Source organism: Pituophis catenifer, unplaced genomic scaffold (assembly GCF_029215685.1).
Source record: "Pituophis catenifer annectens isolate HBS135680 unplaced genomic scaffold, rPitCat1.0.hap2 SCAF_5, whole genome shotgun sequence".
NCBI lineage: Eukaryota > Metazoa > Chordata > Lepidosauria > Squamata > Colubridae > Pituophis > Pituophis catenifer.
In genome coordinates this window covers 73,672,061-73,960,418 of record NW_027256885.1, presented here as the reverse complement: position 1 = coordinate 73,960,418, position 288,358 = coordinate 73,672,061, and the positions used below count along the sequence as shown (strand labels likewise).

General features: G+C 45.5%; 3 protein-coding genes across 3 annotated transcripts; 2 read left to right on the top strand and 1 right to left on the bottom strand.

The window, feature by feature from the left end:
- The first annotated feature begins 21,612 nt into the window (after positions 1 to 21,612).
- Positions 21,613 to 30,135, top strand: LOC139317713 (histone-lysine N-methyltransferase KMT5C-like). Its single transcript, XM_070944788.1, has 6 exons — positions 21,613 to 21,834; positions 22,851 to 23,016; positions 23,826 to 23,935; positions 24,274 to 24,355; positions 27,703 to 27,742; positions 27,996 to 30,135. Exons 1-6 carry the CDS (start codon positions 21,725 to 21,727, stop codon positions 28,832 to 28,834), a joined length of 1,347 nt encoding a protein of 448 aa, XP_070800889.1. The 5' UTR covers positions 21,613 to 21,724; the 3' UTR covers positions 28,835 to 30,135.
- A 24,509-nt stretch (positions 30,136 to 54,644) lies between these two features.
- LOC139317519 (histone-lysine N-methyltransferase KMT5C-like) lies at positions 54,645 to 56,852 on the bottom strand. Its single transcript, XM_070944592.1, has 3 exons — positions 56,743 to 56,852; positions 55,569 to 55,734; positions 54,645 to 54,758 (listed from the first exon to the last, which is right to left on the bottom strand). The coding sequence occupies exons 1-3, from the start codon at positions 56,850 to 56,852 to the stop codon at positions 54,645 to 54,647; spliced, it is 390 nt and encodes a 129-aa protein (XP_070800693.1).
- Positions 56,853 to 129,468: 72,616 nt separating this feature from the next.
- LOC139317352 (histone-lysine N-methyltransferase KMT5C-like) lies at positions 129,469 to 276,386 on the top strand. The gene is made up of 9 exons (XM_070944370.1): positions 129,469 to 129,549; positions 268,395 to 268,534; positions 269,541 to 269,706; positions 270,516 to 270,625; positions 270,964 to 271,127; positions 272,160 to 272,179; positions 272,667 to 272,803; positions 273,331 to 273,515; positions 274,235 to 276,386. Exons 2-9 carry the CDS (start codon positions 268,425 to 268,427, stop codon positions 275,071 to 275,073), a joined length of 1,731 nt encoding a protein of 576 aa, XP_070800471.1. The 5' UTR covers positions 129,469 to 129,549; positions 268,395 to 268,424; the 3' UTR covers positions 275,074 to 276,386.
- The last annotated feature ends 11,972 nt before the right edge of the window (positions 276,387 to 288,358 follow it).

Genomic DNA, 288,358 nt, shown 5'->3' with positions numbered 1-288,358 from the left:
TGCTGTCCTGTTTCAAAGCATCTTCTGAAGCCACGTCCCAGGGTTTGTGGTCATTCCTTCCTCTTTCTTTCTCTTTCTTCTTCCTCTTTCTCTCTCTTCTCTCTCTCCCTTCCTCTTTCTTTCTTTCTTTCTTTCTTTCTTTCTTTCTTTCTTTCTTTCTTTCTTCTTGCTTGTGTCTCTCTCCCTCTTTCTTTCTCTTTTTCTTTCTTTGTCTCTTTCTTTTTTCTCTCTTTTCTCTCTCTCTCTTCTTTCTCTTTGTCTCTTTCTTGTCTCTCCCTTCCTCTTTCTTTCTTTCTTTCTTTTTAATTTTTTTATTGAAATTTATTATAATACAATACAATACAATACAATCAGTCAGACAGTGTTACTTTTTCACACAGGTTAGATCAATTCTTCCTTTACGTTTCATAGTTCCAGATACATATATATATCTTAAAATTTGTATTAACTTTCATCTCTTTTTTATTCGGTTGTCAATCCACCTGTACCAATCATCCCACACTGTATAGTATTCTGAATCCTCTTTATCATTTAATTCTAACGTTAATTTGTTCATTTCGGCACACTCTAAAACTTTCTGAATAATAAATTCCTCTGGTGGTATATCTTTTCCTTTCCAATATTGGGCGTATGCTATTCTCACTGCAGTGAGTATATGTATAATTAAATATCTTCTTTTTTCCCCATATTTAGTCTTTAGTATTCCCAGGAAGAAATGTGTCAGGTATCAATTCAATTTTTCATTAGTTGATTCTTGTAGCCAATTTTGTATTTTTCTCCAATACCTCTTCGCTTCGGGACATGACCACCACATATGAAAGAAGGTACCTTGGTGATATCCACACTTCCAACATTTGGGGCTTACATTTGGATAGATTTTTGCTAATCTCGCAGGTGCTTGGTGCCATCTGTATAACATTTTATATTGGTTTTCTTTATATGTTGCCGCTTTTGTTAGTTTGTAATTTCTATTCCAGATCGTTTCCCATTCATCCAAATTTATATTGTGTCCAATATTTTTGGCCCATGCTATCATTGGCTCTTTTACTACCTCTTCCGCCCTGTCAAACTCTAATAGATAGTTGTATAGTCTGGATAGTATTTTTTTTCTGGACCTATCAGTAATTTGTCTAATCTATTTGTTTCCACCTCAATACCAAATTCTTCTATATCTTTTTTGTATCTGGATTGAATCTGCAAGTATGGCCACCAGTCAATATGTATTCCTTGCTCGCCTAGGGTTTGGTTACTTTTGAGATTTCCTTGATTGTCTAAGAGCTTGTAAGGTCCCAAAATATACTTGAGTCACCAGAATGCCAAAGAGAGAGACTCAAGATGAGGCTTGCAAAAACCCAGATTTTATTTAAGGCCAAAAACAAAATACTGGGTGGGACTATATCCAGAACATACAGATACAATGCATGCGAGGAGATAGCCACACCTTGGGGAAGGTATGGCGTCCTTTTATACCCTCAGAGACGTCAGCTTAGTACCCAATTCTGGCCTCCTAATTTAGGTTTGTGTATTCCTTGTTGCCCTGCAAGGGAATAGAAACCTCCCAATTAGTCTTATCTCGTCCTTGAGCATTCCTTTGTTTTTCTCAATTGGCCATTTGGCCCCTTGGTTCTGCAAGGAACAAGCTTATACAGATCAAAGGCATAAATTAGGGCTGAGGTGTAAATTGTCTCTTGGTTGATGTCTGCAGTTCCAACTAAGATACGTACCATGCTCTTAGATGGCACAAGAAAAACAGGAAGAAGATTGATATGGGTTCAGGTCAAATGGCAGGGACATACGTTTGACAAATACCAGATAATATGGTGGACCTGTCCCCGAGCAAGAGAATATTGGGTCAGAATTCAAAAATAGATTTTAGAAATCATAGGATGTAGGATAAAATTGAACCCGGAAACATTTTTACTAGGCATGAAAGATTATGGACTGTGCAGAGGCAGACAAACTTACCAGTCTCTTATGAGATAGACAAGAATCGGGGATGTATATGAGTTGGGACCGGTGGTATGCTTGGCTGCAAAAAAGAAATCTTAAGAATGTAAAATAATAATCTTAGTGTGACTGTGAGTAAATATTTATAGGAATATTGCATGGCAGTTGAGAATCCTTCCTTCTGGATAATCTTTTCTTTTTTGATGATTTGGTTTAATGGAGGTTTGTACTATTTCCAGGCGAAAATTGATGCTTTAAAACTCTATATGTATTATATTATTCTCTGCAATTCTATCCATATTGCTATATATTTTTTCTGTACTTTTTAATAATTTTCAATATTTTTTTTTAAAAAAGACAAATACTATTTGTCTATTTGTCTATTCTATTCTATTCTATTCAAGCTCTTTATAACTAATAATTTTATTAATCTCTAATGTATTTGGGTATATCATGGCTTCCATCGTCGATAGCCAGTTCGGGATTTTCATATATTGTTTTCTTTTAATTTCCTCCCATACTTGTATTAGTGCTTCTCTTATGTCTATGGAAATACGTTTTTGTCTTTTTCTTTTTATCCCACAGGAAGGTGTGCCACCCTTTTTGTAGGTCGTGTCCTTCCAGAATTAAGATTCTTTTATTTCTTAAATTAACCCTTATCCATACTAGGGTGGCCGCTTTGTAATATATTTCCCACGCTGGGAGTCCAAAACCTCCCCTACTTCTATTATCTTGTAATGATTGCAATTTAATTCTTGCTTTTTTTCCAGCCCAAATAAAATTCCTAATAATTTTATTCATTTCTGTAAAAAAAAATTTATCCAGGATGACAGGTATCGTTTGGAATAAGTATAATATTTTGGGCAGGATATTCATCTTTATCGATGCTATACTGCCCAAAAGTGATAATTCCAGTTTCCCCCATTTTTCTAAGTCCTGTTTTATTTTTTGAACCAGAGGTATATAGTTGTCTTCTTTTAGAGCTGAGCATCTCGCTGATATCCATATCCCTAAATATTTAATTTTTTTTACTATTTGTAGGTCTAATTCTTTTTCTAATTCATTCTTCTGAGTTTCTGTTCAATTTTTAACCAGCATTTTAGTTTTCCCTTTGTTCAATTTAAATCCAGCTACCTCCCCATACTTTCCAACTTCCCCCAATAGTCTCTGGCCTGTTTCTAGAGGTTCCTCTATAATGAGTACTACATCATCCGCAAAAGCCTGTGCCTTGTATTCCTCTTTCCTAATCTTTAATCCTTTTATTTCACTGTTTTTCCTAATTCTATTTAATAAGATTTCTAACGTCAAAATAAATAACAATGGTGACAGTGGGCACCCTTGTCTTACACCTTTCTTAATTTGAAATGTATTTGTCATATCCCCATTTAATATTATTTTTGCCCTTTGTAATTTATAAATTGTTTCATTATTTTAATTTGCTCAATCATAAATTGCCAATTAAGGTTGTCAAAAGCTTTTTGGGCGTCCAAGAACACAAGGGCCATTTGTTTCTCTGGATGGGCTTCATAATACTCTAGGGCAGTGGTTCTCAACCTTCCTAATGCTGCGACCCATTAATACAGTTCCTCATGTTGTGGTGACCCCCAACCAGGGGTGGGTTCTAAAATTTTTTACTATCAGTTCTGTGGGCGTGGCTTATTTTGTGGGTGTGGCTTGGAGGTCATGTGACTGGGTGGGCGTGGCTAGCTGGTCATGTGACCGGGTGGCCATGGCTATGTGTATAGGGACTACTCAGAGGGCTGAAAAAAGTCATTTCTGACAGATCCTCGCACTTTTGACTGGTCCTCACACTTATGACCATCCTCACATTTATGCCCGTGCAGCATTCTTAACAACCATGTCACTCATTTCACAACTGCTTCTCTTCACCATGGTGATAAGATAGGGCAAAAAACGTAAAATGTGAGGACAGTCGTAAATTCGAGGACTGGTCAAAAGTGCGAGGACCAGTCAAAAATAACTTTTTCAGCCCTCTGAGTAGTTCATGTGCACAAAAGGACTACCCAGAGGGCTGAAAAAAGTGATTTCTGACAGGTCCTCGCACTTTTGACCGGTCATCGCACTTATGACTGGTCATCATGCCCATTGTAGCATTCTTAACAACCGTGTCACTCATTTCACAACTGCTTCTCTTCACCATGGTGACAAGATAGGGCAAAAATGTAAAATGTGAGGACAGTCGTAAGTTCGAGGACTGGTCAAAAGTGCGAGGACCAGTCAAAAATAACTTTTTCAGCGCTCTGAGTAGTCCATATGCATAAAAGGATACAGCAATAGAGAGGGATAAAGGAAGGGAAGGGAAATTAGAGTAGGAGTGAGGGTAAGAGAGGGAGGAAGAGAGGAGGAGAAGGAAAAAGGAAAAGGGGAAGAGAAAGTAAGAAGGAAAGAAAAGAGAGAGGTGGTAGGTTTGAGGAGAAAGATTGCTGTACAATAAAAAAGATGAAAGGGAAGAAAACCAACCCCAAACAAATATAAAGATATTAAGATAAAGAATGAATTGTTAAACTTTAAAGAATAAAAGAGAACAAATATGAATAAATAGCAATAATTAGAAACACACATACAAACATACTGTTATAGAAATGAAAGGCTGGAACACATTCCTGGGTCAGACAGATGCATTTATTTGCGCAAAGGTTCAGTGTAGTTTTTGGCTGTTGCAAAACTGAACAAGGACAAATTATGATTTCACGATTTATATATGTTTTCAAGACAAAGAGTTCTATGAGCCTTTCCGGCTTCCATATATGGTTACATTAAAAATACATTATACTTACATTACACTTTACTAATTACCAAACCATTACATACTAGTTAATAAAATTATTGTGGCTACACATTTTCACTACTCCATCAATTACTAATTTATTAAACTATTACAACTTTACTAACCCATCACTTTATAGTTTACAACTTTCCTTTAAGTGCTGTAATGTTTAAATGCAGAAATTATGGCTATACTTTAAACAATAAGTAACTTTCTGTATCCTTTCAGATGTTCCCATATATCTGAATTTCCGTAGTTTTTGATTCTATTAAGAAGATGTATAGAATCAGTGTGTTTGACACAGTGTCATAGGTCAAGTAATTATGAGGAAATCCATGAACTAATTGCTTAGCTTCTTTTCTTTATCCGAGTCTGTCATTCACCAGAACACCACTCTTAGCTTTCCTGATGGATGACAGCTGGGCCTCATCAGAAGATATATTTACCAATAATGAAGTTCAGCTGCCTCTAACAAGCACGTTTACTAATGTGAATAGAGAGGTTCTCTCAAAGTTCAATAGAGAAGGTTATTCAGAGTTCATATATTTGATCTGACTTTATGTACCTGACTTGGAATGATTATTTCTTTTATTCACCTTATTTGCTATATTTACTGTAATTACCTCATTTCTACCTCAATACAATGTATTTTCTTTGAACAGAGTATTTGGCCGGTTCACAAATTTAAACAGTGTTTAGTCATTTCAATTAAATTTACAATTTCTATATTTTCTTTTTGCCATATTTATTCCTGATCTATTTTTTTAAAAAACCAATATTACCCTTCATCCTCATCTCTAATCTTAATCAAATTCAATTTTTCCCTTCTATTCTATATTATACCCCTTCCCATTGTCATCTATTTTTATATCCATCCTCACATTGGTTAATTATGTAATTATGTAATACAGTTGTTTAATACAAATTCAACATTTTAATATAAATCAATTAGTTATATAACTATCTTTTTTGTATATCAATCAATATGAACATGAATATTCCAATTATTTCCATGCAATCCAATTTCTTACAAATCAATTAATTATATTTACCAATAATAATAAACCAAATAATTTCCCCCATATATTCCTCCAAACCACAACTTAACCATTTCTGCTTTCAACACAATATACAATTAATAGTATCTCAATTATTACAATTCCCTAGTTAAATAGAGCTTTTTTTCTTTTGTGTTTTAAAATCTTGAACCTCCTCTTTTGCCCTAAATTTCCAATTGTTTGCAGTTTTGCACCTACCTTTTTTGGTGAGGAAAAAGAAAAAGAAATTTCTCTCTGCCTCATTTTGTCACGTTGCAGCAAAGACCCTGCTTTACTTTCAGTTTCGTTTTTTCAGCATAACTAGGGGGAAAAAAATCTGCTCCTCTCTTTGCAGCTAGCAACAGAGCCCTCCACAAAACAGCTGAGAGCAAATCAGCTGAGAGTCCGGAGGCTGATCAAATCAACTTATGGTAATTAACCTATGCTGAAGCTGAAAGGGGCTTTTTTTTTTCTATTTTTGCAGGCATCGGTCTTCTCATTTGTTTTCTTTTTACACTGATCAGCTGTAGGGTGGCCCTTTGAAGCCCCGCGGCAAGAATTTAAACGGTTTGTTTCCCTCTAGCCATCAGCTGGGACTCAGGAGGCAGCAATAGATTGGGAGTGGGTGGGGTAAGCGAATGGCGAACGGCGATCCAACAGAAGGTGAGGGTGAGTGAAGGCGTGGGGGGGCGAGAGAGGGCTTTGGCGACCCCTGTGAAATGGCCGTTCGACCCCCAAAGGGGTCACGACCCCCAGGTTGAGAACCGCTGCTCTAGGGTGTCCATAACCATTCTTACGTTATTCCTTATTTGTCTATCCGGTAAGAAGCCATTCTGGTCTGGATGTATAATAGAATTCAATATCCTTTTCAGTCTTTCCGCAATTATGTTCATGAAAATTTTATAGTCTGTATTTAAGAGGGAAATCGGTCTATAATTTTTAATTTGTTTCTGGTCTGTACCTTCTTTCGGAAGTAGTGTGATGTATGCTTCCCTCCATGATTCTGGTATTTTTGCTTCCAATAGGGCCTCGTTACATATCACCAATAATTTTAGTGTTATAATTTCGTCTAATTTTTTGTATTGTATGTTATTGTTATCCCCCTTAAATAAGCTTTCATCGTATCCCAAAGATTAGTTAGGGAGGTATGTTGCTTTACGTTTTCTTTAAAGAATAATCTCAGTTCTCCCGTTATCTTTTCTATATATTCCTTCTCTCTTAAAACTTGTATGTTTAGTCTCCATCTCCTAGTCTTCTTTCTTTTGGGGACTCTCCATTTTACTTCCAGGGGATTATGATCTGCCCAGATATTGGGATTAATTTCTACTGTTTCCATTTCCAATCCTAATTCTTTATTTGCCTTTATTTCCCATATCTATTCTGGACCAGGATGCGTGGGGGTTAGAGTAGAAGGTATACTTTCTCTCATTTGGGTGTAAGGTCCTCCAAATATCTGTTAAATTTAGTTCTTCTATCATATTAAAACAAGTTTTAGGTAATCTGTTCCTTTTTTTTTCTATTGTCTTTGCCACAATTATAGTCTTTTTCTGTGTCTATTATCCCATTAAAGTCCCCCACTATGCAAATATTTCTATATTCCATTTTAATTATCCGTTCATGTAATTTTTTATAATATTCTCCCTGATTTTTGTTGGGTGCGTAAATGGCTACTAATAATATTGGTAAATTTCCTCTCCTTATTTCCACCATTAATGTTCTTCCCTTGGGATCTACATAGTTTTGCTCGGCGACAATCCCTCCCTTAATATATATTGCGACCCCTTTCTTTTTTTTTTTTTTTCCGGATAGTGCTGTGTATACTTTCCCTAATTTACTATATTCCAGGTACCTTTCATCTTGTTTCCGTATGTGAACCTCCTGAAGGCATATTATATCTATGTTTTGTTTGGCTAGTTTTGTGAACATCTGTCTTCTATTTTTAGTCTCATTCAGTCCGTTTACATTAATCGATAGGAGTTTCCAATCTTCCATTTTTGGGGGGTTTCCTGTCAGGAGTTAGTATTTATTTGCCCTTGTGATTCTTTGTGTTCTTGTTTTCTTTCCTTTTATGTCTCTGTCCTCTTTTTCTTCTATGTCTTTCTTCTCCAGGGGTCCTTCTTTCAGGTCTTGTTGGTGGGGGTATTCTTCTTCATGAGTTATCGTCTCTGCTTCTTCCTTGCTACTCTGTTCTTCTTCTGTTCCTATCAGTTGGTCCAAGAAATCTTGCGCTGTCACTAGGCTGTCTATCTTTATTTTTTTCCCTTGCCATGTAATTAGCATTCCTTCTGGCAGTGTCCATCTAAATAGGATATTTCTTTTGTTTAGTTGCATAGCGAGGAAGCGGTAGTCTCTTCGCAACTCCCTTACTCTTCTGGGGATTTGTTTTAAAGTTATAACTTCTTTACCCTTATACATCATTGGTTCTTCTCTGGTTATATTATATAGGATATCATGGACTTTTTTCCTGGTAAATCTAATGTGGACCTCTCTTGGTAACTTATGTCTTCTGGCATAATTTGTCTGGACTCGGTATACCTCGTCCAATTCTGTTATTATTTCTTGCTTGTCCCTCTGTAGGGCCTCTGCAATCATTTCCGCCATTACCTGTCCCAAATCTTCCTCTTTTCCTTCAGTTACGTTCTGAAATCTCAGATAGAACGTTGCCCGGTCTATTTCCAGTTGTATAATGGAATCTTCAAGTTGTCTATTCTGGGCCATCAGTTTTTGGTCTACCTGTTCCAGTTTCCTTTCATTTTGTTCCGTTTTAATTTCTACATTCTTTATTTTTTGTTCATTTTTATAGATTGAATCTTGTATGGCATTTATTTTGCCGTCCAAGACCTGGATATCGGTTTTCATTTCATTGTGATTGCTGGAAATTTTCTCCTGCATCTTGACCATCGTCTCCTGTATTAATGTTAAGGTGGTTTGCATGCCCTGCATCGTTGGAATTACAATGGATTTTTCCATCTTCGTCTGTCCTTCTGTTGACCGTTGAGTTGAAGGGGATGCCGTGGTAATTGTTGGGTTTGATGTAGTTTTCTTTCCCACCTTTAAAGTTGTTGTGGAAAGGCTTGTCATTTCTTTCAGTATCCTTCTCTGATCTCCCAAAATCCTATATATATATTTCCAAGCTATCATCCACTATTATTACCTGTTTGTCTTATTCTTTTTTTTTTATTGAAAAAGTTTTTCAAATACAAATTTCCCCCCCTTTTTTCCCCCCCTCCTCCCTAACCCCCCCTCCCCCTCCCCTCCCCCTGTGGCTTCTACAAAATAAAACCCAAATTCATAACAGATTATATAATACTTTACCATCCCTTTGCTCCACCCCCCCATACGCTGACCCTTTCTTTCTAATAATATTATTATATCCCCCTTATACGATACATTTCAAAATAACATTCAACTGTAACATTATATAATAACTCCTAATTTAGCATAATAATATTATTATTATGGGTAGGAGAATAACAAGATAAGGAGTAATTATATTGGCAGATATACAGCAAAACACTATTCAGAAGTTATTCCACGCTATTGTAATAAAGCTCTTTTCAACATTCATACAACAACCTTTTCATACATCTTCAGTTCCTTGTGCTGTTCCAGCTATTAGTACTTAAAGTTCTAGTGTCTTTTTAAATTATTATCGATGTTCTTCTTCTGTCACCACACTGTCCTTGTGATTTTCCATTCAAATATTAGTTCAAGTATGAGTCCAGATATCTTATAATACTCCTTTCTTTCTTTCTTTCACGGTTCTATTAGTCTATTAGTCAATCCTCTTTCTCTATTTGTGTTCTACAATGGCGGTTCTTTCTGCTTCCTTTCTTTTCAGCCCCAGTCTTATCTCCTTCTATCTATCTGCAACAGCAGCACTCCCTCCTATTTGCTATTCACTCACAGAATTCACCAACTTTTCCTCTGCGTGCCTCTGCTGTACCAAAAGTGTTGTTTCTCTTCGATGTCATCTTGTCAGTTGAAATTATTCTGCTGATTCATTCTCCATCCGCCCAATCGCTGCTCGATCTCCTTCCGTGAGTCTTCTATTCTGACACGACCGATCTCACTTCTCCAAATTCTTGCACCTTTACAGTGTTCCGGCAAATCTCCACTACTAACACCGTCTGCTCCAATCTTCTTATCTCCCCGTCTATTTGTCAGTTTATCGCAGCCTCAAATCTGCCATTTCAAAATGACAGATGCATTCGCGCTGGGTTAACAGAGGCGCCCGTTCGAGCAGCAAGCGCTCGCCCCACGCTTTGGTGCTCTCCAGACTCCCTCTCTGGTTCGCAATGTCCTCCAGGCTCTTGCGCCCCTAAGGGTCCCCAAAACATGAAAAAATCCAGGGTTGAAGAGCAGCGGCCGCTCTCCTTCCACCATCTCACCACGAATCGCCAACCGGAAGTCTCCCTTTCTCTTTCTTTCTTACTTTTTCTCTTTCTTTATTTGTCTTTCTCTTTCTTTTCTCTCTTTCTTTTCTCTCTCTCTCTCCCTCTTTCCTTCTTTTTCTTTCTCTTTTTTTTCTTTGTCTCTTTCTCTTTCTTTCTCTCTTTCTTTCTCTCTCTCTCTCTCCGTCCCTTCCTTCCCTTCCTCCTGAAATGCCAGCAAAACCCACCACTTTGCTCCTAAAGTGGCCTAGGGCAGGGGTCTCCAACCTTGGCAACTTTAAGACTTTAAGCTTTGCTGCTTGAGGAACTCTGGGAGTTGAAGTCCACAAGTCTTAAAGTTGCCAAGGTTGGAGACCCCTGCCATAGAGGAACAATCCACATTGCTTAAAAAAAAAACCCCAGAACCCAACCCACATCGCATCTGTTTTAGGGGAGGAGGTTCAATTCATCACGCAGTTAAAGACTGAAATGAAATGCTCCAGGCTAACAGCATTGCTTCCAATGACATTCAGCTCCAGATCAGATAGGGCTTTTTTTTTTTTTTTTACATGAAGGAGGAACACGGAGCGAACTAAAAGAAAAGAGCCTTCAGCCTCCGACAGATGCTGAAGCGGCATCTCTCTCTCCCACCCCACCCCCACCCTGCTTCCCTTTTACCTTTCTTTAAGGTGCCCTGCTTCTCTCCCCAAACCTTGGGAGGCGGCTGCTCACGGCCTGTGAAGGAAAAGGCCTCCGTGCTGCAAAGCCCTCGTGGCGGCAGGAGGAGGAAAAGAAAAAAAAATGGCTCAGCCTCTGAAGCCTCTCAAGGGAGACCTCCTTGTGTGTGTGTGTGTGTGTGGCGGTGCTGTGAGGCGAGCCAGCCGAAGGGAGTACACCAGCTGCGAAGTGATCGGCCCCTTCCACTGCCACTGCCTCTGCCTCTTCCTTCTCTCTGCTAACAGAAGTCGGAGATCATACTGAGGCCGGGCCGTGTCCACTTCGACGTTCGCCGTCTGTCTCCGTCGCGGGCTCCGGCTCTGCTCTCGACCCCCCTTAGCTCGACATGTGCGGGCGATGTGTCCCAACTTCCCGCATTGCCGACACTTAGCGTCCCGGAACCGGCAAGTCCTCCGTAGATGATCCCCACCACAGCTGCCACACTGATGTCCAATGGCCTCTGACGCGTTGTTCCGAACCGTTCCTCCGCCGGCCCAAGGGGCACTCCCACGCCTCATCAATTGCACGTCCTCCCTTCCCGAGTCGGAATCCTCTGCGGGGCTCTCCTGATGAAACCCCACCCAACTGGGTGTCGGTGTGGTTCCCCCCTTCCGGGCCTCTGGGGCTGTCTCCTCAGTCGCGATAGCGATGGCCAGGGCATCTTCCAACTTAAGATCTTTTTTTGAACAAAATTTCCTCAACAACTTCTTGTCCGTCTGTCCACATATAAACTGGTTAAATAAAGCCTCGTTTAAGTCATTAAATTCACACCAGCGAGCCAATTTGCGCAACTCTGCCAAAAACGTTGTGGCTGGCTCGGCAACCAAACGCCTACGATTAAAAAACTCTACCCGCCGAGACACCAACATTGGTTTAGGTGCTAAATGGGCCGTAATAACGCCCACCAGGTCAGAGTAGGGGAGCTGATCCACTTTCCTTGGGTGCACAAGGCTCACCGCTAGCCCACACAAGTCATTTCCGCAGCAATTCAGGAACCAGTCTCGCCGTGCACCCTCATCGATAATGCCATAGCACCGGAAAAAGGACTCCAGCCGCGCTTGGCATATTTCCCACGTATCCGGGTGGCGTATGTCAAACTCCAACAATGCCGCCGCACCAGCCAACCCCCACTGGGGGGGCGGGATGGCAAGGGCACCTGCATGCAAGGTGGCAGACGTACCGGTGTTACTGGAAGTGCTCGTAGTCTCCCTCGAGGAGCTCATGGCCTTCAGCCTGGAGCAACCGCCGGCTCTGAATTGCTGGATGCGTGGGCTGGTGCAGCGGGGTCTCGTGCCGAGCTGCGATGCCGTGCAACGCTGAAGAAGCCGCTTCCTTCAACATCCCATCCTCGTCGCCAGTGAAATGTAGTGGGTTCCAATGAGCCAGGCAACTCCAAGTGACTTCAGCATCTCTTTATTACATGATAAAAGCAACTAGTAAAAGGCTAGAGCAAGCTTGCTTAACCAGAAACAGACCAAGAATATATACTGTTAAGGCTGCTGCTACAGGCTGGCCACTGGGTGGAGTAATTGACCAGCAAAGCTGATTGGGCCTACAACCCCGGCCAGCTGTTAGTAGAACAAATAACCACAGGGCGGGGCCATTGCAACCCGGAAGCACAGGCAAGCCGATCCCAAGACACAACACAACAGCTCCAGGCAGTGGCAGGCATGGGGGGGGCAGCCCTCAGGGCCCTGGGAAAGCGCAGGCTTTCCGGATGGGACTTACAGGACTCTGACTAAAGCGCAATGCTCCTAAAGACTTTCTCTCCCAGGTAAGAGCAGCAGGGGACAGAAGCAGCAGCCGCTGACCTGGAGACCACATGGAGCCCTCCACGTGTTCTCCAGGGACCTGTGTTCTCTCCCCCCCTCTCTTGCTGGGAGAGAGAGAGAGTTTTTCACAGCACTGCGCTTTGGGGACCCATCCAGAAAACCTGTCTATAATCAATATATGAAAGAGTAAATGTTTTATAACTAAGTATAGGTATATAGCTAGGAGGAAGGAAAGCAATTAATGTGTTAGAATATATTTGATAGAAAATATGTAAATGTATAAATATATAAAATATGTAGAATATAGGCAATTAATTATAATTAAGTCCAGTTCCAAAGTTATCACCCAAATAGTCAAAAAAGGAGGCTGCTGCTTTTCGTTTCTCCAAGATGAAAAATGGTTGCTATCAATAGATTGCACAGTCACTGTCCCTTCTCCACAGCTTCTTCGTCTCTTTCTTTTTTCCTTTCCAAGTAAAATCTGTTTTCATCTGCTCTCAGCATAAATCTCACAACACTATCGCATCAAATCTTCCAGTCTTTAAACATGGCAGTCTTTCAGATCACCATTCACAATACACAAAACACTTTCACTCTCAGTCCATTCAATACTGTCTCTTTTTGCTTACTTTTTTCTTTTCCGCTCCCACCACTTAGGGGCCACCTTTCACATTTTGGAGGCTCACTCAGTCACTTCTTGGCAGATTTCCTCAATTTAGGGGAGTAGTATGGTGTTCTATTTGCTTAAACTTTTACCGCTGATACTTCCTGCTGTTTTTCACTCTTTCACTTCCTCGCCATTTACTCGGGCCGTCACGCCTCTGGACCTAGCCGAAGAAGTGGCTGGTCTCTTCCGTGCTGGATTTCAGGGAATCCACCCTCCGCGATGGGGGATCGCCCTTCACCCCATCACCTCTGAGTGTTCCCTTTTGCTGTCCTCTACAAGGTCCAACTTTACCATTGCCGGTCTCCAGACGCAAAAAATTGGGTAAAAAGAGTGGAGTCCCGTCTTCCTACACCGCACCACCGTGACACCACCCCGGAAGCCTCCAACTACTCATTAATTTTCAAGCAGTGTCAATTTATCAAGCCCGATCACATAGTTTCGTAGCGAAGCACGGGTATCCAGCTATTTTTTATATGAATCTAGAGTCAAATTGCGGTATATCTCTTGTAATGGATAAATGGTTCTGCTGGCACTATCCTGGCCTCAACTCTTGGCAAACAAGTATTCTCCAACCAGCAATTCTAGCCCTCTGGGGGAAAAATGGTGAAGGGGTTTCCATTTCTTTTACCAAGAAAGTCCTTGTTAGGGATTTGATGAATCTGAGAAACAGCAGTGCAGTTTCTGTTATGTTTTTTTATCTCTCAGTGAAGATAGGGGAACATTCAGTCTACCTCTTGAGATCCTGTATGTGCCAAACAACTTTGGAAGTAGGGATAGCAAGCAGCAAATGAGCCTGCTTGGTAAACCAACTAGTATTTGAGGATTCCTGTTGAAGAATGCCAAATGTACTTGATTTTTGGAGATTTTTTGAATGGGACGGGGGTATCGTTTTATAGGGTTTCTTGGCATTAAATATTCACTGTTAAGGCAGTGAACTATGTAGAAATATCATTTGTAGGTGTTGATAAACTGAGTCTTTTGAATATATGGTATAAAAAAGTTTTGGAATCTTTAAAGTAGTAGTGGGGAGAGAATTTTTTAACAGATTAGGACCAAATTTCTAGAATGTTTTATTTACAGACATATTTTCCTGCTTTAACATACAATTTATAACAATTCATTCATGAATTGTATTATACAGTTTATAATACAACATAAACTGCTAATGATAATATTAATAAAGAGTATTAAGTCTTGATCCTAAGTTCTTGTCTTATATGTCTGTGTCACAACTATTTTGAGAGAGAAGTGAAAAATGCATCAACAAAGAGGAGAGTAGGCATCAGCAGGTTTGGAATACTTCTAGTTCCAGTATCTCCAGAACCAGAAGGAGGCAAGGATTCAAGAAATAGATGTTGAATGTTTCTGTATTTTAAAATGTAGCCTCTCTGGTCAAATTCATCTTTTGGTGATGCAAGTGGTTTGCCATTTCCTTTACAATGTTGCTTTGACATCCCAATCTAGTTTACATCTCAGGGATTGCTGGTATTCTTTTATCCAGGACTAACCAGGTCCAATCCTGCTTGTCTTGTGAGCCTCACAAAGGTTAGTCAGATGCTGCCACCTGCTGGGTATCTATCCCAAATATTCCCTCTAGATGGATTTTAAGTTTCTCCCTTGTGCTGCTTAGAGAGTCCATTGAATGGGTTAATCCTCATGTGATTGGCCAGAGACTGAGTAAGAATTTGTTTAAACACACCTCCTCTTCCTGTCTAGCCCCAGTTCTTTACTCAGTCCGGCCTTTAGAGACATTTTTTTTCTCTAGCTCCTTCTTTGGACTCTCTAACCACCTCAAAGGACATATTTCTTTCCTTCCTGCATTTTTAAAATTGTGGAGTGCTTGTCAACGATTGCCTGCAAGCCGCTTGGACTCAAACGACGCTCAGCTGAGCCGCGGCTTTGCCGGCGGCTTTTCCAGCCGTGTTCGGCTCGATCGCTTCAATTCAACGTGGATTTGGTTTTCTGGCTGCCCTGAGTGGTTGAGAGCGCGGGGGAAGCCGTTTCATCGGCTTCGCGCTGTGGGGATTGAGGGAAGCCCCATGTCGTAGGGGCTCGGCTCTCCCTGGGATAGCCCTTCCTGCAGGCTTAATTTGGGAGCGGTTTTGTCTGCTCCGATTGCCTAGGGCTTTGCATTTGATGTGAGGGAGCTGTTTTGTCAGTTCCTCGCCATTAGGTGATTACTGTTTGGTGCCTCACAGGGCTGTGTTGTCGGCTCAGTGCCATTTTGGGTGTTTCATCGTGTGAGGCGTTTTCAATTGGGACTGTTCTGCCAGCACCGCGCCATTTTGTTTCTACCTTCCAGGAGCTGTTTTGTCAGCCCCAGGCCATTATAAACACCTTTCTTTCCCAATTGGAATTTATTTTAGGGCTCCAGCCTTATCCATTGTGCTCAGGCTGTCCCAGTTATGCCTACCATCAATTGTTTTTAGAGGCACATGTCACTGCCACCACCCCATCTGCTCTTATTTGTTGCAGCCATTAAGCATTTCAAAATGGCCGACCGCAGTCGTTCTCCATCTAGGAGATCCAACTCTCTCTCTCAGCACAGGGGCAGATCTAAGGCCAAGCACTCTACCAGAGCCAAAACATCTACTGCGGCCTCTTCTTCTTCTGCAGCAGAAAAGGATGCCAGGAGAAGGCATTTGGCTCTGACCAAGCAATTTGACAAACCAAAAAGCAGGCAGAAACCATCATTCCACCTACCCCCGCCCCCCCCCCCCCCCCCCCGTGGCAGCACCATCCACCTCGGTCCCCAGGCAGGGCACCTCCCCTCAGGTTCACCAGGATACCTCTTCCTGGTCCCCAAATGTTTCCACTGAGGCACAGGAGGACCAGGCCGTAATCAGGGAGGTCTTCTCTCAAGGAACCGATTCCACTTCGGATCCGCCTAGGCAACCACGCGCCTCCAAACCATCTTCCTCTTTCACTCCTACGGTGGCAGGGCTCCGCCCAGATGAGGGTCACACTTCTGCCATTCCCCAAGAAATGTGCGAACTTATTGCACAAACAGTGGCTAGGGGCATTGATGCAGCCCTCACCCAAAGGGGAATTCTGGCTCCATCGTCTGCTCCCGTTCCGGCACAATAACCCTCCAGGGCCTCATCCCATCTGGACAGCAATTCTTCTTTAGCTGCCCATTCCCCCTCCCCTTCTCACCACAGCGATCAATCACTTATAGATGAAGAGGAGGCCTTTAACTTCAGCCTCTCTGGGGAGGAGGAGGAAACCTCATCGGATAGGCTCCGTTCCATGGGTCTCTTCCAGCATGAGTTGTTTAAGACCTTATTACATAAGGCAAAAGCCACTGCTAATATGGGGGTCACAATGACACGCACGGCGGATTCTTCAAATCCTAGTGATTCCAACAGATTACTCTTTACAGAAGCTGTTACTGAACAGGAGGCCATACCATCTCCTAAACTTTTCATTGACGCCATCCAGCGTCAATGGGCTCAACCTGGCTCTATAGCCACTCCCAGTGGCCTGGACAAAAAGCTATACACTGTTGAACAGGAACTCGAGGACCTCCTCAAGCTTCCCGCAGTCGACGTTCCCATGGCCAGCCTGACCTCTCCTAGCATCCTCCCATCCAATGCAGCCGAGGATCTTCGCACAGAGGACAGACGGGCCAAAATTTCTACACGTAAGACTCACCAGGCTGCCACGTGGGCTATTAAATCTGCTACAGCAGCGTCCTTCTTCACCAGAACTTCACTTATTTGGCTGCGCCAGATGCAGGCCAGAGCATCACCTGAAGATGCTCGTCTGCACCAGGACATCAATAAGATGATCGCTGCTACAGAATATGCTGCGGATGCAACTCTCAACTCAGCCAAATTCGCTTCGCGCGCCCTGGCATCCAACATCACATCGAGACGTCTCCTCTGGCTGCGTCATTGGCAGGCAGACATGAGAACCAAATGGCGCCTGGCTGCAGCTCCCTTCATGGGTGGGTCCCTCTTCAGGGAGGCCTTGGACCTGATCGTGGTTGAAGGTAGGGACAAGAGGAAGGTCCTCCCATTTACCTCCAGACGCTCTGATAGGCAGTCCGCCTTCCCCTATCGGAGGCAGTCCTTTTGGTCTTCTGACCCCGGGTTCCAAACCCGGCCCCTCAACGGCTGTTCAATCAGTCGGCTGACAGGTCCCATGACAGGCAGTCCTTCAGAGAGCGCACTCGCCAGCCTCAGTCCAGGCAACCCTTTCGAGGCTCCAATTTTTGTCCCTACCGTAGAAAATAGTGATCCCGCTCTCCAGGGGCCCATTGGCGGTCGTCTCGCTGATTTCTTGACCACTTGGCGCTCTATGACCACTGATGCCTGGGCCATTCAAACGGTCTCCCTAGGAGTTACATTGGAATTCATTTCTGAACCCCCAAGGCGTTTTATCACTTGTTCCACATCCACTGACCCTTCCAAGAGAGCTCAAATGGAAGCTGAAATTCAGCACCTCCTGGCCATTCAGGCCATTGAACCAGTCCCTCCGGAACATCTTGGTGCAGGCTTTTATTCGATTCTTTTCTTGGTACAGAAGAAGTCGGGGGGCAGCAGAGCCATTTTGGATTTGAAACGTTTGAATGCCCATATATGGTACAGGCGTTTCAAGATGCACACCCTGCATACTATTCTGGGCGGCATCAGACCCAGAGATTTTCTGTCATCAATAGATCTCCGGGAGGCCTATCTCCATGTTCCCATCAGACCATCCCACAGGAGATTCCTCAGATTCTGCTACGAGGGGGCCCATTTTCAATACAGAGCCATGCCCTTCGGACTTTCTTCCACCCCTCGTATATTCACCAAACTCCTGGACGTAGTGGCGGCTCATTTAAGAGCGTCACCGGTCAGATTGCAATGCTACCTGGATGACATTTTAATTCAATCTTCCTCATTCCAACAGGCAGAGAAAGATCTCCAGGTAACGATCTCAGCCCTTCAGCAACACGGCTTCACCGTAAATTGGGAGAAGAGTCAGCTAACTCCCTCCACCGAATTGGTTCACCTCGGGGCCCACATCGACACAATGTCTGGCCTAGTCTTCCTGTCGCAGGAACAACGAGGCAACATCCAGGCCTCGGTGCAACAGATGAGGTCTCTAAGGAGGGCACCCCTGCTATCGCTCTCTCAATTGTTGGGCCAAATGATCTCATGCTTGGCAATCGTTCCTTGGGCACGGTTGCACTCACGACCACTTCAGTGGCTTCTATTGCCAAGCCAAAAGGCGGGTATCAGCAACTCCAATACCCGGATCAGGGTTCCCCCGAAGGTCCTCAAATCCTTCAACTGGTGGAAGTCCGCAGCTCTGGCAAGAGGTTCCCTCTTCCACGAACCTCAGTGTCTGATTCTCACCACAGATGCCAGCCTGTTCGGCTGGGGCGCTCACTTAAATGCCCAGGTCACTCAAGAGGGTTGGATGGCCAAGGACCTTCTCAACAATGTCAATTGGCTGGAGTTGCATGCCGCCCATCTCGCACTCCGCCACTTCCAACGCCAACTGTCGGGGCACCACGTGCTTCTCCGGACAGACAACATCATGACAAAGGCCCACGTGAACCGCCAAGGTGGCACACGCTCCAGGATCCTAATGAGCGAGGCCGCGCAGCTGGGACTATGGGCGGAGAGACATCTGCTCTCACTGCAAGCAGAACATACAGTATATCAGGAACCTCCAACACCCGAGTGGACTGGCTGAGCAGAACTACCATCGACCAGGCAGAGTGGCAACTACATCCCACTCTCTTTCTGCAAATTGTATCACTCTTCGGCCATCCTCAAATAGATCTTTTTGCCAGTCATGAGAACGCTCAGGTTCCTCGCTTCCTCACCAGGTTCTGGACACCGGGGGCCGAGGGGACCAACGCCCTCCATTGCAAGTGGCCTCCGGGCCTCCTTTACGCCTTTCCCCCGATACCCCTGATACCGAGGGTCGTGCAAAAAATCTTGGAGGAGAGTGCAGAGGTCATCCTCGTCGCCCCGTATTGGCCTCGAAGGGCATGGTTTGTGGACCTCATGTGTCTCTCACTCGAGCGCCCATGGAGGATACCTCCGGATCAGATCTCCCTTCGCCAGGGGGCCGTCTACCATCAGGACCCCCAGTAGTTCCAGTTAGCCACCTGGCACTTGAAAGGGAGATCTTGAAGAGGGACCACTTCTCGTGCAAAGTTATATCCACCCTCCTCGCTTCTCGCAGAACCGCCAAGGTGGCACATGCTCCAGGATCCTAATGAGCGAGGCTGCGCAGCTGGGACTATGGGCGGAGAGACATCTGCTCTCGCTGCAAGCAGAACATACAGTATATCAGGAACCTCCAACACCCGAGTGGACTGGCTGAGCAGAACTACCATCGACCAGGCAGAGTGGCAACTACATCCCACTCTCTTTCTGCAAATTGTATCACTCTTCGGCCATATATCCACCCTCCTCGCTTCTCGCAGAAGGTCCACCACCCGTATATACGACGCAACTTGGTCTTAGTTTCGTCGCTGGTGTGTCTCCTCGGAGATTGACCCCACTGAAGTGTCCATTCCGCAGGTGCTGGACTTCCTTCAAGCGGGTCTGGACGCTGGTCTAGCAGTCAACACCCTACGACGACAAGTCACGGCATTGGCAACCGTTCTCACCGGCAAGGATCATGGTACGCTGTCTCAGCACCCTCGAATTCGCTGTTTTTTACAGGGAGCTTCCAACCTTTGTCCTCCACCTGTCCACAGGTATCCCTCATGGGATCTCTGTCTTGTCCTTCAGGCCTTAACGGAATCACCTTTTGAACCACTGTCCTTCGCCAGCCTCAAATTTCTGACCTTCAAGGTTGCCTTCCTTGTCTCTGTCACCTCCGCTCGCAGGGTGTCCGAGCTTGCAGCCCTTTCTATACACAAGGACTTGTGCATATTTCATTCTGACCGGGTCGTTTTGCGAATGGATCCCACCTTCCTCCCAAAAATCAACACCTGGTTTCACAGGGCTCAAGAGGTTGTGTTACCCGACTTCTGCCCCAGGCCCTCTCATCCCAGCGAACAACGTTGGCACCCTTTAGACGTTCGTAGGGCCTTGAAAAGTATATTACCAGAACAGCTCCGTTCCTGCATTTCCATGGCCTACGAACGGAAGAACAAGCTTCTTCCTGGCCGCATCACGGCACACTCAACGCGTAGTGTGGCCACCACCGCCACTTGGGCCACCCAGGCTCCTCCTCTTGAGATCTGCAGGGCAGCTATTTGGGCTTCACCAACGACCTTCATTCGCAATTACAAATTGGACAAGTTTGTATCAGCTGAAGACGCTTTTGGGCGCAGAGTACTCCAACAGGTCCTTCCTCTGGAGGGTCTGCATGACTCTATTTCTTCCCCCCCAGGGATATTTAGCTTGGGTATATCCCATTCAATGGACTCTCTAAGCAGCGCAAGGGAGAAGGAACTTTGGACTTACCTGAAGGTTCTTTCTCCTTGCACTGCATGAGAGTCCATACCCTCCCTTCTTGGGGGATCCCGAACTGCTATTAACTCCTTTTCCATTCAAGTTTCTGTTTCTTCAGATCCGGACTTAGTTTTTGAACTGGGGATAGACAGGATGAGGAGGTGTGTTTAAACAAATTCTTACTCAGTCTCTGGCCAATCACATGAGGATTAACCCATTCAATGGACTCTCACGCAGCACAAGGAGAAAGAACCTTCAGGTAAGTCCAGTGTTCCTTTTAACTCCTGTTATGGAGGGCACTGATTTGAGGAAGATAGAACAGGAATTATGTAAGGTTTTAGAGTCTAGATTCTTCCATAAAAATGTTTGTATTTTATGTTTTGAGTTATGTAGTATGTTTTTAAAACATTTTTCTAAGAAATATTTTCATAGAGATTTTTGCAGTGCTTGTTCCCTCTCCCCCTGGCCATGGAGAATTTTGTTTTGTTGATCAGATCAAATGAAAGTTATATGAGCGTCAGGCTTAATAAAGTGGCACTAGAAGATTTGTCACAATATTAAAAGGTTACATCAAATATAAAGCATAATGAAATAATTTTTGTACATCAATTCAGTTTGTTACCGATTAACCTGCAGGTATAAAAACTGTTTCTTGGCTTATACTTTAATTACAAAAATTGCAGTACACAATGGAAACCAACATAGTACAAACATTATGAGCAAATGTGGCAAAATGCTATTTTTTAGTGTTTAAATTAGTTTTAGTTCATTAGAACCATTCTAATAAAGGTTGAATTTTTTTCAAAAAGGAAATTTCAGTGTATGTGCAAATAGCAAGGTAAAATTATGGTAGGGGTTGTAGGAAATACTTCTGCTTATTTTAATATTTGCTGGTCCTGCTTTTATTGAAGTTTTCATTCAGATTCCCAACTTCACTGTATTTGGCTTTAATTGTATGACTCGCTTCTCTCTTGTGGCTAGCAGAGTTGAGAACAGCATGGTTCTAAAAAGAAGATGGGCTCTACTCGGTTAACTGCAAAAGAACTATGTGAGAATGATGACCTTGCCACAACGCTAATAGTTGACTCCTACCTTGGCTTTAAGACTCATAAAATGAATGTAAGGTAAGAACTAGGAATGGGCATGGAATAAGTCTGAAAATTAAGATTGTAAAGCAGGAATATGAATACACACACTGTCAGCCTCATGATGCTTGCTTGCTTTCAGCTGCCATTGTAACGGGAGGGGGGAGGTATTGTAGGTATTTGGGAGGGGGGGAAGTGAGCTGGTGGAGATGTCTCGGAAAAGGGAGGAAAATTCTCACTGTCTTTTTAGCAGCTGCGGAGAGAGCTGATAATTGTCAAGGTCAACCGTCCCGACATACCAGATAGATGTGGCCGCCTAAAGAAGTACCCCACATGACACCTTGGGGAGATGTGGATTGGACATTCAACCTGGGACTGTGGGGGAAGGGACTTGGGGGATGCTTTCAATATGTAATTTTCGTGCCTATTGCCTCAGACTTTGCTTTTCTTTCGCTGCATTCAGTTCATACTCAGTAAAAGTACCTTTCTCTACAAACATGGAGTTGGGGTTTTTCTTTCTTGAGTTTTGAACGGAGGCAAGCCTGACACACACACACACACACACACACACACACACACACAGAGAGAGAGAGAGAGAGAGAGAGAGAGAGAGAGAGAGAGAGAGAGAGAGAGAGAGAGAGAGAGAGAGAGAGAGATTTTTTAATATATTTGAATATTAAATGGTGAGGATTGAGAGTACAGGTAGTCCTTGACTTACCACAATTGGGACCGGAATTTTGATTGTTGCTGGGCTCTGTATCCGGCAGAAGTTTCCTGTGCTACAGCAGGTTTGCAAGCACTGGTGCGCAGCTGAGATGGGAGAGATAGGTGGGTGGGGAGAGTTGCAGCACCTCTGGGATTGTTAGTGCAAGTAGGCTGCCAGGCACCTGAATTTTGAACACATGATCGCAGGGGTGCTGCAACAACCATAACTTGTCCATTTAGCACCATTGTAATTTTGAATGGTTACTGAACCAATGGTCGTAAGTCAAAGACTACCTGAAATGAGGAAAAAATATATTACAAAAGAAATTCTTCCTCTTTCATTTTTATAGCCCACTCCCAGCCATCAGGAGGAAGCATCATTTACGGGAGGCAGTAGAAGCTTTCCGGAAGCGCAAGGACCTAGAAGCAGCGTATCAAGCCTTGATGCAGGGTGGCTGGGCCTGCCAGTATTTTGCAAACCGGAGACATCAGCAGGAAGCTGCCTTCAAGACTCATGTACAATCCTGGTTAATGTTTGCCTGGTTGCCTGTTGCCTGGTTGCCTGTTTAATGGCTGGAGAGCATGTTGAAGTCTGAAAAAGTTATTCATATACACTTTTTCATCCCAATCCCGTTCCATTTGGATTATTACATTATGGCTCTTATCATCCTAGTCAGCATGGCAGTTAGGGTGGTGGGAGTTTAATTTAACACCATTCCAAACAATCAGGTTTGGAAAGGCTGTGAATCATGGGGCATGTTCTAAGAATGTATGGAAGTTAGAAAAAGTACTTACCCATATCTAGTCTATGCCTTCCTTTTCTCTAGACCAGATTAGATGTATTGGTGCTCTGGCCACATACAGCATAGCATGAACATTGTAATTAAGTGGCAATTATTAGGCTATAATCTTTTTTTAAACTTGACTAACTTGTAACACAAGCTGGCAGTGAAGGTCCACAGAGGCTGGCTGTGGATGAAAGGACCAAGAAGTATTGTTTTCTTCTTTTTTATCTTTTTTTGGCTTTGATGTTTTTAAGCATCTTCAACTGATGTGAATGTCAGCTTGATAGAAAGAAAATTGTTTACGAACTATAGTGAGAAACATTTTATATGGGAAGAGAGTAAACATATTCATAGAAAAGATAGGAGCATTGTCTCTAACTTAGTTCTCGCTCTCCATTGATTCTTCCAATTAACTCCCTTGCAATGATTCTATTTTATTTATTTATATCACACCTTTATTATTTTTTATAAACAACTTAAGGCAGCAAACATATCTAATACTCCTGCTTCCTCTCTTCCCCTCCCCCATACCCATCCCAGATTTTTCGGTACCTTCGCATTTTCCTTCCTGAGAGCGGTTTTGCCATCAGATGCTGTAGTCGATATTCCTTAGAAATAAATGGAGCCCGGGTAGTGTCTACAAAATCATGGTAAATTCATAGTGTTACTTCTTCCCCATGTGGCAAAATTAACTTGCATGCTGGATTATACTAAGAAAGAGAGAAATAAATAGAACTATGAAGCATAAAAACCCAAGAATGTATAAAGCAACACTGAGAGGAAAATAAAGGGGGGGGGGCAAGGAGTGCTTTTCTGATTAGTGTATTTTATAACAGGGCATGCCCATTAGAAAAGCTTTCTTTCCAACCAGCATGCAAAGAAGTGGATAATAAAGTAGCCATGCATTTGCTTTTGCACGTTTTACTTAAGATTATAACAACATAATCCTCTGGATAGGTAAGGTTATTTTTCCCCCCTCTCGCATAAGGAGAAAGAATGATAAACTGGAGCTTTTAGAAGGCTACATTGCAGAACTGACAGAACCCGACGAGAGCCTCCTCCAAGCACAAGTACTTTGTTGAGAGAGAGAGGTTTGATATGATAATATCAAATTATTAAAATTAAATTTAAATTAAAATATTTTTACGAATGTCAAATATGCTGCCTTAAGCTCATAATGTGGAAAACAGGATTTAAGCCAAATACAGTACTTTTCTTCGGTTGGATTTCCATAATTTGTATGTCACCTACTCGATTCAGATTTGTAAATGCTTCTAGATAAAGCAAAATATACTGTTGAAAAGATGAGCAAGTTTTCTCTCTCATTCTCTCTTTCTCTCTGTCCCCGAGGTAAATAGCAAATAAAGAATAATGTAGATAAAAGAAATAATGTGAATAAAATAGGAATCATACAGAGTCAGATATATGGGCTCTGGGGGACCCTATCTATTCACATTATTATAAAGGGAAGACGTGCTTGGATACATGAACTCTGAGAGACCCTATCTATTCACATTATTATAAGAGAGGAAAGTGCTTGTTGGAAATTACATTAACAAACAGTTAAACCCCTTTAAGTGGTAATATATCTTCTGAGACCTAGATGTCACGGAAAGGACTGCTATATGGAAAAACATCTGAGTGACCTGACTGTGAATGACACAAAGACCTATATGTTACAAAGAGTTACTTAATCCAATGAATTTACCCAAGGACAGTAGTAACTCTCCCATTAGCGACTCTGAGCACTTAAGAAAAGTTGTGTGGCTAAGATAATTTTGTAAACTAAGATTAATGCTTTAAGTAATTAGATGAACTTATTAACAGTGAATGTAACCATAGAAGGAAAATCGGATGTATGATCTCATGATTAACCATATATGGAAAATGTATGATCTCACTGAATCCTTTGTCTTAGAAATGTATAAAAACCATTGTATCAGAGTTCTTTCTTTGTTCAAAGCTTCAGGTACAAATCTGGCTCTGAACCTTGCGCAATAAACTGTCTCTGACTGGCCTGGGAATGTTTTTTAGTCCTTCCATTCCACTACACCCCTTTCTCTCTCTCCCCCCACTCTTTCTCTCTTTCTCCCTCCCCCTCTTTCTCTTTCTCTCTCCCACTCTTTCTCTCTCATTCTCTTTTTCTCTCTCCCCCCACTCTCTCCCTCTCATTCTGATTCTCTCATTCTGATTCTTTCATTTTTTTCTCTCTCTCTCTCATTCTCTCTCTGATTCTTTGATTCTCTTTCATTCTCTGTCTCTTTCTCTGTCTCTCATTCTCTCTCTCTCTCTGATTCTCTCTGTCTCTTTCTCTCATTCTCTTTCATTCTCTTTCATTCTGTCTTTCTCTCTCTTTCATTCTTTGTCTCTTTCTCTCTCTGTCTCATTCTGATTCTCTCTCTTTCTCTCTCATTCTCTCTCTCTCTCTCATCTCATGGGCCAGCCAGTGTCTTGGGGCTGAGAGGAAGTCAAGCATCTCCCTGAGAGACTGAGGGCCGGAAGAAGTGTGGGAGCGAAGCACTACTTGAACTTGTGTGGCATGAGCATTCGCCTTGGTATATTTGCACCAGCCGATGGCCAAGGCAGCCCTCATCTGTCTGCTGAAAGTGCAGCATCAGGATTCTGCCTTGATATATTTGCGGCGCAAGGCAGCCTTCGTTTCCTGCTGCTTGGGACTCAGAGCGGTAAATGGTGACTGGTCCGGGGACCAGCTGGATTTTGCTCTCCATTGCGGACGCCAGATCAGCCCCCTGCAGGATCTCATCTTTTGAGGAGCGCTCCCTGAAGCGGGGCTGGAAACTTTGGTCGGGCTCCTCGAGACACGAGATCTTGCAGGGGGCTGATCTGGCGTCCGCAATGGAGAGCAAAATCCAGCTGCTCCCCGGACCAGTCACCATTTACCGCTCCGAGTCCCAAGCATTAGGAGATGAGGGCTGCCGCTCTTACAGCGCTCTTACAGTGGAGAGAAAAAGCTGGATTTTGCTCTCCATTGCAGACACCAGATCGCCCCCCTGCAAGCTCTCCTCTCTCAAGCAGTCCAACCAAAGTTTCCAGCCCCACTTCAGGGAGCGCTCCTCGAGAGACGAGATCTTGCAGGGGGCTGATCTGGCGTCCGCAATGGAGAGCAAAATCCAGCTGCTCCCCGGACCAGTCACCATTTACCGCTCCGAGTCCCAAGCATTAGGAGATGAGGGCTGCCACTCTTACAGCGCTCTTACAGCGCTCTTACAGCGGAGAGAAAAAGCCGGATGCCGCTCTTACAGCGGAGAGAAGAAGCTGGATTTTGCTCTCCATTGCAGACACCAGATCGCCCCCCTGCAAGCTCTCCTCTCTCAAGCAGCCCAACCAAAGTTTCCAGCCCCGCTTTAGGGAGTGCTCCTCGAGAGACGAGAGTTTGCAGGGGGCCGATCTGGCGTCCGCAATGGAGAGCAAAATCCAGCTGCTCCCCGGATCAGACGCCATTTACCACTCTGAGTCCCAGGCAGCAGGAGAGGAGGGCTGCCTTGCGCCACTGGCTGACACAAATATACCAAGGCGGAATGCTGTTGCCGTACAAATGAAAGTAGTGCTTCACTCTCACAGCTTCCAGCCATCGCAAATGCCGCTTCTTCTCGCTTCTGCCGCCCCCTCCCCCACCCCCACAACAGCACCATTCATTCCGGATGGCGAGGGCTGCGCTCGTTTTTCTGTATTGCACCACCTGCAAAACCCCTGTGAAAGGGTTGTTTGACCCCCAACCACTGAGCTAAGGTAAGCAAGCTGGAGGGGGAAAAGTTTTTCCCTTCTCCATGGCTCTGGCGATCCCAGCTGAGTTGCCTGATTAGCAGATCGTCAGAGCTTGGATCGCCAGAGCCATTTAAGGCTCGTCAGAGCCTTTCGGGCTGGTCTGCCTGGTTACAGGAGAACGACACCCGGCGTATAAGATGACCCCTGTTAGATCGGCGCAGGAATGGAAGACGCGACCAGCTCGTTACATTAATAACTTTATGTAGTAACAGTAGCAAGACTGCCTGCGCGCTGCTGGAGCTCTCCTTATATTCGCTCCGGCAGTCGCACCGCCCCTGACAGTGATTCAAACTTTCCCGCCCGATGGCTGGCAGCCAATCCGGGCGGATGTCCTTATAAGGACATAACAACCCCCGACTTTTGAGAAGATTTTCATGTGTTAAAAAGTCATCTTATACACCGGAAAATACGGTAGTAATTTGTTCTTTATTAAAGTTGGATACTCAAGAACTATTCTAGCTACAATATTAGATTAAAGTCTGGCAGAACTAATTGGGTAGCCTAACATAATTTCTGTATTGGGAAATGTAAGCAATGTTCAGATATTTCGCTCCAAAGTGGGAAAGATATGCTATCCTGTTGCTGCCTCCTTAATGTTTTCTGGGATCTTGCACTTACTGTGTGATTTCAGGAAAAGGCGCAGCTTCTCTGTGGGACTGCTGACAAGTACAGTGAGGTTACCTATGCGAGATCTGTTTTTAAGAGATGTTCAAAGAAAGAGCTAATAGGATTATGGATGTTAGTGCCAGGGTTGGATAGTGAAGCAGTCATACACTTACTCCATCTTCTTAAAGCCCTTGAAAAATCCAGGGAGAAATGGAAGTTGCCTGTTGCGTAGTGAAGATATGGCAGCAGCAGTTAAACAAGAGGAAACTGGGAAGAGGAGTGACAGTCTTATAACTGATACCTCTTTTCCTTTTCTAGGTGCTGTACACAGATATACCACTCACTGGTATTTTAAGATGCTCAAGCCTTTATATATCCCACTGCACAACTGCTTGGCCTGCAGAACACGTGGATGCAAGCTCCATAAGCACCCTCTGGTGTGTCTGCTTCGTTGTCCTTCTCCTGTGTTGTCTGTATTGCACCTCAGGCAGTCTTTGAGAAACAAGAATTGCTACTCCAAGGCCCAGCAAAGATGCTGTCTTACAAAGATGCACAATCGCCCTGAAAGCCTGGGCTTGGCCACCCAGGGCAGCCTGGTAGTGAATCTTGGGAAGAGAATTCCCTTGGACTGGGCAAGGTTTCATAGGGAAGTAGTGTGTGACATTAAGGAGGAAAAACCTAACACCAATGAGGAGTTTAGCCAGGGGACTGAGGAATATGATTCAAGGGATATGGAAAGTCATGCTGATGTTAAAGAAATCCATGAATCAGGATCTGGGGTTCTCCATTCAGGAGAGCAAGTCCCCCTTGATTCTTCAAGTTCTCTTTCATCCAGTCAGTTCTTGTGCAGAACAAGGAGCACAGCCCAGTGCCAAGCTCAAGTTTTGTCCCAATCTCAGTTGTTGTTACCAATGGTAGACCCCAAGCTTTCCCAGTATGCTCATGTCCGCCTGGAAGGCCCACTTTTTGGAGGCAGGCAGTGCTGGCAGCAGCCCCCTTCAGACAAGACGGAGAAGGAACAAGCGGAGGAGCAGCATCTTCCTAAGCAGATAGTTTCGTTTCCCCCTTTTGTTCCATCCAAACGGCTTCGACTGGTAGTGAGCCATGGTTCCATCAACCTCGAGGTAGCTGCAAGCTCCTGTGAGGAGATGTCCTGATCTGGCTGATCTCCTGTGATTGAAAATAAGACTTTAGCTTCTTACTGAATTTACCCATGATAACCATCTACCAGAATTTGCCTGAAATTATCCCATCTTTTTGTTGTGCCCTTCTCCCCATCACCTTGTATTGGTTGATAACATCTCTTCTGTAGTAATGTCCCCAGGTGGGCACAAGGCTGCCTGTGCTAAAAACACGGCCTTGTATTCCACGCCTACTTTTTTCCATTGAAATTGATATTTCAGTTATCTTCCTTTATCACATCTTCACTATTCCTTTAAAAAATTGTTCTCCACTACTTTGCAAAACTTTACTGTATAGTCTTGAAACTTAAGCCATATAGTAGACTGCATGGATGCTTTGGATTGCCTCCTGGTCTTTTCTTTGAACTCTGCTTTCTCTCCCACAGAGTCCTTTCATCTCTCTACTCTCGATATCTCCATGCTCTGGTTTATAGCACTGTAGTTATAGACTTCTTGACAGATGGACATCGTATTTTGGGCATTTATTGTCCCTACAGAGTGAGGCAGAATTGGTGAAGTGACTTGTGGAGGAAAGAAAACCAGCATCTAATCAGGGAAGTCTCTTTAAAACTTATTGTGAGAAAACCAGCAACCAGAAGTGCACATTGGTATGCAGCCTAAACTATTCAGTCCATTTAGCCTGAAGGCTGCTCTTTGCCAAACAGGCTTATATAGGGGATTAAATGTTCTTGCTCCTCTTCTCTTCTGTCTCACTGTTTGGGTGCCTATTGTTACAAGACATCTCATTTTCTAGTTTTGGAAGCTACTGTTTCCCAGATAATACCATGGTTTATTACATTGCTTCTTCCATCTTTTATAAGACTTTTCAAAGATGATTTTGGCCTGGAGCCACTCTATCCCCATTTCAAAAGAAAGATTAAATCCATAAAAGTTATGCTCAGGAAAGTATGTTAAGATACCTTGATTTTCACACAGCTGGGAAAAATAAGCAACCTGGACACTGGGGAAGGTCTCTGGTTGGCTGGGTTCCTCGTGGAGTGGTTTGGTAGAAGCCTGTATATCATTTTCTGCCCCAGGTTTTAACCGCAGTACCACAGTACATCAGTCCGACTACCTGCCTTTTCTGGTGGGGTCATTACAAACTTGCTTCATTAGGAAACAAATTGCTCAGCCCATAATATGCACTAACTAGGATTGTGGGGGATTTGCTTCATTGTACTACCCCATCTTTCAACATGCTTGCAATACTTCATTTAAATGGAGGATTCTTCCAGAACTTCAGCATCCAGAAGACAGGAGAGTCCAAAAGGGGTAACATGGAGCATATTTTTTTTGGGGGGAGGGGAGGGAGTACTCTGCCAAAAAAAAAAAGTAACATAAACCGAGCTCTGAATTTGCATGAATTATGAACATGAATGTTTAGGCTTTTTTTTGTAACATCGGCAACATGTTCCAGGTGTTATGTCCTTATAAGGACATCCGCCGGGGATTGGCTAATCCACCGGCGGGAAATTTAAACCGCTGTCTGCTGGGCGGTGCAACTGCCGGAGTGCTTAAAAGGAGAGCTCCGGCAGCGCAGCAGCAGTCTGTTCTTGTGCTAAATAAAGCATTGAATGGATCTCGCTGGTCACGTCTTCTTTTCCCTGCGCCTGATCTAACACTGGCGACGAAGGATTCAAGAACCAAGGCGAAGACCCTCCTGAGACACCAGCACCAAACTAAGAGCTGAAGTCACGGCACCAAGACCACCGACAGCATGGCAGCACCCGAAACTGCAATGCTCGCCATTGTGCCCTTCCAACCTGGGAAGGAGAAGTGGAAATCTTATATGATAAGATTCCGGCAGTTTCTGAGAGGCAACAATTTCAGAGACCTCGACGATGACCGCAGAAGAGCCCTGTTCCTGGCTCACTGCGGCTCCGAAGTCCTGGAGATGGCCATCGACCTCGTGGCACCAAGGGACATAGAAGAAATGCCCTGGGCTGACCTACAACAAGTCCTACAGGAGCACTATGCCCCCATGGGGACACCAGTCACCAACAGATTCAACTTCCACCAGAGAGACCAGAAGGAAGGTGAATCCATCAAAGACTTTGTGGCCGCACTTTGTCAAATCGCAACAAATTGCGAATTTGACAATGTTGACAATGACATCAGTGATCGAATCGTCTTTGGCATGAGAGACAGAGCTCTACAGAAGAAATTCCTGAGCAGAAAAAAATTGCTGCTCAAGGATGTTGTAGAGGAAGCCACAGCGGTGGAGATGTCTGAAAAAGCAGCTGCCGCGATGATGAAAGCGAAGGGGGTACACAAAATCCAAAAAGCCCCCCAAAGCTCAACGGACAATTCCACAGCTGCATCAGAATCCGAAGAAGAGATGGCTGTCCACAAAGTGTCCAGACCACCGAGGCGGGAAACCGCACAACATGGCGACCGGGGAGAGCGTTGCGGAAGTTGCAGAGGGGACCATGCCAGGGCATCGTGCCGTTGGAGAGATGCCACCTGCAGACGCTGCCTGAAAAGGGGGCACATCGCAGAGGCCTGCAGAGCCGCGGACCCAGCCCCCGAACCACCCAGGCACCGGAATCGCGAAAATCGGAAAGATTACCAGAGGTCATCCAAACGGTCCTCTGGCCAATCTAGACGTGGAGACGAGGAATTTTCCAGGAGCGGAGCGGTCCATCAGACGACCATCGCCCACACCAACGCAGACAATGCCACCAAATTCCACATGACCGTCCACGTGGAAGGAGCGCCATGCTCAATGGAGGTAGACTCGGGCTCGATCTACTCCATTATGGACTGGCATCAGCTGAAGCGTCTGAAACCCAGCATTAGCAAGCAAGAACTGAAGCCTCTTCACTCGAAGCTCGTCGACTTTGGGGGAAACCCCATCGGAGTCCTAGGGAAAACCCGCATACAAGTCTCTTACAACCAGTTCCAGGGCAGCCTGCCCATCACAGTCGTAGAGCACAGCCGCCCGAACCTGCTAGGAGTGGAGTGGTTCCAGCCACTAGGGCTCACGATTGGAGGGATTCACCAGATCCAGAAGGATGAACTCGACAACATCATCGAAGAGTTCAAGGAAGTCTTCGATGGTAAGCTGGGCAAATTTGTGGGGAAGCCAATTTCCTTCAATTTAGATAAATCAATTACTCCAATTAGGCTAAAGCCCCGCAGGGTTCCGTTTGCCTTGAGGCCGAAAGTAGATGCTCAGCTAGTTCTGGAACCGATCGATCATGCGACATGGGAGACCCCCATTGTGACTCCCATGAAGCATGATGGGTCTGTGCACATCTGCGCTGATTATAAATGTTCAATTAACAAGGCTTTGCAGCAGAGCGCATACCCAGTTCCAGTGGTGCAACATCTGTTGCATTCCCTCGGAAGTGGGTCAATTTTTGCCAAACTGGACCTGGCCCAGGCTTACCAGCAATTGCCAGTGGATGAGGCAACAGCGGAGGCACAAACTATTGTCACCCACAGAGGCGCATTTAAATGTAACCGCCTCCAATTTGGGGTCAGCGCAGCCCCAGGAATTTTCCAATCAATGATGGAACGCCTTCTCCAAGGCATTCCAGGGGTGGTGCCGTACTTTGATGACATCTTAATCTCAGGGGACTCAAAGACTCAGCTGATTGAACGGCTAAGGCAAGTCCTACAGTGGTTCAAGGAGAAGGGTCTGCGGGTCCGGAGAGATAAGTGCATCATTGGAGTCCGGGAAGTCGAGTTCCTGGGCTATCTCATAGATGGCACAGGCATTCACCCCACCAAAAACAAAGTTAAGGCCATACATGAGGCTCCCAGCCCCAAAAACAAAGCGGAGCTCCAGGCTTTCTTAGGATTACTCAACTTTTATAGTGTTTTCCTAAAACAGAAAGCCACAACCGCAGAGCCACTCCATCGCCTGCTAGGGAAAGCGGCTTCCTGGAGATGGGAGGAAGAGGAAGAAGCAGCATTCCGGGCAATTAAGAAGCTACTTTCCTCAGACAGTGTGCTCATGCAGTACCATGAGACACTTCCCCTCCGCCTGACCTGTGATGCATCACCTTACGGGGTCGGAGCAGTGCTTAGCCATGAACTACCCAACGGCTCGGAAGCTCCCATCGCCTACTTCTCAAAGACCATGTCCAGCGCTGAAAGGAACTACAGTCAGCTGGACAAAGAGGCTTTGGCCATCGTGGCAGGCACCAAACGCTTCCACGAATACCTTTATGGCAGGACTTTCACCATAGTGACTGATCATAAACCATTACTGGGACTGCTGGCAGGGGACAAGCCCACCCCGACATTCATGTCCCCCAGAATGACACGCTGGGCAATCTTCTTAGCGGGCTACTCCTACAGACTAATCCACAAACCAGGGAAGTCAATCGGAAACGCAGACGCGCTGAGCAGATGCCCATCCAAGGAACCAGTAGAAGACCCCGCACCCACGTTTGGCCTGTTCCACATTGACGCCGACATAAACTGCCCAGTCACATCCGCAGATGTGGCAGCCCACACCCAGAAGGACCCCATACTCAAGCAAGTAATGTCCTGGGTCCTGCGAGGCTGGCCAACAGAGAAACCTGCCGAGAAATTCAGCCCGTTCGCGAGGAAGCAGCAGGAGCTGTCCACCATGAGAGCCTGTTTGCTATGGGGAGAAAGAGTGCTGATCCCCAGCGCCCTGCAATGGAAGATGCTGGAAACCCTCCACAGCGGGCACCCTGGCATCGTACGGATGAAAGGACTGGCACGGAGTTACGTCTGGTGGCCCTCCATGGACAAAGACATCGAGGAATGGGTCGTCAGATGTGACCCCTGCCAAGAGGTACGCCCTGCCCCCCCACAAGCCCCAACCTCAGAGTGGGAGACGCCTAGCAGCCCCTGGGCATGGGTACATATTGACTTCGCGGGCCCGATGCAGGGGCAACACCTCCTGATAGTCGTAGATGCCTACTCTAAGTGGCTGGAGGTCGTCCCCATGGCATCTACCACATCCGAAGCCACCATCAGGGCGCTCCGGCGTCTATTTGCAACACACGGTCTACCGGACGTCTTGGTCTCGGACAATGGGCCCCAGTTAACGTCCAAGACGATGGAGGAATTCCTAGCCGGAAGGGGCATCCGCCATGCCCTGTCAGCACCCTACAGGCCAGCTGGGAATGGACAGGCTGAACGGATGGTGAGACTCACCAAGGAGGCACTCACCAAGATGGGCACGGGCGACTGGCAGGAAAGAATTGACTCCTTCCTCCTCACCCAACACATCACGCCGCATGCCACCACCCACAAGAGCCCAGCTGAACTGTTGATGGGCAGAAGACTAAGATCACCCTTGGACCGGCTGCACCCACAATATAGCTGATCTGTCCCCGTCCCCACACACACACAACACAGCCAGCCGAGGGTTAAGGAAACACTTTGGAACGCACCCAGTTCTTATCTCCCTCTTGGCAGCGATAGACACACCGTCTGCCAAGGGACTTTATTTTCACAAACAGACAGATAAGGTACGAACGTTCAAGAAAGTCCAAACAGAAATAATATTCCTCCCAGCAGTTCCGGACGAGGCTTTAGTGACTGTCCAAGGTTTACTTTGTTCGTCACAAGGATCCTTTGACCACTACCCTCTATTATATAGTCTCTGGGGTGTGGTCCAGTGACTCAGTTCTAATCCCTAGCACGCCTCCTAAGCTGCTGCAAACGTTTATCACGCCTTCGGAGGCGTGCGTCCAGGAATGATGTTTCATTATCACTTTGATTCGAATCAGCTGTCTCCTCTCCCTCGACCGGCACTTGAGACAATGCCAGAGGGGAGGGGCCTGGAGAGGGAGGCCTGGCTGACTCCTCTTCCTCATGGTCGGAGCTTTCTTCCTCCGATGGGACAGGCTCAGAGGGCGGGGCCACAACAATAGCCCAGAAGTGACCGCAACTGCCAGCCGCCCGCTTCGCACCTTCAGCATAGGAGATCCGATTTTTGCATTGAATTTCCATGGCTCTCCGAAATGGCTGAAGGGGAAGATAGAAAGCACAACCGGCCCGAAGTCCTACAGAGTGGAGCTAGAAGATGGGTAGGTCTGTAGACGTCACATCGACCAGCTCCGGAAAAGGTGGAGGGAAGTAGGACAAAACCAGCCCAGTGAGGTAGACTTACAACACCCCGTCGAGGTAGACCGGCAACACCCCACCGAGGGAGTCCAACAACACCCAGATGAGGTCAGCCTACCAGCCCCCACCAAGGCAGGCCTACAACACCCCTGTGAGGTGGGGAGGCAACGACCCGACCAGCCAGGGCAGCGTCGTTCCAGGGAAGTAGACCGGAGACTTCCAAGCCAGGGCGAACCCCGGCCACCCGGCAGGGACATCAGGCGGGCCCAGAGCACAGAGGATTGCCAACCAAGGGCAGCAGTAGACCGGGGACCGTCCGAGGAGGGCACACCGCAACACGCGGGTGAAGATGGCACACCACACCCCGGCGAGGGGGACCTCCACCCATCCAGGAGGGCAGCCCAACAACGCCCCGGCACGAAAGACCCCAGCCACCGACTTGCAGTAGACCGGGGACTAGTGCGAGAGGGAAGCCTACAACAACCCGGCCAGGGGGGCCAACACCACCCCAGCAAGGGAGACCTACACCACCCCACAGAGGTGGCCCAACAACAACAACACGACAAGGGCGACCACCACCACCCCGGCAGAATAGGTCAATGCCAGCCCGGCAGGGAAGGCCTCCACCACCCCGACCAGGGAGGCCTGCACCAGCCCGGGGAGGTCGGCCAACACAACCAACAACAACACCGCCAACCACCGAGGGCCGGAACCCAAGGGCACCGATCCGCGACACCCCCCCGATGGGAACCAGAACCACAGCCGGACCACGGAGCCCAGGGAATCAGGGAGGAGCAAGCGACAACCAGAGACTTACCGAGACTCAGACGCTCTTCCCCGGTCTGCGCCGAGCGACCACAGCGAGACGACCGATGCACAGGCTAGGAGGAAGACCAACAGAACCAGCAGTCCGTGGTCCAAGGTTCGGCCGGAGGTGCCGGGGTGGACCCCGCACACTCGACAGCCGAACCGAGTCCAGTTCCAGGGGGGGAACCGGGAGACACAGGAGCCCCGTCCGTCCAAGTCGGTATTGACGAACAAGTGAGACTGCGCAGGTCAACTAGGACGTCTAGGCGTCCCACGTACCTGCGCGATTACGTGACTTTCATTGACTTTGATTGACTGTTTGCTAACTAGGAGGGGAGGAGTGTTATGTCCTTATAAGGACATCCGCCGGGGATTGGCTAATCCACCAGCGGGAAATTCAAACCGCTGTCTGCTGGGCGGTGCGACTGCCGGAGTGCTTAAAAGGAGAGCTCCAGCAGCGCAGCACCAGTCTGTTCTTGTGCTAAATAAAGCATTGAATGGATCTCGCTGGTCACGTCTTCTTTTCCCTGCGCCTGATCTAACACCAGGAAATTTTGCCACGGGGAAAAATTGATTAGTGTGTCCTAGCTAGCCTAGCTGGTCTATATCTTTACAAATCTGTTGTCCCAGTGTCAAGGGACCAGGACTCAATAGATGGAAGAAGTTCAACAGGACCTGGACTCAAGCTGAAGTGGGGTAAAGGGAGAAACTTCTGTTTGTATTTTTAATGATGTGTGTTGGGGGGAGGGGGTGCATAATACTTTTTAAAATACTTGATTGAAATAAACTCTTTTAAAACTCTTCCTGTTTCTTATTACATTTAGTTTGTGTTTTATTGTTTCCATTTGCTTTTTTAAAGTTTTCTTTTGTGGATCTTTTTGCAATTCTAATTCCAATTTTTTATATTCTCCTTCTAATGTCTTGATGTTTTGTCTTTTTATTCTTTCTCTCTCTATAGGTTATGGCTAGTCCTCTAATATATGCTTTAGTTGTATCCCATAAATTTTGTAGTGATCTGTCTTCTTTTTTGTTTTCTTTAAAAAAGAATTCCATTTCTTTTACTATTGTTTGCATAAACTCTTTTTCTTTTAATATACGATTGATTCAATGTCCATCTCCACCTTTTCTTTTCTCCTTTCCAAATGACTTTTATTGGGTTATGGTCAGCCCATAAATTATTTTCTATCTCTATCTCTTGCACATTAGTTCTTAATTCGGGTGACATCCAAATCATGTCAATTCTGGACAATGATTTATGTCTATTTGAGTAAAATGTGTAGTGATTTTTTCCTGGGTTCATTTCTCTCCATATGTCATGTATACAAGTTTCTTCTGCCATTTTAAAAAATGCCTTGGGGAGTATCTTTCTTGCCTTTTTTATGGTCTTACTACTTCTGTAGTCTAATTTTGCATCTACAATTGCATTGAGATCTCCTACAACGCAAATATTTTCATATTCCACTTCCAGTATCTTTGCTAGGATCTCCCCCGTGCTTCCCTCGCAGGCCAGGCCAGCTGGGGAAAACGCACGGGAAGAGCTCCGGTGCCGCGATCTCCTGCGCGCTCCCCTCCCCCCGCGCTCATCGGTCCACCACCCGCTGCTGGTATCACCCCTCCACCAGCTCTCCCTCCCACGCCCACCCGGGCCCTTCGGCCTTACCTTTGCCAGCAGCGGTGAGCAGAAGTACCGGACTAGATTCTGCAAGTATCCCCTCTCGCTCGCCCCGCCCAGCCACTACTTGCACCATTGGCCGGGAGAGGCAGGGAGAAAGGCCAATGGTGCTCACGAGTAAACTGAGGCTCCTAAGGTGGGGTCGAGCCTCCCCACCCACAACATCTTCACCTGAGGGCATCGCTGGCAGCCACTTCCTGCACCTCCCGTCCCGTGCTCTTCCCGCTGCTGCTCGGCCTCCTCGATGCACGGAGGCAGGAGGCAGTGGTTTCTTTTGCTGCCTGCGATCTGCTACCTGCCTCTAATCTGCAGTTTACTCTTGAGCATGGTGCAGATTACAGGATTACAGATTACAGGATTAAACTGCAGATTACAGGAAGCTGGCAGATCGTTGGCTTACTCGCTCTGCTGCTCGCCTGGCAGAGCGCAGACTGGCAGCTCCGGGTCGTCTTTCAGCCGTTGTATGCAGGGAAAAACCTTGCAAAGTAAAGAAAAACTTCTGAGTGCGAGAAGTTAGTTGCCTCGCACTCCCTGCATGCAATGGCTGAGAGATGACCCGGAGCTCCCACTCTCCGGTAAAGTGCGCGTCTCGCAGTGGGGCGCAATTTGGGGTGGCAGGTGGGGCAGGGCATGGGGATGGGGGGAAGCTCGGCAAGCTTTGCAGCTGTGTGGCTACAAAGGTTGCTGTGCCTGTCACACATAAATGCCTTACCCATGCCAGGGATCACTAAGGATACAGTAATGCAGGGGTTAACACCAGTGCACACTTGGCCAGCCCCACCTACAGGCCACTCCTTACCTGAGTCTCCGCCCACAGGTATATAAGGTAGCCACATCCTTCTTCGCCCCTGACTTCCAGGTGCTGCTTGTGGTGTACTGATGGACCTGTAAATAAAAGAGACTTATTTAAATGATTGACTCATGTCTGTTATTGGGCCTGATCCATGGATCCTGTAACACTATGGTAGCAGAGGATGGTTTAATGGCCCAATAACATCTGAACACAAAACGAGGACGTATTCGGCGTAACTGCAGATGTCCATATACCCAAACAGCTGCGCAGGAAGGGGGACAAAATATCCAGGAGGTTGAGATTTATGGGGTACGAGCCAGGTACCAAGAGGTTCAGATTTGTGGACAATAACGACAGATTTGTGGTCTCTAGGACAGCAGTATTCCATGAGCAAGCTAACTGGTCCAGAATACACCTCAACGAGGTATCCACCAGGCAGGAGACTAGGCCAGACGAGCAGGTGCAAGACAAACACGAAACGACAGGTAGACAGGAAAGGAAAGAGCACAAACCCAAGCGCCAAGGCATCAGGGTTGAGGAATGGAAAGGGAATCACCCCAAGATAAGTGTAGACTCACTAACACAATAGGAAGCCAGGTACTTACATGACATCGAACAAACGACAGATAGGCCAGTCAGAACGACCAGGAACCAATTACCCAAAAGGTTAAATGATTACATAATGCACATACACACAAAACACATCACACCCAACTCATATGAAGAGGTATTGAGACTACCACAGGAAGAGAGGTCGAAGTGGGAATCAGCCATGGCCAAAGAAATGAACAGCCTGAGAGAGCTAGAGGTTTACACCCCAGCCAAGGTTCCAAAGGGCAAAAATACGATAGGTACCAGGTGGATTTTCAAAATCAAGAACCTAGAAGGTGGTTAAAACCTGTACAAGGCCAGACTAGTTGCCCAGGGGTTCGCCCAAAGGTTCCCAGAAGACTACACCGACACTTACTCCCCAACCGTAAGAACTGAGAGTGTCAAGAGTGCCCTGGTCATCGCTTCCGTGCTAGGGCTAGAGGTACATCAATTCGACGTGCAGACAGCCTACTTGCACGCCAAACTGGACAAGGAAATATACGTTAGGGCACCACACAGCAAAGAGACCAACCAGGGGGACAACTGGCTACTTCACAAAAGCCTATATGGACTGAAACAATCCGGCAAACGCTGGTATGAATGCCTGGTCGAGGTCCTGAAGACAATGGGATTTACAGCAACCATAGCTGACAACTGCTTTTTCACCAGGAGAGAGGGGGATTCACCAGAATACATCCTAGTCTACGTGGATGATATACTTTACATCAGTAAACACGAAGGGAATCGCAACACCTTCACCAGTAAGCTGAGTGAACACTTCACCTTAAAATACATAGGAAAAATAAACAGATACCTAGGCGTGCAAATCAACGAAACCCCCAAAGGTTATCAACTGTCCCAGAAGGAAAAGATAGAAGAAATACTACACAAATGCAACATGGCAGATGCCAAGGGGTGTGAGTCACCCATGCAGCCGGACTTCCTAAAAAATATGCATGGCGAGTCACCCGAATTTAAAGACAACAACCTATACAGGTCAGTCATAGGCTCTCTCTTGTACATCGCTAACTGGACTAGACCAGATATCGCACTATCAGTTAATCTACTGTCCAGGCACGTAGGCAAACCCACCATGTACCACTGGGATGCCGTAAAGAGGGTACTGAGGTATCTAAAGCAAAGTGTCAATGCATGTCTATTCCTAGAACCGGAACCGTCCAACGAGCCCATCCTCTCCTGCTATGCCGACGCTGACTGGGCCAGGGACACCAAAAGCCGGAAAAGCACATCAGGGTACATATTCTACCTGAACAATAGTCCGGTGCATTGGTACACGGGTAAACAAACCTTGGTAGCCACTTCAACCACAGAGGCGGAGTACATATGCCTATCCAAGGCCGCCAACAACCTCATCTGGTTTGACGACCTACTCGCCAGTATATGGTGCGAACCAGCGTACCCGATAAACATCTACGAAGACAACAAGGCCGCCATAGAAATCTCCATGGCCGATGCGGTAGGACAGAGATCCAGGCATATTGACATAAAATACAAACATGTGAGACAGCTCTCCAAAATCGGGTTCGTAAAGGCCATACATTGCGACACAGAAGAACAGACTGCAGACATACTAACAAAACCACTACAGGGCAGACAACACTCATACCTGGTATCCAAACTTAATATCTACCCTTGGGCACCACCCAAACATCCAGATTCGCAGCTACAGGTCAGGCATTTAGAGGGGGATTTGTCACACATAAATGCCTTACCCATGCCAGGGATCACTAAGGATACAGTAATGCAGGGGTTAACACCAGTGCACACTTGGCCAGCCCCACCTACAGGCCACTCCTTACCTGAGTCTCCGCCCACAGGTATATAAGGTAGCCACATCCTTCTTCGTCCCTGACTTCCAGATGCTGCTTGTGGTGTACTGATGAATCTGCAAATAAAAGAGACTTATTTAAATGATTGACTCATGTCTGTTATTGGGCCTGATCCATGGATCCTGTAACAGTGCCGGCTCCCTTCTCCCTGCCGGCCAGTGCCTCCCGAAGCCGCTGGCGATGCATGCAGCCACTGCGCTGGGACTGATAGGGGCAGCAACAGCCCTCTCCTGTCTTTCTCTAGCTGGGCCGGGAAAAAAGGAGGGGGACTTCACAAACAAAAGAGAATTCTCTCTTTTGGCACTGGAGCCAAAGCTAAAAGAAACTGGTGGGGAGAAAAAGAGGGAGGGTAGGAACAGGGGAAGGGAAGGCTCGGAGTCCAGAATCCAAAATATTATACTTATTCCAAACGATACCTGTCATCCTGGATAATTTTTTTTTTACAGAAATGAATAAAATTTGTCACATCTGTCCTTGCGTTTGCTGATGTACAAGATGTCATCCACGTGAGACTTCCGGTTGGTGACTCGTGGTGTTATGGCATGGTGAGAGTGATCGCTCTCTCCCACTGCCACTTAACGCAACGTTTTGGGGACCGTTCGAGGCGTGGAAGCCTGGAGGGCTTCGCGGATAATAGTGGGGCTTCGGTGAGTCGAGTGGCGGAGCGCAAACCCACCCGGCGCGACCTATTTCCACTGTCAAGCTAACGGGGCGCGTCTGCCTCTTAATGGCAGACCTGAAGCCACGATAGCCAACAAGAGGGGAAGCAAAGATTCCGGGAAAGAGAGGCGAGTACACCAGCAACCACTTTCTCCAGAGCGCGCTTGAGATCGGGAGATCGGATAAAGCCTCGCTGGCCGGGTTGGAGTGGAAGGGCTCAAAAGAGGAGAAAAGCGGCGACTGAAAGAAAGGAGGAGGATTAACAGCTAAAAAGATCGCAGACAGGCTGGCAAGAAAGAAGGAGGAAAGATCGGCAAGCGGACCAGCGGCACTACCTTTTTGGATTTAATTTGCTGCATAGATCGAGCTCTAAGGACGTGGGGAAGAGATTCTGCTGACTGGAGAGGAGAACGACCGGAAATTTAGGACCGGAAGTGCAACCATACTTGATACCAACGAGAGGAATAACGAAGAGCCAGAGAGGAAGGAAGGAGCACCAGGAAGAGAACAATGGAATAATTAAACTTATTTTTTACAAGGTGTTGGAGATCCTGAAGAAGCGAGAAGTAGAAGGGTGATATTAAATCAATGTACTTTCTTGCATAGACTCTAATAAGTGTGGTACTTGAAGGGACTAAGAAGACCTGAATTTAAATCTGTATTAATACATATTGTTATTACTTTAAAAATAGTCTAAGACTATAATATATACATATTTATTCTTCTTTTTTTTCTCTTTCTACACATTTAAAGTATTCAAAATATTTATATAAGTATTTAAATTTTTCAAAGTATTTATATATTCAAAGTATTAAAAGTAGTAATACAACATAGCTAATTAATATATCTAAATACCTGTATAGACATATTAGAACCTATTATCTTCTATTTATTTACCTATTTATATACCTATCTATATACCTATTTATATATATATTTATTTAACTATTTACTTATTTATATATCTATCATCTATTTATCAGCTACTCTTTGTGTCTTGTTTTTCTATTTTTCATTGCTGTGAGCATAGAGTGGCTATTGATTGACTATTGATTGACTATTGTGTTTAATATTATTAAGGATTAGCTTTATAAAATAGTGATTTAATTTATAACATCAATTAATTAAGGGTCTACTGATTGGACATTGAATATTAATTTATTGATAATATATATTGGTATTTTCTTTCTAAGAATTGAGAATCTAATTAATTGATAATTAGGAGTTGAGTTAAATTAGAAACACAGCTTTCAAATAATGATTAGTCAACAAAGCTAAGTAGTGGGCAGCATAGTGGAGAAAAGGTTGATTATACCATTTCTACTTGTCTTGTAAATTGGGAATATCTTATAAAAAAAAAATTCTTTTCTTTAGTACTGTTAAACTAAGCAAGGGAAGTCAATTAGTGGATGACGGTTTGGAGGAACATAGAAAGGATAGTCAAAGAACAGGCGAAAGTGCTTAGGGAGATGACAAGTTTTGCATCCACTGTGGCAAAAACAGGAAAGAAAGTAACCTCCAGCGTCTCAAGTCCCACAATTATAATGTCATCCCCTGCAACCCAAAAATCGATGGAAGGGCTACCAAAAATTGAGAAAACATCAGTGATCCCAACAATGCAAGCGATGCAGGCATCATTAGCAATGATTCAAGAGACAATGCTCTTAATGCAAGAGAAAATGTCTAATAATCATCAGGAAATGAAAACAGACATACAAGGCATTGATCAGAAAATGGGTGACATACAACAAGCCATTCTAAAGAACGAACAGAGAATACAAAAAATAGAATCTAAGGTGGAACAACAAGAGAAAGATTTAGAGACAGTAGATCAAAAATTAATGGCCCAGAATAGGGATCTGGAGGAATCAATTATGCAGTTGGAAATGGACAAGGCCTCTTTCTATCTGCGTTTCCAAAACGTTACAGAAGACAAGGATGAAAATTTAGGACAAGTAATGGCGGAATTAATAGCGGAGGTGCTCCAACAGGATCCAAACGACATAATAAAAGAATTGGACGAGGTGTACAGAATACAGACGAATTACGCTAGACGGAATAAACTACCCAGAGAGGTACATATAAGGTTCGCACGAAAGAAAGTTAAGGATATCTTTTATAAAATGGTAAAAGAAGAACCGATTAATTATAAGGAAAAGGAGGTGATTGTTCTGAAGCAAGTGCCGAGGAGGGTGAGAGAACAACGAAGAGACTACAGATTCCTGGCCACACAGCTGAATAAAAGGAATATACTTTTTAGATGGACCTTGCCGGAGGGTATGCTGATTACCTGGCAAGGGAGGAGAATTAAAATAAATAGTCTGGTGGAGGCTCAAGAATTCCTTGACCAACTGAGAGGGTCAGAAGACGATCAAAGTAGCAAAGAGGAACTGGAAGCTGCTACTACAGAAGAAGAACTCATCCAAAGAAGATCCCAAGAAGAGGTCCCGACGGGGAAAGAGAGCACGGAGGAGAAAGAAAAGGAAGAGAAAGAAAGTAGCGAAGCAGAGAAGAAACAAAGACCTCAAAGAGCAGTTCGAGCTAATACAAACCTCAAATTCAAGTAAATCAATACAAGGCAACAAGGATGGACGATTGGAAAATCCTATCGATTAATGTAAATGGACTTAACGATCATAAAAAAAGAAAAACCTTCTTTAATAAATTAGTTATACAAAATGCAGACATAGTCTGTCTTCAGGAGGTACACATTAAACAAGAACACATAAAATATTTGGAACATAAAAAATTGGGGAATCTTTATACCTCTTTAGCCATGAAGAAAAAGAGAGGGGTGGCACTATATATTAGAAAAGAGATGAAGACAGAATTGAAATATGCAGATCCCAAAGGTAGATTACTAATTGTTGAAATTGAGAGAGGCAATTCGGCAATATTAATAGCAGCGATCTATGCCCCAAACAAAAATTTGAAAGAGTTTTATAACAAAACAAGAGAAATAATAAGAGGATTGGATAACAACAATATCTGCATCATTGGGGATTTCAACGGAGTGGCAGATGCGTACAAAGATCACAAAAGACCCAGAGGTCAAAAGAAAATAAGGAAAAATTTACCAAAAACTTTCTTCGACTTAGTGGATGAATTAAACCTTGTAGATATCTGGCGAACACTACACCCCAATAAGAGACAATACACCTTTTATTCTAACCCCAATAAATCATGGTCTAGAATAGACATGATGTGGGTAAGCAGGAACTTGGGCATGGACATTGCGTCAGCGGAAATCTTACCCAATACCTGGGCAGACCACAATCCACTGGAAATCAGATGGAAAAGTAGATATAAGAGAAAAAACACAAGATGGAGAATGAATACACAATTTTTGCGAGATAAAAAAAATATTGATAAAGTCAAGAGGGAGTTAGAAATCTTTTTTGAAGAAAATGAAAAAGAACCAATGGACCGGGGGATAATTTGGGATACGATGAAGGCCTATTTAAGAGGCCTAATGATATCATACGGAGCATACAGAAATAAAGAGAGGAGAGAAACTCAAAGAATATTGCTAGAAGAACTGGCAAAGGCAGAGAAAGAGGCGCAACAAAACCCTGACAATGAAACAACAAAAGAAAACTGGATGAACATTCGTCATAAATTAAATATAATAGATCAAGAAAAACTAGCATATAATATTAAGAGAACAAAACAATATTACTTCGAGAATGCCAACAAGCCAGGAAGGTGGTTATCCTACAGAATCAAAAAAGAGAGAGAGAAAGGAATTATTCTCCAACTAGAAGACACCGAAGGCCATATTACAACTAAAGAAGAAGAAAAATTGGAAATAGCACGCGAATTCTATGCGTCTTTATATAAAGAAGAAGATATACCCAAAGAGAAAGTAAAACAATATTTATTGGAGCAGGGAATGCCACAGATTGGAGAGGAGGAAAAAGAGATGTTGAACAAAGAGATCACATTAACAGAGTTAAAGACTGCAATTGCCAAATTGAAAAAGAACAAATCTCCGGGCCCGGATGGATTCCCAGGGGAATTATACAAAAATTTAGAACTAGAAGACATTCTACTCCCAAGAATGCTCCAAATTTTTAATGAGGCCTTAATGAAAAACAAAATACCAGAATCTTGGAGAGAGGCCTATATTACACTTTTACCAAAAGAAGGATCGGATACCAAATTGATACAGAATTATAGGCCAATTTCACTTCTCAACACTGATTATAAAATATACATGAATATATTAGCGGAAAGATTAAAAAGAATTCTCAATAAGATAATACATAGCGATCAGAATGGATTCCTCCCAGGGAGGCAAATTAGGAATAACACAAGGACGATTCTGGATGTGATAGAATATTATGAGGAACACCCGGAAAAAGAGGTGGCATTAGTTTTTTTAGACGCACAGAAGGCTTTCGACAATTTGAACTGGGAGTTTATAAAGCAACAATTGAACATAATGGGATTTGGACAAAATTTTACAAATACAATAAATATGATTTATGAGAAGCAAAAGGCCAATATTTTAGTAAACGGTGAGCTTACCAAAACATTTCAGATCAGCAAAGGAGTAAGACAGGGATGCCCAATGTCACCACTTTTGTACATATTGGCATTAGAAGTGTTATTGAAGAAGATTAGAGAGAGTGATCAAATCAAAGGGCTTAAAATCAGGAAGGAAACATATAAAGTTCAAGCGTTTGCGGACGACGTTGTCCTAATTATGGAAGAACCAGTGGAAACAGGCATACAAATATTGGAAACACTCGATAAATATGGAGAAGTAGCAGGACTCAAATTAAATAAATCTAAAACCAAAATGCTCACCAAAAATATGACGAAAAACCAGAAAGAAGCCCTGGAGGAATCTATGGGAATCCAAATTGTGAAAAAAGTTAAATATTTGGGAGTATGGATCTCAACAAAGTACCTGGCCCTCAAAGAGGACAATTATGTCCCCTTGGTAAAAAGCATAAAACAAGATTTAGAGAAGTGGGGGAAGTTACAAATTTCCTTCCTTGGGAGGATAGCGACAATTAAAATGAGCATTTTACCCAAATTGTTGTACCTGTTCCAAACAGCGCCAATTAAATTTGATAAAAAATTTTTTAGTGAACTTAATACTACTATTAGGAAGTTTATTTGGGGAGGAAAAAAACCAAGAATAGCAATTAGGAGCTTACAAGATAAAAAAAATAGAGGAGGGCTTGGATTACCAATATGGGAAACATATCACAAAGCAGCAATTCTTGTTTGGTTAAAAGAATGGGCGACGTTAGTGAACAAAAGAATTCTAACGCTAGAAGGGCATGATCTCCAGATGGGTTGGCATGCCTATTTATGGGAAACCGGGAAAAAAAACAAAACACATTTCAACAAACATAAATTGAGGGACATATTGAAGTCAACGTGGGAAGAAATAAGACGAAAACACTACACTAAAATTCCCAGCTGGCTTTCAACCATGGAGGCGATAATTTACCCAAATGTCCTGGACCATGGTAAAACTGTAAAATATAAAGAAATCCTAGATGAGGCAGGGAACCTCAAAACATTAGAACAATTAAAAGAACAGGGCACTTTTGTTGAATGGTGGACATACGCACAGATAAAATCAAGATACAAAAAAGATAAAGAACAATACGGTATAGAAATGGGAAGCAAAGATTTTGATAAAATTTGGATGGGTACAGATAATAAATTATTAGCTAAAATATATAACTATTTAGTAGAATATGACCTGATGGAAGAAGTGGTTAAAGGCCCAATGCTAGCATGGGCCAAAAACATTGGGAAAAACATAAATCTGGAAGAATGGGATCAAATATGGAACAACAATATAAAACTTACCAAGGCAACTACTTACAAGGAGAACCAGTATAAGATGATTTATAGGTGGCACCTAGCACCAGCTAGGATTGCCAAGATTTACTCTAACTCAAACCCAAAGTGTTGGAAGTGTGGACACCAGCAAGGTACCTTTTACCACTGCTGGTGGACCTGCTCTCAAGCAAAAAAATATTGGAAGATGATTTGCAATTGGCTTTCAGAAATAATAGGTGAAACCTTTGAATTAGACCCTAAAACACTTCTCCTGGGAATCCTTAAGACGGAAATGGCAAAAAAGAAGAAATACTTGGCAGTGCATATAATAACAGCAGCAAGAATCGCTTTTGCTCAACAATGGAAAGAGAAAAATATACCAACTAAGGGACAAGTAATCGGCAAAATAATGGAATGTGCCGAGATGAATAAATTAACATTAGAAATTAATGACAGAGAAGACTCGGATTATTACAGCGTATGGGATAAGTGGTACGGGTGGTTAGAGAAGAGGAAATTGAAATAAAAAGGAAAGAGACCAGAGCAAGTACAAGAAATAGAAAAATGAAATAGTAAGAGAAGATGTACTGTGGATGGTAGGAAATATAATAAGGCAAGGAAAGGTTACATGGGTAAGCAAAAGACATAACTTATGTATTTACTAATTTATTGTTAAAGATTATCATATATACATGCACTAAAAATGATATGTGAACACAATTTTTTTTTTTGTTTTTTACCATGTAACTGGTTTGCAAAGATTACCTACTTATGTATAATATGTACAATTTGTATTTATTTCTTTTTCCATACTATATAACCAGATGGATAAAATTGTATTATTATAATTTCTTACAATAAAACTTTAAAAAAAAAAAGATGTCGTCCACGTAAACGAGCACACCTTCAAATGTGTTGTTTTCTCTCTTCGTGAAGAAGCATTTGTCGGCTGAGGTGGCCTCAAAGCCCATGGATCTGAGAGCTCTGGCTAGGCAGTCATACCACCTTTTGCCCGACTGCTTGAGCCCATACAGACTTTTGTTTAGCAGCCAGGTCTGGTTCTCGCCCTCGTTGTACCCAGGCGGTGCTTTGACGTATATCTCTTTGTCCAATTTGGCGTGCAGGTACGCTGTTTGTATGTCGAATTGGAAAACTTCCAAGCCCAGGATGGTGGCCACCACCAGGGCGCTTTTGACACTCTCCACCCTGACGGTAGGTGAGTAGGTGTCTGTATAGTCTTCGGGGTATCTTTGGGCGAAACCCTGTGCGACTAGCCTTGCCTTGTACAGGACCCTGTTGTCTTCTAATGTCTTAACTCTGAATACCCATTTGGTTCCTATTGGTTTTTTGTCCTCTGGAATTTGGGCAGGTGAGTATACTTGGAGGTTCCTTAGGCTCTCCATCTCTTTCTCCATGGCAGACATCCATTTTTCTTTCTCTTCCTGGGGGAGCCCGAGGATGTCTTTGTATGAGCTGGGCGTGAAATGGGTGTTGTGGATGGTCATGACGTAGTCCTCCAGCTTCCTTGGCAGCTTGTTTCTGTTTTCTCTGACTGGCCTGCTGGGGGTTGGCTCGGTTTCCTGCATGTTGTCTGCCTCTTTGTTTGTCAGGTCATCTATCTTCAGGGAAGGGTGTCCTTCTTTCCACTCTCTGACGCTTGCTTTGCAATTGTTGGCTTTATGCCCTCCGACCTCTCTGACCTCCTTTTCCCCCTGGCCATGTTCGAATGTAACCCTATTGGTGGGAATGTCATTGGAGTGTACCCTCGACCAGTTTGCATTTTCGTGGAAACTGGCTGACCTGGAAACCACAAAACAGTTGTTGTTGTCGACAAATCTGTAGCCCTTTGTGCCCGGTTCGTAACCCACGAATCTCAGTCTTTTTGATAATTTCTCCCCTTTCTTTCTTAATTGTCTGGGGATGTGGACATCGGCTGGGGCACCGAATATGTGTAAGTGTGCGATGTTGGGCTTTCTGTTGTATAGCATCTCGTATGGTGTCTTATTGATAGAGCTTGACCACAGTCTATTCAGGGTGTAATTGGCGTAGTGTAGTGCCTCTGACCAGAAATGCTGCCCCATCCCAGCATCCTCCAGAGTGCACCTCATCATGGTTTGCAACACTCCGTTTTTTCTCTCTGAGACCCCATTTTGGAAGGGGGAGAAAGGTGAAGAGGTGTAATACGCTATGCCCTGTTCTCTCAGCCACCTCGTGAATTCCTTGGCCATGAATTCTGAGCCCCTGTCTGTCATTATTTGCCTTATTTTCATGTTATGTTGCATATCTACTCTTCTGTGGAATTCTTTAAACCTTTGGAATACTTCGTTTTTGTGTCTGAGGGAGTAGACATACCCGTATCTGGTGTAGTCATCCACAATCGTGAGGAAGAATCGCTTCCTATGCCCCACAGAGGGTTTCAATGGCCCTACCAAGTCCATATGTACTAATTGGAAGGAGGACTCTGTGGTTCGTTTGGATCCCCTGGGGATGGCCTTAACCTTGATCTTAGAATGCTTACAGATCGAACACTCCAAATAGTTTTCACAGTTCTTTACTTTGAGACCTTCGGTACATTCCGTCATTTTCTTTACAATGGGGAAACTTATGTGTCCCAGCCTCCTGTGGAGGAGGTGGGCGCAGTTATCATGCAATGGCTTCCCGATAGATACAGACTTGTTGGCATTTCCATGGCCACTTCCTGCCTCTTGCTGCACCCCCTCTATTTCTGGACACTCATCTACTTTGTGGTTCGTGTTGGTATCAATGCCTTCTTCCTCCCTTTCATTGGGTGTGAAGTAGGAAAGTCCCTCATGTATGGTTACCTTTCCTATCTCTTTCCCTTGCTTGATCAAGTGTGCCTTTCCATCTTTGAATTTTATCTCTATGTTTGTGTCCCGTGTCAGTTTTGTGATGGCTAGTACGTTGTGGGGTATCTCTGGCACGTACAGTACCCCTTTTAAATCCCCTATCTGTGTGATGTGTATGTTTCCTTTCCCCACTACTTTGACCTTGCTTTGGTTCGCTACCTTTATTTCTGAGTCTATTTCTGTGAGTGAGTCTAGCAGCTCTGGGTTACAAGTAGTGTGGCTTGTGGCCCCTGAGTCCAGGAGCCATGTGTTTCTCTCTGCCTTATGTTTATCAGTTGGGTCATCGTGCCTGATCCCGTACATGGAGCCAGAGTTACTGTCCCTGGAGTGGTCTCTGCGCTCGTGGTACTTCCTGGGGTTGGGTGACCACCCTCGCCCCCTTTCCTTTGGGTACCTGCGTTCAGGTGACCTCCCCCCTCTGCTGTCGTGTTGTCCCCTATCCCTATGGTTCCTGGGGCAATCCCTCTTTAAGTGGTTCCTTGAACCACAAGAATAACATTCTGAGGTGTCCCTGGCCCTATCTTGGAAATCCACCCTCTTCGTGGGTCTAGGATCCCTTCTGGACAGTTGGCGGTCCCTCCTCAGAGTGTCCTCTGCAATGAGCTGACTGGTCAGTGTGCCTAGTGTTAGGTATTGCAAGCTGAGGCTATTTAGTTGGGTTATGAAGCTGTCCCAACTGCTATCAAGAGAGTTTATGATTATGCCTATCATGCTCTCTTCAGTGATGATTTCCCCCCTCTGCATGAGCTCTGCCCTTGTAGCATTCATCTTTAAAATGTGCTCACTCATGGGGACCCCTGCCTTGTGTTTGGTGGAATGGAACTCCCTAGATATTCTAGTGGTTGTGGCTCTACTCTGGCTAAAACAGGTTACATAGTTTTTGCATAACATCATAAACAGTCAGATTGTCCTCAATAGATGGATACATAGCAGATGGAATGGAGGTTAACATGATACAAAATGCCCTGTGATGAATACAGTCAATTTCCAGTGACCAGGGCTTTTGGGGAGGTCTGTTAGCTAGGAACAGTGCATTCTCTCTCATGAGAGCAATTCTCAATTGTTGACTCCATTCTATAACATTACCCCCATCTAACTGTAATTTTGGCAAATTGGCATAATTTGCCCCAGAAATGTTAGTAAGGTTACTTACTGGGGGGAGCTGTCCATGGTCCAAACTGTGATTGAACTCACAATAAGGCTTTGGGATGTCTGTGGCCATTCTGTACTTGCTTGGATCTATGTAGCTTGCTTCTCTTGTTACAGGCAGGCACTGGGCATGCACGAAGCTCATTCTGCGCTGGAGTCCATTGGGTGAGGTTCCCGTTGCTGGAGCTCCCAGGCCTAGGCCTAGGCCTGTCGGTGGGAGGCTGGACCCACCCCCAGTGGGTCCGAAGGTTCCTCCTGAAGGTGGACACCACTGCTGGACGGCTGGATCCCCGGCGAAGAATGGAAGAAGGTGAGGAGGCAACGCAGTTGTAAGTCGAGGACTTCCGCGGGTCGGCGGCGCGGAAGCAGCGGAGGTCGTAGGTTGAGGATTCCCTGCACCCAGCGGCTCGGCGGTGATGGCGGCGGAAGCAGCAGATCCTCCCTCGTGGTCGCTGGTCCCTGGTCGCGTGGATAGGCCTGGTTGAGGACGTGGCGTGGGTGAGTAGCTGGTTCTTCTCTTCTCCCTTGGGCCTCGCGTAGTTGGTGTAGCGGGTGGCGAGTTCGAGTCCTGCGGTTGATCCTTCCTGCAGGTGGGCGGTTTCTTGTGCCGGTTGTTGGTGTGCGTTGTGTTTTTAGTTGGCTGTGACTCGGTTGCCTGGTCGTCGTTGGTTGTCCTGGCCTTCTTGTGTTTTCCAGGATTTTTCTTTGATTTTTTGAGTGCTGCAGGGGGCTCGAAAGCGGAGCCAAGGGCAGTGGTGATGGTCTCGATTGCCTTTTGCAACTCGAGATCGGTAGGTGTTTTTTCCTTAGTGATTGTAGTTTCTTCGTGGTCGCTTTCAGAGTTGGGCTCTTCGTTGTCGCTTTCTGAGTCCCCCTCGTCTGTTTCGGGGTTCGGGCATTTTCGCGCCAAGGGATTCAAATCCTGGCATCCCATTGGCTGGTGCTCGTCCCAAGATGGAAGAGGGCGCAAAAATGGATTCGGCCAGCTCGGGATCTTCGGGTTGGGGTGGCTTACCCTTTTTTGCTAGCTTTTCTCTCTCGGTGGTCTTTGGGGCCTCAATCGCTGCTTCTTGCTGCTCGAAGAGGCTTTGAAGGTCCGCGATGAGGTTTTCTTTGTCGCTGCTTGCCTCCATCAGTTTCAGGATGGAGAGTTTGAATTTATTCATTTTCTGTGCTGTTTCTTCTTCCAGGGCTGTGATTTCCTTGGATGGCCCCTCTTCATCTGATTGTGAGTCCAGGCTGGAGTCCTGCTCGCTTCCAGCTTCTGTCTCCTCCATGGCTGTGGCTTTGGTTGCAAGTTTCTCAGCCATCTTCTTGGTAAGAGCTCTGGTCTGTACTCTGTCTGCTTCTTCAGGGTAGATGTTGGGTTCAGTCATTATCTGGAGTTATGGGCAACCGACCTCTGCTACCATTTTGTTAAAAGTGGGATCTAGCCCAATAACTCAAAGACAGACTTCAATTCTTTTCTGTAACTTTATTGTAGGTTTAATGGTACTGGAGGTCACTGACCTTGTACCTTTCTCTTTCAGGTATACATCTGGAATAGCCTGTGGACCTCGTGGTCGGAGCTATTATACCCAAGAGGAGGGGCAAGGAGGTAAGGAGTGGTTACAGGGGTTATGGGGGATATGGTTGGTTAACCCTTGCAGGGCCGGGTGATAAGGGAGGTGTTGTAGTTAGACATTTACCATGACATTTGCAAAACAGGATATCAAAGGGAATTTGGTTTCTACTGATCCTAAACAATGGAAAGCTATAGCATATTTCCAGCTTTCAAGATGGGAAAAAAGTCTTGTACTTCCAGTGAAGAATTAGAAGACTAATGAGGTAGAGCTTCTAGGATTACAAGGAGATACTTTTCTACCTCAGGCAATCACAACTCCTCCTAAGTGTTTTCCAGACACTACTACAATATATTGTGCTCCTGGTCTTTGTATTCTAATTAACAGCATCCCTTGCCCCAACAATACATCAACGCAGCTTACCTTACAGTTTGGTCTGCAGTCTGATTAGTTGCACAGTGGGTAGGAATTACATTTTGCAGGGGAACAATAAGAAGAAAAAGGAAGATTAAAAAAAAGAGCTAAACATGAATTACAAGTATTCCTTCTTAGCAGAAGCTGCAGCAGAGAAAACTTGCTCATCTTTTCAACAGTACATTTTGCTTTATCTAGAAGCATTTACAAATCTGAATTGAGTAGGTGACATACAAATTATGGAAATCCAACCGAAGAAAAGTACTGTATTTGGCTTAAATCCTGTTTTCCACATTATGAGCTTAAGGCAGCATACTTGACATTCGTAAACATATTTTAATTTAAATTTAAATTTAATAATTTGATATCATATCAAACCTCTCTCTCTCAACAAAGTACAAAACAATTGTGCCTTATGTCTTACACCCTTAATGAAAATGTTAAAATATTGAAAGGAAGTAAGTTTTTCTATGAGTTCTGTGGCTGAATAAGGAGAAGCTTCCAAGAAAGTTGAATTCATTATTGCCTTTTGCAGTTAAATTCTGAACCCTAAATCTATCAGATAATCCCTTGGTCATTTGAAAACCTTACTAATGCAGCATTTTAAGCAATTAACAACTAAGGAAGCTTTCTTAACAGACTATTGCCTCACAAATAGGTGGTAAATAAACATCTCCCATTTTGGCTATCTAGAAATGTGAAAAATTAATAAATAATAAATACATAAATTTAGAACAGCTCTGAATAATATACTCTCAACTGAATCCTGATTGCTGTACCGCCCCATTAACAACTGCTTATTCGCTACATACCAGTCTTCTCCACTGTTTGGTTCTGATGTATCCCTATTGATATCTATAGAATATTCAATTTCCCAAATAATTGATTAGATTATTTATTACTACTCTCTGATCTGGGATAGATAGCTATCTTATTTCTCCTCAACACTTGCTCTAAATTATAAGACCAGTTATATAAGACTTACCATTATCATTTTCATAGCAATTTAAACAGTTTGAGGCAACTACCTCTCTAACTTGACCCCGAAGACTTCCACCTACCATGATTAATGAAGGCTGCAGGCCCTAGCCAAAGCTGGGCACACTGTTTCCGGGTGGAGTACATGATGCTGAAGTCATTTTCACCTGCTTGGAGGAGGCTCTCGTCGGGTTCTGTCAGTTCTGCAATGTAGCCTTCTAAAAGCTCCAGTTTATCATTCTTTCTCCTTATGCGAGAGGGGGAAAAAATAACCTTACCTATCCAGAGGATTATGTTGTTATAATCTTAAGTAAAACATGCAAGGACAAATGCATGGCTACTTTATTATCCACTTCTTTGCATGCTGGTTGGAAAGAAAGCTTTTCTAATGGGCATGCCCTGTTATAAAATACACTAATCAGAAAAGCACTCCTTGCCCCCCCCCCTTTATTTTCCTCTCAGTGTTGCTTTATACATTCTTGGATTTTTATGCTTCATAGTTCTATTTATTTCTCTCTTTCTTAGTATAATCCAGCATGCAAGTTAATTTTGCCACATGGGGAAGAAGTAACACTATGAATTTACCATGATTTTGTAGACACTACCCGGGCTCCATTTATTTCTAAGGAATATCGACTACAGCATCTGATGGCAAAACCGCTCTCAGGAAGGAAAATGCGAAGGTACCGAAAAATCTGGGATGGGTATGGGGGAGGGGAAGAGAGGAAGCAGGAGTATTAGATATGTTTGCTGCCTTAAGTTGTTTATAAAAAATAATAAAGGTGTGATATAAATAAATAAAATAGAATCATTGCAAGGGAGTTAATTGGAAGAATCAATGGAGAGCGAGAACTAAGTTAGAGACAATGCTCCTATCTTTTCTATGAATATGTTTACTCTCTTCCCATATAAAATGTTTCTCACTATAGTTCGTAAACAATTTTCTTTCTATCAAGCTGACATTCACATCAGTTGAAGATGCTTAAAAACATCAAAGCCAAAAAAAAGATAAAAAAGAAGAAAACAATACTTCTTGGTCCTTTCATCCACAGCCAGCCTCTGTGGACCTTCACTGCCAGCTTGTGTTACAAGTTAGTCAAGTTTAAAAAAAGATTATAGCCTAATAATTGCCACTTAATTACAATGTTCATGCTATGCTGTATGTGGCCAGAGCACCAATACATCTAATCTGGTCTAGAGAAAAGGAAGGCATAGACTAGATATGGGTAAGTACTTTTTCTAACTTCCATACATTCTTAGAACATGCCCCATGATTCACAGCCTTTCCAAACCTGATTGTTTGGAATGGTGTTAAATTAAACTCCCACCACCCTAACTGCCATGCTGACTAGGATGATAAGAGCCATAATGTAATAATCCAAATGGAACGGGATTGGGATGAAAAAGTGTATATGAATAACTTTTTCAGACTTCAACATGCTCTCCAGCCATTAAACAGGCAACCAGGCAACAGGCAACCAGGCAAACATTAACCAGGATTGTACATGAGTCTTGAAGGCAGCTTCCTGCTGATGTCTCCGGTTTGCAAAATACTGGCAGGCCCAGCCACCCTGCATCAAGGCTTGATACGCTGCTTCTAGGTCCTTGCGCTTCCGGAAAGCTTCTACTGCCTCCCATAAATGATGCTTCCTCCTGATGGCTGGGAGTGGGCTATAAAAATGAAAGAGGAAGAATTTCTTTTGTAATATATTTTTTCCTCATTTCAGGTAGTCTTTGACTTACGACCATTGGTTCAGTAACCATTCAAAATTACAATGGTGCTAAATGGACAAGTTATGGTTGTTGCAGCACCCCTGCGATCATGTGTTCAAAATTCAGGTGCCTGGCAGCCTACTTGCACTAACAATCCCAGAGGTGCTGCAACTCTCCCCACCCACCTATCTCTCCCATCTCAGCTGCGCACCAGTGCTTGCAAACCTGCTGTAGCACAGGAAACTTCTGCCGGATACAGAGCCCAGCAACAATCAAAATTCCGGTCCCAATTGTGGTAAGTCAAGGACTACCTGTACTCTCAATCCTCACCATTTAATATTCAAATATATTAAAAAATCTCTCTCTCTCTCTCTCTCTCTCTCTCTCTCTCTCTCTCTCTCTCTCTCTCTCTCTCTCTCTCTGTGTGTGTGTGTGTGTGTGTGTGTGTGTGTGTGTGTGTCAGGCTTGCCTCCGTTCAAAACTCAAGAAAGAAAAACCCCAACTCCATGTTTGTAGAGAAAGGTACTTTTACTGAGTATGAACTGAATGCAGCGAAAGAAAAGCAAAGTCTGAGGCAATAGGCACGAAAATTACATATTGAAAGCATCCCCCAAGTCCCTTCCCCCACAGTCCCAGGTTGAATGTCCAATCCACATCTCCCCAAGGTGTCATGTGGGGTACTTCTTTAGGCGGCCACATCTATCTGGTATGTCGGGACGGTTGACCTTGACAATTATCAGCTCTCTCCGCAGCTGCTAAAAAGACAGTGAGAATTTTCCTCCCTTTTCCGAGACATCTCCACCAGCTCACTTCCCCCCCTCCCAAATACCTACAATACCTCCCCCCTCCCGTTACAATGGCAGCTGAAAGCAAGCAAGCATCATGAGGCTGACAGTGTGTGTATTCATATTCCTGCTTTACAATCTTAATTTTCAGACTTATTCCATGCCCATTCCTAGTTCTTACCTTACATTCATTTTATGAGTCTTAAAGCCAAGGTAGGAGTCAACTATTAGCGTTGTGGCAAGGTCATCATTCTCACATAGTTCTTTTGCAGTTAACCGAGTAGAGCCCATCTTCTTTTTAGAACCATGCTGTTCTCAACTCTGCTAGCCACAAGAGAGAAGCGAGTCATACAATTAAAGCCACATACAGTGAAGTTGGGAATCTGAATGAAAACTTCAATAAAAGCAGGACCAGCAAATATTAAAATAAGCAGAAGTATTTCCTACAACCCCTACCATAATTTTACCTTGCTATTTGCACATACACTGAAATTTCCTTTTTGAAAAAAATTCAACCTTTATTAGAATGGTTCTAATGAACTAAAACTAATTTAAACACTAAAAAATAGCATTTTGCCACATTTGCTCATAATGTTTGTACTATGTTGGTTTCCATTGTGTACTGCAATTTTTGTAATTAAAGTATAAGCCAAGAAACAGTTTTTATACCTGCAGGTTAATCGGTAACAAACTGAATTGATGTACAAAAATTATTTCATTATGCTTTATATTTGATGTAACCTTTTAATATTGTGACAAATCTTCTAGTGCCACTTTATTAAGCCTGACGCTCATATAACTTTCATTTGATCTGATCAACAAAACAAAATTCTCCATGGCCAGGGGGAGAGGGAACAAGCACTGCAAAAATCTCTATGAAAATATTTCTTAGAAAAATGTTTTAAAAACATACTACATAACTCAAAACATAAAATACAAACATTTTTATGGAAGAATCTAGACTCTAAAACCTTACATAATTCCTGTTCTATCTTCCTCAAATCAGTGCCCTCCATAACAGGAGTTAAAAGGAACACTGGACTTACCTGAAGGTTCTTTCTCCTTGTGCTGCGTGAGAGTCCATTGAATGGGTTAATCCTCATGTGATTGGCCAGAGACTGAGTAAGAATTTGTTTAAACACACCTCCTCATCCTGTCTATCCCCAGTTCAAAAACTAAGTCCGGATCTGAAGAAACAGAAACTTGAACGGAAAAGGAGTTAATAGCAGTTCGGGATCCCCCAAGAAGGGAGGGTATGGACTCTCATGCAGTGCAAGGAGAAAGAACCTTCAGGTAAGTCCAAAGTTCCTTCTCCCTTGCGCTGCTTAGAGAGTCCATTGAATGGGATATACCCAAGCTAAATATCCCTGGGGGGGAAGAAATAGAGTCATGCAGACCCTCCAGAGGAAGGACCTGTTGGAGTACTCTGCGCCCAAAAGCGTCTTCAGCTGATACAAACTTGTCCAATTTGTAATTGCGAATGAAGGTCGTTGGTGAAGCCCAAATAGCTGCCCTGCAGATCTCAAGAGGAGGAGCCTGGGTGGCCCAAGTGGCGGTGGTGGCCACACTACGCGTTGAGTGTGCCGTGATGCGGCCAGGAAGAAGCTTGTTCTTCCGTTCGTAGGCCATGGAAATGCAGGAACGGAGCTGTTCTGGTAATATACTTTTCAAGGCCCTACGAACGTCTAAAGGGTGCCAACGTTGTTCGCTGGGATGAGAGGGCCTGGGGCAGAAGTCGGGTAACACAACCTCTTGAGCCCTGTGAAACCAGGTGTTGATTTTTGGGAGGAAGGTGGGATCCATTCGCAAAACGACCCGGTCAGAATGAAATATGCACAAGTCCTTGTGTATAGAAAGGGCTGCAAGCTCGGACACCCTGCGAGCGGAGGTGACAGAGACAAGGAAGGCAACCTTGAAGGTCAGAAATTTGAGGCTGGCGAAGGACAGTGGTTCAAAAGGTGATTCCGTTAAGGCCTGAAGGACAAGACAGAGATCCCATGAGGGATACCTGTGGACAGGTGGAGGACAAAGGTTGGAAGCTCCCTGTAAAAAACAGCGAATTCGAGGGTGCTGAGACAGCGTACCATGATCCTTGCCGGTGAGAACGGTTGCCAATGCCGTGACTTGTCGTCGTAGGGTGTTGACTGCTAGACCAGCGTCCAGACCCGCTTGAAGGAAGTCCAGCACCTGCGGAATGGACGCTTCAGTGGGGTCAATCTCCGAGGAGACACACCAGCGACGAAACTAAGACCAAGTTGCGTCGTATATACGGGTGGTGGACCTTCTGCGAGAAGCGAGGAGGGTGGATATATGGCCGAAGAGTGATACAATTTGCAGAAAGAGAGTGGGATGTAGTTGCCACTCTGCCTGGTCGATGGTAGTTCTGCTCAGCCAGTCCACTCGGGTGTTGGAGGTTCCTGATATACTGTATGTTCTGCTTGCAGCGAGAGCAGATGTCTCTCCGCCCATAGTCCCAGCTGCGCGGCCTCGCTCATTAGGATCCTGGAGCATGTGCCACCTTGGCGGTTCTGCGAGAAGCGAGGAGGGTGGATATAACTTTGCACGAGAAGTGGTCCCTCTTCAAGATCTCCCTTTCAAGTGCCAGGTGGCTAACTGGAACTACTGGGGGTCCTGATGGTAGACGGCCCCCTGGCGAAGGGAGATCTGATCCGGAGGTATCCTCCATGGGCGCTCGAGTGAGAGACACATGAGGTCCACAAACCATGCCCTTCGAGGCCAATACGGGGCGACGAGGATGACCTCTGCACTCTCCTCCAAGATTTTTTGCACGACCCTCGGTATCAGGGGTATCGGGGGAAAGGCGTAAAGGAGGCCCGGAGGCCACTTGCAATGGAGGGCGTTGGTCCCCTCGGCCCCCGGTGTCCAGAACCTGGTGAGGAAGCGAGGAACCTGAGCGTTCTCATGACTGGCAAAAAGATCTATTTGAGGATGGCCGAAGAGTGATACAATTTGCAGAAAGAGAGTGGGATGTAGTTGCCACTCTGCCTGGTCGATGGTAGTTCTGCTCAGCCAGTCCACTCGGGTGTTGGAGGTTCCTGATATACTGTATGTTCTGCTTGCAGCGAGAGCAGATGTCTCTCCGCCCATAGTCCCAGCTGCGCGGCCTCGCTCATTAGGATCCTGGAGCGTGTGCCACCTTGGCGGTTCACGTGGGCCTTTGTCATGATGTTGTCTGTCCGGAGAAGCACGTGGTGCCCCGACAGTTGGCGTTGGAAGTGGCGGAGTGCGAGATGGGCGGCATGCAACTCCAGCCAATTGACATTGTTGAGAAGGTCCTTGGCCATCCAACCCTCTTGAGTGACCTGGGCATTTAAGTGAGCGCCCCAGCCGAACAGGCTGGCATCTGTGGTGAGAATCAGACACTGAGGTTCGTGGAAGAGGGAACCTCTTGCCAGAGCTGCGGACTTCCACCAGTTGAAGGATTTGAGGACCTTCGGGGGAACCCTGATCTGGGTATTGGAGTTGCTGACACCCGCCTTTTGGCTTGGCAATAGAAGCCACTGAAGTGGTCGTGAGTGCAACCGTGCCCAAGGAACGATTGCCAAGCATGAGATCATTTGGCCCAACAATTGAGAGAGCGATAGCAGGGGTGCCCTCCTTAGAGACCTCATCTGTTGCACCGAGGCCTGGATGTTGCCTCGTTGTTCCTGCGACAGGAAGACTAGGCCAGACATTGTGTTGATGCGGGCCCCGAGGTGGACCAATTCGGTGGAGGGAGTTAGCTGACTCTTCTCCCAATTTACGGTGAAGCCGTGTTGCTGAAGGGCTGAGATCGTTACCTGGAGATCTTTCTCTGCCTGTTGGAATGAGGAAGATTGAATTAAAATGTCATCCAGGTAGCATTGCAATCTGACCGGTGACGCTCTTAAATGAGCCGCCACTACGTCCAGGAGTTTGGTGAATATACGAGGGGTGAAAGAAAGTCCGAAGGGCATGGCTCTGTATTGAAAATGGGCCCCCTCGTAGCAGAATCTGAGGAATCTCCTGTGGGATGGTCTGATGGGAACATGGAGATAGGCCTCCCGGAGATCTATTGATGACAGAAAATCTCTGGGTCTGAAGCCGCCCAGAATAGTATGCAGGGTGTGCATCTTGAAACGCCTGTACCATATATGGGCATTCAAACGTTTCAAATCCAAAATGGCTCTGCTGCCCCCCGACTTCTTCTGTACCAAGAAAAGAATCGAATAAAAGCCTGCACCAAGATGTTCCGGAGGGACTGGTTCAATGGCCTGAATGGCCAGGAGGTGCTGAATTTCAGCTTCCATTTGAGCTCTCTTGGAAGGGTCAGTGGATGTGGAACAAGTGATAAAACGCCTTGGGGGTTCAGAAATGAATTCCAATGTAACTCCTAGGGAGACCGTTTGAATGGCCCAGGCATCAGTGGTCATAGAGCGCCAAGTGGTCAAGAAATCAGCGAGACGACCGCCAATGGGCCCCTGGAGAGCGGGATCACTATTTTCTACGGTAGGGACGAAAATTGGAGCCTCGAAAGGGTTGCCTGGACTGAGGCTGGCGAGTGCGCTCTCTGAAGGACTGCCTGTCATGGGACCTGTCAGCCGACTGATTGAACAGCCGTTGAGGGGCCAGGTTTGGAACCCGGGGTCAGAAGACCAAAAGGACTGCCTCCGATAGGGGAAGGCGGACTGCCTATCAGAGCGTCTGGAGATAAATGGGAGGGCCTTCCTCTTGTCCCTACCTTCAACCACGATCAGGTCCAAGGCCTCCCTGAAGAGGGACCCACCCTTGAAGGGAGCTGCAGCCAGGCGCCATTTGGTTCTCATGTCTGCCTGCCAATGACGCAGCCAGAGGAGACGTCTCGATGTGATGTTGGATGCCAGGGCGCGCGAAGCGAATTTGGCTGAGTTGAGAGTCGCATCCGCAGCATATTCTGTAGCAGCGATCATCTTATTGATGTCCTGGTGCAGACGAGCATCTTCAGGTGATGCTCTGGCCTGCATCTGGCGCAGCCAAATAAGTGAAGTTCTGGTGAAGAAGGACGCTGCTGTAGCAGATTTAATAGCCCACGTGGCAGCCTGGTGAGTCTTACGTGTAGAAATTTTGGCCCGTCTGTCCTCTGTGCGAAGATCCTCGGCTGCATTGGATGGGAGGATGCTAGGAGAGGTCAGGCTGGCCATGGGAACGTCGACTGCGGGAAGCTTGAGGAGGTCCTCGAGTTCCTGTTCAACAGTGTATAGCTTTTTGTCCAGGCCACTGGGAGTGGCTATAGAGCCAGGTTGAGCCCATTGACGCTGGATGGCGTCAATGAAAAGTTTAGGAGATGGTATGGCCTCCTGTTCAGTAACAGCTTCTGTAAAGAGTAATCTGTTGGAATCACTAGGATTTGAAGAATCCGCCGTGCGTGTCATTGTGACCCCCATATTAGCAGTGGCTTTTGCCTTATGTAATAAGGTCTTAAACAACTCATGCTGGAAGAGACCCGTGGAACGGAGCCTATCCGATGAGGTTTCCTCCTCCTCCCCAGAGAGGCTGAAGTTAAAGGCCTCCTCTTCATCTATAAGTGATTGATCGCTGTGGCGAGAAGGGGAGGGGGAATGGGCAGCTAAAGAAGAATTGCTGTCCAGATGGGATGAGGCCCTGGAGGGTCATTGTGCCGGAACGGGAGCAGACGATGGAGCCAGAATTCCCCTTTGGGTGAGGGCTGCATCAATGCCCCTAGCCACTGTTTGTGCAATAAGTTCGCACATTTCTTGGGGAATGGCAGAAGTGTGACCCTCATCTGGGCGGAGCCCTGCCACCATACGAGTGAAAGAGGAAGATGGTTTGGAGGCGCGTGGTTGCCTAGGCGGATCCGAAGTGGAATCGGTTCCTTGAGAGAAGACCTCCCTGATTACAGCCTGGTCCTCCTGTGCCTCAGTGGAAACATTTGGGGACCAGGAAGAGGTATCCTGGTGAACCTGAGGGGAGGTGCCCTGCCTGGGGACCGAGGTGGATGGTGCTGCCACCGGGGGGGGGGGGCGGGGGTAGGTGGAATGATGGTTTCTGCCTGCTTTTTGGTTTGTCAAATTGCTTGGTCAGAGCCAAATGCCTTCTCCTGGCATCCTTTTCTGCTGCAGAAGAAGAAGAGGCCGCAGTAGATGTTTTGGCTCTGGTAGAGTGCTTGGCCTTAGATCTGCCCCTGTGCTGAGAGAGAGAGTTGGATCTCCTAGATGGAGAACGACTGCGGTCGGCCATTTTGAAATGCTTAATGGCTGCAACAAATAAGAGCAGATGGGGTGGTGGCAGTGACATGTGCCTCTAAAAACAATTGATGGTAGGCATAACTGGGACAGCCTGAGCACAATGGATAAGGCTGGAGCCCTAAAATAAATTCCAATTGGGAAAGAAAGGTGTTTATAATGGCCTGGGGCTGACAAAACAGCTCCTGGAAGGTAGAAACAAAATGGTGCGGTGCTGGCAGAACAGTCCCAATTGAAAACGCCTCACACGATGAAACACCCAAAATGGCACTGAGCCGACAACACAGCCCTGTGAGGCACCAAACAGTAATCACCTAATGGCGAGGAACTGACAAAACAGCTCCCTCACATCAAATGCAAAGCCCTAGGCAATCGGAGCAGACAAAACCGCTCCCAAATTAAGCCTGCAGGAAGGGCTATCCCAGGGAGAGCCGAGCCCCTACGACATGGGGCTTCCCTCAATCCCCACAGCGCGAAGCCGATGAAACGGCTTCCCCCGCGCTCTCAACCACTCAGGGCAGCCAGAAAACCAAATCCACGTTGAATTGAAGCGATCGAGCCGAACACGGCTGGAAAAGCCGCCGGCAAAGCCGCGGCTCAGCTGAGCGTCGTTTGAGTCCAAGCGGCTTGCAGGCAATCGTTGACAAGCACTCCACAATTTTAAAAATGCAGGAAGGAAAGAAATATGTCCTTTGAGGTGGTTAGAGAGTCCAAAGAAGGAGCTAGAGAAAAAAAATGTCTCTAAAGGCCGGACTGAGTAAAGAACTGGGGCTAGACAGGAAGAGGAGGTGTGTTTAAACAAATTCTTACTCAGTCTCTGGCCAATCACATGAGGATTAACCCATTCAATGGACTCTCTAAGCAGCACAAGGGAGAAACTTAAAATCCATCTAGAGGGAATATTTGGGATAGATACCCAGCAGGTGGCAGCATCTGACTAACCTTTGTGAGGCTCACAAGACAAGCAGGATTGGACCTGGTTAGTCCTGGATAAAAGAATACCAGCAATCCCTGAGATGTAAACTAGATTGGGATGTCAAAGCAACATTGTAAAGGAAATGGCAAACCACTTGCATCACCAAAAGATGAATTTGACCAGAGAGGCTACATTTTAAAATACAGAAACATTCAACATCTATTTCTTGAATCCTTGCCTCCTTCTGGTTCTGGAGATACTGGAACTAGAAGTATTCCAAACCTGCTGATGCCTACTCTCCTCTTTGTTGATGCATTTTTCACTTCTCTCTCAAAATAGTTGTGACACAGACATATAAGACAAGAACTTAGGATCAAGACTTAATACTCTTTATTAATATTATCATTAGCAGTTTATGTTGTATTATAAACTGTATAATACAATTCATGAATGAATTGTTATAAATTGTATGTTAAAGCAGGAAAATATGTCTGTAAATAAAACATTCTAGAAATTTGGTCCTAATCTGTTAAAAAATTCTCTCCCCACTACTACTTTAAAGATTCCAAAACTTTTTTATACCATATATTCAAAAGACTCAGTTTATCAACACCTACAAATGATATTTCTACATAGTTCACTGCCTTAACAGTGAATATTTAATGCCAAGAAACCCTATAAAACGATACCCCCGTCCCATTCAAAAAATCTCCAAAAATCAAGTACATTTGGCATTCTTCAACAGGAATCCTCAAATACTAGTTGGTTTACCAAGCAGGCTCATTTGCTGCTTGCTATCCCTACTTCCAAAGTTGTTTGGCACATACAGGATCTCAAGAGGTAGACTGAATGTTCCCCTATCTTCACTGAGAGATAAAAAAACATAACAGAAACTGCACTGCTGTTTCTCAGATTCATCAAATCCCTAACAAGGACTTTCTTGGTAAAAGAAATGGAAACCCCTTCACCATTTTTCCCCCAGAGGGCTAGAATTGCTGGTTGGAGAATACTTGTTTGCCAAGAGTTGAGGCCAGGATAGTGCCAGCAGAACCATTTATCCATTACAAGAGATATACCGCAATTTGACTCTAGATTCATATAAAAAATAGCTGGATACCCGTGCTTCGCTACGAAACTATGTGATCGGGCTTGATAAATTGACACTGCTTGAAAATTAATGAGTAGTTGGAGGCTTCCGGGGTGGTGTCACGGTGGTGCGGTGTAGGAAGACGGGACTCCACTCTTTTTACCCAATTTTTTGCGTCTGGAGACCGGCAATGGTAAAGTTGGACCTTGTAGAGGACAGCAAAAGGGAACACTCAGAGGCTATGGGGTGAAGGGCGATCCCCCATCGCGGAGGGTGGATTCCCTGAAATCCAGCACGGAAGAGACCAGCCACTTCTTCGGCTAGGTCCAGAGGCGTGACGGCCCGAGTAAATGGCGAGGAAGTGAAAGAGTGAAAAACAGCAGGAAGTATCAGCGGTAAAAGTTTAAGCAAATAGAACACCATACTACTCCCCTAAATTGAGGAAATCTGCCAAGAAGTGACTGAGTGAGCCTCCAAAATGTGAAAGGTGGCCCCTAAGTGGTGGGAGCGGAAAAGAAAAAAGTAAGCAAAAAGAGACAGTATTGAATGGACTGAGAGTGAAAGTGTTTTGTGTATTGTGAATGGTGATCTGAAAGACTGCCATGTTTAAAGACTGGAAGATTTGATGCGATAGTGTTGTGAGATTTATGCTGAGAGCAGATGAAAACAGATTTTACTTGGAAAGGAAAAAAGAAAGAGACGAAGAAGCTGTGGAGAAGGGACAGTGACTGTGCAATCTATTGATAGCAACCGTTTTTCATCTTGGAGAAACGAAAAGCAGCAGCCTCCTTTTTTGACTATTTGGGTGATAACTTTGGAACTGGACTTAATTATAATTAATTGCCTATATTCTACATATTTTATATATTTATACATTTACATATTTTCTATCAAATATATTCTAACACATTAATTGCTTTCCTTCCTCCTAGCTATATACCTATACTTAGTTATAAAACATTTACTCTTTCATATATTGATTATAGACAGGTTTTCTGGATGGGTCCCCAAAGCGCAGTGCTGTGAAAAACTCTCTCTCTCTCCCAGCAAGAGAGCGGGGGAGAGAACACAGGTCCCTGGAGAACACGTGGAGGGCTCCATGTGGTCTCCAGGTCAGCGGCTGCTGCTTCTGTCCCCTGCTGCTCTTACCTGGGAGAGAAAGTCTTTAGGAGCATTGCGCTTTAGTCAGAGTCCTGTAAGTCCCATCCGGAAAGCCTGCGCTTTCCCAGGGCCCTGAGGGCTGCCCCCCCATGCCTGCCACCGCCTGGAGCTGTTGTGTTGTGTCTTGGGATCGGCTTGCCTGTGCTTCCGGGTTGCAATGGCCCCGCCCTGTGGTTATTTGTTCTACTAACAGCTGGCCGGGGTTGTAGGCCCAATCAGCTTTGCTGGTCAATTACTCCACCCAGTGGCCAGGCTGTAGCAGCAGCCTTAACAGTATATATTCTTGGTCTGTTTCTGGTTAAGCAAGCTTGCTCTAGCCTTTTACTACTTGCTTTTATCATGTAATAAAGAGATGCTGAAGTCACTTGGAGTTGCCTGGCTCATTGGAACCCACTACATTTCACTGGCGACGAGGATGGGATGTTGAAGGAAGCGGCTTCTTCAGCGTTGCACGGCATCGCAGCTCGGCACGAGACCCCGCTGCACCAGCCCACGCATCCAGCAATTCAGAGCCGGCGGTTGCTCCAGGCTGAAGGCCATGAGCTCCTCGAGGGAGACTACGAGCACTTCCAGTAACACCGGTACGTCTGCCACCTTGCATGCAGGTGCCCTTGCCATCCCGCCCCCCCAGTGGGGGTTGGCTGGTGCGGCGGCATTGTTGGAGTTTGACATACGCCACCCGGATACGTGGGAAATATGCCAAGCGCGGCTGGAGTCCTTTTTCCGGTGCTATGGCATTATCGATGAGGGTGCACGGCGAGACTGGTTCCTGAATTGCTGCGGAAATGACTTGTGTGGGCTAGCGGTGAGCCTTGTGCACCCAAGGAAAGTGGATCAGCTCCCCTACTCTGACCTGGTGGGCGTTATTACGGCCCATTTAGCACCTAAACCAATGTTGGTGTCTCGGCGGGTAGAGTTTTTTAATCGTAGGCGTTTGGTTGCCGAGCCAGCCACAACGTTTTTGGCAGAGTTGCGCAAATTGGCTCGCTGGTGTGAATTTAATGACTTAAACGAGGCTTTATTTAACCAGTTTATATGTGGACAGACGGACAAGAAGTTGTTGAGGAAATTTTGTTCAAAAAAAGATCTTAAGTTGGAAGATGCCCTGGCCATCGCTATCGCGACTGAGGAGACGGCCCCAGAGGCCCGGAAGGGGGGAACCACACCGACACCCAGTTGGGTGGGGTTTCATCAGGAGAGCCCCGCAGAGGATTCCGACTCGGGAAGGGAGGACGTGCAATTGATGAGGCGTGGGAGTGCCCCTTGGGCCGGCGGAGGAACGGTTCGGAACAACGCGTCAGAGGCCATTGGACATCAGTGTGGCAGCTGTGGTCGGGATCATCTACGGAGGACTTGCCGGTTCCGGGACGCTAAGTGTCGGCAATGCGGGAAGTTGGGACACATCGCCCGCACATGTCGAGCTAAGGGGGGTCGAGAGCAGAGCCGGAGCCCGCGACGGAGACAGACGGCGAACGTCGAAGTGGACACGGCCCGGCCTCAGTATGATCTCTTGCAAGTATACAGCCTTAGCTCAGAAGCCCCGAGTTCCATCAGGGTAGTAGTTAACATTGAGGGCACAGCGTGTCCCATGTTCTTGGACATGGGATCCCTCGTGTCCATTATTTTGGCTAAAACACTCCGGAGTATCTGCCCCGGAAAGTTGTCCTCACTTGAAGCCCCCCCATTCAAGTTAAGAGACTTCCAGAAAAAGGCACGCCGGGTCCCCTTTGCCTTGAAGCCTAAGATCGACGCTGACTTGGATCGGTTAGTTGCCCAAGGGGTCTTGGAAGCGGTTCCTCACGGGTCCTGGGAAACCCCAATCGTGACCCCAGTGCGGCCGGATGGGGCGGTCCACCTCTGTGGGGATTATAAATGCACCCTCAATAAGGCATTGCCCGACCACGCCTATCCAGTTCCGGTCGTACAACACGTCCTGGCCACGTTAGCAGGGGCTAAAGTCTTTGGCAAGCTTGACTTGGCCCAGGCATATCAACAGCTGCAGGTCGACGAGGCGACGGCCGACGCACAGACGATCGTTACACACAGAGGTGCTTTTAGGGTGAAAAGACTACAATTCGGGGTTAGCGTCGCACCCGGGATCTTTCAGAACTTAATGGACTCACTTTTGAAAGGTTTGCTGGGAGTAACGCTCTTTTTCGATGACGTGCTAATCTCCGCCCCGACGTCGTCAGAATTCGTCGCCCGACTACGAGCAGTGTTGCAAAGGTTTCAGGCGGCAGGGCTGAAAGTTAAACGAGAAAAATGCCTTTTGGGGGTGGAGCGAGTGGACTTTCTGGGGTTTACGGTTGATGCCAGTGGTATCCACCCGGCACCGGAGAAGGTACGGGCAATCTGTGACGCACCTGCCCCCACGAGTAAGGCAGAATTGCAAGCATTCCTCGGCCTTTTAAACTTTTATCATGCTTTTCTACCTCACAAGGTGGCGGTCGCGGAACCCCTTCATAGACTCCTGGACAAACAGGCCAAGTGGACTTGGGGCCCGCGGCAGGAAGCAGCGTTCTGGGCGGCCAAGAACTTATTGATTTCTAACAACGTGTTGGCCCATTTTGATGAGTCGCTCCCGGTGGTTTTAGCGTGTGATGCATCCCCTTATGGGGTAGGGGCCGTTTTGGGCCATGTGTTGCCGAATGGGAAGGAGGTTCCGGTAGCGTATTTTTCACAGACCCTCTCGGCAGCTGAACGGAACTATGCCCAAATAGATAAGGAGGGCCTAGCGATAGTAAAGGGGGTAAAAAAGTTCCATGATTTCCTTTACGGCAGGCCCTTCACCATCTTAACTGATCATAAGCCGTTCTTGGGACTTTTCGCACCCGATCGCCAGACGCCACAGGTACTCTCACCCCGGGTTCTTAGGTGGTCCATATTTCTGGCTGGGAATCAGTACTCTCTGGTATATCGGAAGGGCAAAGTCATGGGGCACGCTGATGCGCTGAGTCGCCTTCCATTACCAGAGAGTGGGCCTGACCCTGCCCCGGCTTATGCCGTAATGCTCCTGGAGGACCTCCCAGATACGCCCCTCCACACCAAGGACATTGCAAAATACTCATCTAGGGATCGAGTCATCTCCCGGGTCCTGGACTGGGTGGGGAGGGGGTGGCCGGAGGCCAAGCCAGGCCCAGAGTTTATGGCATATGTTGAGAAGCAAGGGCACAAGGGGTGTCTGTTGTGGGGGTGCAGGGTGGTGGTTCCACCCCCGCTACGCAAACGGGTCATGGAAGCGCTGCATGAAGCACACCCCGGGGTAGTGCGAATGAAAGCCCTTGCCCGAAGTTATGTGTGGTGGCCCAAGATCGATAAAGAAATTGAGACGTGGGTTCGGGGTTGTGGGCCCTGTCAGGAGTCACGTCCAGTTCCGCCCCGCGCTCCAGGGCAGACATGAGAGGACACCTGGAAACCATGGTCCCGTCTCCATGTAGATTTTGCTGGGCCAGTACGGGGACAAATGTTCTTTATAGTGGTGGATTCCCACTCGAAATGGTTAGAAGTTGTCCCCGTTTCCACCACGTCTACGGCCGTTACGGTCAGAGCTTTGAGAAAGCTGTTTGCCACTTTTGGGCTGCCTGATACGCTTGTGTCAGACAATGGTACAGCTTTCACGTCAAGGGAGTTCTTAGAGTTTACTCGGAAGTACGGTATCCAACACATACGGTCGGCGCCGTTCCATCCTGCCACGAATGGTCAGGTCGAACGTATGGTGCGTACGGCCAAGGAGGGGCTCAGGCGATTGGGGGATGGGGACTTACAACATCGCTTAGCCCAATTTCTAATTGCACAGCATACCACCCCCTGTACAGCGACGGGTTATAGTCCTGCCGAGCTGCTTATGGGGCGAAGGCTCACCACCTTATTAGATAGGCTCCATCCCGATAGGGCATCCATTCTAAGGCCCAATACGGAGAATAGGGGAGGACCCAGGGAGTTCTTCCCCGGGGACCCAGTATATATTCAGAACTATGGAATTGGCCCGGTTTGGTTGCCTGGCTATGTGGTACGGGTCAAGGGGCCCACCTCATATGAGGTTTCCACAGAACGGGGGGCCATCTGGGGACATCATATTGATCAGTTGAGGCGGAGGGTAATCCCTCCAGAGGAGGAGACGGAAGTGTTGGAGCATCCGCACCTCCCAGAGCCACAGCGGGAACTTGCCCTACCCAGCCCTGTAGGGCTGGAGCAAGAACCAGCAAGGTTGGAGATCCCCGCTAATTTGGAGGCCAGTCGATCTCAGCCGGAGACGGGGCCAGTGGATGTGATCGTGGAACCCCTAGTGGCTAAAACTCCAACTATTACTGGGGAGGGGGCCACCTCCCCAGAAAAGATCTTGCCACGCAGGTCGTGCCGAGAACGGCGGTTGCCCACATACCTTAAAGACTATGTCTGCGGGGCAATTCGCACTTAGAGGGGAGGAGTGTTGTGTCTTGGGATCGGCTTGCCTGTGCTTCCGGGTTGCAACGGCCCCACCCTGTGGTTATTTGTTCTACTAACAGCTGGCCAGGGTTGTAGGCCCAATCAGCTTTGCTGGTCAATTACTCCACCCAGTGGCCAGCCTGTAGCAGCAGCCTTAACAGTATATATTCTTGGTCTGTTTCTGGTTAAGCAAGCTTGCTCTAGCCTTTTACTACTTGCTTTTATCATGTAATAAAGAGATGCTGAAGTCACTTGGAGTTGCCTGGCTCATTGGAACCCACTACATTTCATGTTGGGAAGGTGATGCTTGTGGCAGATGGGTGGCGGCGGCTGCGGCTGACTTGGGATGGAAAGTTGGAAACACAGAGAATCACCGGGTGAAGCAACTGCCTTTTCCTCTCCGACTTCTGTTAGCAGAGAGAAGGAAGAGGCAGAGGCAGTGGCAGTGGAAGGGGCCGATCACTTCGCAGCTGGTGTACTCCCTTCGGCTGGCTCGCCTCACAGCACCGCCCCACACACACACACACACACAAGGAGGTCTCCCTTGAGAGGCTTCAGAGGCTGAGCCATTTTTTTTTCTTTTCCTCCTCCTGCTGCCACGAGGGCTTTGCAGCACGGAGGCCTTTTCCTTCACAGGCCGTGAGCAGCCGCCTCCCAAGGTTTGGGGAGAGAAGCAGGGCACCTTAAAGAAAGGTAAAAGGGAAGCAGGGTGGGGGTGGGGTGGGAGAGAGAGATGCCGCTTCAACATCTGTCGGAGGCTGAAGGCTCTTTTCTTTTAGTTCGCTCCGTGTTCCTCCTTCATGTAAAAAAAAAAAAAAAAAGCCCTATCTGATCTGGAGCTGAATGTCATTGGAAGCAATGCTGTTAGCCTGGAGCATTTCATTTCAGTCTTTAACTGGGTGATAAATTGAACCTCCTCCCCTAAAACAGATGCGATGTGGGTTGGGTTTTGGGGTTTTTTTTTTAAGCAATGTGGATTGTTCCTCTATGGCAGGGGTCTCCAACCTTGGCAACTTTAAGACTTGTGGACTTCAACTCCCAGAGTTCCTCAAGCAGCAAAGCTTAAAGTCTTAAAGTTGCCAAGGTTGGAGACCCCTGCCCTAGGCCACTTTAGGAGCAAAGTGGTGGGTTTTGCTGGCATTTCAGGAGGAAGGGAAGGAAGGGACGGAGAGAGAGAGAGAGAAAGAAAGAGAGAAAGAAAGAGAAAGAGACAAAGAAAAAAAAGAGAAAGAAAAAGAAGGAAAGAGGGAGAGAGAGAGAGAGAAAAGAAAGAGAGAAAAGAAAGAGAAAGACAAATAAAGAAAGAGAAAAAGTAAGAAAGAAAGAGAAAGGGAGACTTCCGGTTGGCGATTCGTGGTGAGACGGTGGAAGGAGAGCGGCCGCTGCTCTTCAACCCTGGATTTTTTCATGTTTTGGGGACCCTTAGGGGCGCAAGAGCCTGGAGGACATTGCGAACCAGAGAGGGAGTCTGGAGAGCACCAAAGCGTGGGGCGAGCGCTTGCTGCTCGAACGGGCGCCTCTGTTAACCCAGCGCGAATGCATCTATCATTTTGAAATGGCAGATTTGAGGCTGCGATAAACTGACAAATAGACGGGGAGATAAGAAGATTGGAGCAGACGGTGTTAGTAGTGGAGATTTGCCGGAACACTGTAAAGGTGCAAGAATTTGGAGAAGTGAGATCGGTCGTGTCAGAATAGAAGACTCACGGAAGGAGATCGAGCAGCGATTGGGCGGATGGAGAATGAATCAGCAGAATAATTTCAACTGACAAGATGACATCGAAGAGAAACAACACTTTTGGTACAGCAGAGGCACGCAGAGGAAAAGTTGGTGAATTCTGTGAGTGAATAGCAAATAGGAGGGAGTGCTGCTGTTGCAGATAGATAGAAGGAGATAAGACTGGGGCTGAAAAGAAAGGAAGCAGAAAGAACCGCCATTGTAGAACACAAATAGAGAAAGAGGATTGACTAATAGACTAATAGAACCGTGAAAGAAAGAAAGAAAGGAGTATTATAAGATATCTGGACTCATACTTGAACTAATATTTGAATGGAAAATCACAAGGACAGTGTGGTGACAGAAGAAGAACATCGATAATAATTTAAAAAGACACTAGAACTTTAAGTACTAATAGCTGGAACAGCACAAGGAACTGAAGATGTATGAAAAGGTTGTTGTATGAATGTTGAAAAGAGCTTTATTACAATAGCGTGGAATAACTTCTGAATAGTGTTTTGCTGTATATCTGCCAATATAATTACTCCTTATCTTGTTATTCTCCTACCCCCCTTCTATACTATTGTTGAGTGAGTAATTAATTTGTGAATACTTGAGAAGTAAGCTAATTGCTAATTATTAAGTATAATTTACTAAATATTAATCCTATAATCTATTAGAATATTAATTGAAATATACTTTGATATTGATTTAATCTATTTTTTATATGTTTAAATATAGACTTTACTGTATAGAAATTTAAGATTACATTTAAGACTACTTTGACTAATTTAATTAGAGAATATATGTATTAATAGAAGAGATAAGAAAGCACAAGACATAAGCTAAAAGATATAAGTCTCTATTGATTAAAATACTGGGAGATCATTAGTGGGATACTATAGACTAATACGAGAAAAGAAAAGGACAAGAATAAGACAAACAGGGAGCTTCCGGTTTGGTTTCTGTCACTGTCAGACGGTCCCTTGGGACCGCCAGCCCCGTCGCCCGTAAAGAGCCGCCTTCACAGCTGAAAGGCGGCTCGAAAAACTCCATTTCCATAAGGAAATGTGAGATAGAGCAGGCGAGGGCAGGTAGAGCCCTCTGCGAAGTCCCCAGAGTTTTTGTTTTACTCTTGGGGACGAAGCAGGATGAGGCTCCCTATTTTCTTCGCCGCTGCTCCGGGCTTCGGGAGAACTCTGCTTTTTGCAGAGCCAGGCGACGAGACCAAGCCTTTCATTGAAAATCAACAGATTGTTTAATTAAAGAGGATGAGATCTGGACTTGGGACCCTAAATCGCAAGTATTTTTAATGATTTATAAGCAATCTTAAAAGTGAAGGAAAAAAAAAGTTTAAAATGGCGACCGCTGAGGCTTGAGAAGAAGAAAGCCGAAAGCGAAAGTCCTTCCGTCTGAATAGTTTAACAAGCTACAAAGTAGCAGAATAAATAGCGCTGGCTAGAATTGAGAAGAAAAATTTCTATTTTATGTTTCTTTCCTCTTGGAGATTTGATATTGACTTTGTTTGGAGAGAAGTCTTCTTTTTTTAAAAAGAGTTTGTCTGTGTGGCAGGATGGCGTCAAAATTAACAAAGCCAGACAAACAAGCAGCCGGGGGGGGGGGGTTCCCCCATTTACAAACTATGTGAACAAGTTTCGAACTTGCAGACTCAGAAGAATGGCTTTAACCTAAAAGAATTTGTTCTGGAGGAGATGGCAAGACATGACGAGATTGTGAACCAGAATCTTGAAAAATTTAGGCAGGAAATTAAAGAATTGATACAACTAAAGTATGATAATTTGCAACGAAAGATTGTAACAGTGACTAATGCTTTTTCAGAAATAGTTATAAAGATGGATAAAAATATCAAGTTATTAGAGTCTAAAATGGAGGAAGTTGATGATAAGATTTATAATTTGGATAATAAAATACAAAGAATTGAAAATGATTTGATAAATATTCAAGATAATAGCTCAGAAGTAAAGTCTAAAAAGGAAGCTGATCACGAGACTTACAATGCAGAAAATATAAAACAAGGGATTGAAAAAGAAGTTACAATGATGCAATACAGGCTCACGGAATTTGCGGTTAGAATGAGAGGGTTACAGGAAAATAATAGAGATGACTTAAGAAAAATATCTGCTGAAGTTCTGGCTGGGATTTTAAAGGTTCATCCTGAGGAGGTATCTTGTAAGATTGACAAGGCCTATAGAGTAAATTCTTGGATTGCAAAGCAAAGGCAATTGCCTAGAGATGTGGTGATTTACTTTACAGATAAAGGAATAAGAAATGATATTGTGCAAAAATCCTTTAATTCTACTCTACAACTGAATGGAAGAAAGATCTGGATATATAAAGAGTTGCCGCCCAAGATGTTAAAAGACAGAAAGAAATTTGGATTTTTGGTGACTGAGCTAAAGAAACAAAACATCTCATTCAGGTGGGATGCTCCAGTTGGTATAATATTGAGATATCAAGGAGAAAGATATCAACTAAATACTGTCGAAAAAGCGGAAGAATTTTACTATAAGATTCTCAAAATGGGTTCAACATCTCCATGTATAATACATGAGTGGAATAAAGAAAAGCAAAATCAACAAGAGATAGAAATTCAGGATAAGCAGATGGAGGTGGAAGTAATGGAAAAACAACAAGTTACAGAGGTCTTTGTAGATGCTGGATTCTCCTTCAGAGGTCTCAGCTGGACTATTTATAAATACAAGAGAGGCGGCTTTGGATTCTAATGTGATGACTTATCAAGTTACAGACCAGCATGGAAATCAATCAGTTGATATACAACTCATAGAAAAGAAACCAGAATGGAGATTTAAGCCACAAAAGCAAAACCAACAAGATCAAGTTATAGATCAGCATGGAAACCAAACAGTTGATATACAACTTATAGAAAGGAAACCAGGATGGAGATCTAACCCACAAAAAGTCAAGAAAAGAAGAAGCAGGTCCTACAAAAATAAAAACTTTTAGACTAAACAACAGTGCAATGCCAGTTATCTAAGAGATGATTGAATACATGAAAATATAGCTGAGGCAAAGTATTGGTTTATATTATCTTGAGGAGAGTGACAGACCTCTGCAGTGCTGTACTTTTGGGATGTGAAAATGGCCTTAAACTGAATGGATTGGAACTATCTATTTTGGATTCTTTGATAAATGTATTACGTTTATGCTGAGCTACAAGGCAAGAGAGTTATGGGATTGGGGCATGCAGAAGATCTGGTTGTTACCCTATTACGGTGGTTGGAATTAATAATTTAGATGAAAGACATTACAATAGACACTATATGGAATACAAATATAAAGTCACTCCGGTGGTTTTTTTATATATGAAGACATCTACTATTGATGGGGGCAGATGGTAATTGAAGATACCGAACATACTGTTGGAATTAGGATGTGATGTTACCCTAACATGGGTGATGGAGTTAACAATCCAGCTGAAAGACATTACAGAAGATATCATATGGATTACAAGCTTAAAGTCATTTGAGGATTTTATTTATATAAGGGAATACTTCTTAGTGGTGTGGGCAGAAGAATAAAGATATTAAAAATTATTATGTATGGTAGTCCTGTAGGAAAGTGGGTGGAGACAGGTTAGCTTATTGATTGTTTAGTTTAAGAAAAGGGATATTATGTTTAGATATGAATACATGTAAAAGATTTGAGTTAAGAGATATACGTAAGGGGGTGGAGGAAATGGGCAGACTATGAGTTGAATAAATGTCAAATTAGGATTTATTATATAGTTTTATAGTTGAAGGTTGCTTTGAAATGTTATACTAATATATATAAAAGATTTGAATTGAGAGATATATGTATGGGGGAGGAGGAAAAGGGTAGATTATGAGTAGAAATTGCTAAACTGGGGGATATAATAATATTATTATGCTAAATTAGGAGTTATTATATAATGTTACAGTTGAATGTTATTTTGAAATGTATCGTATAAGGGGGATATAATAATATTATTAGAAAGAAAGGGTCAGCGTATGGGGGGGTGGAGCAAAGGGATGGTAAAGTATTATATAATCTGTTATGAATTTGGGTTTTATTTTGTAGAAGCCACAGGGGGAGGGGAGGGGGAGGGGGGGGTTAGGGAGGAGGGGGGGAAAAAGGGGGGGGGAAATTTGTATTTGAAAAACTTTTTCAATAAAAAAAAAAGAATAAGACAAACAGGTAATAATAGTGGATGATAGCTTGGAAATATATATATAGGATTTTGGGAGATCAGAGAAGGATACTGAAAGAAATGACAAGCCTTTCCACAACAACTTTAAAGGTGGGAAAGAAAACTACATCAAACCCAACAATTACCACGGCATCCCCTTCAACTCAACGGTCAACAGAAGGACAGACGAAGATGGAAAAATCCATTGTAATTCCAACGATGCAGGGCATGCAAACCACCTTAACATTAATACAGGAGACGATGGTCAAGATGCAGGAGAAAATTTCCAGCAATCACAATGAAATGAAAACCGATATCCAGGTCTTGGACGGCAAAATAAATGCCATACAAGATTCAATCTATAAAAATGAACAAAAAATAAAGAATGTAGAAATTAAAACGGAACAAAATGAAAGGAAACTGGAACAGGTAGACCAAAAACTGATGGCCCAGAATAGACAACTTGAAGATTCCATTATACAACTGGAAATAGACCGGGCAACGTTCTATCTGAGATTTCAGAACGTAACTGAAGGAAAAGAGGAAGATTTGGGACAGGTAATGGCGGAAATGATTGCAGAGGCCCTACAGAGGGACAAGCAAGAAATAATAACAGAATTGGACGAGGTATACCGAGTCCAGACAAATTATGCCAGAAGACATAAGTTACCAAGAGAGGTCCACATTAGATTTACCAGGAAAAAAGTCCATGATATCCTATATAATATAACCAGAGAAGAACCAATGATGTATAAGGGTAAAGAAGTTATAACTTTAAAACAAATCCCCAGAAGAGTAAGGGAGTTGCGAAGAGACTACCGCTTCCTCGCTATGCAACTAAACAAAAGAAATATCCTATTTAGATGGACACTGCCAGAAGGAATGCTAATTACATGGCAAGGGAAAAAAATAAAGATAGACAGCCTAGTGACAGCGCAAGATTTCTTGGACCAACTGATAGGAACAGAAGAAGAACAGAGTAGCAAGGAAGAAGCAGAGACGATAACTCATGAAGAAGAATACCCCCACCAACAAGACCTGAAAGAAGGACCCCTGGAGAAGAAAGACATAGAAGAAAAAGAGGACAGAGACATAAAAGGAAAGAAAACAAGAACACAAAGAATCACAAGGGCAAATAAATACTAACTCCTGACAGGAAACCCCCCAAAAATGGAAGATTGGAAACTCCTATCGATTAATGTAAACGGACTGAATGAGACTAAAAATAGAAGACAGATGTTCACAAAACTAGCCAAACAAAACATAGATATAATATGCCTTCAGGAGGTTCACATACGGAAACAAGATGAAAGGTACCTGGAATATAGTAAATTAGGGAAAGTATACACAGCACTATCCGGGAAAAAAAAAAAAAAGAAAGGGGTCGCAATATATGTTAAGGGAGGGATTGTCGCCGAGCAAAACTATGTAGATCCCAAGGGAAGAACATTAATGGTGGAAATAAGGAGAGGAAATTTACCAATATTATTAGTAGCCATTTACGCACCCAACAAAAATCAGGGAGAATATTATAAAAAATTACATGAACGGATAATTAAAATGGAATATAGAAATATTTGCATAGTGGGGGACTTTAATGGGATAATAGACACAGAAAAAGACTATAATTGTGGCAAAGACAATAGGAAAAAAAAAAGGAACAGATTACCTAAAACTTGTTTTAATATGATAGAAGAACTAAATTTAACAGATATTTGGAGGACCTTACACCCAAATGAGAGAAAGTATACCTTCTACTCTAACCCCCACGCATCCTGGTCCAGAATAGATATGGGAAATAAAGGCAAATAAAGAATTAGGATTGGAAATGGAAACAGTAGAAATTAATCCCAATATCTGGGCAGATCATAATCCCCTGGAAGTAAAATGGAGAGTCCCCAAAAGAAAGAAGACTAGGAGATGGAGACTAAACATACAAGTTTTAAGAGAGAAGGAATATATAGAAAAGATAACGGGAGAACTGAGATTATTCTTTAAAGAAAACGTAAAGCAACATACCTCCCTAACTAATCTTTGGGATACGATGAAAGCTTATTTAAGGGGGATAACAATAACATACAATACAAAAAATTAGACGAAATTATAACACTAAAATTATTGGTGATATGTAACGAGGCCCTATTGGAAGCAAAAATACCAGAATCATGGAGGGAAGCATACATCACACTACTTCCGAAAGAAGGTACAGACCAGAAACAAATTAAAAATTATAGACCGATTTCCCTCTTAAATACAGACTATAAAATTTTCATGAACATAATTGCGGAAAGACTGAAAAGGATATTGAATTCTATTATACATCCAGACCAGAATGGCTTCTTACCGGATAGACAAATAAGGAATAACGTAAGAATGGTTATGGACACCCTAGAGCAGCGGTTCTCAACCTGGGGGTCGTGACCCCTTTGGGGGTCGAACGGCCATTTCACAGGGGTCGCCAAAGCCCTCTCTCGCCCCCCCACGCCTTCACTCACCCTCACCTTCTGTTGGATCGCCGTTCGCCATTCGCTTACCCCACCCACTCCCAATCTATTGCTGCCTCCTGAGTCCCAGCTGATGGCTAGAGGGAAACAAACCGTTTAAATTCTTGCCGCGGGGCTTCAAAGGGCCACCCTACAGCTGATCAGTGTAAAAAGAAAACAAATGAGAAGACCGATGCCTGCAAAAATAGAAAAAAAAAAGCCCCTTTCAGCTTCAGCATAGGTTAATTACCATAAGTTGATTTGATCAGCCTCCGGACTCTCAGCTGATTTGCTCTCAGCTGTTTTGTGGAGGGCTCTGTTGCTAGCTGCAAAGAGAGGAGCAGATTTTTTTCCCCCTAGTTATGCTGAAAAAACGAAACTGAAAGTAAAGCAGGGTCTTTGCTGCAACGTGACAAAATGAGGCAGAGAGAAATTTCTTTTTCTTTTTCCTCACCAAAAAAGGTAGGTGCAAAACTGCAAACAATTGGAAATTTAGGGCAAAAGAGGAGGTTCAAGATTTTAAAACACAAAAGAAAAAAAGCTCTATTTAACTAGGGAATTGTAATAATTGAGATACTATTAATTGTATATTGTGTTGAAAGCAGAAATGGTTAAGTTGTGGTTTGGAGGAATATATGGGGGAAATTATTTGGTTTATTATTATTGGTAAATATAATTAATTGATTTGTAAGAAATTGGATTGCATGGAAATAATTGGAATATTCATGTTCATATTGATTGATATACAAAAAAGATAGTTATATAACTAATTGATTTATATTAAAATGTTGAATTTGTATTAAACAACTGTATTACATAATTACATAATTAACCAATGTGAGGATGGATATAAAAATAGATGACAATGGGAAGGGGTATAATATAGAATAGAAGGGAAAAATTGAATTTGATTAAGATTAGAGATGAGGATGAAGGGTAATATTGGTTTTTTAAAAAAATAGATCAGGAATAAATATGGCAAAAAGAAAATATAGAAATTGTAAATTTAATTGAAATGACTAAACACTGTTTAAATTTGTGAACCGGCCAAATACTCTGTTCAAAGAAAATACATTGTATTGAGGTAGAAATGAGGTAATTACAGTAAATATAGCAAATAAGGTGAATAAAAGAAATAATCATTCCAAGTCAGGTACATAAAGTCAGATCAAATATATGAACTCTGAATAACCTTCTCTATTGAACTTTGAGAGAACCTCTCTATTCACATTAGTAAACGTGCTTGTTAGAGGCAGCTGAACTTCATTATTGGTAAATATATCTTCTGATGAGGCCCAGCTGTCATCCATCAGGAAAGCTAAGAGTGGTGTTCTGGTGAATGACAGACTCGGATAAAGAAAAGAAGCTAAGCAATTAGTTCATGGATTTCCTCATAATTACTTGACCTATGACACTGTGTCAAACACACTGATTCTATACATCTTCTTAATAGAATCAAAAACTACGGAAATTCAGATATATGGGAACATCTGAAAGGATACAGAAAGTTACTTATTGTTTAAAGTATAGCCATAATTTCTGCATTTAAACATTACAGCACTTAAAGGAAAGTTGTAAACTATAAAGTGATGGGTTAGTAAAGTTGTAATAGTTTAATAAATTAGTAATTGATGGAGTAGTGAAAATGTGTAGCCACAATAATTTTATTAACTAGTATGTAATGGTTTGGTAATTAGTAAAGTGTAATGTAAGTATAATGTATTTTTAATGTAACCATATATGGAAGCCGGAAAGGCTCATAGAACTCTTTGTCTTGAAAACATATATAAATCGTGAAATCATAATTTGTCCTTGTTCAGTTTTGCAACAGCCAAACTTTGTTTGTATGTGTGTTTCTAATTATTGCTATTTATTCATATTTGTTCTCTTTTATTCTTTAAAGTTTAACAATTCATTCTTTATCTTAATATCTTTATATTTGTTTGGGGTTGGTTTTCTTCCCTTTCATCTTTTTTATTGTACAGCAATCTTTCTCCTCAAACCTACCACCTCTCTCTTTTCTTTCCTTCTTACTTTCTCTTCCCCTTTTCCTTTTTCCTTCTCCTCCTCTCTTCCTCCCTCTCTTACCCTCACTCCTACTCTAATTTCCCTTCCCTTCCTTTATCCCTCTCTATTGCTGTATCCTTTTATGCATATGGACTACTCAGAGCGCTGAAAAAGTTATTTTTGACTGGTCCTCGCACTTTTGACCAGTCCTCGAACTTACGACTGTCCTCACATTTTACATTTTTGCCCTATCTTGTCACCATGGTGAAGAGAAGCAGTTGTGAAATGAGTGACACGGTTGTTAAGAATGCTACAATGGGCATGATGACCAGTCATAAGTGCGATGACCGGTCAAAAGTGCGAGGACCTGTCAGAAATCACTTTTTTCAGCCCTCTGGGTAGTCCTTTTGTGCACATGAACTACTCAGAGGGCTGAAAAAGTTATTTTTGACTGGTCCTCGCACTTTTGACCAGTCCTCGAATTTACGACTGTCCTCACATTTTACGTTTTTTGCCCTATCTTATCACCATGGTGAAGAGAAGCAGTTGTGAAATGAGTGACATGGTTGTTAAGAATGCTGCACGGGCATAAATGTGAGGATGGTCATAAGTGTGAGGACCAGTCAAAAGTGCGAGGATCTGTCAGAAATGACTTTTTTCAGCCCTCTGAGTAGTCCCTATACACATAGCCATGGCCACCCGGTCACATGACCAGCTAGCCACGCCCACCCAGTCACATGACCTCCAAGCCACACCCACAAAATAAGCCACGCCCACAGAACTGATAGTAAAAAATTTTAGAACCCACCCCTGGTTGGGGGTCACCACAACATGAGGAACTGTATTAATGGGTCGCAGCATTAGGAAGGTTGAGAACCACTGCCCTAGAGTATTATGAAGCCCATCCAGAGAAACAAATGGCCCTTGTGTTCTTGGACGCCCAAAAAGCTTTTGACAACCTTAATTGGCAATTTATGATTGAGCAAATTAAAATAATGAAACAATTTATAAATTACAAAGGGCAAAAATAATATTAAATGGGGATATGACAAATACATTTCAAATTAAGAAAGGTGTAAGACAAGGGTGCCCACTGTCACCATTGTTATTTATTTTGACGTTAGAAATCTTATTAAATAGAATTAGGAAAAACAGTGAAATAAAAGGATTAAAGATTAGGAAAGAGGAATACAAGGCACAGGCTTTTGCGGATGATGTAGTACTCATTATAGAGGAACCTCTAGAAACAGGCCAGAGACTATTGGGGGAAGTTGGAAAGTATGGGGAGGTAGCTGGATTTAAATTGAACAAAGGGAAAACTAAAATGCTGGTTAAAAATTGAACAGAAACTCAGAAGAATGAATTAGAAAAAGAATTAGACCTACAAATAGTAAAAAAAATTAAATATTTAGGGATATGGATATCAGCGAGATGCTCAGCTCTAAAAGAAGACAACTATATACCTCTGGTTCAAAAAATAAAACAGGACTTAGAAAAATGGGGGAAACTGGAATTATCACTTTTGGGCAGTATAGCATCGATAAAGATGAATATCCTGCCCAAAATATTATACTTATTCCAAACGATACCTGTCATCCTGGATAAATTTTTTTTTACAGAAATGAATAAAATTATTAGGAATTTTATTTGGGCTGGAAAAAAAGCAAGAATTAAATTGCAATCATTACAAGATAATAGAAGTAGGGGAGGTTTTGGACTCCCAGCGTGGGAAATATATTACAAAGCGGCCACCCTAGTATGGATAAGGGTTAATTTAAGAAATAAAAGAATCTTAATTCTGGAAGGACACGACCTACAAAAAGGGTGGCACACCTTCCTGTGGGATAAAAAGAAAAAGACAAAAACGTATTTCCATAGACATAAGAGAAGCACTAATACAAGTATGGGAGGAAATTAAAAGAAAACAATATATGAAAATCCCGAACTGGCTATCGACGATGGAAGCCATGATATACCCAAATACATTAGAGATTAATAAAATTATTAGTTATAAAGAGCTTGAATAGAATAGAATAGAATAGACAAATAGACAAATAGTATTTGTCTTTTTTAAAAAAAAATATTGAAAATTATTAAAAAGTACAGAAAAAATATATAGCAATATGGATAGAATTGCAGAGAATAATATAATACATATAGAGTTTTAAAGCATCAATTTTCGCCTGGAAATAGTACAAACCTCCATTAAACCAAATCATCAAAAAAGAAAAGATTATCCAGAAGGAAGGATTCTCAACTGCCATGCAATATTCCTATAAATATTTACTCACAGTCACACTAAGATTATTATTTTACATTCTTAAGATTTCTTTTTTGCAGCCAAGCATACCACCGGTCCCAACTCATATACATCCCCGATTCTTGTCTATCTCATAAGAGACTGGTAAGTTTGTCTGCCTCTGCACAGTCCATAATCTTTCATGCCTAGTAAAAATGTTTCCGGGTTCAATTTTATCCTACATCCTATGATTTCTAAAATCTATTTTTGAATTCTGACCCAATATTCTCTTGCTCGGGGACAGGTCCACCATATTATCTGGTATTTGTCAAACGTATGTCCCTGCCATTTGACCTGAACCCATATCAATCTTCTTCCTGTTTTTCTTGTGCCATCTAAGAGCATGGTACGTATCTTAGTTGGAACTGCAGACATCAACCAAGAGACAATTTACACCTCAGCCCTAATTTATGCCTTTGATCTGTATAAGCTTGTTCCTTGCAGAACCAAGGGGCCAAATGGCCAATTGAGAAAAACAAAGGAATGCTCAAGGACGAGATAAGACTAATTGGGAGGTTTCTATTCCCTTGCAGGGCAACAAGGAATACACAAACCTAAATTAGGAGGCCAGAATTGGGTACTAAGCTGACGTCTCTGAGGGTATAAAAGGACGCCATACCTTCCCCAAGGTGTGGCTATCTCCTCGCATGCATTGTATCTGTATGTTCTGGATATAGTCCCACCCAGTATTTTGTTTTTGGCCTTAAATAAAATCTGGGTTTTTGCAAGCCTCATCTTGAGTCTCTCTCTTTGGCATTCTGGTGACTCAAGTATATTTTGGGACCTTACAAGCTCTTAGACAATCAAGGAAATCTCAAAAGTAACCAAACCCTAGGCGAGCAAGGAATACATATTGACTGGTGGCCATACTTGCAGATTCAATCCAGATACAAAAAAGATATAGAAGAATTTGGTATTGAGGTGGAAACAAATAGATTAGACAAATTACTGATAGGTCCAGAAAAAAAATACTATCCAGACTATACAACTATCTATTAGAGTTTGACAGGGCGGAAGAGGTAGTAAAAGAGCCAATGATAGCATGGGCCAAAAATATTGGACACAATATAAATTTGGATGAATGGGAAACGATCTGGAATAGAAATTACAAACTAACAAAAGCGGCAACATATAAAGAAAACCAATATAAAATGTTATACAGATGGCACCAAGCACCTGCGAGATTAGCAAAAATCTATCCAAATGTAAGCCCCAAATGTTGGAAGTGTGGATATCACCAAGGTACCTTCTTTCATATGTGGTGGTCATGTCCCGAAGCGAAGAGGTATTGGAGAAAAATACAAAATTGGCTACAAGAATCAACTAATGAAAAATTGAATTGATACCTGACACATTTCTTCCTGGGAATACTAAAGACTAAATATGGGGAAAAAAGAAGATATTTAATTATACATATACTCACTGCAGTGAGAATAGCATACGCCCAATATTGGAAAGGAAAAGATATACCACCAGAGGAATTTATTATTCAGAAAGTTTTAGAGTGTGCCGAAATGAACAAATTAACGTTAGAATTAAATGATAAAGAGGATTCAGAATACTATACAGTGTGGGATGATTGGTACAGGTGGATTGACAACCGAATAAAAAAGAGATGAAAGTTAATACAAATTTTAAGATATATATATGTATCTGGAACTATGAAACGTAAAGGAAGAATTGATCTAACCTGTGTGAAAAAGTAACACTGTCTGACTGATTGTATTGTATTGTATTGTATTATAATAAATTTCAATAAAAAAATTAAAAAGAAAGAAAGAAAGAAAGAGGAAGGGAGAGACAAGAAAGAGACAAAGAGAAAGAAGAGAGAGAGAGAAAAGAGAGAGAGAAAAAAGAAAGAGACAAAGAAAGAAAAAGAGAAAGAAAGAGGGAGAGAGACACAAGCAAGAAGAAAGAAAGAAAGAAAGAAAGAAAGAAAGAAAGAAAGAAAGAAAGAAAGAAAGAAAGAAAGAGGAAGGGAGAGAGAGAAGAGAGAGAAAGAGGAAGAAGAAAGAGAAAGAAAGAGGAAGGAATGACCACAAACCCTGGGACGTGGCTTCAGAAGATGCTTTGAAACAGGACAGCAATCTAGGGCTGGAAGGGACCTTGGAGGCCATCTAGTCCAACCCCTGCTCCAGCAGGAAACCTTATATCATCTGGATTATTTTGGTGCCTCTAACAGAAAAGAAAATTGCCAGAAAGGAGAAGGAGTTTACTAGGACAAGGCTGCCATGCAGAGGAAGGCAGAGATAGTCCTTGATTTATGACCACAATTGAGCCCAAAATTTTGGTTGCTAAGCAAGAGCGTTGTTAAGTGAGTTTCACCACATTTTACTCAATCCATGACCTCTCCTGGCGAGGTCATGTGCAAGCTAGGGAAGAATGTCTGAAGGCATGTGTAATGTTCTAAATGTACAGAAGTTATAGTTAAATGTGTGGCAGAAAGTGGACTCTGGGTATGTTTTTCCCAATGTAGTAAGTGAGGTTGAATCGTGTATAGCCGTGATGGCAAACCTATGGCACCTCCACAGGTGGCACGTGGAGCCATATTGGTGGGCACGCGAGCTCAGCTCCGGCACGCATGCCAGCTGATTTTCGTGATGTGAATAAAGTAGGAATTATAGCAAATAAGAAATAATGTGAATAAAATAAGAATCATACAAAGTCAGATATATAAAATCAGATCCATGAACTCTGAAGGACCTTCTCTATTGAACTCTGAAGGACCCTCTCTATTCACATTATTATAAGAGAGAAACGTGCTTGTTAGAGGCAGCTGAACCCCATTATTGTCCATCAGGAAAGCTAAGAATGGTGTTCTGGTGGATGACTGACTCTGATAAGGAGAAGAAGCTAAGCAATTACATCATAGATTTCCTCATAATTACTTGACCTATAATGTTATGGAATGAAGGGACGAAACAACATTCCTGGTCAGACAGAGACAGAATTTTATTTGCAAAGGTTCAGTGCATTTTGATTCTCGCAAAACTGAACAAAGGATGTTCTGATTCCTTGGTTTTTATACATTTCTAAGACAAAGGATTCAGTGAGATCATACATTTTCCATATATGGTTAATCATGAGATCATACATCCGATTTTCCTTCTATGGTTACATACTCTGAATAATAAGTTCATCTAATTACTTAAAGCATTAATCTTAGTTTACAAAATTATCTTAGCCACACAACTTTTCTTAAGTGCTCAGAGTTGCTAATGGGAGAGTTACTACTGTCCTTGGGTAAATTCATTGGATTAAGTAACTCTTTGTAACATATAGGTCTTTGTGTCATTCACAGTCAGGTCACTCAGATTTTTTTCCATATAGCAGTCCTTTCCGTGACATCTAGGTCTCAGAAGATATATTACCACTTAAAGGGGTTTAACTGTTTGTTAATGTAATTTCCAACAAGCACTTTCCTCTCTTATAATAATGTGAATAGAGAGGGTCTCTCAGAGTTCATGTATCCAAGCACGTCTTCCCCTTATAATAATGTGAATAGAAAGGGTCCCCCAGAGCCCATATATCTGACTCTGTATGATTCCTATTTTATTCACATTATTTCTTTTATCTACATTATTCTTTATTTGCTATTTACCTCATTCCCCCCTGTGGAAGTTTTTCCATGCATAAACTTCCATTACTTCCTACACAACACTCTATGTCCCTTAATACACAAAGCCAACATATAATATCCCACAACATATGACTAATCTAGGCAAGAGATAGGTATTTCTTGATCTTCACCCTATTAATCCTTGGAGGTACTCCCTCCATTCTTTTCCCAGACTCTATTTCGACATATGTGTCTGTTTCAGAAACTTTTTTTTCTTCAAGAAAGCGCTCTGTCAAAACTAATTCCTTCGCAGTCTGTATCTCTTTCACTGTTCTGATAGGTAGCTGTTTCAGCACAGGGATTGCACAAGGAATAAAAGCTAGGCCTGCACAAGGAATAAAAGCTAGGCCTGCCACAGCCATATCAACAAGAATAACATTTGTTTAATCCAGCTTTGACCACACCTGATTTATTCACATAGAAACAACAATCTTCTCATACCTCCTCTCTTTGCGGCCACAAGGTCTAAGGTACGTCAATTTTGTAGGACCACTGCTGCCAATGAATCTATCTGGTCTTGGACTTCTACCAGGGTTCCAGCAATTTGGTTCAGGCTTTCTTGGAACTCCTCTGATAATTGCTGAAATTGTATTACTGAGTGTGTCACTCTACCTACACCTGTTCCACTGCAGTTTCTATCCCCATGATTACTAATAGTGGGACTAGGATTGGTACCCGTTTCTGAACATGCCCCATGAGAGGAACAGGGATGGTATGTTCTCCACTGACAACATCTATTTCAGGAAAAAGGAGTACTAGTGTGCATGTTCCGGTCCAATTTGTTGGCAAACATAAATACGCATCCCTTTCACATAAGACTTACGGAAAAGGCATGTGCTCGGTTGTTCCTTGCATTAGTCCAGACCCCCAAAAGCCCCCACCACAAACATTCCCGTCAGCGGCTGTAATGGGACTTTTAGTGAAGGGTCCTTTTGCTTATCTCCGAGGATTGGACCTTCAAAAAGATACCGGGAGGTAGTATCCCAGGGGGAAAGAAGACACATAAACCTGTGTTGGACCTAATGGAGAACCAGATAGTGAAGCGAGGGGGCTGGAACAGACTAGTGCACCTTTCCTTGGATACCTTCCAGGACCTCTTCCATCCTCCCCATTTTGTGATGATGGTAGTTGGTGGTGATGAGAAAGTGAGTGGTGTGCAGAAGGAAAAAGATCTTTGGTTAGTTTTACATCCCTAAGGTTCATTCTAGGACCAAGGTACACTTCTGATGGACATTGTTCTTTTATCAGGGATCCTATAGGCCTACCAGGTTTCTGATGTCTCTACACACAGGGAAGGTGACCCTATGATTTAACAAGGTTTCGACCCAATTCCAGTATCCCTGATATGCAATCTCCTCTTTTCAATTATTGTAGGGGCCCTTCTATTCCCCCCTGTACCGGGATTGTTAATCTCTTAACCTTAGGTCTAGGAGTTGGTTTAGGAATAAGGTACCCACTCCACCTTCTGATGCCACATTGTTGGTGGGAGTGGACTTGACCAAAAGTGTCCCCATTCAATGTCTTGATGCTGCTAGGTCCCCTGGGATTCTTGACATCTTCAAATCCTTCCACAGAGACAAGGGGAATTTCTTGAACATCCACACAACATGGGGAACTACTGTTCAAGCTAGCATCACTCACTAGACCCTTGGCTAATAGTACCCACAACCCCAAATAAATCATAGTGACTTTATTCCCACACCCACAAGGCCTTAAGAGCGCAAGACCCGAAGTTTACAAGTTCATCATGTCAGGAAGAGGGTTAGGGATATGTGTAACTTGGGGTAGGGCAATATCAATTGTATTAAAACAATACCAACAGAAGGGCTAAAGTAGCTGTTGCCCAGAGTCCCCACACCCCATCTTCCTCAACCATGAGTGTTTTTAATAAGTGCTTACTGGATACTATCACTGTTAATGGGTTTTACATTACAATTTACAATCGTGGAATGTTGTCTTTCTCCGTTCCAAGCTTCGGCCGTGCGTAGAGAACCAGCTTCCGGGGTGGTTCAACAAAGCTTGACGATCACCACCGTGCGTTGAGAGCCCGTTGCCGGTAGGACTCAGCAGGGTGTATTCTTCTTGAACCTCAACACCAAGGGCCGGTCAGTTGTTGTCACCTGGTATGTGACTGGATCACTTTGGTCTGCGGGCTTCAGTCTCGTCCAGTGGATCCAGGACCGTCCTCCTAAGATCTTAAAAGCACAATTACAAAACCAATACATCTGGGAGAGCGCGCAAAGGAATCTGAGCAGTTGTAGTCCTCTTCAGTTGGGAAACAGCATAGGCAACCACTCAATCCTAAGAAAGAAAAAAATACAAAAATAGTCCAGATGATGAAGAACGCTATTCCCACTGGTTACTGCCCACCAGTCCTTTGGATCCTTTGGATCATCAACTTCAATGTATCTCCTTGGTGAGATTCCACCTTCCACTCCTCTGGCACGGGCCCGTTCACTTGGGGTTTAACTTCCTTCCAGCAGCATCCAATCATCGTGGTGGAATTTATGGACTGGAAACTTCAAAGGTGGTGTTTGGGCTAATAGTCCTTGTTTCCTAAAAACTTTAAAATATCTGGACAGTTTATACACATATTGTTTCAATACTTTGTCTCTGGTTTCCAGGAAATTAATGCATATGCTTCCTGTAGTGAAAACTACTCCAAACAACAGTTCATATGATGATAATCTTTCTAGGTTGGGTATAATTAAACTCTTGACACCACTGTTGCTGTAGCATTACTGCAGAGAAAAGCTTCAACCCACCCTGTGAGGTGGTCCACTATGACCAATAAATATTTTACTCTCCCCACTTTTGGTAATTCTGTAAAATCCACTTGAATGCATTGAAATGGTCTTAAAGCTGGTGGTCTCCCACCCATCTGTTGTTTCCTGACAGCTTGTTCATTCACCTTTTTACAAATCAAACATTTGTTTATAATTGATGTTACTAAAGGATATATCCCAATACAACCATAGCTTTTTAAAAGTTCATCTACAATAGCTTGAATTCCCCAATGACTCCACCCATATTTTGCCAAATGAATGCACTATCCCAAATGCATATAGCATCCAGCATCCCCCCTTGTATGGCTCTCATTTACATGCCTTTACAAATATATTTTCATTTAACAAACTCAATAAGAACCTGGGTTCCCCAATGGGTTCCCTCATGCACACTCTCAATCACATTCCGCATAAATGTTTTATTAAACACTTGCACCCCTCCTTAATCATCCATTTACCATCCACTTTACGCACCCCATCATCCATCATTTGTTTGTCTTCATCATCCGTAAATACAGACTTCACCTCAAAGTCCCAAGCAGGGATCAAATCATTAATGCCTCTTCTGATTAAAAAAAAAAAATATTTCAAAATCATTTCTTTTATATAGGTTGAATTAAGCGTTTTAAACCTCAAAAATTTCCAGAAAAGAAAAAATAAAAATAAAATCAAACTTGTATTCAGAGCAGAAAAGAAAATTTATCTGCATAGCTTTACCAAAACAGTGAGAGGAAAAGCTGCATAATTAGGTCACCCATTCCCCCTCCTCTCTCAGGCAGGCTCAGCAGAAAGAGGAGGTAGGGTGGGGGGTGAGAGAGAGAGAAGAGAAAAAAAAATGGTTAAAAAGGGACAAACGCCCGCGCCCCCCCTTTTCCTGTTTCTCTCCTCCTTTCGCCTTTCAGCATCCTTAACGCACAGGCATTCACAGATCTCAGTCCGGACATCTCACACACGCACATTCACATTTGTGCTGCAATCAGACTTTTTAAACCAATTTCACATACAAAAATTTCCTTCACTGCTTCCTTCATGCAAACCAATCATTATAATTATTCAAGCACAAGTTTACTTAATTTGCTGGCCAGCCAATCCCATTCAATTCTGTTGGAAGAAAAAAAAAGAAGCCTTTCCCTTTAAGAATGGTGTTGAACGGCAGGGCTGGCTCCCCCTCCTGAATTCAAAAAAACTCCAGGCGGGGAGATTACTTCGAAAGGATTAGAGGTCAGCTGCTTAAGAGCAGAATCAGTTCATTGTTTATGGGAAGGCAGGCAAGAAAACAGATAGTGAGACGTTTTATTTTCTTTACAATAAATATGAGTCTAATTAGAAAAATGCATCTTCGGGTTTATTTTTCAAAAATATACACAAGGAGAACGCCAGGATCCGACATTAATTGAGGGCATGTTGCGTAATTTTAAGGATCAGACTCAATAATTGATTTAAGAATAAAGTATTCAAACATAACACTGTTTATTTACAGTAGGCATTCTATATTCACTGAGTAATCGCAGATAGAAGCAAGGAGGAGGTGCATACAGCTCCTTTTATATTCACAAGGCGGAGTAAAGTATGGGAGTGGTTACATATGAATATATTAAGGGAGGAAGAATAAATTAACCCCTAATACCCCGAGTATATACAGTTTCCATATTAGAGAATAAGGCATTTACTTGTGACAAATCCCCCTCTAAATGCCGATTCGATATACAACAATAATTACATTCAGATTCAGAACAATACAAAACTTGCAATTTGGAAGTTAAATATTTGTGTTGTTTAGAAGGCAAAGGCTTTGTCAATATGTCAGCTATTTGCTCTGATGTTTCGCAGTGAACTGCTTTAATAAATCCATCTTGAGATAATTGTCTCACGTGCTTGAATTTTATATCTATATGTCTGGATCTTTGACCAATAGCATCAGACCTAGATATCTCAATAGCAGCTTTGTTATCTTCGTGTATGATAAATGGTAATGAAGGTTTCTTCCAAGTATTTGACAATAATGAAGAGGGTAAAAGTTCAGGTATATAAACATTCTTTGGTCAAAACCCAAAGCCTGAGTAAATAGGCCTGAAACTTTGGTCAAGGTTAAATATTTTCTTCTTGCCAGTAAGGAGGTGCTGAGATGACAGAGAGTATTTTTATCTGAAAAGAGCAGACTGACCCAGACAGATGCATCCTGTTGCTGACTTCTGCATTTAACCTCAAATGTCATATATAACGTGTGCTATGTATAATTATACCCCAATATATTCATGTTATTTCCTCTTTCCTGTTATCTATCACCAAAGGTCTGGAGTAGTCTCCTTTCGCTTCCTCTAGGACCAAATATGTATTAATGCAACCTCGACAAATGTATACGTAGTCGAAAAGTATATAAGCAACTGCTCTGTACACCCTTCGGGGTTCAGACAATTTGCTGTGTTAACTGCTGTTTGAACCTTATGCATAATAAACCTTTCCTGCATTGAAGTGCTTGGTCTGGTCCCGTGATTTTCCTACAACAAGATGGCGACTCCGCCGGGACTCTAGACTGAGGCAATATTTTGCTGAGGGCCGTTCCACCCTTCAGGCCCTCGGGGCAGCCGCTCCTGAACATCCTCCAGGGCCCACGGAAGTTCCAGACTTCCGGGAGGCGGCAGCGACTTCCCTGTGAGGCTGACGGTGCTGTGAACGAGTCCAAGAACCCTGCTGTGTAGGAAAGGAAGTGTGAGTGGTTCCTGGCCAGGACGTGTGAAGTGAAGACACCTCAGGCGAGTATATGTAAGAGATTGGTACCTGTCTCATTTGAAGACAGAAGAGGGGACCTGATCCCTCCCCTGGACTCGGGACGGCTGTCCTAAAGAAGTCCCTGTGAGGTAATTGTGTGGGGTGGTTAAGTCATCGCATTTCTCTTCAGTGGCCGTGAGTTTCCGGGGCTGAGAGTCGGTGACAGTGTGTTAGAATGGGGGGGAATACCCAGAGCGTGCCCAACACACCGTTGGCATGCATGTTGAAAGGTTTTGACAGCTATTTTAAAAATCCCTCATATCCCAAAATGAAAAAAGAACGCTTAAAATACTTGTGCACCACTGTGTGGCCAAACATGGGAACCGGGTGGCCCCCAGAGGGTTCATTTAAGGAAGAGGTAGCAGATGACCTGTGGGGTACCATAGCAAAAGATCAAGAGAAATACCCAGATCAGTTTCCATATATTGACCAGTGGGTAAATGCGTTGACAGAACAGGCAGAGGATTTGTTACAATGCCAGGCAGAAATGGTGAGACTTTGTGTTGCTAGACCAAGGATGAAATGTTGCAGGAAAAGTGCTGTGAAGGAAGGGAAAGGTAGATATGAGAATGCATCGTGTCGAGCACAAAAGGTATTAGTTGGGGAAGAGGAAGAATGTTTTCCTACTGCGCCGCCGTTACCGCCATATCAGCCGCCCGCTCAGGGGGCTGCTTATCAGCTACCCGCCGGGGGGGCTGGTGCAGGGGGAGACATGCAGGATGTTGTACGCCCGAAGGTAAAAACAAGTCCGTCGGTGGAGGAAACCGATCAGGCGGAAGGAGAAGAGGCTAGGGGAGCTGTTGGAGGTGTAGTAGAAGGAGTACAGACCCGCGCGGCAAAGGCAGCTGCTCTAGCGGAGGCAGAGGCAAGGGCTAGAGCTGCTGAGGCAGAATTGGTGGCCCCCTTGAGACAGATAGATCAACAAGTTGTGAATGCCCAAGGTGAGATGGCAATACAGCCAATGTTTCAATATGTTCCATTTTCTACTACTGATTTGTTAAATTGGAAACAACATTATGGACCCCTCTCTGATAAACCCACTGAGATGGCGGACCTTTTCCAAACCATTATGCACACTCATAACCCTACTTGGAATGATATACAGCAGTTGCTGAATGTTTTACTAACCCCTGAAGAGAGAGAAAAATGGAAAGCTGCTATGAGGAAGAACATAGCAGAATTGGTAGCCTTCCCAAATGATGCTAATTTTGCCAGAGAATTACCATTGCGAATACCAGAGGTGGACCCAGGATGGAATCCTCGGGTGCCTGATGATTTGACCCATTTGACAGAATACAGATCTGCGGTAGTAAGGGCCTTGAGGACGGCAGGGAAACCTCCGGTGAATATGTCTAAGCCCTCGCTAGTAACCCAGGGGGCAGATGAGAGTCCTGAGAGTTTCTTGCAGAGGTTGGTCGAGGCTTATGAGCTGTATACACAGGTGGATCCTAGGTTGCCGGAGAATGTAAGGATTTTGAATGAAAGGTTTATAGCTCAGAGTTGTGACGATATTAGAAGAAAATTGCAGAAACAGGAGGGAGCCCTAGGAAAGAATACGAGTGAGTTGTTGGAAATAGCAAGGAAAGTGTATGTTAATAGAGACAAAGTGGAAAAGAAGGAGAAAGAGGAGCAGGCTAGAGTCAAGATGCAGAAAAAGGCTGAGTTGCTGGCGGTGGCTTTACAAGGAGGAACATCTTTGGGACCGAACCAGTGCGCCTATTGTAAAGGTGAGGGACACTGGCAGAGGGAATGTCCAAGGCGTATGATGAGAGGTAGAGGTGAATCTAGAACCTTCTGGAGAGGAGGTGGAAGGGTACAGATAGCTGAAGGAAATCGAGGAAGTCAAGGAGATGGTCAGTTTGCAGGGAGGGGTGGATTTCGTGGAAGGCGAAGTAACAGAGGAATGAATAGAGGTTTTGGAAACCCCAACAGGCTTCGGGAAATACCAGAGACTGTGGGGCTGGCTGACACAGATTGGATGGACTGACGGGGACCAGGCTTGGAGGAGGCCCCATCCGAGCCATTGGTTACAGTGGATGTTGGGGGTCAACAGACAACCTTTTTGATAGATACGGGAGCAGGAAGATCAGTTGTAAATAGACCAATAGCAGCACCTGGACCTTATACAGTTCAGGTTCAGGGAGTATCAGGAACTGTTTTGGGGCATCCAGTTTTGAAACCTGTAGCATGTGATTTTAAGGGAACTAAAATAGAGCACGAGTTCCTTTATATTCCTGAGTGCCCGCTCCCATTACTGGGTAGGGATCTGCTTAGTAAGTTAGGGGCAACTATTTCTTTTGATGCGGGACGACAAAGAGTGACAGTCAGACATTCGCCGGAAGAGATGTGGAGATTGATGGTGGTGAGGCAAATTAAAGAAGAGATTGAAAATGAGGCATGGCAGGAGTTTGATGTACCAGGATTGTGGGCTGAGGATAATCCTCCGGGATTTGCTGCTCATCATCTTCCGGTAGTGGTGGAATTAAAATCAGGTGCTGTCCCTATCCGTATAGGTCAACGACCTGTCTCTAGGGAAGCAGTGTGCGCTGTGTATGACAGCATTCAGAGATATCTTGAGGCAGGAGTGTTGGTTTCTATTCAGTCTCCATGGAACACCCCAATAATCCCAATTAAAAAGTCTGATGGCTCCTTTAGGCCGGTGCAGGATTTGCGCCCTGTGAACCGCCTGACGGTGACCTTGCACCCCGCTGTGTCGAACCCCTATACCTTACTTAGTTTAATTCCACCCCGAGCTGCTTGGTTTTCTGTTATAGATTTAAAAGATGCTTTCTTTACGATACCTATTCATCCAGTTAGTCAGCCTTTGTTTGCATTTGAGTGGGAACACCCAAGAAATGGGACTAAATCTCAATATACATGGACTAGGCTTCCCCAAGGATTTAAAAACTCTCCTACCTTGTTTGGGACAGCCTTAGCAAAGGATTTGCAATACTATGTGCCATGCCAACAGGGAGATACTATTTTGCAATATGTTGATGATGTGCTTGTAACAGGTCAGGATGAGGATACTTGTTGGGAAAACACCAAGACATTGCTAGATTTGTTGTTGGAATGCGGATATAGAGTTTCCCGGAAAAATGCCCAGCTGGTACAACAGAAGGTGAGGTATCTGGGATACGATATCGAATGCGGACAAAGGGCGCTGGGGCCAGAAAGAAAACAGGCAATTTTGGCTCTAGCAGAGCCAAAAACAAAGAGACAGTTGCGTAGCTTCCTGGGAATAGCAAGCTTTTGTCGAATTTGGATTCCAAATTTTGCTTTGATGGCCGCACCTTTGTATGTTGCAACAAGGGGGGCGAACATTGAACCATTAGAATGGGGAGGAGAACAAAAGAAAGCATTCCGGGACATTAAGGAGGCTTTGACACAAGCCCCTGCATTAGCTTTGCCAAATTTGCAGAAGCCTTTCAATTTATATGTAGATACCAACAAAAATATCGCTTTAGGGGTATTGACCCAGCCACTCGGAAGCTGGCAGCAACCGGTAGCTTATCTTTCTAAACAACTGGATGGAGTGGCCAAGGGCTGGCCTCATTGTCTCAAAGTATTGGCTGCTATCGCGGAATTAATACAAGATTGCAATAAGCTTACTTTTTCTTGCCCTGTTAATGTGCATACTCCTCATGCTGTGCAGTCGGTGTTAGATGCTAAAGGACATCTGTGGATAAGTGGACAACGATTAGCAAAATATCAAGCCATTATGATTGAGAACCCGCAGGTGCGATTGGTTGTTTCTAATAGGTTGAATCCAGCTACTCTATTACCTACCGAGTCAGAACCAGTACATGATTGCTTGCAGGTGCTTGAGAAAGTGTATGCTAGTCGAGCTGATTTAACTGATATCCCTTTGCCGGACGCCCAGCTTAACTGGTATACGGATGGTTCTAGCTACATGGTAGAAGGAAATAGGGTGTCTGGATATGCAATAGTGGATGATGAAAGAGTAGTAGAAAGTGGCCCTTTAGGACAAGGACATAGTGCGCAAGTAGCTGAGCTGTGGGCATTAATAAGAGCATTGGAACGGGCATCAGATGAAACGTTGAATGTGTGGACTGACAGCAAATATGCTTTTCTAACTTTGCATGCGCATGGAGCAGTGTATAAAGAAAGAGGATTTAGAGATTCAGCTGGAAAATACATCTTACATGGGCACTTGATAAGTAGATTACTTGATGCTGTACAGAAGCCAAAGAAAGTGGCGGTGATGCATTGTAAGGGACATCAAAGAGGAGATGATAGGATAACTATGGGGAACAGGGCGGCCGACTTAGAAGCAAGAGAGGCTGCCAAGCGTCACGGGCCAACCCCCGACTTATCAATATGTGTAGCTATGGATATGGGAGTGATACCGCCTGAAATAAAACCTACCTATACCCAACAAGAAAGTGTAAAAGCTGTGACTGACTTACAGGCTACGGTGGAAAGTGGATGGTATGTGTTGCCAGATCAGAGAGTGTATGTGCCGTCGTCCGTAGCTTGGACTTTGGCTCAATTAGCCCATGGAACTACTCATATGGGGAAAACAGCTTTGGAAGAGGCTTTAAAAAGAGACTATTACATTAATGGATTGGGAGGCATTGCTGCGGGGGTGGTGGCCAAGTGCATCACCTGTGCAAAAGTGAATCCCAGACAAGGACCATTATTGCCCCCTGGAGCAATACCGCGTGCATATATTCCAATGGATTACATCATGATTGATTTTACTGATATGCCAAGGTGTGGACTGTTTAAAGCTATGTTGGTTATTGTGGATATGTATACTGGGTGGCCTGAAGCATTTCCTACTAAAACCAAACAGGCGAGGGAAGTAGCAAGGCTGTTACTAAAAGAAATTATCCCCAGGTTTGGGATGCCAACCAATATCTCCTCTGATAATGGTCCTGATAACGGCTGAAGATTGGCCTCACTTGATGTGGGAGACTTGGATGTGGGGATTGTGGATCGTTGCTGTTTTAGTTTTTGTTCCTTTTATATTTTATCAATATAGACTAAGATTGTGTGGAGAAGCCCTTAATCCTCCGGTCCCTTTGCCTGACGTGGTTCTCTTCGCCCAAACTATTCCCCCACCACAGCTGATCACGTGGCAGGAATTTCTAAAGGAAGAAAGAAACCCTTGCTAAGTCACACCGGAAGCTGACTTTCTACGCACGGGGGAAGATTGGATGAAGAAGTTTTTCTTTCTTTCTTTACTGTATATTCACTTTCTATTACTAATTGTATGTGTTGGTTTTGCCAATGTAAGTGTGGATGCTGTTGCTGTGCACATTGTATTGATTGTGTCATTTGCATACATTGTAATGACGAGTGTGATATAGTGATCATAGAAGACGTGCTCTCTCACTATCTGGTAGTCTGTGTGGGGGAACCTTCCTATTATACTCTTAAGCTCACCCCTACAGTACAGACTGCATTGCAAGACGCACGAAAAGAGGAATTGGAAAACCAGAAAGCAGATAAGTATGCCTACAAGATATGGAGCTGGACTGAGTATGGCTGGAAAAGTTGGGGCTGAATGGGTATGGATGAGCCTATTGTTAATAGGAGTTCAGAGCAATTCAGTATGTGTAAGTAACTCGGGTTTGTGGAGTAATCCGGAAGAACAACCACGCATAATCAAATCATATGATATTGGCAGCGGGATTTGTGATGGAGCACCACCCATGGCATTCACCCCTGATTGTTGGAATGGTGTTCTACCACATCCCTGTACAACACCTCGGATATTTGATAAGATAGCAATGATTGCTTGCCAAGCCCGAGGTTACTCAAATCCAAAAGCATGTCAATATGTGGGTTATATCTTGCGAAAAGGAATTTGTGTTACAGCCCCCTTCAAAGGGGGGACTTCCTCCTTAACCCTTGATTGTGGACCCCCTAGATACTGGGGATGGGAACGTGTCCAATCCCCTGCTCAATTAAAACCAGGTTGGCAGGGGACGTGTATATTAAAGATAGAACCTTTTGAATTTGGAGCTACAAGAACAAGACAAGGAAAAGGTAGGATAAGAAAAGCGAGAGAGCTCGGAGATAGATTAGGGAGAGGACCATGCGTGCCATGTCTCATTGAGAATGGCACGGCCATCCGCATGAGAACAGGAATACCAGATTCCTGTGAGTGGTTTGATTTAACCACATGCGTTTATGGCTCCGATCGCCCTATGGTCGTCTATCGATGCAATGGGACAGAAGGGGTACTGTGTTATGACCTAAGACAGAGAGGTATGTCATTGGCGGAAGTGCTCAGAAATCGACGTAAGCAAACAACCACCACCTCAATACCTGCTGTGTACACTCAGTCAACTTCACTTAGCATAGTTAGAAGGGATACAGTGAAAACTTCCCCAGTTGTGAGACCACAGGCTATAACTAAACCCATAGACAAGGAACAATGCAGCCCTTGTATAAGGACTACAATCCAAGGCACCTTGATTTCCAAAACTTTAGTATATCATACTTATAAACCTGACAGATGTACACCATATACACCACCCACCTGTCAGGTTAAGACCACTGTATATCATATGTGTGTGTTAAATGGAGAGGTACAATGTTATAATCCCACAGAGGCTAAAGTAATTACTACATATGAAATGTCAATATACAGGTGAAACTCGAAAAATTAGAATATTGTACAAAAGTTCATTTATTTCAGTAATGCAACTTAAAAGGTGAAACTAATATATGAGATAGACTCATTACATGCAAAGCAAAATAGTTCAAGCCTTGATTTGTCATAATTTTGATGATTATGGCTTACAGCTCATGAAAACCCCAAATTCACAATCTCAGAAAATTAGAATATTACATGAAATCAATAAAACAAGGATTGTACATAGAACAATATCGGACCTCTGAAAAGTATAAGCATGCATATGTACTCAGTACTTGGTTTGGGCCCCTTTTGCATCAATTACTGCCTCAATGCGGCGTGGCATGGATGCTATCAGCCTGTGGCACTGTTGAGGTGTTATGGAAGACCAGGATGCTTCAATAGCTGCCTTCAGCTCTTCTGCATTGTTCGGTCTCATGTCTCTCATCTTTCTCTTGGCAATGCCCCATAGATTCTCTATGGGGTTCAGGTCAGGCGAGTTTGCTGGCCAATCAAGCACAGTAATCCCATGGTCATTGAACCAGGTTTTGGTACTTTTGGCAGTGTGGGCAGGTGCCAGGTCCTGCTGGAAAATGAAGTCAGCATCCCCATAAAGCTCGTCTGCGGAAGGAAGCATGAAGTGCTCCAAAATCTCCTGGTAGACGGCTGCATTGACCCTGGACTTAATGAAGCACAGTGGACCAACACCAGCAGATGACATGGCTCCCCAAATCAACACAGACTGTGGAAACTTTACACTGGACTTCAAGCATCTTGCAGTGTGTGCCTCTCCATTCTTCCTCCAGACTCTGGGTCCTTGGTTTCCAAATGAGATGCAAAAGTTGCTCTCATCAGAAAAGAGGACTTTGGACCACTGAGCAACAGACCAGTTCTTTTTTTCTTTAGCCCAGGTAAGACGCTTCTGATGTTGTTTGTTGTTCAGGAGCGGCTTGACGAAGAATATGACATTTGAAGCCCATGTCCAGGATCCGTCTGTGTGTGGTGGCTCTTGATGCACTGACTCCAGCCTCTGTCCACTCCTTGTGAAAGTCCCCAACACTTTTGAATGGCCTTTTCCTGACAATCCTCTCCAGACTGCGGTTATCCTTGCTGCTTGTGCACCTTTTTCTTCCACACTTTTCCCTTCCACATAACTTTCTATTAATGTGCTTTGATACAGCACTTTGGGAACATCCAACTTCTTTTGCAATTACCTTTTGAGGCTTTCCCTCCTTATGGAGGGTGTCAATGATGGTTTTCTGCACAACTGTCAGGTCAGCAGTCTTTCCCATGATTGTGATTCTTACTGAACCAGACTGAGAGACCATTTAAAGGCTCAGGAACCCTTTGCAGGTGTTATGGCTTAATTAGCTGATTAGAGTGGGACACTTTGAGCCTAGAATATTGAACCTTTTCACAATATTCTAATTTTCTGAGATTGTGAATTTGGGGTTTTCATGAGCTGTAAGCCATAATCATCAAAAGTATGACAAATCAAGGCTTGAACTATCTCGCTTTGCATGTAATGAGTCTATCTCATATATTAGTTTCACCTTTTAAGTTGTATTACTGAAATAAATGAATTTTTGCACGATATTCTAATTTTTCGAGTTTCACCTGTATACTACTGAGTGTGGAAGGGAACAGTTGCTAAACAAGACAGAGTTCCGGTCCTTGGGAAGGCAGGTAGAGTTATCTTTTGACGCTTGCATGGCCATCAACCGTAACTGTGATGTGTGGAAAACAACATGTGGATCATTGGAATGGGAAAGAAGTTATATGTTGGACAAAAAGTATATGTGCCGGAGGCAGGGACCAGAATGCCTTGATAGGGACACATATAGTTATTGTCCATATTGGTCTTGTGCAGTTATGTGGTCAGGAGGGCAACCAGGGGGTTCCCAAAAATGCAAGCTAGAAAATGGGGTAGCTAGAAGTAATTGTCAACGGAACCAATGTAATCCTATAAAGATTACATGTACCCCAACAAAGTTATGGAAGGAGGACTATGGACTGGGAATCTATGCAAAGGGACGGGATCCTCTTATAACCCTTAGATGGTATGTCACTAAAACTACTAGAAAATTACAAGATACAAAGGGACTGTTTTGGTCATTCTATTTGGAAATGGAAAAACTTAACATCCCCGAGATCCCCAAGCATGTGACTAATACTTTTGTTAAATTAGCTGAAGATATAGCACACACTTTAAATGTATCTAATTGTTTTGTTTGTGGAGGAACTAATATGGGAGAAAAATGGCCATGGGAGGCTCAGGAGTTAAACTATTCAAAGGTATTAGAAATGGATCAGAAAGGTAATTTGTCATATACTAAGGGAAAGGATGGAGATTGGACGCTTACTACTAATTTGGTAGGTAATGTATGCTTTAAACGTAAGCTTGTAAAAGGATGCAAAGAAGTTGGAAATTTAATATGCATCGGAAAGTGGGAAAGCAAGATATGGTGGTCGGGCAATAATGCTACAGAGGGTGTCGATGAACAAGCCCTATTTAATGTTGAAGGCTTGGCATTTCTAAACGATCCGGATAATCAAACCCTTGGATGGCTGGCGCCTGACAGACTATATTGGATTTGTGGTAAGATGGCATACGGATATCTACCTAAAAATTGGTGTGGAGCATGTGTGTTAGGAATAATCAGACCTGGATTCTTTCTTTTACCTTTGAAGACCAGACAAGTTTTGGGTGTCCCTGTGTATGATGAAGTGGGAAATTTAAATAGACAAAGGAGACATGTGGACACATCTCTCATAGGGAAAGTTAAAGTTGGAGGCAATCAACCTACGTGGGGAGATGAGGAATGGCCTGCTGAACGAATCATACAAGTTTATGGACCAGCAACCTGGGCAGAGGATGGTTTGTATGGCTATCGAACACCTATATATATCTTGAACCGGTTGATTCGTTTACAGGCTGTTGTTGAAATAATCACTAACGAAACAGTAAAAGGCCTAACGCAATTAGCTAGGGAGAGTGTGAAGTCAAGAACTTATATTATGCAAAATAGGCTAGCTTTAGATTATTTGCTCGCTAAAGAGGGTGGAGTATGTGGAAAATTTAATCTAACCAACTGTTGTATTGAAATAGATGAAAGTGGTAAGGTCATAAAAGAAATCACTGATAAAATGGTCAAGGTAGCTCATGTGCCGGTACAAACATGGAGAGGATTAAACCTGAAAGATATGTTTTCCGGGTGGTGGCCAAAGCTGCCTGGATTACAAGCAATTGTAGGTTTAATTGGACTGATAGCTGCAGGTTGTGTCATACTGCCATGTATTTTACCCATTTTTGTTAAAACTATTTCGAACAGTCTATCCTTATTGGTAGAAAGAAGGGCAACTGCTCAGGTAATGGCTTTGTGGGCTTATCAGGAACTCCAACCCAGTCAACCTGGAGAACCTGAGTACGTGACTCTTCTGGATATGTCAGATGAGTCACGAAGGGGGGAGTGAAGAGGGTAAAAGTTCAGGTATATAAACATTCTTTGGTCAAAACCCAAAGCCTGAGTAAATAGGCCTGAAACTTTGGTCAAGGTTAAATATTTTCTTCTTGCCAGTAAGGAGGTGCTGAGATGACAGAGAGTATTTTTATCTGAAAAGAGCAGACTGACCCAGACAGATGCATCCTGTTGCTGACTTCTGCATTTAACCTCAAATGTCATATATAACGTGTGCTATGTATAATTATACCCCAATATATTCATGTTATTTCCTCTTTCCTGTTATCTATCACCAAAGGTCTGGAGTAGTCTCCTTTCGCTTCCTCTAGGACCAAATATGTATTAATGCAACCTCGACAAATGTATACGTAGTTGAAAAGTATATAAGCAACTCCTCTGTACACCCTTCGGGGTTCAGACAATTTGCTGTGTTAACTGCTGTTTGAACCTTATGCATAATAAACCTTTCCTGCATTGAAGTGCTTGGTCTGGTCCCGTGATTTTCCTACAACAATAAATCATTAAACCATACAAGATTGTTGGAGGCTTTAGACAAACAAACATATTCTGCCTCAGTTGTTGAAGCTGTCACAGGAAAAATGACGGACTAGAACAAGCTCTTCAGTGCAGGAAAGAGTTTATTTGCGCAAGGTTCAAACAGTCCAAAGACAGCGAAAAGTCTGAACGGTGATGGCTGATTTCAACCAGATATTTATACAGTATAAAGACAAAGTTATTACGAAGAGTGCAACATTTCACACGTAGAAGTTACCCTTTAATCTATCTCTAGGAAAGACATAACAGCCTGGTTCCCACAGGCTCAGGTTCTCAGCTCCGGAGCTCAAGACATAATAAAAGAGGAGATAAGGGGCTCAAAGGCGCCTTAAGAGCAGTAAAGAGGACAGTAAGGGAAGCAGTTTTTCTTCTCTAGGATATACATGACATTTGGGGTGTAATAAACAGTAAACAACAGGATGTATCTGTTTAGGGTCAGTTTGCCCTTTTACAATGCTGTACCTACGTCAAATACCGTTTGTCAATTCAGCACCTTGGCACGGAAGAGGCACTTCTGCCTTGACCAAAGATTTGGATTTCTAATATTTGAGTTTTATCCCAATATCGAATCTTAGCCTGGCTCATACCCCCCCTTTGTGACTCATCTGAGATAACCAGACGAGTCACACCTCTAAGTCCTCTTCCTGCTGGAGCCTTTTATAATCCCACATAGCCATCACCTGAGCAGTAGTCTTACGTTCCACCAGCAAGGATAGACTTTTAGAGATAGTTTTAACAAACAGAGGTAAAATACATGGGAGAAAAATACACCCTGCAGCTATTAATCCTACCAGGCCAAAAATGGCCTGCAGGCCAGGTAACTTTGGCCACCATCCTGAAAACATATCCTGTAAATTAAGGCCTTTCCAAGTCTGGACTGGCACATGAGCTATTTTAACCATTTTGTCTGTTATTTCCTTAATAACTTTTCCGCTTTCATCAACTTCTATACAGCAGTTAGTCAAATTAAACTTTCCACATACCCCTCCTTCCTTAGCTAACAAATAATCTAAGGCTAATCTATTTTGCATAATATATGTCCGTGATTTGACACTTTCCCTAGCTAATTGAGTAAGACCTTTTACAGTTTCGTTGGTAATGATTTCAACCACCGCTTGCAGACGAATTAAACGGTTCAGAATGTATATAGGGGTCCGATAGCCATACATTCCATCCTCCGCCCATGTAGCCGGTCCATAAACCTCAATAATTCGCTCTGCGGGCCATTCTTCACTCCCCCAACTACGCTGGTTACCTCCAACCCTAACTTTTCCTATTGCTGATGTATCTACATGCCTTCTTTGTCTCAAGTTTCCCACCTCATCATATACCAGGACACCTAACACCTGTCGGGTTTTAAGGGGAAGCAAAAAGAATCCGGGCCTAATTAATCCCAAGACACAGGCTCCACACCAGGATTTAGGTAGGACCCCATATGCCATCTTACCACATATCCAGTATAGCCCATCAGGAGCCAGCCATTCAAGGGTCTGATTATCTGGATCCTTTAAAAAGGATAACCCGTTTACTTTAAACAAGGCCATTTCATCAGTTCCCTCTGTGGCATTTGCTCCTGACCACCATACCTTACTTTCCCATTTTCCGGTACATATGAGGTTTCCTACCTGATAACAGCCTGGCACAATTTTCCTCTGAAAACAAACATTCCCTACCAAACTAGTAGTCAAGGTCCAGTCTCCATCCTTGCCCTTATTATATGACAGATTACCCTTATAATCCATTTCTAAGACTTTGGAATAATTTAATTCCTGGGCTTCCCATGGCCATTTTTCTCCCATGTTAGTTCCTCCACAAACAAAACAATTCGATACATTCAGGGTATGGGCTATGTCTTCGGCTAATTTGACAAAGGTATTTGTTACATGACTAGGAATTTCAGGTACCTTCAACTTCTCCATTTCCAAATAATATGACCAGAACAATCCTTTCGTATCCTGTGTCGCTCTGGTAACTTTAGTGACATACCATCGAAGGGTTACAAGAGGATCCTTTCCCTTCGCATAGATTCCTAATCCATAGTCCTCCTTCCATAATTTTGTCGGGGTACATGTAATCTTTATAGGGTTACATTGGTTTCGTTGACAGTTACTACTAGCTACCCCGTTTTCCAGCTTACATCTTTGGGAGCCCCCTGGCTGATCTCCCGTCCACATAACTGCACAAGCCCAGTATGGACAATAACTATATGTGTCCCGGTCACTGCATTCTCCCTGCTTTCGGCACATATACTTTTTGTCCAACATATAACTTCTTTCCCATTCTAATGTCCCACATGTTGACTTCCACACATCACAGTTACGATTGATAGCTAAACAGGCATCAAATGTTATCTCTACTGGCTTTCCTAATTTTCTAAACTCCGTCTTATTTAAAAGTTCTTCTCTCCCACATTCTGTTGTGTATATTGACATCTCATAAGTAGTGATTTGCTTAGCTTCTGCAGGGTTGTAACATTGTACCTTATCCTTCAGCATACACATGTGATATATGGTATTATTTACCTGACAGGTTTGGGGTTTATACTCCCCACACCCGTCAGGCTTCTGAGTGTGATAGATCAAAGTTTTAGAAACCCGTGTTCCCTGCAATGTTGTGCGTATGCATGGGTCACAGTTCTCCTCACTCACCGCTTCTGTCATGGGAATGTCTAGCTCACTTCGTAGTCTCATTACCCATCCGCTCATCCATAATCCCAGTCCAATGATTACCATATTCTGCATCCTCCCGGTCCTTTTTGTTCTGATCCCTCAATGCTCTCTCAACGGTGGGGGTAACCTTAAGTGTGTAATAAGATGTCCTTAACCCTATCACCAAATAGTGTTCTAGTACTTCTTCTATGATCTTTATGTCACACTCAATCAAACACCCTGTACATAAAACACAGTCTATACAATGAGCGCAACAACAGCACTCACATCCACAATTACAGAACCAACACATTGGAAAAAAATCTTAATACATTCAGAAATCGCCCCTTTGCTTATTACAATCAAGATTTCTTTAATAACCAAACAGTTTATACTGAGTGGGTGTTCAGGAGCAGATCCGGGCAGTTAGGAATTGGAGTAGCTGGTGCCGTGATGTTCCTTGGTCGTCCACAAAACCACTGTTTATACCTGTAAAACACAATAATCGACAGAACCAATACCCCCAATCCCCAACACACCCACATCCAATTCTCCTCCCACATGGATCCTTTGTTCTTCAGTCACTTGTCATTAATCAGTTTCCAAAAGAATACGACAACCCGGGTATGTAGTTCACTCTTATGATCCGTTGAGGATCCCCACAATCGATCACACCTCCAAGTATCCTATATAAAATAGGAAAAAAAACTATTTTTGAGCACGCTTGAATGTTAGCTTAGTAGGGTTTTGTTTATCCACAATCACTTTCCAGCCAGTTTCTGCTGCCGCCTTGACTCTTGTCCAATGGATCCATGACTTTGATTCTGCAATCTTAATAGCAAGGGGAGAAGTCATAATAACAGTAAAAGGTCCCTTCCACCGTCCTTCCAGTGGCTCTTTCTTCCAATGTTTGACCCATACTTGATCCCCTGGTTTAAACGGATGACAATGGGTTATTAACCGGGGGGGGCACTTGTTCCATCACATATCGCTGAAGCCTCTCGACTTGCTTATTAAGTTCTTGTACCATTTCCATATTCCAGACCCCCCCTTTATGCCCCAAATATGGCCACCCTGCCAAGTTTCTTCTTAACAACCCTGGCGGTCGTCCATACATTAACTCATATGGCGATAACTTGTGCTGGCCCCTTGGTGAGCTTCGAATGGCATACAAGGCTAGTGGTAGAGCATCTGGCCATTTTAAATGACTATCTGTACAAATCTTAGTAATCCTTTCCTTCAGAGTCCTGTTCATGCGTTCCACACATCCACCTGCTTCTGGCCGAAAAGAACTGTGAAACTGCCACTTTATTCCTACCGCCTTTGCAACTGCCTGGTTAATATGATGGACAAACTCGGGACCATTATCCGATGAGATATGACTAGGAATTCCAAATCTGGGAATTATCTCTTTCAATAATAGTCTTGCCACTTCCCGTGCCTGTTTGGTCTTTGTTGGAAAAGCCTCGGGCCACCCTGTATACATATCCACCATAACTAACAGAGCTCTGAACAATCCACATCTAGGCATATCAGTAAAGTCTATCATAATATAATCCATGGGGATGTATGACCGGGGTATGGCACCAGGGGGCAGTAAGGGCCCTTGTCTTGGGTTAACCTTAGCACATGTAACACACTTTGCAACAGTTCCAGCAGTGACTCCGGCCAGCCCATTGATGTAATAATCTCTTCCTAATGCCAATTCTAAAGCCGTTTTTCCCATGTGTGTTGTTTCATGGGCTAGGCGTACTAGTGTCCATGCCATTGAGGCTGGTACGAAAATCCTCCTGTCTGGTAATACATACCACCCATCTTCAACCTGAGCTTTTAAGTCTGTCACGGCTTTCACACTTTCCTGTTGCGTATATGTTGGTTTAATTTCAGGGGGAATAACCCCTAAATCCATTGCTACACAGACAGATAAGTCGGGCAAAGGCCCCTCTTGCTTCGCCGCTTCCCTTGCTTCCACATCCGCTGCTCTATTCCCTATAGCTACCTTATCATCTCCTCTTTGATGTCCTTTACAATGCATCACTGCTACTTTCTTTGGTTTATTTACAGCTTCAATCAGGCGGCTAATAAGATGTCCATGCAAAATACTTTTCCCTGCTGAATCTCTAAACCCTCGTTCCTTATAAACAGCCCCATGTGCATGTAAAGTAAGGAAGGCATATTTACTATCGGTCCACACATTCAATGTTTCTCCCTTGGCCCTTTCTAAGGCACGTATCAATGCCCACAACTCAGCCACCTGTGCACTATGTCCACTTCCTAGAGGTCCGCTTTCCACCACTCCTTCATCATCTACAATGGCATATCCAGACACCCGATATCCATCTACAATGTAACTGGATCCGTCCGTGTACCAATTGAACTGTGCATTGGGTAACAGGATGTCCGTTAAATCAGGGCGGGTGGAATAAACTTTGTCTAATACCTGTAAACAATTGTGTTGGGTATCCACTTCCGTCGGCAATAACGTAGCCGGATTCAACCTATTGGACATTACCAAACGCACCTGGGGGTTCTCAATCATGATTGCCTGATATTTTGCCAATCTCTGCCCACTAATCCATAAATGTCCTTTAGCATCCAAGACGGACTGTACCGCATGGGGAGAGTGCACATTTATCGGACAGGAAAAAGTAAGTTTATTACAATCCTGAATTAATTCTGCAATTGCAGCCAACACTTTCAAACAATGCGGCCAGCCTCGTGCCACTCCATCCAGCTGTTTTGATAAGTATGCTACTGGTTGTTGCCAACTTCCCAACGGTTGAGTAAGCACCCCCACTGCAATATTTCTACTTGTGTCTACATACAAATTAAAAGGCTTCTGCAAATTCGGTAAGGCTAACGCCGGCGCCTGAGTCAGCGCAATTTTTATATCTTTAAAGGCTTTTTTCTGTTCTCCCCCCCACTCAAGGGGTTCTGTATTGGCGCCCCTGGTGGCTGCATACAAGGGTGCTGCCATCAAAGCAAAGTTGGGGATCCAAATACGACAAAAGCCAGCCAACCCTAAAAAGCTTCTCAGTTGTCTCTTTGTTCTAGGTTCGGCCAGCATCAAAACTGCCTGTTTCCGCTCCGGTCCTAAAGCCCTGTGTCCTTTCTCAATATCATAACCCAAGTACCTCACCCTCTCTCTCACCAGTTGAGCTTTCTTCCTTGATACCCGATACCCACACTCGAGCAACAAGTCTAATAACATTTTAGTATTATTCCAGCATAAATCCTCTGTCTGTCCTGTCACTAAAACATCATCAACATATTGTAAAATTGTGTCCCCCGGTTGCTGAGGCATGTAATACTGCAGGTCCCTAGCCAGCGCTGTTCCAAACAATGTCGGGGAATTTTTAAACCCCTGTGGCAACCTAGTCCATGTATATTGCATTTTTGTGCCCGTATGAGGGTTCTCCCACTCAAAGGCGAACAGCGGCTGGCTTGATGGATGAATAGGAATTGTAAAAAAGGCATCCTTCAAATCAACTACAGAAAACCACCCCGCCTGGGGTGGGATTAAACTTAACAAAGTATATGGATTAGACACGGCTGGGTGTAAGGTAACTGTTAGGCTATTCACAAATCTCAAATCCTGAGCCGGGCGAAAAGACCCATCTGCCTTTTTAATCGGGATAATTGGGGTATTCCATGGGGATTGAGTAGTCACCAAAACACCCGCTTCCAAATATTTCTGTATACTCTCATAGATAGCATAGATCGCTTCCCATGAGACGGGACGTTGCCTTATTCTGACTGGCATTGCTCCCGGTTTTAGCTCAACCACCACTGGAGGGTGGTGTGCTGCAAAACCTGGTGGATTGTCCTCTGCCCACAAACCCGGCACATCAAACATCCTCCACTTTTCCTCCTTTTCCTTCTCACCGACCTGTCTCTCTATCATCAACCTCCAAATTTCCTCCGGAGAATGTCTTATGGTCATTTTCTGACTGCCTTCATCAAAAGAAATTGTTGCCCCTAATTTGCTCAGCAGATCCCTGCCTAGCAATGGAATAGGGCACTCAGGGATGTACAAAAATTCATGCTGGATTTCAGCTCCTTTAAAATCACACATCACAGGCTTTAGGACCTGCCGTCCCATAATCTGTCCTGATACCCCCTGAACCTGGATTTTACGTGATCCAGGGGCTGCAATTTGCTTATTTACAACTGATCTACCTGCTCCTGTATCCACTAAAAATGTTGTCTGCTGGCCCCCTATCCTCATTGTAACCAACGGCTCAGGCGGGGGTTCTTCCAAGCCTGGTCCCCGTCAATCTGACCACACCATGTCTGCCAATCCAATACTCTCTGCTTCTCTTGGTCCGGCACCCCCTCTAGCTCCTCTACCAAAGCCTCGTCCCAAGCCTCTTTGTCCAAATCCTCTATTCAAGCCCCCTCTCATTCCTCGTTCTCCCCTTCTCCCTGCAAACTGCCCCCTCATCCCTGCTCCAAATTCAGGTCTTCTCATCATCCCTCTACCTCTCATCATCCGTCTGGGGCATTCTCTTTGCCAATGGCCTTCTCCTTTACAATAGGCGCATTGGTTAGGACCCAGGGGTGTCCCCGGGTTGGGGTCGAAACTCATTCCTCCCTGTAGTGCTACTGCCAATAACTCAGCCTTCTTTTGCATTCTGGCATCTCTCTCCTTCTTTTCCACCTTATCCCTATTGACATACACCTTCCGTGCCAATTCCAACAATTCCGTCGTGTTCTTCCCTAGTGCTCCTTCTACCCGCTGCAATTTTCGCCGTATATCCTCATAACTTTGAGCTATAAACCTTTCATTCAACATCCGCACATTATCCCCCTGCCTTGGATCCACCTGTGTATATAACTCATACGCTTCAATCAATCTTTGCAGGAAACTCTCTGGGCTTTCATCCGCACCCTGCATCACTAGAGATGGCTTGGACATATTTACTGGGGGCTTCTCTGCTCTTCTAAGACTTTGCACCACCAAATTCTGATATTCCCTCAAACGTGTCCGGTCCTGTTCCTCCTTAGGGTCCCAGCCCGGATCTATTTCGGGCGCCCGGACCAACACCTCCGGCTGCACATCCGCATCATTTGGCAACATCTCTTTCACACACTGCCTAACTGCCGCTTTCCACTTCTCTCGTTCTTCCAGAGTTAACAGAGTGCGTAACAACTGTTGTACATCCTGCCACGTTGGGTTATGTGTTAACATAATAGTTTGAAACAGGTCCGCCATCTCAGTGGGCTTAGTAGTCAGCGGCCCATAATGTTGCTTCCAATTTAAAAGATCCGTAGTAGTAAACGGCACGTATTGAAAAAGGGGCTGACGTTCCACCTGCCCCTGCTGGTTTACTATTATCTGATCCACCTGGCGCAAAGGCGCTGTAACTTCTTGCTTGCTAGCCTTCAACTTCGCTGTTACCGCGCGAGTTTGCACCCCCACCTGCTCTCCTCCTGTTCCTTCCTTCAACCCCTTATCATCCCGATCTTCTCCTTCACTCCGACTACCTTCTTCCAGCGGGGGACTTTTCCTTATTTTCGGTCTCGCCCCAGGATCGCTCATGCGTCTCTGATTTCCACCTCCCTCTCCTCCTACAGCTCCCGGCAACTGCTGCTGTTGGTCTGGGGGCTGCGCTGGGGGCTGCTGCTGCGCTGGGGGCTGCTGCTGCACTGGGGGCTGCTGCTGCCACAATGGAGCATACGGTGGGGGTCTAACTAACTCCTCCTCATCTTCTGTCAATACTTTTCTCCTTCTTGAATATTCCTCTCCTCTTTTTGCCTGGGTTTTTTCTTGCTCACTTCTCCCCCCTTCTCTCCCCCCTTTAATCTTTCCACCAGATCTGGATACACACAGCCTGACCATTTCAGCCTGACACTGCAGCAAATCCTCAGCTTTTTCTGTTAGGGCTCTCGCCCATTGATCAATGTATTGAAATTGATCAAGATATTTATCCTGATTTACTACAATCACCCCCCACAACTTATCCACCGTTTCCTCCCTTAATGATCCCTGCGGGGGCCACCCTGTCCCCAATAATGGCCACACATGCTTACATAAAAATTTTAATCGCTCCTTTGATCCTTTCGGATAGGAAGGGTTGCTGAAATACTTGTCAAAACCTTTTAACATGCATGCCAAAGGAGTATTTGGCACGCTCTGAGCCCCTCCCATCTTATCGCACTGCCGTCGACTCGTAGCCCCGGAAACTCACGGCCACTAACGAGAAATGCGACGACTTAACCACCCACACAACCTGACACGGACTTCGTTAGGGTAGCCTACCCCGAGTCCAAGGGAGTGATCAAATCCCTTCTTCTGCCTTCAAAGGAGGCAGGTACAATACTCCTTTACAATATACTCACTTAAAAACGTTCCCACTCCGTAGATTCCTGGCCAGGAATTTGTTCAGACCACCTTTCCTGCACCGCAGGGTTCTTGGACTCGATCAGAGCACCGTCGGGCCCACAGGGTTATCGCGGCTGTCTCCCGGAGATATATCTCCGTGGCGCCTGGAGAATGTTCAGGAGCGACCTCCCGATGGTCCCAAGGGGTCGAAACGGTCCTCAGCGAAATATCGCCTTGCACCTAGTCCTGCCGCGGTCGCCAGCTGTCACAGGAAAAATGACGGACTAGAACAAGCTCTTCAGTGCAGGAAAGAGTTTATTTGCGCAAGGTTCAAACAGTCCAAAGACAGCGAAAAGTCTGAACGGTGATGGCTGATTTCAACCAGATATTTATACAGTATAAAGACAAAGTTATTACGAAGAGTGCAACATTTCACACGTAGAAGTTACCCTTTAATCTATCTCTAGGAAAGACATAACAGCCTGGTTCCCACAGGCTCAGGTTCTCAGCTCCGGAGCTCAAGACATAATAAAAGAGGAGATAAGGGGCTCAAAGGCGCCTTAAGAGCAGTAAAGAGGACAGTAAGGGAAGCAGTTTTTCTTCTCTAGGATATACATGACATTTGGGGTGTAATAAACAGTAAACAACAGGATGTATCTGTTTAGGGTCAGTTTGCCCTTTTACAATGCTGTACCTACGTCAAATACCGTTTGTCAATTCAGCACCTTGGCACGGAAGAGGCACTTCTGCCTTGACCAAAGATTTGGATTTCTAATATTTGAGTTTTATCCCAATATCGAATCTTAGCCTGGCTCAAAGTGGCTACTAAATCCTGTTTTCCAGTGTACCAGTAAACTGGACAATCGTTAAGAAAAAATATATAACCTGATGTGCTTTTTCTACATATGGTATCACCTGCCCAATCTGCATCGGCGTAACAGGTGAGGATGGGCTCTTTGACATTATTAGGTTCCAATAATAAACAGAAGTCTAAGCTGTGCTTTAAGTACCTTAATATTCTTTTAACGGCTTCCCAATGATACATTAAGGGTTTGCTGACGTACCTGGATAACAAATTGAGGGGCAAAGCAATATCAGGTCTAGTCCAATTAGAAATATATAAAAGGGAACCAATAACTGATCTGTAGAGTGTATTATCCTTAAATTCAGGGGATGATTCATCTATGTTCCTTAAGAAATCAGTTTGCATAGGAGTGTCACAAGGCTTAGCATCATTTAAATTACACTTGTTTAGGAGTTCTATAATTTTATCTTTCTGAGAAAGTTTGAATCCTTTTTTGGTTTTACTGATTTGAACTCCAAGATATTTATTTACCTTCCCTAATGATTTTAAAGAAAAATGTTCATTTAGTTTTGTTACAAATGTGTCTCTTTTTTCTTTATGTTTACCTATATACAAAATATCATCCACATAAATTAACACAAATTCTAATGAGTCACCCTCCTTTTTGACAAAGAAACAGTTGTCAGCAGTAGTAGCATTGAAATTCATAGTTCTGAGTACTTTGACTAAACATTCATACCAGCGTTTGCCAGATTGTTTTAATCCGTACAAACTTTTATTTAATAACCACGTTTCATTTTTGTTTGTGTATTGACTATGAGGTGCTCTTACATATATCTCTTTATCAAGTTTTGCGTGTAGATACGCAGTCTGTATGTCATATTGGAATACATCAAGGTTAAGTGCTGATGCTATAACTAAAGCTGTTTTGACACTCTCAGTTCTTACTGTGGGAGAGTATGTGTCTGTGTAATCCTCAGGATATTTTTGAGCATAACCTTGTGCAACTAATCTAGCTTTGTATAATGTGTTGCCTTCTTCTAGATTTTTAATTTTGTATATCCACCTGGTGCCTATAATAGTTTTATCCTTAGGTGCAGGTGTAGGTGTGAATACATTTAACTCTCGTAAACTGTCCATCTCCTTGGTCATGGCTAATTCCCATTTTCTTCTTTCTTCAGTGGGAAGCTTTAATACTTCCTCGTATGTGTTTGGCGTTGATGTTTCACTATCCATGTACATTACGTAATCTTTGTATTTGCTTGGCACTTGATTTCTGTTACATCTGATTGTTTTTTCTGGTTTACTATCGTTATCATGTAAGTATCTTGCCTCCTTTTTTGTTAACGAATCTGTCTTTATTCTGTGTTGACTGTTTGTCCATGTTTTATTTTTGTTTCTATGTGTGTTGTGATTGCATTCTTCTCTATCTATTTTATCTTGATGCTCAGTGTCTGAATTTGTGATTGGGAATATTTCATTAAGATGTATTTTAGACCAGTTGGCCTGTTCATGAAATACAGCTGTTCTAGAAATTATAAATTTGTTATTATTATCAATAAATCTGTACCCTTTTGTGCCTGTTTCGTATCCCATGAATCTAAGTCTTCTGGACACGTTCTCTCCTTTACGCCTCAATTGTTTTGGTATGTGTACATCCGCTGTGACTCCAAATATGTGCATGTGTGCTATTTTGGGTTTTCTACTGTACATTAATTCATATGGTGTCTTGTTTATAATGCTGGACCAAGTTCTATTTTGTGTATAATTGGAATATTGTAATGCTTCTGACCAGAATTGTTTTCCTAAGCCAGCATCTTCTAATGTGCATCTAATCATGGTTTGTAATGTCGAGTTCTTTCTCTCTGCTACTCCATTTTGAAATGCAGAGAAAGGGCTAGACGTGAAATGTAGCATCCCTTTGTTTTTTAGCCATTGGGAGAATTCTTTTGACATGAATTCAGATCCCCTATCTGTCATGATTTGTTTTATTTTAATATTATGTTGTGTTTCTACACGTTTGTAAAACTCTTTAAATTTCTGAAAGGTTTCATCTTTGTGTTTTAAAGTGTAGACAAATCCGTAACGACTATAGTCATCTACAATAGTCAGAAAGTATCGTTTTCTATACGTGATTGATGGTGTTAATGGACCAACCAAATCCATATGTACCAAATCAAAAATTTGATTAGTTGATCTTGTTGCCTTTCTTGGTTTGGGGCTAGTTCTGAGTTTTGTGGACTTACATACTGAGCATTCCAAATAGTTTTTACAATTTTTTATTTTAACACCTTCAGCATGTTCAATCATCTTTTGTACTACAGGAAAACTAGCATGCCCTAATTTCCTATGTAAAATATGCGCACATTCGTCGTGAATTGGTTTTCCAATTGTAGGTTTTTTGTTATTGGATGTGTCATTAATAGAAGTGTCTTTGTGACTATGAATTGTTTCATGTTCCTCATTATCACTATTGCTATTGTCTCCATTATCTATGTCATTGTTATCATCCATGTTGGAATCAATGTTGTGTAACCATCTTTCTTTTATGATTAAATATGGTAGACCTCCTTTGATAATCACACTACCTAAGCTTGTTTTGTTTTTCTCTAGTGTTGCTTTTCCTTTTGAGAATACTATATTTATGTCAGAATCTCTACTTAGTTTTATTGCACTAAGTATGTTATGAGGTATTTCTGGTATTAGTAATACCCCCTCTATTTTTCCTAGACCGGGTAAGTTTACATTTCCTCTACCAATAACTTGGACTTTTTCTTGATTAGCTACTTTGATTACAAATTTATCTTCTATAAATGAAGATAATATACTTTTGTTATGTGTAGTGTGATTAGTTGCCCCAGAATCAATGAGCCAATCATTGTCCCCTGACTGTTGTATGTTAGATGTATTATGTTTGTTTAATCCATTTAGTGAACCAGACCTTCTATCTTTTGAATTATCCCTGCCCCCTCTATGTTCTCTATAGTTGGGTGAGCTTCTATATCTATGTCTATCAATGGATGATTGTCTGTTATGGTATCTACTTCTATAGTCAGTTTTTTGCCTTTCTCTAAGGAATTTAGGACAATCTCTTCTACAATGTTCTTTAGACCCACAGTTGTGGCATTCAATTGACTCACGATATTTTTCTTGGAATGCTACTCTCTTATATTGTCTCTGTTCTATGTGGTTATTACAGCGACTCCTTCTTGAATTATCTTCAGCTATTAGCTTATTTGATAAATTCTCTATGGATAAGTATCCTAAATTAATTGTGTCTAAATGTGATATATAGTTATCCCATGATGGGTCTAATGAGTTAATGATAACACTCTTCATTGTTTGATCTGAAATTATCTCTCCCCTTAAATGCAGCTCTGCTCTGATTTTGTTTAAAGATATTAAATGTTCACTTATAGTAACCCCTGGCTTTATCCTAGCTGAGAAGAAATCTTTAGACATCCTTGTAGTAGTCGCTACACTTTCACTATGAAACAATTTAAACATGCATTGAATAATTTCTGAGACAGTCAAATTGTGCTTAATACTATGGTACATAGCAGGAGATATACTGGATATTAATAAGTAAAATGCTCTGTGGTGTAGGCAGTCCAATTTTAGAGTCCAAGGTCTTTTGGGGGGGTTAGTAATAAAGAATAATAAGTCTTCTTTTAGAAAAACAACCTGAAGTTGTTGACACCATTCCTGCAAATTAATACCATCTATTCTCAGTTTTGGGAAATCATTGGGCAAATTCCCAATACTGTTAGATCCATTACTTACAACTGGAGGTAGTCCGTGATCTTGCAAGTGTTGATAGTTGCAGAATGGTGTGGGTATGCTTGCAATGAGTCTGAATGGCTCTCTCTGCTCTTCATGTCCTCCGTAGTTGTCTGCGTAGGTCTGCACATGCGCGTTGCTCATTTCGCTTCTGGAGCTGTCGGGAGAGGTTCTCGCTGCTGCAGCTCCCTCGTAGCGTTCCTCTTCCGATGAATCGGTCTCCGGTTCGATCTTGGGTGTCCAGGTGACAGCAGGCGCTCGTTTCTTTTTGTTGAGATGATTCTTGTTGAGATCGCTGGTTCCTGGGATCATCTGTGGCGTGGGGTGGTATTTGCAGGGCTCTCTGGGTTCAGGCGTCGGTGCTCTCGTCGTTTGGATAGAAGCGGGTAGATTCTGAGACGTTTGCTTGCTTGCTTGTCTTTTCTTTATTTCTCGATTGCTAGCTTTTGTTGATTCTTTTGTAATTCTTAATTTTGGACCGAATGTTGCAAAAAGCGTTTTCATTGCTGATTCTATTTGCATTTCTATTGAAGTTTCTTCGATGTCTGTGTCTGATTCTTCTGAAGAGTAAATTTTCTCTTTTTTGTTTTTTGCATCATGTAAGGCTTTTCGCGCCAGATATTTTGAATTCTGCTTTCTGATTGGCTCTGCTTCGCTCATCTTAGTGGTCTGTTGGAACCAAGATGGCTGCCATTCAAAATTTTGTGTGGGACTGTTAGTCTTCTTTTTTGTTATATTCTTATCTACAGGTAATTCGCTCACCATTTTTGATTCTTTAGGTTCATCTGTTGCGATGTGTTTCTCTCTCGCTGCTCCGTTGTTTTTTATTATGTCTTGAAGGTTCGCGATGAGATTTTCGTCATCCTTTTGACTTTTCAAGAGTCTCAGTATCTCTGACCTGAGTTCGTTGTTTTCTATTTCGTTCTCTTCTTGGTCATCAGTTTCATCCATTATCTCCTCGTTGTCTGTAGTGCAGTCTTCAGATTCTCTCGATATTGCAGTTGTGGATTCATCGATCATTTCTTGATCCGCTTCCATTTCTTTACTGTGTGCCCTGGTGTTGGGTCTTTCTCTTTTGTTTCTGGAGTTTTCTCTCTTGGGCATATCTAAAGTTTTATTGAGTCAATTCAACCATCCTCTGCTACCAGATTGTTGCGTAATTTTAAGGATCAGACTCAATAATTGATTTAAGAATAAAGTATTCAAACATAACACTGTTTATTTACAGTAGGCATTCTATATTCACTGAGTAATCGCAGATAGAAGCAAGGAGGAGGAGCATACAGCTCCTTTTATATTCACAAGGAGGAGTAAAGTATGGGAGTGGTTACATATGAATATATTAAGGGAGGAAGAATAAATTAACCCCTAATACCCCGAGTATATACAGTTTCCATATTAGAGAATAAGGCATTTACTTGTGACAGGGCAATTACCCCAAGCAAGGTAACGGGGCTGATTGCCGCTCTGACATGTTCGTTCCCTATACTTATTCAGCTTGCTCTTTCTGTGTTTTCTCCTGGTTTCTCTTCTGTTAAAAATTCAAATTACTTTAGTTTGATTTCTTTTCCTTCTTGGGTGTTTGTGTGTGTGTGTGTGTGTGTTATTTTTTTTTTCTTTTTTTCTGTGTCCCACATCTGTTTGGATGTTGTAGAACCCTGCAATTTTGTCCTTCCTTTGATATGGAAAATAAGGTAGCTTCAGCGTCTTAATCGCTCATTGGCAAAGGTGGGGGCTGAAACTCTGCCTGAGTTTCTGCTTATTTTCTTATTTCCCTGTTCTTTTAATATTACGTTTCTCATATCTTCCAACAATTCTACCTATTATCATTATAGATGCACATCAAATATATATATATATATATATATATATTTAACAGAAATCACATCAAGTTATTAAATTCAAATTTTCTGTGTCTTCCCGTTTAGACAGGCTTTATGTTTTTATTACCTGCTAAACCCCGGGTGGGAAGAACAATAAACCATGTCTTCTTTATTCTTAGTTCTTATTATTTATTAATTAATTATTATTTATTTATTAATTAAATTTCTATACCGCCCTTCTCCAAATAGGACTCAGGGCGGTGCACAGCCAAGGTAAAAACAGAGCATACAAAATTTAAAAACAGTATTAAAATAATTAAATATTTTGGCCGTAAATTAAAACAACCCAATTTAAAATCAATTTAAAATTTAACTCAAGCCAGCCCAGCTAGTTGAAATAAATAGGTTTTCAGGGCCCGATGAAAAATCCAGAGGTCTGTTATTGTACATAACTCTGGGGGGAGGTTGTTCCAGAGGGTGGGCGCCGCCACAGAGAAGGCTCTCCCCCTGGGGGTCGCCAGCCGACATTGTCTGGCGGATGGCACCCTGAGGAGGCCCACTCTGTGCGAGCGTACTGGCCGGTGGGAGGCTATTGGTGGCAGAAGGCGGTCTCGTAAGTACCCCGGCCCTAAGCCATGGAGCGCTTTAAAGGTGGTCACCAACACCTTGAAGCGCACCCGGAAGACCACCGGGAGCCAGTGCAGCTCGCGCAGGAGAGGTGTCACATGGGAGCGCCTTGTCGCCCCCATAATCCCCCGCGCGGCCGCGTTCTGGACCAGCTGGAGCCTCCGGGTGCACCCCAGGGGGAGCCCCATGTAGAGAGCGTTGCAGTAGTCCAGGCGGGAAGTGACTAGTGCCTGAGTGACTGTGCGTAGAGAGTCCCGATCTAGAAAGGGACGCAACTGGCGTATCAGGCGAACCTGATAAAAAGCCCCCCTGGCCACGGCCGTCAAATGATCTTCTAAAGACAGCCGTGCGTCCAGGAGGACGCCCAAGTTACGAGCCCTCTCCGTGGGGGCGAGTGATTTGCCCCCAATAGCCAGCGATGGCGTCAGCTGGCTATATCGGGACACTGGAAGCCACAGCCACTCGGTCTTGGAGGGGTTGAGTCGGAGCCTGTTCCTCCCCATCCAGACCCGCACGGCCTCCAGGCACTGGGACATCACTTCAAGGGCATCGTTGGGGTGGCCTGGGGTGGAGATGTACAGCTGGGTGTCATCAGCGTACTGATGGAACTCCACCCCGAAGCCACGGATGATCTCACCCAGCGGCTTTACATAAATGTTGAACAGAAGGGGCGAGAGGACCGACCCTTGTGGCACCCCACAAGCAAGGTGCCTTGGGGTCGACCGCTGCCCCCCCCGTCAACACAGATTGTGACCGGTCAGAGAGGTAGGAGGAGAACCACCGCAGAATGGTGCCCCCCACCCCCAACCCCGCCAACCGGTGCAACATGATACCATGGTCGATGGTATCAAAAGCTGCTGAGAGGTCTAACAGGACCAGGATAGAGGAGCAACCCCTATCCCGAGCCCTCCAGAGATCATCCACCAACGCGACCAATGCCGTTTCCGTGCTGTGCCCAGGCCGAAAGCCAGACTGGAGCGGGTCCAGATAGACAGCTTCATCCAGATACCGGGGAAGCTGTTGCGCTACCACACTCTCAACAACCTTCGCAACGAAGCGAAGGTTGGAGACTGGACGATAGTTAGCCAAAACAGCCCGATCCAGAGAGGGCTTCTTGAGGAGGGGCCTCACAACCGCTTCTTTCAAAGCAGCCGGCAGGACCCCCTCACTCAAAGAAGCGTTAACAATCTTCTGGAGCCAGCCTCGTGTCACCTCCCGGGAAGCCAGTACCAACCAGGAGGGACACGGGTCCAATAAACATGTGGTCGCGTTCAGCCGTCCCAGGACCCTGTTCATGTCCTCGGGAGCCACAGGATCAAACTCCCCCCAGATAACACTCTCAAGACCTGCCTCAGTCATCCTGTCCGGACATACCCAGAGGCCAGCCCTTCCCGAATCTGAGCGATTTTGTCATACAGATACTGCACAAAGTCCTCAGCTCGGCCCTGCAAGGGGTCATCCCGCGCTTCCAGATGGAGGAGGGAGCGGGTCACCCTAAACAGGGCGGCCGGGCGATTATCTGATGACGCGATAAGAGCGGCAAAATAGCTAGATTTCGCCACTTTTATCGCCACTAGGTAGGTCTTAATATGAGACCTCACCAGTGTTCGGTCAGATTCGGAGCGGCTGGTCCTCCAACTACTCTCCAGGCGTCTTTTCCGGCGCTTCATCTCCCTGAGCTCCTCGGAGAACCAAGGAGCTAGGTGAGTTCGGTGCCGGGTCAGAGGCCGCAAAGGCACGACACGGTCCAAGGCCCCGGCAGCCGCACTATCCCAGGCGGCCACCAGGTCCTCAGCCGAGTCATGAGCCAGAGTCTCAGGAAATGGCTGGCCCAAGCTCCATCTGGAACCTATCAGGGTCCATCAGGCGCCTGGGGCGGAACCACCTGGTCGGTCCCGCCTCCCTGCAGCGGGGTGCAGCGGTTAGAAAGTCCAGTCGAAGGAGCGAGTGGTCAGACCATGACAAAGGTTCGATGACTATATCCCCTGTATCAAGGCCACTCAACCACTGACCAGAGACAAAAACTAAGTCCAGAGTGTGTCCACCCGTGTGAGTGGGGTCATAAATTAACTGAGTAAGGTCCATGGCCGTCATGGAAGCCATGAACTCTCAAGCCACCTCAGACATTTCGCCGACAGATGGCAGGTTGAAATCCCCCATGACTAGAAGTCTGGGGGTACCAACCGCCACCTCAGCTATGACGTTGAGCAGCTCGAGCAGGGCTGTTGCCACGCGGCAGGGAGCCAGGTACGTGATCAACAAGCCCATCTGTACTCCACGACCCCACTTCACAAAAAGGGACTCACATCCGGCTATCTGTGGAACAGTGGTCTCCTAGGATCAAGACTTTCCTTTATAATAACCGCCACCCCCCCCCGCCCCTGCCCTGAGCTCTCAGCTGATGGAATGCTCGGAAACCTGGTGGGCACATATCCACGAGGGGAACCCCCCCTCATGGCCCAACCAGGTCTCCGTAATACCTGCCAGGTCCGCTCTTTCAGAGTTCTCTGGCTTTTTATTAGTTCCTTCTAGTTTCTGCAATTTTCTCCTGTTATCCATGGCACTCTGAGTGATAAACCGTTCATTTAACAGGGATCTATTTGCTGGATCTTCAATGTTTATCCCAGTATGAACTTTGTAGGATTCTTATAATGGCGATTTTGGTATAATTAACAGGACCTTTTGCTGCCTCTTGTAAAACGTTTATGCATAAGAGGCGGTAGGCATCAACTTCTGCAGCTGCGTCTGCTTTTTGCATTGCATTTCCACTTACTGAATAGATCCACTTATTTCATTGGACTTCTTGCTAAATGGGCCATATTGTAGTTCCCAATTCAGTAGATCTGTAGTTGTGAAATGCTGATTATGGAACAAGGGACGAATGCTGGGCTGTCCCTGTTTAGATTCTTGTTTTGTTTCTTCTCCCCCTCACTCTTAACTGTCCATTTGACTTGCAGTTGGCGTCTTCGATGTAGAATGGTTCTCTGCACCACACCCACTGGCAAGGGTGGATAGGGGTTTTGTTTTGGGGGCTCGGGATGTGGTGCATATGGGGGAGGGCAACTAACTTCTTCCTCATCCTCCTGACTGAAAACTTTGTTTCTAACTATCTTTCTGTTGGTTTTATTTTTCTCTTTCATCAAACACACTCTCACACATTCCATCTGACATTTCTTAAGACAAACGGAAACTGCCTTCTGATTGATCTGTCACTGATCTCACTAAAGGCACTCTTTTAACCTGAATTGTAACGGTGTCCTTAGGACACGATTACCTCCACCCATCCTAACAACACTACCCCTGGCCCACGACGCTGGACGTTCCGACAGTCGTCTATGGGAACCGCAGAGGTTTAACCACCCACGCCAAAAGAAATTCCTTACTGGAAGCTTTAGGACGACACCTTGCTTCCTAGGGGGATAATCAGCCCCCCTCTTTCACCATAAAGTCGGTGAGCTACCCCTTTTACTTATTACTCACCTGCAGGCTTCTTCCTTAATTCGTGGCCACCTGTTGAAATCTCTGTGTCTGTTTGACCTTATGGATCCTTGACTGACCTGCTTCTCCAGCGGCTTTACGGCACCTCCTCACCGAAAGATTCTGTGGACTTCAATGGAGTCCTAATGGCCGGCCAGTGAACTTTCCTTGGGGAGGCGTCGATCCCCGCTGGGGCAGGCCGTCAGGCAGAACAATGGTCTCTGTTCTTAAGTCCCATCTGCAAGGGTGCCATAAATGTTATGGAATGAAGGGACGAAACAACATTCCTGGTCAGACAGAGACAGAATTTTATTTGCAAAGGTTCAGTGCATTTTGATTCTCGCAAAACTGAACAAAGGATGTTCTGATTCCTTGGTTTTTATACATTTCTAAGACAAAGGATTCAGTGAGATCATACATTTTCCATATATGGTTAATCATGAGATCATACATCCGATTTTCCTTCTATGGTTACATACTCTGAATAATAAGTTCATCTAATTACTTAAAGCATTAATCTTAGTTTACAAAATTATCTTAGCCACACAACTTTTCTTAAGTGCTCAGAGTTGCTAATGGGAGAGTTACTACTGTCCTTGGGTAAATTCATTGGATTAAGTAACTCTTTGTAACATATAGGTCTTTGTGTCATTCACAGTCAGGTCACTCAGATGTTTTTCCATATAGCAGTCCTTCCGTGACATCTAGGTCTCAGAAGATATATTACCACTTAAAGGGGTTTAACTGTTTGTTAATGTAATTTCCAACAAGCACTTTCCTCTCTTATAATAATGTGAATAGAGAGGGTCTCTCAGAGTTCATGTATCCAAGCACGTCTTCCCCTTATAATAATGTGAATAGAAAGGGTCCCCCAGAGCCCATATATCTGACTCTGTATGATTCCTATTTTATTCACATTATTTCTTTTATCTACATTATTCTTTATTTGCTATTTACCTCAATAACACTGTGTCAAACACACTGATTCTATATATCTTCTTAATAGAATCAAAACTACGGAAATACAGCTATATGGTAACATCTGAAAGGACATGCATAGGAAACAGAAAGTTACTTATTGCTTAAAGTATAGCCATCAATTTCTGCATTTAAACATTATTTATTTATTTATTTATTTATTTATTAGATTTTTATACCGCCCCCTCTCCCGAAGGACTCGGGGCGGTGCACAGCCAAAGTTAAAAACATACAATATAAACAATTAAAATACGTTTAAAACAGAATTAAATCTAAAATGGCTCCCCAATTTAAAATGCCTTACCCATACCCCTATAAAAAGACGAATTTAAAATTTAAAAATTTAAAATTTCCACATTTAAAAAGGGGGGAGATTTAGGCCAGGCCAGCTTGATAAAATAGAAAAGTCTTAAGCGCGCGGCGGAAGGTGCGCAGATCCGGGATCCTACGTATCTCCGGGGGGAGCTCGTTCCAAATCGTAGGTGCCCCCACAGAGAAGGCTCTCCCCCTAGGGGCCGACAGCCGACATTGTTTGGCCGACGGCACCCGGAGGAGCCCCTCTCTATGGGAGCGTACTGGCCGGTGGGAGGCTATTGGTGGTAGCAGGCGGTCCCGTAAATAACCAGGTCCTAAGCCATGGAGCGCTTTAAAGGTGATAACCAGAACCTTGAAGCGCACTCGGAAGACCACCGGGAGCCAGTGCAGCTCGCGCAGGAGAGGTGTCACATGGGAACTCCAAGTCGCTCCCATCACCACCCGCGCGGCCGCACTCTGCGCCAGTTGGAGCCTCCGAGTGCACCTCAAGGGGAGCCCCATGTAGAGAGCGTTGCAGTAATCCAGACGAGAAGTAACGAGGGCATGAGTGACTGTGTGTAGGGAGTCCCGATCTAGATAGGGACGCAACTGGCGGATCAGGCGAACCTGATGAAAAATCCTCCCGGACACGGCCGTCACATGCTCTTCTAACGACAGCCGTGAATCCAGGAGGACACCCAAGTTGCGAGCCCTATCCGTGGGGGCCAATGATTCGCCCCCAATAGTCAGCGATGGCATTAGCTGACTATATCGGGACGTCGGAAACCACAGCCACTCGGTCTTGGATGGGTTGAGCCTGAGCCTGTTCCTCCCCATCCAGATCCGTACGGCCTCCAGGCACTGGGACATCACTTCAAGGGCATCGTTGGGGTGATCCGGGGTGGAGATGTACAGCTGGGTGTCGTCAGCGTACTGATGGTACTCCACCCCAAAACCACGGATGATCTCGCCCAGCGGCTTTACATAAATGTTGAACAAAAGGGGCGAGAGGACCGATCCCTGCGGCACCCCACATATGAGGGGCCTCGGGGTCGACCTCTGCCCCCCTGTCAACACAGACTGCGACCGGTCGGAGAGAAAGGAGGAGAACCACCTTAGTACGGTGCCTCCCACCCCCAACTCTTCCAACCGGTGCAGCATGATACCATGGTCGATGGTATCAAAAGCCGCTGAGAGATCTAACAGGACCAGGACAGAGGAGCAGCCCCTGTCCCGAGCCCTCCAGAGATCATCAACCAACGCGACCAATGCCGTTTCCGTGCTGTATCCAGGCCTGAAACCCGACTGGAACGGATCCAGATACGACGCTTCATCCAGGTACTGGGGAAGCTGTCCCGCAACCACACTCTCAACAACCTTCGCCACAAAACGAAGGTTGGAGACTGGACGATAATTAGCCAATATTGCCGGGTCCAGGGAAGGCTTCTTGAGGAGGGGCCTCACCACCGCCTCCTTAAGGGCGGCGGGGAAGACACCCTCACCCAATGAAGCATTTATAATCCCCTGGAGCCAGCCTCGCGTCACCTCCCGGGAAGCCAGTACTAACCAGGAGGGACACGGGTCCAACAAACATGTGGTCGCGTTCAATCTACCCAGAATCCTGTCCACGTCATCTGGGGTCACAGGATCAAACTCATCCCAGATAACAGTCTCAAGACCTGCCTCCGTCACTCTCGCTGGATCTACCCAGTCAGAGTCCAGACCTTCCCGAATCTGAGTGATTTTGTCATACAGATACTGAACAAAGTCCTCGGCTCTTCCCTCCAAGGGGTCCTCCCGCGCTTCCTGGTGGAGCAGGGAGCGGGTCACCCTAAACAGGGCGGCCGGGCGATTATCTGATGACGCAATAAGAGCAGCAAAATGCGTACATTTTGCTGCTTTTATCGCCACTAGGTAAGTCCTAATATGGGATCTAACCAGTGTCCGGTCCGATTCAGAAAGACTAGCTCTCCAACTACTCTCTAGGCGTCTTTTCCGGCGCTTCATCTCCCTCAGCTCCTCGGTAAACCAAGGAGCAAGGCGAGATCCGCGCCGGGTCAGAGGCCGCAAAGGCACGACTCGATCCAGGGCCCCAGCGGCCGCCCTATCCCAGGCGGCCACTAGGTCTCCAGTCGAGGCGTGAGCCAGAACCTCAGGAATTGGCCCAAGCTCCGTCTGGAACCTATCGGGTTCCATCAGGCGCCTGGGGCGGTACCATCTTATCGGTTCCGCCTCCCTGCAGCGGGGTGCCACGGTACGAAGGTCAAGGCGAAGGAGAGAGTGATCCGACCATGACAAGGGCTCGATGACTACATCCCCTATCTCAAGATCACTCAACCACTGTCCAGAGACAAAAAGCAAGTCCAGTGTGTTTCCCCCAGTGTGCGTAGGGCCATGAATTAGTTGGGTCAGATCCATGGCCGTCATGGAAGCCATGAACTCCCGAGCCACCTCAGACGTCTCGCCCACGGACGGCAGGTTGAAATCCCCCATGACCATAAGTCTGGGGGTATCAACCGCCACCGCAGCAATAACGTTGAGTAGCTCAGGCAGGGTTGCTGCCACGCGGCAGGGAGCCAGGTACGTGATCAGCAAGCCCATCTGAACCCCATGGCCCCACTTCACAAGGAGGGACTCACAACCAGCTGTCTGAGGTACAGTGGTCTCCCTGGGCCTAAGGCCTTCTCTAATAATAACCGCTACTCCCCCGCCCCTCCCTTGTGACCTCGGCTGATGGAATGCGCGGAAGCCTGGTGGGCACATTTCTACCAGAGGGACCCCTCCCTCCGGGCCCAACCAGGTCTCCGTAATACCCGCCAGGTCCGCTCCCCCCTCCTGAACAAGATCACAGATGAGGGGGGCTTTATTTACTACGGACCTGGCGTTGCACAACATCAGACGAAGGCCCGGGCCGTGAGGATCTATGCAACCTGGCAAACGGGTAGAGCCTTGGGGGCCGGAGCACCCTACCGCTTGGAGACAGCGGGTGCGTGCTCCCTTAACATGATATGGCCCCCTGCTCCCGCCATATCTACCCCTCCCACTCACAGTACTGATGGTAAAAACACAGTCCGAACAAGCTCGACCCCCTCCATTGCCCCCGGATCCCCCACCCGCCCCGCCGCGCGTCGTGGCCGGGCCCGACCCTCCCCTTGGTGGGTTATCCCCCAAACCCACGCCCCTAATTCCAATACCACCCCCCCTCCCCCCCTCCCCAAACCCCTTAAAAGGTTAGACATAGACAATTTTAAAAAACCCCGCAACCCCCTCTTTGCGACATGCCACATTACAGCACTTAAGGAAAGTTGTAAACTATAAAGTGATGGGTTAGTAAAGTTGTAATGGTTTAATAATTAGTAAAATGATGGGGTAGTAAAATTGTGTAGCCAAAATAATTTTATTAACTAGCATGTAATGGTTTGGTAATTAGTAAAGTGTAATGTAAGTATAATGTATTTATAATGTAACCATATATGGAAGCCGGAAGGGCTCATAGAACTCCTTGTCTTGAAAACATATAAAAGCAGTGAAATCAGAGCTTCTCTTTGTTCAGATTTGCGAGAACCAAACACTGCACTGAACCTTTACGCAAATAAAATGCATCTGTCTGACCCAGGAATGTTTTCCAGTCTTTCATTTCTATAACATTCGGGCTTTCTGGGCTCACCAGAAGTCAGGAAACACACTGTTTCCAGCCTCCGGAGGGCCTCTTGGGGGGTGGGGAAGGCCATTTTTGCCCTCCCCAGGCTCCTAGAAAGGCTCTGGAGCCTGGGGAGAGCAAAAAACGGGCCTACCGGGCCCACCGGGCCATCACATGCCAAAAGTGGGGGCAGCACGGGGGGCGGGGCACATAGAATTTTGGATGTGGGCACGCGTGCATGTGACCGTACCGTGCTCCCGCTTTTGGCACACGATGGCAAAAAGGTTAGCCATCACTGGTGTATAGTTTTAGAAGAGGTGTGTGTGTGTGTACATACAGAGTATATATAGTAGATAACGTATCTTTTTGTGTGCCTATACACTATACTATGTAATATGTATGTACACATATCGCATATATACTGAAGGGAAACAATAATAAGGATATAATAAATAATGCTAGGATATGATATACTGGTATACTAGATTCTGTAACCATTAGGTTCTTGTAATACACATATGCCTTTGTATTTGTATCACATATATTATGCCTTTATATTTGTATCTCCTGTAACAAACATATTCTGTTATTAGGCCTGTAATGTATCTGGTATTTGTCAGACATATGTCCCTGCCATTTGACCTGAACCCATATTAATCTTCTCCCTGTTTCTTTCTTGTGCCATCTAAGAGCATGGTACTATCTCAGTCTTAATTTATGTTGATCTGGATAGACTCCTACTTTCCAGGGCCAGGGGGCCTAAGTGGCCAATTGAGTAAACAAAGAAATGCTCAAGATGACTAATTGGGAAGTTTCTATTCCCCCTTGCAGGGCAACAAGGAATGCACGGGCCTGGATTGGGAGGCCAGAGTTGGGTACTAAGCTGACGTCTCTGAGGGTATAAAAGGACGCCATACCTTCCCCAAGGTGTGGCTATCTCCTCGCATGCATTGTATCTGTATGTTCTGGATATAGTTCCACCCAGTATTTTGTTTTTGGCCATAAATAAAATCTGTTTTTTTTGCAAGCCTCGTCTTGAGTCTCTCTCTTTGGCATTCTGGTGACTCAAGTGTATTTTGGGACCTTACAATACATAGGATTAAATAGTATATTTTGGATGTTCAGTAGTAGTAAATAAAGACAGGGAAATTGTATCTGGTTGAGGCCTTTGAGGCGAGGAGGCCAGGTACCCTAACCCTTGACATGTGTGACATCAAGTTGGCTACGCCCACCCAGTCACGTGATCACCCAACTACGTCCACCGTCACATGACCACCAAGCCAGGCCCACTGTCACATGACCACCAAGCCACGCCCACCAAAGAAGCCACGCCCACAGAGCCGGTAGTAAAAAATGTTGAAACCCACCACTGAGTTGAACCAATAGAGAATGACGGCAGATTTCAAATGGCGGGATCTACAGAAAGGGCAGCGAGGGTCAGTCAGTGGATCTCCCACCTTCAAAACTATTACTATTTCAGGCTTAAGAGAAGCTACTCTTTTATCAACAAGGGTGGGGGAACGCCCACAGGAACTGAAGAAAAAGGATGATTTGTGCCAAATTCATTGAACTATCTAATGAGCTCTGAGGCATGGCTTACTCATTGATAAGCATTGCGTTTGACCAATGAAGATAAGCGTGGGGGAGGCCTGTGCAAGTCTTCGTAAGAGGGCGGTTACATTTATTTTGACATTCAATAATCCAATAGGGAAATTTTGCTCTAGTCTAGCCTAATAAACGCAATAAACGCATGCTGCACGCAGAACGCTGTTCCAAATAAGGAGAGATTGGAGGAGTAACGCGTAAGGAATTTCATAGGCAGCAGATTTGCCCAATCGGACGCGTAGGCTGGGGGCCGCGTCCTCATTGACTTCGGAAGGCGGATTCAAAATTAATGGACATCAGTATCATCGAATAAACTGCGACCACATTATGTGAGCAGTGGTAGGAATCAGCAACACCCATCTACCCCCTATTGAATAACAGACCGAGACACTCTTTCCAAAGGAAGTCTGTCTACACCAATCATCCCCGAGCATGCGAAAAGTCCGGGAGGCCGTCTATGCTTCAGGTGCACAATGGAGGCACAACGGGAAGAAGGTGGGGCCGCCTCTGATTGACGACTGAGCGTGGCCAACGGCACCCCGTGACTACGGGGCCGGAAAATTGACATGCTTGCGGAAGGGCAAATCGCACAGGGGGGAAGGTGGGCGTGCGCGCGTGCGTTGTGAGGCGGCCGAACCAACAGCGGAGAATAAGAAACGGAGAGCTCGTGCGGTTCTGTGTGTAAGAGAAAGGGAGGAGGGGGCTCTCGCGCGCGGGTGATTACATCAAGGCGACGTGTGCGTGGGAGCTCGCGAGGTGGGAGGAAGGAAATCTCTGGGTCGCGCCAGACTGGGGCAGAAGCGGGTGCCTTCGACTTTGCCTGTCAGTCAGACAGTTTCTGTCTGTGGGAAAGGTGCCAAGGTACCCCCTTGCCGCCCTCCCGCATTTCGTTTCCCCTTCCAGTCCAGATCCTGAGGTAACAAAGCCCCCAAATGGGCATTTCCTCTCAGGGACAGAGCCCCCCTTTTCCCTCCTCCTGTTTCATCCTAAATAGCCTCTATGAATAAAAGCCTCATTTCCTCATGCTCTCCCTCAAACCCATTCTCTGCCCTTCAAATGAAGGCTTAGTTAGGGTTCAGTTAAGGAACAATTCCGTCCCCCCACCAACTTTCCCTTCGTGCTCTGTAATTGGCTTTCTGCAAAAAAAAAAACAAAAAAAAAAACCCCGCTCACTTGCACTTTACCTAACTCTGTCTTCCAGCCATACTGGCCTTCTCTTAATTTTTGGGCAGCATTCTCAATAGGTTTAAAACAGTTTTTGGTCCAAGGTATCAGTGGGACACTAGGCTGGGAAAGTCTGATTAGATGTAGTTTTTTATTCATCTATCTCACCTTTATTATTTTTACAAATAACTCAAGGCCGTAGCCAATCATTCTTTTCTTTTTCAAATCTGTCACATGGTCTGTGGCATCAACTAGCTTTTATCTCTTCACTTTGTGCTCTCCTAGTTCTGTGTTAAAATATCTTCCTTTTGTAGTGTTGGTCCCGAAATTTCCTATCCACAACTAACTTGCATTCGGGGCCTGAATCCAATGTAATAGTAGATTTGAAGCTCTTGCCCATTATTATACATACAGGAAGTCCTTGACTTACTATCAAAATTGAGTCCAACATTTTTGTTGCTAAGTGAGACAATTGTTAAGTGAGTATCGCCCCATTTTACAGTCTGCCTTGCCACAGTTAAGTGAATCCCTGCAGTTAGTAACACGGTTGTTAAGTAAATCTGGCTTCCACAACTACTTTGCTTCTCAGAAGGTCACATATAACCCTGGGACACTGCACCCATTCACAAACATGAACTAGTTGCCAAACATTTGAATTTTGGTCATGTGACCATGGGGTTGCTGCAACGGTCATGTGTGAAAACGGTCATAAGTCATTTTTTTCAGTGCCATTGTAACTTTAAACAGTCACTAAATGAATGGTTGTAAGTTAAAGACTTCCTGTACTGTTTCACACACTGCTGCTATAGATAAAGTTGCTATTTGAGGCAGGTTTTAAAGCTTTTTTGAGGCTTTTAAAATTATTGTGTATCAAAACCAAATGATGTATGCTGATTCTTCAATATGTGTCATGTGGTAGATGTTAATACCTTTCAGTGGTTAGGACAGTTAGGACCCCACAGTTCAACATTCAGCTACAAATAATTCTCTTCTATTGGCACTTTCTTGTTTACCTTTTTCTTTTTTCTAGAGCTTTTTGATATGTATACATATATCACTGTATTTGATGTCCACTCCTTCTGAAATGGACTCCGGTATATGAAATCATAATGTTTTCCCCTTCATAACAGCCTGGAATATTGCATTTTGTCCAGTAACTGTTTGGTAGTGCATCTTGCTTATTTCATAAAACTAATAATGTGAATATACTATTAAGATATCTCAGTAATTTTATTCATACAGTGCAAACAGCCATAATGTGGTTTCCTGATTTGCTGTTTAGTGTGATGTACGAATGAAACCAAATATAGTTCACCCAATAAACCCTGGTTAGATTGATGGCAGTGTGATACACAAGCTAAGTAAGAGGATTTTAGTTTGAAACAATTTTGAAAAATAGGCTGACAGAATTATATATTGGGAAATAGAAAACATGCTGTTGTCTTGACTCTGTTCTTTGCCCCAACCTGATGCCTTCCTGATGTGCAAAGGGGTGGCATAGTTGCACTTCCTGATGTGCATTGGGCAACGTTTGGTGGCACAGAGGTGCATTTAACCTTTTGAGGGAATCCTAGAACATGATGAACAAATTGATGCAAATTGTGTGGATCTATTTTTCTTTGGTTTTTAAAGATGTGTTTTTGTTTTTTAAAACTATGTTACACTTACTGTAGGACATGCAATTTCAAGTTTTGTATCTCATATGGTAATAAATATTCCTACAAATGTTCAGCAGTAGCAGTCAGAGGAATCTCGGGGTTACTTTGTCATACTTGTTCTACAAATTTTAGTTAATATATCTGAAAAGTGTCAGGTTAGGAAATATTGCTTTTTATCTACTCATATAAAAGCTAATTTATTTAAATTATATAATGCTTGTATAACAATTCCCAAGAAATTTTGCCATCTTGAGGACTAACTGCTATTTTCTTCTGGCATTGCTGGGAATTGGGAAAAGAAAAGTAAGAAACTGCAGCCTGTTTTAGTTCAGAAAACGAAAGCCAGGAAATTCTCTGGCCCAGATTATGAAACAGGAATTTGCATGTAAATAGACTTGAGCTCCTTACAAATAGATTATGGCAATCTTTAATTAACACCCTATCTCTTTTGAAGAATACTTTGGAGAAATGCTTAGCACTGTATGTGACCAAGAAGTATAATGGTTTCAACAACTCTACCTTGAAATAGGCAATAGTGGTGTAGAAAGAGGAAAATCTGCTCTATTCAGTTTACTACAGTGGATTTATAGTACTTTGCACATCTGCTGTACAAATAAAAATTGCATATGAGTAAATGAATTTCAATCAATTTCAGTTTAAGATATGGAACTGTATAAGTCTGGATATTCCTGACCTTTTAAACTATATGAATTTTGTTTTTTACATCATCTGTGTCAGACTATTCTTTTACGGCAGGGGTGTCAAACTTGTGGCCCACGGCCTGGATGTGTCACACACTGGCCACACCCACTCCCGGTTTAGCAAAGGGGAAAAAAGTCCCAATACGTCATGTGACGTCGCGAGTTTGACACCCCTGTTTTACGGTTTCATTAAACCATGAACTAATCACATACATTGGATCTGCCCAACATGCTAGGCTAAAAATATCCTGTTTGTGGTTCAGTGTGTTGTGTTAAATCAGAACTAGGTTGAATAAATTGTGGTTCAGTTAACGATAGGTATTTATTTCAGGTGAGTATAGCTATTCTCTCACTTCAAATGATTACTTTGGCTTTAGCCATATGGCTAAGTAGGAGGTAACACCTGGCTGGTCTTGGAAGATAAGTATAGTTGGGATTGGTTAGTATTTGAATGGAAACCATAGCTATAGGCTAGTTTGAGAAGTTGTGAAAGAAAGAAGGCAGCAGCAACTCACTTCTATATTACTGCCAAAAAACCCCACATTAACTGATTTGCATTTAACCGTATATCTTGCTGTAATCCAGTAAGACGTGCTGGTACTACACAACATGCTGGTACTACACAACTGCTCAGGGAGCTGGTTAATTAGAAACAAAGGCTTGACAAGAATGTTGACTTGATATCCCAGTATAGTTTTCACAGTATCATGGTCCTCTTAACTCAGCAATTGATGTTCTCTTGCAAAACTTGAAGTACTGTTTTCATAATAAGAACAATCCTAGCAGACTTCCGGTTTGCGAGCTTCGGCGACGGCGGTGATTTTCTAAAGACCGCCAGCCCCGCCGCCTGTAGAGCCGCCCCGCGAACGAGGAGCGGCTCGAAAACTCCGAAATCTTGAAGATTGCAGGAGCAGAGACAGCAGGGTACAGGTTGAGCCCCTGTAACCCCCCCAGGGAATCGCTTCTGGGGGTGAAAACAGGAGCGGCTCCCTTCCAACCTGCGGAGACTCCGGGCGGCGTGGGACGATTCTGCCTTCAGCAGAACAAGCCGATAGCAGCAAACTTTTAAAGTGAGAGGAACTAATTCTAACAAATAGCGGAAATATCAACTTGAATCCAGAAACCTGAAAATTGCAAGTATTAGTGCTTTATTGACTTTTTAAATTAAAGAGAAAGTGAGCGAGTGAAAGTGATTTGAAAAAATATGGCGTCCAGCACTTGAGTTAACGAGCTAGTGAAAGTGATTTGCGAAGCCTCTCTGCTTTGCTACAAAGTTGAAAAGTTGCTACAAAGTTGTTCTACCTAAAGGAAAAAATTTTTCTTGCTAAAATTTGACTTTGCTTTACCTCAGTTTTACTTGATTAAATCTGGGGGACTTTTTTAGAAGCTTCTGTGGAAGAGGGAAAGGAAAAAGAACTTCCCTCTTTAGAAAAACTAGCTTACGTGGCACGATGGCTTCAAAGAAGCAGGAAGGGAAGGCATCAGGGGGGGGATCCCCCACACACAAACATCAAACGCAACTTCCCCCTGCTCAACAGCTACAGACTCAGAAAAAAGAACTTGATGTGGGAGATTTAAAAGAATTTATTTCTAAAACTTTGGATGAAAAATTTCAAGAATCTCAACAGGAAATAGATCATAAACTTCAAAAATCACATGAGGAATTTTTGCAGGAAATTAATGAAGTTAAAGATATGGTGAAACAGAATCAAAATATGGTGACCAAAAAAATATCAGAAGTGGCGTCTGGCCTGGCAAATTTTATTGGGAAAGTTGATTTTAAAGTTGAAGAACTCAAATTAGAAGTTAATGTTAGGATGAAAGATAATGACTATAAAATTGAAGAAGCTGACAATAAAATGCAGAGAATTGAAGATGAGATTGTCATGATACAATTCCGGGCGATGGAATTTGCCATACGGCTTCGGGGAATTCGAGAGGAGGAGAGACAGGACTTGAGACAAGTTTGCTCTGAAGCCCTGGCCAAGATTTTACAAGTTAATCCTGATTTGGTATTTCATAAAATAGATAAAATTTACAGAGTGAACTCTTGGGTGGCCAGACAAAGACAACTGCCTAGAGATGTGGTCATATACTTTACTGAGAGAGAAATTAGAAATGAAATCCTCCAAAAATCTTTTCACACCTCTGTACAAGTGGGGGGCTCACGACTTGTAATTTTTAAAGAATTACCTCCTAAAATGCTGAAAGCTAGAAAAGAATTTGGTTTTCTTGTTAAGGAATTGAAAGATTTACAGGTACCCTTCCGGTGGGATGCACCAGCTGGGATAATTTTTAGATATAAGGGAGAAGGATATCGATTGAATACCGTGGAGAAGGCACAACATTTTTATAGTACTATTCTTAAGGAAAGAACACCATCTCCACGTACATCTACAGTTTTGGAGATTAAGGAGAGTGAAGAGAGGCAATTGGAAGAACAGTCTAAGCAGGAATTAGAAAATGTGCAAGGTGCAGAAGGAGGTTTTCTGAGTGAGCCCTTGCTGGATTCTTCTCCAATTTTGGATTTGATTCAGTTGACTGAAGTTAAAGATCAACGTATAACTAGAGCTCAATCCAAGCTACTTAAACAAAAGCAACAACAACAACAGGAAAGACAAGACAAGAAGGCAGCTAAGAGTACCCCACAAGAGAGTGGAGCTATGGGAGGAGCAAGATCGAAGCTCTTGGATGAACTTCAAATATTTTGCTCTGCGCTCCAGAAACAGGCTGATGACTCTTAAGTGTCTATCTTGGAATGTTAATGGGTTGAATTCAGCACAGAAAAGGAAGAAACTATTTACATATTTGAAACAATTTAATAATGATATAATATGTTTACAAGAAACGCATATTACAACTCAAGATCAGAAATATTTGATAAATTCAAAATTAGGAGTACATTATATATCTTCAACTTCGCAGAAAAAGAATGGTGTGGTTATTTATGTAAATAAAAAATTAACAGCAAAAGTTATAGAAGTAGATCAAGATGGTAGGTTTGTAGCAATTGAATTGCTCACAGCAAATGGTCAAATTCTTTTGATTGGAATTTATGCTCCCAACCAACAACAGGATTATTTTTACAAGATGTTACATACTAAAATATTGCAATGGGACTATAGATCTATTTTATTTATGGGAGATTGGAATGGAGTAATTGATTCTAAATTAGACAAAAAGAGCTTGGCAAAGTCTAGAATTAGACTACCGCAGACCTTTTTTGATATGAAAGAAGATATGGAACTAAAAGATGTTTGGAGAATACATAATCCAAATGAATTGGATTACACTTTCTTTTCCGATAGACATAGATCTTTTTCTAGGATTGATTTTATCCTGTTGTCAAATGATCTACTTGTTAAGACAAAAAGAACAAAGATTTTTCCAAGAACTTTGACTGACCATAGCCCTGTATGGATAGAAATTGAGATGGATAAGGTTGAGAGACGTTCTTGGAGATTAAATGAGAACTTGTTTAGATATGAAAAAAATACAATAGAACTTAAAAAGCATTTGAAAGAATTTTTTGAAATAAATTTGAATAAAGGTACCCCAATTGAAATTGTTTGGGACGCTAGTAAAGCTTATATGAGAGGGGTACTTATCTACATGAATTCTAAACATAGACTGTTCCGACAAAAGAAAAGATTTGAGTTGGAAATGGAAATAAAGAATAAAGAACAGTTACTTATTAAAAACCCAACAGATGAAAGAATACGAAGTGCTATAAAACTTTTGAAAGATCAATTTCAAATGCTTATGGCGGAACAAGTTGCAACAAGTTTACAATACGCGAAGCATAATACATTTTGCAATGCTAATAAACCGGGCAGATGGTTGGCTTACACACTGAGGAAAAAACAAAGTATACGGACTATTGATAGTATTGATATTGGAGGGAAAGAAATTTTTCAACAAAAATTAATTAAAGAAGCTTTTGTGGATTATTATACTAAATTATATGCCAAAGAAGAGGTGCAGAACGGACTTATAGAAAAATATTTAAAGGATAAGAGAGTTACAAAAATTACTGATCAACAAAAAGAAAGAATGAATTATCCTATAACAGAGGAGGAGATAATAACAGCAATTAAGCAGCTAAAAACAGCCAAAGCTCCTGGCACGGATGGTTTGACTGCAGTGTATTACAAAACTTTACAAGCTGAAATGGTGGGACAACTTAGAGATTTATTTTGCAATATTCAACAAGGGGGTAAAATACCCCCATCTTGGACAACTGCTTATATATCTTTGATACCAAAGGAACAAGTTGGTCCTAAAAAACCAGAGAACTACAGACCAATATCTCTTTTGAACACAGATTATAAAATTTATGCGAAGGTATTAGCCAACAGGTTGATGCCAGTAATCCAAAAAGTGATTCATGAGGACCAAGCGGGATTTATTGAGGGCAGATACATGAAGGACAATGTAAGGCAAGTAATAGACTTATTGGAATATCTTGATAAGAATAAACAGATTTCTGCAGTGCTGGTTTTTTTGGATGCGGAGAAGGCCTTTGATAGAGTGGATTGGAACTTTCTACTAAAGACTTTAAAAAAGATGGGCTTTGGGGACCAATTTATACAGGCGATTTCAGCAATTTATCAAGAGCAAAAAGCACAGATTATTATTAATGGAAGTTTGACGACAGAGTTTAAAATTGAAAAAGGAACAAGACAGGGATGTCCGTTGTCCCCACTTTTATTTATTTTAACATTGGAAGTCTTGCTAAATACAATACGGGACTCAAAAATTTTGAAAGGTATAGTGATAAGGCAAGAGGATTACAGAATAAAGGCATTTGCAGATGATCTGGTTGTTACCCTATCACAACCAATGGAATCAACAATCCTGATGAACGACATTATACAAGACTATGGTAGAGTTTCAGGTTTTAAACTGAACTCAAAAAAGACTAAAATGATAGTTAAGAATATGACACAAGATCGTAAACATGAGCTTGAAAGGAGGGCAGGTTTTGAAATTGTACCTAAGGTAAAATATCTTGGAGTTCAGGTTGCAGAATCAAATATGAAATTGTTTCAAAATAATTATGAGGTGTTGTGGCGAGAGGTTCAGAAAGACATGGAGACTTGGAAAAAGCTGCAACTGTCTTTACTTGGAAGAATAGCAGCAGTTAAGATGAATATTTTGCCAAGATTTCTGTTTTTGTTTCAAATGATTCCGGTGCTTAAAAGTGATAAACAACTGAAAGTCTGGCAGTCTGGTGTGAATAAGTTTGTCTGGAACGAGAAAAAGCCGAGAGTGAAATTGAAAATTATGCAAGATGTTCCGGAAAGAGGAGGCCTTAAACTCCCAAACCTACAGTTATATTATGATGCAGCAGCTTTAACTTTAACAAGTGATTGGTTTGGAAATAAAAAGGCTGGAATATTGAATGCAGAAAGTTTTGATCTTGAATTTGGATGGCATGCTTACTTATTTTATGATGATAAAGTTGATAAAGTATTTAAAAGTCATATACTCAGAGATTCTTTGATGAGAGTTTGGAAGAAGCACCGACTCAAATGGGATTATAAAATACCGCTATGGCTGGATCTTGGTCATACCTTGTGGAATACAAATATAATGTCACTCGGGGGGTTTTTATACAAAGAGGTTCTTTTTACAGATGCGGGCAGATGGCAGCTGAAGACATTGCAGACACTGTTGGACGAAGGGATTAATTTAACCTGGTTACAATATAATCAATTACAAATGAGATGGAAAGAGGACCAAAAAACTGGTATTATACTGCATGAGGAAGAATTAGTTAGACATATAAGAGAGAAAGGTCCAATGCATATTAAAAGGCTTTATAATGTTTTGTTAGAAAGGGACTCAGAAACTGAATTAGTTAAAGATTGTATGATTAAGTGGGCACAAAATTTTGAAGAACCAGTGATGTTGGAAACATGGGAAAAAATTTGGGTTCAGAATGTTAAGTTCACACAGTCGCAGAATTTGAGGGAAAATTTTTATAAAATGTTTTATAGATGGCATTTGGATCCTAAAAAGTTGTCATGTATGTACCCTAATGTTCAGCCAAAATGTTGGAGATGCGAATGTTTGGATGCTACGTATTATCATGTATGGTGGACCTGTAGGAAAGTTAAGGCTTTTTGGATAAAAATTTGGTGGGTCATGCAGAATGTTTTGAAGAAAAAAATTCAATTTTCTCCACAATTGTTTTTATTGGGTATAGTTAAGGGTTTTACACGGGGTGAAATAAAACTAATATTGTATATGATAACAGCAGCAAGATTGTTGATAGGTAAATATTGGAAGAATGAAGCTTTGCCTACTATCGAGGAATGGACTTTGAAGATGGCCAGTTTTGCAGAGATGGCGAAGATTTCAGCGTATTTAAAAGATTGTTCACAAGAGACTTATGAATGGGAATGGAAAAGGTGGATAGAATATGTTCAGAACAAATACCAAACTAGAAAGTATCAAATAGCTTTTATTTGAAAATAATGTATTAGAAATATTTTAATGTAAAGAGACAAAGAGGAAAAATTATATAGGGGGAGGGATGGGTTCAGGTTTATATATTAGTGTTATTAGTTATGAGTATGTAATAGGGAAGTCTGGGGGGGGAGGGTTAGGGAGGGTTAGGGAGGATGGGAAGTTTGGGGAGGGAGGTGGGGGGGTGAAAAAAGGGGTGAAAATGTAATTGTAAAACTTTTGCAATAAAAAAAAAAAAAAAAGAACAATCCTAGCAGAAATACAAACTATAAAGAGTTAAGGAGTTTGCAGGGTATCTGGACTATAAATTGCTTTGATTCAGTTAGAAGCCAAATGGGCAAGTCTATTACAAGAAATAGGGGTCTTCTTGCAAAATTATCTGGGATGAGTTTGATTCTGTTAGTTCTGAGGATAGGATAGGATGCTTGTGACATTAGCTTTTCCACTTGTTGATTGGATCCCTGCTTTCCCTGGTTGGTGAAGGCTTCTAAGGAGGTGACAGAAGCTGGATTAGAGGAGTAATGAATACATCCTTGAGAAAAGGGGGTGTTTCTGCCTGCCTTCAAAGAGGTGATGGGTGTACTACTACCCACTCAGGATGCTGTAACACTTTCATACATTTCATTGGAAATGTAAGCTTAGTCTATGACTAAAGCAGTGTATAGGCTGGGGAGGTGGGCGCGGAGCTGATGTCGCAGCAAGAATGGCGAGCTTTCATAGGGTTCTGTGTTAAGCCGCCGTATTCTACCTGACAGGAGGTCCAATTGAACTCAATTGGACCCAAGCCGCCTTGGAGAGGTGGCGGAGGCAGAGGGGGAAAATTCGTCGATCGCAGGGAGCCTGCAAACTCACTGATCCCGGAAAACTCCTCATCCTGACGGGGGAAAAAGACAGCCATTAAGCTGGCCGGACCGAGGCTGTGACAGCTCCAATGAAAGAGCAATAAAGGAGATGAGCGGAAAACAGCGTGTGTGATCTGGGTGAGCTATTCTTTTTTTTTTTTTTTTGATATTTACATCATCTTTTCAACATCTTCGCATCAGTAATCCATATTTATACATTTTCTTTTTCTTATCTTAATATATCTTTTATACATATATTTCTAGTATATCATATATATACCGTTATAATATATTCTCTTAATCTAAATATTTTATTTACATTTAACATAAACAGGTACCTAATTTCCTTTCCACAATTTATATCTTCCCATTTGTTTCCATATCCCTCCACCTAATTTAACCATTGTTTAGTTTTCTTTTGTCCCCCCCTTTTTCCCCCCTTTCTCCTCCAACCATTTATACCATTTCTCCCAGACTAAGTAGTATTGTATTTCATCTTTTTCTTGTATCTCCTTTGTGAGCTTAACCATTTCCGCACACTCCATCATTTTTCTAATAACCTTGTCTTCTGATGGTATGTCATTGTTTTTCCAGTTTTGGGCGAAAACTATTGGTGCTGCTGTAATTATGTGAATAATTTAAGTATCTTATTTTTTTTTCATATGACCCGGTAATTATTCCCAGTAGGAAAGTTTCTGGCCTCATTTCTATTTGTTGATTTATAATTTCTTCTATTTGTGTTTTAATTATTTGCCAAAATTGTTTTGCCTTATGGCATGACCACCACATGTGATAATAAGTTCCTTTCTGATGTTTACATTTTCAACATAGTGGGGAGGTATTTGGAAACATCTTTGCCAATCTGGCAGGTGGGAGATGCCACCTATAAAATATTTTATATATATTTTCTTTATAGGGTACAGACATTGTTAGTTTGTAACAGGGTGGATTTGATTTAAATCAAACTGATTTAAATCACGATTTAAATCACTAGTCAGTAAGGCTTGATTTAAATCATAGTTTTCTACATAAAGACTAATTCTTGCTGGTATAACTTTAATATGCAAGTAGATGAAGATTTTTAGAATAACAACTTTTCATATTAGTTTTTTTATCCCCAGTTTAATAGGTTAATCATTCATATTTGGACAACTTTTCTGTAGTACTTAGGAAGGAGAAAAATAATCATTACCTTAATAATAACAATTTAAATAGATTTATTCAACTGAAACAATAACATTACAGCATATGTTATTTGCTTAAACAAACATCCATGTTTGTTAACTAATGTGGCTAAACAAAATATATATATTTTAAGAAACTTAGACTGTCAGCCCAGCCTACACATGAAAAACTTAAATACTGTCCTCTGTAGCTCACTCGTCATCTTCATCATCTTCTTTGTTCATAATCTAGAAAAGAAAAACAAGCTTTCCTGCTTTATCGGGTCCCAAACGATTTCTCAATTTAGAATGAATGAGTCCAAAGGAAGAGAATATTCTTTCAACGCCTGCAGAAGAAGCTACTGCTGTTAAAAGTGAAATCATTACTTGAACAGTCTCTAAATCCAAGTGCTTAAGTGACTTCCACCAGTTCACTGGTGTGACTTTCTTTAAAATATCTTCAGCAAACATATATTTCTTGAATGGTTCCCCCTTAGCTTTGAAGTTTATTATAGTTGGCATTACAGATGGATGATTGCTGGATACCCATGTCATAGCTAACTCCTCTTCCTCAGCACTTAAGTTTTGACCCTGATACTGGATATTGACAATATTTGCCAAAAAATGAGCTGGAGACAGTACTTGTCCCATTCATTTTTTTAATGCTTGTAATTTAATTCTGTCCATGTGTAGTTCTGTTTTTAAGTGTTCACTCAGTTCCTTCCAAATTTCAACAGCATCAGCAATAAAACAGCTATTTTTCTGTATTTTGTTTAAAGCTTCAGAGATGGGTTTCAGGATGCTCAGCATATGTTCAACATTTCTCTTAAGCCCAATGTTGAGGATTTTGGCCGTGACAGCGCCATCTATTTTATCTTGATTTTCTTCACAAACTGTCATCAGAATAGGCCAGTTCTTGATATACTGCTCAAAACAGTCCACCACAGAGTTCCATCTAACATCTTGTGGGAGCGTTAGCTTGGTTCCACCCATCCTTTTCAGAGCTGCTGCAGCAAAATGATTGTTACGGAAGTATTTAGCAATTTCAACAACATTAGTCTTTATTTCTGGAACACTTAAGTCTTTGGCTAAGAGGTGCAGCAAATGAGCACTGCAACCATATGTTGTTAGCTTTGTATTCCCTTCCTGCTCTTCTAAATTTCTTCTCATCTTGGATACATTTGCAGCATTGTCTATGACCAAACTGTGTACTAGACATTGGAATTTTTGTTCACATGTTGTTATAGCTTTTACTACCACTTCTTGTAAGTATTCTGCTGTGTGTGCATTTCCTGACGTATCAATTGTTTGTGCAAGGAAGACTTTCCCTTCTTCTGTTGTTATACAAGCACATACAATAGGATCATTGTGGACAGTACTCCACCCATCAATACTTAGGTTAACAATTCTACCCTCCAGAGCTGTTGCACATTGCTCCATTTCTCTGTCATACACTTTATCCAGCAGTTTCCCTGCAACATCTGCTCTGCTGGGTGGACTGTATCCTGGTCTCAGTGACTGAACCACATTAATGAAATGTGGGTTCTCAGTCAGACGGAAAGAAGAGTTCGTTGCATAAACAAACTGGACAATTTTTTCATCAATTAACTCTTTTTCTAATCTGCTAGTTTTTATAACAAACTTATCTATGGTGGTTCCAGGAGGGAAGGGTTTTTTCTTTCTTTTAGGTGATAGTGATATGTGGCTGTGGGTGTCTGATGATGATGATGATGCTAAAGAAGCACTATCCTGGATGGATAACTCTGAAACTGTAGAACAGGAGGATGGTGATCTTGAAGGTGGATAGTTTCCAGAATCCATGAATTCCCCTAAACAAAAAAGTCAATGCTGTTATTTTATTGTTTATACAATTTCTGCTTATTGTACACAGCACTGCCCCAAAAGGAATATTTGTTTTTCTTCATAACTGTACCAAATGAGAGTAACATGCAGTAATAATAAGAAATATAATTTTGCTCAAACATGACAGTTCAAGGCAGTCTTTAGAAATATGATTCAATAAAAATGTTTACCAACCTGAAGGTCCTGCCTGTTCAAATGTGTTTCTTTGGTCATCTTCATCACAGCACTTCTCATGATGTTGCCTCATTCGGGCCACCAGGCCTTGCATTTCTTTGTTGCAGTGTTTGCAGTTTGCACGCATGCCTGCCTTACCGATAGGTAAAGGAACTTCATTAAAATATTGCCAAACTGGGTCTCTTTTACGGCCTGCTGCCATTATAGGTTTTTTCCTCCAAGGAAAGAATGTGATAAACCTCAGGTCATACACACAAAAAGATCCAAAGACTTGTCTGTCTGTGGCTGTGCAGTATTGTGCTCAGAAAGTTTCACTTTCATTTTGTACTGCTTGCCTGCTTGCCCCTTCCTCCTCACACTTAGTTTCACTTTCTTCTTGTGCAGATCTATTCCACTCCAAACAATCAGAAAAATATTGTTTCTATTCTATTCACTGAACTTCTTGAAACTTAGCACTGAAGGGGTTGATTCTGTATTCATAGGTTTGTAGAACAATAGGATTAAGGTCTTTTTCTCAATTCTGTTCATGTTATAACATTTTTGCTGTGAAGAAGAGGCATGTAATCTCTGCTGAGTCAAATTCAGTTTTGAGAACTGCAAAAGTAAACCAAGCATCTGTGATAATATCTTGTAGGCAGAGAAACTGCCCAATAAACTTACAAAAACCTCTGGAAGAGCATGACATTGTGAATGGATTAATGGAATTTATTTACCAAACAAATTAAACATATACAGCCTTATTCTACATAATTAAAAAACTAATCTTTATTTCATGATGGAATAACCTTTGGATGGTAATATATTTTCCTCAAAAAGCATTTTATTTAAAAAAATCCGATTTAAATCAAAAAAATCCGATTTAAATAAAAAAAATCTGATTTTTTTGATTTTTTTAAAAAAAATCATTGATTTTTATCCACCCTGGTTTGTAATTTATATTCCATAATTTCTCCCTTTTATCTAATTCAATATTGTATCCAAAATTTTTCACCCAAATTATCATATTTTCTTTAACTACCTTCCAATTTGTATCTTAATAAATAGTTATAGGTTTTTTTTTTATCAATTTATCCTCTGTTCCATGGAGAATTTTATCTAATTCATATGTTCCCTTTTGAAATCCAAATTGTGCCAAATCTGTCTTGTATCTAGATTTTATTTGCATATAGGGCCACCAATCAATGTCTGTACCCGATTCTTTCAATTCCTGTCTTGTTCTTAATTCCCCTTGATTATTCAACAGATCTTTGTAAGTTTTCATTTTACCAATATCTAAAGCATTTGGGTAAATCTGTGCCTCCATAGTGGATAATCATTCCGGAATTTTATCATAATGGTTCTTTTTTATCCCCTGCCATGTCTGTAGCAATGTTTCCCTGATCAAATGTCTTTGAAAATATCCGTGCTGTTTACTTTTTCCCTCCCACAGGAAAGCATGCCATCCTCTTTGTAAATCGTACCACTCTAATGACAATATTCTTTTGTTTTTTAGTTCCATCCAATCCTTAATCCATATCAATGAAGTTGCTTTGTAATAAGTTTCCCAATCTGGGATTGCTAATCCTCCTCTCTCCCTAGTGTCTTGTAAATGTTTTATTTTGATCCTTGCTTTCTTCCCCTGCCAAATGTAATTTGCTATAAGTTTATTAAAATCTTTTAAAAAATTCTTCCCCAATTTTATAGGTATCACTTGGAATAAAAATAGCATTCTTGGTAGCACATTCATTTTGATTGAGGCAATCTTCCCAAGAAATGATAACTGTAGTTTGCTCCAGATTTCTAGATCTTTCTTTATCTGTCTTGTTAATTTGTTGTAATTGTCTTCTCTAATCGATGATCCTTTATTTGTTAGCCATATTCCTAAATATTTTAATTTTTTTGTCATTTGTATACCCATTTTCCTGTGCGCTGCTCCCACTATCCATGCATGGGTTAATCCTTCAGTATTTGGCAACAACTGAGTGAAAGAAACAAAAGGCTCTTCCCCTTTCCGGCCCCCAGGCCACGCCTCTGTTCCCATGATCCCCCAGTCTTCACTCAGTTGCTGGCAACTACTGAAGTGTTTTTTTGGAGCTCCACAGGTTTTCCAGGTATTGTGCTTCTGTGGGACTTTGCTCCTTTCTTCTCTTTAATTTCTTAGAGTCTGGGCTTTCCCCTTCTCTTCAGCGTCTAGGCGTTTGTTTATTTCATTTTGAATAGTTGATTTTTTCGCGCCCCTTTTTTCCTGTGCCTGGCGCTTCGGCGCGAGGCACGTTCTACCAGCTGGTGGGGGGGGGGAGCGGAGCCTTGCAGCCCGAATCCAGTCGGCTTGCTCGTTATCAGATCGGATCGATCCCCCCACGTGCGGTGCGGCCACTAGCGAGTCGCGCCCCTCCAGCTGGCCGGCGGCATCGGATTCCTCGCCCCACACCCTCGATTGGCTGCAGGCACCGGAACGCGAGGGAGAGGACTGCGGGCGGCTTCGCGCTCATCAGCTGGGCGGCGGGTTTGGAAACTCCGGCTGCCCACGCAGTCCCGATCGAGCCGCCGTTGCTGAGCTATCTGCTGGCGCTAGCGCGAGGGAGAGGAAAGCGCCAGACGCCTCAGCAGCCTTCCCCTGCACAGGGGAGTCGCACGGCATCTGGTTGGACCCTCGGGCCGCCATTGTAAGACCGTTGCCAGAGTCGGGCACAGCGAGTCGCGCCCCTCCAGCTGGCCGGCGGCATCGGATTCCTCGCCCCACACCCTCGATTGGCTGCAGGCACCGGAACGCGAGGGAGAGGACTGCGGGCGGCTTCGCGCTCATCAGCTGGGCGGCGGGTTTGGAAACTCCGGCTGCCCACGCAGTCCCGATCGAGCCGCCGTTGCTGAGCTATCTGCTGGCGCTAGCGCGAGGGAGAGGAAAGCGCCAGACGCCTCAGCAGCCTTCCCCTGCACAGGGGAGTCGCACGGCATCTGGTTGGACCCTCGGGCCGCCATTGTAAGACCGTTGCCAGAGTCGGGCACAGCGGAGCCACGTGCCAGCACCATATTGGTGGACCTGCGGGCCGCCATTTTGGGCAGACTCTCCAGCCGGCACCTTCAGAGACCAGCGGCCCGGCTGCAGACCCCCCCCCCACGCCTGCAAGGGGGCGGAGCATCTTCCTCCTCTACCATCTGAGGAGAAGATTTTGCACACTTTATTTATTTATTTATTTATTTATTTATTTATTTATTTATTGCGATTTATATGCCGCCTTTCTCCCTAGGGACTCAAGGCGGCTTACAAAATGACAACTTCAATACAAATCACAATACAATATCAAATTAAAATCAGTAACCCAATTAAAAACGATTTAAAATTATACCAGTGTACCCCCAAACGGATCAGTTTAATTGGCGGAAGAGCCACGTCTTCAGCTCGCGACGGAAGGAAAGAAGGTCGGGGGCTGTCCTGAGCTCAGTGGGCAATCCATTCCAGAGGGTCGGGGCTCCCACAGAGAACGCCCTCCCCCTGGGGGTCGTCAGCCGACATTGTTTGGCCGACGGCACCCTGAGGAGGCCGACTCTGTGAGAGCGCACAGGACGATGGGAGAACGGCTGGAGATGGTCCTGCAAGTACCCCGGGCCTAAGCCATGAAGGGCTTTATAGGTGAGCACCAGCACCTTGAAACGTATCCGGAGTGCCACCGGTAGCCAGTGCAGCTCATGCAGGAGAGGTGTTACACGGGAGTATCTAGACGCCCCCGTAACTACCCGCGCGGCTGCATTTTGGACTAGCTGAAGCCTCCGGACACATCCCAAGGGCAGCCCCATGTAGAAGGTGTTACAGTAGTCCAACCTAGAGGTAACAAGGGCGTGAGTGACCGTGGCGAGGGCATCCCGGTCTAGGAACGGACGCAACTGGCGCACAAGACGGACCTGTGCGAAGGCCCCCCTGGTTACGGCCGTCAGATGGTCATCTAAAGACAGCCGAGAATCCAGGAGGACACCCAAGTTGCGGACCCTGTCGGAGGGAGCAAGGATTTCACCTCCGATCATTAAGGATGGAACCTCCAGATCCCGGGATGCCGGCATCCACAGCCACTCAGTCTTGGAAGGGTTGAGTCTAAGCCTGTTCCTCCCCATCCAAACCCGCACCGCTTCCAGGCAGTGGGACATCACGGAAAGGGCATCCCTAGGGTGGTCAGGGGTGGAGATGTAAAGCTGGGTATCATCAGCATATTGATGATACCTCACCCCAAAACCACGGATGATCTCACCCAGCGGTTTCATATAGATATTAAAGAGCAGAGGGGAGAGAACCGATCCCTGAGGCACCCCACAAGTGAGAGGCCTCTGGGAGGATCCCTGACCCCCCGCCCAAACAGACTGCAGACGGCCCGAGAGATAGGAGGAGAACCACTGTAAAACAGTGCCTCCTAACCCCATCCCCCTGAGCCGCTGCAGCAGGATACCATGGTCGATGGTATCGAATGCCGCTGAGAGGTCAAGAAGGACCAGGATGGAGGAGCAACCCCCATCCCTGGCCCGCCAGAGATCATTTACTAGGGCGACCAATGCCGTTTCCGTGCTGTGGCCACGCCTGAAACCAGATTGGTAAGGATCCAGGTAGTCAGTTTCCTCCAGGAATTGAGGGAATTGCTGTGCCACCACGGACTCAACAACCTTCGCTAAAAAGCGAAGGTTGGAGACTGGACGGTAGTTGTTAAGTATGTCAGGATCCAGGTTAGGCTTCTTAAGGAGGGGTCGAACCACCGCCTCTTTAAGCGCAGCGGGAAAGACCCCTTCCTTTAGTGAAGCGTTGACAATAGCCTGGATCCAGTCTCCAGTCACCTCCCTGGCTGCCGAAACAAGCCAGGAGGGACAAGGGTCCAGTAAACATGTGGGAGACCCCAACCTACCCATAATCCTGTCCACGTCATCCAATGAAACAGGCTCAAACTCAACCCAGATGTCTCCACTGAGACTAGGCCCTGTCACCTCAACGGACTCTGTCCAGTCGGAGTCCAACCCGGTCCGAATCTGAGTGATTTTATCTTGCAGAAACTGTGCAAAATCCTCAGCACGGCCCTGTAAGGGGTCCTCCCTCGCTCCCTGATTAAGGAGGGAGCGGGTCACTCTAAACAGGGCTGCTGGGCGATTTTCTGCAGATGCAATGAGAGTGGCGAAATAGTTACGTTTCGCCACTTCCATCGCCACAAGATAAGACCTAATATGGGTTCTTAGTTGTGTTCGGTCGGACTCGGATCGGGAGGATCTCCAACCACCCTCCAGGCGTCTTTTCCGACGCTTCATTTCCCTGAGCTCCACGGTAAACCAAGGAGCCGCCCGGGATCTGCGTCGGATCAGAGGCCGCAAAGGCGCGATTCGATCCAAGGCCCCCACCGCAGCCTGTTCCCAGGCCGCGACAAGTGACTCAGATGAATCGTGGGCTAAGGAGGCGGGAAAAGACCCAAGCTCCATCAGGAAACTTTCAGGTTCCATCAGGCGCCTGGGGCGGAACCATCTTACTGGTTCCACACCCCTGCGACGGGGGGTGGCGGAGGAAAAGTCGAGTCTAAGGAGGGAATGATCGGTCCATGACAGAGGGTCAATAGATAGAGTCCCCTCCCCACGATCATTTATCCACTGTCCAGAGAGAAAAATAAGGTCGAGTGTGTGTCCTCCAATATGAGTTGGGCCCTGTACAATCTGAGTCAGGTCCATGGCCGTCATGGAGGTCATGAACTCCCGCACCAACTCAGATGACTCACCGGCCGATGGCAGATTGAAATCTCCCACAACCAAAAGGTTGGGGAGTTCCACCGTCAATTCGGCTAAGACATCTAGTAGTGCGGGCAGGGCTGAGGCCACGCAGCTGGGGGAGAGGTACATGATCAACAGCCCAGACTGAACTCCAGGGTCCCATTTCAAAAGGAGGGATTCACACCCGCCAACCTGAGGAACAGTGACCTCCCTAGGCCTAAGACTTTCCTTAATAACTACCGCCACTCCTCCGCCCCTCCCCTGGAGTCGTGGCTGGTGTAGTATCCGGAAACCTGGGGGACACAAATCCACGAGAGGGACACCGCCCTCCGGCCCCAGCCAGGTCTCAGTGATACAAGCCAGGTCCGCGTCCTCCTCGTCTATAAGATCTCGGACGAGGAGTGTCTTGTTCACCACGGACCTGGCATTTAAGTACACCAGTCGGAGTCCAGGGCTCCGCACTCTGTCGCCGTCGGGGGAGCAGGATGAGCTGAGGGGGCAGGAGGGCACCACTGCTTGAACGAAGCGGCGGTGCCCTCCTAGCCCCCCCCTCTCCCGACCTCTGCGCCTCCCAACTGTCACAAGGATTGGAAGACCCTCTCTCCGCTGAGCCTCTTTGTTCCCTCCTCCTCCCTCCCTCCCCCCACAACCATCCGACGGGCCCAATTGCTGAACCGTAGGAGCCGCCCCCGGCTCAACCCTTACCACCCGCCTCCCGGGTCCCCTTAAAACTTTGAGCTCTCTTGGAGAGATCTGCCCTCTGGTGGCGGAGTGCAGCAACAGGGGGTCTGCCCAGCGCTCTCAAACCTCAGCCATGCCACACTCCCCTCCTTCTTCGGATATGGAATTGGAGCTTAGCCCCCCTCACAAAAGCAGTAAAGGGGGCAAGAAGAAATCCAAAAAGAGGCATACGAGCGCCACCAGCAGAGCTGCTTCGGAAGGAGCCTTGCCTTTTCAGGACAGAGATGCGTTAAGGAGGCACAACGCTCTCGAGAGACAGTGGGAGAAGGCTCAGAGGGCACTGGCAGGATCACCATCCAGGGAGCCCGCGACTTTGGATTCAGTGCATGCTTCCCCTAGAGGCATGGAATTGGGGATCTCAACTGCATCTGACATTGCAGTGACCCCAAGAACTCCCGATGTGCCCAGGTCTGGTCGCAGCACACCTCGCCCAGAGGCAGGCACGGGGCTCGCAGCGGAGGCCTCATCAACCCTCCTTCCTGCACATCATCATCGGGCCAGGGAGGCATCCAGTCCGTCGCCAAGCGCTAACCCGCTTCCCCAAGGGGGGGCCGGGATGGCTCCCCCATTGGACTTCCAGGCCATGTTTTCGGCCGCACTCTCCTCTTTCTTCAGTGCAACCCTGCAGCAGTCGTCGCAAGCTCCAGTCCAAGCCGCCCCGAGCCAGTCCCGGCGCCACCAACCCCAACCCCATCCTCAACCCAGGCGAGGTCAGGACTCCTCTTCGGAGGAATCAGACCAAGCAGAGGAGGGGCCTGAGGAGATGGAGTTATCAGAGGATGAGGGTCTAGCGCCTGACACACCGGCATTTACTGGCCTCTTCCGCCCAGCCTTGTTCAAGTCCCTACTCCACAAGGCTCGATTTACAACCAATCTTGGAGTGCCAGGGGATGTCCCAGCCGCCGCCCCACCGGCAGCAGGCCCGCACGACGCGCTTTTCAACTCATCAAAGCCGCAGAGGGATTTCATCCCATGCCCTCAGCTGTTTACGGAGGTCATCCAGAACCCCTGGGGACAACCAGCCTCCCTGGCCACACCCAGCAACCTGGACAAGAAGCTCTACTGTGCAGCCCCAGAGCTAGAGGACCTCCTAACGCTCCCTACGGTCGACCAGCCTGTGGCAGCATTGTCCTCCGGTGCCCTGATCTCCACCGACCCTCTCGACTCTCTCAAGGCGGAGGAGAAGAGGATGGAGGGGGCCTTCCGAAAGGCACATCAGGCAGCGGGCTGGGCAATCAGAGCCGCGACGGCAACGTCCTTCTTCAACCGTGCGTCGCTTATTTGGCTCCGGCACCTGCAGGACAGACTTCCCCCTGAGGACACCAGGCTCCAGCAGGATATAAACAAGATAATAGCCGCCACTGAATACTCAGCCGACAGCTCATTGAACGCAGCCAAATTTGCCTCGAGAACTCTAGCCTCAACCCTTTCGGCTGGAAGACTCTTCTGGCTCCGGCCCTGGAAGGCCGATTTCAAAGCAAAATGGAAATTGGCAGCCGCGCCTTACAAAGCCCCGGAGCTCTTTGGCGCCGCACTGGATCCGTTGCTAGTGGAGGGGAAGGACAAAAGAAAGATCCTCCCTTCGACTTACCGCCGCCAGGAACGCCGGTACACCCCCTACCCGCTACAACAGCCCTTTCGTGCCAGCGCGGGACCCAGGGGGTCCTCCTCTCTTCGTCCCCACTTCCAAGGAGGAGATAGGTTCCAGGACCGGCAGCAGTTCCGAGACCGAGGGCGAAACCAGCAGCCGAGGCGCAACTTCCGCGGTGCCGGGTCGAAGCCAGCCAAACGAGGGAAATGACTCCAGGCTCGCAGGCCCCATAGGGGGAAGGCTCATCCACTTCCACCAGCAATGGGCCAGATCAACCTCGGACTCCTGGGTAAGGCGTACGACTGGTTCGGGACTTTCTATCGAATTCTCCGGTCAGCCGCCCCATCGCTTTGTCCGCTGTCCAATGCCCCGCTCCACAGAACAGCGGAACTTAATGTCGCAGGAGATAGAACACCTCCTGGAAGTCAATGCCATCGAAGCAGTGCCGCACGCCCAGAGGGGCTCCGGGTTCTATTCAACCCTCTTCCTAGTACCCAAGAACTCCGGGGGCTGGAGGGGCATACTAAACTTAAAGCGGCTAAACCTGTCGGTTCAATACCACAGGTTCAAAATGCACTCCCTCAAGTCTATCCTAGCGGGGGTGAGACAGGGCGACTTGCTCCAATCGGTCGACCTCCGGGAGGCCTATCTTCACGTGCCCATTCACCCGGAACACAGACAGTTCCTGAGATTCGAATTCGCGGGAACACATTACCAGTACCGTGCGATGCCATTCGGTCTTTCGTCAGCTCCCCGCACCTTCACCAAATTGGTGGCGGTGGTAGCGGCCAGGCTTCGAACCATTCCAATTCGGTTGCTCTGCTACCTGGACGACATTCTGATCTTGTCCTCCACTCGAGAGCAGGCCACCGAAGACAAGAAGGTCCTGCAGGTCTTCCAGGACCACGGCTTCACCATAAACTTCGAAAAGAGTCATCTGCAGCCCACCACCAGACTCCTTCATCTGGGGGCACTGATAGACTCGGCCAGCGGCCAGGTTTACCTATCGCCGGACAGAGTCCAGAGCATCCGCTCTCTGATACAGCAGATCCTGTCGAAGAGGAGAGTTGCCCTGATCCATCTTTCCTGCCTACTTGGAAAGATGGTATCCTGCTTCGGCATCGTTCCGTGGGCACGCAGACACTCGAGACCTCTGCAGTGGTTCCTGCTTCCATTTCAGCGAGCAGGCAGGCCCAACTCCAAACGGGCAGTACTCCTCACTCTTCAGGTCCGCCAGTCCCTCAGGTGGTGGACATCACCTTCGCTTCTCAAGGGGTCCAGCTTCCTAGAGCCGGACCGACTGATCATCACCACCGACGCAAGCCTTCGAGGGTGGGGAGCCCACCTCCACAACCTGGTGGCACAGGGACAGTGGTCCCGGCGGGAGACTCAGTGCAGCATCAACCTCCTGGAACTTCGGGCGATCAGACTGGCCCTTCGGGAGTTCCAATCGACGGTGCAAGGACATCACGTTCTGATCCTGACCGACAACATCTCGGCCAAGTCGCACGTCAACAGAGAGGGGGGCACAAGATCCCGCACACTGATGCGAGAGGCCGCCGATCTCTTCAGCTGGGCAGAGAGTCACCTTCTCTCGATCAGGGCGGACCACATCTCGGGGGCATCCAATGTCACAGCAGACTGGCTCAGCAGAGAGACAATAGACCAAGCGGAATGGCAGCTCCACCCACAACTGTTCCGGGAGCTCGCCTCACGCTTCGGAAGCCCGGTGGTAGATCTCTGTGCAACCCCGGCCAACGCTCAGCTTCCCCGCTTCGTGTCACGCTACCCGACACCTCAGGCGGAGGACCACGATGCATTGCGCTGCAGGTGGCCCGAGGGTCTCCTGTACGCGTTTCCACCAGTGCCTCTAATCCCCCGCCTCATCCGAAAACTGATATCGGAGAAGGCCGATCTGCTCCTGGTAGCCCCGAACTGGCCCCGGCGGCTGTGGTACGCCGACCTAGTGGCACTTTCCGTGGACCAACCGTGGGTGATCCCACCTCGGCGGCTCATCCTGCGCCAGGGGGAGGTCACGCACCCAGAGCCCCAGTGGCTACAATTAGCCGTCTGGCATTTGAACGCGTCATCCTGAAAAAGGACAACCTACCAGACGAAGTTGTGGCCACCATCCAAGCGGCTAGACGTCCGTCTACGACCCGCATCTACGAGGCGTCTTGGCAGGCGTTCTGTCGCTGGAGTACCCGACAACACACCGACCCTACCTCTGCGGATATCCGTGACATCCTGCAATTTCTACAAGCTGGCCTTGACAAGGGTCTGACCCCCGCAACCCTACGAAGGCAGACAGCTGCGCTATTGACGGTCATTGCTTGCCCCCCGTACCAGTCGCTCGTGCACCACCCGCACATTAAGGGGTTTCTACTTGGGGCCACAAACCTTCGACCTCCTGCAGTGCATCGTTACCCGTCATGGGACTTGACTCTGGTTCTGCGGGCACTGACCGGACCCCCCTTCGAACCCCTAAACTCAGCCTCTCTCAAGTACCTCTCATTTAAGTTGACCTTCTTGCTGGCGATCACTTCGGCGAGAAGAGTCTCAGAGATAGCGGCACTCTCAGTCCGCAAGGACTTATGCATATTTCGTGAATCCACGGTGACGCTGCGGCTGGACCCGGCGTTCATACCGAAGGTCAACTAGTGGTTCCATCGGGCCCAGGAACTCATCCTACCGGATTTCTGTCCCTCACCTCGAGATGCCAGGGAGGAGAGGTGGCACACGCTGGACGTCCGACGCGCTATCCGCATCTACATCTGCCGGACCAAGCCCTTCCGCCGCACCGAGGGCCTCCTGGTTTCCTTTAGTCCGAGGTCCATGGGTCGGAAGGTATCAGCAGCCACGGTCAGCAGATGGATCAAGGCCTGCATTGCGATGGCCTACGATTCAAGCTCCAGACCGGCACCGGGCAGAATCCTCCCCCACTCTACCCGCAGTGCAGCCACGTCGGCGGCCTGGGCCACTCAAGCCTGGGTAGTGGACATCTGTAGGGCAGCGACCTGGTCGTCCCTCACGCCGTTCATTCGCCACTACAAGATCGATGTGTACAACTCCGCTGAGGCGTCCTTTGGCCGCAGAGTACTTCAGAAAGTGGTGTCTGAGGACAACTGTGGAGACAGTCAGCCTCCCGCCCAGGGAATTTGAGCTTGGGTATATCCCATGCATGGATAGTGGGAGCAGCGCACAGGAAAATGGACGTTGTCTTACCTGAACGTCCTTTTTCTGGGCGCTGCGTACACTATCCATAACCCTCCCGCTTGGGCTGACTGCTCCCTCTGTGACTGTCTGGTTTCCTTTTACCGGCCCTTGTTTCAAGTTGGTGTTAATAAAGTTGAGTTTGATAAAATATCTTTTGTGGACTCCTTGTTAGCTGCGCCTTTCGTTCAGACTGGGGGATCATGGGAACAGAGGCGTGGCCTGGGGGCCGGAAAGGGGAAGAGCCTTTTGTTTCTTTCACTCAGTTGTTGCCAAATACTGAAGGATTAACCCATGCATGGATAGTGTACGCAGCGCCCAGAAAAAGGACGTTCAGGTAAGACAACGTCCATTCTGTCTTCTAGTTCTTTCTCTTGTTGTTTTGTGAGGTTTTTCGTTAGTGCCTTTGTTTTTTGCCTATTAATTTAGAGTCCTGCTACCTTCCCATATTCTTCTATTTGTGGTAATTTGGGTCCTGTCGATATTGGCTGCTCTATGATGAAGACCAAGCCATTGGCAAAGGCTTGAAGTTTATATTCCTCTTTTTTAACTTTCAGTCCTTTTATTTCCTTGTCTCTTCTAATTTCATTTAACAGTATCTCTAAGGATAGTATGAACAATAAAGGGGATAAAGGGCATCCCTGTCTCAGTCCTTTTGTTATTATAAATTGTTCAGTCATATCTCCATTTATTGTTATTTTTGCTGTTTGAGATGAGTATATTTTCTTTATCATATTTACAAATTCATCACCAAATTTCATATTTTCTAATTGTAAAGTAAGGAATTTCCAATTTAAATTGTTGAAGGCCTTTTGTGTATCCAAGAATATTAGTGCCATTTGTTTGTCTGGGTTTGCTTCGTAATATTCCAATACATCAATTATTATTCTCATATTATTTTTTATTTGTCTTTTTGGCAAAAAGCCATTCTGGTCAGAGTGAATATATTTGTTTATTACTTTTTTTAGTCTTTCCGCAATAATCAATGTGAATAATTTGTAGTCTACATTTAGTAACGATATTGGTCTATAATTTTTAATTTGTGATTGATCTGTCTCCTCTTTTGGGATAAGCGTGATAATGGCTTCCGTCCAAGAATTGGGTATTTTGGCCTTCAAAAGTGCATCATTGAAAGTTTCTAGTATAATTTCATCTAGTGGTTGTTGATAAAACTTACAAAATTCTGCCGGGATGCCATCTGGACCTGGAGTTTTATTGTTTTTCTGTTTTTTCCTTGCCTCCATTAATTCAATCATACTAATTGTCCTATTCAATATTTCCCTGTGTGTCTCTTCTAATTCCCTTAAATCTGATTTGTTTAAATATTGTTTAATGTCTTCTTCAAATATCTCCTCTTGCGCATATAGCTTTTGAAAAAAAAATTTGCTATATTTTTTTTATCCTCATTTCTATAATGCGTCTCTCCTTTCTCATCTTGTAATTGATATATCATTCTTTTCTCTCTTTCTTTTTTCAATTTATACACCAAGCAACATCCTGTTTTATTCGCATATTCAAAATAGTTTTGCTTAGCTGACTTAATTTTCCGTACTATCTCTATTTGTGTGGTCAAATTAATTTTATGTTTTATCAAATTTATTTTTCCTTTGGTTGTTTTATTTTGAGGATCCTTCTGTAGGTCAGATTCGCATTCTTTAAGCTCTTTTAGCAGATTGTCTCGTTCTTGTTTGTTTTTATTTTTCTTCACTATATACGCAATTGTTAGACCTCTTATGTATGCTTTTGCCGTATCCTATAGATTTTGAAGAGAAGTTTCCACTTTTGTGTTTATCCTGAAAAATACGTTCATTTCTTTTTCAATCATCTGAACGTATTCTTTATCTTTTAATATTTCTTTATTCATCATCCATCTTTTTCTTGTCCGTTGGCCTTTCCATATTACTTTTACTGGGTTATGGTCTGCCCACATATTTGTCATTATTTCCAGTTCTTCTACATCTTTTCTAAGTTCTGTCATCATCCATACCATGTCTATCCTAGACCATGATTGGTGTGGACTAGAATAGAATGTATATTGTTTTTTCTCTTTATTTACCTCCCTCCATGTATCTTGAAGACATAGTTCCTGTATCATCTCTTGAAACATATCTGGAAGTGTCTTTTTCTTAGTTTTGTTTTTCTTGTTACTCTGGTAGTCTTTTTTCACATCTGTAATTGCGTTGAAATCACCTATTATGCAGATGTTTTCATATTCTAATTCTTTTACTTTGTCGTGTATCTTTTTATAAAATTCATTTTGATTATTATTTGGTACATAAATTGAAATCAGTAATATTGTTTTTTGTTCTGTTTGTATTTCGATCATTAAGATCCCTCCTCATCTGTGTATATTTGTTTTGTTTTTAAATGTTTTTTGATGTAAACTGCTATTCCTCGCTTTTTTTGTTCTGCTAATGAAGTATATACATTTCCTAGTCTTGGGTATTCTAGCATCTTTCTGTTTTATTTCTTAATGTGTACTTCCTGCAAATTTATGATATCCATCTCCAATCTTTGTAACTTCGTAAATGTTTGCATTCTTTTGGCTGGTGCATTTAAACCGTTTATGTTTATTGAAATCATTTTCTTGCTCCTTCCTCGTTCTTATTTATTCATTGTTCTTAGTTTTCTTGTATTTCTTGTTACTATTTGTGTTTTTCCCCTCGCTTCCCCTCTCTCTATTCGTTCCCTTTCCAATCTTCTCTTTTCCTCTTGTTCTCCTTCAATTTCTTCCGTTACATAGTCTTTCTGGCTTTTACTCTCTGATTCCTCCCTGCTTTCTTGATCTTCCTCCAAGGCAAAATGATGTTCAAAAAATTCCTGGGCCTTGTCCAAAGTATCTATCTTAAATTTCTTCTCTTGCCAAGAGATTAGGATACCCTCCGGTATCAGCCATCAAAACATAACCTTATATTTGTTTAATTGTGATGTGAGAAAATTATAATTTTTTCTCTGGTCTCTTACTCATCTTGGAATTTGTTTGAGTGTTATTATCTCCTTTATATAGTATTGCCTCATTTCTCATTTTTTTATAAATTTCTTCATCGTTTTTTTAGTAAATCTAACGTCTGTCAGCCTTGGAAGCCATATTAGGCCAGAAGCTCCAATGCTGCCACCTTCTCGTGTGTGGGAAAGTAGGAGGGGGGATTAAGGAGAGGGGTTGTTAGTAGACATAATAGCATTTTTCCTGTCGGTCAAGGTCAGGGTGATCCAGCATCTGGAGAAGGAGTGGTTAGGGGGCTGGATCGACATGGAGCGGACGTTGATTGGAACATGTGACCGACGGGGGGGAAAAGGGGATGGTTTGGGGAGCTTTGACTTACTGAAGGAAAACCTGGGATTTTCAGATTCGGGTTTTCCCAGATGTGCCAGTTTGCCTATTCTAGTAAAGAGAACTTTGGAAAATGTTTGCTTCTGCGTCTTTACTTGGAGTTGGGGTTTTTCTGGAACGCTGACATTAACCCGAATCTCAGGAAAACCTAACAGCACCCCGTAAGGGGGCTGTCGGGGGTACTGAGCCCCAACATCTACCTAAACCCTGAGTGGTGCGAAGTCTCAGTGAAGATGGAGGAGAAAGAAATCGAAGAGGGGCCCGCCGGGAGGCCGGATGCTCAAGGAATTGCCGACCCCTTGCTTTCGCCTTCTGAAGAAATGGGACGAGCCATGGAGGCTGCAGAGGAAGCCCTTCAGCTGGGGGCTCGGCCCAAGGCGTCAGATTCCTGGAAGAGTTGCCAGTCCGACCCAGCTCCAGGAGGGGAAATGAAGTCGCCCCCTGAGCCAGACTGGAGGATGGGGGCTGCTGTGGGATCCAGAGACTCCCGGGACTGGGACCGGCTGCAGCCAATGCGAAGCCAGTCCTTAACTGGGCTCCCTGAGTGTTTTGAGCAGATGGAAGTGGGGAGTTATGCCCCCTCTTCCCAACCCCTTGAGGTGAGATGGAGGCTAGCGCAACCTACCTTCACCTTCCCTGATCCGGGACATGGAGGGGGGATTAGTAGGGCGCAGACTCCCCCTTACCCGGCCAGGGGCGAAACGAGTGGATTAGCGCAGCATGGCCATCCTGCAGCAGTGGGGCACCAGGCGCAGCCGGCATATGGAATGCAAAACCCCCGTTTCGGGGCCCCTCGCCAGCCTGCCTTCGCGCTACCTCCTGCTGAGAATATACCGCCTGGATGGGGGTTTTATCCCGGCCAGGGATGGGTCCAGTGCCAGTGGTATCCCGCGCCGTCTGTTCCAAGCTTCCAGGGATCCCCATGGCCCCCCTCCTATAGCCCAACGATCCTGGCACCACTAATCCAGCAGCCGGCTGAAATGCCCCCCCTTCCCTCCAGCACAGCAAGCAGCCCAACAGCCGGGTCCCCTCCCCCAGCAGCCAATGACGTTGCCCCCCCTCTCTCCAGTCCAGCAAGTCCCACAGCAGCCGGCTGGAATGCAGCAACCAGGAGCAGCCCTGCAGCAAGTTCTATCCCAGCCAGCTGTGGCCGCAGCCCCTCCACCCACGAGGCCAACGCCACCCTGTTTCAGAGCAACCTTTGATGGGACACCGGCCAAACTAGCTTATTTCCTCAGCAGGGTCTGGGCTCACGTAGATCAATACGGGGACCAATACCAATCAGAACGGGACTTGGTGTCGGCAATCTCAGATGGGATGAATGAGGGAGAGGCTTCTGAATGGATAGCCCAGCTGCACAACGAGGGCGCTGCAGAACTGAATGATGCCGATGGGTTTATTACACTGCTCTGTTCCTGATTTGAGGACCCAGACCGCATAACTGAAAGCGAAGCCACGCTAAAGGTCACGAAGCAAGGTAATCGACCTATAAAAGACTTTGTATGGGACTTTAGATGAGTTGCAGGTAATCTAGGGCACTGGCCTGACCGCATACTCCTACACTACTTTAAAGAATCTATTGACCCAGAAGTCAGAAAAGCCTGTGGGATCCGGGGGGTGCCTGAGCATTTCCATGACTGGTATACCATGTCCATAGCTCTAGACAGAGAAGTCCACCCCCACAGCAAAACCCCAGCAGAGCAGCCACCTCCGAGAGTGTTATCCAGAAGGCCCATTCCAAAGGCTACAAATGTCGCCTCCCTCAACCGGGGGGGCAATCAAGTGCTATTGGTGTGGACAAACAGGACATCGAGCTTCTGAGTGCCTGGCCCCTGCCCCAGTTCCACAACAACATCCTGCCACAGCTGCACGAAGCAGGAGGGCTCCAAGGAAAGCCCCAGACACCAGCCGATTCGCCAGACAAGCCGTAGAAATTCCCCTCCCCGCTGAAGAGAGCCAGGACCCTCCAGCTAAAGAAGCCCCTCCCGGCGTGGCTAGTGGAGATGAAGACCCGATGGTGAGTGCACCCATCCCCCCCTTCTCAATTAAAGTAAAACTGGTGCTGCCAGAGACAGGGAAACAAGTAGAACTGCCAGCAATAATAGATACCGGGTGCACCAGATGTCTAATTGGGCTTAAAGTTGTAGAACAATTGGGGATCAGGACAACACCCTTAAAGCACCCAATTAAATTTCACCAGGTGGATGGAACGTTAATTGGGGGGGGGGTCCTTGCCATCCATATTACTGAACTGATTAAATTAGAGATGGGGAAACATCATGAACTTATATGATTTATAGTAACCCCCAAAATGTCAGAATCTATCATACTGGGCCTGGCTTGGCTGGACAAATGGGCCCCCACCATCAAATGGGAAGATGGATACCGATTGGCCCATTACCCCCTGCCCCTCCCCCCAAAGAGCAACCTACTCATAACAGCCAGCTGCCAGAAACAGCAGCGGTTTGTTCAGACGGGCCTCCAGGCGAACACCAGATTCCTAAGGTGTATGCAGACTTAGCCGAAGCTTTCAGTCAGGAAGAATGTAACCTCCTCCACCCTCATCGGCCCACGGACTGCGCCATCAAGTTACAACCGGGAGCCAAATTGCCAAAACCCAGAATGTACTCCATGACACCTGCTGAAATGACCGAGTTGAGGAAGTACATTGACAACAACCTAGCCAGAGGGTTCATCGAGCCTGCAAAATCCAGCATGTCAGCCCCAGTACTGTTTAAAGAAAAAAAGGATGGTACTTTAAGATTATGTATTGACTTTCGGTCTATCAACTGCATTTGCATACAAAATACCTACCCCCTCCCACTGATGAAGGACTTGCTGAACCACCTATCAAAAGGCAAGATTTTCACCAAGCTAGATCTAAGAGAAGCCTATTACCGAGTTCGCATAAAGGAGGGAGACGAATGGAAGACTGCTTTTAACTGCCCCTTGGGCAGCTTCCAATTCTGGGTCATGCCTTTTGGACTCCAAGGGGCCCCCGCAGTCTTCATGCAACTGATCAATGAAATTTTGCATGAGCACCTAGATCAGGGGGTTCTTGTTTATCTTGATGACATTCTTATATTCAGTGAAAATATGGAAGAACGTCAAATTGGTCAGACAAGTGCTGAAAAAGCTCCTAGCGGCCAAACTATGCAAAGTTGTCCAAATGTGAGTTCCATAAGGAGTCCTTGGACTACCTGGGATACAGGGTGTCGAGTCAGGGAATCGAAAAGGACCCAGGGAAGGTGAGGGCAGTGCTGGACTGGCAGCCCTCACGTACCCGTAAGCAACTCCAAAGCTTCCTGGGTTTTGCAAACTTTTACAGACAATTCATCCCTTCCTTCGCTGAGGTTGCACTCCCTTTGACAGAATTGCTAAAAACCGGCCCGTCTCCCACCAAGCCAAAACCTAGCCAACCCCTAGCTTGGACAATGGGCTGTCAAAAATCCTTTGAACGGTTGAAACGCCTATTTGCAGTGGAGCGGATCCTACAGCATCCTGACCCAAATAAGCCCTTCGTGCTTCAGGCGGACGCAAGTGACGTGGCGGTGGCTGCTGTTCTACTACAAAGGGACGCCCAAAACAATCTAATGCCGTGTGCTTACGTATCAAGAAAGTTAACGGACACTGAGCACAGATGGGTGGTATGGGAGAAAGAGGCATTTGCGATGCGATGGGCTCCTATCCTGGAGACACTTCCTACAGGGGGTCAATGAGCCTTTTGAGATGTGGACTGACCACAAGAATCTTGAGGCACTGAAGACCCCGAGGAGACTTTCTCCCAAACAGGTTCGTTGGGCTCAATATTTCAAACGCTTTAACTTTAACCTGAAATACATCCCGGGGGGTAAAAACCTTTTAGCGGACGCTGTCTCCCATAAGCCCCAATTTGACAGCCGATGGGAAGAGATAATTCATGCCATGGTCTCAGAGGCTCAGCCAGCCACCCAAGCCCGCACCAGAGCGCAAGCGCGCCAGGGTTCCAACCTACCCGAAGACAGGTTGACAGCGGAGCTAAAAGCGGCACTCTCGACTGATTCCTGGTTCAAGGAGAACCAGGCGGACCTAACCCTAAGAGACGGGTTGGCATGGAAGGGGAATAAACTTTACGTGCCCCGCAGCCTGCGACTCCTGGTGCTAAAGAGGAGTCATGATTCTCGACTAGGGGGCCACTTTGGGTTTTTAAAAACCCTCCATTTGACTAGGAGACAATTCTGGTGGCCAAAGATGAAAGCTGATGTGGAAGACTATGAGGAGCTGCGCCACCTGCGCCACCATGAAATCCAGATCAGGGAAGCCCCCTGGACTTCTCCAGGCTGTGGCCAAACCCACCAAGCCCTGGGAGGAGATTGCAATGGACTTCATAATTGAGCTCCCTGACAGTGGGGGTAACAGGGTTATTTGGACTGTCATTGATTTATTCTCCAAGCAAGCACACTTCATTGCCTGCAATGGACTACCCTCGGCCAAGAAGCTGGCAAAGCTGTTTGTGAAACACATCTACAGGCTACATGGAGTCCCAAGAAAAATAATATCGGACCGCGGGGTCCAGTTTACTGCTAAGTTCTGGAGAGAGTTTCTACAATCCACTGGGTCGTCCCAGGGGCTTAGCTCAGCTTTTCACCCATTGACTAACGGATCGGCTGAAAAATTGAACTCAATGGTGGAGCAATACATTAGGTGTTATGTAAATTATCAACAGGAAAACTGGGCGGACTTGCTACCGTTCGCAGAAGTGGCTTATAATAATGCAGTACACACCAGTACTGGGTTGACTCCTTTTCAGATAACTACGGGCATGGATTTTGTGCCGATGCCTGAGTTGCCTAGCGAGCCGCCCACTTCTATGTCCCTAACGGAATGGATGACCTCGTTGAAAAAAGGTTGGGAGAATACAAAGAAAGCGTTAGCGGAGTCAGCAGAAAGATATAACGCCCAGGCTGACAAACGCCGGTCCCTCCAACCACCTTTCCGAATAGGCGATAAGGTGTATTTGTCAACCAAGTACCTAAGATTGAGGTTACCCAGCAAGAAGTTTGGACCCAAATTCATAGGTCCCTTTCCTATAGTGAAAGTTATTAACCCAGTGACTGTCCAACTTAAACTCCCTCGCATATTAGGGAAAGTACACCCCGTTTTCCACAGTAGCTTATTGAGACCGGCCAGAGAATCTAACCTAAGACCCTTGCCAGCTGCTCCACCCCCTCCTTTGGTTGTGCAAGGGGAGACTCATTATGAGGTGAAGAAAATCCTGGACTCTAGACTCTACAGGGGTCGCTTACAATATTTGGTACATTGGAAAGGTTACCCTTTGGCTGAAGCTACTTGGGTGAAGAGTTGGGATGTAAATGCTGATGCTCTAGTGAAACAATTTCATGATAAATTTCCTGAGAAACCAAAAGGTCCCCCTGGGGGTGGGAGAGGGGGTTAAGGGGTCTGGTGCACGGTGTTAACCCCTTCTTTTGTTTTGTGTTTTGACTACTTTATATTTCAGGAGGTGGTTCTTTTTGCAAGGGGGGACGCCTGTCAGCCTTGGAAGCCATATTAGGCCGGAAGCTCCAATGCTGCCACCACCTCGTGTGTGGGAAAGTAGGGGGGATTAAGGAGAGGGGTTGTTAGTAGACATAATAGCATTCTTCCTGTCGGTCAAGGTCAGGGCGATCCAGCATCTGGAGAAGGAGTGGTTAGGGGGCTGGATCGACATGGAGCGGACGTTGATTGGAGCATGTGACCTACTGGGGGGAAAAGGGGATGGTTTTGGGAGCTTTTACTGAAGGAAAACCCGGGCTTTTCAGATTCGGGTTTTCCCAGATGTGCCAGTTTGCCTATTCTAGTAAAAAGAACTTTGGAAAATGTTTGCTTCCGCGTCTTTACTTGGAGTTGGGGTTTTTCTGGAACGCTGACAACGTGCATTTCCTTTGGCAGTTTGTGCCTACGTGCATAATTTGTGTGCACTCTGTAAACCTCATCGATGTCCCTTCGTATATCCTCCTTATCTCTTTGTGTTGTTTCTGCCAGGATTTCCGCTATTATCTCTCCTAAGTCTTCATCTTTATTTCCTGTGATATTTTGGAACTTAAGATAAAATGATGCTTTCTCCATTTCCAGATGCACAATCGATTCTTCTAGTTCCCTACTAGTTGACATCTGTTTTTGTTCCAACGTCTCTATTTTCTTATCTGTTTGTTCCATTTTTAATTCCACTTTTTGGACCCTTTGCTCATTGCTAGAAATATTCTGTTGGATTTTTTCTATTTTATCGTCCATTTTTTTTATATTGTCCTTTATTTCTCCCACATCAGATTTAAGGTCCTCATGATTTATTTTTGTTTCCTCGTGGTTATTCCCAATGGTTTCTTGTGTCTTGTTCATTGCCTCCTGGATCTTTGCCAACACTGATTGAATATTTTGTATACTGGAAATGGAGCCTCCCTTTTCTTCATCTGCTCCCAGCATGCTTTCTATCGACCTTTGCTGTGCTGGAGATGCTGTAAGAGATGCCTGGTTTGAGGTTGTTTTCCTGGGTGAGCTATTCTTAATTTCCAACTCCTGTTGAGGAATTTACCCCAGAAATTAAACTTCTTTTTGAAAACGAGACTAAAAGAGGAGGTGGTCTTTATTCAACCCTCTAGAATGGCGGCAACTAAATACATGAGCTGCTGACAGACCCGAGCGAAGGAGAAGAAAGTGCTTGGTAAAAATAGATCTTTAACGGGTTGGAGTTCCAGGTGGCTTGCTTGTGGATATTTTGCCAGCTTTTTGGATACTTAAGATACTCTTTGATATATAGTATACATTGTAATCCTGGAAAACGAACTTTGCAGAAGTGAAAGTTTGAAGTGGAGAAATAGAGTAAGGATACCACCTGCTGGTAGAACCTGTCAAGCAAAGGGAGAAGACTTTGAACAATTGAACAGTTTGATGCAATACAAAAGGCTTGGGTTCCTTGGAAGTGAACTGAGCTGATAAACTTAATTGGGTGCTGTCCTGTAGAATTAACACTTGCAAACTGCTTATACTGGATACTTAGAAACAGATGGGGAAGACATAGAAACTTGTCCTTGAGATCATTTGACTCTGTGGATTACAAATATGTTGGACAGTGTGAATTCTGGATTTAACTTGAAGCCAAGTGGAGATTTTTAATTTTTTAATTACAAAGATAAACGTTTCATCTTTCCTCATGCAGTGTGTCGTCTGGGTACAAACATCTCTGTGCAACATCGTTCCTCATTTGCCACATCTTTCACATTCACATTATTTCTTTAAACTTAATATTATAATATATTAAACATTTAAACATTGTAAAACTCTCCGTTTTCTTCTTAGTATCTTCTAGTGATAATACCATATTAACATTAAACATCATTATTCTCTCTTTTTTAAAAAAATATTTTTTATTGAGTATTTTACATTTTAAAACCAAACACACAATAGCAAAAGAAGTCAAGAGACAAACAAAACAAAACAAAACACACACACACACACACCAGATGTTAAAATACAATACTAACAACAGATATATACAATTTTACAACTTTCTACATCGACTTTTGTCTTTACTCTTAGCTTTTATCCTCCCGCTCCTTCTCTTTATTTTTAAATATTCATAATTAACTGTTTTGTTAGCAGGATCATTATTTACATTTATATCCAGTATGTTAATATCAAATTTCACTTTATTCTTATTTCTTAATTTGATTTCTGTTTTCCAACCATGTATAAAACCTATTCCACACTTTATAATAATCCGAGTCTTCTCTTTCTTTGATCTCCATCGTTAATTTATCCATTTCGGCTCATTCGAGGATTTTCTTTATTATTGTTTCTTCCAATGGTGTATTGGTCGACTTCCACATTTGTGCTAGAGTAATTCTGGCTGCTGTTAGAATATACAATATAATATAATAGAGACTTTTTTCCATTTTTCTATCAATCATTCCTAGGAGGAACATCTCTGGTTTAAAATCTATCTTTTGGAGTGTAATCTCTTCCAACCACCCTTTAATTTTATACCAAAATTTCCTCACCTTAGGGCACATCCACCACATGTGGTAGTATGTCCCTAGTTTGTGACCGCATCTCCAACATTGGGGTGATAAATTGGGGTACATTTTTGCCAGTCTCGCTGGTGCTAAATGCCACCTATAAAACATAAAAGCTGTTTTCTTTGCCATGGTCAATTTATAATTTTTCTCCCACAATTTTTCCCATTTATCCAATTCTATGGTATGTCCGAAATTCCTAGCCCAACTTATCATTGTTTCCTTTACTGTTTCTTCTTCCAATTTGTATCCTAATAGGTAATTATAGATATTTGTAATCATTTTTCTTCCCGATCCTAATATTAATTTATCTAATTCAAATTGTTTCCTGTTTATGCCAAATTGTTCCTTATCTTTTTTAAATCTAGTTTTGATTTGTAAATATGGCCACCATCCCAAATTTATTCCTTTTCAAATCTTGTATTGATTTTAATTCTCCTTTTGTGTCTAATAAATCTGTGTATCTTACCATTTTATTTAGGTCTGTGGTATTCAGATGTGTCATTGCTTCCATTGTAGACAACCAAACTGGGACTTTCATATAATGATTCTTTTTAATCTTTTCCCATACTTTCAGTAGTGCATCCTTTACCTTATGACGTTGAAAATAAGTGTGTGATTTATTTTTCCCATCCCATAAAAAGCCATGCCAACCGAGTTGAAGGTCATGGCCTTCTATCGTTAATATCTGCTTATTTTTAAGTTTTATCCAATCTTTGAGCCATGTTAGGGATGCCGCTTGATAGTAAAGGTCCCATTCTGGTAAACAGAAACCTCCTTTTTTCCTACTATCTTGCAATAATTTGAATTTAATGCACGGTTTTTTCCCTGACCACATGAATTTCAATGTCAATTTGTTCAGTTGTTCAAAAAAAAAATTCCCTAATGTTATTGCTGCTGTTTGAAATAAATATAGTAACTTGGGCAATATGTTCATTTTTATCGTTGAAATTCTGCCAATTAATGATATTGGTAATTTAGGCCAGTTATCTAAATCTTTTTGTATTTGTAATAGGAGTGTATCATAATTGTCCCTCTTTATGGTAGTATACTTTTCTGATAGACAAATTCCTAAATATTTAATTTTCTTTGTTCTCGAGATTCCCAATTCCTCCTCTAGTTGTTCACTCTGTCTGTTGTTTAAATTCTTAGTCAATATTTTAGTTTTGTCTTTATTCATTTTAAATCCTGCTACTGCACCAAATTGGTTTATGTCTTGTAGTAAAATAGGTCCAGATTAATATTATAATAATAATAATAATAATAATAATAATAATAACAACAACAATAATGATAATAATAATTTTATTTCTATACCGCCCTTCTCCCGAAGGACGCAGGGCGGTGTACAGCCTATTTAAAAACACAAGACAAAACATTGATTAAAAATTTAAAATAATTAAATAAATTTGGCTCATTTTAAAACCCCACAAATTTAAAATACCCCAATTTAAAATTATTATGTTGATAGCCCAGCCTGGCGGAACAGCAGGGTCTTCAGTGCGCAGCGAAACACCCGGAGGTCGGAGATCTTACGTATTTCCGGGGGCAGTTCATTCCACAGGGCTGGGGCTCCCACAGAGAAGGCTCTCCCCCTGGGTGTCGCCAGCCGACATAACTTGGCCGATGGCACCCTGAGGAGTCCCTCTCTGTGGGAGCGAACTGGCTGGTGGGAGGCTATTGGTGGTAGAAGTCGGACTCGAAGGTACCCAGGTCTAATGCCATGGAGCGCTTTAAAGGTGGTGACCAACACCTTGAATCGCACCCGGAAGACCACTGGGAGCCAGTGCAGCTCGCGCAGGAGGGGTGTCACGCGGGCACGAGTTGCGCCCATAACCACCCGCGCGGCCGCATTCTGGACCAGTTGGAGCCTCCGAGTGCTCTTCAAGGGGAGCCCCATGTAGAGAGCATTACAATAGTCCAGCCGGGAGGTGACAAGGGCGTGAGTGACCGTGCGCAAGGCGTCCCGGTCCAGAAAGGGCTGCAACTGGCGAATCAGGCGAACCTGATAAAAGGCCCCCCCTGGCCACGGCCGTCATATGCTCTTCTAAAGACAGCCGTGCATCCAGGAGGACACCCAGATTGCGAGCCCTCTCTGTGGGGGGCAAAGATTCACCCCCAATAGTCAGCGATGGCACCTGTTGACTATATCGGGATGCCGGTAGCCACAGCCACTCGGTCTTGGACGGGTTAAGTCTGAGCCTATTCCTCCCCATCCAGACCCGCACGGCCTCCAGGCAGCGAGACGTCACATCAAGGGCATCGTTGGGGTGGTCTGGGGTGGAGATGTACAGCTGAGTATCATCAGCGTACAGATGACACTTCACCCCAAAACCACGGATGATCTCACCCAGCTGCTTCACATAAATGTTGAACAGAAGGGGCGAGAGGACCGACCCTTGCGGCACTCCCCATGCGAGGTGCCTTGAGGTCGACCTCTGCCCCCCTGCCAACACAAACTGCGAGCGGTCGGAGCGGAAGGAGGAAAACCACCGCAGAATGGTGCCCCCTATTCCTAACCCCCTGAACCGCTGCAGCATGATACCATGGTTGATGGTATCAAAAGCCACTGAGAGATCTAATAGGACTAGGACAGAGGAGCAACCCCTGTCCCGAGCCCGCCAGAGATCATCCACCAACGCGACCAATGCCGTTTCTGTGCTGTACCCCTACCTGAAGCCCGACTGGCACGGGTCCAGATAGATAGCTTCATCCAGGTGTCGGGGAAGCTGTCGTGCCACCACGCTCTCAACAACCTTCTAAAGGTTCCTCAATAATAAATGCCAGATCATCTGCAAATGCTTGGACCTTATATTCTTGTGACTTAATTTTTAATCCCTTTATTTCTGAATGATCTCTAATTTGGGACATTAATGTCTCCACAGACAGAATGAACAACAGCGGGCAGCCCTGTCTTACTCCTTTAGTTATTTCAAAACTTTCTGTTTGTTCCCCATTGATTATTATCTTTGCCCTCTGTATAATGTATATGGCTCTAATCGTGTCTATAAATTTTTCTCTGAAATTCATTCTTATTAATTGGTTTATCATAAAGTACCAGTTTAAGTTGTCAAAAGCTTTTTGTGCATCCAAGAAAACCACAGCTACCTGTTTTTAGGGGTGAGCTTCGTAATATTCTAATGCATTGATGATAATTCTTATATTGTTTTTATATATCTGTTGGGTAGGAATCCATTTTGGTCTGAATGTATAATTTCGTTCAGTATATTTTTAATTCTATCTGCTATTATGGCCATAAATATTTTATAGTCAGCATTTACCAACGAGACTGGCCCATAATTCTGTATCTTCTGTTGTTCACTATTGTTTTTGGGGATGAGAGTTATTAATGATTCCCTCCAGGATTCTGGTATCCTGGTCTTTTTCAGTACTTCATTAAATGTTTCTAATAGCAGTTGTTCTAACAAGTCTTGAAATGTTTTATAAAATTCAGCGGGAATTCCATCTGGGCCTGGAGTCTTATTATTTTTTTGCTTTTGAATTGCTCTTTGTATCTCCAGTTTCATTATTTCCTCGTTTAATATTTCTTTTGTTATATCTGGTATTCCGTTTTTGAAGATATCTTTGAATATTCTCCTCTTCAATTTTTTCTGAACTGTATAGTTTTTGAAAATAGTTTACTGCTATACTTTTCTTTTTTTCTTCCTGTAGATGCACCATTCCATCCTCATCTTCTAATTGTTTTATTAATTTCTTTTCCTTTTCTTTTTTTAATTTATAAGCCAACCATCTTCCGGGCTTATTGGCATTTTCAAAGTAATTTTGTTTAGTTGCTCTAATTTTTGTGCTACTTCTTCTTGGGTTATTAATTGTAATTTGTGTTTAACTCTTTTTCTACTTTGATTTCTTGGATTTGGGGTTCTTTCTGTAATTTAGATTCTGCTTTTTCTAATTTTCCTTGGAGCTCTGCAAGTTGATTCTTTTTATTTCTATTTTTCCTTATTGTGTATGCTATCGATAAACCTCTTATATAAGCTTTCGTTGTATCCCATAAATTTTGAGTTGTAGTTTCTTCATTCCAATTTTCTTTTAAAAACAGGACTAATTCTTTTTTTGAGTATTGAATAAAATTCTTCTCTTTCACTATCCTTTGGTTCATGGTCCACCTCCCTCTCCTCCTGACTTCTCCTTTCCAACTAATTTTTTTTTTTTATTGAAAAAGTTTTATTGATGAAAAAAATACAGTTTTCCCACAACCCTCCCACCCGACCCCCCCCCTCCCCGACTTCCCAGAGCAGAACACAAGGTATTTCTATTAACTTTTAACAATAAACTAAATTGCTTAACCAACCATTAAACTAACACACCCTAAAAAAATTCTTAACCCCCGATAGGTAAAATCCTACTTCTTAGACATAATACTATATCACTTATATAGCGCTTATACAGTTAAAAAAATCATTCATAAGCTATTTGATATTTTTTAGTCTGATACTTATTTTGAATATAATCAATCCATCTTCTCCAGTCCTGTATATACCTTTCTTGTGTATGATCCTTCAAATATGCTGAAATTTTAGCCACTTAAGCTAAATTAGTTACTTTCAATATCCAGTCATCAATAGTAGGCAAAAAGTCCTTCTTCCAATGTTGTGCTATCAACAGTCTTGCTGCTGTTATCAAGTTCAAAATCAGTTTAGTCTCTACAACTGTACAGTCCGTAGTTATACCCAGTAAGAACAAATGCGGAGTAAATTTCAATCTTTTTAAAAAAATATTCTGCATCACCCACCAAATCTTTATCCAAAATGCTTTGTTTTTTTTTTTACAAGTCCACCATATATGATAATAAGTTGCATCATCACAGTCACATCTCCAACATTTAGCTTGCACATTAGGATACATACATGATAATTTTTTTGGATCTAAATGCCATCTATAAAACATTTTATAAAAGTTTTCTCTTAAATTTTGTGCTTGTGTAAATTTCACATTTCTAGTCCAAATCTTTTCCCAAGTCTCCATCATCACTGGCTCTTGAAAATTTTGTGCCCATTTAATCATACAATCTTTAACCAGTTCTGTCTCAGAGTCTATTTCCAATAAGGCATTATACAGTCTTTTGATATGCATTTGTTTTTGATCTCTAATTTGTTTTACCAAATTTTCCTCATTTTGCACAAAGCCAGTTTTTTGATCTTCCTTCCATCTAGCTTGAAGCTGACCGTACTGAAACCATGTGTAAATTATACCTTCTTCTCTCAATGTATCTAAAGATTTCAAATACATTACCCCTCTTTCCATAATAAGAAGCTCTTTATAAGTAATCACCTCCTGTTTTTGTTCTATACTTATATTTTCTATTGCATGTCTAGGATTTGCCCATACAGGTATCTTATAATTTAACTTATATTGATATTTTTTCCAAACCCTCAACAAAGCATTTCTAAGTATATGGGCCTTAAATACTTTATCCAATTTTTTGTCATATAACAAATAGGCATGCCATCCATATAGTAAATCATAATCTTCCAGATTCAAAATTCTCCCCTCAGTTAAGTTAAACCAGTCACTAATTTGTGATAAGACCGCTGCTTCATAATATAATCTTAAATTAGGCATTTTGAGACCCCCTCTTTCACGTGTATCTTGTATAATTTTCATCTTTATTCTGGGTTTTTCCCCAGCCCAAATAAAAGTATTAACACCTTTCTGCCATTCTCTCAAATTTTCATCTTTCTTAAGCACAGGTATCATTTGGAACAAGAATAAAAATCTAGGTAACACATTCATTTTAATTGCTGCAATTCTTCCCAATAAAGACAACTGTAATTTTTTCCAATTCTCCATATCCTTCTGTACCTTCTGCCAGAGATCCTCATAGTTATTTTTGTATAATTTTGTATTTGAAGCTGCTATATACACTCCTAGATATTTAACCTTTTTAACTATTTCAAAATCTGTTAATCTTGCTAGTTCATCTCTTTCAAATACAGACATATTTTTAGTTATCATCTTTGTCTTATGTGAATTAACTTTAAATCCTGATACTTTCCCATATTGATCAATTATATCCAATATATATGGAGTCGACTCTATAGGTTGGGATAAGGTAACAACCAAGTCATCTGCAAATGCTCTTAATCTATAATCTTGATATCTAATTACAATACCCTTCAATTTTTCTGAGTCACGTATCTTATTCAATAGCACTTCCAAAGTCAGGATAAACAACAATGGGGACAGAGGACACCCCTGCCTTGTTCCTTTCTCAATTCTAAAAACCTCTGTTAAACCTCCATTGACTATTATTTGTGCTGTTTGCTGCTGGTATATCGCTCTAATTGATTGTGTAAAGTACTCTCCAAAGTGCATTTTCTCTGTTATTTTAAACAAAAATTGCCAGTTCAAACGATCAAATGCCTTCTCTGCATCCAAAAATATAAACCTTGCGGGGACTTGGTTATTTTTTTCCAAATATTCCAGTAGGTTTACAATTTGTCTAACATTATATTTCATTTGTCTCCCTTTTATGAACTCTGATTGGTCATTATGAATTATTTATTGCATAACTGTCATTAATCTATTAGCTAATATCTTAGCAAAAATCTTATAGTCGGTATTCAAAAGTGAAATTGGCCTAAAATTCTCAGGTTTGATGGAGTTTTGATCCTCCTTTGGAATTAGTGAGACAAAAGCTGTTTTCCAAGAAGGTGGTACTCCTCCTCCTACCTGTATTTTATTAAATAAGATTTTAAGTGGTTCTAGCATTTCAGATTGTAAATGTTTATAAAAAACAGCTGTTAGTCCGTCTGTTCCGGGAGCCTTACCTATTTTTAATTGTTTAATTACCCCAACAATTTCCTCGGAAGTTATTGGCTGGTTCAATCTTTCTCTCTGTTCCACTGTTAGTTCGGGAATATCTATTTTTAAGTATCTATCAATATCAACATCTTGAATTGAATCTTTAGCATATAGCTTTGTATAGAAATCCAAAAAAGCCTTTTTTCTTAAATTCTGTTGGTAAATCTCCTTACCTCTAAATTCTATCTTGTCTATAGTACGTGATTTTTGCTTTTTTCTCATCGTGTAAGCCAGCCATCTCCCAGGTTTATTGGCATTACAGAATGTATTATGGCTGGCATATTGTATGCTGGTTGCTACTTGTCCAGCCATTAACATATTAAATTGCTCTCTTAAAATGTTTATCATATCTTTTGCCTTTTTATCTCCCGGATTGGTTATAAGCAATTGTTCTTTCTTTTTAATTTCCTCCTCTATCTCTTTCCGTCTGTTTTGTTGTTTTAATCTATATTTATTGTTCAGAAAAATTAATGTTCCCCTCATATATGCCTTACTTGCATCCCATACCATTTCCATCGAGGTACCTTTATTCATATTGTTAACAAAAAATTCTTTCATTTGTTTTTTAAGTTCATTCAAGTTATCTTCATATCTAAATAAATTCTCATTTAACCTCCAAGACCTCCTTTCCCCTCTTTCCTGTTCTAATTCCACCCAAACCGGGCTATGATCAGTTAAAGTCCTTGGACATATCTTCGTCTTCTTCACCCTAGAAAAAAGATCATTCATGGTTAATATAAAATCAATCCTAGAAAAAGATTGACTCCAAATGTCTCGTAGCTCCATATCTTCCAAAATATCAAAAAAAGATTTAGGCAGCTTAGCACGCATGGATATCTTGGATAAACTTTTTTTATCTTTCTGGGTATTTATTACCCCATTCCAATCACCCATTAAAAGTAAAGATCTATAATCCCATTGTAATATTTTAGTATGTAAAAATTTAAAAAAATTGTCTTGCTGTTGGTTAGGTGCATATATTCCAATTACAAGCAGCTTCCCACTCTGTGTTGTTAATTCAATTGCGATATATCTACCTTGAGTGTCAGCCTCAATTAAATTGGCTGGTAGGCCTCTTTTAACATATATGACTAGGCCATTTTTCTTTTCTGGTGCTGATGCCACAAAGTATGTACCTAATTTCGAATTTATCAAGTACTTTTGATCTGAAAATTTAATATGCGTTTCTTGCAAACAGATAACATCATTCTGAAATTGCTTCAAGTAGTGAAATATTTTCTTTCTTTTTTGTGGAGAATTTAAACCATTGACATTCCAAGATAAAAATTTATTTGCCATCTCTAGGCCCTCCAAGCTTTGAAAGCATCAACCGAACCTCCTCCGCCATTTTGGACTTCGGTCTAGCTCCTCCCACTGCTTGTGTTTTTTGGGCTTGTTGGGTTGAATCTTGAGGCTGTTGTGCCAGATGCTGTTTGTAAGTGGCTCTTGTCAATCGTTGTTCTCTTGGCATCTCTATCTTCTTTGATGGCTCAAGGGTTGGTGGTGGACCCCCACTCAGCAATAAGTCTTCTTCCAAATTAGCTCCTCCAGCTAAAGCTTGAGCATAGGTTTGTACTTGCCCTCCATCTTTCTCTTGTTGTATCATTTCCAATTGCTTGCTAGCACCCCCTGGTGAGGGTGGCCGTCCAGCCTTTAAGACATTGGCGTAAAAGTCTTTTGCCTTTCCAACTGTGTTTAAGCGTTATCTTTGCCCAGCGTATGTGACTATTATCCCAAATGGGACATCCCATCTGTACTGGAGCTGTTGGTTTCTTAATTCATTCACCAAAAAACCAAACTGCTTTCTGTCTCTTAGCATTTTAGGAGGAAGCTCCTTCAAAACCACCAGCTCTTGTCCATCCACTTGAATCTTATTTCTGTAAGAAGCTTGCAGGATATCATTTCTAATTCTCCTTGTTGTGAAATAAATCACCACATCTCTTGGTAGCTGCCTTTGTTTTGCCAGCCAAGAGTTAACCCTATAGATTTTGTCCATTTGAATTGCCACATCTTCTGGCCTTTCTGAAATCAGCTCTGCTAGAGCATTGGAGCAAATATCCTTTAAATTTTCACCATTCTTTTCTTTCAAACCTCTCAATCTCAGGGCAAACTCCATTGATCTGTATTGTAGCATGACCATTTCATCATCCACTTTCTCTGTTTGTATCATAACCTCTCCTAATTTAGTTGCTAACTCCAGATTAGCTTCATCAACTTCCCGTACTCTCTCCTCAATCTTTAACATATGATTAGCCAGTCCTGAAACTGCAAAGACAATGTCATATCTTATTGCATCATGTTTTTCCTCCACCACATCTTTAATTTTCTTTAACTCCTCCGAAAATTCTTTCATCATTTCTGCCTGATTATTCAGGGCACCCATTATAAATTCTTTAAGGTCTTGTGACTGTGTATCAGCCGGAAGTTGTTGCTTTTGAGTCACTACAGGGGAACCTCCTCCCCCTTTAGAAGTTGGTGGCTTTAGTTGTTTAGCAGCCATTTTATTTTAAAATGAGTTTTTCCTTTTACAGCCACAAAGTCTTATAAACAGTCTTACAATGTTTATTTCAGAGTTTTTCAGAATAAAAAATCCTCTCTCCAGTCTGTTCTCAGTCCCCAGCAATTTTCTCTTCAAGCGGAAGACTCTTAACAAGCAGTTTCCCTTTAACTTTCACTTTCCCTTCTGCCCTTAGCAAAGGCTTCCTCTCCAGCCTCCAGCTCAAGAAAGTTCCGTTTGCAACAATGTATTCATGGAGTTAAGCTCTGTTTCTTTTAAAAAGCTTGCACTCTTGCTTCCGCTCTGTCTGCCTTGTTAGAAATCATTGAAACTCACTGTTTGCCGGCAGAATTGGATGCGACGTCTGGCTCTGGCTAGCAGAGGCACCATCGATCCGGAGCAATGGGAGGGCTGAACTGGGGAGCTCTCACCCTCCGAGTCCCTGGGATTAATCCAGGGACTTTCGGGGAGCTCTACCCACCCCCTCCGACTCTCCTCTCCTTCTTTGCCCGAAGGAGAGTTTTTTCAAACCGCCGGACAGCAGTTTAGCGCTGTCAGGGCGGTTTTAAACAGATCGGGTGGCTGGCGGTCAATGGAGACCGTCCTCGACGTCCGCGGAGCCACCGGAAGTCCTTTCCAACTAATTTTTAATGGATTGTGGTCTGCCGAAGAATTGGCTTCAGTTTCTATTTCCGCAATGTCTTTCTGTTTCTGGGTCCATCCACGCCATTATCTATCCTTGACCATCATTTTGGGGGGTTAGAGAAGAAGGTATATGCTTTTTTTGTTGGTGAATTTCTCTCCATGTATCTTTTAAGTTAAATTCCTGGGCCAATTCAAAAAATGCAGGTGGTAATATTTTCCTTTCATGATTTCTCTTTTTTCCAGTTTTGTAGTCTTTTTTAGGGTGTGCCACTGCATTTGAAGTCACCTAATATGCATAAGTTATCTACTTCTAATTCTATTAGTTTTTTGTGTAACTTATTATAGTATTCTCTCTGATGTATGTTGGGTGCATAAATGACTACAAGTAATATTCTTTTTTGTTTTATTGAGATTTCATTCATTAGTGTCCTTCCCTCATTATCTGCATACATTTGTTTGGGATTTAACCTTTCCTTTATATAAACTGCTATCCCTCTTTTTTTTGTTTCTGCCAATGCTACAAATAATTTCCCTAGTTTGGGGGCTTCCAAAAAACCACTTTTCCCTTTTGGAATGTGCACTTCGTGTAGGCATACTATTTCCATGTTCAATTTTTGGAGTTTAGTAATTGTTTGTCTTCGTTTTATTGGTGCATTCAATCCATTTATGTTGATTGATATTAAATTCACCTCCTCCTCCATTAAATTACTTATTTGTCCTTCCTACTTCCCTTTTTTGTGTTACTCCCCTCTGCTGTCTTGTTCTTACCCCCTCTCTGTGTTGGTTTCCGGTCTCTAACTGCTCTTCTGATCCTCGATTTGATTCGTTTTCTTCTTGACTTTTGGATTCTAATTCCTCTCTACTTTCTAATTCTTCTCCAAAGTTTTGTTCACTAAATTCCTGAGCCTTTTCTACCGTATCTATTCTATTTTTTTGTCTTCCCAGGTTATTAACATGCCTTCTGGTGTTAACCATCGGAGCATGATTCTATGATTGGTCAATTTAGCAGAGAGGAATTGATAATTCCTCCGTTGCTCACAAATTCTTTTGGGTAATTGTTTTAGTATTATAATCTCCTTCCCTTTAAACATCAGTCTATCTTCCCTTGTCTTTCTATAAATTTCATCACGAATTGATTTCTTTGTGAATCTGACATGAATTTCACGTGGTAGTCTGTCGTTTCGCATAATTTGTATACATTCGGTAAACTTCATCAATACTGTTCCCTAATTCCTGTCTGTCTATATGTAGGGGTTCTGCTAGTAATTCCACTATGAGTTTATATAGATCCTCTTCTCTGTTTTCTACCGCATTTTGAAATCTTAAGTAATAGGAGGTTCTCCGAAGGAAGGGAACGGCAGTCAGACTGGGTAAGACTTTCTCTATGCAGCATGGATCGAGTCTTGCCAATTTGAATAGCTCCGCCCTCCTAGTCCCAGTGTTTCAACTCGATCTATGCTGGATAGACGTGTCTTCCAGCTTAGCCAGTCCTAACTGCTAAATTTCTGCTCTTTTCTTCGAATTTGGACTCTCTCTAATCAATTCAGCATTCATTACCTCTGCCGCTAGCTGGGGAGCCGGCTCGGAACCTGACGGCTGTCAGAATTCCTCCTCAGCGGCTTTATCAGCTCCGATCTATCTACAAGCCGGTGCTGCGCTTAAACGGCTTTCGCCCAGCAGCCTACCTTTCGGCTGGAGCTTTGCCTCACCACGACTAATATCGCAGTAATAGCCTTGAGCTAGCGATTTCGGAGCTTCCTGCCTGGCGGATAGCCTAGTGCCTGTGGGGCCGATTGCTGGATTGCAGCCTTCAACGTCAGGAGCTTCTCTGTGAGTTTCGGCCGTTATATTTGGCGCGCTTTTGCTCCAGCGGCCATTTTGTTTAGCAGAGATAGCGGATATGGGGGATAGCTCAGCTCGCAAAGCCAAGATTACTGGCCCTACAGCGCGCCGCGCCCCTCCTGTCAGTGACCCGTTAGAGGGACCTTCTGCTTAGCCCCCGCCAGCTAAGTGGTCCAGGGCTGCTAAGGCCTCTGCCCCGGCCGCTCCCTCTTCCACCAGGCAGGAGCAGCGCCACCATCGGGCAATGGAAAAGGCATTCTCCAAGGCATCAACTCAGGCTCGGGCCCCTGCTCCTCCGCTGGCCCCTCACACCCCGACTATGTCTATCTCCGTTGCCCTGGCTGATGACCATGATACTAGGGAACTATCTCCAGACCGTCCCCCTTCTGTGGGACCGGGTCCCCCTCCAGGAAAGGAGTCGTTATTCCAGACTTTGTCTGAGGCTCGTGCGTCAAGGAGTGCTTCCCCTTCTCCACCCATCGATCCGCCTGCTCTGGCAACCCCCACCCAATTTCCTGAAGCCTTTGAGGTGCTTCTGACACGGGTTATCCGAGAGGGTTTTGCCCAATGTATGCAGCAGGTCGGGTTTCCTGCGGTACCCCCTGCTCCTTCTCAGCCCCAGCAGCGTGAGGGGCTTGAAGATCAGTCCTATGACCTGGAGCCGGAGGACTATGATTACTCGGGGGACCTGGCCTCCACTTCAGAACATGAGGACGCTCAGGATGCGGCTCTTTCGGACAATGAGGGTCTGATTCCAGACCAATCCCCATGTATTGGCCTTTTCAAGCCCCAAATGTTCCGCTCCCTGCTTTTTAAGGCCATTGCCACCACTCGACGGGGGGAAATTCCCTCGGCTGCCTCGGTTCCCCCCCCCTTGGATCCAGCTTCTCCCTTGTTTGCTGAGCCTACGGTGGCACCGGAAACCATTCCAGCGCCCAAGCTTTTTCTGGATGTTCTCCAACGCCAATGGTCTCTTCCTGGTGCGGGTCCCAGCCCCAACAACCTGGACAAACGTCTCTACAATTTGGCTTCTGCTCTGGCTGACCTTCTCCAACCTCCAACCGTTGACCCTCCTATTGTTGCCCTGGCTAACCCGGTCCATCCCACGGGTCCTCCTGAGGATTCGCTCCGCTCGGAGGATAAGCGGGCTGAGAAGACCCTTGTCAAAGGGCACCTAGCTGCAGCTTGGTCCATCTGGGCCTCGTCTTCGGCCTCTTTTTTCAACCGTGTGGCCCTCCTCTGGCTCAAGCAGCTCCAGGACCGCTTGCCCCGTTTGGACCTCAGGGCCCATCAGGACCTCAATAAGATCACTGCGGCCCTGGAATATTCGGCGGACGCAACACTTAACTCCACCAGATTTGCAGCTAGGGCTCTAGGCTCTTCGATCGCTTCTCGCCGCCTTCTCTGGCTCCGGAACTGGCAGGCGGATATGCGCAGCAAGTGGCAGCTCGCCTCGGCTCCTTACTCATCCGGTGCTCTCTTTGGTCCCCCCCTGGAGCCTCTTCTGATTGAGACAAGGGACAAACGCAATATTCTCCCTTCACAGCACAGATGCTCGGACTCCCGCTACTCTCCTTATCCCCAGCCCCAGTCCTTTCGAGGCCCCGACTCCGGCTCGTTCCAGCCTCGGTACCAGTGCCTTGCCCCAACTCGAGCTCAACATCTTGACTCTCAGGTCAGATCGGGGGGCGGTTTGCCATCGTGGCGGTCCTTTCGGGGGGGTCGGGGATGCTTTGCCAGACGGGGCAGATAGATCTCTTGAGGATATTCCGATTGGGGGTCGGTTGGCCTATTTCTACAATCAATGGCTGTCCTCTGTTTCTGACTCCTGGGTTTTGTCAACTATTCACTCGGGTCTTTCTTTAGAATTTATCAGCCCTCCCCCTCCGGTTTTCATTTCCTGTCCTCTTTCTCGTGACCCTCACAAACAGGCCTTAGTTTCCTCCGCTATTGACCATCTTCTGTCCATTCGGGCTGTTCAGCGGGTTCCCCCAGATGAACAAGGTAGGGGGTTTTACTCCCGCCTTTTTGTCATACAGAAATCCTCGGGGGGATGGCGGGCCATCTTGGACCTTAAGGCTCTGAACCGGTACATAATTTATCGCCGGTTCAAGATGCACACCCTTTTCTCCATTTTGGAGTGTCTTTGCCCAGGGGACTTTCTTCTATTGATTTAATGGAGGCCTACCTCCATATCCCGATTCACCCTTCCCACCGCCAGTTCCTCCGCATTCATTTCAAGGGTTCTCATTTTCAGTACAGGGCCTTGCCCTTTGGTCTCTCCTCTGCCCCGAGAGTTTTCACCAAAGTCATGGCTGCCCTGATAGGACACATCCGCTCTCTCCCTATCAGGCTTCAATTTTATTTGGACGATATTCTTATGTCTACCTCCCTCCCCTCCGCCCGCAGGGATCTTTCTACTGTCCTTTCTCTCCTCCAAAGCCATGGGTTTTCAGTTAACTGGGCCAAGAGTCACCTCTCGCCCTCCACCCGTATAGTTCACCTGGGTGCCTCCATTTATACTGTCACGTCTCAGGTTTTCCTTTCCCCTGACTGTCAGGCCAGCCTTAGGGATCTAGCTAGTCAATGTAGGGCTGAGGGAACTGTTTCTCTTTTGAAACTGTCCTGCCTCCTGGGCAAGATGGTCTCCATTTTCGGAATTGTTCCGTGGTCTCAATTACACAGCAGGGAGCTGCAGTGGCTCCTCTTACCATACCAATGTTCCGGCCAGAGCACCTCGCTGTCCCACCTCAACCTCCCTCCACTGGTTGTCTCTTCCCTCCGGTGGTGGACTTCAGAGGTGATCTCGAAGGGGAGCAGTTACACGGAACCATCTCGTCTCGTCCTCACGACGGACGCCAGCTTGACCGGTTGGGGCGCCCACCTACTCCACCACATGGCTCAGGGTCACTGGACCGCCCGGGATTGGCAACACAACATCAACTACCTGGAATTAGGGGCTGTGCGCTTAGCCCTCCTCCACTTTCGGTCCCTGGTGGAAGGTCGGGACATTCTGGTCCTCACGGACAATATGTCGACCAAAGCGCACATAAACAAGATGGGGGGCACTCATTCCAAGCCCCTGTTAGCAGAAACCATCCTCCTAGGCCGCCGGGCCGAGGTTCATCTCTCCTCCATCAGGGCGGACCACATTTCCGGGACAGCAAATATACAGGTGGACGCCCTCAGCCGCTTTTCTGTGGACCACGGGGAATGGAGCCTGTCTCCCGCTCTCTTCCAGGAGATTGTTCTACAATTCGGGACTCCGGTAGTCAACCTTTTTGCCTCGTCAGTGAACCACCACCTTCCGAGGTACTTCTCTCGCTTCCCAGACCCTCAGGCGGAAGCAACCAACGCCCTACGCAGCCCTTGGCCTCCCGGCCTCCTTTATGCGTTCCCTCCTCTCCCCCTCATCCCACGGGTTCTCCAGAAGATGCTAGAGGAGAAGGCGGACCTTATTCTCGTAGCTCCACACTGGCCGCGTCGGCCTTGGTATGCGGACCTGATATCGCTCTCCGTGGCCCCTCATTGGCGCATCCCGGACGCCTTGATAGTACTGAACCAAGGAACCCTGCGTTATCCGGATCCCGCCTGGCTACATCTGACCGTTTGGAGGTTGAGCGGCACCTCCTAACTACAAACCGCATCCCTCCTTGGGTTATCGACACGATGCAAGCCGCTCGCCGTCCTTCCACTAACAGAATCTATGGGGCCACGTGGGGCTCCTTCGTATCCTGGTGTAACCGTTCTGCCATTGATCCTCTTTCTGCCTCAGTCATCCAGGTCCTCTCCTTCCTCCAGGACAGTTTCGACGCTGGGTTAGCTCCTAACACTCTCCGCCGCCAGGTGGCGGCCTTAGCTTCCGTCCTGTCCTGTGGCTCTCCGGACTCCTTGTCTCGCCATCCCTTCATACGTAATTTCCTACGTGGGGCGGTCAACCTCCACCCTCCTACTGTCCATCGCTTCCCTACCTGGGACCTGAATAAGGTCCTTACGGCACTGACCTCGTCTCCCTTTGAACCGCTCCGGCAAGTCTCGCTCCGCTTCTTATCGTTTAAAGTTTCTTTCCTGATTGCCATCACTTCTGCTCGCAGAATATCGGAGTTGGCTGCCCTGTCCATCCGCAGCGACCTCTGTATCTTTCACAACGACAGGGTGGTCCTACGCCTCGATCCGTCTTTCCTTCCTAAAATCAATACGTTGTTTCACAGGGCGCAAGAGATTGTTCTCCCTGACTTTTGCCCCCACCCGACTCATCGGTTGGAGTGTTCCTGGCATCGCCTGGATGTCCGCAGGGCCCTGCAGATTTACTTGGCCCGGACTGCCCCCCTCCACAAATTGGAGGCGCTGTTTGTCTCATTCCAGCCGGAGACTATTGGGGCCCATGTCACGGGCCCCACCCTGGGACGCTGGATCCGGGCTACAATCGCTACGGCTTACCAACAGTTGAGGTTGCCTGTCCCTTGCCACGTCACGGCCCATTCAACCAGAAGCGCGGCCACTTCAGCTGCTTGGGCTACTCAAGCTTCGCTGGAGGAATTCTGCAGGGCTGCTACGTGGACTTCTATTCATCCATTCATTCGCCACTACCGCGTGGATTCCTTCGCATCAGCGGACGCAGCCTTTGGCCGCCGAGTTCTACAAGCAGTGCTTCCCCCCTGAAGGCCTTCGGGCCGGGGGTTCCCTCCCTGGTGGACATGTGGCTTTGGTATGTCCCCAGTCTGACTGCCGTTTCCTTCCTTCGGAGAATGGACGTTGGTCTTACCTGATACGTCCTTTCTCGATCAGGAAGGAACAGCAGTCAGCCCCACCCCCTTGGTTCCGGCCCTCAGGGTTGGTTGAGGGAGGGTGGTTATTAATTCTCTCATTCTAGGAAGACACGTCAGTCTGCACCTACGCCCTCACCGAAACACTGGGACTAGGAGGGCGGAGCTATTCAAATTGGCAAGACTCGATCCATGCTGCATATTTATTTATTTATTTATTTATTTTTTAAATTTTTATACCGCCCCCTCTCCCGAAGGACTCGGGGCGGTGAACAGCCAAAATTAAAAACACACAATACAAACATTAAAATACTATAAAACGAAATTAATTTATCTTTGGCTTCACCAATTTAAAACCCCTTACCCATAAAATTCCCCAATTAAAAGATTTTTAACCCAGCCCGGCTTGCTGAAATAAAAAAGTCTTCAGGGCCCGGCGGAAGGTCCGGAGGTCCGGGATCAGTCGTATCCCTGGGGGTAGCTCATTCCAGAGGGCGGGTGCCCCCACAGAGAAGGCTCTTCCCCAGGGGGTCGCCAGCCGACATTGCCTGACCGACGGTACCCTGAGGAGGCCCTCTCTGTGGGAGTGTATTGGCCGGTGGCAGGTTATCGGTGGCAGAAGGTGGTCTCGTAAATAACCGGGCCCTAAGCCATGGAGCGCTTTGAAGATGAGAACCAATACCTTGAAGCGCACCCGGAAGACCACTGGAAGCCAATGCAGCTTGCGCAGGAGAGGTGTCACGTGGGAGCGCCATGTCGCCCCCATCAGTACCCGCACGGCCGCATTCTGCACCAGTTGGAGCCTCCGAGTGTTCCTCAAGGGGAGCCCCATGTAGAGAGCGTTGCAGTAGTCCAGGCGGGAAGTGACGAGGGCATGAGTGACCATGCATAAGGAGTCCCGATCCAGAAAGGGGCGCAACTGGCATATCAGGCGAACCTGATAGAAAGCCCCCCTGGCCACGGCCGTCATATGCTCTTCTAAAGACAGCCGTGCATCCAGGAGGACACCCAAGTTACGCGCCCTCTCCGTGGGGGCCAATGTCTCGCCCCCAATAGTCAGCGATGGCACCAGTTGACTATATCGGGACGCCGGCAGCCACAGCCACTCAGTCTTGGAGGGGTTGAGTCGGAGCCTGTTCCTCCCCATCCAGACCTGCACGGCCTCCAGGCACCGGGACATCACTTCAAGGGCATCGTTGGGGTGGTCTGGGGTGGAGATGTACAGCTGGGTGTCATCAGCGTACAGATGGCACTGCACCCCAAAACCACGGATGATCTCGCCCAGCAGCTTCACATAAATGTTGAACAGGAGAGGCGAGAGGACCGACCCTTGTGGCACCCCACAAACCAGGTGCCTTGAGGTCGACCTCTGCCCCCCAGCCAACACGGACTGCGACCGGTCAGAGAGATAGGAGGAGAACCACCATAAAACAGTGCCTCCCACTCCCAACCCTTCCAACTGGTGCAGCATGATACCATGGTCGATGGTATCAAAAGCCGCTGAGAGGTCTAATAGGACCAGAACAGAGGAGCAAGCCCTGTCCCGAGCCCTCCAGAGATCATCCACCAACGCGACCAATGCCGTTTCCGTGCTGTACCCGGGCCTCAAGCCGGACTGGAACGGATCTAGATAGACGGTTTCATCCAGGTACTGCGGGAGCTGTCGTGCAACCACACTCTCAACAACCTTCGCCAGGAAGCGAAGGTTGGAAACTGGATGATAGTTTGCCAAAACAGGTGGGTCCAGAGAGGGCTTCTTGAGGAGAGGCCTCACCACCGCCTCTTTCAAGGCGGGAGGCAAGAAACCCTCACTCAAGGAAGCGTTTATAATCCTCTGGAGCCAGCCTCGTGTAACCTCCCGGGTAGCCAGCACCAACCAGGAGGGACACGGGTCCAATAAACATGTGGTTGCGTTCAACCTCCCCAGCATCCTGTCCACATCCTCGGGGGTCACAGGGTCAAACTCATCCCAGGTAACAGTCTCAAGACACACCTCAGACAACCCGCCTGTACCCACCCAGTCAGAGTCCAAGCCTTCCCGAATTTGAGCGACTTTATCGTGCAGATAATGCGCAAAATCCTCAGCACGTCCTTGCAAGGGGTCTTCCCGCGCTCCCAGATGGAGAAGGGAGCGAGTCACCCTAAACAAGGCAGCTGGGCGATTATCTGCCAACGTGATAAGAGCGGAAAAGTAATTACACTTCGCCGCTTTTATCGCCACTAAGTAGGTCTTGATGTAAGACCTCACTAGTGTACGGTCAGATTCGGAGCGACTGGCCCTCCAACTACTCTCTAGACGTCATAGAGGAAGTCTTACCCAGTCTGACTACCATTCCTTCCTGATCGAGAAAGGACGTATCAGGTAAGACCAACGTCCAATCTCTCTAACTCAAGACGGATCACTGTCTCTTCCAACTCCTTTTTCTCCATTTCCCATCTCTCTTTCACAGCTTCCAGTTTCTTTTCGGTTCTCTCTACTTTAGCCTCTATTACGTTTATTTTTTGTTCATTGTTTGCTATTGATTCCTGAATCTTTTCTATTTTGTCATCCAATTTTCTTATGTCTCCCTTCACCTCACCCATATCCCCTTTCATTTCTTCTTGATTGTTTTGCATTGTTTCCTGCAGTTTCATCATGACCTCTTGAATCATTCAGAGAGGTCTGCATCTTTTGCACAGCTGCTGCTGTTCCTAATTTTTCAGTAGATGGCATATCTGTTATTAATTTCTGCCCTGCAGGTGAAGCTGTCACAGGGATTGTCTTTTTTACTGTTTTTGTGATTGTAGCTGTATTTGACATTTTAATTTTTTGTAGAAGGGTATTCCACAGCATCATATATATTTAAGATTTTACCCCAAGTTGTATCTATATTTCTTTCTATTTCTAATCTTTCTTCTTAATCTTAAATCAATATATAATATGGGATTTTCAAAATCAATAGCAATTATCAATAATATCATTTCACAATTAATTTCAGGTCTATACAATGAGAAAGTAGATGTATTTCCTATTAGTAAATTAATTAAATTATTAAACAATATCTAGAAGAAAAAGAAGGAAAAGTTGAGACAATAGGGAGGGGAATCACATATAGTAAAAATTATATAACAATATTTAGTATTATCTGTATTAAATCTTAGCTAACAAGTTCCAGAGTTACATTAAAAAAATTGGATTAACTATAAATTTCAAATCTCATACAGATATATTAAGAATCCTTTACCAGTCAGTTTATTGGTTTATTTAATATCTCCAGTCAATAAGTCTTCCTCCAGTAAATCAACGTTCTTTCTTCTTCAATCACTTTCACAGTTCCCCCTTTTTTTTCTCCTGTTCTCCAAACTTAAAGATGGCAGCTTTCAATTTGCCTAGTCACTGTCACTTCCTGTCTCTATCTCCAAAGGCTATTCCTTCCTTTCTTTTTTCTCCAACTTGTTCACCACCTACACACACCTTCAGTACCTCCTCGCAGCCACAATCCCAGTTCCAGCTTTCTTTGTGATTTTCTCATCAATACAATCCACAATCCGCAATCCTATCTCTCTCAGCACCGCTTGCAAAGCATTTTCACTCTCCGCCGATCTTCCTTCTGCTCCCACTGCTAAGGCGCTGCTTTTTTCCTCTTTGGAGACTCACTTTTTTCCCTTGTCTGCCACCTCTACAGTTTCACTGAGACACTTCAGATATTTTGCCTCTTGTAAAACTCTTCTCACTGATGCTTCTTGTTGCTTCTCACTATTCTGCTTCCTCATTTTCCATTCGGGTCACCATGTCTCTGGACCTGGCTCTGACAGCTGGCCTCTTCCACGCTGGATTCAGGGGGTTCCACCCTCCTTGGTGGAGGATCGCCTTTCACCCCACCACCTCTGGGTTATCCCCTTTCGTTCGCTGTTCTCTTCAAGGTTCTGTGTTGCCGTTATCAGCTTCCAGACATGGAAAATCAGGCAGGAGAAGTGGAGATTCCAATTCCCTGCACCGCACCAGCATGACGGTACCCCGGAAGTCTCTATACATCATTATTCTCATACATATACTAACAATTTTCATCTTATTTATATCTCTATTGTAATATATTTTCTACTTATTCTTTAGCCTACTTCATTTCCAAACTCCTTTTTTATTCTCCAACCATTGATAAAATACTTCCCATATCATATAATATTCAGTTTGCTTTCTCCTTAATTGCTAATGTTAATCTGTTCATTTCTGCACATTCTAATATTTTTCTTATCACCTTCTCTTCAATGGGAATCTCTCCACTTTTCCAACGTTGTGCAAATACAATTCTAGCTGCGGTTAATACATGAATTATTTATTTATTTATTTATTTATTTATTTATTTATTTTTTATTTATTTATTTATTTATTTATTTATTTATTGGTTTGATTTACATGCCGCCCTTTTCCGGAGACTCAGGGCGGCTTACAATGCGTTAAGCAATAGCCTTCATACTTTTGTATATACCTGCTTAGTAGGGCTTTTGCCCCCCCCCCAGCAGTGTTCTTTTTTATACAAAGTCAGCTTATTGCCCCCACAAACCGGGTCCTCATTTTACCTACCTCGAAAGGATGGAAGGCTTTCACATTCTTTGTTCTCGAGATTCCCAGTTCCTCCTCTTTATTATAAATTTCAGATAAAATTCCTAGCAGAAATATTTCTGGTTTCAACTCAATATGTTGTTGTATCATCCAACCATATCTTAATTTGTGTCCAATACTTATTTGCTTCTCCACATGTCCACCACATATGATAGTAAGATCCAGGTATTTGGTGGCACTTCCAACATTTAGCTGATTAAACATCTTTGCCAACCTCGCCGGTGCAAAATGCCATCTGTAAAACATCTTATACAAATTCTCTTTATATGCAGTTGACATCGTTAATTTATAATTCCTATCCCACAATTTCTGCCATTTATCTAGTTCTATCGTATAACCAAAGTTTTTCACCCATGCTATCATTGTCTCTTTTACTTGTTCCCTAAGTGGAGATTTTTTGAACTCCTGAATAGAGGTAAAGTGCAACTATTGGGCTTCTTGTGGGCCTTGCGGATTACAAATATTTCCTATAAGAAAAATAAGTGAATTAAGAGGGATACTGAAGAGACTACTTGGACATTTTAGATACAAATTGTCTGGAATTTAGACTTAAAACTAAAGTTAAAAGATAGTGAAATTAGTTGAGGATTGAAACGGAGGGGGGAAATTGTGGGGGAAAGAGCATTACTGGTTAATATTAAAAAGGGCATGAAGAGGGAGTGGAGAATTTGGGAGAAATTTGAAGGGTGGTGGGGCACCTTATCTAAAGTTGCTGATACGTTGATAAAGTTCAAAATGTCAAATTCAAACCTATCTAAATTAGGAAAAAAACCTGGATTGGCCCCATCATCCGACCCATCATCAGCAATGTCAAGCCCTTCAAGCCAAAGGTCAATGGAAAGCTTAATCCAACTGGAAAAAATGAATACAACTCAAAAAGATATGCAAACATTGTTCCAATCGCTACAAGAGGCCATAACCAAGAACCATAATGAAATAAAGACAGAGATAGGTAAGATGAGGGCTGAGATGGGAGCGATCAAGGGAAAAATGCAAAGTATGGATGAAAAACTGGGGACCTTTCAACAAATGCTAACCAAAAATAGCAATAGCAATAACACTTAGACTTATATACCACTTCATAGTGCTTTACAGCCCTCTCTAAGCGGTTTTACAGAGTCAGTATATTGCCCCCAACAATCTGGGTCCTCATTTTACCCACCTCGGAAGGATGGAAGGCTGAGTCAACCTTGAGCCTGGTGAGATTCGATCTGCCAAACTGCTGGCAGCCGGTGATCAGCAAAAGTAGCCTGCAGTACTGCACTCTAACCACTGCGCCACCGCAGCTCATCAAAATGAAGAAAAGATTAAAATAATTGAAGAAAAGTCAGAACAAGTAGAAAAAACCCCGGAGGAAATGAATCAGAGACTAACGCAGGCCAATGAAGAACTCGAAGGAACTGTAATCCAGTTGGAAATGGAAAAGGCTGAATACTTCTTGAGGTTTCAGAATATCGACGAAGGGAAAGAAGAAAACATAGCTGAGTTGATGGTAGATCTATTGACTCAAACATTACATATAATAATGCACGAGATGAGGGCGAAGATAGACGAAGTGTTCAGAATTCACACCAGCTATACCGGGTGTCGGCAGCCCGTGGATCCGGAGCCGCTTGAGGCTCTTTGGGCCCTCTGCTGCTGCTCCCTGTCTCATCACTGGCTGGCCCTGGCCCTCCCCTCACAGTGATTCCTCACCTGGCCTGAGAAGGAAAGGGTGACGGTGTGTGTGTGTGTGTGTGTGTGTGTGTGGAGAAGCAGCCAGGGCTGATTCTCTGGCGCCTCACTCTTGCTGAAGTGTCTTCCGGCCCTTGTTGATGCTGGGCGTGCCTCGGTCGCTTGGGGAGACGCACAACCTGCCCTCGTGCTCGTTCCTCAGCCAGTCCAGATTTCCAGAAATCCTAGTTAAGAATCTTACAAAGGAACAGAAAAAAGATGTAATGGAAAAGATAGACATTCAGATACTAAAAAAAGTAAAATATTTGGGAATCCACCTATCAGCAAGATGCGTAACCATAAAAGAAGGCAATTACTTAAAATTAACACAGCAAATCAAACTAGATCTGGAAAAGTGGAAAAACATGCAATTATCACTGTTAGGAAGAATAGCCGCTATCAAAATGAATATTTTACCGAGACTGTTATACCTGTTCCAAACAATCCCAATAAAGCTAGAAAGGAAATATTTTGAGGAGCTACCGTATTTTTCTTTTCTTTTTTTTTGAGAAAAAGTTTTTATTATTTTTTTATAATACAAATAACATTTTCACTTGTCTATTTAAACATTTATAAACCCAACCTTCCACCCCCCTTCCCACCCCCCTCCCCCGACTTCCCAGAAGAAAAACAGGGTATACATTTTACCAAACATATGCTAAAATATGCTAAGTTAATGCAAGACTAAAACTCCCTAGACCCCTTAACTCCCCTTCTACAGATTATTCATCAACCTCCCTTTAATCTCAAAATAACATATAATCCTTTAAGCCTAAGAGTTTTAAAAACATTAACAAACACTAATAGATCATTCAAAGCCTAGAATTCTCGTAATACATCTGTAAGATATTCTTAGTTCATTTTCTTAATCATTTTACTCTCCCTCCTACTTTTATTCTCAAAATTCAAATATTTTTTCTTAAACCTTAATTAATCATTAATTGAGTTCTTAATTCATTTACTTAATCATTGTAATTAGTCATTAATACATCAATTATTAGACCAAAGAAAATTAATCTTCCATTCTTCCTTTCTTTCTATATTTTTTCCAATCTTTCTTCCTCCCTCTTACTTTTATTTTGAGGTTTTGATTTTCAACTGGGGGTTGATGTATCTTTAAAACTTGTCCCTTTCTTGGAACCATTTCCTCTGATTTGGAGCCCCCATATCGACTCTTCTTGCTTATATAATCAGTCAGTTCATAGAACGAAGAGTTAACTCGATGAGTTTGCAAAGGAAAGTCCAGTTGTTGCATTTCAATTAATTGTGTGAAAGCCTCTGCCAAATCTTCCGAAATCTCGTAGGGCTGATCAGTTTCTTCTTCTTTCTGCTCCAAATTATATTTTTGAAAAGTTCTGTCAGTTAATTCCAAAAGGGCAGGAAGAAAGTTTGAAGATTCTTGAGAATCAGCCAAATCCAGCTTCTCTGTTTTAGTCAAAATGTCTCCTTCATTGTCATTGTGCTTTCCTTCAAAAACATCCTCATTTGCTTTTATATCCTCCACCAGTTCTATAAATTTTCGTTCCATGATTGCTGTAAAGTTATTAATAATTGCCATTTGGTTGTTCATGGCTTCCTTTATAAATTCTGTAAGGTCTCTAAAAAAATCCTCTTGGGTCTGTGAGTCAGTTCTCTGTGTCATTTCTGACGCCATTAGAGAGCTTCCACCACTTTCAGGAACTCCTTGCTTGGAAGCCATATTATTTTAAAAGAATTTTTCTTTTCAAAGCCATAAAATCTCTTGAGCAGCTTTCTCAGATTTATTTGTAGTTTTATCAAGCAAGATAGTCTTTTCTACACCCAGCTCTCAAATCCCAGCAGCTTAAGTCCAGTCTCTAAGCACAAATCTATTAACAAGCACTTAACTTTTACTTTTCCAGCCACAATGAAGACGCCATTTCCTCCTCCAGCTCAGCAAAATCAAGTAGAAACAATGTATCCCAGGAGTTAAGCAACATACTTGCAAAGGCTTGTTCTCCTGCTTCCGTTCTGTCTGCTTTTGGAATCAATCTCCTTGTTGACAGCAGAGTCGGTCGCTGGCGTCTGGCTCCGTTTAAAACGGAGTCGCCACGGATCCGGAGCTTCAGTGGACTGAACGGGGAGCTCTCACCCTCCAAGCCCCTGGAATTGCTCCCGGGGCTCCCGGGGAGCTCTACCCTTGCCCACCGGCTCTCCTCTCCTTCTTCTCCCGAAGGAGAGGTTTTCAAGCCGTCTGACAGCTGATTAGTGCTGTCAGAACGGCTCCAACGGAATCGCGGGGCTGGCGGTCCGAAAAGACCGTCCGTGACGCCGGCGGTGCCAACGGAAGTCCAAACTACCGTATTTTTCAGAGTATAAGACACACCTTTTTCCCCAAAAAAAGGGTGAAAATCTGGGTGTGTCTTATACTCCAAATGTAGCCCCGCCCAGCTTCTCAAATGGAGGTTTCAGAGGCTGAAAAAAGCATCAGAAACTAAGCTATAGAAAAAAAGCCCCCAAACAGAGCTTCAGAAAAGAAGCCCCCAGAGCTTCAGAGGCTTTTTTTTCTGAAGCTTTGTTTCAGAGGCTTTCAGAGGCAGGAAAAAAAGTTTTTTCTGAAATGGAGTTTCAGAAGTTTCAGAGGCAGAAAAAAAAGCAAGGCACAGAGCTCACAACCAAGGAACCTGTTGCTAAAATTCACCTCTGGGAACAGCTGATTGGGGGTATTCCAGGAGGCCGATCCACCTGCCAATCAGCTTTTTTCTTATTTTCCTCCCCAAAAACTAAGGTGCGTCTTATACTCCGGTGCGTCTTATACTCCGAAAAATGCGGTAAATAGAATGGTAACCCAATTTATATGGCAAGGTAGAAAGGCAAGAATTAGGCTAAAATTAATGCAAGACTCTACCAATAGAGGAGGTTTTGGGTTGCCAAATTGGGAATTATACTATCAAGCAGCTGCCCTTACTTGGCTAAAGGAATGGATAACTCTGAGACATAGACGATTACTTGTACTGGAGGGACACGACTTAAAACTGGGGTGGCATGCCTTTCTATGGTACGAGAAATACAAAACACATAAAATACTTTCAGGGACATTACATTAGAAATGCTCTGCTCTCAGTATGGGCAAAAATCAAGGAAAAACACTATTTGAAAATACCAGTCTGGGTCTCCATGATGGAGGCACTAACATACCCAAATGTGATGGATATGGGAAAAATTGTAAGATACAAAGATGTTTTAAATGAGAAGGGGGAATTGAAAAACAAACAGGAATTGAATAGCCAAGGGATAAATTTAGCATGCTGGCCGCATGTACAGATACAATCTAGATATTATAAAGATGTTAAAATATATGGTTTTTATAAAGAACCAACAGAATTGGATCAAATCTTAATAGGACCGGAGGAGAAACTGATTAAAAAATTATATAATTATTTATTGACTATTAGAATGGAAGAAGAGCAAGTAAAAGAAACCATGATAGCATGGGCTAAACATTTTGGGTATTCTGTAGAATTGGACAAATGGCAAAAGTTGTGGGACAGAAACTATAAATTGACAACGTCCACTGCATATAAAGAAAACTTATACAAAATGTTTTATAGATGGCACTTCCCCCCAGCAAGATTAGCTAGAATGTTTTAAGAATATGTCTGACAAATGTTGGAATTGCAATCAAACCCCGGGCTTGTATTACCACATGTGGTGGACATGTCCAAAAGCAAAAAAAAAAATACTGGACTAAAATACACACCTGGCTAGAAAAAATTATAAAGGAATATATAGATTTAAAACCGGAAATATTTCTGTTGGGCATCATACCAGAGAAATACAGTAAAAAGAATGCGTATTTAATAATGTGTTAACGGCAGCCAGAATCGTGTTCACACAACATTGGAAGGGCGAGGAGTTCCCCACAGAGGAAAATATAATAACAATTTTAGAATGTGTAGAAATGAATAAACATTTGAAATTAAAGAAAAGGAAGACAATATTTTGAGGTATGGGATCTTTTTTTATCGGTTAAATAAGAAAAACAGGAGTTAGAACTTCTAAAACTACAAGAGAAATATTAGGGTTGATTACTGTAACTTATTAATTTTGATTAATTCTGATTAGTATTAATATGTATTAATATGAGGGAAAAACACTGTTATGAGATTACTATTAGAGAACACTATTATTACTGTGATGAATATTACTCAAAAAATTGTAATCAGACAACACACTGTCTATATGGATTTTGAACATGTTGCTCTTTCTATTTATATTAATAAAAAAAAGCAGTGTATAGGCCTGAGTGAGTGGAAAAATAGATGAATAAATACATAGTGAGAGGTCCTTGGTGCTCTGAGCTTGCTTGTTTTCTTGCAGACATTTCATTACCTGTCTGCAAGAAAACAAGCAAACTCAGAGCACCAAGGACCCCTCATTTGAACCCTGAGTTACAAACATTCTCCTTTATTGGTAAATATATAGTATTTGGATCAACTATCGGATATGTGCAAACTGCTATCAGGAGACGAGGAATTCTGACATCTATATATATAAAAGCGAAAACCACTCATGCCGTAATCACGAAATCTCCAGGACCATAAAGCCTACAAACTTGAAATTTGCCACATATGTTCCTCTTGGCTTCTAGGTGCTCACTAAAAAAGGATTTTTCGAAATGACCATCAGAGCATTAGTATTTCCTATATTATGATTAACATGCTCTGATGCTAAGCAGTTCTACTCCCCCTCCCCACCTGAAAAGAAATCTCTTCCAAATGTAAAACACAAGCAGAGGAGAGGGGTTTCTTTTAAATAAATAAACTTTATTGTCATTTACTTGACACCCAAAGACCAGGTCCTACACACATAATCCCCTGAACTGAAAGTTTCACTTTCAGTTTTACTTTCACAGCAGCAACCAGGGGATAGGATAGGGGAGGCTTCTGTGGGGCAAGGCTGAGGAAGAGAAGGGGGTAGGATGGGATAGGCTTCTGTGGGGTAAGGCTGAGGGAGAGAAGGGGATAGGATAGGGGAGGCTTCTGTGGGGCAAGGCTACGGGAGAGGAGAGGCCTATCAACTACTCATTAATTTTTTTAAAAAAATTTTATTGAGTTTTTAAGTTTTAAAAACTAAAGAAAAATACAACAAAAAACAAAAATATATTAAAAACATGTAACAAACAACATTACATCATGTATTATTTTACAGCTTACTGTATCGACATGGATATGTATTCTATATTTCTTGTTCAATCTTTCATCTCCGTACTTATATTTACATTAGTATCTATTTACAAAACCATCATTATCCGGTTGACACTGTTCAGCAATTTACACTTCCTAGTTTTAACCCGGTTAAATTAACATTCCGAATTGTTATTTTGATTTCTTTTTTCTAACCAATCATATCGTTTATTCCACACTCTATAATATTCTGACTCTTCCCTCTCCTTAATTTCCAGCATCATCTTATCCATTTCTGCACATTGTAGAATTTTTTGAATTACTGTTTCTTCTCCTGGTACATTATTTTGTTTCCATCCCTGTGCAACAGTAATCCTTGCTGCTGTTAATATATGAAGTGTTAGATAATGTAAAGATTTGTCTATTTTTGGGTTAATTATTCCTAATAGAGTTCTGGTTTAAATTCATGCGAATTTAAATTCATGCGAATTTAAATTCATGCGAATTTAAATTCATGCGAATTTAAATTCATGCGAATTTAAATTCATGCGAATTTAAATTCATGCGAATTTTGGCATGCGAAAACTAGAGGGTTGAGGGGTTTTATATCAAAAATTTTTGTAAATTTTTTAAGGGGTTCTAGGGAGGGGGAGGGTTTGATTGGAATGCAGGTTGTGGGTATGGGGGATAGCCCACAAAAGGGAGGGGCGGGCCTGGCAAGGAAGCACGGCGTGGGAGGTGGGGATCTCGGGGTCGAGGGGGGAGTCATAGTTTGTCCAGATAGGGCTCTGAATATCATTACCGTGAGTGGGAGGGGTAGGTATGGCGGGAGCAGGGGGCCATATCGAGTCAAGGGAGCATGTACCCGCTGTTTACAAGTGGTGACATGCTCCGGCCCCCAAGGCTCCACCCGTTCCCCAGGTTGCACAGACCCTCAGGACCCGACCCTTCGGCTGATGCTGTGCAATGCCAGGTCCGTAGTAAATAAAGCCCCCCTCATTTGTGATCTTATTTGTGAGGGGGGAGTGGACCTGGCGGGTATTACGGAGACCTGGTTGGGCCAGGAGGGGGGGTCCCCCTCGTTGAAATGTGCCCACCAGGTTTCCTCGCATTCCATCGGCCGAGGTTACAGGGCAGGGGCGAGGGAGTAGCGGTTATTATTAAAGAAGGTCTGAGACCGAGGGAGGCCACTGTTCCTCAGACGGCCAGCTGTGAGTCCCTCCTCGTGAAGTGGGGTCATGGGGTTCAGATGGGTTTGCTGATCACGTACCTGGCTCCCTGCCACGTGGCAACAGCCCTGCCCGAGCTACTCAACATCATCGCCGCGGTGGCGGTTGATACCCCCAGGCTTTTGGTCATGGGGGATTTCAACCTGCCGTCCGTGGGTGAGGCGTCTGAGGTGGCTCGGGAGTTCATGGCTTCCATGACAGCCATGGACCTGACCCAGTTAATTCATGGCCCTACCCATACGGGGGGAAACACGCTGGATCTGGTTTTTGTCTCTGGACAGTGGCTGAGTGATCTTGAGGTAGGGGATATAGTTACCGAGCCCTTGTCATGGTCAGATCACTCACTCCTTCGTCTCAACCTTCAAACCGCTGCACCCTGCCGCAGGGAGGCGGAGCCGTTAAGATGGTTCCGCCCCAGGCGCCTGATGGAACCTGATAGGTTCCAGATGGAGCTTGGGCCATTTCCCGAGGCTCTGGCACACGCCTCGACTGGAGACCTAGTGGCTGCCTGGGATAGGGCGGCCGCTGGAGCTCTGGATCGGGTCGTGCCTTTGCAGCCTCTGACCCGGCGCCGATCTCATTTGGCTCCTTGGTTCACTGAGGAGCTGAGGGAGTTGAAGCGCCGGAAAAGACGCCTAGAGAGTAGTTGGAGGGCCAGTCTTTCTGAATCGGACCGGACACTGGTAAGATCCCATATTAGGAATTACCTAGTGGTGATAAAAGCAGCAAAATGTAGTTATTTTGCTGCTCTTATTGCATCATCAGATAACCGCCCGGCCGCCCTGTTTAGGGTGACCCACTCCCTGCTCCACCAGGAAGCGCGGGAGGACCCCTTGGAGGGTAGAGCCGAGGATTTTGTTCAGTATCTGTATGACAAAATCACTCAGATTCGGGAAGATCTGGACTCCGACTGGGTAGTCTCGGGGAGGGACTGTTATCTGGGATGAGTTTGATCCTGTGACCCCTGAGGACGTGGACAGGATTCTGGGCAGACTGAACGCGACCACTTGTTTATTGGACCCGTGTCCCTCCTGGTTAGTGCTGGCTTCCCGGGAGGTGACACGAGGCTGGCTCCAGGGGATTATAAATGCTTCGTTGGGTGAGGGTGACTTCCCCGCCGCCTTGAAAGAGGCGGTGGTGAGGCCTCTCCTCAAGAAGACTTCCCTGGACCCGGCAATGTTGGTTAATTATCGTCCGGTCTCCAACCTTCGTTTTGTGGCGAAGGTTGTTGAGAGTGTGGTTGCGCAACAGCTTCCCCAGCATCTGGATGAGACGACGTATCTGGATCTGTTCCAGTCGGGTTTCAGGCCCAGGTACAGCACGGAAACGGCATTGGTCGCGTTGGTTGATGATCTCTGGAGGGCTCGGGACAGGGGGTGCTCCTCTGTCCTGGTCCTGTTAGACCTCTCAGCGGCTTTTGATACCATCGACCATGGTATCATGCTGCACCGGTTGGAAGAGTTAGGGGTGGGAGGCACTGTACTACGGTGGTTCTCCTCCTTTCTCTCCGGCCGGTTGCAGTCTGTGTTAGCAGGGGCGCAGAGGTCGACCCCGAGGCCCCTCATATGTGGGGTGCCACAAGGGTCGGTCCTCTCGCCCCTTTTGTTCAACATTTATGTAAAGCCGCTGGGCGAGATCATCCGTGGTTTCGGGGTGAAGTACCACCAGTATGCTGATGACACCCAGCTGTACATCTCCACCCCAGACCACCCCAACGATGCCCTTGAAGTGATGTCTCGGTGTCTGGAGGCCGTGTGGATCTGGATGGGGAGGAACAGGCTCAGGCTCAACCCATCCAGGACCGAGTGGCTGTGGTTTCCGACTTCCCGATATAGACAGTTGACGCCATCGCTGACTATTGGGGGCGAATCGCTGGCCCCCACGGAGAGGGCTCGCAACTTGGGCGTCCTCCTGGATTCACGGCTGTCTTTAGAAGAGCACTTGACGGCCGTGACCGGGAGGATCTTTCATCAGGTTCGCCTGATTCGCCAGTTGCATCCCTTTCTGGATCGGGACTCCCTACACACAGTCACTCATGCCCTCGTCACCTCCCGCCTGGACTATTGTAACGCTCTCTACATGGGGCTCCCCTTGAGGAGCACCCGGAGGCTCCAACTGGCGCAGAGTGCGGCCGCGCGGGTGGTTATGGGAGCAACATGGCGCTCCTGCGCGAGCTGCACTGGCTCCCGGTGGTCTTCCGGGTGCGCTTCAAGGTTTTGGTTACCACCTTTAGAGCGCTCCATGGCTTAGGACCTGGCTACTTACGGGACCGCCTACTACCACAAACAGCCTCCCACCGGCCAGTACGCTCTCATAGAGAGGGGCTCCTCCAGGTGCCGTCAGCCAAACAATGTCGACTGGCAGCCCCTAGGGGGAGGGCCTTCTCTGTGGGGGCACCTACTATCTGGAACGAGCTCCCCCCGGAGATACGGAGGTTCCCAGATCTGCGCACCTTCCGCCGTGCTTTGAAGACACTCCTATTCCAGCAGGCCGGCCTGGCCTAATTTTCTCCCCTTCTTTTAAATTTTTAAAATTGAAATTTTAATTTGTTTTAAATTATTGGGAATTTTAATTGTCTCGGGCAAAATTATTTAATTTGGTTTTAATTATGTTTTTTAACTTTTGTATTTATGTGTTTTATTTTGTGCCTGTTCACCGCCCTGAGTCCTTCGGGAGTAGGGCGGTATACAAATTTAATAAAATGAAAAATGAAATGAAATGAAATTCCATTTTTAATTTGGTAATTTCCTCCAGCCAATTTTTAATTTTACGCCAAATTTTTTTTATCTTGGGGCACATCCACCACATATGGTAGTATGTGCCTAATTTGTAACCACATCTCCAACAATTAGGTGATAGATTTGGGAACATTTTGGCCAATCTCACTGGTGCCAAGTGCCATCTATGGAACATTTTACACAAATTTTCTTTATAGGCTACTGCCATTGTTAATTTATAGTTTCTATCCCACAATTTGTCCCACTTTTCTAATTCTATATTGTGCCCAAGGTTTTTTGCCCAACAGATCATCGTTTCTTTTACTGTTACGTCTTCCATTTTGTATTTTAATAAGAAATTGTAAATTTTTGTGATCATTTTCCCCCCCCCGATCCTAATAAAATTTTATCTATATCCAATTGTTCTCTGTATATGCCATATTGCTCCTGATCCTTTTTGAATCTGGTTTTTATTTGTAAATACGGCCACCATTCCATATTTAATCCTTGTTGTTTCACATCTTGAATTGATTTTAATTCCCCTTTCTCATCAAGTAGTTCTGCATATCTTATCATTTTGCTCAAGTCCGTGGTGTTTGGGTGTAATATTGCTTCCGTAGTTGATAGCCAGATTGGGACTTTCGTATAATGATCCTTCTTAACTTTCTCCCAGACTTGTAAAAGGGCATTTCTTAATAAATGTCTTTGGAAATATGTAAGATATTTATTTTTCCCATCCCAGAGAAAACTCTGCCAGCCAATCTGGAGATCATGACCGTCTATCGTTAGTACTTGTTTGTTTTGTAGCTGAATCCATTCTTTAAGCCATGTTAGTGCTGCGGCCTGATAATAGAGCTCCCAATTTGGGAGACTAAAGCCATCTCTACTTCTTCTATCTTGCAATATTTTAAATTTGATGTGAGGTTTCTTCCCTGACCAGACGAATTTTGGTGTAATTTTATTTAATTGTTCAAAGAAATTTTTCTCTAATTTGATCGGTATAGTTTGAAACAAGTATAGCAGTCTGGGTAGTATATTCATCTTTATTGTTCAAATTCTCCATTGAGAGTGGAGACAGCAGCCAGGATGGGTAGCAGCAGCCAATTAGCATGAAGGACTGAGTCTATCAATAATATCAAGTCCCGCCCTTGTTGCCGGGCAGACCCGCTTTAGACTCAGTCCTTCAGCTTGATTAGGCGTGTGGGTCTTTAGCTCTTACCCTTTCTGGCTATTTAGCTCTGTTTGTTTGGATATTTCTGGTTTTTGACTTCGGATTCCTCGACTGCGATTTATTGGCTTCCTCCCTGATCGGTTTACTGAATTTCGGACTGTTGACAACGCTTTATTCTGGTATAGTTAAATTTGTGTATCCTCCTCTTCACGGGCCGTTTTTTCATTTCCCTATCGCCCCTGGGGGGGGGGCGATTATTTTTTCTGCTGGCGGTGCGGCGCTGAGCTAATTTCTTAGATCTGCTTCGTTCGCGGGTTTTTTTGCCTCCGTTTGCCTCTGACCGGCTCGGATTGCCTGCTTCAAGTTGCGGCTGCCATTTTGTTTCAAATTGATTGCTTGCCGCCCTTTGCTGAGTTGGGATTTGTGAGCGGCCATTTTGTTTGCCCTCAAGACTTTAGCTTCGTTGTGAGGGCGGCGGCCATTTTGGAGGCTATTTCTTCGCTCGTGTTCAAAGCCTCATTACCATCGGAGATATCTCTGCCCTTAGAAGGGAATTGCTTCAAGTTTTCAGCGGCGGCCATTTTGTTGCCTATTTCATCATTGGTAGTTACCACTGCCTTGGTAACTCTAAGAACTCTGAGCTGTCTTCAGCCCTGTCTGCTCCCCTCTCTGACAAACAGCACCACCTTCTACAAATTTCAAAAGTTTCAGGACTATTTGAACTTTGATTCTCCTTGATAACTGTCATCTGGAGGCTCCTGACATTTTTTAACATTGCCCTATTGTCTGCTCTGTTGTACTTACAGCCTTGTCACCCAAAATAGCAGGCTTTGTGGAGCTTTTACGCCCCCTGCCTCATCTGGATTGTGCTATTTCAAGGGACTGCTTAGTGGGGTCTAGCGCCCCCATTTCATTATTGAACAGCACATTTAATCTTGTGGACTTGTAATTATTTCCTGTGCTCCCTTGGGGTGATTTCTGCCAGCATTATGCCTAAAGCACTTGCAAAGTCCAAACACGGCCGCAGAGCCGGTACATCTGGCACTCACAGCTCAGACTCCCTGTCTGTTGCGCAATCATTGGCTCGGGAGGCCTCTCAGGAGCCATCCCCAGTCTCACATGCGCCTGGCGCCTGTTCCAGGCCTGATAAGTATGGCACTATATCCAAGGCTGAGAAAAGGAGGGACAGAGTTTTAAAGAAATTGTGTGATAAGGCCTCTGCTAACCTCTATGGTTCTGGCATCCAGGCATCTTTAACGAGCGAGATTCCAAGCCCAGCTCCTGCCCCTCGCTCCATCACTCCAGATCAGATGTCACTACAGGATTGCCCTGTGACTATTTCTACTACTGATCTTTGGGGAATTGGTGCCTCCTCCCAACCTGTTTCTTCACAACCAACGCTCTTGCAAGATTCTTCTTTGCCTGGTCCCCCGGCTTCTTCTGCTTCTGTGCCTCCATCCTTGCCTCCTCCTCCTACAGCTCCTGAGGCCCAGCTGATGTCTGGTCAGATCCCTGGCCAGCTTTCACTGGAACAGATTCAACGTATGATTGAGACTGCGGTGCAGAGGTCCCTGGCTGCCCGTTCCTGTGTTTCCAGCCACGCAGGATCAGTGAGGTCGGTTTCTCCGGATTCTCCGGAACGCCCTTCCTCTGAGAGGGCCCATCACAGAGTTCTGGCTCCCCTTCCTGTTCCCACTCTAGTCATCTTTCGACTATGACGGATGCTAAGCTCAGCGACTCGGGCCTCTCCGACGATGAAAACCTTCCACCGGACCAGCCTGCCTTCACGGGGTTGTTCCCGCAGTCATTATTCAAATCATTATTGTTTAAAGCTGTTTCCACGGCTCGTATGTCTTCTCCAGTTGTAGATCCGGTGCCTTCATCTTCAACTGACTCGTTAGACCCTATGTTTGCAGAACCAGCTAGGCCGACTACATCAGTGCCGACTCCGCCTCTTTTCCTGGATACTGTTAAGCGGCAGTGGTCCTCTCCAACTTCGGCTGCACTACCTTCGGCCAACGATCGCCGGAATTTTAATGTGGCTTCGGAATTGGATTCCATCCTCCAAATTCCTTCTGTCGACGCTCCCATCGTCGCCTTGCTGCCTAACATCAATATCCCAGGGGACGCGGATGAAGCTTTACGTCCTGATGAACGCCGTTCGGACTTAGTCTTGCAGCGAGCTCATCAGGGTTCCGCCTGGGCTATTCGAGCCGCAACCACTGCCTCCTTCTTTAACCGGACTACTCTACTCTGGTTGCGGCAGCTGCAGGAAAAATTATCACCGGATGATTTGCGGATTAAGCAGGACCTTAACAAGATTGTCGCTGCCCTGCAGTTTTCGGCGGACTCTTCCCTGATCGCCGCCCGTTTTGCTTCCAAGGCTCTGGCTTCCTCTGTGGCCGCTTGCCGATTAGTATGGTTGCGTCACTGGCAGGCCGACGCCAGACATAAATGGCGTCTGGCATCAGTTCCCTTTGGGGGTGCCAAGTTGTTTGGGGATGCCTTGGACCCGTTTCTCACGGAAACGAGAGACAAGAAGAAGATCTTAGCTCCTATCTTCCGCAGGGGGGAGTCCCGTTTTTCTCCTTATGCCCCTCGTTCTCAGTTTAGAGGTAATGAGGCGGGTGGGTCTTCCTCTTTTGGTTCCTCGCGGCCTTCTACTAACTTTAATAGGTTCCGCAGTTCTCAGGATAGATCAGCTCGAGGTCGGGCCTTTGTCACTAAACGGCCCTTTCGGGGGGGAGGAGGTCGCCCCTACCGACGCCATCATTAGTTGCATCTCAGATCCTCCCATAGGCGGCAGGTTGGCCCTCTTTGTTGTCTCCTGGGAGAGATGAACCTCTGATAAATGGGTCCTGGCCACGTTAAAATCGGGTTTGGCCATTGAATTTCTTTCCCCTCCTCCGAGTGCCTTTGTTTGCTGTCCGATTTCTCGTAACCCGGAGAAACGGGTCCTTATGGACTCTGCGGTTCAGCATCTCCTTTCCATCCGTGCTATCCAACTTGTTCCCCCTGACCAACGGGGTACGGGTTTCTATTCCCGGGTTTTTCTGGTGCCCAAATCCTCGGGGGGGTGGAGACCCATTCTGGACCTTAAGAGATTGAATCGGTATGTGGTATACCGTAAATTCAAGATGCAATCTTTAAAATCCATTCTCGACGGCGTTAGGAGGGGTGATCTCCTATCCTCTATTGATCTAACGGAGGCCTATTTGCATGTTCCGATTTGTCATTCTCATAGACATTTGAGATTTTGTTACGGGGGGGGTCCATTATCAGTACAGGGCCTTGCCCTTTGGACTTTCCTCTGCTCCCCGTACCTTTACTAAAGTGTTAGCGGCCTTGGCGGCCTACCTCAGGGTTCGTTCAGTTAGGTTACTTTGTTACCTGGACGATATTCTTGTTTTGTCCTCTTCTCCCCAACAGGCTGTTCGAGATCTCCAGCTAACTCTGTAGACTTTGGCTTCTCATGGTTTTTCGATTAACCTTGAAAAGAGCCACTTGGTTCCCTGTACCTCCCTGGTCCATTTAGTGGCTCTTATTGATTCCGTCCAAGGGAGGGTATTTCTATCATCAGAAAGGCAGGATAACCTGCGAGACCTGATTGTTAGGATTGAGAGGTGTCGTACTGTGTCCCCTTATGTTCTTTCCCAGCTCCTAGGGAAAATGATTTCCGCCATAGCCATTGTTCCCTGGGCTCAGCTCCACACCCGGGAGCTCCAATGGTTTCTTTTACCTTTGCAGAGGGCGGGAAGAGCCACCTCAGCAAAGCCGATTCCTGTTCCCCCAGCAGTTCGCAGGTCCCTCAAGTGGTGGAAATCACCAGCTCTGTCAGCCGGCTCCCTTTTCTTCGAACCTCAACGGGTAGTGGTCACCTCGGATGCCAGTCTCCACGGTTGGGGGGCTCATTGTCAAGGGCAGATAGCTCAAGGAACTTGGACTGGTCGGGACATCTCCCGTCCAATCAACTGGCTGGAACTGCAGGCTGTCTTCCTGGCCCTCCGGGCATTCCGTCACCTGGTGACCGGGGCACACGTGCTGGTGCTCACGGACAATGTCACTGCAAAGGCACACCTCAACAAACTGGGAGGCACCAGGTCGAAGTCCCTGCTGTCCGTGGCTCTGGCGATAGGACTCTGGGCGGAACGCCATCTCAGCTCTCTTCGCGCAGAGCACATCTCAGGGATCAGCAATACTCAGGCGGACTGGCTGAGCCGTTAACAGGTAGACGCTGCGGAGTGGCGGCTTCATCCTCGCATTTTTCGAGCTCTGATTCTTCGGTTCGGCTCTCCTGTGATCGATCTCTTCGCCACGCACCTGAATGCTCAACTACCTCTCTTCATCGCCCGTTACCCAGAACCTCAAGCTGTTGCCGCCGATGCTCTGCGATCCCCTTGGGCTCAGGGCCTATTGTATGCCTTTCCTCCGACCTCTCTGATTCCCAAGGTCATCCGCAAAATCCTGACAGAGCGGGCGGAGGTGATATTGTTAGCCCCTCACTGGCCTCGGAGGCCTTGGTTTGCGGACCTTGTGTCTCTTTCAATCTCCCCGCCTTGGCGTCTCCCATTCGATCAGGACGTCCTCACTCAAGGTGCTCTATTTCATCCAGACCTGCCTTGGCTCAGCTTGACCGCCTGGCGGTTGAGCAGCAATGCCTGAGTGCCGCAAACATTCCTGGCGATGTGATCCAGATTATCCAAGCCTCTCGTCGTCCTTCGACAGACCGGATTTACTTGGCTACCTGGCGGGCCTTCTGCTCGTATTGTGCCAGTCATGATGTTTCACCCCTTCAGGCATCTATTGTGGACGTGTTGGTGTTCCTTCGGAAGGGTTTCTCGGAGGGCCTTTCTCCTAACACCTTGAGACGCCAGGTAGCGGCTATCTCTTCCGTTCTTCGCTGTGGTTCTCTCTCATCCTTGGCACAGCATCCTCTGATTCGACGTTTCCTCCGGGGTGCTGCTAACATATCTCCCCCGGTGTTGCATCGCTATCCAACCTGGGACTTGCCGTTGGTGTTGAACTCACTTATGGGCCCTCCTTATGAACCGTTGCGGACAATGAGTCTCCGGTTGTTATCCTGCAAGGTCGCCTTCTTAGTGGCCATAACTTCGGCCCGACGTATCTCGGAGATAGCCGCCTTGTCAATTCGCTCGGATCTGTGTGTTTTTCATGCTGATCGTGTGGTGCTCCGTCTGGATCCCACCTTCCTCCCGAAGGTCAACTCAGTGTTTCATCGATCCCAGGAACTCATACTACCTAATTTCTGTCCCAGACCATCTCATCCTCGGGAACGTCGTTGGCACACCTTGGACATTCGTCGGGCGCTGCGAATTTACCTGAAGAGAACGGCTGGGGTCCGCCGTTCGGAGTCCTTGTTTGTATCCTTCTTACCCGTTTCCCTGGGTCTCCGTGTGACAGCATCTACAATTGGCCGTTGGATCCGGCAAATCATCGCATCGGCCTACGACTTCCATTCGCTCCCGCGACCGGCTCGTGTAACAGCACATTCTACTCGCAGTGCGTCCACGTCGGCGGCCTGGTCTACTCAAGCTTCGCTATTGGAAATATGCCGGGTGGCTACGTGGTCTTCACCTGTTCCATTCATTCGGCACTACAAAATCGATACATTTGCTTCCGCTGAGGCTGCGTTTGGTAGACAGGTGTTGCAACAGGTGGTTGCTGGGGAGGACGTTTCACACCAGTCTGGCCCCTCCCTACCTTCGGGACAGTGAACTGGGGTATGTCCCATCCTGGCTGCTGTCTCCACTCTCAATGGAGAAGGGGCGTTGGTCCTACCTGATACGCTCCTTCTCGTTGAGTGGAGACAGCAGCCAGACCCTCCCTTTGTGTTTTGCCAGTCTGGTGCTTCTCTCTCCTTGTTTTCTTCTGGAACTTGGTTTCTTCGTCTCCCACACGCCGAGTCTATCTCTTCAGTCCTTCGTCAAAGCGGGTCTGCCCGGCAACAAGGGCGGGACTTGATATTATTGATAGACTCAGTCCTTCATGCTGATTGGCTGCTGCTACCCATCCTGGCTGCTGTATCAGGTAGGACCAACGCCCCTTCTACCAATCAACGATATTTGCAATTTAGACCAAATTTCTAGATCCTTTTGGATTTTTTGTAGCAGTGTATCATAATTATCTTTTTTTATCGTGCATTTTGCTGATATCTGTATTCCTAGATATTTAATTTTTTTAACTCTTGAAATCCCCAATTTCTCCTCTAATTTCTCATTCTGTTTATTTGTTAAGTTTTTGGTCAACATTTTAGTTTTGTCCTTGTTTATTTTGAGCCCTGTCACTTTACCAAATTGGTTTATATCTTTGAATAGTAATTGTCCAGATTCTAAGGGTTCCTCAATAATGAATACCAGGTCATCGGCAAATGCTTGGACTTTATATTCCTGCAATTTAATTTTTAATCCTTTTATGTCCGAATTTTCTCTAATTTGTGACATTAGTATTTCTGTGGATAGAATGAATAATAGGGGGGACAGAGGGCATTCCTGTAGTACTCCTTTTTCTATATTGAAACTTTCCATATATTCACCATTTATAATCTGCGCACCTTCCGCCGCGAGCTGAAGACTCTTTTATTTCATCAAGCTGGCCTCGCCTAAATCTTCTCCCTTTTAAGTGCAAATTTTAAATTTTAATGTGTTTTAAAATATGGATATTTTAAATTATGGGTATTAATTCAGCCAAATTTATTTAATTCATTTTATTCTATTTTAAATTTTTATATGTATGTGTTTTATTTCGTGGCTGTTCACTGCCCTGAGTCCTTCGGGAGTAGGGTGGTATAGAAATTCAATAAAATAAATAAATAAATAAAATAAATAATTATTTTTGCTCTCTGGGTCGAATAAATCGCTCTGATCATTTCTATAAAGATTTTCCCCCAATTCATTTCTATTAGTTAGTTAATCATAAAGTCCCAATTCAGGTTATCAAAAGCTTTCTGCGCATCTAAGAATATCAGAGCTACTTGCTTGTCTGGATGGGCTTCATAATATTCAAGTGCGTTTATTATAGTTCTCATGTTGTTTTTAGAAATAGAAATAGAATAACAGAGTTGGAAGGGACCTTGGAGGTCTTCTAGTCCAACCCCCTGCCCAGGCAGGAAACCCTACACCACTTCAGACAAATGGTTATCCAACATCTTCTTAAAAATTTCCAGTGTTGGAGCATTCACAACTTCTGCAGGCAAGTTGTTCCACTTATTAATTGTTCTAACTGTCAGGAAATTTCTCCTTAGTTCTAAATTGCTTCTCTCCTTGATTAGTTTCCAGCCATTGCTTCTTGTTCTACCCTCAGGTGCTTTGAAGAATAGTTTGACTCCCTTTTCTTTGTGGCAACCCCTGAGATATTGGAAAACTGCTATCATGTCTCCCCTAGTCCTTCTCTTCATCAAACTAGACATACCCAGTTCCTGCAACCGTTCTTCATATGTTTTAGCCTCCAGTCCCCTAATCATCTTTGTTGCTCTTCTCTGCACTCTTTCTAGAGTCTTCACATCTTTTTTACATTGTGGCGACCAAAACTGAATGCAATATTCCAAGTGTGGCCTTACCAAGGCATTATAAAGTGGTATTAACACTTCACGTGATCTTGATTCTATCCCTCTGTTTATGCAGCCCAGAACTGTGTTGGCTTTTTTGGCAGCTGCTGCACACTGCTGGCTCATATCTAAATGGTTGTCCACTAGGACTCCAAGATCCCTCTCACAGTTACTACTATTGAGCAAGGTACCACATATACGGTACCAGTGCATTTTGTTTCTCTTCCCTAAATGTAGAACCTTACTTTTTTCACTGTTGAATTTCATTTTGTTAGATAGCGCCCAATGTTCAAGTCTGTCAAGATCCTTCTGTACCTTGAGCCTATCTTCTGGAGTGTTGGCTATTCCTGCCAGCTTGGTGTCATCTGCAAATTTGATGAGTTCCCCTTCTATCCCCTCGTCCAAGTCATTGATGAAGATGTTGAAGAGCACTGGGCCTAAAACAGAGCCCTGGGGTACTCCACTGCATACTTCCCTCCATGTAGATGCAGTTCCATTGAGGACTACATATTGAGTGCGGTTGGTCAGCCAGTTACGAATCCATCTGGTGGTGATGCTGTCTAACCCACATTTTTCTACTTTATCTAGTAGTAGGTTATGGTCTACTTTATCAAATGCTTTACTGAAGTCCAAGTAAATTATATCGACAGCATTCCTCTGGTCCACTAATTTTGTCACTTTGTCAAAGAATGCAATAAGATTAGTCTGGCATGATCTGTTTTTGACAAACCCATGTTGGCTTTTGGTTATTACTTGGTTTGCTTCTAGGTGTTCGGTGATTCATTGCTTGATTATCTTTTCCAGAATCTTCCCTGGTATTGAGGTCAGGCTGATAGGTCTGTAGTTTCTTGGATCTGTTTTTTTTTTTTCCTTTTTTGAAGATGGGAACTACATCAGCTCTTTTCCAGTCCTCTGGCAGTTCCCCTGTGCTCCAGGATCTTTGAAAGATATAGTTCAGTGGTTCTGAGATCTTGTCTGCCAGTTCCTTCAGAACCTTGGGGTGTCCTGCTGATTTGAACTTGTCTAGGGTAGACAGGTGTTCACTTACCATTTTCTTCCCTATTTTAACTTGTGTTCCTAATCTGTTTTTTGTGGTGCTGTTTTTGATAGGTTGGACTGTTTTTTCCTTTTGTGTCAAGACAGATGCAAAAAATGAGTTAAGTAGTTCTGCTTTCTCCCTGTTGCTTGTCACCTTCTTGCCACTTTCTCCCAGCAATGGGCCAATTGTTTCCTTGACTTTTTTCTTGTTTTTAATATGTTGGAAGAGGCTTTTTTGTTATTTTTTACTTTTGTCGCAAGCCTTTGTTCATTGTGAGCCTTAGCTTTCCTCACTTCATCTTTACAGGCTCGGGCTATTTGCTGATATTCTGCCTTAGTTATGTCCTCTCTTTCCACTTTTTATACTTGTCCTTTTTGTCTTTCAATTTGTTAGAGAGTTCTTTATGCAGCCATTCTGGTTTCTTTTGAGATCTATTATTTTTTTTCTTCATTGGTATTGTGCTAGACTGGGCTTTTATAATCTCTTTTCAAAATTTCCCAAGCTTCTTGCGTTGTTTTCCATTGATGGCTGTGGCATCGTCCAGACATTTGGGTTGCTTCAGTCGGATCTGCTGTTGGCTGAGTCATAGTTTTTTGACTACACCCCTTGCTCCTCCCTTTCAGGCTCAGTTTCGACTCAGTCGGCCTGAGAGAAACATCTCTTGCAGATCTGGCTCTCAGCCCAGGTCTGCTCAATTTAAATTCCTTTTAAGTTTTTTGATCATTTATTTTTATTTTTTTCATTTTAATTTTTCAGAGGGACCGGTCTACTAGGCTATTTTGTTTTTGAGCTTACCAGTCTACTCAGCTCTTTTTGGAGCGTCCTGGTCTACCAGGTTTCTTCTTCGCTCCTGGCGGCCGCCATTTTGGGCAGCTCCCTTCGATCGGCCGTTTTTTGTGTTTTTGGTGGGATTGGAGCCCTATATCACCAATGAAACAGCGCACAGGGCTCAGAACGATATACCACCAACTTAAATAGCGATTCCTGGCAGCAGCTCCAGGATCGCTTATTTCGGCCGTTGCCGCCCTCAGCAACCTCAGAACACCGACGATCAGCTGTAGGGCGGCCCTTTGAAGCACCGCGGCAATTTAAAAGCACCTTTTTGCCGCTTTGCCACCAACGAGTCTTGGAGAGAGGTTTGGATGCAATTTCCTCTATTCCCCATACCACCAACGAAGTTTTCTTCTATTGGAGAGTAGCAAGGTTCTTCCTTGCTCTCTCCCTGTGGCATATTCCAGCCATCGGTTCCTTGAATTGTGGCTGTGGGGGTGCTGAATAGGGATTGTTTCTAGGTGCTACCTGGACAGTCACCTCTGAAGCAGAGTTTATCCTGCTCACGTGTGTGCTGGCAGCCATTAGTCTGCTCCGACACAGTCGCCGCCATTTTTTCTTCCTCCACATGGCGAAAGTGAAACTAATTCTTCTCCAGTCGACATCTTGGTCGCAGTTAGTATAAAACAAGATGGCGGCTCGCTCTTCTTAAGGGGAGGGAGCTGCAATGTCCACTGGAAAGAAAGCCACTTGCAAACTCAAGCACCTTTCTAAAGTGGAGGAGAAGGATCTGGGAAGGAGGCATAAAACCTTAGAAAAGCAGATTACAAAGGCTGCTGCAAATGTGCCTGAAAAAGAGGTTTCTCCTCTTCCCCCTACTCCCTCCCTCCCTGTTCCTGCAGTTAACCAGGCCTGGTCATCGGAAGGGGAGGGAGGGGTTCTTCTTCAGGAAGAACAAGGCACAATCCAAAATCCTTTTGCATGCCAATTGGTTACTCCTGCAACCCCTGAATCTGGCAGAAATGTGGCAGCAACAGCTTCTGCAGGGGAATCTCCCTTACCAGATAAAACTCCAGAGGATCCTTTTAAAAATCTGCCAGAAGGATTAAAAATCTTAATTGATCAGGCCATTGCCTCTCGCATGGCAGCTGCCTTTCAGGGTCATCACTCTGGCTCAATAATTTCAGAACGTTCTGCCCAAATCGAGGCTGTCCTTCAGTTAGTCTTACTGGATCTCATTCTCCTGCAGCTTCCAGGGTAAGCGAAGCATGTGTCTTTGAAGAAGAACGCCACTCTGATTTATCAGATGATGAAGGGGTGATTCAAGACACAACTGCCTTTACAGGTTTATTTCCCCCAAATAGATTTAAGTCCTTATTGCATAAGACACGAATTACTGCTGCATTAAAAGAGGATGATTACCTCAAGGAGGAGCAGGAAGCTCAACAGGGTCAAACACAGCACCTTTTTTCTGAGCCTCCTCCTGAACAGTGTTTTATTCCAACCCCACAACTGTTCATAGATGTGGTTAAAAAGCAATGGTCTAGTCCTGCTATCTTGTCTTCTGCACATGGTTCAGATAGAAAATATTATGCTGTAGCACCCAAGTTTGCCCAATTATTACAGGTTCCCCCAGTGTACAGTCCTGTAGCAGTTCTTTCTTCTTCCTCTTCCTATGTGGCAGGGGATACATCTGAAGGTCTCCGACCGGAGGATAAAAAATTGGAATTTCTCTTTAAAAAGAACCATCAGGCTGCAGCATGGGCAATTCAAACGGCTTCCTCGGCCTCATTTTTTAATCGAACCACCATTCTTTGGCTCCAACAATTACAGGCCAGAGTACCCTATAGTGAGGTTCGCCTCCATCAGGATATTAATAAAATCATAGCTGCCACTCAATTTTCAGCTGATGCTACTCTAAATTTGGCCAAATATGTGTCTAGGGCCCTAGCCTCTACAGTGTCAGCTCGCAGGCTGCTCTGGCTTCGCCAGCGGCCAGCAGATCTTAAGGCTAAATGGTGTTTGGCTGCAGCTCCATAACTCAGCAGAAAAACTGTTTGGTGAGTCACTTGATCCTCTTCTTATTGAGACACGTGAGAAGTGAAAAGTTCTATCTTCAACATCTAAACGTTCTGACAGAAGGTCCTCTCCCTATTACAGGAGGGCGTCCTTTCGCACCTATTCCCAGGGAAGCCCCACCCATCAGGTTTACCTTCAGGGACCAAACCGGTCTTCGGACCGTCAATCCTTTCGAGACAGGAACAAGCAATTCCCGCAGTCTAAGCGGTCCTTTCGTGGCTCTGGCTACCGCCAATCCTGCAGTCGTAAATGACTTACCGCCCAATCCTCCCATTGGAGGACGCCTGGCCCTTTTGCGGACAGGTGAGAAAGCTCAACCCCAGATCTCTGGGTCCTCTCGGTAGTAAAATTCAGTCTTCCCCTAGAATTCCTCTCCAAACCTCCGAACCGCTTCATCCAATGCCCACCTTCAAACAGCAAGTCCAGACGACAACTGATGGGCCAAGCTGTTCAACACCTGCAAATTCACGCCATAGAGGAGGTTCCCCACAGTCAGTGGAAACAGGCCTATTACTCCATCCTTTTTGTGGTTCCGAAGCGTTCGGGAGGGTGGAGAGCGATCCTAGATTTAAAATCCCTCAACTCATACATAGTTTACTGCAGATTCAAAATGTGTTCACTAACCTCTATTCTTCAGGGGATTCGTCCCAACGATTTTCTAGTTTCTATAGATCTCATGGAGGCTTACCTTCACATTCCCATTCTGCCAAAGCATCAGAAGTATCTGCGTTTCAGCTACGCAGGAAAACATCTGCAGTACCAAACTCTTCCCTTTGGGCTGGCCTCGGCCCCAAGGGTCTTCACAAAGGTCCTGGCAGTCGTAGCAGCACACCTAAGGCTGAAACCGGTCAGACTCCAGGCTTACCTGGACGACATTCTAATTCAGGCTCATTCTTATGACCAAGCCTTACATGATCTGGACCTCACAATTTGAACCTTGAACGACCACAGGTTCCTGGTCAACTACAAGAAAAGCCAGTTAGTTCCAGTCAACAGAATTGTCCATCTTGGCGCCATCATCGATATGAGTCAGGGAGCAGTCTACCTATCCTTGGAACGGCAGTCCGACATACGGGACCTGGTGACACAAATTACTTCCCCCAGATTAATTAATTAATTAACTGATTGATTAGATGTATTCGCCAACAGAACTTCTTATTCTGCGAGACTCCCCCCTCTCGCAGGTGTGGCCCTCCACTTTATCAAGGGCCTACCTTTATGATGGGCTTTGGCACCCCGAGAGGTGGCATGCTGCAAAAAGGGGATTGAGGGGTTTTTTAGGGAAATTTTTTGATAGATTTTTAAGGGATTTTAAGGGGCGGGAGGGTTGTGTGGGTTTGGGGGTTAACCCACGGGGGGAGGGGTCCGGCCCAGCTGTGAGTAGGGCCACGGAGGGTGCGGATTCCGGGGGTAAGGGGGACATTAGAGTCCATTCTGTCGAGGGCTTTTCTATGAATGTGTTGAGTGGGAGGGGCAGATATGGCGGGAGCAGGGGGCCGCATCATGTGGTGGGGGCGCGCACTCGCTATCTTCGAGCGGTGGCGCGCCCCGGTCCCCATAGCCCTTCTCATATCCCAGGCTGTTCAGACTCTCAGGGCCCGAGCCTTCGGCTGCTGTTGTGCAATGCCAGGTCCGTGGTAAATAAAGCCCCCCTCATTTGCGATCTTATTCAGGAGGGGGGAGCGGACCTGGCAGGTATTACGGAGACCTGGTTGGGCCATGAGGGGGGGTTCCCCTCGTGGATATGTGCCCACCAGGTTTCCGAGCATTCCATCAGCCGAGAGCTCAGGGCAGGGGTGGGGGGGGTGGCGGTTATTATAAAGGAAAGTCTTGATCCGAGGGAGACCACTGTTCCACAGATAGCCGGATGTGAGTCCCTTTTTGTGAGGTGGGGTCGTGGAGTACAGATGGGCTTGTTGATCACGTACCTGGCTCCCTGCCGCGTGGCAACGGCCCTGCTCGAGCTGCTCAACGTCATAGCTGAGGTGGCGGTTGGTACCCCCAGACTTCTAGTCATGGGGGATTTCAACCTGCCATCTGTCGGCGAAACGTCTGAGGTGGCTCGGGAGTTCATGGCTTCCATGACGGCCATGGACCTTACTCAGTTAATTCATGACCCCACTCACACGGGTGGACACACTCTGGACTTAGTTTTTGTCTCTGGTCAGTGGTCGAGTGGCCTTGATACAGGGGATATAGTCATCGAACCCTTGTCATGGTCTGACCACTCGCTCCTTCGACTGGACTTTCTAACCGCTGCACCCCGCCGCAGGGAGGCGGGACCGACCAGGTGGTTCCGCCCCAGGCGCCTGATGGACCCTGATAGGTTCCAGATGGAGCTTGGGCCATTTCCTGAGACTCTGGCCCATGACTTGGCTGAGGACCTGGTGGCCGCCTGGGATAGTGCGGCTGCCGGGGCCTTGGATCGTGTCGTGCCTTTGCGGCCTCTGACCCGGCACCGAACTCACCTAGCTCCTTGGTTCTCCGAGGAGCTTAGGGAGATGAAGCGCCGGAAAAGACGCCTGGAGAGTAGTTGGAGGACCAGCCGCTCCGAATCCGACCGAACACTGGTGAGGTCTCATATTAAGACCTACCTAGTGGCGATAAAAGCGGCGAAATCTAGCTATTTTGCCGCTCTTATCGTGTCATCAGATAATCGCCCGGCCGCCCTGTTTAGGGTGACCCGCTCCCTCCTCCATCTGGAAGCGCGGGATGACCCCTTGCAGGGCCAAGCTGAGGACTTTGTGCAGTATCTGTATGACAAAATTGCTCAGATTCGGGAAGGGCTGGCCTCTGACTGGGTATGTCCGGACGGGATGACTGAGGCAGGTCTTGAGAGTGTTATCTGGGGGGAGTTCGATCCTGTGGCTCCCGAGGACATGGACAGGGTCCTGGGAAGGCTGAACGCGACCACATGTTTATTGGACCCGTGTCCCTCCTGGTTGGTACTGGCTTCCCGGGAGGTGACATGAGGCTGGCTCCAGAAGATTGTTAACGCTTCTTTGAGTGAGGGGGTCCTGCCGGCCGCTTTGAAAGAAGCGGTTGTGAGGCCCCTCCTCAAGAAGCCCTCTCTGGATCCGGCTGTTTTGGCTAACTATCGTCCAGTCTCCAACCTTCGCTTCGTTGCTAAGGTTGTTGAGAGTGTGGTAGCGCAACAGCTTCCCCGGTACCTGGATGAAACTGTCTATCTAGACCCGCTCCAGTCCGGCTTCCGGCCTGGGCACAGCACAGAAACGGCATTGGTCGCGTTGGTGGATGATCTCTGGAGGGCTCGGGATAGGGGTTGCTCCTCTATCCTGGTCCTGTTAGACCTCTCAGCGGCTTTTGATACCATCGACCATGGTATCATGTTGCGCCGGTTGGCGGGGTTGGGGGTGGGGGGCACCGTTCTGCGGTGGTTCTCCTCCTACCTCTCTGACCGGTCACAATCTGTGTTGACGGGGGGGCAGCGGTCGACCCCGAGGCACCTTGCGTGTGGGGTGCCACAAGGGTCGGTCCTCTCGCCCCTTCTGTTCAACATTTATGTAAAGCCGCTGGGTGAGATCATCCGTGGCTTTGGGGTGGAGTTCCATCAGTACGCTGATGACACCCAGCTGTACATCTCCACCCCAGGCCACCCCAACGATGCCCTTGAAGTGATGTCCCAGTGCCTGGAGGCCGTGCGGGCCTGGATGGGGAGAAACAGGCTCCGACTCAACCCCTCCAAGACCGAGTGGCTGTGGCTTCCAGCGTCCCGATATAGCCAGCTGACGCCATCGCTGGCTATTGGGGGCGAATCACTCGCCCCCACGGAGAGGGCTCGCAACTTGGGCGTCCTCCTGGACGCACGGCTGTCTCTAGAAGATCATTTGACGGCCGTGGCCAGGGGGGCTTTTTATCAGGTTCGCCTGATACGCCAGTTGCGCCCCTTTCTAGATCGGGACTCTACGCACAGTCACTCAGGCACTAGTCACTTCCCGCCTGGACTACTGCAATGCTCTCTACATGGGGCTCCCCCTGGGGTGCACCCGGAGGCTCCAGCTGGTCCAGAACGCGGCCGCGCGGGGGATTATGGGGGCGACGAGGCGCTCCCATGTGACACCTCTCCTGCGCGAGCTGCACTGGCTCCCGGTGGTCTTCCGGGTGCGCTTCAAGGTGTTGGTGACCACCTTTAAAGCGCTCCATGGCTTAGGGCCGGGGTACTTACGAGACCGCCTTCTGCCACCAATAGCCTCCCACCGGCCAGTACGCTCGCACAGAGTGGGCCTCCTCAGGGTGCCATCCGCCAGACAATGTCGGCTGGCGACCCCCAGGGGGAGAGCCTTCTCTGTGGCGGTGCCCACCCTCTGGAACAACCTTCCCCCAGAGTTACGTATAATAACAGACCTCCGGATTTTTCGTCGGGCCCTGAAAACTTATTTATTTCAACTAGCTGGGCTGGCTTGAGCTAAATTTTAAATTGATTTTAAATTGGGTTGTTTTAATTACGGCCAAAATATTTAATTATTTTAATACTGTTTTTTAAATTTTGTATGCTCTGATTTTACTTAGGCTGCGCACCGCCCTGAGTCCTATTTGGAGAAGGGCGGTATAGAAATTTAATTAATAAAATTAATTAATAAAATAAAAGAAACCTGTCAGTTCCCTTGGCCACCTTGTCCAAACTCCTAGGCAAGATGGTCTCCTGTGATCAGATCGTTCCCTGGGCACGCCTTCACGCTCGACACATACAGTGGTTCCTGCTTCCCTTCCAGCGAAAGCGTCAGGCTCACACCATGACCACAGTCAGGGTTCCCCTCTCAGTCAGGCGATCGCTACATTTGTGGACATCGCCTTCTCTAGACAAGGGGTGTCTCTTCACGGATCAAGAAAGACTTGTCCTTACTACAGATGCCAGCCTGTCCGGCTGGGGAGCCCATCTCGATTTGCAGGTAGCACAAGGACGTTGGTCAGCAACAGATCTAACCAACCCTATCAATTGGCTAGAGTTGAAGGCCATTCGCCTAGCCCTCAGACATTTTCAACAGACTGTACAAAACTGCCATGTCCTGATATTGACAGACAACATTGCTGCAAAGGCACATGTCAATCGTCAAGGGGGGACTCGTTCGAGGCGACTCATGGAGGAATCTTTTCGACTTGGCAAGTGGGCCAAGCAATATCTCCTCTCCATTCGAGCGGACCACATAGCGGGGACGGAGAACACCCAGGCGGATTTCCTCAGCAGGACCCAGGTGGACAATGCCGAGTGGCAGATCCATCCAGACATATTCCAAAAGATATGCAACAGGTTCAGGATTCCGACCATAGACCTCTTTGCGACGAACCTGAACATTCAGCTTCCTCAATCCTTCACAAGGTTCCTGACACCGGGGGCGGAAGGGGTCAACCCTCTCCAACTCACATGGCCACCCGGGCTTCACTATGCCTTTCCTCCATTACCACTAATCCAGGCCCTGCTTCAGAAAGTCATCACCAACAGGGCAGAGATTATCCTCGTGGCTCCACACTGGCCATGTCGCCCATGGTTTGCGGACCTGATCAGTCTCTCCATATCACAACCTTGGAAGATTCCATCAGATCAGGTCATTCTGCAGCTGGGGGCCCTGCTTCATCTGGAACCTCAGTAGCTCCAACTGACTGCCTGGCACTTGAAAGGGTCCACCTAAAACGGGACAAGTATTCGGATAGGGTTATCCACACCGTGCAAGCCTGCAGACGCAGGTCCACAGTTAGGATTTACAATGCCACCTGGCTAGCCTTTTATAGATGGTGTAAATCCCGCCAGATCAACCCACTTTCAGCCTCCGCTCCGCAGATACTTGAATTCCTGCAGGATGGCTTGGACCACGGTCTGGCCCATAGCACCCTTCGGAGGCACGTGGCGGCCATATCTACGGCCTTGTCCGGTGCCACCTGGGAGCCACTTATTCATCACCCAGTTACCAAAAAATTTCTAAGAGGAGCCAGTCTTTTACGGCCCTCTTCAATTCATAGATACCCCACTTGGGATTTGTCCAAAGTGCTTAAGGCATTGACTGGGGTTCCCTTTGAGCCTCTCCGCACTGCCCACCTTCGTTTCCTCGCTCTTAAAGTAGCCTTCCTAGTGGCCATAACATCAGCTCACTGCATATCTGAGCTGGCAGCCCTCTATATTAGAGAAGATCTATGTGTTTTCAGACCTGACACTGTTGTATTGCGTCTGGATCCCTCCTTTATCCCTAAAGTAAATTCCCTTTTTCACAGGGCTCAGGAGGTCGTTTTCCCTAATTTTTGTCCAAGACCTTCTCATGACTTGGAGCGGAGGTGGCACACCTTAGATGTGCAGAGGGCTCTCAAAATTTACATTAAAAGAACTGGCCCTTTCAGAAAATCTGAGGCCTTATTTGTTTCATTTTTACCAAATTCTTTAGGGCATAAGGTCTCCGCCGCGACAATTGGTCGCTGGATCAGAGCTTGCATCGCCTCGGCATATCAAGCCCAGGCGAGTCCTGTTTCCAGTCGCTTTACTGCTCACTCCACACGGAGTGCTGCTACCTCAGCGGCCTGGGCAACTCAGGCCTCCCTTGAGGAGGTCTGCAGGGCAGCCACCTGGTCCACTCCCTCACCATTTATTCGCCATTATAAGTTAGATGTTTTTGCTTCAGCTGAAGCATCATTTGGCAGGAGGGTATTGCAACAGGTGCATCAGGCCGGGGTCTCTCCAGGCCCTTCGGCATCCCGCCCTTAGGACTGCCAAAACTTTGGTATGTCCCATGTCTGGACGATGCCACAGCCATCAATGGAAAATGGGCATTATTAGCTTGAATGCCTGTTTTCATTGAGACGATGTGACACCATCCAGCCCCTCCCTCTGTCTCAGGACCTGTACCCGGTCCTTTTTCTAATGTTCAAGGAATTTGTTTTCCAGTTGCCATGTTGGACCGGTTCCTATCTCTAACGGTGTTGGTTCCTGTTGGAGATTTTTTCTTGTGGCCTTTCTTTGTTGAGCCTGAAAGGGAGGAGCAAGGGGTGTGGTCAAAAAACTATGACTCAGCCAACAGCAGATCCGACTGAAGCAATGTCATCCCCCCCCCATTTAATATTGACCCAAATGCATTCAATATAATTTTCATCATTGTTGTGCTCTATTTCTGTAGTGATGTAGTTATTTCTTATATATAGTGCAACGCCACCTCCTCTTTTATTTGGTCTATTTCTTTTAAATAAATTACAGTGGGGCAAAAAAGTATTTAGTCAGCCACCAATTGTGCAAGTTCTCCCACTTAAAAAGATGAGAGAGGCCTGTAATTGACATCATAGGTAGACCTCAACTATGAGAGACAAAATGGGAAAACAAATCCAGACAATCACATTGTCTGATCTGGAAAGAATTTATTTGCAAATTATGGTGGAAAATAAGTATTTGGTCAATATCAAAAGTTCATCTCAATACTTTGTTATATATACTTTGTTGGCAATGACAGAGGTCAAACATTTTCTGTAAGTTTTCACAAGGTTGGCACACACTGTTGCTGGTATGTTGGCCCATTCCTCCATGCAGATCTCCTCTAGAGCAGTGATGTTTTGGGGCTGTCGCTGGGCAACACGGACTTTCAACTCCCTCCAAAGGTTTTCTATGGGGTTGAGATCTGGAGACTGGCTAGGCCACTCCAGGACCTTGAAATGCTTCTTACAAAGCCACTCCTTCGTTGCCCAGGCGGTGTGTTTGGGATCATTGTCATGCTGAAAGACCCAGCCACGTTTCATCTTCAATGCCCTTGCTGATGGAAGGAGGTTTGCACTCAAAATCTCATGATACATGGCCCCATTCATTCTTTCCTGTACACGGATCAGTCGTCCTGGTCCCTTTGGAGAGAAACAGCCCCAAAGCATGATGTTGCCACCCCCATGCTTCACAGTAGGTATGGTGTTCTTTGGATGCAACGCAGCATTCTCTCCTCCAAACACGACGAATTGTGTTTCTACCAAACAGTTCTACTTTGGTTTCACCTGACCATATGACATTCTCCCAATCCTCTTCTGGATCATCCAAATGCTCTCTAGCAAACTTCAGACAGGCCTGGACATGTACTGGCTTAAGTAGGGGGACACGTCTGGCACTGCAGGATCTGAGTACCTGGCGGCGTAGTGTGTTACTAATGATAGCCTTTGTTACGTTGGTCCCAGCTCTCTGCAGGTCATTCACTAGGTCCCCCAGTGTGGTTCTGGGATTTTTGCTCACCGTTCTTGTGATCATTTTGAGCCCACGGGGTGAATCTTGCGTGGAGCCCCAGATCGAGGGAGATTATCAGTGGTCTTGTATGTCTTCCATTTTCTAATTATTGCTCCCAGTTGATTTCTTCACACCAAGCTGCTTGCCTATTGCAGATTCAGTCTTCCCAGCCTGGTGCAGGTCTACAATTTTGTTTCTGGTGTCCTTCAACAGCTCTTTGGTCTTCACCATAGTGGAGTTTGGAGTGTGACTGTTTGAGGTTGTGGACAGGTGTCTTTTATACTGATAACAAGTTCAAACAGGTGCCATTAATACAGGTAATGAGTGGAGGACAGAGGAGCCTCTTAAAGAAGAAGTTACAGGTCTGTGAGAGCCAGAAATCTTGCTTGTTTGTAGGTGACCAAATACTTATTTTCCACCATAATTTGCAAATAAATTCTTTCCAAATCAGACAATGTGATTGTCTGGATTTGTTTTCTCATTTTGTGTCTCATAGTTGAGGTCTACCTATGATGTCAATTACAGGCCTCTCTCATCTTTTTAAGTGGGAGAACTTGCACAATTGGTGGCTGACTAAATACTTTTTTGCCCCACTGTATATCCTTCTAGCTGTATGTTCCATTTGTGGGTTTCATCCCACCAAGTTTCCGTAATGGCAACAATATCATATCTGCCCTCATTTACTTGAATTTCTAATTCACCCTGTTTATTCCTCATACTCTGTGCATTGCTGTATAGACATTTGAGTCCATTTTGATTGACCCTGTGTTTACTGTCTACATAACCTGTGTTGTGCCTGACTGCCCCTACTTTCTTGCCACCTGTTTGATTAATGCACATGGTATGGCACTCACTATTAAATGCTTGGTTTTGGTTGACAGCAGGGGTGATAATCTTACTCGCACAGATATCTATGTTACATGCACTGATAGCCCTATTAATTTTGGATTGCTGGGGACAGAAATGTTCTGTATCAATTAATTCTCCCTTGTGCTGCTTAAAGAGTCCATTGAATGGGTTATTCCTCGTCTGATAGGCCAGAGACATGAGTAAGAAATTTGACTAAACACACCTCCTCTTCCTGTTTAGCCCCAGTTCCTTACTCAGTCCGGCCTTTGAGACTTGTTTTCCTTTAGCTCCATTCACTGGACTCTCTAATTGAAAAGAATTTCTACAGTTCTCCGTAATGAGGGAAACGGCTGTCACCTTGGGGGTCGACTGTTCCATGCTGCTTGTGACCGAGTCTACGAATTTGCATGACTCCGCCCCCTTTACTCCAGTGTTTCGACTCGGTCTATGCTGGCCGGTCGTGTCTCCCAATACAGCCATAGCTATTTTTGAATCTTTCAGCTTTTTTTTCCTCTAATTTGGCCTTAATTTCGTTCTTCCTCGTTCCTGTTTATTTTTTTTGTCCTTTCTGGCTGGCGTCTGACCGTAACGAAGAGAATTCGCTGCTTCGCGCTCCCCTCAACCATCGGGTTGAGCGCGGCGGCGTTTTTTCGCGCGCTTTCGCCCCGGCTCCTCAAATCATCTGGTAAGCGGGGCGGCGCTCTTTATAATTAAATAATTTGATTATTTCGGTCATTTGGGTTGCCTCTCAAGCACTTGTCTGATCGCTACTTGACCTTCCGTCTGCGATCTTTAATTGAGACACAGAGCTTCGGACTCTAAGAACTTTCATCTAGCCGCGTTAACAGCCGTTTGGCTGGCAGCGTGTGTCTCAGACTCATTTAAGGGGCTGACAGCACTCTGGAGAATCGCGGTAATAGCTTTGAGCTAGCGATCTCGCCCCTCGCCGCCTTTAATCTTCTCCTCAGAGACAGCAGCCTATTTGGATCATCATAATTCTCTGGCGGCCATTTTGCATAGGCTCCTGATTTCCATCATGGCGGCTAGGCAACAATCGGGCTCATCTAGCAAGAGGCCTGCTAACGACGATCCCTTGGAGGGTCCCTCAACTAAACAACCTAGGGCCAAAAGGGCCAAGACTGATAAAGCAGGCTCCTCCTCTGTGAAGGCGCCCTCGAAGGATGAACAACGCCGCCACAAAGCGATGGAAAAGGCATTTCATAAGGCTCAGGCTCAAGTAGGCCAAACTGTCCACATGGAGCCCGTTGCTCAATCGAGATCTCGTTCTCCGGCTCCTTCATTGTCAGCCAGTTCAGTGCGGGAATTGTCTCCAGATGGCTCGCCTTCGGCAGAGCCTCGCTTGTTGCCGGGATCTGAGCCCCTATTCCGATCCTTACCTGCGGCTCAGCCGGCTATTGCAGAAATGGGACAAGATTCGGCCCAAGGTGGCCCTCCTTCTATGTCTTCGGCTGCTGTTTCTGCACCTCTGGCTCCAGAGGCCCTTGAACTTATGCTAACCAGGGCCCTTAGGCAGAGCCTTGCCCAGTGTCTCCAACAGGGTTTTTCCGTCCCGGATGCTCCGGTTCCTCAACATCAGCAGCTGGATCGAGCTGCAGATTCCGTGTCAGAACACGATCTGGCTGAGTCCATTGCTTCTGAAGACCACGCTTCTCTCGCGGATTTAGATGAGGTCCCTGATTCAGCCCTCTCGGATGATGATGGTCCAGTGCCTGACCAGACTCCTTTTGTGGGACTTTTTAAACCGCAACTCTTTAGATCTTTGTTGCGTAAGGCCATTGTGACAACTCGTTTGGGCACGGTTTCTTCCGTTGACACTTCCAACTCTAACCTGGATCCGGCTTCTGCTGTCTTCGCTGAACCCACGGTTGACCAGGAGACTATTCCGGCACCAAAGCTTTTCCTAGATGTTCTGCAGTGACAGTGGACTCTCCCGGGGGCTGGACCTAGCCCTAACAGTCTTGACAAGAAACTATACAATTCGGCTCCGGCTATGTCGGATCTACTGCAACCTCCGGCCGTGGACGCTCCTATCGTGGCTCTCTGCAATTCCTCTCGTCCGGCGGGGCCACCGGAAGACTCCTTGCGCCCTGAGGACCACAGGGCAGAGAAGACCCTGCTCAAGGGCCATCAGGCAGCGGCCTGGTCCATTAAAGCTTCGTCATCAGCTTCCTTCTTCAACAGGGCCGCCCTGTTGTGGATCAAACAACTTCAGGAACGTTTGCCTTCTTCAGATTCTCGTACTCGGCAAGACCTGAACAAAATCGCGGCGGCCCTGGAATATTCGGCTGATGCCACCCTTAATGCCACCCGTTTCGCAGCTAAGGCCCTTAGCTCCAACGTGACATCGCGCCGACTTATCTGGCTGCGCAATTGGAACGCCGACATGCGGAGCAAGTGGCAGTTGGCTTCTTCATCTTACTCTGCGGGATCCTTATTCGGCCCGCCACTGGAGCCTCTCCTCGTGGAGACTAGGGACCGTCGCAAGATCCTTCCCTCGGTTTCCAGGCGGGCAGATTCTCGCTTTTCAGCTTTTTCCCGGCCTCAGTCCTTTCGCCCGCCCGACTCTGGCTCTTACCAGCACCGTTACCAACGCTCCTTTCCTGCCAGACCCCAGAACCAGGATGCCCAGGTTAGACAGGGGAGTAGATTCTTTCCTAAACGATCATTCCGGGGTGGTAGAGGTCGTTTCCACCGCAGATCCCGCTAATCCCGCTCCCATTGGGGGACGCCTGTCCCTTTTTCTCTCTCAATGGGAGATTTCTACTTCTGATTTATGGGTCCTGTCTACCATCAGGTCGGGTCTTTACTTAGAGTTCCTTTCCCCTCCTCCTTCTGTTTTTCTTCCTTGCCCTGTATCCCGGGATGTCACTAGGAGGGCCTTGGTTTCTTCAGCTATTTCCCACCTTTTGGACATTAAAGCTGTCCAAAAGGTCCCTCGGGATCAGTGGGGCCAGGGGTTCTATTCGCGTTTGTTTCTTGTTAAGAAGTCCTTGGGGGGTTGGCGTCCCATCTTGGATTTGAAGGCTTTGAACCGGTACGTTACTTACCGCCGGTTCAAAATGCACTCCCTTTCCACCATTCTGGAGTGCATTCAGCCTGGGGATTTTTTGTCCTCTATAGATTTAACCGAGGCATACCTGCATATTCGTATTGCTCCCCTTCATCGTCAGTATCTTCGTTTTTGTTTTATGGGACAACATTACCAATACCGGGCCCTTCCCTTCGGGCTGTCCTCGGCCCCGAGGGTTTTCACTAAAGTCATGGCTGCCCTCATAGGGTATATTCGGACTCTTTCTATTCGTTTACAGTTTTATTTAGATGACATTCTGATTCTGTCTCCATCCCTCCTCTCTGCTCAGCGGGATTTGGCTTCTGTACTTTCCATTCTGCAGGCTCATGGCTTCTCGGTTAATTGGGCCAAGAGTCAACTTCAGCCTTCTTCCCGCATCATCCACTTGGGGGCGTCCATTGACACTGTCACTTCTATAGTTTCTCTTTCCCCTGACCGTCGGGTCAGTCTTTCTTCTCTGGCCTCTGAGTGTTTGAGGGAGGGTTCGGTTACGGCACTGAAGCTGTCCCGTCTGTTGGGCAGAATGGTTTCCACTTTTGGAATAGTTCCCTGGTCTCAATTACACAGCAGGCAGCTCCAGTGGTTTCTGCTCCCTCTTCAACGGACCGGTCGCAGTTCATCGCTCGTCCGCCTTCGGTTGCCTCCGCAAGTTTCGGCTTCTCTTCGATGGTGGACTTCAGAAGCCATCACTCAAGGCAGTCTCTTTCGCGAGCCTCGCCGCCTGTCTCTGGTAACCGATGCCAGTCTCCTGGGCTGGGGGGCCCATCTTCTTCAACACCAGGCCCAAGGCCTTTGGACGGTGCGGGAGCGCCGAAACAACATCCACTTCCTAGAACTGCGGGCTGTCCGTCTGGCGCTCCTTCATTTTCAGCATCTCTTGGAGGGCAAGGACGTGCTTGTTCTAACCGACAATATATCTACGAAGGCCCACCTCAACAGACAAGGGGGCACTCGCTCCCGGTTACTGCTAACAGAGTCGTTACGTCTGGGTCTCTGGGCCGAACGCCACCTCCGGTCTCTCAAGGCCGACTACATCTCGGGGGCCTTGAACGTTCAGGCGGATGCCCTCAGTCGCCACGTCCTGGATCCCGGAGAATGGAGCATCCCTCAGTCCCTCTTTCGGGAAATCGCGGCCAGGTTTGGGACTCCTGTTGTCGACTTATTCGCCTCCTCCTTGAACCATCAAGTTCCCCGGTTCTTCTCCCGTTACCCGGACCCTCGGGCAGAGGCCACGAATGCTCCGCAGTCCCTGGCCGCCCGGCCTCCTCTACGCGTTCCCGCCTCTACCTCTTCTGGCAAAGGTAATTCGGAAGCTTCTCGAGGAAAGAGCAGAACTAGTCCTCCTTGCTCTGCACTGGCCCCGGCAACCGTGGTATGCGGACCTTCACTCTCTCTCGGTGGCTCCTCCCTGGCGCCTGCCTCGGTCCTCCATCTCCCTCTCTCAGGGAGCTCTCCAGCATCCGGACCCGTCAAGCCTCCAATTAACCGTTTGGAGGCTGAGCGGCGCCTCTTAACTGACGCCTGTGTTCCTTCTCGAGTCATTACCGTTATGCAAGCTGCCCGTCGCGATTCGACCTCGCGCATTTATGAGGCTACTTGGACCGCCTTTACCACCTGGTGCGGCCGCAAAGGGTTTGATCCCTTGTCGGCTTCTGTCATTACAGTCCTGTCCTTTTTGTTGGAAGGTTTTGACGCGGGATTGGCACCTTCTACTCTCCGGCGTCAGGTGGCTGCCCTCTCCACAGTCTTGACCTGTGGTTCCAAGGATTCTCTCGCCCGCCATCCTCTCATCAGGACTTTCATGAGGGGAGCGACTAACTTACGTCCTCCAGTGGTCCACCGGTTCCCTACCTGGAATCTGAACTCCGTTCTGAGGGCCCTTACTGTCTCTCCCTTTGAGCCCCTGCGAGAGGTCTCTCTCCGTTTTCTGTCATTCAAAGTGTCGTTCTTGGTAGCGATTACTTCGGCTCGTCGTATTTCCGAGTTGGGAGCGCTCTCCATTCGCCAGGACCTTTGTATTTTCCACAAGGACAGAGTGGTCCTCCGCCTTGATCCTGCCTTCCTGACCAAAGTGAATTCTCCTTTTCATCGAGCTCAAGAGCTGGTCCTCCCTAACTTCTGCCCTCATCCTTCCCATCACCTCGAACGATCCTGGCATACTCTGGACGTACGACGAGCCCTCCGCATCTATATTTCCCGGACTAGTTCATTCCGTAAATCGGAAGCACTGTTTGTATCATTCCAGTCGAACTCGGTTGGTACACGGGTCTCGAGTCCTACCCTGGGCCGTTGGATACGGGCCACCATCGCGACAGCTTACCAGCGTCTCCGTCTTCCGGTTCCTCCTCGGATTACGGCTCATTCGACTCGGAGTGCGGCAACCTCGGCAGCATGGGCCACTCGGGCCCCATTGGAAGAGGTGTGCAGGGCGGCCACCTGGACCTCGCTCACGCCGTTCATCAGGCACTACCGTGTCGATGCGTTTGCTTCATCGGATGCTGCCTTCGGCCGTCGAGTCTTACAAGCAGTACATCATTCCTGACTGCGGCTGCTCCGTGGTTTTCGTTCTCCCGCCCTGGAGGACATTCAGCTCTGGTATGTCCCCAAGGTGACAGCCGTTTCCCTCATTACGGAGAATGGACGTTGGACTTACCTGATACGTCCGTTCTCGTTGTAGGGAAACGGATGTCACGCCCTCCCTCTTGGGTACACGGGGTGGGAGGTGTACTAATTTTTTCTCGTTTTAGGGAGACACATCTGTCTACGTCATCGCCCTCGCCGAAACACTGGAGTAAAGGGGGCGGAGTCATGCAAATTCGTAGACTCGGTCACAAGCAGCATGGAACAGTCGACCCCCAAGGTGACATCCGTTTCCCTACAACGAGAACGGACGTATCAGGTAAGTCCAACGTCCATTTTCTTCAGATTTCTCCTTACCAAGAGCTTCCACAACTGCAGTTAGTTAGGAGAGCAGTTTGGAAGCTCCCGTTCATCGGACCGGTGGCGGTTTGAACTTCTTTCGCCGCGCTTTGGATTTTGACTCCAAATACCATCTGATCAGCTGTCTGTGAGTTTCCGAAGGGGCGCGTGGGAGACCATATTGTCGGTCTCGCGCTGCGGGGATTGAGCTGTGTTTTCCTGCCTCGCTGCTCCGACATTCCGACTGCTGGGTAATCTTCAGTTCCATTGGACAGACTGAGTGCCACTCAAATCTTCCTCTACAGTCTGGTCCCGCCCATTCCATCTGCGCATGCCCAGTCTTTTCACTCGGTTGGTTGTGATCAGACTGGTGTGCCTTGTTCTCCGTAGCAATTTGACATTTCTTTAAAAAAAAAAAGTTTTGAATCCAATTTGGCGCTTTTAGATCAGTGAGGGCTGCGCTCTGTGGGACAGTTTTCTGACATCGGCGCTGGGTGAGCAGCCGCTTCCGGGATCGGGGCGGCTGCTTGGATTTTAACTCGTTTCAGCGCCAAGCAGGACTAGATTTCGCCCTGATAGCAGCCAGTTGCTGCGGGTGAAGAGCTGGTTGCCTGGCGTGCCAGCAGAACCGCCTTCACTCTCGCAGCCCTCAGCACCATTGCGGCTTGGAGTCCCTGCCACTGCTGGCATACTCAGAAACACAGGAGGACATTCCGTGGCGGTTAAACTTGCCGCGAGGATACGCTGCACACCCGTAGCGGTTGGATCGGCTACTGGGTCATCGTTACCAACAGCGGTATTCTTTGGCTGCTGCCTGCGGTTAGCTGAGGGGGCTCTCAAGTTGACAACTGCCAATTTCAGCCGGTTTTTTCGCCCGGCCACCATTTTGAAAGTGCGGATCTGAGGCGATTCCCACACAAGCCTCTGGCCTGTGTTATCGGCGGTGTGTAACGTGAAGGACTGCAGACGCTGTTTGCATTTGTCCTGCCTCCTGACCATGACCTTCATTCGAGTAGACTTCACCAGGGAAGTATAATCTTTATTTTCACTTGAGTTACTTCTGTCTGGGTTAAAATGGCGGAGGAAGCTCTATCCTCTGACTTAGAACAGGTCCCTTCACCTCCCAGGGCAACTTCACCCAAACATTCCAGGCCCAAAAGGGTTAAAACCAAGGCCATGGTTCATTCTGATCCGAATTTATTTCCCAAACCAACTGATGGGGCTTCAAAAATAGACAAAGATGCTCAACGTAGGCACAAGGCCCTTGAGCGACAATTTAATAAAGATCAGCGCGCAGCGCAATTTGAGATTGACCGTTCTTCTGCAGAGATTACAGTGATTCAGCCGGTGGAGCTCTCTCTCTCGGCCCAGACTGACTCTGATAATGTGGCGTGGCAACAACCTGATGTGGCTTCTGACATGCAAGGTCCTAATTTGCCCTATGTTGCTGGAGGGCTTGATCCTCAAAGGACTGTCCTTCCTGGTCCCGTCATTCACCAGTTTCCCCAGATTATTCCAGAGGCCACTTTCACCCCAACGGCTGCTGGCCTACGTATTGGGGAGGGGCTGGGCTGTGGTCAGCCATTTGAATTCCAAGCCTTAGTGTCCCAGGCGATCACCCGTATTTTTCAAGCAGGGTTGCAGCAAACTGGTTTTCATGTACAGTCTGCAGAGGGGTACACTCCCACTGCGCAGGGTACGGTTCCTCAAGTTCATCCACAACATTCAGCGCAAACCTTTGGACACCTCGAGGAGGCGGTCCAAGAAGGAGATTATTTGGAGGACTTTGAACTATCTGATGATGATGATATGGTATCAGATAAACCTGCCTTTCAAGGGTTATTCAAACCCTCTTTGTTTAAATCTCTCCTTCATAAAGCAAAGGTAGCCACAAATATGGGACAAGGGCTTGACCAGCCCACTTCCTCTCGAACTCATGTGGTCCTGTCTACTGATTATGACTTTGTGCCCTGTCCAGACCTGTTCTCCCAAGTTGTCCAAAAACCTTGGGAACGTCCCGGATCGCTTTCGGGCCCTAATAGTTTCGACAGAAAGCTATATTGTGCTGCGCCGGAACTCGACGCTTTGCTCCAATTACCAGTAGTGGACGAGCCCGTGGCCAGTCTTACATCGTCTTCGGTTCTCGTTAGTGACGCGAGTGAAGGCCTGAAACTGGAGGACAAACGTGCTGAGATGACATTCAGGAAAACCCACCAGGCGGCCACGTGGGCCATCAAGGCATCGACCTCGGCGTCATTTTTTAACAGAGCTTCGTTGATTTGGCTTCGCCAATTACGTGATAGATTACCACCCGATGACGCCAGGCTTCAACAGGATGTGTCCAAGTTTATAGCTGCTGCAGAATACTCAGCGGATGCGTCTCTAGATGCAGCCAAATTTGCTTCCCGGGCATTAGCATCGACAGTAACCTCTCGTCGCCTCCTTTGGCTACGCCATTGGAGGGCTGATATGAAGTCGAAATGGCGTCTTACGGCGGCGCCATATAAAGTCCATTCTCTATTTGGAGCATCTCTGGAACCTATCTTAGTGGAAGGCCAGGATAAGAAGAAGGTTCTGCCTTCATCGTACAGACACCCAGACCGCAGGTACTCACCTTACCCGAGACAGCCATTTCGTGCTGAGCAGGGACCTAGTGGTTCCTACTTTCCACGATCAAATAACCCGACATATTCCACCTATACCGACTGTGCATGCTTTCGTGACCGAGGCAGACATCAGACCGGATTCAAGAGACCTTTCAGAGGAACGGGCTCCCGTTCCTTCCGTCACGGAAAGTGACTTGCGGTCTACACTTCCCATTGGCGGAAAACTTCTGTCGTTCTACCACCAGTGGGAACTGTCTACAACGGACTCTTGGATCCTTCGCACGGTTACCAGCGGCCTGATGTTGGAATTTATTTCCACTCCCCCAACTCGTTTTTTCCAGTGTCCGTTACCAGTTCACTCATCCACACAACTTCTTATGGAGCAAGAGATCCAACATTTTTTACAGATCGAGGCCATCGAACTGGTTCTGGAACATCAAATACAAACCGGATTTTATTCAATTCTATTTCTCGTCCCCAAGAGTTCGGGAGGCTGGAGGGGCATCCTCAATCTGAAGTATTTGAATGTCCACGTGTTGTATCGTCGTTTCAAGATGCATTCACTCAAGTCGGTCTTGGGGTGCATTCGCCAAGGAGATCTTATGCAATCAATTGATCTCAAGGAGGCATACCTGCATGTGCCAATTCATCCAGCACACAGGCAATTCCTTCGGTTTGCATATGCGGGGCGACATTTTCAATACCGGGCAATGCCCTTCGGCCTCTCGTCTGCGCCGCGGACATTCACAAAGATCTTGGCGGCGGTGGCAGCGTCTCTTCGGGAACTTTCCGTGCGTCTAGTATGTTATCTGGACGACATATTGATTCTATCTGCGTCCATGTCCCAGGCGCATCAAGACAGACAGTTAGTGATTCGAGCCCTGCAGGATCACGGTTTTTCCATCAATTGGGACAAAAGCCATCTTTCCCCCACGACACATCTATTACACCTGGGAGCATTGATAGACTCTGTACAAGGTCTAGTTTACTTGTCTCCAGACCGCCAATCCAGCATTCGGGACTTGGTGTCTCAGGTACTTTCGCAAAAGAGTATTCCACTTGTCACTGCGTTTTTGTATTTACCAGATGAGCTCATATTTTTGGACTTTCAGACTTACCATAGCTTGCCAAGTTTCTTATCAGTAAGCTAACTGCGCATGTCTACATTCCTTCTCTTTCTTCTAACTTTCTTTGTTCTCCTGCCAAGAGAGGTCCGGCGGGAACGTTGCCAAGATGTAACTATTTAGATTAGTGAGATGTTTTATTTTCTTTATAACAAATAAATGAGTTTTTCTTAAAAAAAATATCTTCGGGTTTATTTTCTTGCAAAAGTATACACAAGGAAAATGCCACGATTCACCTCTAACTCAGGCAATTACCCCAGGAAGGTAACGGGGCTGATTGCCACTCTGACACCACTGATTCTGTTATCCCAACTATTGGGCAAACTTATCTCGTGCATAGCTATTGTCCCGTGGGCTCGCCGCCACTCACGCCAACTACAGTGGTTCCTCTTGCCCTTTCAAAGAAGAGGCATAGCGGACTCTTTAACCAAGGTCACAGTAACGCCACAGGTGAAGTCCCTGAAATGGTGGCTCTCACCCGCTCTTCGTGCGGGTTTTCTCATCTAGAACCACACCGAATTACGTTGACAATGGATGCCAGCCTCTATGGGTGGGGGCCCCACCTGGAGTCACAGTTAGCACAGGGCATCTGGTCTTACGCAGAGAAACAACACAGCATCAATTGGCTGGATTTGCGTGCAGTCCGCTTGGCATTACGTCACTTCCACCGGCAGCTGGCCCACAAACATGTATTGATTTTAACAGACAATATGGCCACAAAGGCCCATGTAAACCAGCAGGGGGGCACTTGCTCCAAGTCGCTGATGGACGAGACGGAAAGGCTAATGTTTTGGGTGGAGAGACATACCCACAATGCCTGTCCTGTCCACCCCTACTCCTGAGCAGGACATCTCAGTTCAGCCTCACCAGGATACCTCTTCCTGGTCTCCAAATATTTCTACTGTGGCTCAAGAAGACCAATCCATAGTGAGAGAGGTCTTCGCCCAGGGTTCTGCTTCCACTTCACCCACTGCCAGGCAGCCTTGTGTCTCCCAACCATCTGCCACCTTCACTCCTACGGCGGCAGGGCTCCGCCCGGAAGAGGGCCATTCTTCGTCCATACCTCAGGAAATGTGCGATCTCATCACACAAACAGTTGCGAGAAGCATTGACACGGCCCTCACCCAAAGGGGAATCCTGGCCCCGTCATCTGCTCCTGTTCCAGCACAATGACCCTCCAGGGCGTCTTCACACTTGGACAGTGATGCCTCATCAGCTGTCCGCTCTTCTTCACATTCTCATCACAGCGACCAATCGCTTCTTGATGAAAAGGAGGCCTTTGATTACAGCTTTTCGGGCGATGAGGAGGACTCTTCCTCAGTCAAGTCAGACATGAACTCTTCAAGACCTCATTACATAAGGCCAAAGTCACCGCTAACATGGGTGTCTCCCCAGCAACCACGACGGAAGTTGCGGATTCCTGCGATTCCAACACTCTACTTTTTATGGAAGCTGTTTCTGAGCAAGAGGTTATGCCATCCACGAAGCTCTTCTTGGATACCGTCCAACACCAATGGACCCAGCCTGGTTCCATTTCAACTCCAAGTAGCCTAGACAGGAAGCTGTACACAGTGGAACAGGCGTTTGAGGATCTCCTCAAGCTCCCCATGATTGATGCTCCCATGGCCAGCCTGACCTCTCCCAGCATTTTACTATCCAATGCAGCAGAGGGTCTTCGTACTGAGGATAGATGAGCCGAGATCTCTACCCGTAAGACTCACCAGGCTGCTGCGTGGGCTATCAAATCGTCCACAGCAGCCTCCTCCTTCGCCAGAATGTCCCTCATTTGGCTCCATCAGATGCAGGCCAGAGCGTCTCCTGAGGATGCTCGCCTTCATCAGGACATCAACAAGATGATAGCCGCCACAGAATATATTTCAGATGCGACCCTCAACGCCGCCAAATTCGCTTCACACGCCCTGGCTTCCAACATCACATCTCGTCGCCTGCTCTGGTTACGCCATTGGCAGGCGGACATGAGGACCAAATGGCGTCTCGCTGCAGCTCCATTCAAGGGTGGGTCCCTCTTCAGAGAAGCCCTGGACCTGGTCCTAGTCCTAGTGGAAGGTAGGGACAAAAGAAAGGTTCTTCCTTTCACATCCAGATGTTCCGATAGGCGCTTGGCTTTTCTCTATCGCAGGCAGTCCTTTTGGTCCGCAGACCCCGGGTTCCAAGCCCCGGCTCCTCCAAGACCGTTCAGTCAACCGACCTACAGGTCCCACGACAGAGAGCCCTTCAGAGAGCGCACCCGTCAGTCCCAGTCCAGGTGACTCTTTCGGGGTTCTGGGTCTCGACCCTATCACAGGAAATAATAATTCCTCTTTTCAGGAACCCATTGGAGGTCGTCTTGCCTATTTTTCCAACAGGTGGCGTACCATGACCACCAATGCCTGGGCCATTCAGACGATCTCCCTAGGGGTTACCTTGGACTTCATTTCTGAACCCCCACGACATTTTGTCATTTGTTTTGTGTCAACTGATCCTTCCAAGAGAGCTCTAATGGAAGCCGAAATTCAGCACCTATTAACTATTTGGGCCATTGAGCCAGTCCCCCCAGAACATCAGGGTGCCGGCTTTTATTCGATTCTATTCTTGGTGCAGAAGAAGTCGGGGGGGAGCAGAGCCATTCTGGATTTGAAACGCCTGAATGTCCATATCCGGTACAGGCGTTTCAAGATGCACACTCTGCATTCAATCCTAGGTGGCATTAGGCACGGAGATTTCTTGTCATCTATCGATCTCTGGGAGGCTTATCTCCATGTGCCAATCAGACCTTCCCACAGGAGATTCCTGAGATTTTGCTACGGGGGGCTCATTTCCAATACAGAGCCATGCCCTTTGGACTTTCTTCCACCCCTCGTATTTTTACTAAACTTCTCGATGTTGTGACGGCGCATTTACGGGCGTCCCTGGTCTGATTGCAATGTTACCTAGATGACATTTTGATTCAATCTTCATCATTCCAACAGGCACAGAACGATATTCAGATGACTATATCAGCTCTCCAGCAACACAGCTTCACCGTAAATTGGGAGAAATGTCAGCTGACCCCATCCACCAAATTGGTCTACCTCGGTGCCCGCATCAACACAGTGGCAGGTCTAGTCTTCCTCTCGCAGGAACGGCTACACAACATCCGGGCCACGGTGCAACAGGTCAGGTCTCTTCGCAGGGCACCTCTCCTCCTTCTTTCTTAGTGGTTGGGTCAAATGATTTCGTGCTTGGCAATCGTTCCCTGGGCGAGATTGCACTCACGACTCCTTCAGTGGCTGCTTCTTCCTTGCCAGAAGGGGGGTAGCAGCAACTCCAATACCCGAATCAGGGTCCCGCCGAAGGTACTCAAATCCTTCAACTGGTGGACATCCACAGCTCTAGAAAAAGGGTCCCTCTTTCACGAGCCTCACCGCCTCATTCTCACCACAGATGCCAGCCTCTTTGGTTGGGGCGCACACCTCAACACCCAGATCACTCAAGGATGCTGGACGCCCGAGGATCTCCTCCACGACGTCAACTGGCTGGAGCTGCGCGCCGCCCATCTGGCTCTCTGCCACTTTCAACGTCAACTGTCCAGGTGTCACGTGCTTCTCAGGACAGACAATGTCATGACAAAGGCCCACGTAAACCGTCAAGGTGCGACACGCTCCAGGGCCCTCATGAGAGAGGCCACACAACTGGGCCTTTGGGTGGAGAGGCACCTACTTTCTCTGTAAGCCGAGCACATAGCAGGTACCTCCAACCTCCGAGCGGACTGGCTGAGCAGGACTGCCATCGATCCAGCGGAATGGCAACTGCACCCAGCTCTTTTCCATCAAATTGTGGCCCGCTTCGGTCAGCCCCAACTCGACCTATTCGCCAGTCCGAGCAATGCTCAGCTGCCTTGCTTCATCTTTCAGGTACTGGACCCTGAGGGCCAAGGGGAGCAATGCCCTTCGCTGCAAGTGGCCTCTGGGTCTCCTTTACACCTTTCCCCTGATACCGAGGATCGCGTGCAAAATCTTGGAGGAAGAGGCAGAGGTCATTCTGATCGCCCCGCATTGGCCCCGCCGTCCTTGGTTTGCGGACCTCAGAGAGCTATCAATCGCCCACCCTTGGAAGATCCCGCCGGATCAGATCTCTCTTCAACAGGGGGCCGTATACCATCCGGACCCTCAGTGGTTCCAGTTAGCCGCCTGGCTCTTGAGAGGGAGATCCTGACACGGGACCACTTCTCAGACTAGGTAATATCCACCCTCCTTGCTTCCCGCAGAAGGTCCACCACCCGCATTTACAATGCAACTTGGTCTTCCTTTCATCGTTGGTGCATCTCTTCGAGAATTGATCCCACAAGCATGTCCATTCCACAAGTACTGGAATTTCTTCAAGCGGGTCTCAACGCTGGTCTCGCGGTCAACACCCTGCAGCGGCAGGTCGCAGCCCTGGCAACTGTTCTCACATGCAAGGATCACAGTTCACTATCACGCCATCCCCGTGTTCGTTGTTTTCTACGGGGAGCTTCCAACCTTTGGCCGGCCCCCATCCACAGATATCCTTCTTGGGATCTTTGTCTCGTCCTTCAGGTTTTAACGGACTCACCTTTCGAACCCTTGTCCTCCATTAGTCTTAAGTTTCTGACCTTCAAGGTGGCCTTCCTAGTCGCGGTCACCTCTGCTCGCCGGGTGTCCGAAATAGCGGCCTTTTCCATCCGCAAGGACTTATGCATCTTTCATGCGGATCAGGTCATGTTACGGATGGATCCCACCTTCCTCCCAAAAATCAACACCTGGTTTCACAGGGCCCAAGAAGTTGTGTTACCTGACTTCTGCCCCAGGCCTACGCACCCCAGCGAACGAAGATGGCACTCCCTGGATGTTCATCGGGCCCTCAAAAAGTATATTGCCAGGACAGCTCCATTCCTTAAATCTGAATCATTATTTGTTTCATTTCAGCCCACCTCGCTTGGCTCAAGGGTGTCTTCCCCTGTTCTGTCCTCGTCTCACACACGCACCCCCACAGACAGTCAATAGTGAAATAAACCAGCCGACAAAGGTTTCTGTAAGAGCAGAATTGGCAGCAACCCAGTGGCTGGCTGCCAAGAGTCTTTTACTTACGAAGGGAGTGTTTTTCAAAGCCAACACACAACAGATGAGAGAATATTCAAAAAGTCCAGCAATGCAGAGAGGTTTGTTCAATATCAGTTTTTGCTCGTCACAGAGCTTGAACGGCCACCACACCCCCTTTTATACCCTGTGGGGTGTGGTCCAGTGACTCAGCCTAATCCCTGGCACGCCTCTTCCTCTGCTGCGCGCGCTTATCTCTGTGACACTGTCGAGGGTCCAGCCAAGACTCATCATCATCATCATTACTGTCCACCTGCGGCTGCGCGGAAGTGCTTGGCCCCGGGCCTATCTCTTGGCCTTCGGAGGACACCAGAGGCATTGCCAGAGAGGAGGGTCCTGGAGAGGGAGGCCTTGCCAACTCCTGTCCTTCACTCTCAGAGTCCTCTCCTGCTGATAACACAGGCTCGGTGATCGGAGCCACAACTTCCCCCACTATTGCTCGCTGGCTCAAGGCCTGCATTTCCCTGGCCTATGAACGCAGGCACAAACCACTACCTGCCCGCGTCACAGCTCACTCGACACGCAGCGCCGCTACCACCGCGGCCTGGGCCACCCAGGCTCCTCTTCTTGAGATCTGCAGGGCGGCTACCTGGATGTCACCGACGTCTTTCATTTGAAATTACAAGCTGGACAAGCTGAGGCCGCCTTTGGTCGCAGAGTTCTCCAGCAGGTTCTTCCTCCAGAAGGTCTGCCTGTCTCCTCTTCTTCTGCCCCCCCTAGGGATATTTAGCTTGGGTATATCCCATTCAATGGACTCTCTAAGCAGCGCAAGGGAGAAGGAACATTGGACCTACCTGAAGGTTCTTTCTCCTTGCGCTGCGTGAGAGTCCATACCCTCCCTTGTTGGTTTTCCGGACTTTCACTGTTTATCTTGTTGCTCAAGGTTTTCGTTTCTTCAGATCTGGACTTCGTTACAGAACTGGGGCTAAACAGGAAGAGGAGGTGTGTTTAGTCAAATTTCTTACTCAGTCTCTGGCCTATCAGACGAGGAATAACCCATTCAATGGACTCTCACACAGCACAAGGAGAAAGAACCTTCAGGTAGGTCCAATGTTCCTTCTCTGTCCCCGCTGTTCAGTTTAAATGTTTATCCAGAAAATCTGTGAATTTATTGCTACGTAACTCAGTCCCTTTCTTTGATGGATGCAATCCATCTCTTTTGTACAGTTTTTCATTGGACCAGTTGCAGACATCATGACTAATAAAACCAAAGCCTTCCCTTCTACACCACTCCTTTAGCCACACATTAAACTCCACTACATGCTGGCCTTTCCCTTTTTGTTCCTTATATACCAGTAAAACCTCTGAAAAGATAAGTCCACAACCTATACTACTAAGTTCATACCCCAAGCTCTGGAAATCATTCTGCACAGAAAGTACATCCTTTTGGGACAGATCATTTGTGCCAAGATGTATAATAGCATCAACATCACAGTCCTTACTGGCATTCTTGACTATCTTAAGAATATGCCTCTTGTCTCTGCTGGCAGTAGCACCTGGCAGACACCTGACCTCTTTCAAAACCTCCATATCTTTTCCTATATTTACATTTACATTATTAATAATATTTACATTATTAATAATATTAATAATAATTATTTAAATTATTTAAATTTACAATTGAATCACCAACCAGAAGGTGGCTTCTTTTTTTGGATACTGTGCTCTTCTTGTGTGACCGATGTGTAATACCTGGTTCACACTTTCCCCTTTCCAAAGTAAGTTCTTCATCTCGGACCACGATCCCCTGCTTATTTGAGTTATCCGTATCACAACTACCTTGACCTGTCACTTTAGTGTCCCTATTAAGGTCAGCAAGGGCACTATATCTGTTACGCTGGGACACAGCAAAAGCTTTGTGTTTATGGTTCACAGTTCTCACCCTGCCAGATCCCACGGTTGTCCATACTGCCCTTCTCCTGCAGGATCTTTGTGGTAGAGGGGACTGATGGCGCGGCAGCTCAATAGAGTGGAGTGGCTGAATTGGGCACCTCATTTCTGCTTGGAGAGCACAGATTAGCGATTCTAGATAGGTAATCTGTCCACATAGACTACTAATTTGTTTACAAAGACGACAGTACCCAAATTTGAAGAGTACTGAGAAAGACAGCTGCAAAACAAGTATTACACTGAACTAAGCCGGTCATTTTGAAATAGAATAAAATCACAATCTGAAGTGCACTAACCCAGAATATATTATTGCTATTTTTGGTTTATAGTTATATGATTCGTGCGCTGTTTCTCCTCTGTACTCACTCTCAGACTCCCCCCTCACAGGGAGCAGCTCCTCCCCCTAGCTTCTGTGAAGTGAAAATGTAATGAAGACAAGTTTCACTCTGCTTTTTCTCTCTTTTTTTTATAAAAGGTTTTTTTTTTATTTTTTTTAGACAAACACACTGTCAGCGTCTCAGAACTGACATAGAAAAGGGAGGAGAAGCCTGAACTTTTGCCTGCTAAATCCCTTTGAAGATTCGGTCTCCTCGGAGATGGGGAGGGGGGAGACATTCCTGTGACCTGACGAAAAAGGAATCAAGAAAGTGACTTGGAAGATAGCCAATGAGAAGCAGAGAATTGGGGATCGGAAAGGGAGGGATTGGGGGGCAAAGGTCAGTACTGACCGCGAAGAGTCAGGATCAGATTGCTGTGCTCGAATAAAGAGAAAATTTCCTTAAAGATCGGCAGTTTGGAAGTTCATTTATTTTGAGATAGCATCGAAACCTGACAGACACATACAAACATACAATGTATTTTCTTTGAACAGAGTGTTTGGCCGGTTCACAAATTTAAACAATATTTAATCATTTCAATTAAGTTTACAATTTCTATATTTCCTTTTTGCCATAGGTATTCCTTATCTATTTTTTTAACAAACCAATATTACCCTTCATTCTCATCTCTAATCTTAATCCTGATCAAATTCAATTTTTCCCTTCTATCTATATTATACCCCTTCCCATTGTCATCTATTTTTATATCTATCCTCACATTGGTTGGTTATGTAACATTACCATTGTTTAATATAAGTCCAACATTTTAGTATAAATCAGTTAATTATATAACTATCTTTTTTTTGTATATTAATCAGTATGAACATAAATCTTCCAATTATTTCCATGCAATCCAATTTCTTACAAGTCAATTAGTTATATTTACCGATAGTAATAAACCAAATAGTTTCCCCCCTTATATTACTCATTAAACTCTCCCAATAAACCAAAAATCACAACTTATTCATTTCTACAGAAATTCAAAGAAAGAATTACTATTTACATATTCAATTACTTTTCCCAAATTAATCTCATTGTCTTTATCTTCTTCTTTATATTCAGTCTCTGTGTCTTGCTTCTCTGTCTTTGTTTCCTTGTTAGCTTGAGCGTGCTTTATCTCAATTTTGGGGTCCTCGGGTTTCAATTCTCTATGTAACATTGTAATTATTCCTCTTATTTCCGCTTTCCACGACAAGTACATCATTTCCATCATTTCTCTAATTTCCTGTGCCATTTTGTTCTTTCTGTGTTAATATTGTTCCAGTTTTAAAAGTTCCGTTGTTTCCTTTTTTTTTCTAAAGTCAAGCCGCTTGCAGACAAAGCAATCCTCCCCAAAAGTTCTCACGACTATTATCACTGATGCAGTTCAAAATTTTCCAAAACAAAGATTCCAAATTGCAGTGCTCTTTTTCCTCCTGAAGATGTCTCTCTCTCAATCCACAATTCTCTTAATTGTTTAACAAAGTGTCCATTTTGTATCAGTCCTCATTCGCAATCTAGTTTCTTTTTTCTTCTTTTTAACTTTGAAAATACCAAATCAATTTTATAGTCCAGTCCAAATTAAACAAATACTTTTCACTCTCTTTTTTTTTCCTCCTTTATTTTATCCTTAGGTAAACAGCACTTCTGTTGTAGGGCTTAATATCCAATTATCTTTTATTTTTCTTAGCCTTCAAAAACAAAGGATCTATTTATTTTCTTTCCAATCCTTTAATCAAAATTGGGGTTACTTCTTCTAATTCTTAAAATTTTCCAGATAATTTTATCCAAAAGTCAATTTTCTTTTCGGGTTTTTGTCCCTTTAAATTCCGCTTGCATCCTCTTTTTCTTCCCCCATGCCCGTTAGCCGCTGTTCTTACGCTGGGGGTTTCAGGTTTAAAAATAATTTTTTGTTGTTACTTTCCCTGTGGGTTGGCTGTCACTCACCCGGCTTCAAAAACTCCGTTACATTGACCGCTCCTGCTCAATACTTAGTCTGGTTGCCCCAGCTTCTTGACAGCCGCAATGACTGCAGCCCCCGCCGCCGAATCGGAGAGAGATTCCTCTGACCTTCAAGGAACTTGCCTGTTCCTCTTGGTCTTCCGAGGTGCCTCTCCTACAGGACGGTTCTGGTCCGAAGACCCCTTGGCAGCAGTTCGTCAGTCCGGGTTTTCGCGGAGCTCATCAGACCTGCTAATTCCCCGACTATCGCCGCAACGCTTCCGGTCGAATCACTCTGCTTTTTCTCTGTACTCACTCTCAGACTCCCCCCTCACAGGCAGCAGCTCCTCCCGCTAGCTTCTGTGAAGTGAAAAAGTAATGAAGGCAAGTTTCACTCTGCTTTTTCTCTGTACTCACTCTCAGACTCCCCCCTCACAGGCAGCAGCTCCTCCCCCTAGCTTCTGTGAAGTGAAAATGTAAATGAAAATGTTTTTGATGTATCTGTTGGGCAAGAAACCATTTTGGTCTGATCTAATAATTTTGTTTAGTATAATTTTAATCCTCTCTGCTATTATGGCCATAAATATCTTATAATCGGCGTTTAACAATGAGATTGGCCTATAGTTCTGAATCTTCTGTTTTTCGGGGGTTGCTTTTGGGGATGAGTGTTATTAGGGCTTCTGTCCAGGATTTTGGTATCTTCGCATTCTCTAATACTTCATTGTATGTTTGCAATAACAAATTATCTAATTATTCTTGGAATTCCTTATAAAATTCAGCTGGGATTCCGTCTGGGCCTGGCGTTTTGTTATTTTTTTTGTTTTTGTATTGGCCGTTTCAACTCAGATGTCGTTATCTTCCCATTTAATATTTCTTTAGTTAAATCTGATATGATTGGATGGCTCCATTCTCTCAAATATCTCTTAATGTCGCTCTCCTCTATTTTTTCTTGTCTGTACAGGGCTTTGGAAGTAGTTTATCACTATGGTTTTTATTTTGTCTTTCTGGAAATGTACTGTCCCTTCTTCATCGTCTAAATTTTGTATTAATTTCTTTTCCTTTTCTTTTTTCAATTTATGAGCCAGCCATCTACCCGGTTTGTTAGCATTTTCGAAGTAATTTTGTCTGACTGCTCTAATCTTTTGTGCCACTTCTTCCTGTGTAATTAAATTTAATTTGTGTTTGGTTATTTCTTTCTGTTCTTTAATTTCCTGATTTAAAGGTTCTTCTAGTAATTTAAGTTCTAATTTTTCCAGTTTTCCTGCAGGTCTATATATTGTTTCTTTTTGCTTTTATTTCTTCAAGCTGTGTATGCAGTGGATATACCCCTCAAATATGCTTTTAGTGTATCCCATAGGTTTTGCGTGGTCGTTTGTTCATTCCAATTTTCTAATTCTAATTCTTTTTTTGAATATTGAATATAGGTTTTTTCTTTTATCACCCTCTGGTTTATGGTCCACCTCCCTTTCTTCTTTACTTCTCCTTTCCATTTAATTGTTATCGGACTATGGTCCGCCCAGATGTTCGTTGTAATTTCTATTTCTGATATTCCTTTTGCTGTTTCTGGATCCATCCACGCCATATCTATTCTGGACCACGATTGATGGGGATTGGAGAAGAAGTTATACTGAGTCTTTTGTGGATTATTTTCTCTCCATGTATCTTTTAAGTTTAGTTCTTGGGCCATGTCAAAAAATACCGTTGGTAGGGTTTTCCTATCATAATTCTTTTTTGTCCCTGTTTTATAGTCTTTTTTTGGATCTACGACTCCATTAAAATCTCCTAATATACAAATGTTATCTAATTCTAGTGTTACTAATTGTTTATATCATTTGCTATAATATTCTTTCTGCCTTATGTTTGGTGCATATATAATTGCAATGACTACTTTTTTGTTTTATATAAATTTCTATCAAATTTCTATCCTCTTTATCTGCAAATAATTGTTTAGGTTTTAGCCATTCCTTTATATCTGCTGCTATTCCCCGTTTTTTCGATTCAGCTAATGATGTAAATAATTTTCCTAGTTTAGGGGCTTTCAAAATACAACTTTTTTCCTTTTGTATGTGCACTTCCTGCAGGCATATGATATCCATATTTAATTTTTGTAACTTAGTTATTGTCTGTCTTCTTTTTATGGGTGAATTTAATCCATTTATGTTAACTGAAAACAAATTCACCTCTTCTTCCATCTTATTACTTATTGGTCGCTCTTGTTTCTCTCCTCGGTTTTATTTCCTTTTGATATCTTGTCTTTACTCCTTCTCTTCTCTTTCTTGAATTCCTTGTTTTGTCATCTCTCTCAGTTCTTGGTCTGTTTCAATTTCCTCTGTCAGGTGTTCCTCTTGACTCCTTGATTCAAATTCCTCTCTGCTATCCTATTCTTCTCCAAAACATTGTTCATAGAATTCCTGGGTTTTGTCCATCATGTCTACTCTAATTTTCTTTTCCTGCCAGTATATCAACATTCCTTCAGGAACTAACCAGCATAACATAATCTTTATTAAATATTTACAATAAAATTAACACACAATAATGGTTGAAAAGCAATATAGGAAGCGAAACATAGAAACACCTAAACACAGGACTAAAACCAAACAACAAACAAGACTAACCGAGAGTTAAACTCACTCCCCAATTAATATTAACTAATATCATCCTAGCCAAACATTTCAATGCAATCAAATTCTTTTTACTAACTACAAAACAATTGGTCTGTTTTTATCAAAATTATAAAGAGTTATAAAGCCTAGTAAATATCTAGTTAATCTAATTAGGCGATCTTATCACCCTTCTCCTAAGTTTAACCTTCTTTTGAGCCAAACAAAACATCTGTCCCAACTTCTATTATATACTGAATCTTTCTTGTCTTTTAAGATATACGTTAGCCTGTCCATCTCAGCACATCAAAGAATCTTGTTTATTATCAGATGGTCAGGGGGCGTGTCTGCATCTTTCCACAGTTGAGCAAATGCCATTCTTGCCGCTGTTGAGACATGGACAAATATATACCAATCCTTCTTATCGATGTAGTCTGGTCTTATTCCGAGTAAGTAGAGGTCTGGGTGAAGAGGTAAGCTCACACCTGTTATTTCCAACAGCCACTGCTGTATTTTCCCCCAGTAGCGTCTAGCTGACGGACAGATCCACCACTGATGGAAGAAAGTACCCTTGGCCGACCCACATTTCCAACATCTGTCAGAGGATCCTGGGAACATCTTGGCGATTCTGGTGGGGGGGAGGTACCAACGATAGATCATTTTATAAAAGTTTTCTTTGAACGGGGAAGAAAGGATCAGTTTCATAGTTTTGTTCCATACATTTTGCCATGCATCAAGCTGAATTGTTGCTCCAATATTTCTCCCCCAGGCAATCATCATTGTTTTATTAATTTTGAGGAGAGAAACTGATAATTCCTTCTTTTGTCTCGGACCCTTCTTGGTAATTGTTTGAGTGTAATGATTTCCTTTCCCTTATATATTAATTGCTCTTCTCTCGTTCTTCTGTAAATTTCATCCCGTGTTGATTTTTTCGTGAACCTTACGTGAACTTCATGAGGAAGTCTGTCATCGCGCATAGTTAGTGTGAACTCGATATACTTCATTTATATTGTTTTGAATTTCATGTTTATTCATTTGTAGTGACTCTGCCAGTATTTCTGTCATAAGGTTACAGAGATCATCTTTGCTTTCTTTTACATTCTGAAACCTTAGGTAGAAAAAAGATCTTTCTAACTCTAAATGGATTATCGTCTCTTCAAGCTCTCTGTTTGCTGCTGTTAATTTCTCCATAGTGTAGAAATGGGAGGTGCCAGTCTGGGTATTCCTTGCTCTAGCTCTATGTCCTGAGCTGAAAAGTTCTGAAGATCCGCCTCCCTGGTGACGTCTCTTCAGTTTTTTTCAGCTCAGCACAGCTCATGGTTGCAAGTTTTAGCTCCTGAGCTTTGAGCCAGAATAAAAGGTACCTTTTTTCCCTGGAATTGCTTGGATTTTCTTTCTTTCTTTCTTTCTTTCTTTCTTTCTTTCTTTCTTTCTTTCTTTCTTTCTTTCTTTCTTATTTTATTTTATTTTATTTTATTTTATTTTATTTTATTTTATTTTATTTTATTTTATTATTTTATTTTATTTTATTTTATTTTATTTATTTGGTATTGCTAGTTGCTGCTGATTTATATTCTGCTTTCTTCTGGATTCCCAGGTACTGGTCAGAGGGAAGCTCTCCAGTCCCTGGATTGAGCATGGGGGGGGGGGGCGGCCTTTGTTCTCCCCCCACCCTTCCCTATCCTGGGGGCGGCGGTGAGGGGCTAGCCGGCTGGCTTTCGCCCCGGTCCCTCCAGATTCTCTACAGAAGCTTCCCGGGCTTCTCAAACTGCCGCGGGAGCCGCGCGCGCCATTTTGGAGTGCCGCGGCGTCCCTTTGATCACCGCTCGTCAGCTGGGAGGCGGAGCGGCGTTTTTTTGCCTTTTTGGGGGCCTTGGGACTTGCTGCAGCCCCACCAGCCTGGCGTTGGCTGGTGGATTCGAATGGAAACGGTGACTGAGGAGTGTGTGCCTGGCGCCAGGGCCACGCTACATCCTGGATTGTAATGGCGGCTTATAAGTCGCAGCGGCCTTCGTCCCCGCGCATTTTGGGCGCGAATTTGGTTCAGGCGGCATTGATCCCCTGGCAGCCTTTGGGCACAGCGCTGGTGAATTTATTTTAGAGAAGCAGTGGAGAGCGTGGATTTCTGACCAGAGGTATTTTTATCTGTGGGTTTGCTTGCCGGCCTGACCTGATACTGCTTCTAATCTTCAGAGAGGGCCTTGGTTTAAACTGTGGCAGTTGACCAGCGGCCATTTTGAGACCGGGAGACATTTTGTATTGCGTTCAAGGCCTGTATAATTTTGTTTATTTATTTATATTTTTTCTCTCTTTCTTTCCTTATTTATTTATTTTGCAGAGTCTTTGGATTTGGTTTCCCTGTGATTGCCAACTGACCTTTTATCATGGGGGATGCTGACAGACAACCATCCTTCTCTGCTGAGGGCTCCTGGTCTCCTCTACCTGACAGGGGCAGGGCTTCTAGGCCACGAACTGCCAGCATTGCTGCAGCTAATAAAATTAAGGCCAAGGCTAGAGCTCGCCCCGGGCGTTCCAAGGCTGAGGAAAAGACAGCTCAAGTTAGACAACGTGCCTTGGACAGAGAATTTGCAAGGGCTGCTGCCATTAATACGGCTGCTGACACCCCTCAAGCCACTGTGACTACGCTTCAGCCATCAGTTCAGACTGTGGAAGTTTCTGTTCCTCAGACTGTCCATTCTCCCACCTTGGCTGGGCCATCTAGGGCTTGGTCTCCAGGGATGCAGGCTGAGCCCCAGCAGTGTCCAGAGCCTTCTGGGACCAACAAACGCCCTGAAGCCACCTTTATTCCCACGGCGGCTGGCCTTCGCCAGGATGAAAGGGGGGAGCTGGATGTTCAGAATTCCATGAAGTCCTGGGTGGAGCAGGCAATTAGGCAGGGCATTGCAGAAGGGATGCAGCTTCAGTCACAGATGTTTGCCCAAATGTATGCCCTTAGACCGGAGGTGGAGTCCCAGGGCTTTATTGCCCCTTCTGAGGATTACCTTGGGCAGGTCTCCCCTTCCCCTTCTGAACTAGTTGACTATGCAGAAGACTATCTGGAGGAGGGAGAGATTTCGGATGGGGATCAGATCCAACCACCCAGGCCCGCTTTCAAGAGTTTATTTAATCCTGCCCTTTTGAAACCACTTCTGACAAAGGCCAGGGCCACTGCTCGACTAGGTCCTGATCCAGCACTCTCTGGTACCTCGGATACTGGAGAGCAGGATGATTATCTTTTCACAGAGCAGGCAGTGGAGGCAGATACTATTCCTATTCCGGGAATGTTTTTGGACATGATCCGTAGACAGTGGGCGGCCCCAGCTCTACCCTCCAGGGCGTCAGGGCTGGACAATCAGTTGTTTACGGTGGATGCAGACATGCTTAACTTGCTGGAGGTTCCAAAGGTGGACGCTCCGGTGGCGGCTCTCACCTCTTCTTCTGTTTTACCACCTGATGCAGAGGACGCCTTAAAGGCAGAAGATAGGCGAGAGGAGACGGCACTTCGTCGTGCGCACCAGGCGGACGCCTGGGCTGTAAGAGCTTCTTCGGCAGCATCCTTTCTCACCAGAGCGTCGGTCAGATGGCTTCGCCAGCTACAAGGCCATTTGGCACCAGATGATGTTCGGGCCCACCAAGACCTTTCTAAGATTTTGGCTGCAGCTGAATACACGGCGGATGCTACCTTGGCAGCTGCCAGGTTCTCTGCCAGGGCCATGGCTTCATCTGTCACCGCTAGACGTATGCTTTGGCTACGTCATTGGCGTATGGACGGGAAGAACAAGTGGAAGTTGGCTTCCGCTCCCTTTGAAGGGGGGTTTCTTTTTGGACAAGCTTTAGATCCCCTACTTATCGAGACAAGGGATAAAAGGAAGGTACTCCCGTCCCAGAGCAGGCGAACGGATTTCCGTTCATCCCCTTACTATAGGTGGCCCTCCTTCCGCCAGGGGGGAGCCGGGCCAGGCTTTCCCCGTCAGCAACGGCCCTTTCACTCCTCCAGACCTAATTATCAGGCAGATAGATCAGCCTTTCCCCGGGGTCGCCAACAGTCGTCCAACAAGTCCTTTAGGGGCTCCGGTGGCAGAGGGGCCAGGAGATCTAAGTGACTATCCGTCACTGGATCCTCTTGGGGGCAGGCTCGGCCTGTTTGCAGACCGCTGGGACGACCTCACTACAGACAATTGGGTGAGGGAGACAGTAAGAGCAGGGCTCTCCCTCAAATTCCTTTCACCCCCTCCGAGGCGTTTCCTCCGCTGCCCCGTTTCTGGAGACCCGCTCAGGCGGGAACTCATGGAATCTGCTATCCAGCATTTGCTGGATATCCGGGCCATCCAGCCGGTTCCATGGGGGCAGTGGGGGCGCAGGTTCTATTCCATCCTATTTGTCATCCCAAAGGCCTCGGGAGGGTGGAGGGCAATTCTAAATTTGAAAGGCCTCAACGAGTTCATCGTTTACAGGAGGTTCAAAATGCACTCCCTGCATTCCATTTTAGCCGGAATCAGGGAGGGAGACTTCCTAGCCTCCATAGATTTGACCGAAGCCTACCTCCACATCCCAATTCGGCCGGAGCATCGTCAATACCTGAGGTTTTGCTATTCAGGCCGTCACTTTCAATATCTTGCCCTGCCGTTCGGGCTGGCCTCCGCCCCCCGGACGTTTACCAAGATTCTCTCTGCCTTGGCGGCGTATCTCAGGTCTCTTCCCATCAGAATTCAGTGTTACCTCGACGATCTGCTCATACAAGGGTCCTCCCAGCGGCGAGCGGAACAGGACTTGGCCACGACAATACAGGTATTGAGGGACCACGGGTTCTCGGTGAATCTGGCAAAGTGTCATCTCGTACCTTCTACGAGGTTAGTTCACCTGGGGGCCCTGATAGACACGATAGCGGGGCAGGTCTTCTTGTCCCCGGACAGACAGGACAATATCAGGGCGCTGATTCAGTCCATTCAGGGATCCCAGACAGTTCAGGTAGCCCAGCTATCCCAATTGTTGGGGAAAATGATTTCTTGTATGAACATAGTTCCCTGGGCCAGGTTCCATGCGAGACCACTACAGTGGTTCTTGCTCCCCTTTCAGAGGGCAGGAACGAGCTCATCCATGATGAGGGTTCAGGTTCCCCCACGGGTCCTTCGATCCCTGACCTGGTGGACGTCAGGGGCCATCCAGAAGGGGTGCTTCTTCAGGGAACCCCACAGGGTGATAGTAACGTCGGATGCCAGTCTGATGGGCTGGGGGGGCCATTGCGGGTCTCAGGTGGCCCAGGGCCGCTGGTCCCACCAAGAACTATCCCATCAGATCAATTGGTTGGAGCTCTGGGCAGCCCGTCTGTCTCTTCAGACCTTTCTTCCGCAGGTGAGGGGGCAGCATGTGCTTCTTCTCACAGACAATACGACGACGAAAGCCCATATCAACAGGCAAGGGGGGACTCGCTCCGGGCCCCTGATGCGAGAGGCGGAGACCCTTTGTCTTTGGGCAGAGACTCACCTTTTGTCCCTGACAGTGGATTACATCGCAGGGACGGACAACATAGAAGCCGACTGGCTGAGACGTGCCATGGTGGACCCCTCGGAGTGGAGGCTCCATCCCAACTTGTTTGCGGAGATAGTCGACCGGTTCAGTCGCCCGGTAGTGGACCTCTTCGCCTCTCCAGCGAACACACAACTCCCCCTTTTCTTCTCCTGGTTTCCTGCCCCGGGGGCAGCGGGGGTGGACGCTCTGCGGACCCCGTGGCCCAAGGGCCTCCTATACGCTTTCCCTCCCCTTCCCCTTATCCCTGCCGTCATTCGGAAGTTGATGCTGGAGGGGGCGGAACTGGTGTTAGTGGCCCCTCATTGGCCCAGACGGCCTTGGTTCGCCGACCTGGTCGACCTGTCGGTCGCCAAACCCTGGCGGATTCCCCCGGACAGAGTCTCGCTCAGCCAGGGCCCGGTTCAGCATCCGGACCCGCAGAGACTGCAGTTAGCCGCTTGGAGGTTGAGCGGGGCCTCTTGAGGCGGGAGAACTTTCCGACCAGGGTCATCAGAACTATGCAGGCAGCCAGGCGGCCCTCGACTACCCGAATTTATGGGGCTACGTGGAACAGGTTTGCTGGGTGGTGTGCCTCCAGACAGTTGAGCCCGTCTTCAGCATCGGTGGTGGAGGTGCTGGAGTTCCTACAGGACGGGTTGGACATGGGACTTTCCACTAACACTCTACGGCGACAGGTGGCTGCGCTAGGCACTGTCTTGACTTTTGGGAAGTGGGGCTCCCTTGCTAACCATCCGAGGGTGAAGATTTTTCTGCGTGGGGCGGCTAATTTAAATCCACCGCCTCTTCACCACTATCCTACTTGGGACCTCTCAAAGGTTCTTCAGGCTTTAACGAAGGCACCCTTCGAACCTTTGAGGGAGACTAGTCTCCGTCTCCTATCGTGTAAGGTTGCTTTCCTTGTGGCCATCACGTCGGCCCGACGGATCTCAGAGTTGGCGGCTTTATCGGTGCGGAAAGACCTGTGCATTTTTCACCCCAACAGGGTGGTTCTGCGGCTGGACCCTGCCTTTCTTCCTAAGGTCAACTCCTTGTTCCACCGAGCACAGGAGTTGGTCCTGCCAGACTTCTGCCCTCGGCCTGGGCACGCCTTGGAGCAGACCTGGCACACTTTGGATGTGAGGAGGGCCCTCCGTATTTACATTTTTCGAACCTCTTCTTTCCGAAAGACGGAGGCACTCTTTGTCTCTTTCCAGCCGTCGACTCTTGGCCACAGGGTGACCTCTTCCACGGTGGGACGCTGGCTTAGGACGTGCATCTCTTCTGCATATGAGCTTCAGGCTCTCCCAGTGCCTCAGGGGATAACAGCTCACTCCACCCGCAGTGCTGCTATGACGGCGGCCTGGTCTACTCAGGCGTCAGTGGAAGACATTTGTAGGGCGGCCACGTGGGCTTCCCCCACTCCCTTCATCCGTCACTATAGACTTGACTCCTTCGCTTCGGTGGAAGCTGCCTTTGGGAGAAGAGTACTACAGCGGGTTCTTGAAGATCTGGGGTCGTCGGCCCAGGACAGCTCCCTCCCTTAGGGCTGGCTAGTCTTTGGTATATCCCAGACTGGCACCTCCCATTTCTACACTATGGAGAAGGGACGTTGGTCTTACTGTGATACGTTCCTTCTCGTAGTGTAAAATGGGAGGTGCCAGCCCCACCCTGTCTGTGGCTGTCTGGCCCGGCTCCCCTGGTGGAGCATGTGTTTCTATCTTTCAGACTGCGTACCGTTTACATGTACTGTGTACCATTCGCTTTGGCTTCGCTGGCAAAACTGAAGAGACGTCACCAGGGAGGCGGATCTTCAGAACTTTTCAGCTCAGGACATAGAGCTAGAGCAAGGAATACCCAGACTGGCACCTCCCATTTTACACTACGAGAAGGAACGTATCACGGTAAGACCAACGTCCCTTCTCCTCCATGTCTTCCAACTTCTTTTCGGTTCGTTCTGTCCTTGCCTCTATTGTTTTAATATTTTGCTCATTTTTTGCTATTGTTTCTTGAATCTTTTCCATTCTGTCATCCAATTCTTTTATATCTCCCTTTACGTCACCCACTTCTCCTTTCATTTCTTCGTGATTATTATTTTTTTTTGCTTTTAATTTATATGCCGCCGTTCTCCGGAGACTCAGGGCGGCTTACAATGCGTTAAGCAATAGCCTTCATACTTTTGTATATTTATACAAAGTCAGTTTATTGCCCCCACAATCTGGGTCCTCATTTCACCTACCTTAGAAAGGATGGAAGGCTGAGTCAACCTTGAGCCTGGTGAGATTTGAACTTGCAGTAATTGCAAGCAGCAGATGTTAATCTGTTAATAACAGTGCTTTAGTCCACTGTACTACAGGCTCTTGTTCATGGACTCCTGTGTTTTCATCATTACTTCCTGTATCATGTTTAATGCTGTTTGTATGTTCTGTAATGTTGGAATTGATCCTAGTTTCTCAGTATTTGGCATGTCCGTTATTAATTTTTGTCGTGCTGAAGAGGCTGTCACTGGAGTTGCCTTTTTTACTGTTTTTGTAACTGTGGGTGTGTTTGACATTTTAAGTACTTGAAAAAAAATTGTTCCACCAAACCATAAAGAATTTAATCCTACGTTGTAAGAAGATCTACCTAGATCACTGCCCCAGTTTTATCTCTCCAAAAATTATACTAAGTAAAATGCAAATTTAATCTGATCAGCTGTAAATTCTATTTTCTATCCACCATTAATATACCAATCAACTATTATATACAGCAATATTTTTACTTATTAGTGTTAAACATATAATATCTTAAATTAATCTACAATTTCTTCCAATTCAACATATATAGTAGGCAAAGAAGTAAAACCAAATCTATAATCAATATATGAAAGAGTAAATGTTTTATAACTAAGTATAGGTATATAGCTAGGAGGAAGGAAAGCAATTAATGTGTTAGAATATATTTGATAGAAAATATGTAAATGTATAAATATATAAAATATGTAGAATATAGGCAATTAATTATAATTAAGTCCAGTTCCAAAGTTATCACCCAGATAGTCAAAAAAGGAGGCTGCTGCTTTTCGTTTCTCCAAGATGAAAAATGGTTGCTATCAATAGATTGCACAGTCACTGTCCCTTCTCCACAGCTTCTTCGTCTCTTTCTTTTTTCCTTTCCAAGTAAAATCTGTTTTCATCTGCTCTCGGCATAAATCTCACAACACTGTCTCTATCGCATCCCTCCTGGTTGGTACTGGCTTCCCGGGAGGTTACACGAGGCTGGCTCCAGGGCGTCATTAATGCTTCGTTGAGTGAGGGTCACTTCCCCGCTGCCCTGAAAGAGGCGGTGGTGAGGCCTCTCCTCAAGAAGCCGTCCCTGGATCCAGCAATATTGGCTAACTATCGTCCTGTCTCCAACCTTCGCTTCATTGCGAAGGTTGTTGAGAGTGTGGTCGCGCAACAGTTTCCACAATTCCTGGAGGAAACATCCTATCTAGATCCGTTCCAGTCGGGTTTCAGGTCTGGGCACAGCACGGAAACGGCATTGGTCGCGTTGGTGGATGATCTCTGGAGGGCTCGGGACAGGGGTTATTCCTCTTTTCTGGTCCTATTAGATCTCTCAGCGGCTTTTGATACTATCGACCATGGTATCATGCTGCACCGGCTGGAAGAGTTGGGGGTGGGAGGCACTGTTGCGGTGGTTCTCCTCCTTTCTCTCCGACCAGTCGCAGTTTGTGTTGGCAGGGGGGCAGAGGTCGACCTCGAGGCCTCTCATTTGTGGAGTGCCTCAGGGATCGGTCCTCTCGCCCCTTCTGTTCAACATTTATGTGAAGCCGCTGGGCGAGATCATCCGTGGCTTTGGGGTGAGGTACCACCAGTACGCTGATGACACCCAGCTGTACATCTCCACCCCAGGCCACCCCAACGATGCCCTTGAAGTGATGTCCCAGTGCCTGGAGGCTGTGCGGATCTGGATGGGGAGGAACAGGCTCAGGCTCAACCCTTCCAAGACTGAGTGGCTGTGGCTCCCGGCATCCCGATATAGTCAGTTGACTCCATCACTGACTATTGGGGGCGAGTCTTTGGCCCCCACTGAAAGGGCTCGCAATCTGGGAGTCCTCCTGGATAGGCAGCTGTCTTTGGAGGAACATCTGACGGCTGTTACCAGGGGGACCTTTTATCAGGTTCGCCTGATTCGCCAGTTGCGGCCCTTTCTTGATCGGGATTCCTTGTGCACAGTCACTCACGCCCTCGTCACCTCTCGCCTTGACTACTGCAACGCTCTCTACATGGGGCTCCCCTTGAAGAGCACCCGGAGGCTCCAGCTGGTCCAGAATGCAGCAGCGCGGGTAGTGATGGGAGCAACATGGCGCTCCCATGTAACACCGCTCCTGCGCGAGCTGCACTGGCTCCCTGTGGTCTTCCGGGTGCGCTTCAAGGTGTTGGTTATCACCTTTAAAGCACTCCATGGCATAGGGCCTAGCTATCTTCGAGACCGCCTGCTGCTACCGACGACCTCCCATCGACCCGTGCGCTCCCACAGAGAGGGCCTCCTCAGGGTGCCATCAGCCAAACAATGTAGGCTGGTGGCCCCCAGGGGGAGGGCCTTCTCTGTGGGGGCTCCCACCCTCTGGAATCAGTTGCCCCCGGAGATAAGGAGAATCCATGACCTCAGTGCCTTCCGTCGTTCCCTGAAAACCCATCTTTTTCAGCAAGCCGGGTTGGCGTAAGAAGAAACTTTTAAATTCTTTTAATTAGTCTGTAATTCTTAACTTTCGGGCCAAAATTTATATATATTTTTAAATGTTTTAATATTTGTATTCTATGTTTTTTATCTTGGCTGTACACCGCCCTGAGTCCTCAGGGAGAAGGGCGGTATATAAATTGGAAATTAAATTAAATTAAATTAAAATCTTCCAGTCTTTAAACACGGCAGTCTTTCAGATCACCATTCACAATACACAAAACACTTTCACTCTCAGTCCATTCAATACTGTCTCTTTTTGCTTACTTTATTCTTTTCTGCTCCCACCACTTAGGTGCCACTTTTCACACTTTGGAGGCTCACTCAGTCACTTCTTGGCAGATTTCCTCAATTTAGGGGAGTAGTATGGTGTTCTATTTGCTTAAACTTTTACTTCCTCCTGTTTTTCACTCTTTCACTTCCTCGCCATTTACTTGGGCTGTCACGCCTCTGGACCTAGCCGAAGAAGTGGCTGGTCTCTTCCGCGCTGGATTTCAGGGAATCCACTCTCCGCGATGGGGGATCGCCCTTCACCCCATCGCCTCTGAGTGTTCCCTTTTGCTGTCCTCTACAAGGTCCAACTTTACCATTGCCGGTCTGCAGACGCAAAAAATCGGGTAAAAAGAGCGGAGTCCCATCTTCCTACACCGCACCACCGTGACACCACCCCGGAAGCCTCCAACTACTCATTAATTTTCAAGCAGTGTCAATTTATCAAGCCCGATCACATAGTTTCGTAGCGAAGCACGGGTATCCAGCTATTTTTTATATGAATCTAGAGTCAAATTGCGGTATATCTCTTGTAATGGATAAATGGTTCTGGTACTATCCTGGCCTCAACTCTTGGCAAACAAGTATTTTCCAGTGCGCTGCTCCTGCATTCCAGCGGATGCGTAACTTCACATATGTCAATTGGGAACTGAGTGTAGATATAGCATTTTTTTCTCTTCCTTCCTCCTAGGACACGCCCCTCTCTGTGCTCCTCCTGTCAGTCTATTCACTCAGTTGCTGAGGGAACTCGAGTTAGACTTTCCTCTGTGCTTCACACGCTTGTATTTACTATAGTTAGCTTAGAATTTTCTTATTTTTGTCGTATTTGTGATCGTGTTAGCTAGTTAGTTTCGTTTGTTCCTGCTGGCTGCTGTTCTGCTTAGTTTTTTTGCCTCTTACTGCTGTCAAGTCGCGGCAACGTGTCTGGGGCTCCAGGCCGTTCCGCGGCAGCGGAATACACATCGTGACAGCTTTCCGGATTCTGACCCGGCTGGGCAGATCCAAGGTTTTGTTTAGCCGCAGGCGGTTGAGCTGGTCCACCGGTGAGCCGGTATAACCGCCTCCACCTCAGCGCCAGCAGTGGATCATCTTAGCGGCTCCGGGGGCCTCTGCCTATGCTTAAAGGCACACTCCGACGTTTTACAAGTCATTGGTAGCGCTTTAGGACTGCTCCAAGTGGCGCTTGCTCCGCTCAGCTTCCTCCGCAGTGAGTTATCATAGGACATTGCCTTGTAGCGAGCAGTGAACCGCTTCGCAAAATGGCGGCGGTTTTCAACGTTTTCACTGCCGCGGCAGCCATTTTGCCCGCCTTTTAGCGCGGCCGCCATTTCTATCCTTTTGGAGTGCAGCCGCCATTTTGCGAGTTCATTATGAGCGTCCGCCAATTCCTGCTCTCGTTAAGGCCTCATTACCTGTTACCAGAGCGGAGCTGAGGCGTTTGTTGGCTCGTGTGAGCCTAGCCTGTACCACCAACTGATTCGTTGGCACTGGGAAGTGTTTTGCCTCGCGCTTGCTGCGCCCCATTATATACTCACAATTTGAAACTTTCAAATTTAGCGCTGGGAGGCTGTTGCCTCACGCTTGTTGTGCCGCCTGGCACTTTTGACAGCTCACTTGTTGGCTCTCAAAGACTCCTAGTACAGGATTGTGGGCTCTGCATTTCTTGCCTTTGTGTCATTTGGTGTCAGTGGGGGCAAGTGTCCTAACAATGGCTGAGTCCCCCTTGTCTTCTGATTTAGAGCCAGAAAGTCTCTGCTCAGTGCCTGTGGCTTCAACTACTTCCAAGCCTTCAAAGGCCAAATCCAAGAGCAAGTTTCCCAGAGCGGTTCGCGCCCGTGCCAAGGGTCCCACGACTCAGGATAAATACGCACTTAGGTGCCATAACACACTTGAGCGCCAATATGATAAGGTGAGACGAGCGACACGATTGGAGTCTACTTCTGATCTGCCTTCACCCGCTCCATCAGTTTTTGGCCCTCTACCCCATCATCTGCCTCCTGAACCTGTTGCTGAGTCTTCGGTACCTACCGAGTGCCAGAGACCGTCAAGCTCGCCATCGATCCCTGGGGATCCTTCTCATACTTCTACTTTAGCTGCGTCCAGTCAGGGTGCTCCTCTTCCGCGGTCCACTTGCCCTTCCCTTTCTGGTCCTCGCCATTCTGCCCCTGACACACGTGGACATTCACTCTGTTCTGTCTGACGCTTTGGCCAGAGTTTTGGCCGCCAGTCTTCAACAGAGCGGCTCTTCTGGACAAGGGACCAGTCTTCCGCCGTCAGGCCAGGGTCGTCTGCCTGCCAAACCTTCCACTTCGGCCCAGCAGGATTATGCTTCCAGTGACGACTCAGATGGTTGTGACGACTTTCCCGACGACATGGAACTCTCGGAGGACGAGGGACTATTACCTGAACAACCTGCATTTACTGGCCTTTTCCGCCTGGCGCTTTTCAAATCCTTGCTCCATAAGGCCAAAATCACCACTAAATTTGGGTTGGCCCCCGCTGCTGCTGAGGTATCTCAGCCGGTTCAGGACCCATATGACCCGCTGTTTCAGGTGTCAAAACCTGACAAGGATGTCATTCCATGCCCTCCCCTTTTTTCTGAGGTCGTTCAGAGTGGGTGGAGTCAGCCTGGATCCTTGATGACTCCCAGTACCTTAGACAAAAGACTGTATTGCTCGGGCCCAGAGTTGGAGAACCTTTTGTCCCTCCCCATGGTGGATGCACCGGTAGCTGTGTTGTCTTCTTCGTCTGTGATCTCTAGGGACATTGTTGACGGTCTCCACTCAGAGGACAGGAAGGCTGAACTCACGTTCAGAAAAACTCACCAAGCGGCTGCATGGGCTGTTCGAGCAGCGACATCAACTTCCTTCTTTACACAGGCCTCATTGTTATGGCTCCGCCAGTTGCAGGAGAGATTACCACCAGATGACGTCAGGCTACATCATGATGTTAATAAATTGGTAGCAGCAGCAGAGTACTCAGCGGATGCGTCGCTAAATGCTGCAAAATTCGCTTCCTGAGCATTGTCCTCAGCGGTAACATCTCAACAAATGTTCTGGCTCCACAACTGGCGGGCAGACGCCAAGACTAAATGGAAACTGGCGGCTGCACCCTACAAGTCACCTAACCTCTTTGGAGCAGCGCTCGACCCACTCTTAATTGAGGATAAGGATAAACGGAAGATCCTGCCCTCTTCCTACCGTCGACCCGACCGACGCTATTCTCCTTATTCCCAGAGACAGGCCTTTCGGTCCTTCCCCAGCACGGGGGGCTACTACAATCAGAGGTCTTACGCCCAGGGAGCGGGTCGCACATCTGAGAGGCAGCCCTTTCGTGACAGAGGCCAGAACTCAGCCGCTGCAAAGCACCAGTTTCGTGGCTCCGGCTTCAGATCATTCAGACGGGGCAAATGACTCCGAATGTGTAACGCCCATTGGAGGCCAGCTCCAACAGTTCCATCTACAATGGGCGGATTCAACAAGCGAGCCGTGGATTCTCCGTACTCTACAGTACGGACTGTGTCTGGAATTCCAGACCATTCCTCCTGATCGATTTCTTCGTTGCCCGGTGTCTCCACTCGACTCCATGCGTCGTCTGATGGAGGCTGAAATACAGCACTTGTTAGCCATCCATGCGATAGAACAGGTGCCTCAGTCCCAAGAAGGAATCGGAGTCTACTCTACTGCATTTCTGGTGCCCAAATCCTTGGGCGGATGGCAAGGTATCCTGAATCTCAAGCACTTGAACCAATTCATCTTGTACCGGCGGTTCAAGATGCAGACCCTGAGGTCCATTCTGGCTTGTGTCAGGAAGGGGGACCTTTTGCAGTCAGTGGACCTCAGGGAGGCATACTTGCACATTCCAATCCACCCGACCCACCGCAGGTACCTCCGCTTTGAGTATGGCAACAGGCACTTCCAATACTGTGTGATGCCCTTCGGGCTCTCCTCGGCCCCCAGGACTTTCACCAAGCTGGTGGCAGTGGTAGCGGCGCAGATCAGACTTCTACCAGTACGAATACTTTGTTACTTGGACGACATTCTCGTCCTATCGTCTTCCAGCCAACAGGCAGCGTCGGACATAACAGCGGTGCTCAATATATTTCAACGCCATGGCTTCTCAATCAATTATCAGAAGAGCCACCTCATCCCGTCTACACAACTTCTTCACCTGGGAGCCGTGATAGACTCTGTCAGGGGGCAGGTTTTTCTGTCCCCAAACAGGGTTCAGAGTATAGTCAACTTGGTTATGCAAATCAGAGCACGGCAGAAGGCCCCGCTTCTCCTACTGTCGCAGTTGTTAGGGAAGATGGTTTCGTGCCTGGCCATCATTCCCTGGGCATGGAGACACTCTCGCCCGCTGCAATGGCTTCTCCTGCCCTACCAGAAGACGGGTCGGGCCTCCTCTCAGTCGCCGATTCTGGTCCCCCCTCAGGTTCGCCTCTCCCTCCGGTGGTGGATGTCTCCGGCGATCCTCAAGGGGTGCTACTTCTTCGAACCCGAATGATGGGTATTGACAACGGATGCCAGCCTGCAGGGGTGGGGGGGGGCGCATCTCTCGGAACAGGTGACTCAAGGGCTGTGGTCCCCAGAAGAGAGGAGGTCCAACATCAACCTTCTGGAATTGAGAGCGGTGCGCCTGGCACTCAGACACTTTCAGCCTGCCTTGGAGAATCAACATGTGTTGGTTCTTACAGACAACGTGACGACGAAGGCGCACATCAACCGGGAAGGAGGATCGAGATCCAGGTTGCTGATGCTAGAGGCGGAGAAACTCTTGAGCTGGGCGGAGCGTCATGTTGTATCTCTGCGAGCAGACCACATCTCCGGTCAAGCAAACGTATGGGCCGACTGGCTCAGCAGACAAACTCTAGATCCGGCAGAGTGGCAACTCCACCCTCAGATATTTCAGGAGATAGTGAAGAGATTCAGCCAACCTCAAGTAGATTTGTTGGCGACACCCCAAAATGCGCAGCTCCCCAGGTTCTACTCTCGCTTTCCAAGCGCGGGAGCAGAAGTTTCCAACACACTACGCTGCCCTTGGCCACCCGGGCTACTGTACGCTTTCCTGCCCCTATCTCTGATACCACGGGTGGTTCGAAAACTACTAAAGGAGCGTGCAGAGATCCTCCTCGTAGCACCTTGTTGGCCATGCAGGCCTTGGTACGCTGACCTACTGAGCCTTTCCATCTCTCCTCAGTGGTTCATTCCTCAGCATCGGATCGCTCTGTGCCAGGGGGTCATCGCCCATCCAGATCCGCAGTGGCTCAGGTTGACCGTCTGGCACTTGAGCGGATCCTGCTGAGGAAAGATAGACTGTCCGATGGTGTAATCAACACCATCCAGTCATCAAGGCGCCCTTCAACGACCCGAATATACGAAGCTTCCTTGAAGGCCTTTTCTTCCTGGTGTGCTAAGAGACATGTGGACCCGACATTGGCCTCCGTCGCGGATGTCCTTGATTTCTTACAAGCCGGTTTGGAAAAGGGCCTCGCGCCTGTGACACTACGCCGCCAGGTAGCGCTTTCCACTGTACTCACCTGTGATCTGTCTCGCAGCCTGTCACAGGACCCTAAGGTTCGAGGGTTCCTGCACGGCGCAGCCAACCTTTCCCCGCCTCCTGTGCATCGCTACCCGTCTTGGGATCTGCCGCTTGTGCTCCAAGCACTTACGTCTGAGCTGTTTGAGCCGCTGGGATCCTGCAGTCTCAAGTTCCTCTCATTCAAGATTGCCTTTTTATTAGCGATCACGTCAGCTAGGAGAATCACTGAGGTTGCGGCCTTGTCCATTCGCAAGGACCTCTGTATTTTCCATGCCGACCGTGTGGTATTGCGTTTGGACCCCACGTTCCTGCCTAAGATCAACTCCTGCTTCCACAGGGCCCAGGAGCTCATCTTACCGGACTTTTGTCCGACACCTCACCATCCCAGGGAGGAGCGTTGGCACACTCTTGATGTCAGAAGAGCGCTTCGCAGATATATCAGGCGAATGGCTTCATTCTGACAGACGGAAGCCCTCTTGGTATCATTTCATCCAGCGTCCATGGGTCGGAAGGTCTCTCCCTCCACAGTCGGCCGTTGGGTCAAGGCCTGCATATCGACGACTTATGAGCGCAACGCGAGACCTGTTCCAGCCTCTATATTTGCTCATTCGACTCGCAGTGCGGCAACCTCGGCGGCATGGGCTACCCAGGCTTCGCTCTTGGACATTTGCCATGCTGCCACATGGACTTCGGCTTCGCCGCTTATTCGGCATTATAAAATTGATTCTTATGCCTCAGCTGAGGCTTCGTTTGGTCGCAGGGTGCTGCAGCAAGTGCTGTTGGCCTAAACTCCTCGGTGCAGTCAGCTTCCCGCCCAGTTATTGTGATCCGATGGAATGCAGTCGCAGCGCCCAGAAAAGGGACATTCAGGTAAGCCAACGTCTGTTCTCCAACCAGCAATTCTAGCCCTCTGGGGGAAAAATGTTGAAGGGGGGTTCCATTTCTTTTACCAAGAAAGTCCTTGTTAGGGATTTGATGAATCTGAGAAACAGCAGTGCAGTTTCTGTTATGTTTTTTTCATCTCTCAGTAAAGATAGGGGAACATTCAGTCTACCTCTTGAGATCCTGTATGTGCCAAACAACTTTGGAAGTAGGGATAGCAAGCAGCAAATGAGCCTGCTTGGTAAACCAACTAGTATTTGAGGATTCCTGTTGAAGAATGCCAAATGTACTTGACTTTTGGAGATTTTTTGAATGGGACGGGGGTATCGTTTTATAGGGTTTCTTGGCATTAAATATTCACTGTTAAGGCAGTGAACTATGTAGAAATATCATTTGTAGGTGTTGATAAAGTGAGTCTTTTGAATATGTGGTATAAAAAAGTTTTGGAATCTTTAAAGTAGTAGTGGGGAGAGAATTTTTTAACAGATTTGGGACCAAATTTCTAGAATGTTTTATTTACAGACATATTTTCCTGCTTTAACATACAATTTATAACAATTCATTCATGAATTGTATTATACAGTTTATAAACAACATAATATTAATAAAGAGTATTAAGTCTTGATCCTAAGTTCTTGTCTTATATGTCTGTGTCACAACTATTTTGAGAGAGAAGTGAAAAATGCATCAACAAAGAGGAGAGTAGGCATCAGCAGGTTTGGAATACTTCTAGTTCCAGTATCTCCAGAACCAGAAGGAGGCAAGGATTCAAGAAATAGATGTTGAATGTTTCTGTATTTTAAAATGTAGCCTCTCTGGTCAAATTCATCTTTTGGTGATGCAAGTGGTTTGCCATTTCCTTTACAATGTTGCTTTGACATCCCAATCTAGTTTACATCTCAGGGATTGCTGGTATTCTTTTATCCAGGACTAACCAGGTCCAACCCTGCTTGTCTTGTGAGCCTCACAAAGGTTAGTCAGATGCTGCCACCTGCTGGGTATCTATCCCAAATATTCCCTCTAGATGGATTTTAAGTTTCTCCCTTGTGCTGCTTAGAGAGTCCATTGAATGGGTTAATCCTCATGTGATTGGCCAGAGACTGAGTAAGAATTTGTTTAAACACACCTCCTCTTCCTGTCTAGCCCCAGTTCTTTACTCAGTCCGGCCTTTAGAGACATTTTTTTTCTCTAGCTCCTTCTTTGGACTCTCTAACCACCTCAAAGGACATATTTCTTTCCTTCCTGCATTTTTAAAATTGTGGAGTGCTTGTCAACGATTGCCTGCAAGCCGCTTGGACTCAAACGACGCTCAGCTGAGCCGCGGCTTTGCCGGCGGCTTTTCCAGCCGTGTTCGGCTCGATCGCTTCAATTCAACGTGGATTTGGTTTTCTGGCTGCCCTGAGTGGTTGAGAGCACGGGGGAAGCCGTTTCATCGGCTTCGCGCTGTGGGGATTGAGGGAAGCCCCATGTCGTAGGGGCTCGGCTCTCCCTGGGATAGCCCTTCCTGCAGGCTTAATTTGGGAGCGGTTTTGTCTGCTCCGATTGCCTAGGGCTTTGCATTTGACGTGAGGGAGCTGTTTTGTCAGTTCCTCGCCATTAGGTGATTACTGTTTGGTGCCTCACAGGGCTGTGTTGTCGGCTCAGTGCCATTTTGGGTGTTTCATCGTGTGAGGCGTTTTCAATTGGGACTGTTCTGCCAGCACCACGCCATTTTGTTTCTACCTTCCAGGAGCTGTTTTGTCAGCCCCAGGCCATTATAAACACCTTTCTTTCCCAATTGGAATTTATTTTAGGGCTCCAGCCTTATCCATTGTGCTCAGGCTGTCCCAGTTATGCCTACCATCAATTGTTTTTAGAGGCACATGTCACTGCCACCACCCCATCTGCTCTTATTTGTTGCAGCCATTAAGCATTTCAAAATGGCCGACCACAGTCGTTCTCCATCTAGGAGATCCAACTCTCCCTCTCAGCACAGGGGCAGATCTAAGGCCAAGCACTCTACCAGAGCCAAAATATCTACTGTGGCCTCTTCTTCTTCTGCAGCAGAAAAGGATGCCAAGAGAAGGCATTTGGCTCTGACCAAGCAATTTGACAAACCAAAAAGCAGGCAGAAACCATCATTCCACCTACCCCCCCCCCCGTGGCAGCACCATCCACCTCGGTCCCCAGGCAGGGCACCTCCCCTCAGGTTCACCAGGATACCTCTTCCTGGTCCCCAAATGTTTCCACTGAGGCACAGGAGGACCAGGCCGTAATCAGGGAGGTCTTCTCTCAAGGAACCAATTCCACTTCGGATCCGCCTAGGCAAACACGCGCTTCCAAACCATGTTCCTCTTTCACTCCTACGGCGGCAGGGCTCCGCCCAGATGAGGGTCACACTTCTGCCATTCCCCAAGAAATGTGCGAACTTATTGCACAAACAGTGGCTAGGGGCATTGATGCAGCCCTCACCCAAAGGGGAATTCTGGCTCCATCGTCTGCTCCCGTTCCGGCACAATGACCCTCCAGGGCCTCATCCCATCTGGACAGCAATTCTTCTTTAGCCGCCCATTCCCCCTCCCCTTCTCGCCACAGCGATCAATCACTTATAGATGAAGAGGAGGCCTTTAACTTCAGCCTCTCTGGGGAGGAGGAGGAAACCTCATCGGATAGGCCCCGTTCCACGGGTCTCTTCCGGCATGAGTTGTTTAAGACCTTATTACATAAGGCAAAAGCCACTGCTAATATGGGGGTCACAATGACACGCACGGCGGATTCTTCAAATCCTAGTGATTCCAACAGATTACTCTTTACAGAAGCTGTTACTGAACAGGAGGCCATACCATCTCCTAAACTTTTCATTGACGCCATCCAGCGTCAATGGGCTCAACCTGGCTCTATAGCCACTCCCAGTGGCCTGGACAAAAAGCTATACACTGTTGAACAGGAACTCGAGGACCTCCTCAAGCTTCCCGCAGTCGACGTTCCCATGGCCAGCCTGACCTCTCCTAGCATCCTCCCATCCGATGCAGCCGAGGATCTTCGCACAGAGGACAGACGGGCCAAAATTTCTACACGTAAGACTCACCAGGCTGCCACGTGGGCTATTAAATCTGCTACAGCAGCGTCCTTCTTCACCAGAACTTCACTTATTTGGCTGCGCCAGATGCAGGCCTGAGCATCACCTGAAGATGGTGATCGAGGGCCTATCTTGATGACGGATTTTGGAATCCCGAGAGATGGCATGCTGCAAAGAGGGGGTTGAGGGTTTTTTTATTTAAATTTTTAAAGAAAATTTTAAGGGGACCCAGGAGGAAGGGAGAGGGTTGTGAAAGTGGACCTGGGGGGGTCCAGATAGCTACTGAGCGGGGTGACAGGCTGATTGGCTGCAGCAGAGGGGTCAGGAAAGAAAATTTATCCGGGGAGTAGGGGGATAACAAGAAGGGCAATATAATTGAAATAATGAGTGGGAGGGGCAGGTATGACGGGCGCAGGGGACCATATCATGTGCCAGGGGTGCGCATACGCTGTTTACGAGCAATTGCGCACTCCGGTCCCCAATGCGCGCCTCGTGGCCTGGGTTGTGCAGAGTCTCAGGCCCAGGGTCCACGGCTGATGTTATGTAATGCCAGGTCGGTTGTCAATAAAGCCCCCCTCATCTGTGATCTTATATTGGAGGGGGGTGCGGACCTGGCAGGTATTACGGAGACCTGGTTGGGCCAAGAGGGGGGGTCCCCCTCGTTGAAATGTGCCCACCAGGTTTTCGTGCATTTCATCAGCCAAGGGCCCAGGGGAGGGGTGGGGGAGTGGCGGTGATTATTAGGGAGAGTCTTTGTCCGAGGGAGACCACTGTTCCTCAGATAGCCGGATGTGAGTCCCTCTTTGTGAAGTGGGGCCGTGGGGTGCAGATGGGTTTGCTGACTGTGTACCTGGCTCCCTGCCACGTGGCAGCGACCCTACCCGAGCTACTCGACGTCATCGCCGGGGTGGCGGTGGATACCCCCAGACTTGTTGTCATGGGGGATTTCAACCTTCCATCCGCGGGTGAGACGTCAGAGGTGGCTCGGGAGTTCATGGCTTCCATGACGGCCATGGACCTGACCCAGTTAGTTCAAGGCCCCACTCACATAGGAGGACACACTCTGGACTTGATTTTCATCTCTGGTCAGTGGTTGAATGATCTTGGTAGAGGGGACTTAGACATTAAACCCTTGTCATGGACAGATCATTCGCTCCTTCACTTGGACTTTCCTACCGCTTCCCCCTGCCGCAGGGAGACGGAACCGACTAAATGGTTCCGTCCCAGGCGCCTGATGGATCCAGAAAGGTTCCTGACGGAGCTTGGGCCATTTCCTGAGACTGTGACACACAACTCAACTGAAGAGCTGGTGGCCGCCTGGGAGAGTGCGGCCGCCGGAGCTTTGGATCGTGTCGTGCCTTTGCGGCCTCTGACCCGATGCCGATCTCAATTGGCTCCTTGGTTCTCTGAGGAGCTGAGAGAGATGAAGCGTCGGAAAAGACGCCTAGAGAGCATTTGGAGGACTAGTCATTCTGATTCCGACCGGACACAGGTGAGGTCTTATATCAAGACCTACCTAGTGGCGATAAAAGCGGCAAAATCTAACCATTTTTCCGCTCTTATCGCATCTGCAGAGAACCGCCCAGCTGCCCTGTTTAGGGTGACCCACTCCCTTCTTCGGGGGGGAGTGCGGGAGGATCCCTTGCAGGGTCGTGCTGAGGACTTTGTGCAATTCCTGCACGATAAAGTCGCTCGGATTCGGGATGGCTTGGACTCCGATTGGATGAGTCCACGGGAGGAGACCGGGGCAGGTCTTGAGAATGTTATCTGGGAGGAGTTTGATCCTGTGACTCCCGAGGATGTGGACAGGGTTCTGGGTAGGATTAGTGCCGCCACATGTTTATTGGACCCGTGTCCCTCCTGGTTGGTACTGGCCTCCCGGGAAGTTGCACGAGGCTGGCTCCAGGGGATTATAACTGCTTCTCTGAGTGAGGGTGCCTTTCCCGCCGCCTTGAAAGAGGCGGTGGTGAGGCCCCTCCTCAAGAAGCCTTCCCTGGACCCGGCTGAATTAGTTAACTATCGTCCGGTCTCCAACCTTCGTTTTGTGGCGAAGGTTGTTGAGAGTGTGGTGGCACGACAACTGCCCGGGCACCTGGATGAAGCTATCTATCTAGACCCGTACCAGTCGTGCTTCAGGCCTGGGCACAGCACAGAAACGGCATTGGTCGCGTTGGTGGATGATCTCTGGAGGGCCCGGGACAGGGGTTGCTCCTCTGTCCTAGTCCTATTAGATCTCTCAGCGGCTTTTGATACCATCGACCATGGTATCATGCTGCAGCGATTGAAGGGGTTAGGAGTAGGGGGCACCGTTTTGCGGTGGTTCTCTTCCTTCCTCTCTGGCCGCTCGCAGTTCGTGTTGGCAGGGGGGCAGAGGTCGACCTCGAGGCATCTCGCATGGGGAGTGCCACAAGGGTCGGTCCTCTCGCCTCTTCTGTTCAACATTTATGTGAAGCCGCTGGGTGAGATCATCCGTGGTTTTGGGGTGAAGTGTCACCTGTACGCTGATGATACTCAGCTGTACATCTCCACCCCAGACCACCCCAACGATGCCCTTGATGTGATGTCTCGCTGCCTGGAGGCCGTGCGGGTCTGGATGGGGAGGAACAGGCTCAGACTCAACCCTTCCAAGACCGAGTGGCTGTGGCTACCAGCGTCCCGATATAGTCAGCAGGTGCCATCGCTGACTATTGGGGGTGAATCTTTGCCCCCCACAGAGAGGGCTCGCAATCTGGGTGTCCTCCTGGACGCACGGCTGTCTTTAGAAGAGCATATGATGGCCGTGGCCAGGGGGGCCTTTTATCAGGTTCGCCTGATCCGCCAGTTGCAGCCCTTTCTGGACCGGGACGCCTTGCGCACGGTCACTCATGCCCTTGTCACCTCCCGGCTGGACTATTGTAATGCTCTCTACATGGGGCTCCCCTTGAAGAGCACTCGGAGGCTCCAGCTGGTCCAGAATGCGGCCGCGCGGGTGGTTATGGGCGCACCTCGTTGTGCCCGCATGACACCTCTCCTGCGCGAGCTGCACTGGCTCCCAGTGGTCTTCCGGGTGCGATTCAAGGTGTTGGTTACCACCTTTAAAGCGCTCCATGGCACAGGACCCGGGTACCTTCGAGACCGTCTTCTGCCACCAATAGCCTCCCACCGACCAGTCCGTTCCCACAGAGAGGGTCTCCTCAGGGTGCCATCAGCCAAGTTATGTCGGCTGGCGACACCCAGGGGGAGGGCCTTCTCTGTGGGAGTCCCAACCCTGTGGAATGAACTGCCCCCAGAAATACGTAAGATCTCCGACCTCTGGGTGTTCCGCTGCGCACTGAAGACCCTGTTGTTCCGCCAGGCAGGGCTGTCAATATAATAATTTTAAATTGGGGTATTTTAATTTTTGGGGTTTTAAATAGGCCAAATCTATTTAATTATTTTAATTTTTAATTATTGTTGTGTCTTGTGTTTTTAAATTGGCTGTACACCGCCCTGAGTCCTTCGGGAGAAGGGCGGTATAGAAATAAAATTATTATTATTATTATTAAGATGCTCGTCTGCACCAGGACATCAATAAGATGATCGCTGCTACAGAATATGCTGCAGATGCGACTCTCAACTCAGCCAAATTCGCTTCGCGCGCCCTGGCATCCAACATCACATCGCGACGTCTCCTCTGGCTGCGTCATTGGCAGGCAGACATGAGAACCAAATGGCGCCTGGCTGCAGCTCCCTTCATGGGTGGGTCCCTCTTCGGGGAGGCCTTGGACCTGATCGTGGTTGAAGGTAGGGACAAGAGGAAGGTCCTCCCATTTACCTCCAGACACTCTGATAGGCAGTCCGCCTTCCCCTATCGGAGGCAGTCCTTTTGGTCTTCTGACCCCGGGTTCCAAACCCGGCCCCTCAACGGCTGTTCAATCAGTCAGCTGACAGGTTCCATGACAGGCAGTCCTTCAGAGAGCGCACTCGCCAGCCTCAGTCCAGGCAACCCTTTCGAGGCTCCAATTTTCGTCCCTACCGTAGAAAATAGTGATCCCGCTCTCCAGGGGCCCATTGGCGGTCGTCTCGCTGATTTCTTGACCACTTGGCGCTCTATGACCACTGATGCCTGGGCCATTCAAACGGTCTCCCTAGGAGTCACATTGGAATTCATTTCTGAACCCCCAAGGCGTTTTATCACTTGTTCCACATCCACTGACCCTTCCAAGAGAGCTCAAATGGAAGCTGAAATTCAGCACCTCCTGGCCATTCAGGCCATTGAACCAGTCCCTCCGGAACATCTTGGTGCAGGCTTTTATTCGATTCTTTTCTTGGTACAGAAGAAGTCGGGGGGCAGCAGAGCCATTTTGGATTTGAAACGTTTGAATGCCCATATACGGTACAGGCGTTTCAAGATGCACACCCTGCATACTATTCTGGGCAGCATCAGACCCAGAGATTTTCTGTCATCAATAGATCTCCGGGAGGCCTATCTCCATGTTCCCATCAGACCATCCCACAGGAGATTCCTCAGATTCTGCTACGAGGGGGCCCATTTTCAATACAGAGCCATGCCCTTCGGACTTTCTTCCACCCCTCGTATATTCACCAAACTCCTGGACGTAGTGGCGGCTCATTTAAGAGCGTCACCAGTCAGATTGCAATGCTACCTGGATGACATTTTAATTCAATCTTCCTCATTCCAACAGGCAGAGAAAGATCTCCAGGTAACGATCTCAGCCCTTCAGCAACACGGCTTCACCGTAAATTGGGAGAAGAGTCAGCTAACTCCCTCCACCGAATTGGTCCACCTCGGGGCCCGCATCGACACAATGTCTGGCCTAGTCTTCCTGTCGCAGGAACAACGAGGCAACATCCAGGCCTCGGTGCAACAGATGAGGTCTCTAAGGAGGGCACCCCTGCTATCGCTCTCTCAATTGTTGGGCCAAATGATCTCGTGCTTGGCAATCGTTCCTTGGGCACGGTTGCACTCACGACCACTTCAGTGGCTTCTATTGCCAAGCCAAAAGGCGGGTATCAGCAACTCCAATACCCGGATCAGGGTTCCCCCGAAGGTCCTCAAATCCTTCAACTGGTGGAAGTCCGCAGCTCTGGCAAGAGGTTCCCTCTTCCACGAACCTCAGTGTCTGATTCTCACCACAGATGCCAGCCTGTTCGGCTGGGGCGCTCACTTAAATGCCCAGGTCACTCAAGAGGGTTGGATGGCCAAGGACCTTCTCAACAATGTCAATTGGCTGGAGTTGCATGCCGCCCATCTCGCACTCCGCCACTTCCAACGCCAACTGTCGGGGCACCACGTGCTTCTCCGGACAGACAACATCATGACAAAGGCCCACGTGAACCGCCAAGGTGGCACACGCTCCAGGATCCTAATGAGCGAGGCCGCACAGCTGGGACTATGGGCGGAGAGACATCTGCTCTCGCTGCAAGCAGAACATACAGTATATCAGGAACCTCCAACACCCGAGTGGACTGGCTGAGCAGAACTACCATCGACCAGGCAGAGTGGCAACTACATCCCACTCTCTTTCTGCAAATTGTATCACTCTTCGGCCATATATCCACCCTCCTCGCTTCTCGCAGAAGGTCCACCACCCGTATATACGACGCAACTTGGTCTTAGTTTCGTCGCTGGTGTGTCTCCTCGGAGATTGACCCCACTGAAGCGTCCATTCCGCAGGTGCTGGACTTCCTTCAAGCGGGTCTGGACGCTGGTCTAGCAGTCAACACCCTACGACGACAAGTCACGGCATTGGCAACCGTTCTCACCGGCAAGGATCATGGTACGCTGTCTCAGCACCTTCGAATTCGCTGTTTTTTATGGGGAGCTTCCAACCTTTGTCCTCCACCTGTCCACAGGTATCCCTCATGGGATCTCTGTCTTGTCCTTCAGGCCTTAACGGAATCACCTTTTGAACCACTGTCCTTCGCCAGCCTCAAATTTCTGACCTTCAAGGTTGCCTTCCTTGTCTCTGTCACCTCTGCTCGCAGGGTGTCCGAGCTTGCAGCCCTTTCTATACACAAGGACTTGTGCATATTTCATTCTGACCGGGTCATTTTGCGAATGGATCCCACCTTCCTCCCAAAAATCAACACCTGGTTTCACAGGGCTCAAGAGGTTGTGTTACCCGACTTCTGCCCCAGGCCCTCTCATCCCAGCGAACAACGTTGGCACCCTTTAGACGTTCGTAGGGCCTTGAAAAGTATATTACCAGAACAGCTCCGTTCTGTAAATCTGAATCATTATTCATTTCCTTTCAACCAAGTTCCCTGGGCTCAAAGTTGTCGTCTTCTACTATCGCTGGCTGGCTTAAGGCCTGCATTTCCATGGCCTACAAATGGAAGAACAAGCTTCTTCCTGGCCGCATCACGGCACACTCAACGCGTAGTGTGGCCACCACCGCCACTTGGGCCACCCAGGCTCCTCCTCTTGAGATCTGCAGGGCAGCTACTTGGGCTTCACCAACGACCTTCATTCGCAATTACAAATTGGACAAGTTTGCATCAGCTGAAGCCGCTTTTGGGCGCAGAGTACTCCAACAGGTCCTTCCTCCGGAGGGTCTGCATGACTCTATTTCTTCCCCCCCAGGGATATTTAGCTTGGGTATATCCCATTCAATGGACTCTCTAAGCAGCGCAAGGGAGAAGGAACTTTGGATTTACCTGAAGGTTCTTTCTCCTTGCGCTGCGTGAGAGTCCATACCCTCCCTTCTTGGGGGATCCCGAACTGCTATTAACTCCTTTTCCGTTCAAGTTTCTGTTTCTTCAGATCCGGACTTAGTTTTTGAACTGGGGCTAGACAGGATGAGGAGGTGTGTTTAAACAAATTCTTACTCAGTCTCTGGCCAATCACATGAGGATTAACCCATTCAATGGACTGTCATGTAGCACAAGGAGAAAGAACCTTCAGGTAAGTCCAGTGTTCCTTTTAACTCCTGTTATGGAGGGCACTGATTTGAGGAAGATAGAACAGGAATTATGTAAGGTTTTAGAGTCTAGATTCTTCCATAAAAATGTTTGTATTTTATGTTTTGAGTTATGTAGTATGTTTTTAAAACATTTTTCTAAGAAATATTTTCATAGAGATTTTTGCAGTGCTTGTTCCCTCTCCCCCTGGCCATGGAGAATTTTGTTTTGTTGATCAGATCAAATGAAAGTTATATGAGCGTCAGGCTTAATAAAGTGGCACTAGAAGATTTGTCACAATATTAAAAGGTTACATCAAATATAAAGCATAATGAAATAATTTTTGTACATCAATTCAGTTTGTTACCGATTAACCTGCAGGTATAAAAACTGTTTCTTGGCTTATACTTTAATTACAAAAATTGCAGTACACAATGGAAACCAACATAGTACAAACATTATGAGCAAATGTGGCAAAATGCTATTTTTTAGTGTTTAAATTAGTTTTAGTTCATTAGAACCATTCTAATAAGGGTTGAATTTTTTTCAAAAAGGAAATTTCAGTGTATGTGCAAATAGCAAGGTAAAATTATGGTAGGGGTTGTAGGAAATACTTCTGCTTATTTTAATATTTGCTGGTCCTGCTTTTATTGAAGTTTTCATTCAGATTCCCAACTTCACTGTATTTGGCTTTAATTGTATGACTCGCTTCTCTCTTGTGGCTAGCAGAGTTGAGAACAGCATGGTTCTAAAAAGAAGATGGGCTCTACTCGGTTAACTGCAAAAGAACTATGTGAGAATGATGACCTTGCCACAACGCTAATAGTTGACTCCTACCTTGGCTTTAAGACTCATAAAATGAATGTAAGGTAAGAACTAGGAATGGGCATGGAATAAGTCTGAAAATTAAGATTGTAAAGCAGGAATATGAATACACACACTGTCAGCCTCATGATGCTTGCTTGCTTTCAGCTGCCATTGTAACGGGAGGGGGGAGGTATTGTAGGTATTTGGGAGGGGGGGAAGTGAGCTGGTGGAGATGTCTCGGAAAAGGGAGGAAAATTCTCACTGTCTTTTTAGCAGCTGCGGAGAGAGCTGATAATTGTCAAGGTCAACCGTCCCGACATACCAGATAGATGTGGCCGCCTAAAGAAGTACCCCACATGACACCTTGGGGAGATGTGGATTGGACATTCAACCTGGGACTGTGGGGGAAGGGACTTGGGGGATGCTTTCAATATGTAATTTTCGTGCCTATTGCCTCAGACTTTGCTTTTCTTTCGCTGCATTCAGTTCATACTCAGTAAAAGTACCTTTCTCTACAAACATGGAGTTGGGGTTTTTCTTTCTTGAGTTTTGAACGGAGGCAAGCCTGACACACACACACACACACACACACACACACACACACACACACAGAGAGAGAGAGAGAGAGAGAGAGAGAGAGAGAGAGAGAGAGAGAGAGAGAGAGGGAGATTTTTTAATATATTTGAATATTAAATGGTGAGGATTGAGAGTACAGGTAGTCCTTGACTTACCACAATTGGGACCGGAATTTTGATTGTTGCTGGGCTCTGTATCCGGCAGAAGTTTCCTGTGCTACAGCAGGTTTGCAAGCACTGGTGCGCAGCTGAGATGGGAGAGATAGGTGGGTGGGGAGAGTTGCAGCACCTCTGGGATTGTTAGTGCAAGTAGGCTGCCAGGCACCTGAATTTTGAACACATGATCGCAGGGGTGCTGCAACAACCATAACTTGTCCATTTAGCACCATTGTAATTTTGAATGGTTACTGAACCAATGGTCGTAAGTCAAAGTCTACCTGAAATGAGGAAAAAATATATTACAAAAGAAATTCTTCCTCTTTCATTTTTATAGCCCACTCCCAGCCATCAGGAGGAAGCATCATTTACGGGAGGCAGTAGAAGCTTTCCGGAAGCGCAAGGACCTAGAAGCAGCGTATCAAGCCTTGATGCAGGGTGGCTGGGCCTGCCAGTATTTTGCAAACCGGAGACATCAGCAGGAAGCTGCCTTCAAGACTCATGTACAATCCTGGTTAATGTTTGCCTGGTTGCCTGTTGCCTGGTTGCCTGTTTAGTGGCTGGAGAGCATGTTGAAGTCTGAAAAAGTTATTCATATACACTTTTTCATCCCAATCCCGTTCCATTTGGATTATTACATTATGGCTCTTATCATCCTAGTCAGCATGGCAGTTAGGGTGGTGGGAGTTTAATTTAACACCATTCCAAACAATCAGGTTTGGAAAGGCTGTGAATCATGGGGCATGTTCTAAGAATGTATGGAAGTTAGAAAAAGTACTTACCCATATCTAGTCTATGCCTTCCTTTTCTCTAGACCAGATTAGATGTATTGGTGCTCTGGCCACATACAGCATAGCATGAACATTGTAATTAAGTGGCAATTATTAGGCTATAATCTTTTTTTAAACTTGACTAACTTGTAACACAAGCTGGCAGTGAAGGTCCACAGAGGCTGGCTGTGGATGAAAGGACCAAGAAGTATTGTTTTCTTCTTTTTTATCTTTTTTTGGCTTTGATGTTTTTAAGCATCTTCAACTGATGTGAATGTCAGCTTGATAGAAAGAAAATTGTTTACGAACTATAGTGAGAAACATTTTATATGGGAAGAGAGTAAACATATTCATAGAAAAGATAGGAGCATTGTCTCTAACTTAGTTCTCGCTCTCCATTGATTCTTCCAATTAACTCCCTTGCAATGATTCTATTTTATTTATTTATATCACACCTTTATTATTTTTTATAAACAACTTAAGGCAGCAAACATATCTAATACTCCTGCTTCCTCTCTTCCCCTCCCCCATACCCATCCCAGATTTTTCGGTACCTTCGCATTTTCCTTCCTGAGAGCGGTTTTGCCATCAGATGCTGTAGTCGATATTCCTTAGAAATAAATGGAGCCCGGGTAGTGTCTACAAAATCATGGTAAATTCATAGTGTTACTTCTTCCCCATGTGGCAAAATTAACTTGCATGCTGGATTATACTAAGAAAGAGAGAAATAAATAGAACTATGAAGCATAAAAACCCAAGAATGTATAAAGCAACACTGAGAGGAAAATAAAGGGGGGGGGGCAAGGAATCCTTTTCTGATTAGTGTATTTTATAACAGGGCATGCCCATTAGAAAAGCTTTCTTTCCAACCAGCATGCAAAGAAGTGGATAATAAAGTAGCCATGCATTTGCCCTTGCACGTTTTACTTAAGATTACAACAACATAATCCTCTGGATAGGTAAGGTTATTTTTTCCCCCTCTCGCATAAGGAGAAAGAATGATAAACTGGAGCTTTTAGAAGGCTACATTGCAGAACTGACAGAACCCGACGAGAGCCTCCTCCAAGCAGGTGAAAATGACTTCAGCATCATGTACTCCACCCGGAAACAGTGTGCCCAGCTTTGGCTAGGGCCTGCAGCCTTCATTAATCATGGTAGGTGGAAGTCTTCAGGGTCAAGTTAGAGAGGTAGTTGCCTCAAACTGTTTAAATTGCTATGAAAATGATAATGGTAAGTCTTATATAACTGGTCTTATAATTTAGAGCAAGTGTTGAGGAGAAATAAGATAGCTATCTATCCCAGATCAGAGAGTAGTAATAAATAATCTAATCAATTATTTGGGAAATTGAATATTCTATAGATATCAATAGGGATACATCAGAACCAAACAGTGGAGAAGACTGGTATGTAGCGAATAAGCAGTTGTTAATGGGGCGGTACAGCAATCAGGATTCAGTTGAGAGTATATTATTCAGAGCTGTTCTAAATTTACGTATTAATTATTTATTAATTTTTCACATTTCTAGATAGCCAAAATGGGAGATGTTTATTTACCACCTATTTGTGAGGCAATAGTCTGTTAAGAAAGCTTCCTTAGTTGTTAATTGCTTAAAATGCTGCATTAGTAAGGTTTTCAAATGACCAAGGGATTATCTGATAGATTTAGGGTTCAGAATTTAACTGCAAAAGGCAATAATGAATTCAACTTTCTTGGAAGCTTCTCCTTATTCAGCCACAGAACTCATAGAAAAACTTACTTCCTTTCAATATTTTAACATTTTCATTAAGGGTGTAAGACATAAGGCACAATTGTTTTGTACTTTGTTGAGAGAGAGAGGTTTGATATGATATCAAATTACTAAAATTAAATTTAAATTAAAATATGTTTACGAATGTCAAGTATGCTGCCTTAAGCTCATAATGTGGAAAACAGGATTTAAGCCAAATACAGTACTTTTCTTCCGTTGGATTTCCATAATTTGTATGTCACCTACTCGATTCAGATTTGTAAATGCTTCTAGATAAAGCAAAATGTACTGTTGAAAAGATGAGCAAGTTTTCTCTGCTGCAGCTTCTGCTAAAAAGGAATACTTGTAATTCATGTTTAGCTCTTTTTTTTTATCTTCCTTTTTCTTCTTATTGTTCCCCTGCAAAATGTAATTCCTACCCACTGTGCAACTAATCAGACTGCAGACCAAACTGTAAGGTAAGCTGCGTTGATGTATTGTTGGGGCAAGGGATGCTGTTAATTAGAATACAAAGACCAGGAGCACAATATATTGTAGTAGTGTCTGGAAAACACTTAGGAGGAGTTGTGATTGCCTGAGGTAGAAAAGTATCTCCTTGTAATCCTAGAAGCTCTACCTCATTAGTCTTCTAATTCTTCACTGGAGGTACAAGACTTTTTTCCCATCTTGAAAGCTGGAAATATGCTATAGCTTTCCATTGTTTAGGATCAGAAGAAACCAAATTCCCTTTGATATCCTGTTTTGCAAATTTGTGCTACAAAAGCATAAGTCTAAACAAATAGCTTTGAGAAAGAGTTGATTTGATTGAAATGTGGGCTTTCTGAAGGGGAAGAGGAGACTGCTGCATTCTCCTCCTCCTATGAGCTTCTTGAATCTGCTTCTTTCCTTTCCGGCTATCCTTTCTTTCCTGCTTTTTCTACCCCTAACCCATTGTTTATGCTGTAGTTTGTCCCAACGGATGGGAACACTGCTTGTGTCAAGGTGCTACGGGACATTGAGCCAGATGATGAGATCACATGCTTCTATGGTGACAGCTTCTTTGGGGAGAACAATGAATTATGCGAATGCCACACTTGTGAAAGGTGAAAATGGAGGGGAACAGAATCTCAAACCTTGGGAGCTGGTTTGGAGTCAGATTTCTGAATTTCTGAGAAACAGTTGCAGGAAGGGAAACCAGATTATAATCTCCATTAATTCTTGCCCCCATCTTCCAGGGTTTTTGGCAAACGTACAGACTGCTTAATGCCCAGGTGTTAACAAGCCTTAGTTCTCAAGGGATGGTTGCTAGCGAGCATAGGATTTTGAAAGGGGAGGGGTAGTATTTTTCTTCTATTATCACAAGAGCCCTGGAAAAATCAATGGTAGCATCTAAAGGCTAGGAAGAGGGAAGTTATAACTGTTCTGACACAGAGTTCCTCCGTGGGAAATCTCTTCATCCTTAGTGTTAAGTTTATCATGTCTTAATTTTTCATGTATTTGGCAAATGCCTTGGAGTTTGTTTTTTCCTAGAGTAGAAAAAGTTGTATAAATATTCTTGAGTAAGCAGTTATCTTTTTTATTAATGCTGGGCTGCTCCTGATATTGTCTCTTATTCTCAATTTTTCCTTAGGAAGGGGGAAGGAGCTTTTCGCCTCCTGAATCAGACTCCATTGCTATCTACCTCAATCAGTGAGAAATACTTACTGAGAGAGACAGACGGCCGTCTGCAGAGATGGAAAAACCAGTCTTGCAAACTTGCTCAACGTAATGTGAAAGTGGGACACAAAGCCCGGCGCAGGAAATCACAATTACATGGTGAGATACACAAAAATACTTAACTGGAATGGATTTTGTGCATCATAGTGCTGTGCAGGGCAATATGGTTTGCATATCACCTGTAATGTAATGATAATGTCCATTATAATGAGGACTCTGTTACATCCCTGTCAGCCTCAGGTTTGTTCCACAGTAGTAGTTATCCCAACTCCTTTTGTGGTAGCAAAAATAAAGTAGTAATTTGTTCTTTATTAAAGTTGGATACTCAAGAACTATTCTAGCTACAATATTAGATTAAAGTCTGGCAGAACTAATTGGGTAGCCTAACATAATTTCTGTATTGGGAAATGTAAGCAATGTTCAGATATTTCGCTCCAAAGTGGGAAAGATATGCTATCCTGTTGCTGCCTCCTTAATGTTTTCTGGGATCTTGCACTTACTGTGTGATTTCAGGAAAAGGCGCAGCTTCTCTGTGGGACTGCTGACAAGTACAGTGAGGTTACCTATGCGAGATCTGTTTTTAAGAGTCAAATATTTACATGTTCAAAGAAAGAGCTAATAGGATTATGGATGTTAGTGCCAGGGTTGGATAGTGAAGCAGTCATACACTTACTCCATCTTCTTAAAGCCCTTGAAAAATCCAGGGAGAAATGGAAGTTGCCTGTTGCGTAGTGAAGATATGGCAGCAGCAGTTAAACAAGAGGAAACTGGGAAGAGGAGTGACAGTCTTATAACTGATACCTCTTTTCCTTTTCTAGGTGCTGTACACAGATATACCACTCACTGGTATTTTAAGATGCTCAAGCCTTTATATATCCCACTGCACAACTGCTTGGCCTGCAGAACACGTGGATGCAAGCTCCATAAGCACCCTCTGGTGTGTCTGCTTCGTTGTCCTTCTCCTGTGTTGTCTGTATTGCACCTCAGGCAGTCTTTGAGAAACAAGAATTGCTACTCCAAGGCCCAGCAAAGATGCTGTCTTACAAAGATGCACAATCGCCCTGAAAGCCTGGGCTTGGCCACCCAGGGCAGCCTGGTAGTGAATCTTGGGAAGAGAATTCCCTTGGACTGGGCAAGGTTTCATAGGGAAGTAGTGTGTGACATTAAGGAGGAAAAACCTAACACCAATGAGGAGTTTAGCCAGGGGACTGAGGAATATGATTCAAGGGATATGGAAAGTCATGCTGATGTTAAAGAAATCCATGAATCAGGATCTGGGGTTCTCCATTCAGGAGAGCAAGTCCCCCTTGATTCTTCAAGTTCTCTTTCATCCAGTCAGTTCTTGTGCAGAACAAGGAGCACAGCCCAGTGCCAAGCTCAAGTTTTGTCCCAATCTCAGTTGTTGTTACCAATGGTAGACCCCAAGCTTTCCCAGTATGCTCATGTCCGCCTGGAAGGCCCACTTTTTGGAGGCAGGCAGTGCTGGCAGCAGCCCCCTTCAGACAAGACGGAGAAGGAACAAGCGGAGGAGCAGCATCTTCCTAAGCAGATAGTTTCGTTTCCCCCTTTTGTTCCATCCAAACGGCTTCGACTGGTAGTGAGCCATGGTTCCATCAACCTCGAGGTAGCTGCAAGCTCCTGTGAGGAGATGTCCTGATCTGGCTGATCTCCTGTGATTGAAAATAAGACTTTAGCTTCTTACTGAATTTACCCATGATAACCATCTACCAGAATTTGCCTGAAATTATCCCATCTTTTTGTTGTGCCCTTCTCCCCATCACCTTGTATTGGTTGATAACATCTCTTCTGTAGTAATGTCCCCAGGTGGGCACAAGGCTGCCTGTGCTAAAAACACGGCCTTGTATTCCACGCCTACTTTTTTCCATTGAAATTGATATTTCAGTTATCTTCCTTTATCACATCTTCACTATTCCTTTAAAAAATTGTTCTCCACTACTTTGCAAAACTTTACTGTATAGTCTTGAAACTTAAGCCATATAGTAGACTGCATGGATGCTTTGGATTGCCTCCTGGTCTTTTCTTTGAACTCTGCTTTCTCTCCCACAGAGTCCTTTCATCTCTCTACTCTCGATATCTCCACGCTCTGGTTTATAGCACTGTAGTTATAGACTTCTTGACAGATGGACATCGTATTTTGGGCATTTATTGTCCCTACAGAGTGAGGCAGAATTGGTGAAGTGACTTGTGGAGGAAAGAAAACCAGCATCTAATCAGGGAAGTCTCTTTAAAACTTATTGTGAGAAAACCAGCAACCAGAAGTGCACATTGGTATGCAGCCTAAACTATTCAGTCCATTTAGCCTGAAGGCTGCTCTTTGCCAAACAGGCTTATATAGGGGATTAAATGTTCTTGCTCCTCTTCTCTTCTGTCTCACTGTTTGGGTGCCTATTGTTACAAGACATCTCATTTTCTAGTTTTGGAAGCTACTGTTTCCCAGATAATACCATGGTTTATTACATTGCTTCTTCCATCTTTTATAAGACTTTTCAAAGATGATTTTGGCCTGGAGCCACTCTATCCCCATTTCAAAAGAAAGATTAAATCCATAAAAGTTATGCTCAGGAAAGTATGTTAAGATACCTTGATTTTCACACAGCTGGGAAAAATAAGCAACCTGGACACTGGGGAAGGTCTCTGGTTGGCTGGGTTCCTCGTGGAGTGGTTTGGTAGAAGCCTGTATATCATTTTCTGCCCCAGGTTTTAACCGCAGTACCACAGTACATCAGTCCGACTACCTGCCTTTTCTGGTGGGGTCATTACAAACTTGCTTCATTAGGAAACAAATTGCTCAGCCCATAATATGCACTAACTAGGATTGTGGGGGATTTGCTTCATTGTACTACCCCATCTTTCAACATGCTTGCAATACTTCATTTAAATGGAGGATTCTTCCAGAACTTCAGCATCCAGAAGACAGGAGAGTCCAAAAGGGGTAACATGGAGCATATTTTCGGGGGGGGGAGGGGAGGGAGTACTCTGCCAAAAAAAAAAAAAGTAACATAAACCGAGCTCTGAATTTGCATGAATTATGAAAATGAATGTTTAGGCTTTTTTTTGTAACATCGGCAACATGTTCCAGGAAATTTTGCCACGGGGAAAAATTGATTAGTGTGTCCTATCTAGCCTAGTTGGTCTATATCTTTACAAATCTGTCGTCCCAGTGTCAAGGGACCAGGACTCAATAGATGGAAGTTCAACAGGACCTGGACTCAAGCTGAAGTGGGGTAAAGGGAGAAACTTCTGTTTGTATTTTTAATGGTGTGTGTTGGGGGGAGGGGGTGCATAATACTTTTTAAAATACTTGATTGAAATAAACTCTTTTAAAACTCTTCCTGTTTCTTATTACATTTAGTTTGTGTTTTATTGTTTCCATTTGCTTTTTAAGGTTTTCTTTTGTGGATCTTTTTGCAATTCTAATTCCAATTTTTTATATTCTCCTTCTAATGTCTTTTGATGTTTTGTCTTTTGTTGTTGTGATGAAGAAAGACACATAGGCAGGAAGAAGGTTAATGGGAAGGCACCCAGAACAGCTTCTGGGAACTCCCTTTTATTGTTCTCTATAGACTTCGTGGCAGAAGCTGATTCATTGATCAAAGTTCACTTTGTAGTTGATTGGCTAAACAAAGCTCATGGACAGCTCATGGACAGTTCATGTTTTCCTGTTGCAAACAATGTGATCTGATTTGCCTACGTGACAGACCTCATGTCCTGAGGAAGGGTCTTTAAGGATCATTGTGCTGACGTTTGCATTCCTCAGCGTCGTTTGCCAACTACTGAGTAAGCAATCATCCCCACAGTCTTTTTATTCTTTCTCTCTCTATAGGTTATGGCTAGTCCTCTAATATATGCTTTACTTGTATTCCATAAATTTTGTAGTGATCTGTCTTCTTTTTTGTTTTCTTTAAAAAAGAATTCCATTTCTTTTACTGTCGTTTGCATAAACTCTTTTTCTTTTAATATACGATTGATTCAATGTCCATCTCCACCTTTTCTTTTCTCCTGTCCAAATGACTTTTATTGGGTTATGGTCAGCCCATAAATTATTTTCTATCTCTAGCACATTAGTTCTTAATTTGGGTGACATCCAAATCATGTCAATTCTGGACAATGATTTATGTCTATTTGAGTAAAATGTGTAGTGATTTTTTCCTGGGTTCATTTCTCTCCATATGTCATGTATACAAGTTTCTTCTGCCATTTTAAAAAATGCCTTGGGGAGTATCTTTCTTGCCTTTTTTATGGTCTTACTACTTCTGTAGTCTAATTTTGCATCTACAATTGCATTGAGATCTCCTACAACACAAATATTTTCATATTCCACTTCCAGTATCTTTGCTAGGATCTCCCCCGTGCTTCCCTCGCAGGCCAGGCCAGCTGGGGGAAACGCACGGGAAGAGCTCCGGTGCCGCGATCTCCCGCGCGCTCCCCTCCCCCCTGTGCTCATCGGTCCACCACCCGCTGCTGGTATCACCCCTCCACCAGCTCTCCCTCCCGCGCCCACCCGGGCCCTTCGGCCTTACCTTTGCCAGCAGAAGTACAGGGCTAGATTCTGCAAGTATCCCCGCTCGCTCGTCCCGCCCAGCCACTACTTGCACCATTGGCCGGGAGAGGCAGGGAGAAAGGCCAATGGTGCTCACGAGTAAACTGAGGCTCCTAAGGTGGGGTCGAGCCTCCCCGCCCACAACATCTTCACCTGAGGGCATCGCTGGCAGCCACTTCCTGCACCTCCCGTCCCGTGCTCTTCCCGCTGCTGCTCGGCCTCCTCGATGCACGGAGGCAGGAGGCAGTGGTTTCTTTTGCTGCCTGCGATCTGCTGCCTGCCTCTAATCTGCAGTTTACTCTTGAGCATGGTGCAGATTACAGGATTACAGATTACAGGATTAAACTGCAGATTACAGGAAGCCGGCAGATCGTTGGCTTACTCGCTCTGCTGCTCGCCTGGCAGAGCGCAGACTGGCAGCTCCGGATCGTCTCTCAGCCGTTGTGTGCAAGGAAAAACCTTGCAAAGTAAAGAAAAACTTCTGAGTGCGAGAAGTTAGTTGCCTCGCACTCCCTGCATGCAACGGCTGAGAGATGACCCGGAGCTCCCACTCTCTGGTAAAATGCGTGTCTCGCAGTGGGGCGCAATTTGGGGTGGCAGGTGGGGCAGGGGATGGGGATGGGGGGGAGCTCGGCAAGCTTTGCAGCTGTGTGGCTACAAAGGTTGCTGTGCCGGCTCCCTTCTCCCTGCCGGCCAGCACCTCCCGAAGCCGCCGGCGATGCATGCAGCCGCTGCGCTGGGACTGATAGGGGCAGCAGCAGCCCTCTCCTGTCTTTCTCTAGCTGGGCCGGAAAAAAGGAGGGGGACTTCACAAACAAAAGAGAATTCTCTCTTTTGGCACTAGAGCCAAAGCTAAAAGAAACTGGTGGGGAGAAAAAGAGGGAGGGTAGGAACAGGGGAAGGGAAGGCTCGGAGTCCAGAATCCAAAATATTATACTTATTCCAAACGATACCTGTCATCCTGGATAATTTTTTTTTTACAGAAATGAATAAAATTATTAGGAATTTTATTTGGGCCAGAAAAACAAGAATTAAATTGCAATCATTACAAGATAATAGAAGTAGGGGAGGTTTTGGACTCCCAGCGTGGGAAATATATTACAAAGCGGCCACCCTAGTATGGATAAGGGAATGGGTTAATTTAAGAAATAAAAGAATCTTAATTCTGGAAGGACACGACCTACAAAAAGGGTGGCACGCCTTCCTGTGGGATAAAAAGAAAAAGACAAAAACGTATTTCCATAGACATAAGATAAGCACTAATACAAGTATGGGAGGAAATTAGAAGAAAACAATATATGAAAATCCCGAACTGGCTATTGACGATGGAAGCCATGATATACCCAAATACATTAGAGATTAATAAAATGATTAGTTATAAAGAGCTCTTAGACAATCAAGGAAATCTCAAAAGTAACCAAACCCTAGGCGAGCAAGGAATACATATTGACTGGTGGCCATACTTGCAGATTCAATCCAGATACAAAAAAGATATAGAAGAATTTGGTATTGAGGTGGAAACAAATAGATTAGACAAATTACTGATAGGTCCAGAAAAAAAAATACTATCCAGACTATACAACTATCTATTAGAGTTTGACAGGGTGGAAGAGGTAGTAAAAGAGCCAGTGATAGCATGGGCCAAAAATATTGGACACAATATAAATTTGGATGAATGGGAAACGATCTGGAATAGAAATTACAAACTAACAAAAGCGGCAACATATAAAGAAAACCAATATAAAATGTTATACAGATGGCACCTAGCACCTGCGAGATTAGCAAAAATCTATCCAAATGTAAGCCCCAATTGTTGGAAGTGTGAATATTACCAAGGTACCTTCTTTCATATGTGGTGGTCCTGTCCCGAAGCGAAGAGGTATTGGAGAAAAATACAAAATTGGCTACAAGAATCAACTAATGAAAAATTGAATTGATACCTGACACATTTCTTCCTGGGAATACTAAAGAATAAATATGGGGAAAAAAGAAGATATTTAATTATACATATACTCACTGCAGCGAGAATAGCATACGCCCAATATTGGAAAGGAAAAGATATACCACCAGAGGAACTTATTATTCAGAAAGTTTTAGAGTGTGCCGAAATGAACAAATTAACGTTAGAATTAAATGATAAAGAGGATTCAGAATACTATACGGTGTGGGATGATTGGTACAGGTGGATTGACAACCGAATAAAAAAGAGATGAAAGTTATGCTCCGAACAGGAATTTGGGAGAATTCTATAAGAAATTGGGTGAAAAAATAAGCGAATTGGAATATAGAAATATTTGTATAGTCGGGGATTTTAATGGGGTAGTAAATCCAGACAAAGATCATAGGAGCGGGAAAGAAAAAAAGAAAAAGAGGGGAAAGCTGCCAAAAGCCTTCTTTGACCTAGTGGACGAACACAATCTAGTGGATATATGGCGGGTCCTACACCAGAATGAAAAGCAATATACCTTCTATTTGAACCCCCAAAATTCTTGGTCAAGAATTGACATGGTGTGGGTCAGTAGGGGTTTGGGGATGGAAATTGATTCAGTGGAAATAACCCCAAATATATGGGCTGACCATAGTCCACTAGAGATAAGGTGGAAAAATTTGCATAGGAAACAACGGAAGAGATGGAGGCTAAACACTCAAACCCTGAGAGACAAGGAGTATACCAAAAAACTTGAGGGAGAGCTAAAATTATTTTTTGTGGAAAACGAAAATCAAGAGACCCCTCGAGCGGTCGTTTGGGATACAATGAAGGCATACTTAAGAGGGCTAGTAATATTGCACAACATATATAAAAATAAAGAGAAAAGGAAGATACAGAAGGACTTGGAGCAACTAGGCGAAGCAGAAAAGAGATTACAGCGGGATCCGGGTGATGAGGCAAAAAAAAGAAAATTGGATGGCAATGAGACACAAATTATATTTATTAGAACATGAAGAATTGGCATGTAAAATTAAACAATCTAAACAATATTACTTTGAGAATGCAAATAAGCCGGGGAGGTGGCTGTCGTATAAATTAAAAAAAGAGAAGGAAAAGGGGACTATTTATCAATTGGAGGACTTGGACGGAAAGCTATTGAACAAAGAGGAGGAAAAACTCGAATTAGCTCGGAAATATTACGAGGCTCTGTATAAGGAGGAGGAAATCCCAATGGAGAATATCAAACAATACTTGGCAAAGGAGAAGCTCCCTCAGATAAAAGAGGAAGAAAGGGAAATGCTTAATAGATTACAATCGAGGAACTAAAGAGGGTAATATCAAAATTAAAGAATAATAAATCGCCAGGCCCGGATTGTCTCCCAGGAGAGCTGTACAAAAATCAAGATCTAGAAGAAATACTCACATCAAAACTGTTGGCAATATGCAATGAGGCACTGAGGGGATCCAAAGTTCCAGATTCGTGGAGGGAGGCGTACATTACATTGGTGTTAAAAGAAGGTACCGATTCAAATCAAATAAAGAATTATAGGCCGATTTCCCTACTCAATGTAGATTATAAAATATTTATGAGTATAATTGCAGGTAGGATGAAGATGATATTGAATAATTGGATCCACTCTGACCAAAATGGATTTCTCCCGGGAAGGCAGATCAGGAATAATTTGAGGGTAGTGTTAGATATTTTAAAATATTATGAAACACATTCTGAGGAACAAATGGCATTAGTCTTCCTTGACGCCCAGAAGGCGTTCGACAATTTAAATTGGGGATTCATGATTCAGCAAATTAAAGAGATGAAATTTGGAGAAAACTTTGAGAAAGCGATTACAACAATATATGATAAACAAAGTGCAAATATTATATTAAATGGTGACATGACAAAAACTTTCCAGATTAGTAAAGGTGTGAGACAAGGCTGCCCGCTGTCACCGCTTTTATTTATATTGGCTTTGGAGGTTCTGCTAAGACGAATTAGACATAATAATGAGATAAGAGGATTGAAAATTAGGAGTGAAGTATTTAAAACTCAAGCATTTGCCGATGACGTTGCATTAATTATGGAAGAACCATTAGAGACGGGGGGAAAAGTATTGGAAGAGTTGGATCAATATGGGAAGCTATCCGGATTTAAATTGAACAAAACAAAAACCAAAATGTTAACCAAAAATATGTCAATATTCATTGCAACTGTTGAGCTTCTAGCACCACTGTTTAGAGGCTGGGAACCATACTAGCACAGGGGTGTCAAACTCAATTTCATTGAGGGCTGCATCAGCATTACGGTTGCCCTCAAAGGGCCAGTTGCATGTAAGACTATGACGATTCACAACAGCCAGGTAGGTGTGGCTGGGTGGTCACAGCCGGGTTGCCGTGACTAGGTGGGAGTGGCCTGCTCAACTGGGTGTGGCTGACTAACTGGGTGTGGTTGACTTGGGACAGCTGGGTTGGGACAGAACAAGTCGCACCAGCTAACTTGACATGAGTACAATTTGGTGCCTCACAAGCTTGCCTCCCCAAACTGCTGGCAGCCAAGTGTGTGCGGGCACACACACACTGCATTCCAAGTTTGGGGACTTTTATCCACAGAGAAAGGAGAGGGCCTTCTCCCCAAGCCCAGGCATGATTGGCAGTTTGTAAGCTCAGCCTCAGATGTGAATAAGTCTCCAAGCTTGGAATGGTGTGTGTGCATGTGTGTGCACAGCATGCTAAGTAGATGATGTTCTCCCAATCCCAGACATAATTGGCATTTCTGTGTCTGGTGCCCCCTCCCAGCAAACCAGGAGGTGGAGGACAAGGCTGCTGTGTGTGGAAGCAGTTTCCTCCAATCTGCCTTGACAGATCTCTGGAGAGCAAGAGAAGGAGGCAGGGGAGCAGCGCTCCCTGGTCCTGCACAAGGGAGGCTGGCCCTTCTCGAAAGGGAATCCGTTTCCAATCGTGTGTGGTAAGGATGCTGGCTTCTTGGGGCAGCCTTTCCTCATGCAGCTCCCCCGCCACCCCCTCCTCCTCCAGAGATCTGTCAAGGCAGAAGTTAGACTCGGAGGAAACTGCTTCCTGCAAACTTTCCTCCGCGCTTCCACACGCAGCAGCGTTGTCCTCTGTCTCCTGTGGGGGGCCAGGCAAGGATGGGAGGGGGGATCTGGAGGTCTCCAGAGGAGGAAGGTGAGACCAGGGCAAGCACCAAAGCCTTGTCCACTAGAGGAGCCTCCCCATCCCTCTCAGGTCACGTGGCGGAACCTGGACAGCAGCGCGGGCTGCCTGGAGCCCTTGGCAGTTGGAGGGCAAGTGCCCAGCCTGGCTGTCAAGCTCCTGGGGCACCAGGACCCCGCAGCTCAGCCCAGCCCAGGTTCCCTGAGAGGGCGCCCAGCCGCGCTTACCTCCTCCTAGAGCAGCGGTTCTCAACCTGGGGGTCGCGACCCCTTTGGGGGTCGAACAGCCATTTCACGGGTCGCCAAAGCCCTCTCTCGCCCCCCCGCCTTCACTCACCCTCACTCTCTGCCTCTGTTGGATCGCCGGTCACCATTTGCTTACCCCGCCCACTCCCAATCTATTGCTGCCTTCTGAGTCCCAGCTGATGGCTAGAGGGAAACAAACCATTTAAATTCTTGCCGTGGGGCTTCAAAGGGCCGCCCTACAGCTGATCAGTGTAAAAAGAAAACAAATGAGAAGACCGGTCCCTGCAAAAATAGAAAAAACCAGCCCCTTTCAGCTTCAGCATAGGTTAATTACCATAAGTTGATTTGATCAGCCTCCGGACTCTCAGCTGGTTTGCTCTCAGCTTTTTTCCGGAGGGCTCTGTTGCTAGCTGCAAAGAGAGGAGCAGATTTTTTTTCCCCTAGCTGTGCTGAAAAACGAAACTGAAAGTAAAGCAGGGTCTTTGCTGCAACGTGACAAAATGAGGCAGAGAGAGATTTCTTTTTCTTTTTCTTTTTCCTCACCAAAAAAGATAGGTGCAAAACTTCAAACAATGGGAAATTTAGGGCAAAAGAGGAGGTTCAAGATTTTAAAACACAAAAGAAAAAAGCTCTATTTAACTAGGGAATTGTAATAATTGAGATACTATTAATTGTATATTGTGTTGAAAGCAGAAATGGTTAAGTTGTGGTTTGGAGGAATATATGGGGGAAATTATTTGGTTTATTATTATTGGTAAATATAATTAATTGATTTGTAAGAAATTGGATTCCATGGAAAGTCCTGCAGCTATTGAAAGAGCAAGCCGGCGACAAGAACCTCCTTGCCGACCTGCGGAGCTTCATAATCGACCGCGAGGTGGCAAGGAGCGAAGAGGGCTCGGACTCCGAACTCGAGGAGCTGGACTCGGTGAGTGGATCGCCCAAAAGGGCACCCCCAACGGCCACCGAGCCCCAAAGCCCCGCTCTAAATTTGAAACGGCGGCCATCTTTGTCCACGTGCTCAGACAAGATGGCCGACCCCCAACCAATCAGCGAACAGAATTCGAAATGGCCGGCGCGCGAAAAATGCCGGACCATAAACAATGAAGAAAGTGACCGGGGAGAGGGGACTGAATCCGACTCTGACCCCTGGTACACCCCCAGCGAGCGGCAAGTGGATAGGGCCATGAAGACCCTTGCCGCCGCCTTCGGCCCAGGCCTCAAAATCACTAAAGAGAAGCCGGAGAGGCCAAAACAAAAGGGAAGACGAGGAGAGGGGCAACGAAGCACCCACCTGAGAGCCACCGATGCCCGTGACAATTCGCCAGCCCACCTTCGCACCCCAGGGACACCATGCCTCCGATCGCCCAGGCCGCGCACCCCGGACCGCATGGATTGGGGCAGCTACTTACAGCCATCGCCGGAGCCCCAGCACCGCCAGGATCTTCATTCCAGAGAAGCAGCTGCTGGACGACGCCTTCCGGAGTACACCTGGACTCCCAAGGCCGAAGCCGAGGCCTACCCGACCGGCAGAGGCCTCTACAGCGGAGCCGCGATGAACAGGTCCTTCCTCGGCGACGGCGAAGCTGAAATGAACTTCGCGCATGCGCTCTTCCACCTAGAGGAAGAAAAAAGAAAAAAATTACAAAGCGGGACTTTTAAACTACCGGCAAGCGTTCCCATGCCTTACTGCTGCTATAGACACATAAGGAACCATGGACAGCAGCCAGCAGTAAGTAATTTTACTAATAGTGCTGGGAACTTACCTGTTGACTTTCCCAAGTTGAGGATGGATGGGGGCAATATCCTAGAGTGGTCACAGCAGCTCCAGGTAGTATTTCTGAAAGAAAATATGTCTCATTTTATTAATGACCCCCCAGAGAGACCATGGACTTTAGAGCTGGATTGCATGCACCATAGGGCATTCTATCTTTTGATTGCCAGCATATCTCCCACAATTTACCACTGTATAGGCCATAACCTCACGGTATCAGAAATTATAGGAAAAATGTTTGGGTTGTTTTACAGTGAGAGTGTGTCCACCACCACACAAATTTCCAAAGACTTCTTTTCTGCCAGGCTAAAACCAGGGACCCCCATGAGTGAGCACCTAGTGTCATTGAGCGGTACCAGAGCAGAGCTACACCTTAGGGGGGAAGTTATTTCCGACCAGATCATGAAAAGCGTGATAATCAACTCTTTAGACCACTCATGGAATAACTTCTTGACACACTTAGACACAGTTAGTCTAGGGATGCTATCCGTGGAGAAGCTATCCAACAAGCTTATCGCAGAAGATAATCTGAGGAGGAGCCGCCCCGGCCCTCCCAGAGAACACAAGAGTGAGAAGAGAGTAGTTTTCCAAGAGAAACAACACAACACGCCAGAGTGCTACATCTGCGGGTCGAGGGGACACATCAAAAGGGACTGCCCCAAGAACTATAGGGAGAGAGGCAGGCCAGAGCACAGGCACAGACAAATGGAAAGGCACACATCCGAAGAAAGGTATAGGCGTAGAGACTCGCCCATTCCCAGGGATAAGAGGGGGAACAGAGACAGCTCACGCGACAGCAGGACAGGGTCTCTATATGGGATAGGGGAGCACACACACACCACACACCAAGACAAAGACACCAGCTCATGGCTCCTGGACTCGGGAGCCTCCAACCACACCACCTACAACCAGAAACTACTCTCATCATTCAAGAGGGAGGATTTTTCAATCAAAGTTGCGGACCAAAACCAGGTTAGAGTAACAGGCAAAGGGACAATTACATTACCAGGCGTAGGGAAAATAGAGGGGGTACTGCTAGTCCCGGAGATACCCCACAACATCCTGGCCGCAGTAAAGCTTAGCAAGGAATCAGGGGTTGAGGTGATCTTCACAAAAGGCAATGTCAAGGTTAGCAAGGATGGGGAAGATGTAGGAAGAGTAACCGTTAACCAAGGGTTACCTTACATAACTTTCTATGAGGATTACACCCACAGCATAAACACCAGTTCAGAGAACGCAGAGGACACTGACCAAGACAGGACTGAGGGTGAACAGGTAGGCGGGAGAGAGATAGATAGCGATGATAACACGACACCAGAAACACAACACAACAAACACACCCAAAAGAGGCCCTCAATAGGCAAACCAATGCATGACGACTGTGCCCATCTGCTGCACCGGAAGCTTGGACACGCCAGTTTTCCCGTGATACAGAAAATGGCCAATTGTACCGAGGGTGTCATAATAAAAAACTGTGAAAACTACCTCGAGTGCTCGGTGTGCAAGTGTTCAAAACTAAAGGTAAAACCCAGACCCAAGAAGTCGTTACGTGCCGCCAAACAAATATTCGACTTAGTACACATGGACCTGGTAGGGCCCCTAAGGCCATCCATAAATTATAAGAAAAGGTACTTCCTCACCATAGTGGATGACTATAGTCGATATGGCTTCGTCTACACCTTAAGAAAGAAGGATGAGGCCTTCCAAAAATTCAAAGAGTTTTATAAAAGAGTAGAAACCCAAAACAACAAACAAATCAAACAAATCATGACCGACAGAGGGTCTGAGTTTCTATCTAAGGACTTCTCCCATTGGCTCAGGTCCAAAGGTGTGATTCACTTTACGTCGTCCCCGTTTTCCGCCTTTCAGAACGGGGTCGTAGAACGACGGAACTCCACGCTGCAAACGATGGTCAGGTGCGCCTTAGAGGACGCGGGCATTGGCCAACACTTCTGGTCTGAAGCCCTGGTCTACTCCAACTACACACTAAATAGAACGTGGTCCAGTGTGATTGACAAAACACCTTACGAGATCATGTATAACAAGAAGCCACAGATAGCACACCTACATGTGTTCGGTGTAACTGCTGATGTACACATACCCAAGCAGTTGCGCAAGAAAGGGGATAAGGTATCCAGAAGGCTCAGGTTTATGGGATACGAGCCAGGAACCAAAGGCTTCAGGTTTGTGGACAGCAATAATAGGTTTGTGGTCTCTAGAACAGCGGCATTCCATGAGCAAGCCAACTGGTCCAGAATACACTTAAATGAGGTACCCACCAAGCGGGAGGATAGTCCAATCGAGCAAACTCAAAACAAAAACGAGACAGTAGGTAGACAGGAAGGGAGCAGGCCCAAGCCCAACCTCCAAGGCATCAAGGTTGAGGGATGGAAAGAGAATCATCCCAAGATAAGTGTCGAATCACTGACACAAAGAGAGGCCAGATATCTGCATGACACTGAGCAGACAGCAACCAGACCGGTCAGGTCAACCAGAAACCAGCTGCCAAGAAGGCTAAATGATTACGTGATGCACGTGCACACGAACCACGTTACGCCAAACTCCTACGAAGAGGTACTGAGACTACCCCAGGGGGAGAGGGCAAAGTGGGAGTTAGCCATGGCCAAAGAACTGGACAGCCTGAGGAAGCTGGAGGTATACACCCCCACCAAAGTCCCAGAGGGCAAGAACACAATAGGGACCCGGTGGATCTTCAAAGTCAAGAACTTAGAGGGTGGCCAAAGCCTATACAAAGCAAGATTAGTTGCCCAGGGGTTTGCTCAAAGGTTTCCGGAGGACTACACAGACACCTATTCGCCCACCGTAAGAACAGAGAGCGTCAAAAGCGCCTTGGTCATCGCATCCTTGCTAGGGCTGGAGGTGCACCAGTTCGATGTGCAGACCGCCTACCTGCACGCCAAACTAGACAAAGAGATATACATCAGAGCCCCCCACAGCAAAGAAACCAACAGAGGGGACACCTGGTTACTTCATAAGAGCCTGTACGGGCTAAAGCAATCAGGCAAACGCTGGTACGAATGCCTGGTAGAGGCCCTGAAGTCTATGGGATTCACGGCGACCATAGCTGACAACTGTTTCTTCACCAGGAAAGAGGGGGACTCACCAGAATACATCCTAGTTTACGTGGATGACATTCTATACATCAGCAAACACGAAGCCAACCGCAACACCTTCGCCAGCAGGCTGGGCGAGCATTTCACCCTAAAATACCTTGGAAGGATAAACCGGTACCTGGGGGTACAA

Bases quoted from the DNA above. Each gene is read 5' to 3' on its own strand.
- LOC139317713 (XM_070944788.1), top strand. From the start codon at position 21,725: ATGGGCTCTACTCGGTTAACTGCAAAAGAACTATGTGAGAATGATGAC. The intron at 23,936-24,273 runs GTAAATTCATAG...CTCTCGCATAAG, and splicing joins GTAGTGTCTACAAAATCATG to GAGAAAGAATGATAAACTGG. The intron at 24,356-27,702 runs GTACTTTGTTGA...GTGTGATTTCAG, and splicing joins AGAGCCTCCTCCAAGCACAA to GAAAAGGCGCAGCTTCTCTG.
- LOC139317519 (XM_070944592.1), bottom strand. From the start codon at position 56,852: ATGGGCTCTACTCGGTTAACTGCAAAAGAACTATGTGAGAATGATGAC. The intron at 55,735-56,742 runs GTAAGAACTAGG...TCATTTTTATAG, and splicing joins ACTCATAAAATGAATGTAAG to CCCACTCCCAGCCATCAGGA. The intron at 54,759-55,568 runs GTACAATCCTGG...TACCCATCCCAG, and splicing joins AAGCTGCCTTCAAGACTCAT to ATTTTTCGGTACCTTCGCAT.
- LOC139317352 (XM_070944370.1), top strand. From the start codon at position 268,425: ATGGGCTCTACTCGGTTAACTGCAAAAGAACTATGTGAGAATGATGAC. The intron at 270,626-270,963 runs GTAAATTCATAG...CTCTCGCATAAG, and splicing joins GTAGTGTCTACAAAATCATG to GAGAAAGAATGATAAACTGG. The intron at 271,128-272,159 runs GTAGGTGGAAGT...GCAACTAATCAG, and splicing joins TGCAGCCTTCATTAATCATG to ACTGCAGACCAAACTGTAAG.